The sequence below is a fragment of the Rutidosis leptorrhynchoides genome, chromosome 1, assembly GCF_046630445.1.
Source record: "Rutidosis leptorrhynchoides isolate AG116_Rl617_1_P2 chromosome 1, CSIRO_AGI_Rlap_v1, whole genome shotgun sequence".
Lineage (NCBI taxonomy): Eukaryota > Viridiplantae > Streptophyta > Magnoliopsida > Asterales > Asteraceae > Rutidosis > Rutidosis leptorrhynchoides.
The window spans coordinates 76,572,121-76,860,478 of NC_092333.1; the positions used below are offsets into that span (position 1 = coordinate 76,572,121).

The 288,358-nt window shown below is 32.6% G+C and overlaps 2 protein-coding genes across 2 annotated transcripts; one reads left to right on the forward strand and one right to left on the reverse strand.

Annotated features, from left to right (window-relative positions):
- Window positions 1-92,780: 92,780 nt before the first annotated feature.
- On the forward strand, window positions 92,781-99,853 carry LOC139886468 (heat shock cognate 70 kDa protein-like). The gene is made up of 3 exons (XM_071870297.1): window positions 92,781-93,113; window positions 97,940-99,537; window positions 99,604-99,853. Exons 1-3 carry the CDS (start codon window positions 92,897-92,899, stop codon window positions 99,646-99,648), a joined length of 1,860 nt encoding a protein of 619 aa, XP_071726398.1. The 5' UTR covers window positions 92,781-92,896; the 3' UTR covers window positions 99,649-99,853.
- Window positions 99,854-251,290: 151,437 nt separating this feature from the next.
- LOC139885767 (uncharacterized) lies at window positions 251,291-252,160 on the reverse strand. The gene is made up of 2 exons (XM_071869527.1): window positions 251,942-252,160; window positions 251,291-251,842 (listed from the first exon to the last, which is right to left on the reverse strand). The coding sequence occupies exons 1-2, from the start codon at window positions 252,158-252,160 to the stop codon at window positions 251,291-251,293; spliced, it is 771 nt and encodes a 256-aa protein (XP_071725628.1).
- Between the last annotated feature and the right edge of the window lie 36,198 nt (window positions 252,161-288,358).

A 288,358-nucleotide genomic window follows, 5' to 3' on the forward strand; every position in this document is an offset into this window, starting at 1 on the left:
TAGCTCAATCCGTTTTCCAGTTCCAACTTTTCTGAGCTTTTCTAACTTACTATTCTTTATCATCAAACTTCTGATGATTAAGGTCGTTTACGGTTGTCTACGGTTTCTGCTGCTTCATTCAGCTTTTTCAACATTCAGAGTATTGATTTGCAGACTGGGTGCTTTTCAGAATTTCAGAATGAAAGATCATAATTCTTAAGAGATAAATGTTATACATATAATTGTTGATGTAGATATGCGGTGAGTTTTCAAAGTACTGATTGCTGATTCCTGGTAATTGGTATGTCAGTTCTCGTTACAAGATGCGGATGAGTATATGATAAGATTTCAATGAATAAATATGATGATTTTTCGGGAAGTCAAAATCAATAAAGTTGCTGGTAAGTGTACTGCTAATGTGGTGGAATATAAACGGTTCCCTGATAACGATGACGAAAAGTAAACTTATATATCAAGGTTATAATAAGGCTAATCCGAATGAAAGTCGAAGTTGATTTACTGGAGCTGTGACAAAATTGGCTAATTTGAAAAGGGATTGCAAGTTATTTTCGGTAATAACAATGCTAAAGGAACTAGCACAGATACGTGTTAAACGTTTACTCAGGTTCCGAGTGTTTTCAGGTGCATAACTATATTAATCAATCCTTTCTCCTGTAGATGAAGTGCGGTTGGTTCATCCTCTCGATTGAGGTGTTTTCAAGAATCGTGAAAGGTTTGAACGCAGATTGTAATCGTCAAGATACAAATGAGGTTTAAGATGAAATCTAGTGGCAAACTTGAAGAATTGTTTAGTTTCATATGTTATAATCAATATTTTAATTCATTTTAATTGTCCATTGTTATTAGTCCACAGTCGATAGTCCACAGTTAACAGTCCAATAATTCATATATAGTTTAATATATAATATTCGAATTAATTAATACGTATCGTGACCCGTGTACATGTCTCAGACTCGATCACAACTCAAAGTATATATATTATTATAGAATCAACCTCAACCCTGTATAGCTAACTCCAGCATTACTGCATATAGAGTGTCTATGGTTTTTCCAAATAATATATATATATATATATATATATATATATATATATATATATATATATATATATATATATATATATATATATATATATATATATATGTATGTATGTATGCGTCGATATGATATGTCAAAACCTTGTATACGTGTCCCGATATTTAAAATGCATAAATAACAGTATTTAAATGACGATAAATAAAGTGCGTAAAATAAATAATAGAAATTAAATGACGATAAATAAAATTGCGAGAATATAAATTGCGATAAATAAACTGCGATAAATAAATTCCGATAATTAAATTTCAATAAAATAAAATGTAATACGGAATTAACAGTTAGCTAGGAATAGTTAGCTAGGATCTTGTTAGCGTGGTTTCTTAACAAAATTTCATATTGTAAATTAGTCTGTTTCTAATCAATTTTTATTGTGTCCATTATTTCTTCATTATGCCACTTGTTGGATTCTGATAGATCAAAATCCAAATATGAAATTGAATTTGAATGAAAATAGTTATTCTTTGGTGAACGGATACGTATATCGGTGGTTGTAAATAGGATAGTAAATGATCGTTGAATCAAATTCGAAGAATGTACAGTGTAACTTATTAAAGTGAAATCTAAATATTCCTCAGGTATTACCTACCCGTTAAAATATTTTCACCATTAACAGTTTGTACAAAAGAATTTTTAATTACAATCTTTATGAAAACATATATACATATATATTTTCTTCAGATGTAATTATGAATTTAACGAGTTAATATAACATTAAACTCATTTGCTTTTCGGTTAGAATTAGAGTACATAATCTCTAAAACATTAGAGATTACATAATCATCATGTCGAACGAAGATAAATAATGTAGAATGATACGTAGATTGATGATTATGCTCGAGGTACAGAATGAGATGTTGAGGAATGGATTGTTAATGGTACTGTTGGTGCCGATGATGTTGCTGAAGCTGGTACGTTTTGCACCATATTTTTCAAGGCTACAACTCGGGCGCGTAGTTCGTTGACTTATTACTCCGGGATGATTGTCTGTAAGAACGGGCGAATGAATAAGGTTTTGAATTTTAGATAGAATATAATCGTGGCGAGATACTCTGGAAATGAGTGTGGAAATGGTGTTTCGAATGGGTTCGCCGGTAAATGCTTCAGGTTCTTCGTCAAAACGTGAATTTGTTTGATGGAAAGGATCGCCTTCTTTTCGTCTCCATTGATTAAGTTGACTACGAACCCATCAGATGAATTGGGGATGGTTGATTGGTTGATTCATTCTGGTGACGCTGTCTCCGGAGCTTAGGTGAATATCCATGTCGGAATACCTGTCATAATAACTATCGGAATAGCTATCGGATTCTGAGGGACTCGAACTGGTTGAGGGATTCATCTCGTACGATCAGATGAAGGATTTTCGATAAGAAATAGATTATAGGATGTAGATTAGTACCCTGCAATACATAGTTTACATATGCATATATAATACTAAAATTCCATAAGTTACGGAGGAATCTACAGAAGCTGTCAGGCAAAGGTAACAATAACAGATACGCTAAGATATGAATTTTGTCTATACACTATTCATGCAATCAATGCAGTAAGATGTGTCTAGACTAGGAATGATAAGCAGGTAATTTCCTAAGGATAATAAGTAGATGATTTTCGACACGAATGATAAGCAAAACTTTTGACATGCAGACACGGTCGAAGTCCAGACTCACTAATGCATCTAAACAACTATCAGTTAGACACACTAATGCAAGACCTGGTTCGCTAAGACCACCGCTCTGATACCAACTGTGATGACCCATCCTAATCTATCCGGACGAAGCCCATATCGATTATAAACAATTCATAACAGTTGATTACATCGCGAGGTACTTGACCTCTATATGATACATTTTTACAAACATTGCATTCGTTTTTGAAAAGACAATCTTTCATTACATCGAAAGTTGACGACATGCATACCATCTCATAATATATCCAACTATAATTGACTTAATAATAATCTTGATAGACTCAACGACTCGAATGCAATGTCTTTTGGAAATATGTCATCAATGACTCCAAGTAATATCTCTAAAATAATCAAATGCACAGCGGAAGGTTTCTTTAATACCCGAGAATAAACATGCTTTAAAGTGTCAAACAAAAAGGTTGATAAGTTCATAGGTTTAATTTCTATATAATAATCATAATATTTAATAAGCTACAAGATTTCATTTAATTAAATGCGCAGGATCATTACAACTGCAAAAAAAATCATTCATACGATGAGTAGCCTGGTAACCGACCTTAACATAGAGCGCTTAAGATATCTGGCATCATACATTCCACTATTCAAATGTATGACAAGAACCCTTCGAAGTACTAAAGCATTTCCACTATTCGAAAATGGGGGTGTTTGGTGCCCGTAGATCTACCTTTAGGATTCGCGTCAATTAGTAGATCGGTTTACTAATTCTTAGGTTACCAAGCAAAAAGGGGCATATTCGGCTTCGATCATTCAACCATAGAATGTAGTTTCAATTACTTGTGTCTATTTCGTAAAGCATTTATAAAAACAGCGCATGTATTCTCAGTCCCAAAAATATATATTGCAAAAGCATTTAAAAAGGGAGCAAATGAAAACTCACCATATAGTATTTTATAGTAAAAATACATATGATGACATTGAACAAGTATAGGGTTGGCCTCGGATTCACGAACCTATATCATTTATATATATATTAACACATATAATTGAAATCGAATAAATTTATATATTATTAGTGATTTAATTTTTATTTTAATTATATGTTTCATTAATAACCTAACTAATTACATTTATTCATTTTTATTATAAAAATTTTACTATGGTTATGTTACGTGTAAAAATATGGGTTTATATAATCAATAGTTATTTGATAAAATAATATTGATAATAATAATAATAATAATAAATAAATAAAAAGTTGTTTCATTTTACAATAATAATAGTAATAGTAGTTTTTATGATAATAATAGTGATACTAGTATTAATAATAATAATTTTGATATAAATGAAAATTTTCTAATAATGATAATAATAATAAAGATGATACTTTTAATACAAATGATAGTTTTTAATAAAAATGATACTAATAATAATAATAATAATAATAATGATAATAATAATAATAATAAATAAATAAATAAGTAACTACCTCAAAGAAGTATTTCTTAAAAAAAATGCCCAAGTCCGAGTTTGAACCCGCGACGTCCCGATAACATACCAAACCACTCCTCCAGGTCCTCTTTTCTATTTTACTACCAACTGATATAAATGAAAGCCGTTTGTTCAGTTTGTTATTTCTTTTTCTCTAATCAATTCATCATCATCACTTATCATCATTATGACCTCGTTATCATTATAATAATATCAATATATATATATATATATATATATATATATATATATATATATATATATATATATATATATATATATATATATATATATATATATATATATATATATATATATATATATATATATATATATATATATATATATATATATATATCACACTCCTTATCATCATACGGTTCAACATAAACATTATCACTTTTCATATTTTATCATAATCACGTCATCATCTCGTAAGATCATCATCATGAATCATATTCGGATTCATTTTATTTCCTAATCACCTTCTATTGGGCTAACCTTGAAAGTCCAAATATGGTTATATATCTTTGCAGTCCATTTATAACAAATGAAGCCCAACTATACACAATAATTAGGCCCAACTCGTTACATAAATTAATGGGATCATTTGGAACGGCCTAGTATGATATCCAGATTATTTCGATCACACTTGGACAGAAAAATAGGATGACAAAGTAGCAAGCAGCAGCCTTCGATCTCCTTTCTGCTTCGTTTATAATCACCACAGCCCAAGTAGATAATGGTAGCCCAACATTCAATTTAATAATGCGTTCGATAAAAAAAAAATATCCAACTTGTCTTCTATCGGTTGGAACTCGAAAAGAAAGAAAAGAAAAGTAAACCGTCCCTTTTCTTCCACTCACTAGTCCCACTAGCATTATTGCTGTGGATTTTAAAATGAGAATGATTAAACAAGTAATACTTTCCTCTAGTGATTTTTCTTGTTTACTAAACGTCGGCTAGAAGGAAAACATTTCACGATTTCAGCAGATTCTAATCAAGTATAAGCATTAATACAACAGTAACAGTAAGTTGTTGATGGTGATTTGGTGTTTGTTCATGGAATAGGAAACGAAAGAAAAAAAATGGAAGAAGAAGGAGGTGGTGGATGGTTGTAGTTGATAATGGTGATGTTTGTGGGTTTCTCGAGATGGAACTAAAACAGCAGGATAGCAGTAGCATTTGATCATGGTTGCAGGTAGCAAGGTGGTTTATGTAAAGTGATCGTGCAAGAAGAAAGAAGGAGGAAGAGAGAGATTTGTGAGGGTGGCCGAAGGTGGTAGTGTTGGAGATGGCGGTTTTGGTGTGGTTGTAGAGTGGTGGTGACGGATTAATGTAAACAAAGGTTTGCACGGTGGTGGTGGTGTATGATGACGGTTCACGATAGAAGAGAGTGGCTGTGGTGATGAACGATTGTGATGGTGATAATGGTGTTGATGTTTGTGAATGAGTAAATGGGTAACGAAGGTGATGTTGTTGGTTCATGGTGGACGAAAGTGGTCTTTGAACACAAAATGGTTATGGCTGAGTATTTGATCGAACCAAAAACATGAAGTAATATCATCTAGCAACAAGAATAGGAAGTGGGTTTGTTGAAAGATGCCATGTATGCGTATATAAATATATATATATATATAGAAGTGGGTCTTGGAGATCTTAAATCTCAATCTCTCTGTATATATGTATATTATTAGTAGAATATATATAAACATACTTTATAATAGATAGGAGATAGTTATTGCATAATTATAATATTAATAATTAATAATGATCATAATAATAACATGAAGTGGAATCACAAGTGGTCCACAGTAAAGCAACCGGCTCTTTGGAGTCTTCTTCCACCAACACTAATTCTCGGAATATCATATCGTGTCAATTGCTAAACAGTTAGCGTATAAAAGTGTTCCTAAAAATCACAAATTTTTAGTTTAACTATATTTAATTATTTCACTCATTACCTGTTTGAAATCTGATCAAAAAGGTTCGAAAATTATTTATTTTCTGTTCCGATTTATATGTACGGAGTACCAATATTTAAACTTAAAAAGGTAATAATACTTTTAACAAATCTAAAATCTTCGTAATCGATTTACAGTTCAACTTTTATTTTAATCTTTCATAAACTTATATTAAATCTATATGAACGCTAACGAAATGTCAACCGAGTATTACTGACGTTTACTAATTAAGCTCGAAATCATTTATATTCCCTTTCTATATATAAATAGTTTTAAAATAGCAAATTTAATTACTAAAACAAATATATTATATATTTGTAAACAAATAAATTTAATATAACCTTATATATTTACAAGTAATATTTATATACATATTTATATATATCTATATATTCTCAAATATAGTTTCCAATAATCGTATTTTATTTTATTTATTTTACAATATAAATCCTAATATTCATATTATATAATATTCTAAATTATATTTCAAATTATAAATACCTATTTAAATACATATGTTATCTATTTGCAAATAGTTGTTCGTGAATCGTCGGGAATGGTCAATGGTTAAATGAATGTATGACAATAGTTCCAAATTTTTGAGACTCAACATAACAGACTTTGCTTATCGTGTCGGAAATATATAAAGATTAAGTTTAAATTTGGTCGGAAATTTCTGGGTCGTCACAGTCACGGATCACGAACCTATATCATTTGTATATATATTAACACACGTATTCGTAATCGAATAAATATATATATTATTATTAATGATATAATTTTTATGTTATAAACTTATATATTCTTCATTGTTTCATTAATTATATTCATTTTGCATATAAAAATATTAATATAGTTAAGTTATGTAAGTTAAATATATTTATATATATATCATTTGTTTGTTTAATCTAGTAATTGTAATAATACAAAAATAATATTTGTAACGGTAAAAATGATAATATTTATAATACTTAATAAAATAATATTGTTAATAATCTTAGTGTTAATGGTATAATAATAAAAATAAAAATATTAATCTTTTCTGTTAATGATAGTTTTAATTATAAATCTTATAATAACGATAATTATAGTAGTTTTTAATAAAATGAGAAATTTAGTAATGATGGTAATAATCATTTTTAATAATAATACCTAATACTTAATAATAATAATTTTAACCATTTTATTACTAATACTAATATTAATAATAATAATACTTATGTTTATAATAACAATCCTTATATTTATAAATGATACTAGTATTGATATTAATGAAAATAATAATAAATTTTATTATGTTCCTAATAATAATCGTAATCTTAATAATGATATTAATACTAAGATTATAAAAATAATAATAATAACATTAGTAATTAGTAATACTTATAATAATAATAATAATAATAACTTTATTACTTATACCTATGATAATATTAATAATTAAAACTATACTACTTAAATATATCAATCATAATATTAGCAATACTAATAATAATACACGTAATAATATCAACAACAATAATAATAACAATAATAATAATAATGAAATTAATAATAAAAAGTTTAATAATAAAACTACCTCAAGGAAAAAGGCTTATAACAAAAATAATGCCCCAGCCCGGGCTCGAACTTGAGACCTCTCGCTCATCCACTAACACCCCAAACCACTCATCCATTTCTATCTTGGTGATTTAATATGAAATCCATTGATATTTATACTATGGTTTTCAGCCCAGCATAATAATGAACCTCAGCCCAACAATCAATTAAAGTGTTCGGCCCAATAAACAAATTAGAATTTACGGCCCAACTGTTCTATTGTTAAAAATAAAATGTCGTTGCCTGGTTTCGAATCAAGGACCTCTCGTTTAAAGACTCATAATCTTAACCACTGTACCGTTTAACATTTTCTGTTTTAATACCGAGTTAAAACCATATAACCCGTATATATTTTGCTTTCTTCTTCTTCTTTTTAAAATAATCACTATCGTCAATGTAACATAAAACGGGAGCATGAACAGCAACTGCAGCAAATCTTCATCATCGTTATTTCTTCATCATAATTAAATCATCATTCATCATCAACTCAACAATCGTTTAATTCGCTGTAACAGAAAAGGAAGCACGAACAGCTGCTGTAGCAGCGTACACGAGCAGTAGCAATCTATACAACAATGGTGTTTGGGTCTGTGTTTGAAGTTCAACAAAAAAAAAAGAAACAGACGTGCCAACAGTAGCAACGATACAGTGACAAAACTCAAGAATAAATGAGGGTTTGCTTGTTGGTTTATGGGTTTGTGTTTGTTCGAACAAAATAAAAAAAAATATATAGCAGTAGCGTAGCAACATACTAGTAACTAAAATGAATGAAAATGATGATGTATGGTGTGGGTTTACAACAGAAAACAAAGCAAACAAAACAAAAATGATAACAGTGATGACAATCGGTTGTGGTGGTTCGAACAAAATAGAAAAATAGAAGTGGCTGCAGTGGAGGCGATTTATGGTGGCTTACGTTGGTGAGAGTTGTCGTGGGTCCTGGTGATAAGAGTGGCGATGGATGATAATGTTTTAAATGGGTTTGAAGTGATGATTATTGCAGGTTGGTGATGGCGATGTGATTACACGGATGATGGTGTGGTTTCACTACGAAAGAGTTAACTGGTGATCCAGTGGCGGTCTTAGGTGGTTTGGGAAGGTGGTCGATGGGTGATGGGGTTCAAGGTAGTGAGGAGTAGAGGAAGGTGAAGGTGGATGGCGAATAATGGTGCTCTTGGTGATGTTGCTTGATTGATGAAAACAAGAGACAGAATAATAAAAATGTTTTTAATTTTTGGCATATGTAAGTCATGTAAGTCTTTGTACATGTATATTATATTTATATATATATATATATATAAAAAGGTGATGATTCATTTGAATACAGTAAAGCTTGTTTCATTTATCACGGATGTTAACTAATTATATTGCCGACACTCTTCTCGGATATTATTTCGGGCTCCGTTGATAACTAGTGGCGGATAAAAGTGTTCAGAAAATTCCCATATTTTTAAATTAATTATATTTATTTATTTTTGTCATTATGGTATAAAATTTAATCATTAATTTAATAATTAAAAATTACATCAACTGTCCCTATCAATTCTGGGTAAAATACAAAAAATGCTAAATGTTATAATTCAGTAGGCTTATAACTACCTTTAGTGGCATGGTTCTTGAATGTAGACTACTAATAAGTATATAGAGGGAATATGAGAGAAGTATGTGTTTTTGTATATTCTCAAAGTGTGTACATTGTGAGCTTACATAACACATATATTTATACTAATAAAAAATCTACTATACAATATATATAATAATAATAAAATTACCATCCATAATTGACTTTTATAACACTCCCCCTTGGATGACAATTTTATTAGAGAATAACTAGTACTGCCTCGTTAAAAACCTTGCTAAAGAAAACCCATTGGGATAAAACTTTAGCTAAGGGAAAAAGAGTGCAGTATAGAGTTGACTCCCCCTCAAGTAGGCAACGCCAGAATTGTTACATCTTCTGAACATGCCTCATGCCAATATTATTAACGTGTATTCTGAATATAGCAGTTGGAAGTGCTTTGGTGAAAAGATCAGCAGAGTTTTTGCTGGACTGAACATATTTCATTTCAATCTGGTTATCCTTAATGAGATTTTGAGTGTATGAGAAAAATCTAGGAGGTATGTGTTTTGTTCGGTCACTTTTGATATACCCTTCTTTCATCTGTGCTATGCAAGCTACATTATCTTCATAGATAGTTGTTGGACTTTTATCACGTTCTAGTCCACAAGAATCAGTAATGAGTTATGTCATTGATCTCAACCAAAAACATTCCCGAGTAGCTTCATGTAATGCAATCACTTCGGCATGATTTGATGATGTTGCAACAAGTGTCTGTTTTTGAGAACGCCATGATATTGCGGTACCTCCATTTAAGAAAACATATCCATTTTGAGATTTAGCTTTATGTGGATCAGATAAATAACCTGCATCTGCATAACCAACCAAATCTTGTTTCGATTCGTTAGAATAAAATAATCCTAAATCAGTAGTTCCTCGAAGGTATCGAAATATGTGTTTGATCCCATTCCAGTGTCTTTTGGTAGGAGATGAGCTGAATCTTGCCAACAAATTAACTGCAAAAGAAATGTCAGGTCTTGTACAATTTGTAAGATACATAAGAGCTCCAATTGCACTAAGATATGGTACTTCTGGTCCCAGGATATCTTCATGATCTTCACAGGGACGAAATGGATCAGTGTCAACATTAAGTGATCTAACAACCATAGGAGTACTTAATGGTTTTGCCTTGTCCATATTAAAATGTTTTAAAATCTTTTCAGTATATGTTGTTTGATGTACAAGTAAACCATTAGCCATATGTTCAATTTGTAAACCAAGGCAATACTTGGTTTTTCCGAGATCTTTCATTTCAAATTCTTTCTTTAGAAGTTGAATGGCTTCATGGATCTCTTTATTTGTACCTATGATATTAAGATCATCAACATAAACAGCTATGATCACATATCCAGATGTTGTTTTCTTAATGAAAACACATGGGCAAATAAGATTATTGGTATACCCTTTGCTTATCAAGTAATCACTTAATCGTTTATACCACATGCTACCCGATTGTTTCAACCTATATAAAGACCTTTGTAACTTGATTGAGTACATTTCTTTGGGTTTTGCATTGGTTGCTTCTGATACCTTAAATCCTTCAGGTATCTTCATATATATATCACTATCAAGTGATCCATAAAGATAAGCAGTCACAACATCCATGAGATGCATTTCTAAATTTTTAGAAACTGTCAGGCTGATTAAGTATCTAAAAGTAATTGCATCCATAACAGGAGAATAAGTTTCCTCATAATCAATTCCTGGTCTTTGAGAAAAACCTTGAGCTACAAGTCTAGCTTTATACCTTGTAACTTCATTTTTCTCATTTCTTTTTCGCACAAAAACTCATCTATATCCCACAGGTTTCACATCTTTAGGTGTGAGAATGATAGATCTGAAAAATTTTCTTTTATTGAGCGATTCAAATTCAGCTCATATTGCTCCTTTCCAATGATCTCAATCATGTCTATTTTGACATTCCATGACAGATTTTGGTTCTGGATCATCGTCATCATTCATGATGTCATATGCAACATTATATGAAAATATCTCATCAAGATTTTTCATTTCATTTCGGTTCCATAATATTTTTGAATATGCATAATTGATTGAAAATTCCGTATTGACATCATCAATCTCCTCTGCATAAGGAGTATTGATTTGTAGTTCTTTTTGAACACTTTCTTTTACCTCATTATCAGCTGATTTTCTTTTTCGAGGATTTTTATCTTTGGAACCAATTGGTCTCCCACGTTTCTGGCGTGGTAAAGACTCAAGAATGACATTATTGCCAGTTTTTGGAATTTCAATTCGAGCTGGAGCATTTGCTGCTGGTATATATGATTTAGTCACTCTTTTTGTATCTGTAAATGCATCAGGCAATTTATTCGCAAGTTCTTGCATATGCATTATTTTTTGAACTTCGGTCTCGCATTCTTTTGTGCGAGGATCAAGATACATTAATTGAGGTTCACACCATGAAACATCATTTTCTTTATTTTTTATTTCTCCCCCTAATCTAGGGAATAATGTTTCATTAAAGTGACAATCAGCAAAACGTGCTGTAAAAATATCACCCGTCATGGGTTCAATATATCTTATTATTGAAGATGTTTCATATCCAACATATATTCTCATCCTTCTTTGAGGACCCATTTTAGTGCATTGTAGTGGTGTGATAGGGACATAAACCGCACAACCAAATGTTCTAAGGTGGGAAATATTTGGCTGATGGCCAAAAGCAAGTTGCAAAGGAGAATATATATGACTTGCGCTTGGTCTAATGCGAATCAATGATGCAGCATGCAAAATTGCATGGCCCCATACAGATACTGGGAGTTTTGTTCGCATTATCAATGGTCTAGCTATTAGCTGCAATCGTTTAATTAATGATTCGGCTAAACCATTTTGTGTATGAACATGGGCAATGGGATGTTCAACAATAATCCCAATAGACATGCAAAAGTTATTAAATGATTGAGACGTAAACTCACCGGCATTATCTAGTCTCACTCTTTTAATAGTATAATCAGGGAAATGTGCTCTCAATTTAATAATTTGAGCAAGAAATTTTGCAATGCCATATTTCGACTTGATAATAGACAAACATGAGACCATCTACTAGATGCATCTATTAGAACCATAAAATATCTAAATGGTCCACATGGTGGATGAATTGGTCCACATATATCACCTTGAATTCTTTCAAGAAACATTGGTGATTCTTTTTTAACCTTAAGAGGTGATGGTCTTATTATCAACTTTCCAAGTGAACATGATGTACATGGGATAAGTGCATCATGAGGGATCCTTTGATCCGCCAATGGATGTCCATGTGTATTTTGTATTATTCTTTTCATCATTGTTGATCCTGGGTGGCCTAATCTCTCATGCCACAAACTGATCATTACATGATCACATGATTTTTCTTTAACTACCACATTTACTTCAGGTACATTTATATGTGTATAATGTAAACCAGAATGAAGTCTTGGTAGTTTTTCAATTACACGATTCTTATCAGTGATACTTAAATATTTTTCATTTTCTGTTGTCACTGACTGATAATCATATCCATTTTGGTATATGTCAGAGAAACTTAACAAATTTCTCTTTGACATGGGAGAAAATAAGGCATTATTTATCAGAAAATTCGTACCATTTGGTAACATGAATTTTGCCTTTCCCATTCCTTTTATTAAGTCCACAGGACCTGATATAGTATGTATAGTTCCTTCCATTGCTTTCAAGTCTGTGAAATATTTTTTAGATTTGAGTATGGTGTGAGTGGCACCACTGTCTGCAATACAAATATCTCCACCATTTGACTGCTTTTTCAGTAGTATACATCATGAACTTCAAAAATATAAGAAACAAATAATGAGTATATAATTCATCAATATATTACATTCAAAACATGTTACAAACGATAGCACATAATAAGAAAATATGTAGTAAACTAGATATGGTGTAGATTGAAAATCTACAACCATTTATTTAACGGGAACATATAATAGGATATCTATATATATAGATATTAGAAATTTATTCATTAAAGTAGTCACAAGTTGGCTCAGTGATTTTTGTATCAAGGTCATCCACAAGATTTGCTTCTTTTCGTTTTCCCTTTAGGGATTATTGATACCGATTAACAGAATGCTGATTTGTTAGGCAGTTTTTAGACCAGTGGCCAATTTTACCACATCGGTAACAAGAATCTTCAACATTCTTTGAAGAGCCTTCTTCAACATTGTGATTTGTGGGATTGTATGGTGTTTGGATTTTATAATTTTGTGGATTATTATTTCTTTGTCCACGACCACGACCACCACCACGACCATTACCATAAGGGTGATTTCGAACATAGTTATGATTTTTATTATTGTTATGGTAATTTCCATGATGATGGTTTTGGCCACGACCTTGTCCACGCCCTCGTCCATGTGCATTTCTTCTTTTATTATTATTATTGTTAATAGTATTAGCTTCAGGAAATGCTAGCGCACCGGTAGGACGAGATTCTTGATTTTTCATCAGTAATTCTTTATTAACTTCTGCAACTAAGAGATAAGTTTGAAGTTTGGAAAAAGTTTTATAATTCTGCAATCTTAAATTTTCTTGCACAGTTATGTTTGCAGAATGCATTATGGAGAAAGTTTTCTCCATCATGTCAGCATCACTTATTTCTTGACCACAGAATTGAAGCTTTGAACGGATCTTGAACATGGCCGAGCTGTATTTACTTACCTTTTTGAAATCTTGAAACCTTAGATTTCTCCATTCTTCCCTCGCAGCTGGGAGTAATATTTCCTTTTGATTATTGAATCTACTCTTGATACTTTGCCATAAAACATGTGGATCTTTGATAGTGAGAAACATATGTTTTAAGGTGGTATCAATATATTTGCGAATAAAAGCAATTGATTTTAATTTATCTTGATCGGAACAAGTATTGTTTTCTTTTAAAGTTTCTAGAATACCCAATGATCCAAGATTTATTTCTACGTCCATAACCCATGATGTGTAGTTTGTTCCTGATACGTCTAAGGCATCAAACTCAAGCTTTGATAAGTTTGACATTTTCTATTTTCAGAAAGATGAACAACATAAATCATAATCATAATCATAATCAATTTTTTTTTTTTCATAGACAAATAACAACATGAAATTAGAATTAGTTTAGATTCATAAGTAGCAAACAAAGAAATAATGGTATGATTACAAATAATAAAACCATAAGGGAAGGATAAAATATAGGTTCATCTAGTGGTGTACAAGCAACAAGGATGATAGCTATTATGACCAATACAGTAGGAAAAATCATCCTTGAGTTAATCATCTTTTAATAAAAAAAATTTTGAGAGTAGTAATTTGAGAAAATGAAGATTGATTTGTGAAAATGTGAAAACGGGGATGTTTAATTTATATTTGAAAAATATAGTCGTTGTAACGTCGTCAATCGACGTTAACAACCATTATGTATATATGACCGTTGTAATGTCGTTAATTAATGTTAACCATCGTTATGATGCCGTTGTATTAAAATAATTTTAATAAAAGAATTTTATTAGTATAAATATGATTACTATAAAATACATTTAGTATAAATACATTTAGTATAAATACGAAGATTAAGAGAATAAACATATTATGCATAAATAATAAATTTAAGAATAAATATTAGTATGCATGAAATAAATAATTATTAATTGCATAAGTAATCATAAATGTTATGTAACGACCCGTCAAAATCGCTATTGACGCGGCACGTTAATCATTGATTCCACAGTGAGGTTTTGACCTCTATATGATACGTTTTGATAAAATATTGCATTCATTAAAATAAGTGACTTTCTAAACATAGAAAGTTATAAACATGTGGGCGAGTGCTTAGGTATAAGCAAAATCCCAAAATACATAAGTCTTTAATTTACAGGTTGACATCACAGTCCAATTATTTATTACACAACGCAGTTTTATTTTGAATGCAATAAACTTTGTACAAAGCATGAGAGACTCCATGCAGGCAACAAGCACATCACAGCGGAAGCAGTCTAAGGACCTGAGAATAAAACATGCTAAAAAATCAACACGAATGTTGGTGAGTTATAGGTTTAATTGCTCGAGTCATAAACATATATAAAGATAGACCACAAGATTTCATCAAAAGTTTATCAATAGATTCTACGTAACAGAGCACCCTGGTAACTAAACTTAACGCTATAGTGATAATTACCCCATTCGTTTTAATACACGCAAACCAACGTGTCTTAAACTCAAATAACATACATCCGTTAAAAGGCTAGCGCTCTAGCTCGGACGGGGATGTCAAGCCCTATGGATCCATATACAATTATTCGCGCCCACTAGTCCATATCCTATGTACTGGCAGCTACTAGTTACCAAAGCTAAGGGATTTTCGGTTTAACTCAGTGTAGAATTTAGTATGTACTTGTGTCTTATCGCATTTAAAATAAATTGCATGTATTCTCAGCCCAAAAATATTTAAAATATTTAAAAAGGGAGACTATAACTCACAGTTCAATATTGCGATTCAATATTGTAGGTAAATTGCGTAGACGTAATGATGGTAGACGACTGTATGGTTGGCCTTGGATTCAAGAACAATACCCCGAATAATACCCAATATTTCCTTAGCTTAAAGCGGTTTGAAACCCGAATTAAAAACACCCGCGTATATACCTTATTATTATTAAACTTTAAATTATAAATTATAAATATTATTATGGATTGCAGAAGAAAGAAAGAAAATAAATATGATAAACTCGTCCGAATTCTTGGCTATTTATAGCACTTGGCCAGAATTTTGGGGCCATGCGATCGCATGGCTTTCCAGGCCATTTCCCATGCGATCGCATGGGGTGGTCTACCAGCTCATTTGTGATTTGTTTTCTAGGTCGTCGACATCAAATAGTGTTTTACTGTAGCAAATAGTGTTTACTGTAGCAATAGTGGGTACTGTAGCAAATAGTGTTACTATAGTAAATAGTGTTTACTGTAGCAAATTACTGTAGCAAATTCGTTTTCACTGTAGTACTGTAGAAAAATACGGTTTCAATGTAGCAAATAGTGTTTTACTGTAGCAAAGTAATTTTTACTGTAGCAAATAGGATTTTACTGTAGGAAAGTCGTTTTTACTTGTGTATATATATATATATATATATATATATATACATACATACATACATACATATAATTGTTCATGAATCGTCGAGAGTAATCAAAGGTAATTGTATATATGAAACAGTTCTAAAATTTTGAGACTCAATCTAACAGACTTTGTTTAACGTGTTAAAATAATAAATCGTATAGAGAATTGGTTTAAATAAGTCAAAAAATTTCGGGTCATCACATGTTAGCTAACATAAATATAAATGTTAGTGAAGTTAATAAGAGTTAGATTACAGAAAATATAATTCAGGCGGTATAACCGACCATATATAACTTAAATAACATAAATATAAATGTTAGTGAAGTTAATAAAAGTTAGATTACAGAAATATAATTCAGGCGGTATAACCGACCATATATAACTTAAATAACATAAATATAAATGTTAGTGAAGTTAATAAAAGTTAGATTACAGAAATATAATTCAGGCGGTATAACCGACCATATATAACTTAAATAACATAAATATAAATGTTAGTGAAGTTAATAAAAGTTAGATTACAGAAATATAATTCAGGCGGTATAACCGACCATATATAACTTAAATAACATAAATATAAATGTTAGTGAAGTTAATAAAAGTTAGATAATTTCTTACCTAGATTAGTGACATGTGTTTGCTTAGATAAACCTTGATTATACGGAGCACTTCGTGCTGATAACGTGTTATAATTCAGTAGGCTTATAACTACCTTTAGTGGCCTGGTTCTTGTGACGACCCGGAAATTTCCGACCAAATTTAAACTTTAATCTTTATATTATTCCGACACGATAAGCAAAGTTTGTTAAGTTAAATCTCAAGAATTTTAAACTGTGTTCATACATTCATTATAACCTAGACCAAATTCTGACGATTCACGAACCGTTATATATAAATAGATATGTATATGTATATATATATTATAACTTGAGAATATTAATAAAGTATTAAACGTATAATACCTTACAAGAACGTATTTGTTTCAATATGATTTTCGATGAAATTAAAAAAATATATTAAATGATTGAATTATCAGAAACATTGAATTATGATTACAAGTCTCTGTTGAGAGGTCCACTATGATTTGAGAAAATCTATTCCTCTTAACGATATTCAGAATAATTTGTAAAGCTATTTATAAATAAAAATAAAAAGTGTCATTTACGAAAGTTAGACAAAAGTTAGTGGAGAATTGGTTTCCATAATATTCTATTAATTTAGTTTCAAAAGTAAAAAAACGTTTTCAGTTTAAAAAGAACTTTATTATTAAAACGTATATATCTTTTATAAATATCTAGAACCACTTTTGACAACTCATTACTTAACCAGTATGATAAAGATAACGATATTTATATTTTATTTTATTAAATATATATAACGATTTAAATTAATATTATATATACTTATACGCGTATTATACGTATATAGCTTTATACTTTTACTATACTTTAACTTTACCTTTACTTTACTTTTATTTTACTTTAACTTTAATAATTCATACTTTAATAATTCAATTTAATAATTCATACTTTAATAATTCACTTTAATAATTCATACTTTAATAATTCACTTTAATAATTCATACTTTAATAATTCACTTTAATAATTCACTTTAATAATTCATACTTTAATAATTCACTTTAATAATTTACTTTAATAATTCATACTTTAATAATTCATTTTAATAATTCATACTTTAATAATTCACTTTAATAATTCAAAAATCTGTTATAAATAGAATTCAATAGGTTTCATTATTTCATAGAAACTTGAAAATATATTTCTCTAAACTCTCTCAATCGAATTACATATATATATTTTCTTTGTATTATTTCAAGATATTATTAGTATACATAAAATATTACGACGGAGTGCTGTCCGAGTGATTTCAAAATAGTTTTTTTTTTAATGAGTCGAAGCTAAGAAAATTATGGGTTATAGCTATGGAGGTGATGGGTATGGTTCATGGGTATACTCGTGAGGTCAATCTAGTGTTTATCATCTTCGTTGCATCTACGTACTTTTCTGCAATATTGAATCTCAATATTGATACGTTCGTGAATCCGAGTCCAACCTTGCACTTGTTAAATGACGTTATATGTATTTTTACTACGAAATACAGTATTGTGAGTTTCATTACTTCCTTTTTATATATATTTTTGGGCTGAGAATACATGCGCTGTTTTATAAATGTTTTACGAAATAGGCACAAGTACTAAAACTAATTCTATGTGGGTTTAAACCAGAAATATACCCTTAGCTTGGTAACATTAAACTACTTGTCTATGTATGGTAGGCGCGAATCCTAAAGATAGATCTATTGGGCCTGACAAACCCCATCCTGACTATGGGATGCTTTAGTACTTCGAGGTTATTTTAAAACACACCTGATCTGGTGTACTTCAGAGGGTAAAACATGAACGTTAAGGCTTGTTACCGGGTGCCTACAACTTATAGAATACTTTTATACACTTGTGAGTGTACATATATTTATAAACAGAAATCTTGTGGTCTATTAATATATTGAAATGATTGTTATGATAAACCTATGAACTCACCAACCTTTTGGTTGACACTTTAAAGCATGTTTATTCTCAGGTATTAAAGAAATCTTCCGCTGTGCATTAGCTCATTTTAAGGATATTACTTGGAGTCATTCATGGCATATTTTAAAAGACGTTGCATTCGAGTCATAGAGTTCATCAAGATTATTATTAAGCCAATTATAGTTGGATGTATTATGAAATGGTGTGCATGCCGTCAACTTTCGTTGTAAAGGAAGTTTGTCTTTTAAAAACGAATGCAATGTTTGTAAAATGTATCATATAGAGGTCAAATATCTTGCGATGTAATCAACTATTGTGAATCGTTTATAATGTATATGAACGGGTCCTTTCAGTTAGTATCAGAGCGGTGGTCTTAGCGAACCAGGTCTTGCATTAGTGTGTCTAACTGATAGTTGTTAAGATGCATTAGTGAGTCTGGACTTCGACCGTGTCTGCATGTCAAAAGTTTTGCTTATCATTTTTAGTCGGAAATCATCTACTTACCATCCTTAGGAAATTACCTGCTTATCATTCTTAAGTCTAGACGCGTTTTCCTACATTTATTGCATAATAGTGTATAGACGAATTCTTATCTTAGCATATCTGTTATTGTGAACTTTGACTGACATCTTTCAAAGATTCCTCCGTAATTTATGGGATTTTGGTATTATATATACATATGTAAATTATATATTGAAGAATACCAAATCTAAATTCTACAATCTATTTCATACCAAAAAAATTCTTTCCCTGATCATACAAGATGGATCCCTCTACCAGTTCGAGTTCCTCGAATTCCGACAGCTATGCCGATATGGATTCCCACTCAAGTTCCGAAAGCAGTGTGACCGGAATGGATCAACCAATTAGTCATCATCTATTCTGGATGAATTGGGGATGGGTTCGTAGCCTCCTTAATCATTGGAGACAAGAAGAAGGTGATCCCTTCCATCCACCACATTGCCCTCTTGGCGAAGAACCTGAAGCACTTACCGGCGAACCTATTCGAAACACCATTTTCTCTCTCATTTCTAGAGTATCTCGTCATGATTATATACTACACCAAATTCTAGATCTTATTTATCCGCTCGTCCGAACCGACAATCACCCCGGTGTAATAGAAGAAGTCAACGAGCTTCGCGCTCGGGTAGTGGTTTTGGAGAATATGGTGCAAATGTTACAAACACCAGCAGCAGCACCAACAACATAACCAGTACCACCAGCAACAACATCAACAATACCATTACCACCACCAACAACAACCGCATCGCAAACCTCAACTTCACAATCTGTCCCATGAGCATCGACATCATACGCCCTGTAGATACTAAGGAATACCACAACGATGAAGTATTGATTCATAACTTCATTGGGAAAACATTCTATGACGATTATGTAATTTCTAAAGTTTAGAAATTATCTATCCTAGCCTTAACCATAAATTAAGTGAGTTTAATTTAATATTAACTCATTAAATCAATATTACATCTGAAGAAATATACACATATATTTCCATAAAGACTGTAATAAAATTCTTTTGTACAAAATATTAATTGTGACAAATTTTTTTAATGGGTAGGTAATACCCAAGAGATATATAAATTCACAATTAATATGTTACATTCTTCGAATCTGATTCAGCAAATCATCCATTATACTCCCTACTTTCACAACAATATACATTCTTTTATAGAAATCAAAACAACCATACTCATTCAAAAATCTAATTACATATTCTGATTTTGAAATCGCCGAATTCAATTCAAGTTATAACCGGTATCATCACTCTTAGATTCTTACATCTTTCAAAGCTATACTTTAACTTCAAAACTGTGTTAGAACATCGTATGTATATTAACGATTATAATCTGTGTTCAAGCCCTTCGAAATACCTGAAGATACTTCAAATAATGAACAATCGAGATGACGATCCAACCACATGTTATCCACAGTTACGTACCTGAAAAACTCTTGAAACCAAAGTCATAATTTAACATGTATCCATGTCAGACCTTTTGGCATTTACTAGCTAAAATAACTTTTCAATCCCTTCTAAAAATAGACGGTTTTGTCACAGCTCCAGCAAACCAACTTCAATTGTTCAATCAAATAAGCCTTATTATAATGATTACCTCTTCATCAATATTACCGGGGAACCTTTCATATTTCGCCACATTAGCAGTAAAATTATTAATAACTTCATTGATCTTTGACTTTCCGAAAAATCTTTATATTTATCAAAACCCCATCATTTACTCATCTGCATCTTGTAATGAGAATTGCCATACGAATCATCGGAAATTAGCAATAAGTATTTTGAAATCTCGCAGCATGTCTACGCCAACAATTATATGTGTCTATCTTCTGGACTTATATACTTTGAATGTGAAGTTTCTGAAAAACACCCTAAACTGCGAACTAGTTCTCGAAATACTGATGAAGCAGCAAAAACTATAAACGACCTTAACAGTAAAAAGTTTGATGATAAAGAGTAGTGTGTTGGCAAAGCTCAGAAAAAGAGAATATTTGGTACTGAAAAATACGGATTGAGCAAACCATGAAGAAGGCTGTGGATAAATCACAAGGACGAAATATACCTTCAAAGAATCCAAATGATTCCGTGTCTGCTGAAGTCATTATCGAATACCTTGCTCCGGACCCTAAACCCTTACGGACAATATTCTTCATCATCCTCCGATATTAGAAATTTTAAGATATCATCGTATCTTTCATTATAAATATCCTCCATATTTCTGAAGATATTTCCATAATTATTCTTATCTGGAATCATTTACCTCTTCGTGCTGTCTGTATTACATCATAAAAGAAACTATTTTAGTTTCTAAATTCTGAAACTTTCGAATTTAAAATAGGAATATTTTTGAAGTAGTGTTGTGAACTGAAGCATGAACTAGTATAATATAATGACACTTGATCAACGTGATTATATTACAGTAAGTCATGCTGAGTTTCTAAATGGAACGTGATGATTCACAGATCATAATGTCATCATGTGCTATGTTACACGACTCTTGTATTCTCTTTAACCTCTAAAATATCAAGAAAATATTTCTTGATGATTAGGCCTTTTTCGAGGTATTCTAGTAATTTGACAAGTCAAGATCGTGCCATTACAATTTCCTTCTTAGAACATTAACAATGTTCATTCCGAAATTCATATATGCGAATTCTGGACCATTACAAGCGGTGCTTAATCTCAAGAAGAAGAAACGAAAGGACAAAACTCCGAAATAGAAATTGGGGTATAAATCGCAGCAAATAAAAGAGAGCATTAATTGGGGATGACAATGATTATAGAAGAAGCAAGGACTTTGAAATATAAGGGAAGATATAAAACCCAACAACAACCCAGAAATCACAAACCGTATATATCAATGCATATAGCAATATAAAGACACGGGAGAACTAAAAACACTATAAAACCAAGAGTATAGTAGAAGTAAATAGATTCTTTCGGAGGCAGATGAAAAAGAAGAGCGACAGATATGAAAGTGAGGATTATATCAAGAATCAGCACTGGATGAAGTATATTGATAAATACTTTAAAATATGAGTTGAGAAGCTGTGAATTGTAAGAAAACAAATGAGGTGGATTTATAGTGAAATATCCGACAGAGAAATCAAAATGGATTATCGCATTAATTCGAAGAGGATCATAATTTCCTTAATCGCCGAATAATCAAATCCAATATAGATTACAAAGATTTTCTTTTCGAAGATCAATCGTGATGACGTTAAAAGATACGACGAATCACTATTATCTTATTTCATTCATTTACGATAACTTCACTCACACGTTTCGATTAATCGAATTATTTTATCCATTCTTCTTGAACATGATAAAACTCTATAATCGTTATAATAACATTCTCATTGTTAGTCATGACGACCTCTATCAAATTTCGGGGACGAAATTTCTTTAACGGGTAGGTACTGTGACGACCCAGAAATTTCCGACCAAATTTAAACTTTAATCTTTATATTATTCCGACACGATAAGCAAAGTTTGTTAAGTTAAATCTCAAGAATTTTAAACTGTGTTCATACATTCATTATAACCTCGACCAAATTCCGACGATTCACGAACCGTTATATATAAATAGATATGTATATGTATATATATATTATAACTTGAGAATATTAATAAAGTATTAAACGTATAATACCTTACAAGAACGTATTTGTTTCAATATGATTTTCGATGAAATTTGTAGTGACCCGAACTTTTCCATGTTTATATATATTAATTGAGATTTATGTTTACATGATTAAATGTTTCCAACATGTTAAGCAATCAAACTTGTTAAGACTTGATTAATTGAAATAGGTTTCATATAGACAATTGACCACCCAAGTTGACCGGTGATTCACGAACGTTAAAACTTGTAAAAAAAAACTATATGATGACATATATATGGTTATATATATAGTTAACATGATATTATGATAAGTAAACATATCATTAATTATATTAACAATGAACTACATATGTAAAAACAAGACTACTAACTTAATGATTTTGAAACGAGACATATATGTAACGTTTATCGTTGTAATGACATTTAATGTATATATATCATATTAAGAGATATTCGTACATCATAATATCATGATAATATAATAATTTAAAATCTCTTTTGATATTATAAACATTGGGTTAACAACATTTAACAAGATCGTTAACCTAAAGGTTTCAAAACAACACTTACATGTAACGACTAACGATGACTTAACGACTCAGTTAAAATGTATATACATGTAGTGTTTTAAATATGTATTTATACACTTTTGAAAGACTTCAATACACTTATCAAAATACTTCTACTTAACAAAAATGCTTACAATTACATTCTCGTTCAGTTTCATCAACAATTCTACTCGTATGCACCCGTATTCGTACTCGTACAATACACAGCTTTTAGATGTATGTACTATTGGTATATACACTCCAATGATCAGCTCTTAGCAGCCCATGTGAGTCACCTAACACATGTGGGAACCATCATTTGGCAACTAGCATGAAATATCTCATAAGATTACAAAAATATGAGTAATCATTCATGACTTATTTACATGAAAACAAAATTACATATCCTTTATATCTAATCCATACACCAACGACCAAAAACACCTACAAACACTTTCATTCTTCAATTTTCTTCATCTAATTGAACTCTCTCAAGTTCTATCTTCAAGTTCTAAGTGTTCTTCATAAATTCCAAAAGTTCTAGTTTCAAAAAAATCAAGAATACTTTCAAGTTTGCTAGCTCACTTCCAATCTTGTAAGGTGATCATCCAACCTCAAGAAATCTTTGTTTCTTACAGTAGGTTATCATTCTAATACAAGGTAATAATCATATTCAAACTTTGGTTCAATTTCTATAACTATAACAATCTTATTTCAAGTGATGATCTTACTTGAACTTGTTTTCGTGTCATGATTTTGCTTCAAGAACTTTGAGCCATCCAAGGATCCATTGAAGCTAGATCCATTTTTCTCTTTTCCAGTAGGTTCATCCAAGGAACTTAAGGTAGTAATGATGTTCATAACATCATTCGATTCATACATATAAAGCTATCTTATTCGAAGGTTTAAACTTGTAATCACTAGAACATAGTTTAGTTAATTCTAAACTTGTTCGCAAACAAAAGTTAATCCTTCTAACTTGACTTTTAAAATCAACTAAACACATGTTCTATATCTATATGATATGCTAACTTAATGATTTAAAACCTGGAAACACGAAAAACACCGTAAAACCGGATTTACGCCGTCGTAGTAACACCGCGGGCTGTTTTGGGTTAGTTAATTAAAAACTATGATAAACTTTGATTTAAAAGTTGTTATTCTGAGAAAATGATTTTTATTATGAACATGAAACTATATCCAAAAATTATGGTTAAACTCAAAGTGGAAGTATGTTTTCTAAAATGGTCATCTAGACGTCGTTCTTTCGACTGAAATGACTACCTTTGCAAAAACGACTTGTAACTTATTTTTCCGACTATAAACCTATACTTTTTCTGTTTAGATTCATAAAATAGAGTTCAATATGAAACCATAGCAATTTGATTCACTCAAAACGGATTTAAAATGAAGAAGTTATGGGTAAAACAAGATTGGATAATTTTTCTCATTTTAGCTACGTGAAAATTGGTAACAAATCTATTCCAACCATAACTTAATCAACTTGTATTATATATTATGTAATCTTGAGATACCATAGACACGTATACAATGTTTCGACCTATCATGTCGACACATCTATATATATTTCGGAACAACCATAGACACTCTATATGTGAATGTTGGAGTTAGCTATACAGGGTTGAGGTTGATTCCAAAATATATATAGTTTGAGTTGTGATCAATACTGAGATACGTATACACTGGGTCGTGGATTGATTCAAGATAATATTTATCGATTTATTTCTGTACATCTAACTGTGGACAACTAGTTGTAGGTTACTAACGAGGACAGCTGACTTAATAAACTTAAAACATCAAAATATATTAAAAGTGTTGTAAATATATTTTGAACATACTTTGATATATATGTATATATTGTTATAGGTTCGTGAATCAACCAGTGGCCAAGTCTTACTTCCCGACGAAGTAAAAATCTGTGAATGTGAGTTATAGTCCCACTTTTAAAATCTAATATTTTTGGGATGAGAATACATGCAGGTTTTATAAATGATTTACAAAATAGACACAAGTACGTGAAACTACATTCTATGGTTGAATTATCGAAATCGAATATGCCCCTTTTTATTAAGTCTGGTAATCTAAGAATTAGGGAACAGACACCCTAATTGACGCGAATCCTAAAGATAGATCTATTGGGCCTAACAAACCCCATCCAAAGTACCGGATGCTTTAGTACTTCGAAATTTATATCATATCCGAAGGGTGTCCCGGAATGATGGGGATATTCTTATATATGCATCTTGTTATTGTCGGTTACCAGGTGTTCACCATATGAATGATTTTTATCTCTATGTATGGGATGTGTATTGAAATATGAAATCTTGTGGTCTATTATTACGATTTGATATATATAGGTTAAACCTATAACTCACCAACATTTTTGTTGACGTTTTAAGCATGTTTATTCTCAGGTGATTATTAAGAGCTTCCGCTGTCGCATACTTAAATAAGGACAAGATTTGGAGTCCATGCTTGTATGATATTGTGTAAAAACTGCATTCAAGAAACTTATTTTGTTGTAACATATTTGTGTTGTAAACCATTATGTAATGGTCGTGTGTAAACAGGATATTTTAGATTATCATTATTTGATAATCTACGTAAAGCTTTTTAAACCTTTATTGATGAAATAAAGGTTATGGTTTGTTTAAAAATGAATGCAGTCTTTGAAAAACGTCTCATATAGAGGTCAAAACCTCGCAACGAAATCAATTAATATGGAACGTTTTTAATCAATAAGAACGGGACATTTCAGTTGGTATCCGAGCGTTGCTCTTAGAGAACCAGAAAATTTGCATTAGTGTGTCTTATCGAGTTGTTAGGATGCATTAGTGAGTCTGGACTTCGACCGTGTTTTCTTTAAAAATGATTGCTTAACATTTTTGTTGGAAACTATATATTTTTAACATATGAATATTATGTGATATATTAATCTCTTAACGTGTTTGATATTATGTGATAGATGTCTACCTCTAGAACAAGTCCCATTGACTCACCTAATAATAATGAAGAGTCAAATGTAAATTGGAATGATTTGTGGACTGATTCACAAGTTCCCGAAGAGGAACCGGAAGAAGAGTCGGAACCGGAAGAAGAATCGGAACCGGAAGAAGAATCGGAACCGGATGAAGAAATAGAACCGGTGGGGGAAATAATAAAACGGTTAAGTAAAAGAAAATCCTCAACCAACCGACCAAAGTTAATTATGGTCAATGGTGTTTCCGCCAAGGAAGCAAAATATTGGGAGGATTACCAATTCTCCGATGAATCGGATTCCGACGAGAATTCCGATGATATTATAGAAATTACCCCAACTGAATTTAAAAAGGCAAAAGAAAATAATAAGGGAAAGGGCATAAAAATAGAGAAATCTAATTCCAACCCCGATGAACTTTATATGTATCGTCAACCCCCGAAGTCCTTAAGTTGTAACAATGACCCGGGAACCTCTAAACCACCAGGTTTTTCTAAACCAATGTGGACAACGACGGCTCGTATTAGGGGAACATCATATATCCCTAGAAACTTGGCAAAACGAACCAAAACTGAAGAAGAAGAAACGAGCGAGTCGGAATAAGATAGTTGTATTCGTGTGGTGTAATATATGTAATATAGTGTTCTTATGCTTTATGATATATGTAAAAATTGCTTGTATTAATAAGTATTTTTTTATGAATCTAACTCTTGTCTATTTTACAGTTTAAAAACACAAAATGGATAGACAACCCAATATTTTAAGAGACCTACCCGGAGACATGATTGATGAAATCTTGTCTAGAGTCGGCCAGAATTCTTCGGCACAACTATTTAAGGCGAGATCAGTTTGTAAGACATTCGAAGAACGTTCCAAGAATGTCTTGGTTTATAAGAGACTTTCGTTTGAAAGATGGGGGATATCACATTGGGAAACCCATAAGTTACGATGTGTTTACTTTGACGCATATATTGCGGGGAACCCAAATGCTATTTTACGCAACGGGTTAAGAAATTATTTTGACTCAATATATCCGAATATTGGACTTCGTGATTTAGAAAAAGCGGCTAACATGCAACATAAAGAAGCATGTTATGCTTACGGATTAGTAATGTTCGCTTCTCACCAAAGTGAGAACAAGAACATCGGGCTACAACTATTAAACAAAACGTTTCCACAAGTGACGGAGTCGGTAATTGGGGTAAGAAATGAGGTTTTTAGATTATTACGGGACTGTTGGACATTACGTAACCCTCGTCCCTTTGATGACGTTACAACACACTGTCTTATCAACGGCCATAACGGTTATGTTGCACAAGACCAAGGATGGGAAGTAGTCCTAGTAAAACCAGAATGCATGACTTGTTTCTGGACGTATGAATTACGTGTCTTTATTGCCTTTGCTGAACGACTTGTGTACTAGCTAGAATTGTCTTCACAACTATCTTGTATCAAAGTTATTGTGTGCTATATTTCATGCTTTATGTAAAATAAGCGGTATTGTAAGTTTGTAAAATATTGTATAAAAGTTTGAACGCGAAATAGTATTATAATCAGTTTTTCATATAGAATTGTAGTAGTTGAATTGTATATTAGCTACTAAGTATGAACTTAACGGGTAGGTACTACCCGAATTTAAACTTATAAAACGCTAATATGAAGAAAAAGCTTTTATAAATGAGTTCATATTATGCTACGAAATACTATTAACTACTCTTAATATTCTGTATGATTAACTTGTTCCATTTAACTATTTTGAAGGAAATGGCACCGACTACTCGACACACCGTGAATATGAATGAAGAGGAATTCCGTACTTTTCTAGCTTCAAACATAGCCGCAGTACAGGCTGCGCTACATACCAACAATAACCTTGGATCTAGCAGTACAGGAAATCGTGTAGGATGCACCTACAAAGAATTCACTGCCTGCAAACCTTTGGAATTTGATGGAACCGAAGGACCGATCGGATTGAAACGGTGGACCGAGAAGGTTGAATCGGTGTTTGCCATAAGTAAGTGTACTGAAGAGGACAAAGTGAAGTACGCTACGCATACCTTCACAGGTTCTGCGTTAACATGGTGGAATACCTATCTAGAGCAAGTGGGACAAGATGATGCGTACGCACTACCGTGGTCAGCATTCAAGCACTTGATGAATGAGAAGTACCGTCCCAGAACCGAGGTCAATAAGCTCAAGACAGAACTTAGAGGGTTACGAACCCAAGGATTTGATATTACCACGTACGAAAGACGATTCACAGAATTGTGCCTATTGTGTCCGGGAGCATTCGAAGATGAGGAAGAGAAGATCGACGCGTTTGTGAAAGGATTACCGGAAAGAATCCAAGAAGATATAAGTTCACACGAGCCGCCTCCATACAACAGGCATGTAGAATGGCTCACAAACTAGTGAACCAGATTGAAGAAAGAATTAAAGAACAGACTGCTGAAGAGGCCAATGTGAAGCAAGTCAAAAGAAAGTGGGAGGAAAACGGTGATAAGAATCACCAATACAACAACAACAGCAATTACAACAATAATCGCAACAATTATCCCAACAATCGCAACATCAATCGCAACTACAACAAACGGCCCAACAACAACAACAACAACAACAACAGCAACTACAACAATCATCCCAACAACAATAATAACCGCAACAACAACAACAATCAGAAGCAACTATGCCAAAGGTGTGAAAAGAATCACTCAGGGTTCTGCACCAAATTTTGCAACAAGTGTAAAAGAAATGGTCATAGCGCGGCGAAGTGTGAGGTCTACGGACCAGGGGTTAATAGAACGAAAGGAACAAATGGTGTCGGAACGAGTAATGGCGGAGCAAGTAGTGTCGGAGCAAGTTATGCCAATGTAGTTTGTTATAAATGTGGAAAACCAGGCCACATTATTAGAAATTGCCCGAACCAGGAGAATACGAATGGACAAGGCCGTGGAAGAGTTTTCAATATTAATGCGGTAGAGGCACAGGAAGACCCGGAGCTTGTTACGGGTACGTTTCTTATTGACAATAAATCTGCTTACGTTTTATTTGATTCGGGTGCGGATAGAAGCTATATGAGTAGAGATTTTTGTGCTAAATTAAGTTGTCCATTGACGCCTTTGGATAGTAAATTTTTACTCGAATTAGCAAATGGTAAATTAATTTCAGCAGATAATATATGTCGGAATCGAGAAATTAAACTGGTTAGCGAAACATTTAAGATTGATTTGATACCAGTAGAGTTAGGGAGTTTTGATGTGATAATCGGTATGGACTGGTTGAAAGAAGTGAAAGCGGAGATCGTTTGTTACAAAAATGCAATTCGCATTATACGAGAAAAAGGAAAACCCTTAATGGTGTACGGAGAAAAGGGCAACACGAAGCTACATCTTATTAGTAATTTGAAGGCACAAAAACTAATAAGAAAAGGTTGCTATGCTGTTCTAGCACACGTCGAGAAAGTACAAACTGAAGAAAAGAGCATCAATGATGTTCCCATTGCAAAAGAATTTCCCGATGTATTTCCGAAAGAATTACCGGGATTACCCCCACATCGATCCGTTGAATTTCAAATAGATCTTGTACCAGGAGCTGCACCAATAGCTCGTGCTCCTTACAGACTCGCACCCAGCGAGATGAAAGAACTGCAAAGCCAATTACAAGAACTTTTAGAGCGTGGTTTCATTCGACCAAGCACATCACCGTGGGGAGCTCCTGTTTTGTTTGTCAAGAAGAAAGATGGTACATTCAGGTTGTGTATCGACTACCGAGAGTTGAACAAACTTACCATCAAGAACCGCTACCCACTACCGAGAATCGACGACTTATTTGATCAACTACAAGGCTCGTCTGTTTATTCAAAGATTGACTTACGTTCCGGGTATCATCAAATGCGGGTGAAAGAAGATGATATTCCAAAGACTGCTTTCAGAACACGTTACGGTCATTACGAGTTTATGGTCATGCCGTTTGGTTTAACTAATGCACCAGCTGTGTTCATGGACCTTATGAACCGAGTGTGTGGACCATACCTTGACAAGTTTGTCATTGTTTTCATTGATGACATACTTATTTACTCAAAGAATGACCAAGAACACGGTGAACATTTGAGAAAGGTGTTAGAAGTATTGAGGAAGGAAGAATTGTACGCTAAGTTTTCAAAGTGTGCATTTTGGTTAGAAGAAGTTCAATTCCTCGGTCACATAGTGAACAAAGAAGGTATTAAGGTGGATCCGGCAAAGATAGAAACTGTTGAAAAGTGGGAAACCCCGAAAACTCCGAAACACATACGCCAGTTTTTAGGACTAGCTGGTTACTACAGAAGGTTCATCCAAGACTTTTCCAGAATAGCAAAACCCTTGACTGCATTAACGCATAAAGGGAAGAAATTTGAATGGAATGATGAACAAGAGAAAGCGTTTCAGTTATTGAAGAAAAAGCTAACTACGGCACCTATATTGTCATTGCCTGAAGGGAATGATGATTTTGTGATTTATTGTGACGCATCAAAGCAAGGTCTCGGTTGTGTATTAATGCAACGAACGAAGGTGATTGCTTATGCGTCTAGACAATTGAAGATTCACGAACAAAATTATACGACGCATGATTTGGAATTAGGCGCGGTTGTTTTTGCATTAAAGACTTGGAGGCACTACTTATATGGGGTCAAAAGTATTATATATACCGACCACAAAAGTCTTCAACACATATTTAATCAGAAACAACTGAATATGAGGCAGCGTAGGTGGATTGAATTATTGACTGATTACGATTTTGAGATTCGTTACCACCCGGGGAAGGCAAATGTGGTAGCCGATGCCTTGAGCAGGAAGGATAGAGAACCCATTCGAGTAAAATCTATGAATATAATGATTCATAATAACATTACTACTCAAATAAAGGAGGCGCAACAAGGAGTTTTAAAAGAGGGAAATTTAAAGGATGAAATACCCAAAGGATCGGAGAAGCATCTTAATATTCGGGAAGACGGAACCCGATATAGGGCTGAAAGGATTTGGGTACCAAAATTTGGAGATATGAGAGAAATGGTACTTAGAGAAGCTCATAAAACCAGATACTCAATACATCCTGGAACGGGGAAGATGTACAAGGATCTCAAGAAACATTTTTGGTGGCCGGGTATGAAAGCCGATGTTGCTAAATACGTAGGAGAATGTTTGACGTGTTCTAAGGTCAAAGCTGAGCATCAGAAACCATCAGGTCTACTTCAACAACCCGAAATCCCGAAATGGAAATGGGAAAACATTACCATGGATTTCATCACTAAATTGCCAAGGACTGCAAGTGGTTTTGATACTATTTGGGTAATAGTTGATCGTCTCACCAAATCAGCACACTTCCTACCAATAAGAGAAGATGACAAGATGGAGAAGTTAGCACGACTGTATTTGAAGGAAGTCGTCTCCAGACATGGAATACCAATCTCTATTATCTCTGATAGGGATGGCAGATTTATTTCAAGATTCTGGCAGACATTACAGCAAGCATTAGGAACTCGTCTAGACATGAGTACTGCCTATCATCCACAAACTGATGGGCAGAGCGAAAGGACGATACAAATGCTTGAAGACATGCTACGAGCATGTGTTATTGATTTCGGAAACAGTTGGGATCGACATCTACCGTTAGCAGAATTTTCCTACAACAACAGCTACCATTCAAGCATTGAGATGGCGCCGTTTGAAGCACTTTATGGTAGAAAGTGCAGGTCTCCGATTTGTTGGAGTGAGGTGGGGGATAGACAGATTACGGGTCCGGAGATTATACAAGAAACTACCGAGAAGATCATCCAAATTCAACAACGGTTGAAAACCGCCCAAAGTCGACAAAAGAGCTACGCTGACATTAAAAGAAAAGATATAGAATTTGAAATTGGAGAGATGGTCATGCTTAAAGTTTCACCTTGGAAAGGCGTTGTTCGATTTGGTAAACGAGGGAAATTAAATCCAAGGTATATTGGACCATTCAAGATTATTGATCGTGTCGGACCAGTAGCTTACCGACTTGAGTTACCTCAACAACTCGCGGCTGTACATAACACTTTCCACGTCTCGAATTTGAAGAAATGTTTTGCTAAAGAAGATCTCACTATTCCGTTAGATGAAATCCAAATCAACGAAAAACTCCAATTCATCGAAGAACCCGTCGAAATAATGGATCGTGAGGTTAAAAGACTTAAGCAAAACAAGATACCAATTGTTAAGGTTCGATGGAATGCTCGTAGAGGACCCGAGTTCACCTGGGAGCGTGAAGATCAGATGAAGAAGAAATACCCGCATCTATTTCCAGAAGATTCGTCAACACCTTCAACAGCTTAAAATTTCGGGACGAAATTTATTTAACGGGTAGGTACTGTAGTGACCCGAACTTTTCCATGTTTATATATATTAATTGAGATTTATGTTTACATGATTAAATGTTTCCAACATGTTAAGCAATCAAACTTGTTAAGACTTGATTAATTGAAATAGGTTTCATATAGACAATTGACCACCCAAGTTGACCGGTGATTCACGAACGTTAAAACTTGTAAAAAAAAACTATATGATGACATATATATGGTTATATATATAGTTAACATGATATTATGATAAGTAAACATATCATTAATTATATTAACAATGAACTACATATGTAAAAACAAGACTACTAACTTAATGATTTTGAAACGAGACATATATGTAACGTTTATCGTTGTAATGACATTTAATGTATATATATCATATTAAGAGATATTCGTACATCATAATATCATGATAATATAATAATTTAAAATCTCTTTTGATATTATAAACATTGGGTTAACAACATTTAACAAGATCGTTAACCTAAAGGTTTCAAAACAACACTTACATGTAACGACTAACGATGACTTAACGACTCAGTTAAAATGTATATACATGTAGTGTTTTAAATATGTATTTATACACTTTTGAAAGACTTCAATACACTTATCAAATACTTCTACTTAACAAAAATGCTTACAATTACATTCTCGTTCAGTTTCATCAACAATTCTACTCGTATGCACCCGTATTCGTACTCGTACAATACACAGCTTTTAGATGTATGTACTATTGGTATATACACTCCAATGATCAGCTCTTAGCAGCCCATGTGAGTCACCTAACACATGTGGGAACCATCATTTGGCAACTAGCATGAAATATCTCATAAGATTACAAAAATATGAGTAATCATTCATGACTTATTTACATGAAAACAAAATTACATATCCTTTATATCTAATCCATACACCAACGACCAAAAACACCTACAAACACTTTCATTCTTCAATTTTCTTCATCTAATTGAACTCTCTCAAGTTCTATCTTCAAGTTCTAAGTGTTCTTCATAAATTCCAAAAGTTCTAGTTTCAAAAAAATCAAGAATACTTTCAAGTTTGCTAGCTCACTTCCAATCTTGTAAGGTGATCATCCAACCTCAAGAAATCTTTGTTTCTTACAGTAGGTTATCATTCTAATACAAGGTAATAATCATATTCAAACTTTGGTTCAATTTCTATAACTATAACAATCTTATTTCAAGTGATGATCTTACTTGAACTTGTTTTCGTGTCATGATTTTGCTTCAAGAACTTTGAGCCATCCAAGGATCCATTGAAGCTAGATCCATTTTTCTCTTTTCCAGTAGGTTCATCTAAGGAACTTAAGGTAGTAATGATGTTCATAACATCATTCGATTCATACATATAAAGCTATCTTATTCGAAGGTTTAAACTTGTAATCACTAGAACATAGTTTAGTTAATTCTAAACTTGTTCGCAAACAAAAGTTAATCCTTCTAACTTGACTTTTAAAATCAACTAAACACATGTTCTATATCTATATGATATGCTAACTTAATGATTTAAAACCTGGAAACACGAAAAACACCGTAAAACCGGATTTACGCCGTCGTAGTAACACCGCGGGCTGTTTTGGGTTAGTTAATTAAAAACTATGATAAACTTTGATTTAAAAGTTGTTATTCTGAGAAAATGATTTTTATTATGAACATGAAACTATATCCAAAAATTATGGTTAAACTCAAAGTGGAAGTATGTTTTCTAAAATGGTCATCTAGACGTCGTTCTTTCGACTGAAATGACTACCTTTGCAAAAACGACTTGTAACTTATTTTTCCGACTATAAACCTATACTTTTTCTGTTTAGATTCATAAAATAGAGTTCAATATGAAACCATAGCAATTTGATTCACTCAAAACGGATTTAAAATGAAGAAGTTATGGGTAAAACAAGATTGGATAATTTTTCTCATTTTAGCTACGTGAAAATTGGTAACAAATCTATTCCAACCATAACTTAATCAACTTGTATTATATATTATTTAATCTTGAGATACCATAGACGCGTATACAATGTTTCGACCTATCATGTCGACACATCTATATATATTTCGGAACAACCATAGACACTCTATATGTGAATGTTGGAGTTAGCTATACAGGGTTGAGGTTGATTCCAAAATATATATAGTTTGAGTTGTGATCAATACTGAGATACGTATACACTGGGTCGTGGATTGATTCAAGATAATATTTATCGATTTATTTCTGTACATCTAACTGTGGACAACTAGTTGTAGGTTACTAACGAGGACAGCTGACTTAATAAACTTAAAACATCAAAATATATTAAAAGTGTTGTAAATATATTTTGAACATACTTTGATATATATGTATATATTGTTATAGGTTCGTGAATCAACCAGTGGCCAAGTCTTACTTCCCGACGAAGTAAAAATCTGTGAATGTGAGTTATAGTCCCACTTTTAAAATCTAATATTTTTGGGATGAGAATACATGCAGGTTTTATAAATGATTTACAAAATAGACATAAGTACGTGAAACTACATTCTATGGTTGAATTATCGAAATCGAATATGCCCCTTTTTATTAAGTCTGGTAATCTAAGAATTAGGGAACAGACACCCTAATTGACGCGAATCCTAAAGATAGATCTATTGGGCCTAACAAACCCCATCCAAAGTACCGGATGCTTTAGTACTTTGAAATTTATATCATATCCGAAGGGTGTCCCGGAATGATGGGGATATTCTTATATATGCATCTTGTTATTGTCGGTTACCAGGTGTTCACCATATGAATGATTTTTATCTCTATGTATGGGATGTGTATTGAAATATGAAATCTTGTGGTCTATTATTACGATTTGATATATATAGGTTAAACCTATAACTCACCAACATTTTTGTTGACGTTTTAAGCATGTTTATTCTCAGGTGATTATTAAGAGCTTCCGCTGTCGCATACTTAAATAAGGACAAGATTTGGAGTCCATGCTTGTATGATATTGTGTAAAAACTGCATTCAAGAAACTTATTTTGTTGTAACATATTTGTGTTGTAAACCATTATGTAATGGTCGTGTGTAAACAGGATATTTTAGATTATCATTATTTGATAATCTACGTAAAGCTTTTTAAACCTTTATTGATGAAATAAAGGTTATGGTTTGTTTAAAAATGAATGCAGTCTTTGAAAAACGTCTCATATAGAGGTCAAAACCTCGCAACGAAATCAATTAATATGGAACGTTTTTAATCAATAAGAACGGGACATTTCAAAATTAAAAAAATATATTAAATGATTGAATTATCAGAAACATTGAATTATGATTACAAGTCTCTGTTGAGAGGTCCACTATGATTTGAGAAAATCTATTCCTCTTAACGATATTCAGAATAATTTGTAAAGCTATTTATAAATAAAAACAAAAAGTGTCATTTACGAAAGTTAGACAAAAGTTAGTGGAGAATTGGTTTCCATAATATTCTATTAATTTAGTTTCAAAAGTAAAAAAACGTTTTCAGTTTAAAAAGAACTTTATTATTAAAACGTATATATCTTTTATAAATATCTAGAACCACTTTTGACAACTCATTACTTAACCAGTATGATAAAGATAACGATATTTATATTTTATTTTATTAAATATATATAACAATTTAAATTAATATTATATATACTTATACGCGTATTATACGTATATAGTTTTATACTTTTACTATACTTTAACTTTACCTTTACTTTACTTTTATTTTACTTTAACTTTAATAATTCATACTTTAATAATTCAATTTAATAATTCATACTTTAATAATTCACTTTAATAATTCATACTTTAATAATTCACTTTAATAATTCACTTTAATAATTCACTTTAATAATTCATACTTTAATAATTTACTTTAATAATTTACTTTAATAATTCATACTTTAATAATTCATTTTAATAATTCATACTTTAATAATTCACTTTAATAATTCAAAAATCTGTTATAAATAGAATTCAATAGGTTTCATTATTTCATAGAAACTTGAAAATATATTTCTCTAAACTCACTCAATCGAATTACATATATATATTTTCTTTGTATTATTTCAAGATATTATTAGTATACATAAAATATTACGACGGAGTGTTGTCCGAGTGATTTCAAAATAGTTTTTTTTTAATGAGTCGAAGCTAAGGAAATTATGGGTTATAGCTATGGAGGTGATGGGTATGGTTCATGGGTATGCTCGTGAGGTCAATCTAGTGTTTATCATCTCCGTTGCGTCTACGTACTTTTCTGCAATATTGAATCTCAATATTGATACGTTCGTGAATCCGAGTCCAACCTTGCACTTGTTAAATGACGTTATATGTATTTTTACTACAAAATACAGTATTGTGAGTTTCATTACTCCCTTTTTATATATATTTTTGGGCTGAGAATACATGCGCTGTTTTATAAATGTTTTACGAAATAGGCACAAGTACTAAAACTAATTCTATGTGGGTTTAAACCAGAAATATACCCTTAGCTTGGTAACATTAAACTACTTGTCTATGTACGGTAGGCGCGAATCCTAAAGATAGATCTATTGGGCCTGACAAACCCCATCCTGACTATGGGATGCTTTAGTACTTCGAGATTATTTTAAAACACACCTGATCTGGTGTACTTCAGAGGGTAAAACATGAACGTTAAGGCTTGTTACCGTGTGCCTACAACTTATAGAATACTTTTATACACTTGCGAGTGTACATATATTTATAAACGGAAATCTTGTGGTCTATTAATATATTGAAATGATTGTTATGATAAACCTATGAACTCACCAACCTTTTGGTTGACACTTTAAAGCATGTTAATTCTCAGGTATTAAAGAAATCTTCCGCTGTGCATTAGCTCATTTTAAGGATATTACTTGGAGTCATTAATGGCATATTTTGAAAGACGTTGCATTCGAGTCATAGAGTTCATCAAGATTATTATTAAGCCAATTATAGTTGGATGTATTATGAAATGGTGTGCATGCCGTCAACTTTCGTTGTAAAGGAAGTTTGTCTTTTAAAAACGAATGCAATGTTTGTAAAATGTATCATATAGAGGTCAAATATCTTGCGATGTAATCAACTATTGTAAATCGTTTATAATGTATATGAACGGGTCCTTTCGGTTCTTGACTGTAGACTACTAATAAGTATATAGAGGGAATATGAGAGAAGTATGTGTTTTTGTATATTCTCAAAGTGTGTACATTGTGAGCTTACATAACACATATATTTATACTAATAAAAAATCTACTATACAATATATATAATAATAATAAAATTACCATCCATAATTGACTTTTATAACACTAAAATTTTAATAACTAGATCCTAAATACATTTTAGTAAGCCTAAATTTTATAGAACTCATTTTCGGATCACCGTTTATTTTAAAATCACATAAATTCCTTTTTAACTCGTTTGATATCCATCGAATGACAATTGAGTGTTACTGTCGTTTACTAACTAAATTCGAATTCACAAAAATATATTTTTACTATACCTTATTATATAGATGTGTTTTAAATAATAATAATTATAATATTATATTTTTATTTTACATAATTAATTTTAATAACAGCAACAAATAATATTTCAAGTTATATTATCAATTATTATTTATGTATATATACACATATCTATTTACGATTAATTGTTCGTGAATCGTCAGAACTGGTCGAAGGTCAAATGAATCCATGTAATTTTTACTGTAGCAAATAGTATTTTACTGTAGCAAATAGTGTTTTACTGTAGCAAAGTAATTTTTACTGTAGCAAATAGGGTTTTACTGTAGGAAAGTCATTTTTACTTGTACATATATATATATATATATATATATATATATATATATATATATATATATATATATATACATACATACATATAATTGTTCATGAATCGTCGAGAGTAATCAAAGGTAATTATATATATGAAACAGTTCTAAAATTTTGAGACTCAATCTAACAGACTTTGTTTAACGTGTTAAAATAATAAATCGTATAGAGAATTAGTTTAAATAAGTCAAAAAATTTCGGGTCATCACAGTACCTCCCCGTTAAAGAAAATTTCGTCCCGAAATTTTGAGTAGTACCTGTTTCATGAGCGATATCAGTGAACAAATGTGGATACTTTTGCTTCATTTGATCTTCACGTTCCCAAGTAAACTCGGGTCCTCGTCTTGCGTTCCAACGAACCCTAACTATCGGTATTTTGCTTTGTTTTAATTGTTTGACCTCACGGTCCATGACTTCAACAGGTTCTTCGATAAAATGGAGTTTATCATTGATTCGTATTTCGTCAAGAGGAATTACGACATCCTCTTCAGTTAAACATTTCTTCAAATTTGACACGTGAAATGTGTTGTGAACACTACTAAGTTCTTGCGGTAGCTTTAATCGATAAGCAACTGTTCCAATTCTTTCAGTAATTTCAAGGGGTCCTACGTACCTAGGACTTAACTTTCCTCGTTTACCGAATCGTACAACGCCTTTCCAGGGTGAGACTTTCAACATGACTTTGTCGCCCACTTGAAATTCTGGCGGTTTTCTTCTTACATCAGCATAACTCTTTTGGCGACTCTTGGCCGTTTTCAATCGCTGTTGTATTTGAATGATCTTTTCGGTGGTTTCGTGAATAATTTCTGGTCCAGTAAGTTGTCTTTCTCCTACTTCACTCCAACATATAGGAGATCTGCACTTTCTACCGTAAAGTGCTTCAAATGGCGCTGCGTTGATGCTCGTATGATAGCTGTTATTGTATGAAAATTCTGCCAACGGTAAGTGTCGATCCCAATTGGTTCCAAAGTCAATCACGCATGCCCGTAACATGTCTTCCAATGTTTGTATTGTTCTTTCACTTTGACCATCTGTCTGTGGGTGATAAGCGGTGCTAATATCTAATCGAGTTCCCAATGCTTTTTGTAATGATTGCCAAAAACGTGATGTGAATCGGGTATCGCGATCAGATATGATGGAGATAGGTACACCATGCCTGAAAACTACTTCCTTCAAATATAGGCGTGCTAATTTCTCCATACTGTCTGTCTCCTTTATTGGTAGAAAGTGAGCTGATTTAGTTAGACGATCAACTATCACCCAAATAGTATCATGACTACTTGCAGTCCTTGGCAATTTCGTAATGAAATCCATGGTTATTCTTTCCCATTTCCACTGTGGAATTTCTGGTTGTTGCAGTAATCCTGACGGCTTTTGGTACTCAGCTTTGACCTTTGCACACGTCAAACATTTGCTTACATAAGTAGCAATTTCTGTCTTCATATTAGGCCACCAATAAAACTTCTTGCGATCGTGGTACATTTTCCCGTTTTCTGGGTGAATTGAGGACCTCGTTTTGTGTGCTTCATCCAGTACTAGTTTCCTTAGGTTACCATGTTTTGGTACACATATCCTACCAGCAAAATACAGGGTTCCATCGACTTTTACTTCAAGTTGTTTTTCTAACCCTTTGCTCATTTCACCTTTTTCGTTTTCTTCTTTTAAAGCTTCTAACTGTGCTGCTTGAATTTGCTTTGTGAGATCAGTACGAATTGTAATATTCAAAGCTCGGACCCTAAGAGGTTTTACTCTTTCTTTTTGACTTAGGGCATCAGCTACAACATTAGCCTTTCCGGGGTGGTAACGGATTTCACAATCGTAATCGTTTAACAACTCTACCCAGCGATGCTGCCTCATATTGAGTTGTTTTTGATCAAAAATATGCTGAAGACTCTTATGGTCAGTGTACACTGTACACTTGGTGCCATATAGATAGTGTCTCCATATTTTGAGTGCAAAAACTACTGCTCCAAGTTCTAAATCATGCGTCGTATAGTTCTTTTCAAGAATTTTTAGTTGTCGTGAGGCATATGCGATAACTTTTGTGCGTTGCATTAATACACATCCTAAACCTTGGCGCGAAGCATCACAATAGATCACGAAATCATCATTTTCTTTCGGTAATGACAAAATGGACTGAAATGTCCCGTTCTTATTGGTTAAAAACGTTCCATATTAATTGATTTCGTTGCGAGGTTTTGACCTCTATATGAGACATTTTTCAAAGACTGCATTCATTTTAAAACAAACCATAACCTTTATTTCATCAATAAAGATTTAAAAAGCTTTACGTAGATTATCAAATAATGATAATCTAAAATATCCTGTTTACACACGACCATTACATAATGGTTTACAATACAAATATGTTACAACAAAATAAGTTTCTTGAATGCAGTTTTTACACAATATCATACAAGCATGGACTCCAAATCTCGTCCTTATTTAAGTATGCGACAGCGGAAGCTCTTAATAATCACCTGAGAATAAACATGCTTAAAACGTCAACAAAAATGTTGGTGAGTTATAGGTTTAACCTATATATATCAAATCATAATAATAGACCACAAGATTTTATATTTCAATACACATCCCATACATAGAGATAAAAATCATTCATATGGTGAACACCTGGTAACCAACATTAACAAGATGCATATATAAGAATATCCCCATCATTCCGGGACACCCTTCGGATATGATATAAATTTCGAAGTACTAAAGCATCCGGTACTTTGGATGGGGTTTGTTAGGCCCAATAGATCTATCATTAGGATTCGCGTCAATTAGGGTGTCTGTTCCCTAATTCTTAGATTACCAGACTTAATAAAAAGGGGCATATTCGATTTCGATAATTCAACCATAGAATGTAGTTTCACGTACTTGTGTCTATTTTGTAAATCATTTATAAAACCTGCATGTATTCTCATTCCAAAAATATTAGATTTTAAAAGTGGGACTATAACTCACTTTCACAGATTTTTACTTCGTCGGGAAGTAAGACTTGGCCACTGGTTGATTCACGAACCTATAATAATATATACATATATATCAAAGTATGTTCAAAATATATTTACAACACTTTTAATATATTTTGATGTTTTAAGTTTATTAAGTCAGCTGTCCTCGTTAGTAACCTACAACTAGTTGTCCACAATTAGATGTACAGAAATAAATCGATAAATATTATCTTGAATCAATCCACGACCCAGTGTATACGTATCTCAGTATTGATCACAACTCAAACTATATATATTTTGGAATCAACCTCAACCCTGTATAGCTAACTCCAACATTCACATATAGAGTGTCTATGGTTGTTCCGAAATATATATAGATGTGTCGACATGATAGGTCGAAACATTGTATACGTGTCTATGGTATCTCAAGATTACATAATATACAATACAAGTTGATTAAGTTATGGTTGGAATAGATTTGTTACCAATCTTCACGTAGCTAAAATGAGAAAAATTATCCAATCTTGTTTTACCCATAACTTCTTCATTTTAAATCCGTTTTGAGTGAATCAAATTGCTATGGTTTCATATTGAACTCTATTTTATGAATCTAAACAAAAAAAGTATAGGTTTATAGTCGGAAAAATAAGTTACAAGTCTTTTTTGTAAAGGTAGTCATTTCAGTCGAAAGAACGACGTCTAGATGACCATTTTAGAAAACATACTTCCACTTTGAGTTTAACCATAATTTTTGGATATAGTTTCATGTTCATAATAAAAATCATTTTCTCAGAATAACAACTTTTAAATCAAAGTTTATCATAGTTTTTAATTAACTAACCCAAAACAGCCCGCGGTGTTACTACGACGGCGTAAATCCGGTTTTACGGTGTTTTTCGTGTTTCCAGGTTTTAAATCATTAAGTTAGCATATCATATAGATATAGAACATGTGTTTAGTTGATTTTAAAAGTCAAGTTAGAAGGATTAACTTTTGTTTGCGAACAAGTTTAGAATTAACTAAACTATGTTCTAGTGATTACAAGTTTAAACCTTCGAATAAGATAGCTTTATATGTATGAATCGAATGATGTTATGAACATCATTACTACCTTAAGTTCCTTGGATAAACCTACTGGAAAATAGAAAAATGGATCTAGCTTCAACGGATCCTTGGATGGCTCGAAGTTCTTGAAGCAGAATCATGACACGAAAACAAGTTCAAGTAAGATCATCACTTGAAATAAGATTATTATAGTTATAGAAATTGAACCAAAGTTTGAATATGATTATTACCTTGTATTAGAATGATAACCTACTATAATAAACAAAGATTTATTGAGGTTGGATGATCACCTTACAAGATTGGAAGTGAGCTAGCAAACTTGAAAGTATTCTTGATTTTATGTAACTAGAATTTGTAAAATATATGAAGAACACTTAGAACTTGAAGATAGAACTTGAGAGAGATCAATTAGATGAAGAAAATTGAAGAATGAAAGTGTTTGTAGGTGTTTTTGGTCGTTGGTGTATGGATTAGATATAAAGGATATGTAATTTTGTTTTCATGTAAATAAGTCATGAATGATTACTCATATTTTTGTAATTTTATGAGATATTTCATGCTAGTTGCCAAATGATGGTTCCCAAATGTGTTAGGTGACTCACATGGGCTGCTAAGAGCTGATCATTGGAGTGTATATACCAATAGTACATACATCTAAAAGCTGTGTATTGTACGAGTACGAATACGGGTGCATACGAGTAGAATTGTTGATGAAACTGAACGAGGATGTAATTGTAAGCATTTTTGTTAAGTAGAAGTATTTTGATAAGTGTCTTAAAGTCTTTCAAAAGTGTATGAATACATATTAAAACACTACATGTATATACATTTTAACTGAGTCGTTAAGTCATCGTTAGTCGTTACATGTAAATGTTGTTTTGAAACCTTTAGGTTAACGATCTTGTTGAATGTTGTTAACCCATTGTTTATTATAACAAATGAGATGTTAAATTATTATATTATCATGATATTATGATATATAATATATCTTAGTATGATGTATATACAGTTAAATGTCGTTACAACGATAATCGTTACATATATGTCTCGTTTCGAAATCATTAAGTTAGTAGTCTTATTTTTACATATGTATTTCATTGTTAATACACTTAATAATATATTTACTTATCATTTAACATAACTAACCAAGTGTATCAATATCTTAATATGATTCATATGTACCTAGTAAGACGTTGTTATAACGATAATCGTTATATATATCGTTTTCGAGTTTCTTAAATTAATAGTCTCATTTTTATGTATATAACTCATTGTTAAAATACCTAATGAGATACATACTTATAATAAAAACATGTTAACTATATATATAACCATATATATGTCATCGTATAGTTTTTACAAGTTTTAACGTTCGTGAATCACCGGTCAACTTGGGTGGTCAATTGTCTATATGAAACATATTTCAATTAATCAAGTCTTAACAAGTTTGATTGCTTAACATGTTGGAAATATTTAATCATGTAAATATCAATCTCAATTAATATATATAAACATGGAAAAGTTCGGGTCACTACAGTACCTACCCGTTAAATAAATTTCGTCCCGAAATTTTAAGCTGTTGAAGGTGTTGACGAATCTTCTGGAAATAGATGCGGGTATTTCTTCTTCATCTGATCTTCACGATCCCAGGTGAAATCGGGTCCTCTACGAGCATTCCATCGAACCTTAACAATTGGTATCTTGTTTTGCTTAAGTCTTTTAACTTCACGATCCATTATTTCGACGGGTTCTTCGATGAATTGAAGTTTTTCGTTGATTTGGATTTCATCTAACGGAATAGTGAGATCTTTTTTAGCAAAATATTTCTTCAAATTCGAGACGTGGAAAGTGTTATGTACAGCCGCGAGTTGTTGAGGTAACTCAAGTCGGTAAGCTACTGGTCCGACACGATCAATAATCTTGAATGGTCCAATATACCTTGGATTTAATTTCCCTCGTTTACCAAATCGAACAACGCCTTTCCAAGGTGAAACTTTAAGCATGACCATCTCTCCAATTTCAAATTCTATATCTTTTCTTTTAATGTCAGCGTAGCTCTTTTGTCGACTTTGGGCGGTTTTCAACCGTTGTTGAATTTGGATGATCTTCTCGGTAGTTTCTTGTATAATCTCCGGACCCGTAATCTGTCTATCCCCCACTTCACTCCAACAAATCGGAGACCTGCACTTTCTACCATAAAGTGCTTCAAACGGTGCCATCTCAATGCTTGAATGGTAGCTGTTGTTGTAGGAAAATTCTGCTAACGGTAGATGTCGATCCCAACTGTTTCCGAAATCAATAACACATGCTCGTAGCATGTCTTCAAGCATTTGTATCGTCCTTTCGCTCTGCCCATCAGTTTGTGGATGATAGGCAGTACTCATGTCTAGACGAGTTCCTAATGCTTGCTGTAATGTCTGCCAGAATCTTGAAATAAATCTGCCATCCCTATCAGAGATAATAGAGATTGGTATTCCATGTCTGGAGACGACTTCCTTCAAATACAGTCGTGCTAACTTCTCCATCTTGTCATCTTCTCTTATTGGCAGGAAGTGTGCTGATTTGGTGAGACGATCAACTATTACCCAAATAGTATCAAAACCACTTGCAGTCCTTGGCAATTTAGTGATGAAATCCATGGTAATGTTTTCCCATTTCCATTCCGGGATTTCGGATTGTTGAAGTAGACCTGATGGTTTCTGATGCTCAGCTTTGACCTTATAACACGTCAAACATTCTCCTACGTATTTAGCAACATCGGCTTTCATACCTGGCCACCAAAAATGTTTCTTGAGATCTTTGTACATCTTCCCCGTTCCAGGATGTATTGAGTATCTGGTTTTATGAGCTTCTCTAAGTACCATTTCTCTTATATCTCCAAATTTTGGTACCCAAATCCTTTCAGCCCTATACCGGGTTCCGTCTTCCCGAATATTAAGATGCTTCTCTGATCCTTTGGGTATTTCATCCTTTAAATTTCCCTTTTTTAAAACTCCTTGTTGCGCCTCCTTTATTTGAGTAGTAAGGTTATTATGAATCATTATATTCATAGATTTTACTCGAATGGGTTCTCTGTCCTTCCTGCTCAAGGCATCGGCTACCACATTTGCCTTCCCCGGGTGGTAACGAATCTCAAAGTCGTAATCATTCAATAATTCAATCCACCTACGCTGCCTCATATTCAGTTGTTTCTGATTAAATATGTGTTGAAGACTTTTGTGGTCGGTATATATAATACTTTTGACCCCATATAAGTAGTGCCTCCAAGTCTTTAATGCAAAAACAACCGCGCCTAATTCCAAATCATGCGTCGTATAATTTTGTTCGTGAATCTTCAATTGTCTAGACGCATAAGCAATCACCTTCGTTCGTTGCATTAATACACAACCGAGACCTTGCTTTGATGCGTCACAATAAATCACAAAATCATCATTCCCTTCAGGCAATGACAATATAGGTGCCGTAGTTAGCTTTTTCTTCAATAACTGAAACGCTTTATCTTGTTCATCATTCCATTCAAATTTCTTCCCTTTATGCGTTAATGCAGTCAAGGGTTTTGCTATTCTGGAAAAATCTTGGATGAACCTTCTGTAGTAACCAGCTAGTCCTAAAAACTGGCGTATGTGTTTCGGATTTTTCGGGGTTTCCCACTTTTCAACAGTTTCTATCTTTGCCGGATCCACCTTAATACCTTCTTTGTTCACTATGTGACCGAGGAATTGAACTTCTTCCAACCAAAATGCACACTTTGAAAACTTAGCGTACAATTCTTCCTTCCTCAATACTTCTAACACCTTTCTCAAATGTTCACCGTGTTCATGGTCATTCTTTGAGTAAATAAGTATGTCGTCAATGAAAACAATGACAAACTTGTCAAGGTATGGTCCACACACTCGGTTCATAAGGTCCATGAACACAGCTGGTGCATTAGTTAAACCAAACGGCATGACCATAAACTCGTAATGACCGTAACATGTTCTGAAAGCAGTCTTTGGAATATCATCTTCTTTCACCCGCATTTGATGATACCCGGAACGTAAGTCAATCTTTGAATAAACAGACGAGCCTTGTAGTTGATCAAATAAGTCGTCGATTCTCGGTAGTGGGTAGCGGTTCTTGATGGTAAGTTTGTTCAACTCTCGGTAGTCGATACACAACCTGAATGTACCATCTTTCTTCTTGACAAACAAAACAGGAGCTCCCCACGGTGATGTGCTTGGTCGAATGAAACCACGCTCTAAAAGTTCTTGTAATTGGCTTTGCAGTTCTTTCATCTCGCTGGGTGCGAGTCTGTAAGGAGCACGAGCTATTGGTGCAGCTCCTGAGACAAGATCTATTTGAAATTCAACGGATCGATGTGGGGGTAATCCCGGTAATTCTTTCGGAAATACATCGGGAAATTCTTTTGCAATGGGAACATCATTGATGCTCTTTTCTTCAGTTTGTACTTTCTAGACGTGTGCTAGAACAGTATAGCAACCTTTTCTTATTAGTTTTTGTGCCTTCAAATTACTAATAAGATGTAGCTTCGTGTTGCCCTTTTCTCCGTACACCATTAAGGGTTTTCCTTTTTCTCGTATAATGCGAATTGCATTTTTGTAACAGACGATCTCTGCTTTCACTTCTTTCAACCAGTCCATACTGATTATCACATCAAAACTCCCTAACTCTACTGGTATCAAATCAATCTTAAATGTTTCGCTAACCAGTTTAATTTCTCGATTCCGACATATATTATCTGCTGAAATTAATTTACCATTTGCTAATTCGAGTAAAAATTTACTATCCAAAGGCGTCAATGGACAACTTAATTTAGCACAAAAATCTCTACTCATATAGCTTCTATCCGCACCCGAATCAAATAAAACGTAAGCAGATTTATTGTCAATAAGAAACGTACCCGTAACAAGCTCCGGGTCTTCCTGTGCCTCTGCCGCATTAATATTGAAAACTCTTCCGCGGCCTTGTCCATTCGTGTTCTCCTGGTTCGGGCAATTTCTAATAATGTGGCCCGGTTTTCCACATTTATAACAAAGTACATTGGCATAACTTGCTCCGACACTACTTGCTCCGCCATTACTCGTTCCGACACCATTTGTTCCTTTCGTTCTATTAACCCCTGGTCCGTAGACTTCACACTTCATCGCGCTATGACCATTTCTTTTACACTTGTTGCAAAATTTGGTGCAGAACCCCGAGTGATACTTTTCACACCTTTGGCATAGCTGCTTCTGATTGTTGTTGTTGTTGCGGTTATTATTGTTGTTGGGATGATTGTTGTAGTTGCTGCTGTTGTTGTTGTTGTTGTTGTTGTTGTTGTTGGGCCGTTTGTTGTAGTTGCGATTGATGTTGCGATTGTTGGGATAATTGTTGCGATTATTGTTGTAATTGCTGTTGTTGTTGTATTGGTGATTCTTATCACCGTTTTCCTCCCACTTTCTTTTGACTTGCTTCACATTGGCCTCTTCAGCAGTCTGTTCTTTAATTCTTTCCTCAATCTGGTTCACTAGTTTGTGAGACATTCTACATGCCTGTTGTATGGAGGCAGGCTCGTGTGAACTTATATCTTCTTGGATTCTTTCCGGTAATCCTTTCACAAACGCGTCGATCTTCTCTTCCTCATCTTCGAATGCTCCCGGACACAATAGGCACAATTCCGTGAATCGTCTTTCGTACGTGGTAATATCAAATCCTTGGGTTCGTAACCCTCTAAGTTCTGTCTTGAGCTTATTGACCTCGGTTCTGGGACGGTACTTCTCGTTCATCAAGTGCTTGAATGCTGACCACGGTAGTGCGTACGCATCGTCTTGTCCCACTTGCTCTAGATAGGTATTCCACCATGTTAACGCAGAACCTGTGAAGGTATGCGTAGCGTACTTCACTTTGTCCTCTTCAGTACACTTACTTATGGCAAACACCGATTCGACCTTCTCGGTCCACCATTTCAATCCGATCGGTCCTTCGGTTCCGTCAAATTCCAAAGGTTTGCAGGCAGTGAATTCTTTGTAGGTGCATCCTACACGATTTCCTGTACTGCTAGATCCAAGGTTATTGTTGGTATGTAGCGCAGCCTGTACTGCGGCTATGTTTGAAGCTAGAAAAGTACGGAATTCCTCTTCATTCATATTCACGGTGTGTCGAGTAGTCGGTGCCATTTCCTTCAAAATAGTCAAATGGAACAAGTTAATCATACAGAATATTAAGAGTAGTTAATAGTATTTCGTAGCATAATATGAACTCATTTATAAAAGCTTTTTCTTCATATTAGCATTTTATAAGTTTAAATTCGGGTAGTACCTACCCGTTAAGTTCATACTTAGTAGCTAATATATAATTCAACTACTACAATTCTATATGAAAAACTGATTATAATAATATTTCGCGTTCAAACTTTTATACAATATTTTACAAACTTACAATACCGCTTATTTTACATAAAGCATGAAATATAGCACACAATAACTTTGATACAAGATAGTTGTGAAGATAATTCTAGCTAGTACACAAGTCGTTCAGCAAAGGCAATAAAGACACGTAATTCATACGTCCAGAAACAAGTCATGCATTCTGGTTTTACTAGGATTACTTCCCATCCTTGGTCTTGTGGAACATAACTGTTATGGCCGTTGATAAGACAGCGTGTTGTAACGTCGTCAAAGGGACGAGGGTTACGTAATGTCCAACAGTCCCGTAACAATCTAAAAACCTCATTTCTTACCCCAATTACCGACTCCGTCACTTGTGGAAACGTTTTGTTTAATAGTTGTAGCCCGATGTTCTTGTTCTCACTTTGGTGAGAAGCGAACATTACTAATCCGTAAGCATAACATGCTTCTTTATGTTGCATGTTAGCCGCTTTTTCTAAATCACGAAGTCCAATATTCGGATATATTGAGTCAAAATAATTTCTTAACCCGTTGCGTAAAATAGCATTTGGGTTCCCCGCAATATATGTGTCAAAGTAAACACATCGTAACTTATGGGTTTCCCAATGTGATATCCCCCATCTTTCAAACGAAAGTCTCTTATAAACCAAGACATTCTTGGAACGTTCTTCGAATGTCTTACAAACTGATCTCGCCTTAAATAGTTGTGCCGAAGAATTCTGACCGACTCTAGACAAGATTTCATCAATCATGTCTCCGGGTAGGTCTCTTAAAATATTGGGTTGTCTATCCATTTTGTGTTTTTAAACTGTAAAATAGACAAGAGTTAGATTCATAAAAAAAAATACTTATTAATACAAGCAATTTTTACATATATCATAAAGCATAAGCACACTATATTACATATATTACACCACACGAATACAACTATCTTATTCCGACTCGCTCGTTTCTTCTTCTTCAGTTTTGGTTCGTTTTGCCAAGTTTCTAGGGATATATGATGTTCCCCTAATACGAGCCGTCGTTATCCACATTGGTTTAGAAAAACCTGGTGGTTTAGAGGTTCCCGGGTCATTGTTACAACTTAAGGACTTCGGGGGTTGACGATACATATAAAGTTCATCGGGATTGAAATTAGATTTCTCTATTTTTATGCCCTTTCCCTTATTATTTTCTTTTGCCTTTTTAAATTCAGTTGGGGTAATTTCTATAACATCATCGGAATTCTCGTCGGAAACCGATTCATCGGAGAATTTGTAATCCTCCCAATATTTTGCTTCCTTGGCGGAAACACCATTGACCATAATTAACCTTGGTCGGTTGGTTGAGGATTTTCTTTTACTTAACCATTTTATTATTTCCCCCACCGGTTCTATTTCTTCATCCGGTTCCGATTCTTCTTTCGGTTCCGATTCTTCTTCCGGTTCCGACTCTTCTTCCGGTTCCTCTTCGGGAACTTGTGAATCAGTCCACGAATCATTCCAATTTACATTTGACTCTTCATTATTATTAGGTGAGTCAATGGGACTTGTTCTAGAGGTAGACATCTATCACATAATATCAAACGAGTTAAGAGATTAATATATCACATAATATTCACATGTTAAAAATATATAGTTTCCAACAAAATTTGTTAAGCAATCATTTTTCAAGTAAACACGGTCGAAGTCCAGACTCACTAATGCATCCTAACAAACTCGATAAGACACACTAATGCAAAATTCTGGTTCTCTAAGACCAACGCTCGGATACCAACTGAAATGTCCCGTTCTTATTGATTAAAAACGTTCCATATTAATTGATTTCGTTGCGAGGTTTTGACCTCTATATGAGACATTTTTCAAAGACTGCATTCATTTTAAAACCAACCATAACCTTTATTTCATCAATAAAGGTTTAAAAAGCTTTACGTAGATTATCAAATAATGATAATCTAAAATATCCTGTTTACACACGACCATTACATAATGGTTTACAATACAAATATGTTACAACAAAATAAGTTTCTTGAATGCAGTTTTTACACAATATCATACAAGCATGGACTCCAAATCTCGTCCTTATTTAAGTATGCGACAGCGGAAGCTCTTAATAATCACCTGAGAATAAACATGCTTAAAACGTCAACAAAAATGTTGGTGAGTTATAGGTTTAACCTATATATATCAAATCATAATAATAGACCACAAGATTTTATATTTCAGTACACATCCCATACATAGAGATAAAAATCATTCATATGGTGAACACCTGGTAACCAACATTAACAAGATGCATATATAAGAATATCCCCATCATTCCGGGACACCCTTCGGATATGATATAAATTTCGAAGTACTAAAGTATCCGGTACTTTGGATGGGGTTTGTTAGGCCCAATAGATCTATCTTTAGGATTCGCGTCAATTAGGGTGTCTGTTCCCTAATTCTTAGATTACCAGACTTAATAAAAAGGGGCATATTCGATTTCGATAATTCAACCATAGAATGTAGTTTCACGTACTTGTGTCTATTTTGTAAATCATTTATAAAACCTGCATGTATTCTCATCCCAAAAATATTAGATTTTAAAAGTGGGACTATAACTCACTTTCACAGATTTTTACTTCGTCGGGAAGTAAGACTTGGCCACTGGTTGATTCACGAACCTATAACAATATATACATATATATCAAAGTATGTTCAAAATATATTTACAACACTTTTAATATATTTTGATGTTTTAAGTTTATTAAGTCAGCTGTCCTCGTTAGTAACCTACAACTAGTTGTCCACAATTAGATGTACAGAAATAAATTGATAAATATTATCTTGAATCAATCCACGACCCAGTGTATACATATCTCAGTATTGATCACAACTCAAACTATATATATTTTGGAATCAACCTCAACCCTGTATAGCTAACTCCAACATTCACATATAGAGTGTCTATGGTTGTTCCGAAATATATATAGATGTGTCGACATGATAGGTCGAAACATTGTATACGTGTCTATGGTATCTCAAGATTACATAATATACAATACAAGTTGATTAAGTTATGGTTGGAATAGATTTGTTACCAATTTTCACGTAGCTAAAATGAGAAAAATTATCCAATCTTGTTTTACCCATAACTTCTTCATTTTAAATCCGTTTTGAGTGAATCAAATTGCTATGGTTTAATATTGAACTCTATTTTATGAATCTAAACAAAAAAAGTATAGGTTTATAGTCGGAAAAATAAGTTACAAGTCATTTTTGTAAAGGTAGTCATTTCAGTCGAAAGAACGACGTCTAGATGACCATTTTAGAAAACATACTTCCACTTTGAGTTTAACCATAATTTTTGGATATAGTTTCATGTTCATAATAAAAATCATTTTCTCAGAATAACAACTTTTAAATCAAAGTTTATCATAGTTTTTAATTAACTGACCCAAAACAGCCCGCGGTGTTACTACGACGGCGTAAATCCGGTTTTACGGTGTTTTTCGTGTTTCCAGGTTTTAAATCATTAAGTTAGAATATCATATAGATATAGAACATGTGTTTAGTTGATTTTAAAAGTCAAGTTAGAAGGATTAACTTTTGTTTGCGAACAAGTTTAGAATTAACTAAACTATGTTCTAGTGATTACAAGTTTAAACCTTCGAATAAGATAGCTTTATATGTATGAATCGAATGATGTTATGAACATCATTACTACCTTAAGTTCCTTGGATAAACCAACTAGAAAAGAGAAAAATGGATCTAGCTTCAACGGATCCTTGGATGGCTCGAAGTTCTTGAAGCAGAATCATGACACGAAAACAAGTTCAAGTAAGATCATCACTTGAAATAAGATTATTATAGTTATAGAAATTGAACCAAAGTTTGAATATGATTATTACCTTGTATTAGAATGATAACCTACTGTAAGAAACAAAGATTTCTTGAGGTTGGATGATCACCTTACAAGATTGGAAGTGAGCTAGCAAACTTGAAAGTATTCTTGATTTTATGTAACTAGAATTTGTAAAATATATGAAGAACACTTAGAACTTGAAGATAGAACTTGAGAGAGATCAATTAGATGAAGAAAATTGAAGAATGAAAGTGTTTGTAGGTGTTTTTGGTCGTTGGTGTATGGATTAGATATAAAGGATATGTAATTTTGTTTTCATGTAAATAAGTCATGAATGATTACTCATATTTTTGTAATTTTATGAGATATTTCATGCTAGTTGCCAAATGATGGTTCCCACATGTGTTAGGTGACTCACATGGGCTGCTAAGAGCTGATCATTGGAGTGTATATACCAATAGTACATACATCTAAAAGCTGTGTATTGTACGAGTACGAATACTGGTGCATACGAGTAGAATTGTTGATGAAACTGAACGAGGATGTAATTGTAAGCATTTTTGTTAAGTAGAAGTATTTTGATAAGTGTCTTGAAGTCTTTCAAAAGTGTATGAATACATATTAAAACACTACATGTATATACATTTTAACTGAGTCGTTAAGTCATCGTTAGTCGTTACATGTAAATGTTGTTTTGAAACCTTTAGGTTAACGATCTTGTTGAATGTTGTTAACCCATTGTTTATTATAACAAATGAGATGTTAAATTATTATATTATCATGATATTATGATATATAATATATCTTAGTATGATGTATATACAGTTAAATGTCGTTACAACGATAATCGTTACATATATGTCTCGTTTCGAAATCATTAAGTTAGTAGTCTTATTTTTACATATGTATTTCATTGTTAATACACTTAATAATATATTTACTTATCATTTAACATAATTAACCAAGTGTATCAATATCTTAATATGATTCATATGTACCTAGTAAGACGTTGTTATAACGATAATCGTTATATATATCGTTTTCGAGTTTCTTAAATTAATAGTCTCATTTTTATGTATATAACTCATTGTTAAAATACCTAATGAGATACATACTTATAATAAAAACATGTTAACTATATATATAACCATATATATGTCATCGTATAGTTTTTACAAGTTTTAACGTTCGTGAATCACCGGTCAACTTGGGTGGTCAATTGTCTATATGAAACATATTTCAATTAATCAAGTCTTAACAAGTTTGATTGCTTAACATGTTGGAAACATTTAATCATGTAAATATCAATCTCAATTAATATATATAAACATGGAAAAGTTCGGGTCACTACAGTACAGACGTTAACTTCTCCTTTAATAACTGGAATGAGGATTCCTGTTCCGTGGACCAATCATACTTCTTTCCCTTTTGAGTCAATGCAGTTAAGGGTTTGGCGATTCTAGAGAAATCTTGAATGAATCTTCGGTAGTAACCAGCAAGACCTAAGAATTGGCGGATTTGTGTTGGAGTCTTCGGTGTTTCCCATTTACTAATGGCTTCGATCTTGGCGGGGTCAACTTTAATTCCATGTTTACTGACAACATCGCCCAAAAATTGACCTTCTTGTAACCAGAAATCACACTTCGAAAATTTTGTGTACAATTCTTCTTTCTTGAGTATCTCTAGAACCAGTCTTAAGTGTTGCTCATGTTCTTCCTTGTTCTTCGAGTAAATCAATATGTCATCAATAAAAACAATGACAAATTTGTCTAAATACGGTCTACAGATGCGATTCATTAGATCCATGAATACTGCTGGAGCATTAGTCAATCCAAAAGGCATGACTAAAAATTCATAGTGACCGTAACGGGTTCTGAACGCGGTTTTAGGAACATCTTCTTCCTTCACTCTCAGCTGATGATATCCGGAGCGTAGATCAATCTTGGAATAAACACTTAATCCTTGCAATTGATCAAACAAATCATCAATCCTCGGTAATGGATACCGATTCTTGATCGTTAATTTGTTTAATTCTCGGTAATCTATGCACATTCTCATAGATCCATCCTTCTTCTTGACGAACAGAATAGGAGCACCCCAAGGTGAAAAACTGGGACGAATAAATCCACGGTCCGATAATTCTTGCAACTGGTTTTGTAATTCTTGCATTTCTGTAGGTGCAAGTCTATATGGGGATCGGGCTACAGGTGCGGCTCCTGGTATGAGATCAATCTGGAATTCTACACATCTGTGTGGAGGTAGCCCCGGTAATTCTTCTGGAAATACTCCGGGATATTCTCTTACAATCAGCATGTCATCAATGCTTCTTTCTTCAGTATCGATCTTCTTTACGTGTGCCAGAATAGCATAACAACCTTTTCTTATAAGTTTCTGGGCCTTCATACAGCTGATAAAGTTCAGCTTTGAGTTGTTCTTCTCCCCATAAATCATTAATGACGTTTCATCCTTACGAGGGATGCGGATTGCTTTCTCAGCGCAAACAACTTCCGCTTTTGTTTTGGACATCCAGTCCATGCCAACGATTACATCAAAACTTCCTAATTCTACGGGTATCAAATCAATTTTGAAGGTTTCACCAGCGAGATTTATTTCGCAACCATGGCAAATTTTATCGGCTTTTATCAGTTTACCATTAGCTAATTCAATAGTATATTTATCGTCTAAAGGCAATGATGCACATTTTAGTTTAGAACTATAGTCTTTACACATATAACTTCTATCAGCACCCGTATCAAACATAATAGAAGCTAGTTGATTATTAACGGTAAACGTACCCGTGACAAGATTAGGATCCTCACGTGCTTCACTGGTACTAACAATAAATGCCCTCCCACGTGCGGGTTCTTTGTTCTTCTCCTTATCAGGGCATTGATTTATAAAGTGACCAGACTTCCCACATCCAAAACATTTCTTGACATCGATCGGTTTTGTCTTTACTTCAGAAACGGTGGCATAACAATCTTTCACCACATGTCCTTTCTTGTTGCACTTATCACAGACCACTTGGCAATAACCTGCATGATGTGTGTAACATCTTTTGCAGAACGGATGGGGTCCCTTATAGTTTGGACTTGCAGTTGTCCCATCTTGTTTACCTTTAAAAGTTTCTTGTTTTTTCAGGAGAGTATTTTTGCCCTTATAGTCTTCCCATTTCCTCTTTCCTTCAGTTGTCTTGACTTCGGTAATTGGTGCCTTAATCGAACTCTCTGTGATCTGGTCCATGAGTTGGTGTGCCATTATCATGGCTTCCTGCATCGTATTCGGTTTGGACGATGTAACATTTCCTTTGATATTGATCGATAAACCGTCAATATACATTTCTATCTTTCGTTTCTCGTTTGGCACCAATTCGGGACACAACAAGGCTAGTTCCATGAAACGCTTTTCATAGTTATTGAGATTCGCGCCGATAACCTTCAGATTACGTAACTCAGATTCCATTTTTCTGATCTCGTTTCGAGGACAGTACTCCTCGATTAGTATCTTTTTCAGTTCTTCCCAAGAGATATCATATGCCGTATCTATTCCTTCTACTTTAGCATAATTGTTTCACCAAGTAAGCACACCATCTTGCAACGTGCATGAAGCATACTTTGACTTGTCTCCGTTTGCACAATTACTGATTTTGAAAACGGACTCCATCTTTTCAAACCATCGGGTTAGACCGACTGGTCCCTCGGTTCCACTAAACGTCTGTGGTTTGCATCCTTGAAAAGTTTTGTATGAGTATCCGTTTCGTGAGTTTGTGTTTACGGCTGCTGCTTTGGCTGCTGCTTCGGCTGTTGGTTTTGCTGCCTCGGCTGCAGCAATTCTTTCATTCACACGTTTCTCGACTAGTTGCTCAAACTCAGCATCCGACATTTGAGACATGTTTCTTTAATAAACACAACAGATATAATTTAATCATATAGAATATTATAGGTAAAATGAGTTGTCAATAGTTAATCGTAGCATATTAATAATATGAACCGATTATTATAAAAGCCTTTTCTTCTTATTAGCATTTTATAATTATTTCTAGGGTATTACCTACCCGTTAAGTTCATACATAATAGCTAGTACAAGGAATTTAACTACTAAAATCCTAATAATATTCCACTATGAAAAATTATAGCGAGTTACTACATTATTATGTAATAATAATAATAATAAGAAGTAGTAATAATACAAATAATCATTCCATGCATTTATTATTAATAAACCAAAATAATACAATACCATACAATACTGATATTTTTCATATGCTTATTTTACATAACAAGATAGAGTATCACACATAAGCAATAGAATAGCGCATGGAAGATTTATGGTTGCGAGGTCGTTTATTAAGAACTATCAGAAACTTCTTCCCATTTGGTTCTCTCTGCCAAATGTTTGTGTGCACATGGTCCAACAGACATTCTGGCAGTGTATTTTATTTTTGGTTGGGGTTTTGAGGTACCCGTTGCCTCAGTGGGTTTAATACAATAAGGGTGGTTACGAATCGAATGGTCATGTTCCTTTTTAATAATTAAGGACTTTTTATTATTGTGGTTGTTTTTATTATCTATAGCAAGTTGGAATTTCTCCTTAGTGACCTCTTTTATTTCATTAGCGAAATCCTCCTCCTTACTGATTTCGTCTGATGACGAACTGTCTGATTTATGTGTAGGAGAATATGATGACGAACTGCGAGAATATGTACCGGTGGTCATGAACCGAAATCTGCCAGGCGTAATCGGCACAACCCGCCCGTCGGCGGTATATCTGGACCAATGTCCATATTTGTTTAGAAATGGACGATCCTCGTTTACTCCAGGGATCATGGGTCCATGCCAACGATACTGTGGCTCTGGAAAACTAAAGCTGGGTGGAGCTGGAACCTCCTCTGGGTTTACCGGGAGTTGAGATTCCCCGGCTAACACAATTTCTTCTTTAATAGGTATTGGAACGCCCTTTTCAGTTGTGGATAGAATAGATTCAGTGTCCGATTCTGAGTCGTACAAAATGATAGGATTAGAAGAAGTCATCTATCACATAATTGAAACAACAATTACGTTAGCATATAAATATATCACATATAATGTTTTTGACCAAATGATAAGCAAAAATCAGTAAAAACAGATATGATCATAGTCCAGACTCACTAATGCATCTTAACAATTACCAGTTAAACACACTAATGTAATTTCTGGTTCCCTATGACCTTAAGCTCTGATACCAACTGTAACGACCCGTCAAAATCCCTATTGACGCGGCACGTTAATCATTGATTCCACAGTGAGGTTTTGACCTCTATATGATACGTTTTGATAAAATATTGCATTCATTAAAATAAGTGACTTTCTAAACATAGAAAGTTATAAACATGTGGGCGAGTGCTTAGGTATAAGCAAAACCCCAAAATACATAAGTTTTTAATTTACAGGTTGACATCACAGTCCAATTATTTATTACACAACGCAGTTTTATTTTGAATGCAATAAACTTTGTACAAAGCATGAGAGACTCCATGCAGGCAACAAGCACATCACAGCGGAAGCAGTCTAAGGACCTGAGAATAAAACATGCTAAAAATTCAACACGAATGTTGGTGAGTTATAGGTTTAATTGCTCGAGTCATAAACATATATAAAGATAGACCACAAGATTTCATCAAAAGTTTATCAATAGATTCTACGTAACAGAGCACCCTGGTAACTAAACTTAACGCTATAGTGATAATTACCCCATTCGTTTTAATACACGCAAACCAACGTGTCTTAAAGTCAAATAACATACGTCCATTAAAAGGCTAGCGCTCTAGCTCGGATGGGGATGTCAAGCCCTATGGATCCATATACAATTATTTGCGCCCACTAGTCTATATCCTATGTACTGGCAGCTACTAGTTACCAAAGCTAAGGGATTTTCGGTTTAACTCAGTGTAGAATTTAGTATGTACTTGTGTCTTATCGCGTTTAAAATAAATTGCATGTATTCTCAGCCCAAAAATATTTAAAGTATTTAAAAAGGGAGACTATAACTCACAGTTCAATATTGCGATTCAATATTGTAGGCAAATTGCGTAGATGTAATGATGGTAGACGACTGTATGCTTGGCCTTGGATTCAAGAACAATACCCCGAATAATACCCAATATTTCCTTAGCTTAAAGCGGTTTGAAACCCGAATTAAAAACACCCGCGTATATACATTATTATTATTAAACTTTAAATTATAAATTATAAATATTATTATGGATTGCAGAAGAAAGAAAGAAAATAAATATGATAAACTCGTCCGAATTCTTGGCTATTTATAGCACTTGGCCAGAATTTTGGGGCCATGCGATCGCATGGCTTTCCAGGCCATTTCCCATGCGATCGCATGGGGTGGTCTACCAGCTCATTTGTGATTTGTTTTCTAGTTCGTCGACATCAAATAGTGTTTTACTGTAGCAAATAGTGTTTACTGTAGCAAATAGTGGTACTGTAGCAAATAGTGTTACTGCGGTAAATAGTATTTACTGTAGAAAATTACTGTAGCAAAGTCATTTTCACTGTAGTACTGTAGAAAAATACGGTTTCACTGTAGCAAATAGTGTTTTACTGTAGCAAAGTAATTTTTACTGTAGCAAATAGGATTTTACTGTAGGAAAGTCGTTTTTACTTGTATATATATATATATATATATATACATACATATATATATATATATATATACATACATATAATTGTTCATGAATCGTCGAGAGTAATCAAAGGTAATTGTATATATGAAACAGTTCTAAAATTTTGAGACTCAATCTAACAGACTTTGTTTAACGTGTTAAAATAATAAATCGTATAGAGAATTGGTTTAAATAAGTCAAAAAATTTCGGGTCATCACATGTTAGCTAACATAAATATAAATGTTAGTGAAGTTAATAAGAGTTAGATTACATAAAATATAATTCAGGCGGTATAACCGACCATATATAACTTAAATAACATAAATATAAATGTTAGTGAAGTTAATAAAAGTTAGATTACAGAAATATAATTCAGGTGGTATAACCGACCATATATAACTTAAACAACATAAATATAAATGTTAGTGAAGTTAATAAAAGTTAGATTACAGAAATATAATTCAGGCGGTATAACCGACCATATATAACTTTAATAACATAAATATAAATGTTAGTGAAGTTAATAAAAGTTAGATTACAGAAATATAATTCAGGCGGTATAACCGACTATATATAACTTAAATAACATAAATATAAATGTTAGTGAAGTTAATAAAAGTTAGATAATTTCTTACCTAGATTAGTGACGTGTGTTTGCTTAGATAAACCTTGATTATACGGAGCACTTCGTGTTGATAACGTGTTATAATTCAGTAGGCTTATAACTACCTTTAATGGCCTGGTTCTTGACTGTAGACTACTAATAAGTATATAGAGGGAATATGAGAGAAGTATGTGTTTTTGTATATTCTCAAAGTGTGTACATTGTGAGCTTACATAACACATATATTTATACTAATAAAAAATCTACTATACAATATATATAATAATAATAAAATTACCATCCATAATTGACTTTTATAACACTAAAATTTTAATAACTAGATCCTAAATACATTTTAGTAAGCCTAAATTTTATAGAACTCATTTTTGGATCACCGTTTATTTTAAAATCACATAAATTCCTTTTTAACTCGTTTGATATCCATCGAATGACAATTGAGTGTTACTGTCGTTTACTAACTAAATTCGAATTCACGAAAATATATTTTTACTATACCTTATTATATAGATGTGTTTTAAATAATAATAATTATAATATTATATTTTTATTTTACATAATTAATTTTAATAACAGCAACAAATAATATTTCAAGTTATATTATCAATTATTATTTATGTATATATACACATATCTATTTACGATTAATTGTTCGTGAATCGTCAGAACTGGTCGAAGGTCAAATGAATCCATGTAAACAGTTCAAAACTTTCTGAGGCTCAATAGTACAGCTTTGCTTATCGTGTCGAAATCATATATAGATTAAGTTTAAATTTGGTCAAAAATTCCCGGGTCGTCACAGTACCTACCCGTTAAAGAAATTTCGTCCCAAAATTTGAGTGAGGTGGTCATGGCTAACAATAAAAATATTTTCATGACGAGTATGAGCTGATAAATAGAGTTTTATTACTGTTGAGTAATATGGATAAGATAATTTGACTACTCGAAGAGTACGAGTGAAGCTATCACAAAAGAGTGGAAAGTTTCGTCTTAACCGGTAACGTAGTCACGGTTGATCTCCAGAATTCAAGGGATTTAAAGAAATTCTTCGAAATCTAAAAGATCTGATTCTTCGAGATTTAAGGAAATTAGGATCTCTTTAATTAAATGCGGTCATCTGTCTCGATTGTTACGTCTGATTTTTCCTCTATAAATTAAACTTTAATGTTCCATTATTCTCACCATTCCTATACCTTCTTTCTTAGTTCGTACATCCAAAAGATTGTGAAAATGCTTAATCCAGTTCAAATCCTTAATATCTTCTTGATTATCGTATCAATCACTCTTCTTTTTCAACTACCACCAGAGGAATCTATTCACTTCTACTATTACTTGGGGGTGATACTATTCTTAATTCTACCGTGTCTTTATATTGCTATTCATATTAATATCCACGGTTTGTAATTCCTGTGTTGTTGTTGAGCTTTATATTTTCTCTTATATTTTGGAGCTCTTTGCCTTTTTATTCTCTTCTAGATCTCTAGTAAATCGAGTAACGGTCCAGAATTCGTAAGTATGGAACTTCGAATGAACTTAATGTTCTAAACAATAAAGAATGTAATCGCACGATTTGATTTGTCAAATTACCCGAATTCAAGAGAAATGATGGGATTATCAAGATAATATGTTCTTGATATGTTTATAGATTAGATAGAATGTAAGAGTTGTAGTGACCCGAACTTTTCCATGTTTATATATATATATATATATATATATATATATATATATATATATATTTATATATATATTAAATGAAATTGTTATTTACATGATTAAGTGTTTCCAACATGTTAAGCAATCAAACTTGTTAAGACTTGATTAATTGAAATAGGTTTCATATAGACAATTGAGCACCCAAGTTGACCGGTGATTCACGAACGTTAAAACTTGTAAAAACTATATGATGACATATATATATATATATATATATATATATATATATATATATATATATATATATATATATATATATATATATATATATATATAGTTAACATGATATTATGATAAGTAAACATGATATTATGATAAGTAAACATATCATTAAGTATATTAACAATGAACTACATATGTAAAAACAAGACTACTAACTTAATGATTTTGAAACGAGACATATATGTAACGATTATCGTTGTAACGACATTTAATGTATATATATCATATTAAGAGATATTTATACATCATAATATCATGATAATATAATAATTTAAAATCTCATTTCATATTATAAACATTGGGTTAACAACACTTAACAAGATCGTTAACCTAAAGGTTTCAAAATAACACTTACATGTAACGACTAACGATGACTTAACGACTCAGTTAAAATGTATATACATGTAGTGTTTTAATATGTATTCATACACTTTTGAAAGACTTCAAGACACTTATCAAAATACTTCTACTTAACAAAAATACTTACAATTACATCCTCGTTCAGTTTCATCAACAATTATACTCGTATGCACCCGTATTCGTACTCGTACAATACACAGCTTTTAGATGTATGTACTATTGGTATATACACTCCAATGATCAGCTCTTAGCAGCCCATGTGAGTCACCTAACACATGTGGGAACCATCATTTGGCAACTAGCATGAAATATCTCATAAAATTACAAAAATATGAGTAATCATTCATGGCTTATTTACATGAAAACAAAATTACATATCCTTTATATCTAATCCATACACCAACGACCAAAAACACCTACAAACACTTTCATTCTTCAATTTTCTTCATCTAATTGATCTCTCTCAAGTTCTATCTTCAAGTTCTAAGTGTTCTTCATAAATTCTACAAGTTCTAGTTTCATAAAATCAAGAATACTTCCAAGTTTGCTAGCTTACTTCCAATCTTGTAGAGTGATCATCCAACCTCAAGAAATCTTTCTTATTTACAGTAAGATATCTTTCTAATACAAGGTAATACTCATATTCAAACTTTGATTCAATTTCTATAACTATAACAATCTTATTTCGAGTGGAATTCTTACTTGAACTTGTTTTTGTGTCATGATTCTGCTTCAAGAACTTCGAGCCATCCAAGGATCCGTTGAAGCTAGATCTATTTTTCTCTTTTCCAGTAGGTTTATCCAAGGAACTTAAGGTAGTAATGATGTTCATAACATCATTCGATTCATACATATAAAGCTATCATATTCGAAGTGGTAAACTAGTAATCACTAGAACATAGTTTAGTTAATTCTAAACTTGTTCGCAAATAAAGTTAATCCTTCTAACTACACTTTTAAAATCAACTATACACATGATATATATCTATATGATATGCTAACTTAATGATTTAAAACCCGGAAACACGATAAACACCATAAAACTGGATTTACGCCGTCGTAGTTACAACCGGGGGCTGTTTTGGTTTGGATAATTAAAAACTATGAAAAACTTTGATTTAAAAGCTATACTTCTGGGAAAATGATTTTTCTTATGAACATGAAACCATATCCAAAAATCATGGTTAAACTCAAAGTGAAAGTATGTTTTTCAAAACAGTCATCAAGATGTCGTTCTTTCGACGGAAATGACTACCTCTTTCAAAAACAACTTCTAACTTGTACTTCCAACTATAAACCTATACCTTTTCTGTTTAGTTTCATAAATTCAAGTTCAATATGAAACCGTGGCCGCTTAAATCACTCAAAACGGATTAGAAACGAAGAAATGGCGAGCCAAACAAAATTGGTAAAAACTACTCATTTTAGCTACGTGAAAATTGGTAACAAATCTATTCTAACCATAACTTAATCAACTTGTATTGTATATTATGTAATCTTGAGATACCATAGACACGTATACAATGTTTCGACCTATCATGTCGACACATCTATATATATTTCGGAACAACTATAGACACTCTATATGTGAATGTTGGAGTTAGCTATACAGGGTTGATGTTGATTCCAAAATATATATAGTTTGAGTTGTGATCAATACTGAGATATGTATACACTGGGTCGTGGATTGATTCGAAATAATATATATCGATTTATTTCTGTACATCTAACTGTGGACAACTAGTTGTAGGTTACTAACGAGGACAGCTAACTTAATAAACTTAAAACATCAAAATGTATTAAAAGTGTTGTAAATATATTTTGAACATACTTTGATATATATGTACATATTTGTTATAGGTTCGTGAATCGACCAGTGGCCAAGTCTTACTTCCCGACGAAGTAAAAAATCTGTGAAAGTGAGTTATAGTCCCACTTTTAAAATCTAATATTTTTGGAATGAGAATACATGCAGGTATTATAAATGATTTACAAAATAGACACAAGTACGTGAAACTACATTCTATGGTTGAATTATCAAAATCGAATATGCCCCTTTTTATTAAGTCTGGTAATCTAAGAATTAGGGAACAGACACACTAATTGACGCGAATCCTAAAGATAGATCTATTGGGCCTAACAAACCCCATCCAAAGTACCGGATGCTTTAGTACTTCGAAATTTATATCATATCCGAAGGGTGTCACAGAATGATGGGGATATTCTTAAATATGCATCTTGTTAATGTCGGTTACCAGGTGTTCACCGTATGAATAATTTTTATCTCTATGTATGGGATGTGTATTGAAATATGAAATCTTGTGGTCTATTATTATGATTTGATAATATATAGGTTAAACCTATAACTCACCAACATTTTTGTTGACGTTTTAAGCATATTTATTCTTAGGTGATTATTAAGAGCTTCCGTTATCGCATACTTAAATAAGGACGAGATTTGGAGTCCATGCTTGTATTATATTGTGTAAAAACTGCATTCAAGAAACTTATTTCGTTGTAACATATTTGTATTGTAAACCATTATATAATGGTCGCGTGTAAACAGGATATTTTAGATTATCATTATTTGATAATCTACGTGAAGCTTTTTAAACCTTTATTGATGAAATAAAGGTTATGGTTTGTTTTAAAATGAATGCAGTCTTTGAAAAACGTCTCATATAGAGGTCAAAACCTCGCAACGAAATCAATTAATATGGAACGTTTTTAATCAATAAGAACGGGACATTTCAGTTGGTATCCGAGCGTTGGTCTTAGAGAACCTAGAAAATTTGCATTAGTGTGTCTTATCGAGTTTGTTAGGATGCATTAGTGAGTCTGGACTTCGACCGTGTTTTCTTTAAAAATGATTGCTTAACATTTTTGTTGGAAACTATATATTATTAACATGTATATATTATGTGATATATTAATCTCTTAACATGTTTGATATTGTGTGATAGACGTCTACCTCTAGCATAAATCCCATTGACTCACCTAATAATAACAAAGAGTCGAATATATATTGGACTGATTCACAAGTTCCCGAAGAGGAACCGGAAGAAGAATCAGAACCGGAAGAAGAATCAGAACCGGAAGAGGAGGAACCGGAGGAGGAAATAGAACCGGTGGGGGAAATAAAAAAACGGTTAAGTAAAAGAAAATCCTCAACCAACCGACCAAGGTTAATTAAGGTCAATGGTGTTTCCGCCAAGGAAGCAAAATATTGGGAGGATTACCAATTCTCCGATGAATCGGATTCCGACGAGAATTCCGATGATGTTATAGAAATTACCCCAACTGAATTTAAAAAGGCAAAAGAAAATAATAAGGGAAAGGGCATAAAAATAGAGAAATCTAAATCCAACCCCGATGAACTTTATATGTATCGTCAACCCCCGAAGTCCTTAAGTTGTAACAATGACCCGGGAACCTCTAAACCACCAGGTTTTTCTAAACCGTTGTGGAAAACGACAGCTAGTATTAGGGGAACATCATATATCCCTAGAAACTTGGCAAAACGAACCAAAACCGAAGAAGAAGAAATGAGCGAGTCGGAATAAGATAGTTGTATTCGTGTGGTGTAATATATGTAATATAGTGTGTTTATGCTTTATGATATATGTAAAAATTGCTTGTATTAATAAGTATTTTTTTTTATGAATCTAACTCTTGTCTATTTTACAGTATAAAAACACGAAATGAATAGACAACCCAATATTTTAAGAGACCTACCCGGAGACATGATTGATGAAATCTTGTCTAGAGTCGGTCAGAATTCCTCGGCACAACTATTTAAGGCGAGATCAGTTTGTAAGACATTCGAAGAATGTTTCAAGAATGCTTTGGTTTATAAAAGGCTTTCGTTCGAAAGATGGGGGATATCACATTGGGAAATCCATAAGTTACGATGTGTTTACTTTGACGCATATATTGCGGGGAACCCAAATGCTATTTTACGCAACGGGTTAAGAAATTATTTTGACTCAATATATCCGAATATAGGACTTCGTGATTTAGAAAAAGCGGCTAACATGCAACATAAAGAAGCATGTTATGCTTACGGGTTAGTAATGTTCGCTTCTCACCAAAGTGAGAACAAGAACATCGGGCTACAACTATTAAACAAAACGTTTCCACAAGTGACGGATTCGGTAATTGGGGTAAGAAATGAGGTTTTTAGATTGTTACAGGACTGTTGGACATTACATAACCCTCGTCCCTTTGACGACGTTACAACACGCTGTATTATCAACGGCCATAACGGTTATGTTCCACAAGACCAAGGATGGGAAGTAGTCCTAGTAAAACCAGAATGCATGACTTGTTTCTGGACGTATGAATTACGTATCTTTATTGCCTTTGCTGAACGACTTGTGTACTAGCTAGAATTATCTTCACAACTATCTTGTATCAAAGTTATTATGTGCTATATTTCATGCTTTATGTAAAATAAGCGGTATTGTAAGTTTGTAAAATATTGTATAAAAGTTTGAACGCGAAATATTATTATAATCAGTTTTTCATATAGAATTGTAGTAGTTGAATTGTATATTAGCTACTAAGTATGAACTTAACGGGTAGGTACTACCCGAATTTAAACTTATAAAACGCTAATATGAAGAAAAAGCTTTTATAAATGAGTTCATATTATGCTACGAAATACTATTAACTACTCTTAATATTCTGTATGATTAACTTGTTCCATTTGACTATTTTGAAGGAAATGGCACCGACTACTCGACACACCGTGAATATGAATGAAGAGGAATTCCGTACTTTTCTAGCTTCAAACATAGCCACAGTACAGGCTGCGCTACATACCAACAATAACCTTGGATCTAGCAGTACAGGAAATCGTGTAGGATGCACCTACAAAGAATTCACTGCCTGCAAACCTTTAGAATTTGATGGAACCGAAGGACCGATCGGATTGAAATGGTGGACCGAGAAGGTCGAATCGGTGTTTGCCATAAGTAAGTGTACTGAAGAGGACAAAGTGAAGTACGCTACGCATACCTTCACAGGTTTTGCGTTAACATGGTGGAATACCTATCTAGAGCAAGTGGGACAAGATGATGCTTACGCACTACCGTGGTCAGCATTCAAGCACTTGATGAACGAGAAGTACCGTCCCAGAACCGAGGTCAATAAGCTCAAGACAGAACTTAGAGGGTTACGAACCCAAGGATTTGATATTACCACGTATGAAAGACGATTCACAGAATTGTGCCTATTATGTCCGGAAGCGTTCGAAGATGAGGAAGAGAAGATCGACGCGTTTGTGAAAGTATTACCGGAAAGAATCCAAGAAGATATAAGTTCACACGAGCCCCCTCCATACAACAGGCATGTAGAATGGCTCACAAACTAGTGAACCAGATTGAGGAAAGAATTAAAGAACAGGCGGCTGAAGAGGCCAATGTGAAGCAAGTCAAAAGAAAGTGGGAGGAAAATGGTGATAAGAATCACCAATACAACAACAATAGCAATTACAACAATAATCGCAACAACTATCCCAACAATCGCAACATCAATCGCAACTACAACAAATGGCCCAACAACAACAACAACAACAACAGCAACTACAACAATCATCCCAACAACAATAACAACCGCAACAACAACAATAATCGGAAGCAGCTATGCCAAAAGTGTGAAAAGTATCACCCGGGGTTCTACACCAAATTTTGCAACAAGTGTAAAAGAAATGGTCATAGCACGGCGAAGTGTGAGGTCTACGGACCAGGGGTTAACAGAATGAAAGGAACAAATGGTGTCGGAACGAGTAATGGTGGAGCAAGTAGTGTCAGAGCAAGTTATGCCAATGTAGTTTGTTATAAATGTGGAAAACTGGGCCACATTATTAGAAATTGCCCGAACCAGGAGAACACGAATGGACAAGGCCGCGGAAGAGTTTTCAATATTAATGCGGCAGAGGCACAGGAAGACCCGGAGCTTGTTACGGGTACATTTCTTATTGACAATAAATCTGCTTACGTTTTATTTGATTCGGGTGCGGATAGAAGCTATATGAGTAGAGATTTTTGTGCTAAATTAAGTTGTCCATTGACGCCGTTGGATAGTAAATTTTTACTCGAATTAGCAAACGGTAAATTAATTTCAGCAGATTATATATGCCAGAATCGAGAAATTAAACTGGGTAGCGAAATATTTAAGATTGATTTGATACCAGTAGAGTTAGGGAGTTTTGATGTAATAGTTGGCATGGACTGGCTGAAGAAGGTGAAAGCAGAGATCGTATGTTATAAAAATGCAATTCGCATTGTACGAGAAGAAGGAGAACCCTTAATGGTGTACAGAGAAAAGGGCAACACGAAGCTACATCTTATTAGTAATTTGAAGGCACAAAAACTAATAAGAAAAGGTTGCTATGCTGTTCTAGCACATGTCAAGAAAGTACAAACTGAAAAAAGAGCATCAATGATGTTTTTGTCGTAAAAGAATTTCCCGATGTATTTCCGAAAGAATTACCGGGACTACCTCCACATCTATCTGTTGAATTTCAAATAGATCTTGTACCAGGAGCTGCACCAATAGCTCATGCTCCTTACAGACTAGCACCCAGCGAGATGAAAGAACTGCAAAGCTAACTGCAAGAACTATTAGAACGTGGTTTCATTCGACCAAGCACATCACTATGGGGAGCTCCTGTTTTATTTGTCAAGAAGAAAGATGGTACATTTAGGTTGTGTATTGACTACAGAGAGTTGAACAAACTTACCATCAAAAACCGTTATCCACTGCCGAGAATTGACGACTTATTTGATCATCTACAAGGCTCGTCAGTTTATTCAAAGATCGATTTACGTTCTGGATATCATCAAATGCGAGTAAAGGAGGATGATATTCCAAAAACTACTTTTAGGACGCGTTATGGTCATTACGAGTTTATGGTTATGCCGTTTGGATTGACTAACGCACCAGCTGTGTTCATATACCTTATGAACCGAGTGTGTGGGCCATATCTTGACAAGTTTGTCATTGTTTTCATCGATAACATACTTATTTACTCAAAGAATGATCAAGAGCACGAAGAACATTTGAGAAAAGTGCTAGAAGTATTGAGGAAAGAAAAACTGTACGCTAAGTTTTCAAAGTGTGCATTTTGGTTGGAAGAAGTTCAATTCATCGGTCACATAGTGAACAAAGAATGTATCCAGGTGGACCCGGCAAAGATCGAAACCGTTGAAAAGTGGGAAACCCCAAAAACTCCGAAGCATATACGTCAATTTTTAGGATTGGCTGGTTACTACAAAAGATTCATCCAAGATTTTTTCAAAATAGCAAAACCCTTGACTGCATTAACGCATAAAGGGAAGAAATTTGAATGGAAGGATCAACAAGAGAAGGCGTTTCAGTTATTGAAGAAAAAGCTAACTACGGCACCTATATTGTCATTGCCTGAAGGGAATGATGATTTTGTAATATATTGTGACGCCTCAAAGCAAGGTCTCGGTTGTGTATTAATGCAACGAACGAAGGTAATTGCTTATGCGTCTAGACAATTGAAGATTCACGAGCAAAATTATACGACGCATGATTTGGAATTAGGCGCGGTTGTTTTTGCATTAAAGACTTGGAGGCACTACTTATATGGGGTCAAAAGTATTATATATACCGACCACAAAAGTCTTCAACACATATTTAATCAGAAACAACTGAACATGAGGCAGCGTAGGTGGATTGAATTGTTGAATGATTATGACTTTGAGATTCGTTACCACCCAGGGAAGGCAAATGTGGTAGCCGACGCCTTGAGTAGAAAGGACAGAGAACCCATTCGAGTAAAATCTATGAATATAATGATTCACAATAACCTTACTACTCAAATAAAGGAGGCACAACAAGGAGTTTTAAAAGAGGGAAATTTAAAGAATGAAATACCCAAAAGATCGGAGAAGCATCTTAATATTCGGGAAGATGGAACCCGGTATAGGGCTGAAAGGATTTGGGTACCAAAATTTGGAGATATGAGAGAAATGGTACTTAGAGAAGCTCATAAAACCAGATACTCAATACATCCTGGAATGGGGAAGATGTACAAGGATCTCAAGAAACATTTTTGGTGGCCAGGTATGAAAGCCGATGTTGCTAAATACGAAGGGGAATGTTTGATGTATTCTAAGGTCAAAGCGGAGCATCAGAAACCATCAGGTCTACTTCAACAACCCGAAATCCCGGAATGGAAATGGAAAAACATTACCATGGATTTCATCACTAAATTGCCAAGGACTGCAAGTGGTTTTGATACTATTTGGGTAATAGTTGATCGTCTCACCAAATCAGCACACTTCCTGCCAATAAGAGAAGATGACAAGATGAAGAAGTTAGCACGACTGTATTTGAAGGAAGTCATCTCCAGACATGGAATACCAATCTCTATTATCTCTGATAGGGATGGCAGATTTATTTCAAGATTCTGGCAGATATTACAGCAAGCATTAGGAACTCGTCTAGACATGAGTACTGCCTATCATCCACAAACTGATGGGCAGAGTGAAAGGACGATATAAACGCTTGAAGACATGCTACGAGCATGTGTTATTGATTTCGAAAACAGTTGGGATCGACATCTACCGTTAGCAGAATTTTCCTACAACAATAGCTACCATTCAAGCATTGAGATGGCTCCGTTTGAAGCACTTTATGGTAGAAAGTGCAGGTCTCCGATTTGTTGGAGTGAAGTGGGGGATAGACAGATTACGGGTCCGGAGATAATAAAAGAAACTACTGAGAAGATCATCCAAATTCAACAACGGTTGAAAACCGCCCAAAGTCGACAAAAGAGCTACGCCGACATTAAAAGAAAAGATATAGAATTTGAAATTGGAGAGATGGTCATGCTTAAGGTTGCACCTTGGAAAGGTGTTGTTCGATTTAGTAAACGAGGGAAATTAAATCCAAGGTATATTGGACCATTCAAGATTATTGATCGTGTCGGACCAGTAGCTTACCGACTTGAGTTACCTCAACAACTTGCGGCTGTACATAACACTTTCCACGTCTCGAATTTGAAGAAATGTTTTGCTAAAGAAGATCTCACTATTCCGTTGAACGAAATCCAAATCAATGAAAAACTTCAATTCATTGAAGAACCCGTTGAAATAATGGATCGTGAGGTTAAGAGACTTAAACAAAACAAGATACCGATTGTTAAGGTTCGATGGAATGCTCGTAGAGGACCTGAGTTCACCTGGGAACGAGAAGATCAGATGAAGAAGAAATACCCGCATTTATTTCCCGAAGATACGTCAACACCTCCAACTGCTTAAAATTTCGGGACGAAATTTATTTAACGGGTAGGTACTGTAGTGACCCGAACTTTTCCATGTTTATATATATTAAATGAAATTGTTATTTACATGATTAAGTGTTTCCAACATGTTAAGTAATCAAACTTGTTAAGACTTGATTAATTGAAATAGGTTTCATATAGACAATTGACCACCCAAGTTGACCGGTGATTCACGAACGTTAAAACTTGTAAAAACTATATGATGACATATATATGGATATATATATAGTTAACATGATATTATGATAAGTAAACATATCATTAATTATATTAACAATGAACTACATATGTAAAAACAAGACTACTAACTTAATGATTTTGAAACGAGACATATATGTAACGATTATCGTTGTAACGATATTTAATGTATATATATCATATTAAGAGATATTTATACATCATAATATCATGATAATATAATAATTTAAAATCTCATTTGATATTATAAACATTGGGTTAACAACACTTAACAAGATCGTTAACCTAAAGGTTTCAAAACAACACTTACATGTAACGACTAACGATGACTTAACGACTCAGTTAAAATGTATATACATGTAGTGTTTTAATATGTATTCATACACTTTTGAAAGACTTCAAGACACTTATCAAAATACTTCTACTTAACAAAAATACTTACAATTACATCCTCGTTCAGTTTCATCAACAATTCTACTCGTATGCACCCGTATTCATACTCGTACAATACACAGCTTTTAGATGTATGTACTATTGGTATATACACTCCAATGATCAGCTCTTAGCAGCCCATGTGAGTCACCTAACACATGTGGGAACCATCATTTGGCAACTAGCATGAAATATCTCATAAAATTACAAAAATATGAGTAATCATTCATGACTTATTTACATGAAAACAAAATTACATATCCTTTATATCTAATCCATACACCAACGACCAAAAACACCTACAAAAACTTTCATTCTTCAATTTTCTTCATCTAATTGATCTCTCTCAAGTTCTATCTTCAAGTTCTAAGTGTTCTTTATAAATTCTACAAGTTCTAGTTTCATAAAATCAAGAATACTTCCAAGTTTGCTAGCTTACTTCCAATCTTGTAGAGTGATCATCCAACCTCAAGAAATCTTTCTTATTTACAGTAAGATATCTTTCTAATACAAGGTAATACTCATATTCAAACTTTGATTCAATTTCTATAACTATAACAATCTTATTTCGAGTGGAAATCTTACTTGAACTTGTTTTCGTGTAATGATTCTGCTTCAAGAACTTCGAGCCATCCAAGGATCCGTTGAAGCTAGATCCATTTTTATCTTTTCCAGTAGGTTTATCCAAGGAACTTAAGGTAGTAATGATGTTCATAACATCATTCGATTCATACATATAAAGCTATCATATTCAAAGTGGTAAACTAGTATTCACTAGAACATAGTTTAGTTAATTCTAAACTTGTTCGCAAATAAAGTTAATCCTTCTAACTACACTTTTAAAATCAACTATACACATGATCTATATCTATATGATATGCTAACTTAATGATTTAAAACCCAAAAACATGATAAACACCATAAAACCGGATTTACGCCGTCGTAGTTACAACCGGGGGCTGTTTTGGTTTGGATAATTAAAAACTATGAAAAACTTTGATTTAAAAGCTATACTTCTGGGAAAATGATTTTTCTTATGAACATGAAACCATATCCAAAAATCATGGTTAAACTCAAAGTGAAAGTATGTTTTTCAAAACAGTCATCAAGATGTCGTTCTTTCGACGGAAATGACTACCTCTTTCAAAAACGACTTGTAACTTGTACTTCCAACTATAAACTTATAAGTTTTCTATTTAGTTTCATAAAGTCAAGTTCAATACGAAACCGTGGCCGCTTAAATCACTCAAAACGGATTAGAAACGAAGAAATGGCGAGTAAAACAAAATTGGTAAAAACTACTCATTTTGGCTACGTGAAAATTGGTAACAAATCTATTCTAACCATAACTTAATCAACTTGTATTGTATATTATGTAATCTTGAGATACCATAGACACGTATACAATGTTTCGACCTATCATGTCGACACATCTATATATATTTCGGAACAACTATAGACACTCTATATGTGAATGTTGGAGTTAGCTATACAGGGTTGAGGTTGATTCCAAAATATATATAGTTTGAGTTGTGATCAATACTGAGATATGTATACACTGGGTCGTAGATTGATTCGAGATAATATATATCGATTTATTTCTGTACATCTAACTGTGGACAACTAGTTGTAGGTTACTAACGAGGACAGCTGACTTAATAAACTTAAAACATCAAAATGTATTAAAAGTGTTGTAAATATATTTTGAACATACTTTGATATATATGTACATATTTGTTATAGGTTCGTGAATCGACCAGTGGCCAAGTCTTACTTTCCGATGAAGTAAAAAATCTGTGAAAGTGAGTTATAGTCCCACTTTTAAAATCTAATATTTTTGGGATGAGAATACATGCAGGTTTTATAAAAGATTTACAAAATAGACACAAGTACGTGAAACTACATTCTATGGTTGAATTATCAAAATTGAATATGCCCCTTTTTATTAAGTCTGGTAATCTAAGAATTAGGGAACAGACACCCTAATTGACGCGAATCCTAAAGATAGATCTATTGGGCCTAACAAACCCCATTCAAAGTACCGGATGCTTTAGTACTTCGAAATTTATATCATATCCGAAGGGTGTCCCGGAATGATGGGGATATTCTTAAAAATGCATCTTGTTAATGTCGGTTACTAGGTGTTCACCATATGAATAATTTTTATCTCTATGTATGGGATGTGTATTGAAATATGAAATCTTGTGGTCTATTATTATGATTTGATAATATATAGGTTAAACCTATAACTCACCAACATTTTTGTTGACGTTTTAAGTATGTTTATTCTTAGGTGATTATTAAGAGCTTCCGCTATCGCATACTTAAATAAGGACGAGATTTGGAGTCCATGCTTGTATGATATTGTGTAAAAACTGCATTCAAGAAAGTTATTTCGTTGTAACATATTTGTATTGTAAACCATTATGTAATGGTCGCGTGTAAACAGGATATTTTAGATTATCATTAATTGATAATCTACGTAAAGCTTTTTAAACCTTTATTGATGAAATAAAGGTTATGGTTTGTTTTAAAATGAATGCAGTCTTTGAAAAATGTCTCATATAGAGGTCAAAACCTCGCAACGAAATCAATTAATATGGAACGTTTTTAATCAATAAGAACGGGACATTTCAAGAGTCATGTAACATGGCACATGATGACGGTATGATCTGTGAATCATCACGTTCCATTAGAAACTCAGCATGACTTACTGTAATATAATCACGTTGATCAAGTGTCATTATATTATACTAACTCATGCATCAGTTCCCAACATTACTTCAATAACATTCATATTTTAATGCTCGAAAGTTTACAGAATATAGAAACTAACAGTTTCAATATGATGTAACACTGATAGCACAAAGAGATTAATGATTTCAGATAAGAATAGTTATGAAAATATCTTCAGAAATATGGAAGATATTTATAATGAAAGATACGATGATATCTTGAAATTTCTAATATCGAAGGATGGTGAAGAAAATTTGTCCGCAAGAGTTTGGAGTCAGAAGCAAGGTATTTGCTAAAGATTTCATCAGAAACAGAATCATCAAGATTCTTAATGTACAAGTTTAGTCCTTGTGATTTGTTCAGAGACTCCTTCGTAGTTTGCTCAATCAGTTTTTTTTCAGTTTCAAACTTTTTCTGAGCTTTGTCAACATACAATTCTTTATCATCAACTTTTGGCTGTTGAGGTTATTTACAGTTTTTGTTGCTTCATTCAACTTTTCAAAATTCAGAGCATTAATTCACAGACTGGGTGCTTTTCAGAATTTCAGAATGGAAGATCATAGTTCTAAGAGATAAATGTTATATGGATACATATAACTGTTGATGTGGAAACGTTGCGAGGCTCACAATACAGATTTGTTGATTCCCGGTAATTGGTATGGCAATTCTTGTTACAAGATGCGGATGAGTACATGATGAGACTTCAATAGATAAATATAGTGATTTGTCAGAGGGATTTAAACCAAGGAGCGACGAGGTTGATGGTACATCTGTTGGTAATGTGGTGGAATATAAAAGGTTCCCCGGTAACAATAAAGGAGCACGCATATATATCAAGGTTATAGTAAGGCTAGTCCGACTGAAAAGTGAAAGTTGACTTGCTGGAGCTGTGACAAATTTGGCTAATTTGAAAAGAGTTGCAATGTTATTTTCGGTAATAACAATGCCAAAGGAGCTAGCACAAACACGTGTTAAACGTTTACTCAGGTTCCGAGTGTTTTCAGATGCATAACTATATGCATCAATCTTTTCTTCCGTAGATGAAGTACGGTTGGTTCATCCTCTCGATTGAGGTGTTTTCAAAAATCATAAAAGGTTTGAACGTAGATTGGAATCATCTAGATACAAATGAGGTTTAAGTTGAAATCAAGTGGCAAACTTGAAGAAATATTTAGTTTCATATATTATAATCAATATTTTAATTCATTTTAATTGTCCAATGTTATTAGTCCACAGATAACAGTCCAATAATTCATATATAGTTTAATTTATAATATTCGAATTAATTAATACGTATCGTGACCCGTGTACATGTCTCACAACTCAAAGTATATATATTATTATAGAATCAACCTCAACCCTGTATAGCTATCTCTCGCATTACTGCATATAGAGTGTCTATGGTTATTCCAAATAATATATATAGATGCGTCGATATGATATGTCAAAAACTTGTATACGTGTCTCGATATTTAAAGTGCGTAAAATAAATAACAGAAATTAAATGACGATAAATAAAATTGCGAGAATAAAAATTGCGATAATAAATTGCGATAATTAAATTGTGATAATGTAATAGGGAATTAACAGTTAGCTAGGAACAGTTAGCTAGGATTTTGTTAGCGTGGATTCTTAACACAATTTCTCATAGTTAATTTGTTTGTTTCTAATAAATTTTATTTTGTTCAATGTTTTCTTCATTATGCCACTTGTTGGATTCTGATAGATCAAAATCCAAATATGAAATTGAATGAAAATGGTTATTCTGTGATGAACGGATTCGTACTTCTGTGGTTGTAAGTAGGATAGTAAATGACTATTGAATCAGATTCGAAGAATGTACAGTGTAGCTTATTAATGTGAAATCTAAATATTTCTAGGGTATTACCTACCCATTAAAATATTTTCACCATTAACAGTTTGTACAAAAGAATTTTTAATTACAATCTTTATGAAAATATACTTACATATATATTTTCCTCAGATGTAATCATGGATTTAATGAGTTAATATGATATTAACTCATCTGATTTACCGTTAGAACAAGAATATATAATCTCTAAAACATTAGAGGTTACATAACCATCATGTTGAACGAAGATAAATGATGTAGAACGTCATATAGAACGGTGATTATACTCGAGGTACAGAATGAAATGTTGAGGCATGGATTGTTGATGGTACTGGTGCTGTTATTGATGGTACTGTTGGTGCCGGTGTTGTTGCTGAAGCTGGTAAATTTTGCACCATATTTTTCAAATTGATTACTCGAATGCGAAGTTCGTTGACTTCTTCTATTATTCCGGAATGATTTATCGGTCGGAACAAACGGATGAATAAGGTTTAGAATTGTGGATAGAATATAATCATGTCGAGATACTCTGGAAATGAGGGTGAAAATGGTGTTTCGGATTGATTCACCGGTAAGTGCTTCGGGTTATTCGTCAAGAGGGCAATTTGGTTGGTGAAAGGGATCACATTCTTCTTGTCTTCAATGATTAAGTAGACTATGAACCCAACTCCAATTCATCCAGAATAGATGATGGCTAATTGGTTGATCCATTCCGGTTACACTGCTTTCGGAGCTTGAGTGGGACTCCATGTAGGAATCGGAGGGACTTGAACTGGTTGAGGGATTCATCTCGTACGAGCAGATGAAGGATTTTCGATAAGAAATAGATTATATGATGTAGATTAGTACCCTGCAATACATAATTTACATATGCATGTATAATACTAAAATCCCATAAGTTACGGAGGAATCTACGAAAGCTGTCAGGCAAAGGTAACAATAACAGATACGCTAAGATATGAATTTATCTATACACTGTCTATGCAATAGAGGCAGTAAGATGTGTCTAGACTAAGAGTGATAAGCAAGTGATTCCCTAAGAATGATAAGCAGGTAATTTTTGACACGAAATGATAAGCAAAACTTTTGACATGCAGACACGGTCGAAGTCCAAACCCACTAATGCATCTAAACAACTATCAGTTAGACACACTAATGCAATACCTGGTTAGCTAAGACCACCGCTCTGATATCACATGTCGTGACCCGTCCTAATCCATCTGGACGAATACATTACATTTGGTTACATCGCGAGGTACTTGACCTCTATATGATACATTTTACAAACATTGCATTCGTTTTTAAAAGACAAACTTTCATTTCATCGAATGTTGACGACATGCATACCATTTCATAATATATCCAATTATAATTGACTTAATAATAATCTTGATGAACTCAACGACTCGAATGCAACGTCTTTCGAAATATGTCATGAATGACTCCAAGTATTATCTCTAAAATGAGCAAATGCACAGCGAAAGATTTCTTTCATACCTGAGAATAAACATGCTTTAAAGTATCAACCAAAAGGTTGGTGAGTTCATTAGCTTAACATAAATAATCATTTCCTTCATTTTAATAGACCACAAGATTTTCATTTCTCATAAATATACGTCTCATGCATAGAGACAAAAATAATCATTCATATGGTGAACACCTGATAACCGACATTAATAAGATGCATATAAGAATATCCCCTATCATATCAGGAAATCCTTTGGACATGATAAAAACGAATTCGAAGTACTAAAGCATCCGGTACTTTGGATGGGGTTCGTTAGGCCCAATAGATCTATCTTTAGGATTCGCGTCAATTAGTAGATCGGTTTACTAATTCTTAGGTTACCAAGCAAAAGGGGAATATTCGGCTTCGATCATTCACTCATATAATGTAGTTTCAATTACTTGTGTCTATTTCGTAAAACATTTATAAAAGCAGCGCATGTATTCTCAGTCCCAAAAATATATATTGCAAAAGCATTTAAAAAGGGAGTAATGAAACTCACCATACAATATTTTGTAGTAAAAATATTCATACGACGATACTGAACAATGCAGGGTTGGTCTCGGATTCACGAACCTATATCATTTGTATATATATTAACACACGTATTCGTAATAAAATAAATATATATATTATTATTAATGATATAATTTTTATGTTATAAACTTATATATTCTTCATTGTTTCATTAATTATATTCATTTTGCATATAAAAATATTAATATAGTTAAGTTATGTAAGTTAAATATATTTTTATATATATCATTTGTTTGTTTAATCTAGTAATTGTAATAATACAAAAATAATATTTGTAACGGTAAAAATGATAATATTTATAATACTTAATAAAATAATATTGTTAATAATCCTAGTGTTAATGGTATAAAATAACTATAAAAATATTAATCTTTTCTGTTAATGATAATTTTAATTATAAATCTTATAATAACGGTAATTATAGTAGTTTTAATAAAATAAGAAATTTAGTAATGATGGTAATAATCATTTTTAATAATAATACCTAATACTTAATAATAATAATTTTAACCATTTTATTACTAATACTAATATTAATAATAATACTTATGTTTATAATAATAATCCTAATATTTATAAATGATACTAGTATTGATATTAATGAAAATAATAATAAATTTTATTATGTTCCTAATAATAATCGTAATCTTAATAATGATATTAATACTAAGATTATATAAAAAAAATAACATTAGTAATTAGTAATACTTATAATAATAATAATAATAACTTTAATACTTATACCTATGAAAATATTAATAATTAAAACTATACTACTTAAATATATCAATCATAATATTAACAATACTAATAATAATACACATAATAATAACAACAACAATAATAATAACAATAATAATAATAATGAAATTAATAATAAAAAGTTTAATAATGAAACTACCTCAAGGAAAAAGGCTTATAACAAAAATAATGCCCCAGCCCGGGCTCGAACTTGAGACCTCTCGCTCATCCACTAACACCCCAAACCACTCATCCATTTCTATCTTGGTGATTTAATATGAAACCCATTGATATTTATACTATGGTTTTCGGCCCAGCATAATAATGAACCTCAGCCCAACAATCAATTAAAGTGTTTAGCCCAATAAACAAATTAGAATTTACGGCCCAACTGTTTCTATTGCTAAAAATAAAATGCCGTTGCCTGGTTTCGAATCAAGGACCTCTCGTTTAAAGACTCATAATCTTAACCACTGCACTGTTTAACATTTTCTGTTTTAATACCGAGTTAAAACCATATAACCCGTATATATTTTGCTTTCTTCTTCTTCTTTTTAAAATAATCACTATCGTCAATGTAACATAAAACGGGAGCATGAACAGCAACTGCAGCAAATCTTCATCATCGTTATTTCTTCATCATAATCAAATCATCATTCATCATCAACTCAACAATCATTTAATTCACTGTAACAGGAAAGGAAGCACGAACAGCTGCTGTAGCAGCGTACACGAGCAGTAGCAATCTATACAACAATGGTGTTTGGGTCTGTGTTTGAAGTTCAACAAAAAAAAAGAAAAAAAAGAAACAGACGTGCCAACAATAGCAACGATACAGTGACAAAACTCAAGAATAAATGAGGGTTTGCTTGTTGGTTTATGGGTTTGTGTTTGTTCGAACAAAACAAAAAAAAATATAGCAGTAGCGTAGCAACATACTAGTAACTAAAATGAATGAAAATGGTGATGTATGGTGTGGGTTTACAACAAAAAACAAAGCAAACAAAACAAAAAAGATAACAGTGATGACAATTGGTTGTGGTGGTTCGAACAAAATAGAAAAATAGAAGTGGCTGCAGTGGAGGCGATTTATGGTGGCTTACGTTGGTGAGAGTTGTCGTAGGTCCTGGTGATAAGAGTGGCGATGGATGATAATGTTTTAAATGGGTTTGAAGTGATGATTATTGCAGGTTGGTGATGGCGATGTGATTACACGGATGATGGTGTGGTATCACTACGAAAGAGTTAACTGGTGATCCAGTGGCGGTTTTGGGTGGTTTGGGAAGGTGGTCGATGGGTGATGGGGTTCAAGGTAGTGAGGAGTAGAGGAAGGTGAAGGTGGATGGTGAATAATGGTGCTCTTGGTGATGTTGCTTGATTGATGAAAACAAGAGACATAATAATAAAAATGTTTTTAATTTTTGGCATATGTAAGTCATGTAAGTCTTTGTACATGTATATTATATTTATATATATAAAAAGGTGATGATTCATTTGAATACAGTAAAGCTTGTTTCATTTATCACGGATGTTAACTAATTATATTGCCGACACTCTTCTCGGATATTATTTCGGGCTCCGTTGATAACTAGTGGCGGATAAAAGTGTTCAGAAAAATCACATATTTTTAAATTAACTATATTTATTTATTTTTGTCATTATGGTATAAAATTTTATCATTAATTTAATAATTAAAAATTACATCAACTGTCCCTATCAATTCTGGGTAAAATACAAAAAATGCTAAAATTTTAATAACTAGATCCTAAATACATTTTAATAAGCCTAAATTTTATAGAACTCATTTTCGGATCACCGTTTATTTTAAAATCACATAAATTCCTTTTTAACTCGTTTGATATCCATCGAATGACAATTGAGTGTTACTGTCGTTTACTAACAAAATTCGAATTCACAAAAATATATTTTTACTATACCTTATTATATAGATGTGTTTAAAATAATAATTATTATAATATTATATTTTTATTTTACATAATTAATTTTAATAATAGCAACAAATAATATTTCAAGTTATATTATCAATTATTATTTATGTATATATACACATATCTATTTACGATTAATTGTTCGTGAATCGTCGGAACTGGTCGAAGGTCAAATGAATCCATGTAAACAGTTCAAAACTTTCTGAGGCTCAATAGTACATACTTTGCTTATCGTGTCGAAATCATATATAGATTAAGTTTAAATTTGGTCGGAAATTCCCGGGTCGTCACATCGGGCGATAATCTCCTAATCCCATCGGGTCCACTTTTTTAGGAACTAACGTCACGAATGATGAGTTATAACCCCTAGATATTTCTCCCTTCTCCCAGAACCACTTGATTGCCTCCGTGAGATCTTCTTTAATAACATCCCAGAATTTTTTGAAAAAACGCATATTAAAACCATCGGGCCTAGGCGCTTTTTTACTCCCACAATCATTAATCGCCTCCTGAATTTCGTCCTCTAGAAAAGGTTTTTCTAGTTCTAATGACTCTTCTGTAGAGATAGTGTGATATACAAAATCTTCCATTGTCGGTCTGAGTATGTCGGGCTCCTCGAAGACAAGTTTAAAGTGGTTGTATGCTTCAGACTTGATATCTTGTGGTTTTTCATTCCAAGACCGGTTAATAACAAGGCCACGAATATTACATTTGTTGTATTTATTCTTGATTATCGAATGAAAGAACTTCGTGTTTTCGTCTCCCTCAAGAATCCATCGAGCTCGAGATTTTTGTTTTATCATACTTGCTTTGATTTTTTCTTTTTCTATCCAATCTTTCCTAGCTTATTTCCACTCATCAAGTTCTTTATCGTCCAACCTAACATTTTCTGCTTTGATCTCTAAGGATGACGCCTTCTGCTTTAGAATTTCGATTTCAGTATCAAGCTTGCCAAATCTTTCTTTGCTCCATTCTCTTAGTGCAGCTTTAACGTTTTTTAATTTATACATGAAACAACAATCTTTTCGGCTGATGTTATGAATCGGTTTGCACCATGCTTCCTGAACGAGATTTTCAATTCCATCCTCTTCTAGCCAAATGTCAAAAACTTTGAACGGTTTCGGACCAAAATATTTTTCCTCATCTTTTAACAATATCGGGCAATGATCCGATTTCGTTCTATCGAGTGCAACCGAAGACAAAGTATCCCATAGCATATAAAATTTTTCAGAAACGAGGAATCGATCTAATTTGATAAATTTTACACCATCATCGCTTACTCTCGTATAACTTCGCCCCCCATTGGAATGTCCACTAGGTTGTTGTTAAGAATGAAATTGTTAAAACGTATCGCTCTACTTTCTATGAAATTGCAATTGAATCTCTCCGTTTGATCTCGAACCTCACTAAAATCACCACAAAGAACCCACGCCTCATTATTATCTACTATTAGTTTCTCCAATGATTCCCACAATTTTATTTTCTTTCCATCTTCATGTGGTCCATATATATTTAGGATATTAAAGCTCTTACCATTGTTTTTCCATTTACCCTTTATCCCGATTACACAATCAAGTATAATAACATCAGTGGCCTCAAACACATTCGTATCCTAAATTAAAAGTTGTCCCCTCCTGATTTACCCACCTTTTCTTTTTGTATAAAGTCACACTCTTGTAGCCCCCATAAGGATTGAATCCAGTAACTATTAACTGTTGCTGATTTAGTTTCCTGGATGGCTAAAAATGATGGCCTTTCTTTTGTAATCAATTTTTTCGTTGCACCCAACTTACTCTCTTTCCCGATACCAAAACCCCTAATATTGTAGGATATAATCTTCATGGAAAAGATATATTTCGAAAATAAGTGAGAAAACTTACTGACCAGAAGCTATCATTTTCTTCTTCCACTTCATACCTAACCGGTTCCCATACTCCATCACTTCCACCATATTAACCGAAGTGTGTGAGCATGAACCTCCCTCATTCGCATCATTACTCCTTAGAATGGATGTCGATTTTATGGGTTTCATGGGATTTTTGCCTTTCATCTTTGATTGTTTATTGAGATTTGCACAACTTGTACATTCAGATCGAATTGAAGGGCAATCTGGATTTCTTGTTCTTGCTGTTTTCTTAATCTTTAGCATTCTTGACAACGTTTTCCATCTTTGTAACGATGACCAACAACATTCCTTCTTTTTTTCTTCTGCTTTCTTTGGGCGTTTATCATTAGTCGGTTGAGATTTAGACTTCTGTCCAGGTATTGACTCATGTTTTTTTTTTCTTTGCGTTTTGCTTTTATCATGGTTCTCGTAATCGTTTGGAAGACAACTATTTTTATTTTGAGTTGGCCTGTTAACATTGTCATCATCTAATTGGGCTTGAGAGTTTACTTCCTCTTCTGTAGTTTCATTAACAATTGATGGACTTTTACAGCTATCTACATATTCTGTAATTGGGCTTTTGTTTGAGTGTTGGCCCATCATGTTATTTTTCTTGTGAGATCCATTTGGAATAGACTTGTTGTATTCTTCCGTTTCCACTTTTTTATTTTTCTTCACATTATTATGGTTGTTGGAAACATCATTATTGGTAGTAGGACCACCGCCTGTTCCTTTGCACTCTTTATTGCACGCTTCATCATTGTTCCCAAGTTGACCGTTTCTCAATCCATCACATCCTGATTCTTCATCTTCGACCTCCTTTTCTGGAATATTCCGGTCATCGTTGCCGGAGTGCTGAACTGGAACATTGGCTTGATCATCTATTTTATCCTCATCTTTTAACATATCTTCTTCATGTTCTAGATTAAAAAAATCTTCTTCATCATCTGTAACTTCAAAGGTATCATCTACAAATTCATCATCCGTATTGGAATTGATCAAGTTATTACATTCTTCATTTGTTGAAGGATCAAATTCAAATTGGACAATCCTGGATTTGTTTTCCCAAACATTCACATAGAATAAGTTGTTACCATCTGATACTTGTACCCAACCTTCAATATTTGCGTTGTTGTTTGTCAAATGTACCAAAACGTGTCCAGTATTCAGGTTTTGATTACCTTTAATGATCGAACAGTTCTCCATACTAAGGATCTTTTCCCACCAATCTGCTATCTTTTGGAAGGTACCCTCATTCGAACAATTAACAGGAACACCAGTAATCTCCATCCAAACTAATCGTCCCGATGACCAATATGAATTATCCAAAATACGGCTTCTATTACACCATTTGTGGATTGCATGTCCTTCGTTCATGATTACGTTCTTCACAGATTCATGGGAATCGAGTACTATAAGCACATCCATTCCTCCTAGGTACTTAAGCGAGAAATTACTCATTCCTTCAGCTTTGCATAATTCTTCCAATAGATAGAATAAGTCTAGACACTTCAACTCACATACGATGGATTTACCTCTTAAGCCGCTGTCCTGATCTTTGACATCAGTCACCCTTTCGTCCCTATAATAGAAATCTTCCTTCTTGTTTGGTGCTTGGTCTTCTGCCGTATGATTCTCCTTTCGTATGTTAGTTAATTTCGACCTAAGATCCTCTTCCTTTTTCTTTTTGAGATGCTCTCTCAAATCTTCATCTTTTTTTCTCGTCACTTCACTAAACTTTATGCTGTCTCTAAAAGCATTCCCAACCAGTTGGTGTTGATTGACCTTGTTTCTCCCGTAATCCCTGTCTGGATGTTGTACAGACCTATTGTAAAGACCCTAATCTTACGAATTTCAAAACGTATAAATAAAGGTAACTTAAAAGGTAAATAAGCGTTATTCTTATTCGAATTAAAACCATAATCAAAACACCAAAGTTGACAAACTTATTCAAAGTACTACTAAACCAAAATAAACTACTAAATCTTGATGGAAATCTCTAAGGCAAGGTGCTAAGTTCACTCCACTCTACACTCTTCCCTCGTTCCCAACGCCCCCTTGATTACCTGTCGTATAAGAAGGAAAACAAAGAATACGACTGAGCCAAAGCCCAGTGAACGGATATAACAAAGGACAGAGTACAGTATGACATGCAAAAATTTAATTTCAAAATGAACTTATTTTCAAAATAACTTAGTTTCAAAACAAAGTGCGAATATGTATAGATCCACAATACCATATATCATGATGCAAATTTCATAAAATAATGCATTAAGAGTCACACAAATAGTAACCAAGTATCAAAAAGAAATCATAGGGTAGCAACTCCACTAATCATCCATATCGGTGACGTTTCGTATGACACTACGATGAACGTACACCGTCAAAACAAAATCCTAGGATCGATCCATACGCCTCCTATCACAAATATATAATAACAATGAGCTCGTACCACCACCGGGCAATCAAAAGGAGACGCCGTAGATATAACAAAATACACCGCTACAGTCGATAACGCGCTCATGGGACCTCCATGAATAGGTTACTCTTAGGCACATTTTAAGAAAATGTTTTAACCGATTTATTAATTATAAATTTTCAAATATCCTTTAATGTGATTAATAGACTTTAAAATATATTTAAAAAGAATTAATGAAATGACTTAAATATTTTACGTTTGACCAAATACTTAAAATGTTTAAACGGGACTTAACGGGATATGTAAAGCCACATGGAATGAGGGACACTCGATACGAATCACCGTACCACTCGCCAGACTCACACATGTTCTTTACCGAAATATTTCCGACATTTTTCGGGGCTGTTTCGAGACACGGTTTTCGACACAATTTCCAAAGGCCAAAATATTATAATTTCCTCAATTAACAAACATAATTAGCAACCTCGTTGGTACATCCAAATGAGGAAAACATAACACAATATATAGACTAACAAATATAACGAATTTCCAAATAAGCATGCCATACCAATAATTTTTATATACAATTCGAAACAAAGTTTTGAGAGGAAAGATTTACCGAAGCGATCCTAAAACCACATAGAATATCCGTACCTTATGTTGAATGATGAAATTCCAAGGACAACAAAATACCACCAAAGAAAGCGATCACCGAGGCAAATCTAATGAATACGCACGTATGAGTACAAAACGCATTCAAATAGGGAGTATGTAATATTCATTATTTAATTAGTTTTACCATATGATTCTTATGTGTTTGTTTCTATTTCTTTTCCATATTATCTAAATAATTCCACTTAAGTTCGTATTATCGTTTTATACTTAAATTTGTTTAGTAACCTACATGTTATAAGGATTTAGTGAGTCAATTATAATAGTGGCCACATGCAATTTAATTTAATTGCATCAACTGTTGTCACTTATGTGGCTAGACCTTAATACCCATTTGTCATAATTTTATAAGTATACTCATATTAATATTTACAAGCATTGACAGTAGCATAAAATTTGTATGCTTTAATTTTATCAAGTTATTATTTTATATCATAGTTACATGAAAACTATCATTCATAAAATTTTATGGGGTTATAATTCATGAACTATGTTTATAGACATATAATTAACAACTAAAAAAATTGTGATCGAATAACGCTGAAAGAATCATAGGAATTAAAAACGATATTAATTTAGTTTGAGAACAAGAATCCGTACCTTAAACTATCAAAAGTCTACGTAGTGAAATTCCTTATTTGATAGAGAAGCATAGAACAACTACTTGTATAATGTGAGAGTTATAATATACGGAGTCTATATGTAGATTAAATAAGTTTAGAGTGGTTTGTCATGATTTATGGTCCAGAGAGTATTATTTATATAAGGATAAAGAGTATGTTGAGTATGTATAAGGTCATTAACTTTTTTTACTAATTTAAATGAATTGTGAGCTGTAATGCTCTAGTGCATATCTACAACCTAACCCACTGACTTCTTTTCAAACATCATTACAATATCCTTTTCTCTTTTAATTATTGGTAAAGTAATGTTAATGTATCTTATATACTTATTAAAGAACCAAATGGAATGACACATCTCTCCATTCTTATAGCTATAATATTACGGAGTATACTTTAAGAACATGGCTCTCCATCATTTGTTATCTACAATATTACGGCGTATTTTTATTAAGTGATTATGTAACACCGGACATTTTTTTTTTTTACAAACACAGCGAAAGAATTTATTAACAAATACAATATAAGTCACGTCATTACATTAAACCGTGTAATTACGTTTAAGCATACACAACAGTGTTACGTTATTACAAAACATTATTTAAACAGAAGTCTACATCAGAGTAGGGTTGTCAAACATGTCTTCTGCATCAATACCCATCCCGACTAGCAGTACCTAAACCTGCAAAGGGGGAAACATGTGGGGGATTAGCGCACCGCTAAGTGAATGGAATCTATCTAACAGATATAGCTTAAGCCACATACAAGCTATATACTAACAACAACACTTGCTAACTACCAACTAGCATACATTAAGACAATACGAGGATCGGCGACTTGTACGAGCACACGACTCCCAGCTGATCGGGCCTGAGTCTACCGATAGTCCCTGCTACTCAATTCACAGTATAGTTATCCAGATGCAGGGGATGCATCATTCACACTATACTCCACAATCAGTATCCTATGGACCCAACCTCCCCTAGGCACGGTTGACCTCATACGGACTCTAACCTCTCCTAGGCACGGTCTCGAGTCCCCAGTCTCCCTAGGCCCGACTGGTGCCATTTACACAGTGTACACAAAATTCACATACAACATCAGGCAACGATATTATTATTCTAACATGGCAATTTCTACACTATGCATGGTAAAAGAGTCAACCACAGTAGCATGATATGCTACTTAAACTCTGTCCGTAGATAGACCCACTCACCAATTACCAGCAACTGCTCAGTTATTATTTCTGAGCTTCCTCCTTGTCCTTATCTCCTGAGAATAGCAAAAACCAAGTTAGAATAGTGTTCCCATCAAAATTAGACACACTGACAGCGAATTATAGCAAATTAGTAAAAAAAAAATGCGTCCGCTAATTTACATCCTGAACACCAAAATACAAACGGGCAGCATAACGGCTAGAAAAAGGCACTTTGGTAAAACATTCTGCCCTGGACACACAGTCGGTCGACTGACACTTACAGTCGGTCGATTGTCGACACAATCGGTCGACTGACCTTTCCAGTCGGTCGATTCATTGGGTAATACATCAATCGGCCGAAGGTAAATCTCAGTCGGTCGGTTCACTAAACAGTCGGTCGGTTGAACCCTCAGTCGGTCGACTGTCGACCGACAGTCGGCCGACTGTGTTCATCTTCCTCAGAAACTGAACAAAGGCTACGGACTTCACGATGAAATCCTCAAATCTCGATCTAGAGCTCGTTTTAAACACCAAAATCGACCACAACTTGTTCACTACTTGTTATAGACTCAAAACCCACAACAATTTGACCATAACAATACTTAAATCACTAGTTATGACACAAATTCAAGCTTTTTACAAAACTCACACAAAAGCATGAATTTAACAACGAATTAAACACAAAAACACATGTTACTTACCTTGATAGACTCAGTAAACGATAACAAACACGATTCTAACACCAATTTGAGCTCAAGATCAATGTTTAAGGATTAGGGTTTGAAGAGGTGGAAGTTAGGTACGGGAGTTACAAATGAATTTTCTGAAAACATCACAAAATAAGCAGGTCAAAGCTTATATATTTGTGTTAAACACAATACCCCATCATACACGGGTATTTACCAGTTATCTGATATCTTTCGCACAGGATTAGGTAACCCAAACGAGGTCCAAATAAAATAAACAAACCTGTTCTGGAACCCTTGTCACAAACCGGTCACAACACAATTATAATAAAACACTAATAAAATAAAAGCACTTAAGACTAAGCACAAACTCTAAGGGCAAAAATAGACAACTTACAACTAGCCCGGATTTCAGTCTGTTACAGATTAATTTATTATTTATCATAATCAGTTAACAACATATCAATTAGACTTGTTAGCCGACTACTCATCTTTATCATGAATTAAATTAAATTATTATCTTTAGGTTAACAAAGTAGGCTACGTACTTTATAGGTGCATATGGCCAACGGAGATTGTAATCAAATACAACACGAATTCTACCTCCCATATTTATCGTTAAATAAATATCATATATTTATATAATCAAATTTCTTATTTTAAATTCATTAGTTGGGGTACGTATCTTTTCCAAAAGCTATGTTGCTACTACGGAGTATTATTTTCCCATTAGCAAATTAGATGACTATTTATATTAATGTAAGAAATTTACTTAATATCCTTGTTTAATTGAATATGGCAAAAAAAAAAAAAAAAAAAATACGGATATTACACCTATTATCCTCATCCACTCTTTCAGTTGCTTTGAATATTCTTACTGGAGCCCCATTAAATTTGATTTTTTCTAAGATAGCTAGGAGGTGATCTGCACATCTAACATTTCCGAATCTTACAAACGCAAATCTGCTACCATTCTTCAATCTCCTTCCAACCATATAAACATCTCTTATCTCACCATAGGGTTTGAATGCTTTCCATAGATCTTCAACCCCTCAATTTTTCGGGAAGTTGAAAAACATGAATGATGTCAAATGGATTCCAAATAATCTAATCAATCTATCTTGTAGCCTATCGTTGTATCGGTTTCGTGCCCTAAGTGCTCCGCCGTTATCTGAGAACCTCACCGTGTTCTCTCTCTCTCTCTCTCTCTCTCTCTCTCTCTCTCTCTCTCTCTCTCTCTCCTCATTTCTTCCCTTTTTTCTCTCTGAAAAATTTGTTGACGCTGTGTTTCTTATGCTTTCACAAGCTTGTTGTCTTTTATTATTATTATTATTATTATTATTATTATTATTATTATTATTATTATTATTATTATTATTATTATTATTATAATAAACTTAAAAGTTTTAAAACTTACAAAAAATTAGTGGGAAGCCTAGAGACAATCTGAGCCCCCACACCTCTAGCAATAGCAGAACCTATCCTAGTAAAAATATGAGCAGCAGCACCGGCACCAATATCTTGCGCCATCGAACTCTTCTGCACCCGCTTTAGCAAAGAAACAGCCTCCTTCTCTAATTCCCCAAGGGAAGAAAATGAGAAAGAAATGAAATCATAACCAATCGCCTGACAGCTAGATTCGTACTTGACCCGCTTCCGACGAGCCGCATCAACCACAGCACGTCCAGGGACAAAGTCAGAAAGCCCAGAATGTGTCAAAGGAGAAGACCCTGTCAAGTCAACACAAACATCGCGACCACACTCCCAGGAATAAATTAACACATCTGCAGGTCTGAGGGCCCCGTCGTTCCCTCCAGACAACCCAATGTCAACCTCCTTTCTCGCTGAAATCCCAGATCGATAACAAACACCAACAAGGGAATCCCGAACAACATTATGTCGATGCTTAATACCCACCATACCAGCACAAGACACCGCGTGATCCCCGAAAATATCCCCAGTAAAAACCCTTGAACAGGCTGAGCATGCCGTCGAGATAGAGAACAATGGAACACCCAACTGGTAGCACAACACACATCGGTAAGTCTTTGCGTTCATCGTCTGACCCAACCCCAAAATAGGGACTGCCCTTAGCCAAGCAGAGGTGTCATCACCCTGCTGTGATTTCCATAAGGCCGATTGTCGGGGAGATAACGAAAAACTAGATTCTGCAGAAGCGGTAACCTTTGTGAAATAAACATCTGCCAATTTCTTCATGAGTATTGGGGCAGCGACCTCACTCGGATTACCTAAAATATCAAACCCAACCGTTTTATTAAACAGACCCAATGCATCTTCAAAAGCACGACAAAGACCAACAATACCCGCATGACGTAGGAGCTTGGTCTGCAACCCAGCAGACTGTAATCGAGAAGCCACAAAAGCATAATGACGAACTCTCCCGCAGAATAAACACCAAGCCCTCCAAATGCAAATGGCAAGGTGGCAAGCCGCCACTGCCAATCACCAAACCCAGACCCGGAAGCAGTAACAATACGCTCCAAGGAAGATCGAAGGCCTCCATAGAAAGCGCGTTGAGCCGCCTCAAATATACTAGGAGGACAAGTACGCAAGGTAAAGTAGAGTTTAGAAACTCCCGTTTTATTATTATTATTATTATTATTATTATTATTATTATTATTGTTGTTGTTGTGTAATATTAATATATTTGATGCTTTTTTGTTTTATTGATGGTCGCGTAGATAAGTCTACATCCAATATTTGGACAAAACAACTTATCATCTCATCAACTTTTTGTTTGTTAAAAGATGGTTTGTCCCTCTACTTTTACAAAATGTACTACACGTCCCTGCTATTATAAAAAATATACTCCTACTTTCCATTTGTAATTTAACCATTAACAACTCCATTTCTAACTAATTTTTACGTTCTTTTTTATTTTACACGCATCATAAAGTAAAAATATAGAAGAATTTTATCTTATTATTATAATTATTATTATATTATTTATTTATGTATGTAATACGGAGTAGTTAGACATAACTAATTTAGGTAAACAATATGATCATTTTTTAAACATATAGAAGTTACCAACTAGTTTCATAAAAGTCTTCATTACTTAACAGAAAACAGTACCCTCTAAATGCCAAAGACGGGAAATATGTGGTTGCTAAGAAAGAGTCCGTCCCATCCCAATAAAAGGTACTCCATATCATGACGACTTTTAGGTCGTTGTTTACTTTTTGATTACTTGCGTTTATTTAACCAAGATCCAATATCAAATATCAATATATTCCTCTATCTATTTGAGTATTAAAACTATTGCATTTTCATTTAAAATCAATCTTCATCTACCTATTGGAGTTTTGAAACGTAATGGAGAGACTCAGAGAAGAAGCCCCTGCCATCGGCATCGACCTAGGGACAACATATTCATGTGTTGCTGTTTGGAACCACGATCGAGTCGAAATCATAGCAAATGATCAAGGCAACCGAATCACACCTTCAGCTGTTGCTTTCCGTGATGGAGAGCGGTTCCTCGGCGAAGCTGCAATCAACCAAGTAGCTACAAACCTTGCAAACACCATATTTGGTCAGTCTACTAATTAATATTTCATGCTTTACATTCCCACTATTTTTTTTTGAAGGTAAACTCACACACAACACTATTACAAATTAATCCACAAAATATATACTACAAGTTTTGTTCATATATAGTAGGACTCGAAACTATACACTCATGTACTATATTTTTCAACATATTCATCTATTGCTCTGCTTCTAGTGTCACGGTTTATGATGAAATATGTAAATGAAATATCAACAATAAGAATAAGAATCAGGAACAAATCAGATTACAGGAGTTTTTTGACTAAATAGTACAGTATTAGATTGAAACCATTTTACAAAAAAAAAGTTTTTGCAAAAAAAATAATTATGGAACTGTTATAACCTGTGTTAGGAATGCCATTTTCATCATACCGGTGTTAGAAAGGTTGGTTTGATGATGCGGCCATTAAACTGAGGGGAGTGACACTTATTTTTGTCATATACACAACCAATTATGTCAACCAATTATGTTTTACAGTTTGTACAGTACAACAATGTAAACATGATCGGTTGTGTACATAATAAAAATGGTGTACATATCATCACCCTTATGCCACTCGTATCGGTACGCCATTCCACCCGCCGTTGCCTCCGCCGTTGAAGGGCGCCGGTACTAGCGTACCGCCGTTGGTCCGCCATCCTTCCACCATCCTTCGAATCGTCATTGGATGACAAATTGATTCACGGATATATATCCGTTGGAGCCTCAATTAAACGGTAATAATTATCAAACTCAAAAGAAAGAAATCTCTAAAAATCTCTAAACTTACAAACACATATACATCGTCATCGTCATCATCATCATCTCCGATTCATCTTTGTAACCATCTCCGGTGTTTTGCAACCAGATCTGAACCCCAATCGCCACTATGGGTGTTGCAGAACCACATCCTCCGGAGACCTGCAAATCTGAGGAAGATTCCGGTGAAGTGGTTTGGTGCGTTCGTATTTGATCGAAAATTCAGATCTAGTTTTAATTTTGATATCTTGAACAAAAAATATAAGCTTGTATAATTGTAAGCTTACGTCTATTATTTGTATCTATAGTAAACATATGTTATTAGTTTATTACGTAGTATAATCTTGAACAAATAAGTTTAATATTGGAAGTGATATATATATACGGAGTATAATCTGTTTATATAAAAAATAAGTTTAATATTAAATATTGAAGTTAGATCAAATTGTGTTATGTTATGGTTGTTAGCATTTAGTGGTTGGTTAGTTAGGAAAAAAAATGTTGATGCGGTGCTGATGTGATAGTTAGTGTTAAAATGGTGTTTGGTGTTGGGAAGGCCGGTTTGATGGCTTAGGTGGAATTTTTTTTTTTTTTTTTTTTATTGTCAAAACTCATTTTACTCTAATGGCTTACGTGGGTGCAATGGAATAAATAAAAAATACAAGCTTACGTGGGTAAAATGTACTACGTGTAATTTATATTCCGTATCGAATTCAGCTTTAAAGTTTTCTACTGTAAGACCACTCCCAACGGTACGTACTCAGCCCGCCATCCGGCCATGCCCTCGAGGGCGCCGATGGCATTGTGCCGCCCTGGCCACTTCCTCGATCGCCCTGCAGCTTGTCGCCCTGGAAAATTTCTTCAAAACCACGAGGAGGAGGGCGTAATCGTGGACCTTTTTCAAGTGTATTTGTAATTTTTCAGTGTATTTCCATTTATTTTTTACACTTGCAACCTGCAATTGATTTTTTTTTTAAACAAAAATGGAGGGTTGAAGGAATGGGTTAAAAAGGGGAAGAAGAAGATGAAGTGGGTGGTGTGTTTTTATTTTATTTTATATTTATATTACTTAAATAATTAATATTTATATTTATATAATATATGTGGGACCTCATTATAAAAGGTAGTTGAATATTTCAAGTTTTTATTCCAGATTTTTTTATGTTACTCATTAACATTATTTGATTTATTTATTTTATTTTATTTTTATACTAACGAATTTTAATAAAAAAAAATAATAAAATTTGAGGAAATATGTCATGGTTGGCAATGGTGTGTTATGAGAGTGTTATGGGAGGAAGTGGTGAGAAAGGAGGAGAGAGAAAGCTGATGTGGCGCTGTGGAAGTGCACATGACGGCGTCATGATTGGGAGTGGTCTAATAATACTGTATAAAAGTTGGTTGACAAGACTACACAATGCACCTTTATTGGCTACTTTGCCTTCCGCAGCGAATATACAAGTTTTAATGTATAGTATATATAGGATACAAGTAATATAAATAAAAGATACAAGCTTCGTTGCAAAGTGTACAACTGTTGTATGCTCAATTGCTTCAGTTTGATGCCAAGGGCAAGTAGTCTTCCTCTGTGTCATTTTATTTAATGTGTTATTCTTGTTTTATTTATAAAATTCATAGTTCAAGCATAAGAATTTTATAAAAATTCATGATCTATAATGTTGGAATCTAATACAAACACACCCCTATGTAAAATATAGATATATGCAAACACATTTTCTATTTTAAATACATTTACGACTACACATGTTTTTCTTGAAATCATATAATGAACTAACCATGATATATTAAAATAAAAACGCATATCTATTCAAATAAGCATACAAATTACATATTTTAATTTGTTATAGTCCATGTTCAATAGTAAGTTTAAAAAATTGTGTTATATCTTCGCAAATATTACACGTTCTTATAGATAAATTTTAATCATGCCACATTATATAAGTTTCTATTGTATTACGTGTTTGTTTTAATCACATATTAGGAAATTAGGAAATGTTGTAACATTTTTGAATATTTAATAAATATCCATTAACCCGTTTAACGGTGTCGGTGTCGGTGTCGGTGTCGGTGTCGGTGTGGGTGTGGGTGTGGGTGTGGGTGTGGGTGTGGGTGTGGGTGTGTCACCACCCGATCCATATTTAATCTATTGTCATCCCTTTCTCGAATGAAAAAAAGTCTATTTCCATCACTTCAATCAAGTATATGATTAAATTTAAAATTATTATTTTATTAATTATATTTTCATCGACCAATCACTTTATTCCATACACCACCACTTTATTCCATTGCCATCCCTACCCCTATGAGAAAAAGTCTATTCCCATCACTTCAATCAAGTATATGATTTATTTGAAATTATTATTTTATTAATTATATTTTCATCGACCAATCCACTTTATTCCATACACCCAATTCACTTTATTCATGACAATAACATCACCAACTATTTTTCTTTTATTTCGAAAAACTGAGAGTTTATTCAAAGAAGCACGCATGAAACTCATCTTCCTTTTTCCTTACTAATTTATTTACTGTATTATTTATAAATTAATTTTTTTTTTCTTTTGAAATGCAACAAAGAATAATAAATTAAAATATACCGTATTTAGAAACAGATGGGCCATATTTACAAAGAATAATATATTAAAATATGTATCTTTGTTGATAGGTGTGGACCGAACCCCTTGGATCTACTTGGATCTAATCCATGCTTGATCAGTATATTAAAATTTATATGTTTTTTTATTTATGCTATAAACTCTACAAGGACAAGGACAGTATCCGCTACCTCCAACACATCCATAGTTGAATGCATATAAATATGACGCTGAATGAAAACGGTCGGATAAAAGCTGGTGTTTCTTTTTGTCACGTAAGCCAAGTGTGGCGTTTCTTTGGACGGTTACAAATGGTCTAATGGCTAAGAACAAGACCTAAAAAGGAAATATAAAACCCTTTTACTTTTATGATACTCCGTATGTCATATCAATATATTATTATGGCCCTTCATCTTCATAACTTGACACAATCAGTCCCTCAACTTGCATACTTCAACCTGCTAGGCTGTTATACACAGAATGTTCATCTGTTGAACTTCTACCACCAACTCAGCTACATCATCATTCTGCAAGTCCTTTGATCTACAAAATGATAACAACCAAAGCCCTACACTCAAACAAGTCAAGTTAGAACCAATACATGAAGAATCTAAGATTGAAAACGATACCAATCTTTTTCTCAGTTTATAACCTACTTTGTCGGCCCTCAAGGTTAAGGGTCTGTTCCAGAGTTATTTTATAAAAGAAATAAAATAAAATGAGATGAAGGAGAGTTATTTTATAAAAGAAATAAAATGAGATGAAGGAGAATAAACGGGAATGCTGGGGAGGGAACTTAATTTCTTCCAATTTGGAAGGAAGTGATGAAAAATTATCCATCCACTCTATTCCCTTTCTTTCCCGTTAAAACTAGGGAACACCAATTGTTTTAAATTCATTTTCATTTCCATTCCCTTCTTTCCAAAACAAAATTCTGGAACATTAACTCTACATAAATTATGAAACAAATTAAAAAAAAAAACGTGACTAATAGCTCTTATTATGGAATACCTGAGCCATTCGTCTTGCGGACACATATCAATAACATGTCTGAGGCCACCCAAATATAGTATATTGTCTTTCTGTTGTGCACAAGTATAAAAACATTTTTGTAAGCCATCCAAGTATGGAAAGACCAGCATTTATAGCAACACTTTAATAGTAAACACAAGTCTTTCAGTTTGTATGTACCTGATAACAATAAAAAGAACTCACAAACAGTAGAATTTTGTAAGATGAGGTATTTGGGTGATCTTTTTACACTTTCCTGACCAAACTTTTTGCCTAGATTATATTTATGTATGAACATTTGGGTGACCGTCCGGACATATTATCCCTTATAACAAATTCCATTAGTGTAAATTAATCTAAATCTTGCTAGAACCAACTATACTAATTTAATTTGGGTAACAACTAATTTGATGTGATTGCTAACTCGGGCCTTGATCTCAGATGCTAAGAGATTAATCGGAAGGAAATTTAGTGATCCCAAAGTGCAGGAAGACGTAAAGATATGGCCTTTTAAGGTCATAAACGGGCCTGCGGACACACCCAAGATTGTTGTCAAGTACAATGGTCAAGAAAAAGAATTTTTGGCTGAAGAGATTTCATCAATGATTCTTGGAAAAATGAAAGAAATTGCTGAGACATACCTTCGAAAAGTAGTGAAAAATGCAGTGGTAACAGTCCCGGCTCATTTCAATGATTCACAACGTCAAGCAACGAAGGATGCCGGCACTATTGCTGGGTTAAACATCATCCGCATGATCAACGAGCCTACCGCAGCTGCTATAGCGTACGGACTAGACAATAAGTCTATGATTCACGGTACAATAAATACTCTTATCTTCGATTTGGGCGGGGGTACGTTTGATGTCTCTCTGATGACCATTGAGGAAGGAAAAATATTTGAAGTGATGTCTGTATCGGGTGACACGCATCTCGGAGGTAAAGATTTTGATAACGCCATGGTGGATTATTGTGTTCGAGAGTTTAATAGGAAATACAATAAGGATTTAACGGGGAACCAAAAAGCATTGGGGAGGTTAAGAATTGCTTGTGAGAAAGCAAAAAGAATTCTTTCGTCAAGTACTCTAACGTCAATTGAATTAGATTACTTACACGAGGGAATTGATTTTTCGATGAGATTTACTCGAGCCAAATTTGAAGAGCTGAACATGAGCTTTTTCAATAAGTGCATCAGTATTGTGGAGAAATGTTTAAGTGACGCAAAAATTGAAAAATCTCGGGTAAATGAGATTATTCTTGTTGGTGGTTCGACTAGGATACCTAAGATTCAGCAAATGTTGCGTGAATTTTTCGACTGGAAGGAGCTCTGTCAAAGCATAAACCCTGACGAGGCGGTTGCGTACGGGGCAGGTGTAATGGCTGCAAACTTAAGTGGTGTAAGTGGTAACACTAGTGTTGAAGACGTTTTGCTACTCGATGTCACTCCATTGTCACTTGGTGTAAGCGTAATTGGAGACGTACTTAGTGTCGTGATACCAAGAAACAAAGTAATACCTGTGACAAAAACCAAAAATTATACTACAACTACCGACAATCAAGCTAGTATAGAAGTTTTGGTGTATCAAGGTGAAAGAGCTAGATCCACAGATAACCATTTTTTGGGGAAGCTAACAATTTCAGGAATACCATTAGCTCCAAAAAAAATTCCACAAATTAAAGTAACCTTTGATATAGATGCCGATGGTATCCTAACTGTCACAGCTGAGATACTATCCACGGGTAGTACAAAGCAGCTCACCATTACCAACGAAAATGGAAGATTAAACGCGGAACAAATTGAGAAAATGATAAAAGATGCAGAAAAGTACAAATTGGAGGACCAGAATTTTAAGAAGAAAGCTGATGCATTCAACGCGCTAGAAAATTGCATATGCGACATGAAAAAAAAGATGCAAGAATACTATGCAAATAAGATGATGAGCCCTACTACCTTAAAGAAAATGGAAAATGCTGTTACAGAGACGGGGGAGTGGCTTTCGGACAATCCATCTGCACCTGCTGATGAGCTTCATCGCATGAAGGTAAGTTTCTAAAAATCAATGTTGGTTAACTTTATGATTTTCTAATCCTACATTTGTTGTTGTTAGATGATGTTAAAGAGAAACATGCAGCGATATGAAACAGAAAACTGAAGCAAGACTAATAAAAATGGTTACGATTAAAGCTGGTTTCGATGGTTATTTCGTGTTAAACAGTGTCATTGTTTGACTTTTTTCACACTTGAATATTCTCAATGTATTTCCATAAGTTGTTACAAAACACTCTGTAATGGTAAACGCATGGTAAATGTAGTAGTCTGTTTCCCTTTAGTTAGTTTAACTGATTACTTGTTGGAAACCCACACAATCCATATAAGTCCATGGATAACTAAATGGGTGAAGTCGGGTAGAGAATGAAAACATGTTGTGGTCAATTGGATAACTTATTGGTACCGGTCAAAATTGGTTGGGTCAGGTCGGGTCGGGTTGAAGTTGATCATTTTCAGTTCATAACTTTAATAATCAGTAGTGTGTCAAATATGAGTGAAAACGTAAAAAAGAAAGAAAAAAAAAATCATGCTAACCTTCGGTACACTCTTTTTCAGCAAAGTTTAGGGTCATAATACTGCCACTGCTCCATTTCCTTTTATGCTCTCTCTGCATCATTAAGTTCTTCAATGTATCTGTGCTGTGAGATCTGTAAGAGCTTTTGTAAAGTTACAATTGCAGGTTCGAAGTCTTTTACTGTTTTGGCAAATTCAACCAAAGCAGTTACTTTTCTTGATCATCCAGTAACAACAATAGTCTAATATTTTGCAGATATTTAGTTATAAGTTACAACAATTAATATACTGTCTCCTCAATGCTTCTGAGTTGGTATGCCTGGCAAACGGGTCGGGTTGGGTCAGGTTGGGTCGAGACCCAAATGGGTTTGGGTCGAAACGGGTCAGAATTTAAATGGGTCAAATGGGTTGGGTCGGGACCCGGGTTGGGTCTGAATGGGTCGAGACCCAAACAGGTTGGGTCGGGTCGACCTGTTGGAAAATTACATCATGCAACTAAAATTCAAAATTTTACCCGTTGGAGCATATATACAAGACCCGTTGGACCTTTCTCTATTTGTTGGACTTGGTGGATTTTGAACCTAATCGACCCATTTCTTATTTTTTGTCTAAGACCTAATTGTTATAATTCAGTAGGCTTATAACTACCTTTAGTGGTTTGATTCTTGATGTTATAATTCAGTAGGCTTATAACTACCTTTAGTGATTTGATTCTTGATTAAGAATACTAATAATGAATTGTAAGAATAAAGATGATAATGGAGAGAAAGAAAGAAACACTTTGTAAGTGAGAAAATGGTGCAAGTTTAATGCTTGCATTCATGGCTATTTATAGCAAAAATATCACAAGTTTAGGTAATACAATAATATTACTTTTGTGTATCAATAATTGACTATCCATTTATATATATATATATTTATATATTATAACACTCCCCCTTGGATAGCAATTTTGTTTGTTGAAGATCAACTATAAGTTACTGCCTCGTTAAAAACCTTGCTAAAGAAAACCCAGTGGGAAAAACTTTAGCTAAGGGAAAAAGAGTGCAGCATGGAGTTGACTCCCCCTCAAGTAGACATCGCTTCGGTTGTTACATCTTTTGAACATGTTTCATGCCAATGTTATGAACGTGTGTTCTGAAAATAGCAGTTGGAAGTGCTTTCGTGAAAAGATCAGCAGAGTTTTTGCTGGATTGAACATATCTCATTTCAATCTCGTTGTCCTTAATGAGATTTTGAGTGTATGAGAAGAATCTAGGAGGTATGTGTTTGGTTCGGTCACTTTTGATATACCCTTCTTTCATCTGTGCTATGCAAGCTGCATTATCTTCATAGATAATTGTTGGACTTTTATCGCGTTCTAGTCCACAAGAATCAGTAATGATTTGTGTCATTGATCTCAACCAAAAACATTCCCGAGTAGCTTCATGTAATGCAATCACTTCGGCATGATTTGATGATGTAGCAACAAGTGTTTGTTTTTGAGAACGCCATGATATTGCAGTACCTCCATTTAGGAATACATATCCAGTTTGAGATTTAGCTTTATGTGGATCGGATAAATAACCTGCATCAGCATAACCAACCAAATCTTGTTTTGATTCGTTAGAATAAAATAATCCTAAATCAGTAGTTCCTCGAAGGTATCGAAATATGTGTTTGATCCCATTCCAGTGTCTTTTGGTAGGAGCAGAGCTGAACCTTGCCAACAAATTAACTGCAAAAGAAATGTCAGGTCTTGTACAATTTGTAAGATACATAAGAGTTCCAATTGCACTAAGATATGGTACTTCTGGTCCAAGAATATCTTCATGATCTTCACATGGACGAAATGGATCAGTTTCAACATTGAGTGATCTAACAACCATAGGAGTACTTAATGGTTTTGCCTGGTCCATATTGAAACGTTTCAAAATCTTTTCAGTATATGTTGTTTGATGTACAAGTAAACCATTAGGCATATGCTCAATTTGTAAACCAAGGCAATACTTGGTTTTTCCGAGATCTTTCATTTCAAATTCTTTCTTTAGAAGTTGAATGGCTTCATAGATCTCTTTATTTGTACCTATGATGTTAAGATCATCAACATAAACAGCTATGATCACATATTCGGATGTTGTTTTCTTAATGAAAACACAAGGGCAAGTAAGGTTATTTGTATACCCTTTGCTTATCAAGTAATCACTTAATCGGTTATACCACATACGTCCCGATTGTTTTAACCCATATAAAGATCTTTGTAATTTAATCGAATACATTTCTTTGGGTTTTGCATTTGATGCTTCTGGTACCTTAAATCCTTCAGGTATCTTCATATATATATCACTATCAAGTGATCCATATAGGTAAGCAGTCACAACATCCATGAGATGCATTTCTAAATTTTTAGAAACTGCCAGGCTGATTAAGTACCTAAAAGTAATTGCATCCATAATAGGGGAATACGTTTCTTCATAATCAATTCCCGGTCTTTGAGAAAAACCTTGAGCTACAAGTCTAGCTTTATACCTTGTAACTTCATTTTTCTCATTTCTTTTTCGGACAAAAATCCATCTGTATCCTACAGGTTTCACATCTTTAGGAGTGAGAATGATGGATCCGAAAACTTTTCTTTTATTGAGTGATTCTAATTCAGCTCGTATTGCTTCTTTCCATTGAGCCCAATCATGTCTATTTTGACATTCAACCATAGATGTTGGTTCTGGATCATCATCATTATTCATGATGTCATATGCAACATTAAATGAAAATTTCTCATCAAGATTTTTCATTTCATTTCGGTTTCATAATATTTTTGAATATGCATAATTGATTGCAATTTCTGTATTGACATCATCAATCTCCTCTGCAGTAGGAGTACTGATTTGTGGTTCTTCTTGAACACTTTCTTTTACTTCATTATCAGCTGATTTTCTTTTTCGAGGATTTTTATCCTTTGAACCAATTGGTCTTTCACGTTTCTGACGTGGCAAAGATTCATGAGTGACGTTATTGCCAGCTTTTGGAATTTCAATTCGAGCTGGAGTATTTACTGCTGATATATATGATTTTGTCACCGTTTTTGTATCTGTAAATGCATCAGGCAATTGATTTGCAAGTTCTTGTATATGCATTATCTTTTGAACTTCTGTCTCGCATTCTTTTGTGCGAGGATCAAGATACTTTAATTGAGGTTCACACCATGAAACATCATTTTCTTTATTTTTCATTTCTCCCCCTAATCTAGGGAACAATGTTTCATTAAAATGACAATCAGCAAAACGTGCTGTAAAAACGTCACCTGTCATAGGTTCAATATACCTTAATATTGAAGATGTTTCATATCCAACATATATTCCCAACCTCCTTTGAGGACCCATTTTTGTACGTTGTGGTGTCGCAATTGGAACATACACTGCACAACCAAATGTTCTAAGATGGGAAATATTTGGCTCTTGACCAAAAGCAAGTTGTAGGGGGGAATATTTATGACTTGCACTTGGTCTGATGCGAATCAATGCAGCAGCATGTAAAATTGCATGACCCCATATAGATACAGGGAGTTTTGTTCTCATTATCAATGGTCTAGCAATTAACTGTAAACGTTTAATCAATGACTCGGCTAAACCATTTTGTGTATGCACATGAGCAACAGAATGTTCAACAACAATTCCTATAGACATGCAATAGTCATTAAATGCTTGAGATGTAAATTCACCAGCATTATCAAGTCTCACCCTTTTAATGGTGTAATCAGGAAAATGAGCTCTAAATTTAATAATTTGGGCAAGAAATTTTGCAAATGCCACATTACGGCTTGATAACAGACAAACATGAGACCATCTGCTAGATGCGTCTATTAGAACCATGAAATATCTAAATGGTCCACATGGTGGATGAATTGGTCCACATATATCACCTTGAATTCTTTCAAGAAACATTGGTGATTCTTTCTCAACCTTAAGTGGTGAGGGTCTAGTTATCAATTTTCCAAGAGAGCAAGATGTACATGGAACCATTGTATCATGATGGATTTTTCTATCCTTTAGTGGATGTCCATGAGTACATTCAATAATCCTTTTCATCATTGTTGATCCTGGATGGCCTAATCTGTTATGCCATAAACTGAATACACCAGGATCAATATATTTTTCGTTAACTACCATATGTATTTCTGGTACATTTATATGTGTATAATGTAATCCAGAACTAAGTCTTGGCAGTTTTTCAACCACATGACTCTTGTCAGTGATACTTAAATATTTCTCATTTTTTGTTGTCACTGACTGATAATCATACCCGTTAAGGTATATGTCGGAGAAACTCAATAAATTTCTGCTTGACTTGGGAGAAAATAAGGCATCATTTATTAAAAATTTTGTACCATTTGGTAGTATGAAATTTGCCTTTCCTATCCCTTTTATCAAGTTAGCAGGTCCTGATATTGTATGTATAGTTCCTTCCGTTGGTTTTAGATCAATAAAATATTTCTCGGATTTAAGTATAGTATGTGTAGTTCCACTGTCTGCTATACAGAGATCTCCACCACTTGATTGATGTTGTATTCCAGCAAAATTCATATTGAACTTCATATATAAGAAATAAATAGTGAGTACATTAATATTAATATTACACAATATTTTACATGCAAATAGATAGTACTGAAACATTTAGCAAACATAATGACAAAGACAGACGATATTAAATCGTTTATTTTTCGAAAGACACACAACTTAAACATTCAAGAAATCTTCATATAAATCAGATGGTTTCTCAGTCACTGTTGGATCGACGTTATCCACAAAGTTTACTTCCTTTTCTTTATCTTTCAGCGAATCCTGATACATCTTAACAAGATGTTTAGATGTTCGGCAAGTATTAGCCCAGTGGCCCATTCTACCACATCTGTAGCAAGATTCTTCAGAATTTTTAGAAGAATTTTCTTCAACATCTTGTTTAGTGGGCTTGTTTTGTGGTTGATATTTATATTTTCGTGGATTATTATTTCTTTGACCACCACGGCCACGACCACGACCACGTCCTCGCCCATTACCATTACCATAAGGATGGTTTCTACCATAGTTATGGCTTTTGGCATGATGATGGTGATGGTTATTATAACCACGACCTTGCCCGCGTCCTTGTCCCTGTTTATAATTATTTGCAGTATTTGCTTCAGGGATTGCAAGTGTACCAGTAGGACGGGATTGCTGATTTTTCATTAATAGCTCATCATTTTGCTCTGCAACTAAGAGATATGAATTAAGTTCAGGATATGTTTTGAACTTTAGCATTCTCAAATTTCTTTGCACTGTGATGTTTGCAGCATTCATTGTGGAGAACGTTTTCTCCATCATGTCCGCATCACTTATTTCATGTCCACAGAATTTAAGTTGTGAACATGTATTATACAGAGCTGAGCTATATTCATTTACTTTCTTAAAGTCTTGGAACCTTAATGTTCTCCATTGTTCCATAGCAGCTGGAAGTAAAATTTCTCTTTGATTATTGAATCTGCTTTTGAGACCTTCCCATAAAACATGGGGATCTTCTACAGTCACATAATTATTTTGTAAGCATTCATCAATATGTTGATGAATAAAGCAACATGCCGTTGCTTGTTCTTTTTCAGAACAATTGTTGTTTTCATTTATGGCTTCAAGAATGCCCATTGATTTAAGATGCATTTTTACTTTTATAACCCATGGCATGTAGTTGTTTCCAGTTGATTCTAAAGGAGTAAATTTAAGCTTTTCCAGATTCGACATTTTCTATTAAAACAAACAACATGATAAATTATAGTCACTTTATATTCATAAGTATATAAACATTAAACATAAATTTAATATAACATAAATGATAAGTAGGTGACAGTGTCGACCATATGTAAGTAATCATTAATAAATGTTATATAACATAAATATAAATATTAGTAAACATAAATGATAATTAGGCGACAGTGTCGGCCATATAAATGTTAGATAATAGAAATATAAATGTTAGTAACATAAATGATAATTAGGCGACAGTGTCGGCCATATAAATGTTAGATAATTGAAATATAAATGTTAGTAACATAAATGATAATTAGACGACAGTGTCGATCATATATTATTCAGGTGGTATAACCGACCATATATCATTTAGGTGGCAGAGCCAACCATAATTAGTATTAAGATTATCGTGCTGATAACGTGTTATAATTCAGTAGGCTTATAACTACCTTTAGTGGTTTGATTCTTGATGTTATAATTCAGTAGGCTTATAACTACCTTTAGTGATTTGATTCTTGATTAAGAATACTAATAATGAAGTGTAAGAATAAAGATGATAATGGAGAGAAAGAAAGAAACACTTTGTAAGTGTGAGAAAATGGTGCAAGTTTAATGCTTGCATTCATGGCTATTTATAGCAAAAATATCACAAGTTTAGGTAATACAATAATATTACTTTTGTGTATCAATAATTGACTATCCATTTATATATATATATATATTTATATATTATAACACTAATATGTTTTAAAAAAACTCATTGGACCAATTTTTAGGGATGCGAATCTCAAAAACTGGAAACTTTACAACGCGGCCCGTTTGACCCATATGCAAGACCCATTAGACCCAAATTGAGCACTTTGGGTTTGGTTTGCCAGGTATACTTCTGATGTGTCATGTCTCAGAGATACCATCAAATTGTAAATATAACGAAAATGATGCCAACAATTAGGTTCATGAGTTCCATTGTCAAATTATCAGCATACGAAACATCTATGTGACGCCTCGTACAAAATCAACGTGTACGGATCATCAACAACAGGTCCATTACACGGTATAATACTACATACTGTTTTAAAACAAGTTTTGCATTCATGAAAAGGTAACGTTTTTACCAACGTCAAATGTTTTACAAGGATAACGTACTTCTAAGAATAGAAAGCATTAACATAAGTATGTGACACAAAGATCATTACAAAGCCATTGTTCAAATGTAACATAAGTTGTGAATGCAAAGTAAAAGTTCCATGATTGAGACATCTCTAAACAATGCAGCGGAAGTCTAACACAGTGAGTCTGTAACAGCAAGTCTATAATACCAAGACTATAACAACAAGTCTAACAGTGGAAGCAACAACGTCTAAGTACCTGAGAAATACATGCTTAAAAAGTCAACACGAATGTTGGTGAGTTATAGTTTGTTTGTAATCAGTAATGTAATGTAGACCACGAGATTTCAGTGCTTCAAACCAGCGTTTCAAATCAGTAAATCAAAACAGTATGATAAAGTATATGCTTATCCGTGGGCACCCGGTAACTAACTTAACGTAATAATAATACCCCCTAAAAGTACACTTGGCGAGTGCGTATGTCCTCGAAGTATTAAACTATAACAACCCTCATATTTCCATACCTGAATTGACTAATTTGACTATAGGGTTGTTATTCATACGTAATATATAATTAAATTCGACGTTGATCAAATATTTATTTTTAGTCGACATGTTCTGTTAACTAAAGTTTACACTAATTATATAAAATAACTTTAGTTAATATTAATGCGTATTATATTTAAAACTATATGTAACATAATTATTAATTAAATGATAAGTTATTTTAATCATATATATTTTTAGCTTATAAAAAAATAAAAATAAAAAGAAATAAGATTTTTTTTTTATAAATTAAATAATGAGCCCATGAATTTTGACTAAATATTTTCAAAAACAAAAACTTATTAAAAATATTTTTAACATGTTTTTATTATTTTGTCAAAATTGGCACCTTTATTTTATTATTTTTTTTTTCTTTTCACCAACCATTTTTTACCTATAAATACATGGCTCCTCATTCATTTTTTCTTTCCAAATACAAAAACTTAAGTTATTCTCTCAAAACCTTAAAGAAAATTTGAGGTACTTTCTATTTTTATTAATTTTTTTCAATATTGTCATTTATATTTATATTTATTGTATATTCTTTGTAAAATTCGAAATTAATTATATTTATATGTTATAATTAGTATTATAAGTGTTATGATGCATAAAAATAATTTTGATAATTTATGGAATATTATTTATAATTAAATACGAATTATGTAGTGTTTAAACGTAAAAACAATGTAAAATTCGTAATAAATACTTTTAACCAAAAATAAAATATATATAATTTTTTTCTGAGTTTTTAAAACTTATATAGATCTGAAAAAAATTATAAAAATAATTACTTGGGTCGAATTGGTATTTATTATATAATTAAACTCTATTATTATGTAATTCGAAGGTAAATTAAGAATAAATATAAAATAATAAAAAAATATTTTTTTAAATATTTTTTTACAGGTTATTAGACTGATAGAAACTTATAAAAATTATAAAAATAATTATTTGGGTTTATTTAGTAATTATGTAGAATTAAAATTGTTTTGTGAATACATTAAGGGTAAAAACAAAAATAAATACAAAAATATAATAAAAACGTTTTCTTAAATTTTTTTACTAATCTATATGATTAACTAAGACTATAAAAATTATGTATGTAAATTTTAGATATTTAATTTATTATTTAGATATTTTTGAATAATGTTCGATTAATAAAACACTATTATTTTTGAAGTAATTTAGGTATTTTTTTAAAGGTAATTATATTTAATATATATAAGACATGCTAAGGTATAATAACTAAATATTAAATAAAACTTAGGTTATATTATCACATATATAATTATTAAGTACATTAATAATTCATTGTGTGTATACACCTAAAGTGAAGGTTAATCAAAGATAATGTATAATTCATGTGAACTTCATCGCTACTCACGGTCGTAAGTGAATGATGTCTAGGTCGCCATTTATGGGTAAGCTTGTGGATCTCGAATGCCATGACTTAGATTCTGGTCAAGAATCCTGGGCCCCCGGTTACATCTGGTCATTCCTGACTTATTTGATAGCAACGAAGTTTGAGTAAAGTTATACAACGTCTTGCTAAAGATTAACCCGAACTTTCTAAAATTGGAAAATTACTATAAGTGGAAACTTTCCATAAATAGTAACCTTTCGAAAATGGAAATTCTTTAGTGAACCATTACTATCAATATAGTACTATATACTATTGTCTGTTAGGCAATGTCTGATCATACGTTCTATCTCTAGGTTGAGATCTCGGTCACGTCCTTCCGTTCAATTCTTTCGTGTGCTACTAAGGTGAACTTCATAGCCCCACTTTTTACTGTTTCATAACTTTTGGGGTGAGACACATGCTTGCTTTATAACTGTTTTACGCTTAGACACAAGTACTAAATTGTTAACTATGCTGTCATGCTTTGATTCATGCTAAATCTCTACCGTAATATCGTCAATTGCTACGTTTAAATGCAAACTTAATTATTGTGAGTAGGCCTATTGAGAGTAACGTCTCTAACCATTCGACCGTTGGTCTTTGGTTACATAATAATGATTCCACGACACTGACAGTACAAGGTGTCATAGGGTAAACTTGTTTAGTAGCGATATTACAAAATGCAGCAACACTTTTAGATTGATATTTCTATATCAATCAACTTTAAACTAAATCTTGTGGTCTAAAACTTTGGATATTATTTATAAACCTATGAATTTCACTCAACCTTTTTGGTTGACACTTTAAGCGTGTTTTGTCTCAGGTGATGATTGAGCTAGCTGCTACTTGCTACTAGATGATTGATGTATGCTTTGCTGCTTGCATGGAGTCCATCATTCATATTTATCATTTTGTTTAAGACATTTTCCATTTACTGTACTCTTATGATGTAAAACTTTGAATAATGCTTCCGCTATTTATTTAATAAATAAAACGTCTCATTTAGAGTCGTTCTCGCTTATACAACTGTGTTATGATATGATTGGTCACAATTACCCCTGGTCCATTTTGGGGGTGTGACAGATTGGTATCAGAGCAGGTTGTTGTAGAGAACCAGGATTGCATCTTATGTGTGCCTTATACAATTAGGTACCTTAGCAATGTAGGACTACAACTTCCTTTGACTATAGTGCCTTTAATTGTTGCCTTTAACTGTTAAATGCTACACTATACTTTAGAAACTTTACTTATCTTAGAATGCCGAGCCAATCTAAGAACTCTGCTCATTCTCCTAAGTAGTATTCAATTCCGCCACCACATTTAAATGCGACACCGTTCTCGACATTCCTATGTCATTTATCATGGTTTTGTGTATTACATATGTATTACATGAAATATTATCCATGAATTTTTGAAACTCCTATATTTGTTACTATTCATACTCAAACATATATAACTCCCTGTTATATCACGTACCTATATGTTTTATGCCTTTATGCATCAGTTTGCGAACCGAAAAATGTCATTGAGTTATCGAGAATCTCAAAGACATTATAATGTCATCACTACTCATATTCATTACTTTTATACCTTTTATTTCTCGTTATTGAATTTTCTTGACGGATGGCGTCTACGAAACTCTAGAATGGAAGGGTTTGGATTACCGATTTAATCGAAAGATTATCAGATTACATACTTATCATTTTATGATCTCGACACGTCATACTGCTATTATTGGATTATAGACACATCATATCTTATTATATCTTATCATATATATCTTAATAAACTTTGTCTAACACTTTTTCTAAATTTCCTCCGTAAATTACGGAAATCTTTTTGCTATATATACGTATATCAAAAAGACAAATATATTATTCAATATTCAACACTCATCTCATAACAAAAATCCTTATTCCGATCAGATAATATGAATTTCTCACATGATTCCTCGAACTCCTCGAGCTCCAATGGCAGCGTAACCGGAATGAACCAACCAATTAGTCATCATCTATTTTGAATGAATTGGGGATGGGTTCGTAGTAAACTTAATCAATGGAGACAAGAAGAAGGTGATCCCTTCCACCAACCGAATTCACCTCTTGGTGAAGAACCAGAAGCACTTACCGGCGAACCCGTTCGGAACACTATTTTCACCCTCATTTCCAGGGTATCCAGTCACGAATATATAATATCTAAAATTCTAGATCTTATTCATCCACTTGTCCGAACCGCCAATCACCCCGGAATAATAGAAGAAGTCAATGAGCATCGCGCTCGAGTGGTGGCTCTGGAGAATATGGTGCGAAACCTACGAGCACCAGCAGCAGCACCAGTAGCATAACCAGCATCACCACCAGTACCAACAGCATCACCACCAACAACATCAGCTTCACCAACAACAAACACCATAATCTGTACCTCGGATATCAACATCATACGCCCCATAGATACCAAGGAATATTAGTAATAATGAGTTAAGATGTATTGACTCATTCTTCCTGAAAATTATATATGTATACTTTATATATATATATATATATATATATATATATATATATATATATATATATATATATATATATATATATATATATATATATATATATGGTTTGGAACAATAATAAATCTTTTCGTATTAAGCTATTACGTGTGAATCTTAAATAGTATGTACTACTTGGTTAATTCATATCACTAATATGCTATGATATACATTCTTCGTTAATCACTGCTTCATCACAATAAACTCCATTTCATAATAAACTAAGTGTATTATTCAAATACATGTTTGGTTTTACACTTTCATTTTCGGTGTACTCAAAACTCTTTAGAAAACATCATTCGTGCCTTGTGAATTTCACAAGAATTCCACGAGCATCAACATCATATACCGAGGTATATCAATAACAATGAACGATGGAGTATTGATTCATAACTTCATTAAAGAAAGATTCTGCGATGATTATGTAATCTCTCAAGTTTTGAAGATTATTTATTCTCGCTTCAACCGCAAATCAAATGATTTTAATAGTATATTAACTCATTAAATCTATATTATACGTGAAGAATACATATATGAACGTATATCTTCATAAAGATTGTAATTAAAAATCCTTTTGTACAAACTGTTAATTGTGAAAATATTTTAACGGGTAGGTAAAACCCGAGAAATATTTATATCTCACATCAATATCTTACATTGTACATTCTTCAAATTCTGATTCAATAATTAGTAACTATACTACTTACATCCACATATGTACCCGTTCACTAAAGAACAACCATTTTCATACAAATTTAATTACCTATTCTGATTTGGATATATCGGAATCCAAGTAAAGCTTTAGCAAGTGTAATCTTCCTAAAGATCACTACATTCATGAATTATATTCATTTGTATTCTATGATGAATTATCACATCAAACCACCGAAATTATCGTTCATTACTTTTGAAATCAACAACGCCTATTCATCAACCATTAGATCCGTTGACGATTACAATCAGCGTTTAATCATCTAAAAATGAAATTTCTTGAAATCATCTCGGATTGATAACCGATGAATCAAATATGGCTGCATTAAATGCAGAGGAAACAACAAAATTGTAGATGGTCTCAATGGCCAAAAGTTTGATAATAAAGAATGGTACGTTGGAAAAGCTCAAAAGAAAATTTGGAACTGAAAAACGGATTGAGCTAACCATGGAGGAGACCAAGGACAAATACAAGGACCAAACCCTATATTCAAAGAATCCAAGTAATTCTGGATCCGATGAAATCTTTAGAGAATATCTTGATCCGAAGTTATGTTAAAAGCTTGCGGAAAATTTTTCTTCATCAACCTTCGAACTTAGAAATTCCAAAATGTTGTTATAAATATCCTCTATATTTCTGAAGATATTTTCATAACGATTCTTGTCCACAATTAAGTATCTCTTTGCGATATCTTTATAAAGGAAACTATTTTAGTTTCTATATTCAGTAAAATTCAAGTTTAAATTATAAATGTTTTGAAGAAATGTTGGAAATTGAAGCATGAGTTAGTATAATATAATGACGTCAGGCCAACGTGATTATATTACAGTAAGTCATGCTAAATTTTTAATGGAAGATGATGATTCATAGACTTTATAATCATTATTTGCCATGTTACACGACTCTTACATTCTACTTAATCTCTGAACATATCAAGAACATATATTCTTGATAGTTCTATCCTCAGTAATTCTGGTAATTTACCAAATCAAATCGTGATATTACGCTTAGAACATTAGGTTCATTCGAAACTTCATACCTAAAAATTCTGGACCATTACTCGCTTAACTTAGAGTCGAGAGCAGAATAAAAAGGTAAAGAGCTCCGACATATAAGGGAAAATACAAAGCCCGATAACAACACGGAAATTACAAATCGTGTATATCAATGCGTATAGCAACATAAAGACACGGGAGAATTAAAAACACTATAACCCCAAGAGCATAGTAGAAGTAAACAGATTCCTCTGGTGGTAAAAGAAAAAGAAGCATGACTGCATATATGGTCAATATAATAACAAATATCAATACGGAATTGAGCATATTAACAAATCTTTTGGAAGTATGAATCTAGGAAGAAAGTATAGAAGTGGTGAAGATAATGAAACGGAAGAAGCTAATTTGTAGCAAAATTTCCAAACACAGCAATCGAGGCAATTCACCGCATTTAATCAAAGAAATCCTAAAATTCCGTAAATACCGGATAATCAAATCTTATAGATTATGAATATTTCCTTTAATCCCTTGAATTCCGGAAATCAATCGTGACTACTTCAAAAGTTAAGGCGAACATTTAATTTACTCATTCACTCTTTTACGATAGCTTCGTTTATACTCTTTCTATAATCGAATCGTTCTATCCATATTATTCAATAGTGATAAAACTTTATTCTTCAACTTATATTCATCATTACAATATTCTTGTTGTAAACAATGATGATCTCTATCAAACTTCATGACTATAATTTTCATGAACTACTCTCTGTTTTGTCTACCCTAACATTGTGGCATAAACGCTCAAGGTTTAAATGAGCTCGATATTATTCATAACGCATTTTATATATCCAATTTACTGAAATGACTTGTATAACATCATCATTTTGAATGATCTCCGCATTAATAATAAAATGCACTTCGTAGAAGAACTTGTAGAAATTATGGTATGTATGATTTTAATTCTTGAAATAGAACAATATTCTATCTGTTGGAATTCACGCAAGGCCCCGAGCATACCTGGGAACGTGAAAACCAAATAAAACGTAAATATCCTCGTCTATGTACGAACAACACCGATTAATGGCAACAACTAAATTTCGGGACGAAATTTCTTTTAACGGGTAGGTACTATAACAACCCTCATATTTCCATACCTGAATTGACTAATTTGACTATAGGGTTGTTATCCATACGTAATATATAATTAAATTCGACGTTGATCAAATATTTATTTTTAGTCGACATGTTCTGTTAACTAAAGTTTACACTAATTATATAAAATAACTTTAGTTAATATTAATGCATATTATATTTAAAACTATATGTAACATAATTATTAATTAAATGATAAGTTATTTTAATCATTATACATATTTTTAGCTTATAAAAAAATAAAAAAATAAAAGAAATAAGATTTTTTTTATAAATTAAATAATGAGCCCATGAATTTTGACTAAATATTTTCAAAAACAAAAACTTATTAAAAACATTTTTAACATGTTTTTATTATTTTGTCAAAATTGGCACCTTTATTTTATTATTTTTTTTTTCTTTTCACCAACCATTTTTTACCTATAAATACATGGCTCCTCATTCATTTTTTCTTACCAAATACAAAAACTTAAGTTATTCTCTCAAAACCTTGAAGAAAATTTGAGGTACTTTCTATTTTTATTAATTTTTTTCAATATTGTCATTTATATTTATATTTATTGTATATTCTTGGTAAAATTTAAAATTAATTATATTTATAGGTTATAATTAGTATTATAAGTGTTATGATGCATAAAAATAATTTTGATAATTTATGGAATATTATTTATAATTAAATACGAATTATGTAGTGTTTAAACGTAAAAACAATGTAAAATTCGTAATAAATACTTTTAACCAAAAATAAAATACATATAATTTTTTTCTGAGTTTTTAAAACTTATATAGATCTTAAAAAAATTATAAAAATAATTACGTGGGTCGAATTGGTATTTATTATATAATTAAACTCTATTATTATGTAATTCGAAGGTAAATTAAGAATAAATATAAAATAATAAAAAAATATTTTTTTAAATATTTTTCTACAGGTTATTAGACTGATAGAAACTTATAAAAATTATAAAAATAATTATTTGAGTTTATTTAGTAATTATGTAGAATTAAAATTGTTTTGTGAATACATTAAGGGTAAAAACAAAAATAAATACAAAAATATAATAAAAACATTTTCTTAAATTTTTCTACTAATCTATATGATTAACTAAGACTATAAAAATTATGTATGTAAATTTTAGATATTTAATTTATTATTTAGACATTTTTGAATAATGTTCGATTAATAAAACACTATTATTTTTGAAGTAATTTAGGTATTTATTTAAAGGTAATTATATTTAATATATATAAGACATACTAAGGTATAATAACTAAATATTAAATAAAACTTGGGTTATATTATCACATATATAATTATTAAGTACATTAATAATTCGTTGTGTGTATACACCTAAAGTGAAGGTTAATCAAAGATAATGTATAATTCATGTGAACTTCATCGCTACTCACGGTCGTAAGTGAATGATGTCTTGGTTGCCATTTATGGGTAAGCTTGTGGATCTCGAATGCCATGACTTAGATTCTGGTCAAGAATCCTGGGCCCCCGGTTACATCTGGTCATTCCTGACTTATTTGATAGCAACGAAGTTTGAGTAAAGTTATACAACGTCTTGCTAAAGATTAACCCGAACTTTCTAAAATTAGAAAATTACTATAAGTGGAAACTTTCCATAAATAGTAACCTTTCGAAAATGGAAATTCTTTAGTGAACCATTACTATCAATATAGTACTATATACTATTGTCTGTTAGGCAATGTCTGATCATATGTTCTATCTCTAGGTTGAGATCTCGGTCACGTCCTTCCGTTCAATTCTTTCGTGTGCTACTAAGGTGAACTTCATAGCCCCACTTTTTACTGTTTCATAACTGTTTTATAACTTTTGGGGTGAGACACATGCTTGCTTTATAACTGTTTTACGCTTAGACACAAGTACTAAATTGTTAACTATGCTGTCATGATTTGATTCATGCTAAATCCCTACCGTAATATCGTCAATTGCTACGTTTAAATGCAAACTTAATTATTGTGAGTAGGCCTATTGAGAGTAACGTCTCTAACCATTCGACCGTTGGTCTTTGGTTACATAATAATGATTCCACGACACTGATAGTACAAGGTGTCATAGGGTAAACTTGTTTAGTAGCGATATTACAAAATGCAGCAACACTTTTAGATTGATATTTCTATATCAATCAACTTTAAACTAAATCTTGTGGTCTAAAACTTTGGATATTATTTATAAACCTATGAATTTCACTCAACCTTTTTGGTTGACACTTTAAGCGTGTTTTGTCTCAGGTGATGATTGAGCTAGCTGCTACTTGCTACTAGATGATTGATGCATGCTTTGCTGCTTGCATGGAGTCCATCATTCATATTTATCATTTTGTTTAAGACATTTTCCATTTACTGTACTCTTATGATGTAAAACTTTGAATAATGCTTCCGCTGTTTATTTAATAAATAAAACGTCTCATTTAGAGTCGTTCTCGCTTATACAACTGTGTTATGATATGATTGGTCACAATTACCCCTGGTCCATTTTGGGGGTGTGACATAAACACCCGTTAAATGCTAGCGCAACTAGCCCGAGTGAGGATGTCAAACCCTATAGATCCATATCTAATATTCGCGTTCACCGGTTCAAAAATCAATGATTAAACGTTACCGTGCTAAGGGGAATCTTTGTGCCGTTATATCACCCACACATATATAAAGTTTAAGTACTCGTGTCTAGTATGTAAAACATAAAAAGCGCATGTATTCTCAGTCCCAAAAATAGTTAAAGTAAAAGGGAAGCTATAACTCACAGTGAATGTGCGGTAAAATCGATATTAAAATGTAAGCAAGTAGTAAGTCGGTCCAAACAAGTAAGTTGGTCGATCCAAAAAGGTCCTCAACCTAAGTCAATGGTTACTAAGTCATTAAATTGTTCCAAAAGGTTTTAAAATTAAATAAGTTAAGTCTTAAGTGTCATCATCATCATCATCATACGTAAAAAGTAAAGTAAGTTTTCAACAAGAATAGAGTTCGAAACAAAGGCTGACTTTGGACAGCTGCTACGACCTCTATACAAACTGAAATGATGCGAGGCCAGTGGCCAAGGCTCCGTATATGAGTCCTTTTACCGCTATCCAATTTTCAGATCCTAACTCAATGTCGTTTGACCGTGACGACGGTTCAAGCGCGAATAGGTCAGAATTTTCAGCACGTCGTTACAAAGGTGTAGTGATTTTCGGAAGGCTATAAATCCTACACCGTATATCGGATTTAGGCGAATCTTAAATGAAAAGTCATCTACTCGAACCGAACTATCTGGAAATCAACTTTTCCAGAAGCCCAAGTGTGATGACCGGATTTTTCCGACTACTTGTTTATACTATTTATATGATTTAATAATTTCGACATGATAAGCAATGAATTTTAATAAGTCTTGAACCTCCGGAAAGAATTTTATATAAGCAGTTGACCACCCTTTTATTCCTACGATTCACGAACGTCATAACTTGTATTAATTATATATATGTGTATATATACATATATTTAACTTGAAAATATGATAATTAAATATCTCATTAAGTATATTAACAAAGTATTATATATATATTTTCATACTACTAATTTAAAGAGTTTTTGAACAATATATATGTTACTATTTAAATGACGTAATTAACTTAAATTAAAATGTATGTACATACAATGTATTACGAGTGTAAATATATCCTTACAAGTATTGAATACACTTTATAATATACCAATACATATAAAGGATAGCTATACTAGTATTTCCGTTCAATTTTCTCAAGAATTCTACTCGCATTCATACGGTATTTTTACCCGTATTATACACAGCTTCTAGAAGTATTTACTATTGGTATATACCAATAGAAATCTGCAATTATTTGTGTAATATGTCATCCATAACCTAATAAATTTAATATGTCATCCATGACTTAATACATTTTAACTTATCTTAGATATTTTCACTAAAAACTAAATTTTCAAGCCTATAAATAAGCACCATTTCTAACTCATTTTTACACACACTTTCAAGAACTCTCTCAAGTTTTGTTCTACTACTTATTTCCAGAAAATTTACATTCTAAACTTGAGGTAAAAAACTCTACTTCAACTCTTGTTCAATTCATATGTTTATAGCTATCTATATAAGAGTTTATAAACTAGAACATAGTTTAGTTGATTCTAAACTTGTTTGAAAAACTAATCTAATCTTTCTAACTTAACTCTAATAACACTTATTTATATGTATTATGATGTTATATTAAGTTAATATAAGAACTTATAACTTGTACATATGAATAACACCTTGAAACTTAACATATATCCTTTAATCTCCATTAGGTAAAAAGCGGGCTGTTTTGGGTTGGGAATTAAAAACCTATCTTAGACTTTGAGTTCGAGGCTAAGACTTTGGAAATATGTTAATATATGTAAATAAGACTTCCAGTATTTTTTTTCATGATTTTAGACAAAGTGGAAGTATTTTATCAAAAATCATATATTGGGTGGATGCCGGGATTTTCCCAAATCTGTCCACCGACACAAAAAGAGGGTAAAGCTCTAAAAATTACTACTTAGGCTGATATTTTCGAATTGATTTTGTTAAATTTACTTCTTAAGGAATCCATAGCAATTTGATTCACTTTAAACGAAGTTGTAATGCATATTTGGCGAGTAAAACAAAATCTGCAAAAATTAACGTTGTATGGACGAAATTTATATTATAAAAACTATATTAACCATATTCTTGCTAAATTTTCCTATATCCTATATATATTTGGAAATGTTATCATTAGTATAACAAAATATTATAATCTTGGTTAATTCCGAGATTGTATATATATAATAATCTTGGTACGTTCCATGACAATACGTGCACAATACGTTTTGATAAATCCTAAGACAATACGTACACAATACGTCTTAGTTAATTCTAAGATAATATGTATACAATACGTCTCTGGATTGGTGCAAGACAATACGTACACAATACGCCGTGGGGTAATTCTAAGATTATATATATATATACCGATTAATGGACTTTTCGAACTATTTTGGACTACCAACATAAAGTGTTAAAAATTATTATATAAGTATTCTATGAACTTGCTTTATTTTATACGTCATATTATTATCTGAATCGTTATTATTGTTATAGGTTCGTGAATCCAAGGACGACGATCATATTTTTAATAAGTTGAAAACTTATTATTAATATACTTTTACTACTGTGAGTATATAGTCCCATTTTTAAACTCTAAAATATTTTGGGATGAGAATACATGCATTTTATGTTTTACGCCATGGACACAAGTACTTAAAATATATTCTATGTTGAGTTGTACCACCTTGCATATCTTCCCTAATAGCTTGGTAACTAATATTTACATGTTGTAAGAACATGTAAGCGCGAATCCTATTGATAGATCTATCGGGTTTGACAACCCCAACCGGGCTAGTCGCTCTAGTATCGTAAACGGTTGCATAGTACTTCGTTTTTACTACACTTTGTACAGTGTAGGGAGATTTCATAATAAAGGGAATATGCCACATTAATGGTTAAGTATGGTCACCGAAGCGCTCAACAACTTATAGAATATCTTTATTGAAATGTTTGTAACTATGAAATCTTGTGGTCTATATTTATATCGATGCTAGCTTTAAACCTATATATCTCACCAACCTTTGTGTTGACTGTTTAAGCATGTTTATTCTCAGGTCCTTAAGAAAGTCTTCCGCTGTTGCATTATCTGATCAAGCTTTGCATGGAGTCTCATGCTTTTGTTTAAAAGAGGGTTGCATTCAATAAAACTTTGGTCATGTATTATATTCGACTGTTATGTCACCTTTGTAATATTTGAAAATCGATGTATCATGGGGATTATTTTGTAAATAATCGCCCATATGTTTAAAACTCGTATTATGTATAATAATGGTGTGCTTTTTATGAAACGAATGCAATATTTTCTAAAACGTATCATATAGAGGTCAATTACCTCGCTATAGGATCAATGAATAACGTAATGCGTTTATAGTAATATGGACGGGTCGTTTCAATTGGCATCAGAGCAGAGGTCTTAGCGAACCAGAAATTGCATTAGTGTGTCTGACCGGTATTTGTTAGGATGCATTAGTGAGTCTGGACTTTGACCAAACGTGTTTTTGAAAACCATCGCTTATCATTTTTGGTCGAAAATTGAATATTATAACATATAAATATTATGTGATATATTTCTATTGTGGTAGTTAATGTGTGATAGATGTCTACTTCTAGCACCAACCTCATTATCACATTCAGCGACTCCGAAGAGGAATCTCCATCAAAAGTACCAATCATTGACTTATCTGATAACCACGATGACTCGAAGAAAGATGTATCAATTATCTATATAACTGATGACGATAATGACCTAGAGTGGGATGCATTTTGGGAAGGTTCACAAATTCCAGAAGAACCAGAAGTGAAAGAACCTGAAAATGATCCTGAGGCGGAGGAGGAAGTCAAAGAAATTTCTAAACAAGATTGGAATAATGCAACAAGGGATGTTAAACTTCCTATTGTAGTAGGGCTTGAGAACCGACACCTTTTACCACCAAACCACCCTTACCATATAAATCTCCCTGATAATCCCACCAAGATACCAAGTACCTCCAACCCACGACCAACAACAAAATACACTGTGCGTATATCCCTCATTCCACCTAAACAAATTGATTCACCAACAACTAAAAGGCCCCGTCGTTTTTGAATCACCTCCCTCTATGATAACATTTCACGCCATGTATAATATTATGTAGTGTGCTTTATTTTATCCTACATATGTATTATGTAAAATAAACCTATGTGAAATACTGGTATTGTATTGTTATATCATGAATAAGCGTGAAATGATTATGTGATTTTACTTTAAATTTTTCATAATAGAATATTATCTAGATTGTAGTAGTTAATTTTTGTACTAAGCTATTAAGTATGAACTTTAACGGGTAGGTAATACCCTAGAAATAATTATAAAGTGCTAATAAGAAGAAAATGCTTTTATAATAATTGGTTCATATTATTAATATGCCATGATGTACCATTAATTACTCACTACATCTATAATATTCTATGTGATTAATTATCTTATATGTTTATTGAAGAAATATGGCTCGATTAAACCAAATGACGGAACAAGAAATTGAGGAGCTTATCAACCAACGCGTAAACGATCGTATGCTTTGGGTCGAAGCGGCAAGAGCATCAGCAAATAACACCAACCCTCGTGTTGGATACACATATAAAGCATTTCAAGGTTGTAAACCTTCATCATTCAGCGGAACAGAAGGATCAGTCGGTTTAACTCGATGGTTCAAAATGCTCGAGTCCGTATTTAAAATCAGTGGTTGTGCGGAAGGGGATAGGACAAAGTATGCTTCATGCACATTACAGGATGGTGCACTTACATGGTGGAAAAACTATGTAAAAGCTGTAGGGGGCGATGAAGCATATGATACTCCTTGGGAGGAGTTGAAAAATATGCTAATCAATGAATACTGCCCAAGGAATGAGGTTAGAAAAATGGAAGCCGAGTTACGAAATATGAAAGTTTTAGGAACCGAACTTACCTATTATAACAGGCGATTCATGGAATTAGCCTTGTTATGTCCTGAATTGGTACCAACGGAAGAGCGAAAGATTGAATTGTACAAAGATGGTCTGCCAAAGAACATCAAGGCCAATGTTACAGCATCCAAATCCAAGACAATTCATGAAGCTATAACCATGGCAAACGAGCTAATGGATCAGATCATCCTGGATAACATCAAATACCGATGCCAAGTATCGGATAACAAAAGAAAGTAGGATGGAAACCGTGATCGAGGTCACCAACAACAATCTCTCAAGAAACAGGAAACCACGCAAGGTACGGGTAGTGGTTCAAGTTCAGGTTACAAAGGACGAAATCCCTTATGTAACAGATGCCACAAACATCACACTGGTTTTTGTAATGTGGTGTGCAACAAATGTAATCGAAGGGGTCAACTTGCTGAAGATTGTTGGGTTCCCGTTACAAATACAAATGGCAACAAGACTCCTGCCACCAATGCAAATAGAAATGCCTTGGCTACTGTTACTTGTTACGGGTGTGAGAAACAGGGTCATATTGTCATAACCCGTCCTTAACTGTAAGAACGTGTTAGATAACGTATGATTTCATTGCGAGGTATTGACCTCTATATGCGACATTTTTAAAAGAAAAACTGCATATATTATACATTACAAACCATGGTTCTTATTTTTGATACAAGCTTTGGACGAAATAAAGATGATTATCGTTTAGCGATAATCTTCGACTTACAAACTTTACAAATGATGATAACAACACGATTTCTAGCATATTTTACAACAAAAGTTCTTGGATATGCAGTCTTATTTTTGACACAAATATGCGTACGCAAGATCCTGCTCAAATTCAACATAATGCAGCGGAAGCTTTTAGAAATCACCTGAGAATAGACATGTTTTAAAAGGTCAACATAAAGTTGGTGAGATATAGGTTTAGTGCCGGCAGCAATATATATATAGACCACAAGATTTCGTATATAAACAGTTTAATAAAAATATTCTAAGTGGTTGAGCACTTGGTAACCATACTTAACAATTAATCACGTCGCATATTCCCTTTAATATGAAATCTTACTACACTGTACCAAGTGTAGTCACGAAATGAAGTACTGTGCAACCGTTGAATACTGGTCGTCCAGTCCGGTTGGGGTTGTCAGGCCCGATAGATCTATCAACAGGATTCGCGTTTACAATACCGCTGTAAATATTAGTTACCAAGCTACAGGGAAGTATGCCAGTGGTACAACTCAACGTAGAATATATTTTTCAGTTACTTGTGTCCATATCGTAAAAACATAAAATACATGTATTCTCATCCCGAAATATTTAGAGTTTAAAAGTGGGACTATATACTCACTTTCGTCTTGAAGATATATATAATTTGACTTGGTCTCCGGTTGATATCACGAACCTATCCATATATAATATATCAATACCTTTTCTTTTTAAACAAACGTTTCATATATATACTTGTTATACTTTTAATACTTTTAATAATTCCTTAGTCCGTAGTTAGCAGTTTGATGTTAGTAATTCAATTTTAATGGTTCATATTTAGATGTTTAATAAACCCGCAATGAAATAAATAAAACCCCCAACGAAATAAATAAAACCCCATCGTATATGTATTGGTCGAGATTAATCTTGACCCACGGTACCGGTGTTGTCAAATGACGTGTTGCGTACATAAAGTACCGGTGTTGTCAAATGACGTGTTGCGTACAAACATGAGATCTTATGATTAATCTTCTCGTAATGTTTACGGGTGATCCTGAACCATATAAAATTGAATTATGAGTACATATATATAAATTATCATGTTATCTAAGAAAGATGTGATTTATTTAATTTTTCCCAATTAATCCCGAAGTTAAACTAGTCTTGGATAACCAATTTTGTTTCGGTCATAGTTTCTTCGTTACAACTCCGTTTTCGTTGATTCAACTTGCCATCTCCTTGGATCGAGTTCCTCTTTAAGACTGTGAGCTGTAAATACCTTAGTTTGTATTCAAAATCACACGGCATAGGTGAAACTTTAGTGAAACTTATGAAGTTAAACATTTTCCTTTATGTAAACAACCTTAAATGATTATTTTTCTAAAAATACTTATACTTTGAATTAAATCATGAAATTTTTATGTGTTATCATATTTATAATAAAAATCATTTTTTCAGAAAATAAACCTTCAATTCAAAGTTTAAGATGGTTTTTAATTATCCAACCCAAAACAGTCCCCGGTTACACTCCGACGTCGTAAAAACAGTTTTTAAGGTGTTCTTTGAAAAACCAAGTTATACCTTGTTAAATTAGCATATATTTAAGTTATATTACAGGTCTTGAAGTATTTTAAAAGTTAAGTTAGAAGGATATATTTAGTTTGCAAACAAGTTTGAAAACATTCAAACTATGTTCTTGTTGTTAAACTTTTATACCACAAAATAAGATAGCTATATATATATGAATCGAATAAGGTTATGAACAAAGTTACTACCTCAAGTATGATGAAGAAAGTTACTGAATAAACAAGATATGAACTTGTTCTTGATGAGTTGGAAGATTAAAAAGTGATTCATGAAAAGAAACAAAGGTTGTAAGTAAGTTTATATCTTAATTAACTTACATGAATTGAATCAAAGTTTAAACATAGTTTTACCTTGATTATGGAGCTAGAAACTTATGAAGATCTTAAGGAATACTTGAAGATTGAAGATGAAAGAGTTTAAGAGTTAATCTAGCTTGAAAGAAAGTTGATATGGAAGTATGTGTATGTGTAAAAAAACGTGTGGATATGTATGTATATATAGACTTTTTGTTTTGATTTTTAGCTCATAAGTCTTGATTAATGACAAAGGATTGGCTCCCACAAGTTGCTATCATGTCCCTTAATCATTCATGGCTGATCATTGGTATTTCCTATTGGTATATACCAATAGTAAATACATCTAGAAGGTGGGTATGATACGGGTACATATACCGTAGATATACGTATAGAAATCTTGTGAAAAATGGAATGAGGATTCAAATATAGCTATCTTTTGTGAATACACTTATATGGTTTTATGTATTTAAGTTCTTAAAAGTGATTAAATACATTACTTATACGATATATGTATAAACATTATAGGTTATAAGTATTTAAGTCAAATAACGTTACGTATGGTTATCGTTTTGAAAACTTAAGTTAGTAGTTTCAAAATATACTTATAACTTATTGTTATTAATACAAAATGAGGTATTAAAACATCCTTAAATCATGTTAAACATGTATATATACATATATATATACAAACGTATAATTATCATATATTGTATAGTTCGTGATATCATCGGTCAAACTAGACGGTCAAACGTTGTGTAAATCTCTTTTCGAAAAACATAAGTCTCGACAATTTGGATTGCTTATCATGTTGGTAAGGTTTAATTTATGTAAATATTAATCTTATAAGTATAGAATGATCGAAAAAGTGCGGGTCGTTACATTACCTCCCCGTTAAATAAATTTCGTCCCGAAATTTTAAAATTGTACCTATTTTGCGTCATCGAGAAACAAGTGTGGATACTTTTGTTTCATCTGATCCTCTCGTTCCCAAGTAAACTCGGGACCTCTTCTAGCATTCCAACGAACCTTAACAATCGGTATGTTGCTCTGTTTGAGCTGTTTAACTTCACGGTCCATGATTTCGATTGGTTCTTCGACGAATTGTAGTTTCTCGTCGATATGGATTTCTTCAAGAGGAATAGTGAGGTCTTCCTTTGCAAGACACTTCTTAAGGTTTGAGACGTGAAAGGTATTATGTACCCCGGCGAGTTGTTGCGGTAACTCAAGTCGATAAGCTACCGGTCCAATGCGTTCAATAATCTTGAACGGGCCTACATATCTTGGGTTCAGCTTACCCCTTTTGCCGAAACTTATTACACCTTTCCAAGGTGACACCTTTAACATAACCATGTCCCCGACCTGAAACTCTAATGGTTTCCTTCGGACATCGGCGTAGCTCTTTTGGCGACTACGGGCTGTTTTCAATCTCTCCTTGATTTGTACTATCTTCTCAGTCGTTTCGTGTATGATCTCGGGACCAGTTAATTGTCGATCTCCTACTTCATTCCAACAGATAGGAGATCTACACTTCCTTCCATACAATGCTTCGAATGGCGCAGCTCCAATGCTCGCATGATAACTATTATTATACGAGAATTCTGCTAACGGTAAATACTTATCCCATCCGTTTCCAAAATCGATCACACATGCCCTGAGCATATCTTCAAGAGTCTGAATTGTTCTTTCACTCTGCCCGTCCGTTTGCGGATGATATGCGGTACTCATATCTAAACGAGTTCCTAGTGCCTCCTGTAGTGCTTGCCAGAACTTTGAGGTAAATCTACTATCACGATCAGATATAATGGAAATAGGTATTCCATGCCTTGAAACATCTTCCTTTATATACAATCGTAATAGTTTCTCCATTCTATCCGTTTCCTTTATAGGCAAGAAATGTGCAGACTTGGTGAGACGATCAACAATCACCCAAATGGTGTCGTAACCCCAGGCAGTCTTTGGTAACTTCGTGATGAAATCCATGGTAATACCATCCCATTTCCATTCTGGGATTTCTGGTTGTTGAAGTAACCCTGACGGCTTTTGGTGTTCTGCTTTGACCTTGGAACAAGTTAAACACTCCCCAACATATGTTGCTACGTCTGTCTTTAAATTAGGCCACCAATAACGTGTCTTAAGATCTTGATACATCTTTCCAACTCCAGGATGTATCGAGTATCTTGTCTTATGTGCCTCATTCAATATCAACTTCCTTAATCCACCCAACTTCGGTACCCAAATACGATTTGCAAAATATCGAATTCCGTCTTCCCGTATAACGAGTTACTTCTCATACTTCTTCATTATTTCATTTCTTATGTTTTCTTTATTGAGTGCTTCTTGTTGAACTTCTTTGATTTGTGAGTTGAGATTCATGCGAATTTTTATGTTCATTGCTCGAACTCGGATTAGTTCTCGTTCCTTTCTGCTTAGAGCATCGGCCACTACGTTCGCTTTCCCGGGATGATAACGAATTTCACAATCATAGTCATTTATTAACTCGACCCACCTACGTTGCCTCATGTTCAACTGTTTCTGATCAAAAATATGTTGAAGGCTTTTATGATCAGTAAACATAGTGCATTTAACCCCATACAAGTAGTGTCTCCATATCTTCAATGCAAACACGACTGCTCCCAGTTCTAGATCATGCGTCGTATAATTCCGCTCGTGAATCTTTAATTGTCGGGATGCGTATGCAATAACTTTCTTCCGTTGCATAAGAACGCAACCAAAACCTTGTCGCGATGCGTCACAATATATTTCAAAATCATCGTTCCCTTCTGGTAACGATAAAATAGGCGCCGTAGTTAACTTCTTCTTTAGTAATTGAAATGCACTCTCCTGCTCAGAAGTCCATTCATATTTCTTCCCTTTTTGTGTTAACGCTGTCAACGGCTTAGCTATTCGGGAAAAATCTTGAATAAACCTTCTATAATAACCGGCTAAACCCAAAAATTGGCGTATCTGCATTGCTGTCTTAGGAGTCTCCCATTTTTCAATGGCTTCAATTTTTGCTGGATCAACCTGAATTCCTTTGCTACTAACAACGTGGCCAAGAAATTGCACTTCTTTCAACCAGAAAGCACATTTAGAAAATTTAGCATATAGCTGTTCTTTTCTTAACAACTCTAATATTAAACTTAAATGCTGCTCATGCTCTTGCTCACTCTTGGAATAGATAAGAATGTCATCAATGAAAACAATAACAAACTTATCTAAATATGGACTACAAACTCGATTCATGAGGTCCATGAATACAGCTGGCGCATTCGTCAATCCAAACGGCATGACCAAAAATTCGTAATGACCGTAACGTGTCCGAAAAGCATTTTTCGGTATATCTTCTTCTTTGACACGTAATTGATGATAACCCGATCTTAGGTCGATTTTCGAATAAACACATGATCCTTGGAGTTGATCAAATAAGTCATCAATTCTCGGTAGTGGATACCGATTCTTGATAGTTAACTTATTTAATTCACGATAATCTATACACATTCGGAAAGATCCTTCTTTCTTCTTGACGAATAAAATTGGAGCTCCCCACGGTGAAGTACTTGGTCGTATGAATCCACGATCCAGTAATTCTTTTAACTGACTCTGAAGTTCTTTTAACTCGGACGGTGCAAGTCTATATGGAGCACGGGCAACCGGTGCAGCTCCTGGTACAAGATCTATTTGAAATTCTACAGATCTAAATGGAGGTAATCCCGGCAACTCTTCCGGAAATACTTCAGGAAAATCTCTTGCCACAGGCACGTCATTGATGCACTTCTCTTTTTCTTTCTTTTCGACTTTATTAACATGTGCTAAGATAGCATAGCACCCTTTCTTCAAGTACTTTTGAGCTTTCAAATAACTAATGAGTTTTAGCTTTGAGTTACCCTTCTCTCCATAAATCATTACTGGCATTTTATCCTTACGAGGAATGCGAATTGCCTTCTTGGCGCACACAACTTCAGCTCCTATTTTGGACATCCAGTCCATGCCGATTATTACATCAAAACTTCCTAATTCTACGGGTATCAAATCAATCTTAAATGTTTCTCCGGCTAAATTTATTTTACAATCACGGCAAATTTTATCGGCTTTAATTAGTTTACCATTAGCTAACTCAATCATGTACTTAGCATCTAGAGGTAATGATGAACAATTCAATTTAGCGTGAAAGTCTCTACACACGTAACTTCTATCAGCACCAGTATCAAATATAATAGATGCGGATAAGTTATTAATGGTAAACGTACCCGTAACAAGCTCCGGATCTTCGCGTGCCTCTCTAGCATTAATAATAAATGCTCTCCCACGTGCAGGTCTGACATTCTTCTCTGAATTCGGGCACTGACTCTTATAGTGACCTTGTTTTCCACACCCAAAACAAGTAACGGTAGCCAAAGCAGTTCTATTTGCATTGGTGGCAGGAGTCTTGGTACCATTTGTATTTGTAACGAGAGCCCTACAATCTTCAGCAAGATGACCCTGTCGATTACACTTGGTGCATAACACACTACAGTAACCAAAGTGATGTTTGTGACAACGGTTGCATAAAGGATTTTGTCCTTTGTAACCAAAGCTTGAACCACTACCTGCACCTTGCGTGGTTTCTTGTTTCTTAAAAGATTGTTGTTGGTTACCTCGATCATAATTTCCATTCCACTTTCTTTTGTTACCTGATACCTTCACATCAGTATTGGATGCTTTCTTATCCATGATGACCTGATCCATTAGCTCGTTTGCCATGGTTATAGCTTCATGAATTGTCTTAGGTTTCGATGCTGTAACATTTGCCTTGACCTTTTTGGGCAAACCATCTTTGTACATTTCAATCTTTCGTTCTTCGGTTGGAACCAATTCAGGACATAGCAAAACTAATTCCATGAATCGCTGATTGTAGTTGGTGATTTCAGTACCAACAACCTTCAGGCTTCGTAATTCATCTTCCAACTTTCTAACCTCGTTCCTTGAACAATACTCGTTGATTAACATTATTTTGAATTCTTCCCATGGAGTATCATAAGCTACATCTCCTCCTACAGCCTTCACATAATTTTTCCACCACGTGAGTGCACTATCTTGTAAAGTGCACGATGCATACTTGGTCATGTCCTTTTCAACACAACCACTGATTTTAAACACAGTCTCCATCTTTTCTATCCACCGGGTTAAACCGATCGGTCCTTCTGTTCCACTGAATGATGAGGGCTTGCAAGCTTGAAAAGTTTTGTAAGTGCACCCCACACGAGGATTTGGATTAACTGCAGCACCTCTTGCAGCCTCGACCCATAAAATTCTGTCGTTCACTCGCTGATTGATGAGTTCCTGGATTTCTTGTTCCGTCATTCGGTTCAATCGCGCCATATTCTTCTATAAGAATGAAAAGAAAATAATTATTCACATGGAATATTATAGATGTAGTGTATATTTACAGTACATTATAGCTTATTAATAATATGAACCAGGTATTATTATAAAAGCCTTTTCTTCTTATTAGCGTTTTATAATTATATCTAGGGTAGTACCTACCCGTTAATGTCCATACTTAATAGCTTAGTACAGAATCAATTACTACCATCTAAATAATACTTAACCATGGAAAATTATTGCATTTCACACTTCACTATTTTACATATGCTTATCTTACATCGAACATTAAGCAAACCACACTAATAATGTTATACAAAACATTATATGATCCCATGGTTTAATACGGCAGCGCATCGTTTGGTCTATTTTCTAGGACGTTTAGGTTCAAAGAATCGCTTAACGCTTATCCTGGCTGTCTGCCTATATTTTGGCTGTGGGACTGAAGAACTGGATGCCGGGATAGAACGAATAGGAATAGTGGGAATAGGGGTGGTAGTGTCTAGTGGAGTTGGTGCCACATCATCCTTATTAAACTCAGGATTTGAATTTTCTAATTCATTAGCCTTTCGTTTCTTTCCTAGTTCGAACTCTTCTTTTGTAATTTCCTGTATTTCTTCCTCGGGTTCACTTTCCTCCTCGGGTTCACTTTCCTCCTCGGGTTCACTTTCCTCCTCGGGTTCACTTTTCGGGTTCTCTATAGTCGGTTCATCCGGAATTTGTGAGTCTTCCCCAAAGATATTATTTTCGTCATCGGATAGGTTAATGACTGGAACACCATCTGAAGATTCTGGTTCGGAGTCGCTGAATGTGATAACAAGTTTTGAGCCCGACATCTATCACACAACAACTAACCCATTAGTACTACATAATATTTACATATAAATTTTAACCAACAATGATAAGCAATGGTTTTTAAATCAGACCCGGTCAAAGTCCAGACTTACTAATGTATCCTAACGACTTATCAGTTAGACACACTAATGCAAACCTGGTTCGCTAAGACCACCGCTCTGATACCACATGTCATAACCCGTCCTTAACCGTAAGAACGTGTTAGATAACGTATGATTTCATTGCGAGGTATTGACCTCTATATGCGACATTTTTAAAAGAAAAACTGCATATATTATACATTACAAACCATGGTTCTTATTTTTGATACAAGCTTTGGACGAAATAAAGATGATTATCGTTTAGCGATAATCTTCGACTTACAAACTTTACAAATGATGATAACAACATGATTTCTAGCATATTTTACAACACAAGTTCTTGGATATGCAGTCTTATTTTTGACACAAATATGCGTACGCAAGATCCTGCTCAAATTCAACATAATGCAGCGGAAGCTTTTAGAAATCACCTGAGAATAGACATGTTTTAAAAGGTCAACATAAAGTTGGTGAGATATAGGTTTAGTGCCGGCAGCAATATATATATAGACCACAAGATTTCGTATATAAACAGTTTAATAAAAATATTCTAAGTGGTTGAGCACTTGGTAACCATACTTAACAATTAATCACGTCGCATATTCCCTTTAATATGAAATCTTACTACACTGTACCAAGTGTAGTCACGAAACGAAGTACTGTGCAACCGTTGAATACTGGTCGTCCAGTCCGGTTGGGGTTGTCAGGCCCGATAGATCTATCAACAGGATTCGCGTTTACAATACCGCTGTAAATATTAGTTACCAAGCTACAGGGAAGTATGCCAGTGGTACAACTCAGCGTAGAATATATTTTTCAGTTACTTGTGTCCATATCGTAAAAACATAAAATACATGTATTCTCATCCCGAAATATTTAGAGTTTAAAAGTGGGACTATATACTCACTTTCGTCTTGAAGATATATATAATTTGACTTGGTCTCCGGTTGATATCACGAACCTATCCATATATAATATATCAATACCTTTTCTTTTTAAACAAACGTTTCATATATATACTTGTTATACTTTTAATATTTTTAATAATTCCTTAGTCCGTAGTTAGCAGTTTGATGTTAGTAATTCAATTTTAATGGTTCATATTTAGATGTTTAATAAACCCGCAATGAAATAAATAAAACCCCCAACGAAATAAATAAAACCCCATCGTATATGTATTGGTCGAGATTAATCTTGACCCACGGTACCGGTGTTGTCAAATGACGTGTTGCGTACATAAAGTACCGGTGTTGTCAAATGACGTGTTGCGTACAAACATGGGATCTTATGATTAATCTTCTCGTAATGTTTACGGGTGATCCTGAACCATATAAAATTGAATTATGAGTACATATATATAAATTATCATGTTATCTAAGAAAGATGTGATTTATTTAATTTTTCCCAATTAATCCCGAAGTTAAACTAGTCTTGGATAACCAATTTTGTTTCGGTCATAGTTTCTTCGTTACAACTCCGTTTTCGTTGATTCAACTTGCCATCTCCTTGGATCGAGTTCCTCTTTAAGACTATGAACTGTAAATACCTTAGTTTGTATTCAAAATCACACGGCATAGGTGAAACTTTAGTGAAACTTATGAAGTTAAACATTTTCCTTTATGTAAACAACCTTAAATGATTATTTTTCTAAAAATACTTATACTTTGAATTAAATCATGAAATTTTTATGTGTTATCATATTTATAATAAAAATCATTTTTCCAGAAAATAAACCTTCAATTCAAAGTTTAAGATGGTTTTTAATTATCCAACCCAAAACAGTCCCCGGTTACACTCCGACGTCGTAAAAACAGTTTTTAAGGTGTTCTTTGAAAAACCAAGTTATACCTTGTTAAATTAGCATATATTTAAGTTATATTACAGGTCTTGAAGTATTTTAAAAGTTAAGTTAGAAGGATATATTTAGTTTGCAAACAAGTTTGAAAACATTCAAACTATGTTCTTGTTGTTAAACTTTTATACCACAAAATAAGATAGCTATATATATATGAATCGAATAAGGTTATGAACAAAGTTACTACCTCAAGTATGATGAAGAAAGTTACTGAATAAACAAGATATGAACTTGTTCTTGATGAGTTGGAAGATTAAAAAGTGATTCATGAAAAGAAACAAAGGTTGTAAGTAAGTTTATATCTTAATTAACTTACATGAATTGAATCAAAGTTTAAACATAGTTTTACCTTGATTATGGAGCTAGAAACTTATGAAGATCTTAAGGAATACTTGAAGATTGAAGATGAAAGAGTTTAAGAGTTAATCTAGCTTGAAAGAAAGTTGATATGGAAGTATGTGTATGTGTAAAAAAATGTGTGGATATGTATGTATATATAGAATTTTTGTTTTGATTTTTAGCTCATAAGTCTTGATTAATGACAAAGGATTGGCTCCCACAAGTTGCTATCATGTCCCTTAATCATTCATGGCTGATCATTGGTATTTCCTATTGGTATATACCAATAGTAAATACATCTAGAAGGTGGGTATGATACGGGTACATATACCGTAGATATACGTATAGAAATCTTGTGAAAAATGGAATGAGGATTCAAATATAGCTATCTTTTGTGAATACACTTATATGGTTTTATGTATTTAAGTTCTTAAAAGTGATTAAATACATTACTTATACGATATATGTATAAACATTATAGGTTATAAGTATTTAAGTCAAATAACGTTACGTATGGTTATCGTTTTGAAAACTTAAGTTAGTAGTTTCAAAATATACTTATAAATTATTGTTATTAATACAAAATGAGGTATTAAAACATCCTTAAATCATGTTAAACATGTATATATACATATATATATACAAACGTATAATTATCATATATTGTATAGTTCGTGATATCATCGGTCAAACTACACGGTCAAACGTTGTGTAAATCTCTTTTCGAAAAACATAAGTCTCGACAATTTGGATTGCTTATCATGTTGGTAAGGTTTAATTTATGTAAATATTAATCTTATAAGTATAGAATGATCGAAAAAGTGCGGGTCGTTACACATATTAAGAGCCAGTGCCCGAATCCAGAGAAGAATAATGGACCTGCACGGGGAAGAGCATTTGTTATTAATGCTAGAGAGGCGTGTGAAGACCCGGAGCTTGTTACGGGTACGTTTACCATTAATGACTTATCTGCATCTATTATATTTGATACTGGTGCCGATAGAAGTTACATGTATAGAGACTTTTACGCTAAATTGAATTATTCATCATTACCTCTAGATGCTAAGTACATGATTGAGTTAGCTAAAGGTAAACTAATTAAAGCTGATAAAATTTGCCGTGATTGTAAAATAAATTTAGCCGGAGAAATGTTTAAAATTGATTTGATACCCGTAGATTTAGGAAGTTTTGATGTAATAATCGGCATGGACTGGATGTCCAAAATAGGAGCTGAAGTTGTGTGTGCCAAGAAGGCAATTCGCATTCCCCGTAAGGATAAAACAGAAGTAATGATTTATGGAGAGAAGGGTAACTCAAAGCTAAAACTCATTAGCTGCTTGAAAGTTCAAAAGTGCTTGAAGAAAGGGTGCTATGATATCCTAGCACATGTTAATAAAGTTGAAATGAAAGAAAAAGAGAAGGGCATCAATGACGTGCCTGTGGCAAGTGATTTTCCTGAAGTCTTTTCGGAAGAGTTGCCAGAATTATCTCCATTTAGATCTGTAGAATTTCAAATAGATCTAGCACCAGGAGCTTCACCAGTAGCTCGTGCTCCATACAGACTTGCACCGCCTGAGATGAAAGAGTTACAAAACTAGTTACAAGAATTACTGGACCGTGGATTCATTCGACCGAGCACTTCACCGTGGGGAGCTCCGATTTTATTCATCAAGAAGAAAGATGGATCCTTTCGAATGTGTATAGATTATCGCGAATTAAACAAGTTAACTATCAAGAATCGGTACCCATTACCGAGAATTGATGACTTGTTTGATCAGCTGCAAGGATCACGTGTTTATTCCAAAATTGATCTAAGATCGGGTTATCATCAGTTGCGTGTCAAAGAAGAAGATATTCCAAAAATTGCATTTCGAACACACTACGGTCATTATGAATTTTTAGTCATGCCGTTCGGGCTGACAAATGCACCAGCTGTATTCATGGACCTCATGAATCGGGTATGCAGTCCGTATTTGGATAAGTTTGTTATTGTCTTTATTGATGACATTCTTATTTATTCTAAGAATGAAGCAGAACATGAACAACATTTAAGGTTGGTGCTAGAACTGTTAAAGAAAGAACAGTTATACGCAAAGTTTTCCAAGTGCTCCTTTTGGCTGAAGGAAGTACAGTTCCTTGGTCACATTGTCAGCAGTGAAGGAATTCAGGTTGATCCAGCCAAGATTGAAGCCATTGAAAAGTGGGAGACCCCAAAGACTCCAATGCAAATACGCTAATTTTTGGGTCTTGCTGGCTATTACAGAAGGTTTATTCAAGATTTTTCCCGGATAGCCAAACCATTAACAGCATTAACACACAAAGGGAAGAAGTATGAATGGACTTCTGAGCAGGAAGCCGCATTTCAATTATTAAAGAAGAAGTTGACTACATCTCCTATTCTATCATTACCTGAAGGGAACGATGATTTTGTAATTTATTGTGACGCTTCGCGACAAGGTTTTGGTTGTGTCCTCATGCAACGAAAGAAGGTTATTGCATATGCATACCGACAACTGAAGATTCATAAACAAAATTATACGACTCATGATCTAGAATTGGGAGCAGTGGTGTTTGTATTAAAGATTTGGAGACACTACTTGTACTGGGTTAAATATACTGTGTATACCGATCATAAAAGCCTTCAACATATCTTCAACCAAAAATAACTGAACATGAGGCAACGTAGGTGGGTCGAGCTGATAAACGACTATGATTGTGAAATTCGATATCATCCCGGGAAAGCAAATGTAGTAGCAGATGCTTTAAGCAGGAAGGAAAGAGAGCCGATTCGAGTACGAGCAATGAATATGAAGATTCGTACGAACCTCACTACCCAAATTAAGGAGGCTCAACAAGGAGCTCTTTCTAAAGAAAACTTTGGAAATGAGATGCTTAAAGGGTTAGATAAATAGCTTGTTACACGAGAGGATGGAACCTGATACTTCGCTGGACGCATTTGGGTACCGAAGTTTAAAGGGTTAAGAAAATTGGTTTTGGATGAGGCACATAAGACGAGATACTCGATACATCCCAGAGCTGGAAAGATGTATCAAGAACTTAAAGCACACTTTTGGTGGCCAAATTTGAAAGCTGATATTGCAACGTACATCGGAAAATGTTTGACTTGCTCCAAAGTCAAGGCGGAACATCAGAAACCGTCAGGTCTGCTTCAACAACTAGAAATCCTGGAATGGAAATGGGAATGTATTACTATGGATTTCATCACGAAGCTACCAAAGACTACATGGGGTTACGACACCATTTGGGTAATTGTCGATCGTCTCACCAAATCTGCACATTTCCTACCTATGAAGGAAATGGATAAGATGGAGAAATTGGTACGATTATACATGAAGGAAGTTGTTTCAAGACATGGAGTACCTATCTCCATTATATCCGATCGCAACAGTCGGTTTACGTCAAGGTTTTGGCAATCACTACATGAAGCTCTAGGGACTCGTCTGGATATGAGCACTGCATATCATCCTCAGACCGATGGGCAAAGTGAAAGGACCATTCAGACTCTTGAAGACATGCTTAGAGCATGTGTGATCGATTTCGGAAACGGATGGGATAAATATTTACCATTGGCAGAATTCTCATATAACAACAGTTATCATACGAGTATTAATGCTGCACCATTCAAAGCACTTTATGGAAGAAAGTGTAGATCCCCTATCTGTTGGAACGAAGTAGGTGACAGACAACTGACTGGTCCCGAGATCATGCAGGAGACTACTGATAAGATTGTGCAAATCAAGGAGAGATTGAAGACCGCCCAAAGTCATCAAAAGAGCTACGCTGATGTTCGAAGGAAGCCGTTAGAATTTCAAGTTGATGACATGGTTATGTTAAAGGTGTCACCTTGGAAAGGTGTGATACGCTTTGGTAAGAGGGGTAAATTGAACCCAAGATACGTAGGACCATTCAAGATCATCGAACGTATTGGACCGGTGGCTTATCGACTTAAGCTACTACAACAACTTGCTGGAGTACACAATACCTTTCACGTCTCGAACCTAAGGAAATGCCTTGAAAAATAAGACCTCACTGTTCCTCTTGAAGAAATCCAAATCGACGAGAAACTGCATTTTATAGAAGAGCCTGTCGAAATCATGGACCGTGAAGTCAAACAGCTCAAGCAAATCACCATACCTATAGTTAGGATTCATTGGAATGCTCGAAGAGGTCCCGAGTTCACTTGGGAAAGAGAGGACCAGATGAAACAGAAGTATCCACATCTGTTTACAAACACCGCCCATTAAATAGGTACTACTTCAAATTTCGGGACGAAATTTCTTTAACGGGTAGGTACTGTGATGACCCGAATTTTTCCGACTACTTGGTTATACTATTTATATGATTTAATAATTTCGACATGATAAGCAATGAATTTTAATAAGTCATGAATCTCCGGAAAGAATTTTATATAAGCAGTTGACCACCCTTTTATTCCTACGATTCACGAACGTCATAACTTGTATTAATTATATATATGTGTATATATACATATATTTAACTTGAAAATATGATAATTAAATATCTCATTAAGTATATTAACAAAGTATTATATATATATTTTCATACTACTAATTTAAAGAGTTTTTGAACAATATATATGTTACTATTTAAACGACGTAATTAACTTAAATTAAAATGTATGTACATACAATATATTACGAGTGTAAATATATCCTTACAAGTATTGAATACACTTTATAATATACCAATACATATAAAGGATAGCTATACTCGTATTTCCATTCAATTTCCTCAAGAATTCTACTCGCATTCATACGGTATTTTTTACCGTATTATACACAGCTTCTAGAAGTATTTACTATTGGTATATACCAATAGAAATCTGCAATTATTTATGTAATATGTTATCCATGACCTAATAAATTTAATATGTCATCCATAACTTAATACATTTTAACTTATCTTAGATATTTTCACTAAAAACCAAATTTTCAAGCCTATAAATAAACACCATTTCTAACTCATTTTTACACACACTTGCAAGAACTCTCTCAAGTTTTGTTCTACTACTTCTTTCCAAAAACTTTACATTCTAAACTTGAGGTAAAAACTCTACTTCAACTCTTGTTCAATTCATATGTTTATAGCTATCTATATAAGAGTTTATAAACTAGAACATGGTTTAGTTGATTCTAAACTTGTTTGAAAAACTAATCTAATCTTTCTAACTTAACTCTAATAACACTTATTTATATGTATTATGATGTTATATTAAGTTAATATAAGAACTTATAACTTTTACATATGAAGAACACCTTGAAACTTAACATATATCCTTTAATCTCCATTAGGTAAAAAGCGGGCTGTTTTGGGTTGGGAATTAAAAACCTATCTTAGACTTTGAGTTCGAGGCTAAGACTTTGGAAATATGTTAATATATCTAAATAAGACTTCCAGTATTTTTTTCATGATTTTAGACAAAGTAGAAGTATTTTATCAAAAATCATATATTGGGTGGATGCCGGGATTTTCCCAAATCTGTCCACCGACACAAAAAGAGGGTAAAGCTCTAAAAATTACTACTTAGGCTGATCTTTTCGAATTGGTTTTGTTAAATTTACTTCTTAAGGAATCCATAGCAATTTGATTCACTTTAAACGGAGTTGTAATGCATATTTGGCGAGTAAAACAAAATCTGCAAAAATTAACGTTGTATGGACGAAATTTATATTATAAAAACTATATTAACCATATTCTTGCTAAATTTTCCTATATCCTATATATATTTGGACATGTTATCATTAGTATAACAAAATATTATAATCTTGGTTAATTCCGAGATTGTATATATATAATAATCTTGGTGCGTTCCATGACAATACGTGCACAATACGTTTTGATAAATCCTAAGACAATACGTACACAATACGTCTTAGTTAATTCTAAGATAATATGTATACAATACGTCTCTGGATTGGTGCAAGACAATACGTACACAATACGCCGTGGGGTAATTCTAAGATTATATATATATACCGATTAATGGACTTTTCGAACTATTTTGGACTACCAACATAAAGTGTTAAAAATTATTATATAAGTATTCTATGAACTTGCTTTATTTTATACGTCATATTATTATCTGAATCGTTATTATTGTTATAGGTTCGTGAATCCAAGGACGACGATCATATTTTTAATAAGTTGAAAACTTATTATTAATATACTTTTACTACTGTGAGTATATAGTCCCATTTTTAAACTCTAAAATATTTTGGGATGAGAATACATGCATTTTATGTTTTACGCCATCGACACAAGTACTTAAAATATATTCTACGTTGAGTTGTACCACCTTGCATATCTTCTCTAATAGCTTGGTAACTAATATTTACATGTTGTAAGAACATGTAAGCGCGAATCCTATTGATAGATCTATCGGGTTTGGCAACCTCAACCGGGCTAGTCGCTCTAGTATCTTAAACGGTTGCATAGTACTTCGTTTTTACTACACTTGGTACAGTGTAAGGAGATTTCATAATAAAGGGAATATGCCACATTAATGGTTAAGTATGGTTACCGAAGCGCTCAACAACTTATAGAATATCTTTATTGAAATGTTTGTAACTATGAAATCTTGTGGTGTATATTTATATCGATGCTAGCTTTAAACCTATATATCTCACCAACCTTTGTGTTGACTGTTTAAGCATGTTTATTCTCAGTAAGAAAGTCTTCAGCAGTTGCATTATCTGAGCAAGCTTTGCATGGAGTCTCATGCTTTTGTTTAAAAGAGGGTTGCATTCAATAAAACTTTGGTCATGTATTATATTTGACTGTTATGTCACCTTTGTAATATTTGAAAATCGATGTATCATGGGGATTATTTTGTAAATAATCGCCCATATGTTTAAAACTCGTATTATGTATAATAATGGTGTGCTTTTTATGAAACGAATACAATATTTTCTAAAACGTATCATATAGAGGTCAATTACCTCGCTATGGGATCAATGAATAACGTACTGCATTTATAGTAATATGGATGGGTCGTTTCACTAGGAGTCTGATCAGACCCTGAAAAACAGAAAACAAGTGCTCCAGTGGGTTTCTTGGTGTTTGATGCTCATCACGGTTCTCATCCTTGATGCGTATAAGCCTCAAGTGTACAACTATTGACATTTTAGCATTACTTTAACCAAGATTTAATCATCAACACACAAAGTCAAGACTAAGAAATAAAATACAACTCATCTAAGAGTTTGAGCAAGATGATGAACCAAAGTTACATCAAATTCTTAGTTTGACACAAGTACAAGTTCTATTAAGCTATAAACTTTGAATCAAACTAAATAAGCAAGACCTTAAGTTATAGAACTTAGATCTTAGCTAAATATGAAAGACCTTAGACTAGAAAGTCTAGATCTTATGTTTTTGGTGAAACCCTAAGTTATAGACTTAGACTATCAACTTTTACAACACCATAAGTTATTAAAATTAGATTTTGTAAAGAAAAATGAATGTAAGCTTATGAGCTTTTGTTTAAACAAAGTAGAAGACCATAAGTTACATAACTTAGATCAAACACAATAACAAAACCATAAGCTAAAAGCTTGGATTTCCTTACAACATTTATGAGACTTCAAGCTAGTAAGCTTGTATCTTTATTTAATGAAAACACAAATTACAAACTTAAAGTACAACAAATTAAAGAATATCATAAGTTCATGAACTTGATCTTTCAATCAACTTTTTGTAGAAACCTCAAGCTAGAAAGCTTGGATTTCTTATTTTCTTGAAGATCATTAAAGTAAAGATTTAGATCTACAAGTTACATGAAGATCATAAACATAAGTTTTGATCTTATAACACAATTAAAGAGATCTTAAGTTATAAAACTTAGATCTAACAAGATAATGAAGATTAAAAGCTAAAATGCGTGAATCCTTCATGTTCTTGAAAACTTTTCAAAACAAAGTTTGAATCTTACAAGAGTTATGAAGATTCAAGTTACAAAACTTGAATCTTTAAACAAGAATGATGACGATTTCGTGAATGATGAAGAAAAAGAAGAAGAATAATGTTTAAAACTTACAAGTTCTTCAAGTATTTTAGAGGGAAAACTAGAGAGAGACTTGAGAGAAAATGTGTGTGTGTGTGTGTGTGAATGAAATGAAATGAGAGTTTAAAAAAAATAATGTGGTGGTGATGGGCATGCTTGGCCGTAGGTTTTGGAGCATGGGGGGACCATTTGGCCTTATGTGGTGGTGGCATGGTGTGGTCCATGGTGGTGTGTGACGATCCAGAAATTTCCGATCAAATTTAAACTTAATCTTTATATAATTCCGACACGCTAAGCAAAGTTTGTAATGTTGAGTCTTAAAAATTTTGGAAACTATCTTCATATATTCAAATTACCCTTTGACTATTTCCGACGATTCACGAACAACTATTTGTAAATAGGTATGTATATATTTAAATAAATATATATATGATTGGAAATATACCTTATGATGTAATTGTTAGAAATTAATTATGTAAAAATAATAATTATTATTTAAAACAGATCTATATACAAATAAAGTATATTAAAAATAAATATTAAATAATTGTAATACTCATTGATGTTCCGATTAATATTAAGCAAGATAAAATTCAAACTTATATGGTTTTAAAATAAACGAAAATTTGAAAATGAGTTCTATAAACTTTAGGCTTACTAAAAATGCATTTAGTAACTATTTGTGGAATTTTAAAACTTTTGATATTTTACTTGAGGTTAGGAGTGAACAATTAATGTAATCTTTATTTAATAGTTAATGATCCAATTTTATACCATAATGACTAAAATAAATAAAGATAATTTTTGTAAAAATTTGGGATTTTTCCGAAGACTTTTATCCGCCATCAATTAATAACGGAGTACGTTATAGCAGTCCGCCTAAAGTGTCGGCACATAATTCTAAAATGTTAGCTGCCATCCTATTCCATCTGCACGTTCCTTATTCAACTTTCTTTATGAATATGAAATATAATATATTATAATATTAAATATATTACATGTAACTATCTATATATCTCTCTACATATATATATACAGATAGATAGTTAAGGGTAACAAACTAGCCATCACCCTCATCATTAGCCACCACCTCTGTCGTCGTCACCACTACCATCGAGCCACCACCACTGTAAGATAACCAAACCATCAACCATCACCTTCATCATCTCTTTCTATATATTTTCATGTTTATGGCATCAACGATCACACCCAGGATGCAAATTATGTTTTGTTTCGGTTCAAGAACCAAGTTACCATCATCGCCACTACCAACTACAACTGAGAACCACCACTCCAACAACTGAACATCACACTCACCCTTGAACCACCACCGTGAACTAGTTAATAAACCACTGGCCACCATCACTTCCTCTCTCCTCTCTTTCTCTTCATTGAAACCACTAACCCACTTCTAGTTTTCTATTTTCAAGTCGACATACACAGGGACACTACTACTACTACAGTTTATTTTCTGTTTCTGCTTCGATACAGCCATCTTCCAGTTCCCCTTTGAAACTACCAACACAAACCATCACATGGTTATTCAAACAAATGCTTATGTTCCTGTATTGTATTCGAAATCAAACCCAAAACACCACACAGACTACAACCTGCTGCACCTGCTCCGAAGTTTCTGTTTTGATTGAACGATCACCTCATCATCTTCACCTCTTTTTCTCTCACTTCCATCTCTCTCTTCCTCTATCCCGTTAATTTTCATAATTCTGTCAGACCATTATCACCAACCTCACGATATAACCTGCAACCCTACTATACATCATAACCGTTGCTTGTTTTCTATTTATGTTCGAATAACGATGATGTTGATGATGATCCGTAGATAATGATGATGGGATTTTAAAAAGAATATGCTAGGAGTGGTCACATGGCTGCAACTTGCACCCTTTCTATTTGTTTTTATTTTTATGAATCGAATCCTAGGTCCAAGCATTGGGCCGTTAAATTCTATTATTTACTTGGGCCATTTAAATGAATTTTACCAAATGGGATTGCTGTTGGGCCATGCAATCTTTATTGGGCCACAATTTACAAACCATCGTTGCTACTTTCTGGTTCCTGGACGGTAACACAATCACGAGCATCTTTTATGTTGATGTTTCAATTGGTTAACGTTACAATCGGTGATGATGGTTTCATGATAAATAATGATGCAGAGTGGATGACGCAAAGAAGAAGATGAATAATGTTCATAGATGATGAACATTTGATGATGATTACGTGATGAGAAATTAATAATGATGATGGTTAATGAAAATAATAAGTCGATTAGTTTAAGGATAAAGAAGTCAGCTATTAGAGTTAAATATACATAGTGTACGAATTATTATAGAAAAATAATAAGCAGATCGATGGTTAAGGGAGTTGTGTGTTAGCGAGAGGTTGCGGGTTCGAGCCCGGGCAGTGGCGTTATTTTTTTTAAAGGCCTTTTCTTTTGAGGTAATATTTTCATTATCATTATTATTATTATTATTATTATTATTATTATTATTATTATTATTATTATTATTATTATTATTATTATTATTATTACTAGTATTAATTTTATCATTTTTATTAAGTATCATTATTATTATTATTAATATTATTATTACCAAAACTATTATTATTATTATCATTATCATTATAAATCTAGTCATTTTTCATTATTAAAGATTACTATTATAAATATTAGTAATATAACTAATATTATTATTATTAATATTTTTAAACATTATTATTATTATCATTATTATTAGCATTATTATTATCATTATTATTTTTATTATCATTATTATTATTATTTTTAACATTAATATTATTTTATCAAGTAACTATTAGTTATATAAAACTATACTTAATACATATAATATAACTATATTTTTATTTATTTAAAGTACATAAAATGAATACATTTATGAAACGTACAAATTATTAATGTAAAATGATATCACTAATAAATATATATAAAATTTGGTTGATTACAATTATATGTGTTAATATATATATAAATGATATAGGTTCGTGAATCCGAGGCCAACCCTGCACTTATCTAGTGCTGTCATATGTATTTTTACTACAAAATACAGTATGGTCTGTTTCATTTGCTCCCTTTTTAATTGCTTTTGCAATATATATTTTGGGCTGAGAATACATGCAATATTTTATAAATGCTTTACGAAATAGAGACAAGTGATTAAAAATGATATTCTGCGGATTGATGTGCTAGGTAATTTAGTTATATGTTATAAGAGCATATAAGCGCGAATCCTAAAGATAGATCTATCGGGCTTAACACCCCCATCCTGTAGGCTGCACTAGACATAAGAGCAAGTGAGCGGATGTTTAGTACTTCGAGGATTATTTATACACTTGCGAGTGTACATATCCATCTTTACGAAGATGACTTATTATATTATTGTTAAGGTTGGTTACTGAGGCCTCAACATAAGCAGAACGATTTTATACACTTGCGAGTGTACATATATTTATAAACGGAAATCTTGTGGTCTATTAATATATTGAAATGATTGTTATGATAAACTTATGAACTCACCAACCTTTTGGTTGACACTTGAAAGCATGTTTATTCTCAGGTATGAAAGAAATCTTCAGCTGTGCGTTTGCTCATTTTAGATATATTACTTGGAGTCATTCATGACATATTTCAAAAGATGTTGCATTCGAGTCGTTGAGTTCATCAAGATTCATATTAAGCCATTCATAGTTTGGATATATTATGAAAGGATATGCATACCTGTCAACTTTCGATGTAATGGAAGTTTGTCTTTTAAAAATGAATACAATGTTTGTAAAATGTATCATTTAGAGGTCAAGTACCTCGCGATGTAACCAAATGTAATGTATTCGTCCGGATGGATTAGGACGGGTCATCACAGTTGGTATCAGAGCGGTGGTCTTAGCGAACTAGGTCTTGCATTAGTGTGTCTAACTGATAGTTGTTTAGATGCATTAGTGGGTCTGGACTTCGACCGTGTCTGCATGTCAAAAGTTTTGCTTATCATTTCGTGTCGGAAATTACCTGCTTATCATTCTTAGGGATTCACTTGCTTATCATTCTTAGTCTAGACACATCTTACTGCATTGATTGCATGAATAGTGTATAGACAAATTCATATCTTAGCGTATCTGCTAATCCATATCTTAGAGTATCTGTTACTGTAGACTTTATCTGACACGTCTCCCTAATTCCCTCCGTAAGTTACGGGATTTTATGTACTATGTATATGTATTCTATGTAATTAGAATATCATCCGATATCCGAAAATCATTTCATATCGAAAACCCTTTATCTAACCGTACAAGATGGAACTCGCAGCTAGTTCAAGCTTCCCGGCTTCCGACAGCTATTCCGATATGGATTCTCACTCGAGCTCCGAAAGCAGTGTGACCGGAATGGATCAACCAATTAGCCATCATCTATTCTGGATGAATTGGAGATGGGTTCGTAGTATACTTAGTCATTGGAGACAAGAAGAAGGTGATCCCTTCCATCCACCACATTACCCTCTTGGCGAAGAACCTGAAGCACTTACTGGCGAACCTATCTGAAACACCATTTTCTCTCTCATTTCCAGAGTATCTCGACACGATTATATTCTATCCATAATTCTAAACCTTATTCACCCACTCGTTCCGACCGACAATCATCCCGGAATAATAGAAGAAGTCAACGAGCTTCGCGCTCGAGTAATCAATTTGGAAAACGTGGTGCAAAACCTACCAGCTTCAACAACAGCACCGTCAATACCAGTACCACCAACAACCCAAGTTTCCACATCACACGCCTCAACATCTCATTTTGTACCTCGAGCATAATCATCGTTCTACGAATCGTTCTACATCGTTTATCTTCGTTCTACATGATGATGATATAATTTCTAATATTTTAGAGATTATGTACTCTAGTTGTAACCGTAAATCAAATGAGTTTAATATCATATTAACTCATTAAATCTATGATTACATCTAAAAAAATTATATATGTATATATATTTTCATAAGGATTGTAATTAAAAAAAAAATTCTTTTGTACAAACTGTTAATGGTGAAAATATTTTAACGGGTAGGTAATACCCGAGAAATATTTAGATTTCACATTAATAAGTTACACTGTACATCCTTCGAATCTGATTCAACAATCATTTACTATTCTACCTACATCCACAGATATACGAATTCGTTCATCGCAGAATAACCATTTTCATTCAATTTCATATATTGAATTTTTACCTATCAGAATCCAACAAGTGGCATAATGAAGAAAACATTGGACAAAATAAAATTTGTTAGAAACAAACAAATTAACTATGAGAAAAATTTTGTTAAGAATCCACGCTAACTGTTCCTAGCTAACTGATTACATTTTATTTATCGCAATTTATATTCTCGCAATTTTATTTATCGTCATTTAATTTATGTTATTTAATTTACGTACTTTAAATATCGGGACACGTATACAAGGTTTTGACATATCATATCGACGCATCTATATATATTATTTGGAATAATCATAGACACTCTATATGCAGTAATGATAGAGTTAGCTATACAGGGTTGAGGTTGATTCTTAAATAATATATATACTTTGAGTTGTGATCGAGTCTGAGACATGTACAAGGGTCACGATACGTATTAATTAATTCGAATATTATATATTAAACTATATATGAATTATTGGACTGTTAAATGTGGACTATCGACTGTGGACTAATAACATTGGACAATTAAAATGAATTAAAATATTGATTATAAAATATAAAACTAAACATTTCTTCAAGTTTGCCACTTGATTTCACCTTAAACCTCATTTGTATCTTGACAATTGCAATCTGCGTCCAAACCTTTCCTGATTCTTGAAAACACCTCAATCGAAAGGATGAACCAACCGCACTTCATCTACGGAAGGAAAGATTTATGCACATAGTTATGCACCTGAAAACTCTCGGAAACTGAGCGAACATTTAACACGTAGCAGTGCTAATTCCTTTAGCATTATTATTACCCAAAATAATGGTTAATCCCTTTCAAATTAGCCAATTTTGTCACAGCTCCAGCAAATCAACTTCGACTTTCCTTCGGATTAAGCAAACCAAGAAGGAGGCTATGGATAAATCACAAAGACTAAACCTGCCTTCAAAGAATCCAAATAATTCAGTGTCTGCTAAAGTGATTATCGAATACCTTGTTCCTGACTCTAAACCCTTACGGACAAATCTTCATCATCATCCTTTGAAATTAGAAATTCTAAGATATCAACATATCATTCGTTATAAATATCCTCGATATTTCAGAGGATATTTTCATAACTATTCTTATCTAAAATCAATTATCTTTTCGCAATATCAGTGTTACATCAATAAGGAAACTGTTTTAGTTTCTAAATTCTGAAACCTTCGAGTTTAAAATATGAATGTTTTCGAAGTAGTGTTGGGAGCTGAAGCATGAGTTAGTATAATATAATGACACTTGATCAACGTGATTATATTACAGTAAGTCATGCTGAGTTTCTAATGGAATGTGATGATTCACAGATCATAATATCATCATGTGCCATGTTACACGACTCTTTCATTCTACCTAATCTTTAAGCATACCACAGAAATATTTTCTTTGATATTTCTGTTCTTCAATAATTCCAGCAGTTGCTAATAAATTGTGCGATTACATTTTCTTTCTGATTAGAAGATTTCCTTAAATCTATTAAATTCCAGAAATCAACCTTGACTACGTCAAAAGTCAAGACAAATCTTAATTCCATCATTTCACTATTTTGTGATAACTTCACTCATACGCTTCGAGTAATCGAATTGTCTTGTTCATATTACTCACTGATGATAAAAGTCCAATTTCTAACTCGTATGTGTCATGAGAACATACTTATTGTCAACCATGACCATCTCGATCAAATTTCGGGACGAAATTTTTTTAACGGGTAGGTACTGTGACGACCCAGAAATTTTCGATCAAATTTAAACTTAATCTTTATATAATTCTGACACGATAAGCAAAGTCTGTAATGTTGAGTCTCAAAAATTTTGGAAACTATGTTCATATATTCAAATTACCCTTTGACTATTTCCGACGATTCACGAATAACTATTTGTAAATAGGTATGTATATATTTAAATAAATATATATATGATTGGAAATATACCTTATGATGTAATTGTTAGAAATTAATTATGTAAAAATAATAATTATTATTTAAAACATATCTATATACAAATAAAGTATATTAAAAATAAATATTAAATAATTGTAATACTCATTGATGTCCCGATTAATATTAAGCAAGATAAAATTCAAACTTATATGGTTTTAAAATAAATGGAAATTCGAAAATGAGTTCTATAAACTTTAGGCTTACTAAAAATGCATTTAGTAACTATTTGTTGAATTTTAAAACTTTTGATATTTTACTTGGGGTTAGGAGTGAACAATTAATGTAATCTTTATTTAATAGTTAATGATCCAATTTTATACCATAATGACTAAAATAAATAAAGATAATTTTTGTAAAAATTTGGGATTTTTCCGAAGACTTTTATCCGCCATCAATTAATAACGGAGTACGTTATAGCAGTCCGCCTAAAGTGTCGGCACATAATTCTAAAATGTTAGCTGCCATCCTATTCCATCTGCACGTTCCTTATTCAACTTTCTTTATGAATATGAAATATAATATATTATAATATTAAATATATTACATGTAACTATCTATATATCTCTCTACATATATATACACAGATAGATAGTTAAGGGTAACAAACTAGCCATCACCCTCATCATTAGCCACCACCTCTGTCGCCGTCACCACTACCATCGAGCCACCACCACCACCGTAAGATAACCAAACCGTCAACCATCACCTTCATCATCTCTTTCTATAGATTTTCATGTTTATGGCATCAATCGATCACACCCAGGATGCAAATTATGTTTTGTTTCGATTCAAGAACCAAGTTACCATCATCGCCACTACCAACTACAACCGAGAACCACCACTCCAACAACCGAACATCACACTCACCCTTGAACCACCACCGTGAACTAGTTAATAAACCACCGACCACCATCACTTCCTCTCTCCTCTCTTTCTCTTCATTGAAACCACTAACCCACTTCTAGTTTTCTATTTTCAAGTCGACATACACAGGGACACTACTACTACTACAGTTTATTTTCTGTTTCTGCTTCGATACAGCCATCTTCTAGTTCCCCTTTCAAACTACCAACACAAACCTTCACATGGTTATTCAAATAAATGCTTATGTTCCTGTATTGTATTTGAAATCAAACCCAAAACACCATACAGACCACAACCTACTGCACCTGCTCCGAAGTTTCTGTTTTGATTGAACGATCACCTCATCATCTTCACCTCTTTTTTTCTCTCTTCCATCTCTCTCTTCCTCTATCCCGTTAATTTTCATAATTCTGTCAGACCATTATCACCAACCTCACGATATAACCTGCAACCCTACTATACATCATAACCGTTGCTTGTTTTCTATTTCTGTTCGAATAACGATGATGTTGATGATGATCCGTCGATAATGATGATGGGATTTTAAAAAGAATATGCTAGGAGTGGTCACATGGCTGCAACTTGCACCCTTTTTGTTTGTTTTTATTTTTATGAATCGAATCCAAGGTCCAAGCATTGGGCAGTTAAATTCTATTATTTACTTGGGCCATTTAAAAGAATTCTACCAAATGGGATTACTGTTGGGCCATGTAATCTTTATTGGGCCACGATTTACAAACCATCGTTGCTACTTTCTGGTTCCTGGACGGTAACACAATCACGAGCATCTTTTATGTTGATGTTTCAATTGGTTAACGTTACAATCGGTGATGATGGTTTCATGATAAATAATGATGCAGAGGGGATGACACAAAGAAGAAGATGAATAGTGTTCGTAGATGATGAACATTTGATGATGATTACGTGATGAGAAATTAATAATGATGATGGTTAATGAAAATAATAAGTCGATTAGTTTAAGGATAAAGAAGTCAGTTATTAGAGTTAAATATACATAGTGTACGAATTATTACAGAAAAATAATAAGCAGATCGATGGTTAATGGAGTTGTGTGTTAGCGAGAGGTTGCGGGTTCGAGCCCGGGCAGTGGCGTTATTTTTTTTAAAGGCCATTTCTTTTGAGATAGTATTTTCATTATCATTATTATTATTATTATTACTAGTATTAATTTTAACATTTTTATTAAGTATCATTATTATTATTATTACTATTATTATTACCAAAACTATTATTATTATTATCATTATCATTATTAAATCTAGTCATTTTTCATTATTAAAGATTACTATTATAAATATTATTAATATAACTAATATTATTATTATTAATATTTTTAAACATTATTATTATTATCATTATTATTAGTATTATTATTATCATTATTATTATCATTATTATTATTATTATTATTATTATTATTATTATTATTATTATTATTATTATTATTATTATTATTATTATTATTATTATTATTATTATTACTATTATTATTATTATTATTATTATTATTATTATTTTTAACATTAATATTATTTTATCAAGTAACTATTAGTTATATAAAACTATACTTAATACATATAATATAACTATATTTTTATTTATTTAAAGTACATAAAATGAATACATTTATGAAACGTACAAATTATTAATGTAAAATGATATCACTAATAAATATATATAAAATTTGGTTGATTACAATTATATGTGTTAATATATATATAAATGATATAGGTTCGTGAATCCGAGGCCAACTCTGCACTTATCCAGTGCCGTCATATGTATTTTTACTATAAAATACAGTATGGTGAGTTTCATTTGCTCCCTTTTTAATTGCTTTTGCAATATATATTTTGGGCTGAGAATACATGCAATATTTTATAAATGCTTTACGAAATAGAGACAAGTGATTAAAAATGATATTCTGCGGATTGATGTGCTAGGTAATTTAGTTATATGTTATAAGGGCATATAAGCGCGAATCCTAAAGATAGATCTATTGAGCTTAACACCCCCATCCTGTAGGCTACACTAGACATAAGAGCAAGTGGGCAGATGTTTAGTACTTCGAGGATTATTTATACACTTGCGAGTGTACATATCCATCTTTGTGAAGATGGCTTATTATATTATTGTTAAGGTTGGTTACTGAGGCCTCAAAATAAGCAGAACGGTTTTATACACTTGTGTGTGTACATATATTTATAAACGGAAATCTTGTGGTCTATTAATATACTGAAATGATTGTTATGATAAACTTATGAACTCACCAATCTTTTGGTTGACACTTGAAAGCAAGTTTATTCTCAGGTATGAAAGAAATCTTTCGCTGTACATTTGCTCATTTTAGAGATATTACTTGGAGTCATTCATGACATATTTCAAAAGATGTTGCATTCGAGTCGTTGAGTTCATCAAGATTCATATTAAGCCATTCATAGTTTGGATATATTATGAAAGGATATGGATACCTGTCAACTTTCGATGTAATGGAAGTTTGTCTTTTAAAAATGAATGCAATGTTTGTAAAATGTATCATTTAGAGGTCGAGTACCTCGCGATGTAACCAAATGTAATGTATTTTTCCGGATGGATTAGGATGGGTCATCACATGGTGGTACAAAGTAGTGTTGGTATGTTGGGTGGTTTGAGATATAATGTAAGTGTTAGTACACAATGCATGCTAGTTACTTATCTCATTATTTACATGGGTTAATTATTAAGTAAATGGGCTAATTAGTACACTAATTAATCCACTAAGTTGAGTAGGTTGGGCCATGGAAGTCCATTAAGGTAAAAGTCTATTAAAGTTAACTAGTGAGCATTAATAAACACTAAGCGTAATTAATAAACCATCAGCCAAGTAATTGTCATTAATAAATAACAATTAAGTTTACGTAGTCATAATATTCCAATTATGACAAAAGTTTAACGTGTACCAAGTACGTAGCTCGTTTTAAACAATAAGTGACACCAACGGTCGTAAATGCATTCAAGGATCATGTTAAGTGATTAAGCACTTAATAATGCGTTTTAAAATATTAACGAAGGTAATTAGTATAAGTAATGATCCCAGAAAATAATCTAACTCAGTACGCACAAATACGCAGTTTCGTGAAAGTAATAAATAAAATTAAAAGTCGAAAAGGTCGGGTCGTTACATTACCCACCTGTTAAAGAAAATTTCGTCCCGAAATTTTAAGGAGTGACCAACAACGGTACCGATTTTGCAGAAGAAGAAGCGTATCAAAGTTCTGAGAGACTCGTGGGCTCAGAAGTGAGCGATTTACCTTGAAAGGTACTTGGGCGTATAAAAGTAAGAATAGGTATATGCCATTAATTAAGTCTCTTGACCTTAAGGTCAACAAATTAATTTCGTTCCCTGTTAACATGAATATGTCATCTGAATATATATCCATAAAAGGAAAGATGATGTTCTTATCCTTACAGGCATCTTCAGTAAGCTGGATGCATGAAATGCATCATGAATGTTACCAAACTAATATAAAACATTGAGCGCTCATGTCGCAATACAAAGCTGACAGATAGAATGGAAAACATGGTGATCACAACCATGCGATTTGATGTCTGGATAGTGTTAGCCACGGATTTTATTAACCCCCTTAATTTCGGAAGGAGACCATAGGCATAAAGAACCCGATATTTAAGAAAAGTTTCATTTGAATAAATGAATTGAAATTTTAGCTGAGAGTGACTAATAAGACTTACATGCAATGCAAGCCATAATTATTTATAGTGTCTTCAGGACGGTCTGATCGAACAACGAAAGATATCACCCAGTTTAACATACTGCATGTGAACTTATCCTTGAATGCAACCACATCAGTGTTATAGATGTTTTAAGCAGTCCCTTCCAAGAGGATAACAAGATTCATAGATTTTAAAGTATTTATAGTACATTTCTGAAAGAAAATTGCACGAAAGGTGTGATCTTTGAACGAGAGTGAACTCTTCGAGCGGGTTGTTCTGAATTTTATCCTTATACTTAAGGGGATGCGCGGATGAGAAGATACGTGAACCCTTGGTCATAAAGAATGGTTTACTCCAAGTGAAAATAATCTCAAAAACGATTTCTTGTACCTCAATATACTGATTCATAGAGATGATGTTTACGAGGGTGTTGCGATTAGCCATGAAATATTGAGAGTAGAAACCCACCTAGTGCTTTTCCTACAATGGGGTGACCACTGAGTGTACCTCATAAAACTGATTTATCGGTCCGCACTTTTGCCATGTCTAACTTTAAGAAGAACATTTCATGAGCGCAAAGACTTCCTAACAAATTTTATAAAACTGCCATCCAAAGTGGCTCAAGAGTTTTTAGCAAAGATCTTAATGGTAAGCTTCATCCCTAAACGGAGGACGAGAAGAAGTGTGATCCATACATGGTGTAAACTAATATAAAAACCTTTAATTAAATCATCCAAGGAAGTTTTGAAAAACCTTTAAACGTTTGATGTGACAACATAAATGGAACGAAGTTCTTTGTAAATTTAGAAGTATGTACAACGTGTACCATTTTGCACAAAACTATTTGACTTAAGTTAAACAACTCAATAAAGGAGCGATTTATAAATAGTTTGAAGGTATGACTTAGTATGTACTAACCAAAATAAGTATAAGTAAATTTATTAACTTAATTATATACATACATATATGATTTTATAAATCGCATAAGTGACAGAAAAATTTTATTAATTTCATTTGTCCATAAATCTCGTGAGGACCGCACAAATAAACGTGTAAAAATTTTGATAAACATAGTTTTTCGTATTTCAGAGGTTACGAGTTGAAAAAGATTGAGTGAAAAATGTTTGAATCATCGGGTGACATGTCACTAGGTAATGAAAACTAATGGATTAAATGTAGTTTTGATAATTATCAGGACATAAGTCTTTGGGCCAAAAATATTCACGTGCGAAGCCGTTGCTAAAAAGTGAGGTATGAAGGATAGAGCATGAGGACGAGAAGTTAATCGCTTTTTGACTTTGCAAAATGTCAAACAGGTTATGACTAATATTAAAGTTAGAATACTGATGGTGTTAATATCACTAAATGAGAATCTCTTGGAATAAGTCAGGACTTAGAGTTATGTAAGAAAGAGCATCACTCCAACAGGTGTGGCAAATAAGATCCCTGGGTAACGCAATAATTTTTGAATGGTTTAAGTGTTAGTGGATGCCCAAAGGCTCTGCATGACGTGACAGTAAGTGCCTTCATCACACACACACACACATGAATCTCTCGATTTCGACGGTTGTAAAGTCTTCATGATGACTTGGATACGAATAGCACGAAAAATTTTTATATAATAAGCAACAAAAATTTTATAGAAATTGTTTAAGGTGACAATGTAAGAAAAGAAACGAAGTTCTTAGTAAATATAGACTACTCTAAGTAAAATATCTTTTGATTAAAAAAATTGATTTGTAAAAATGAAAGTAAAATTTTACATGTACTAGTCAAAAATAAGTAATTATTTACTTTATTGTATATAACATATACGGTTTCTAAAATTTATACGAATGGCAATAAAATAAATTCATCTTTATAAAACTTTGAGAGGATCGTACAGTAAAACAATGTGAGCAAAATTTTGGCAAACAAAATTTTCATATTTCGGAGATTACAAGTTGGAAAAAGATTTATGAGGATTGAGTAAAAGATTTTGAAAATTTCGGGTGATATTTGAGGTGATAAAAACTATTGAATTTAAATGTAGTTGACGACTATTAGTAGGGCATAAGTCCTTCGACCAAAAATGCTTAAGTGTGAAATTGTTGCTTATAAGTGAGATACGAATGAGAGAGTATGAGGATGGGAATTAACCACCCATTGATTTTGAAAAATTTCGAACTGGTATGACTAATATCGAAGTAAGAAGGATGATGGTGTGATTATCATCGATTAAGAAATCTCTCGGAATAAGTTAGAATTCAGAGTAGCGTAAGAATGAGTATCAAATAAGATTCTTGGGTAGTCTTTAATATAGAATCTGATTCGCTGAAGTGATGGGATACAATTTTATCGTTGTACAAGTTTGTCCATTGTATCGGTTTCTTTCATGGCTAGAAAGTGAGCAGATTTGGTGAGGCGGTCAACGATAACCCAGATAGTGTCATAACCGCCTACCATTTTTGGTAGCTTCATGAGGAAATCCATTGTTATTCCTTCCCATTTCCATTGTGGGATTTCGGGTTGCTGAAGTAACCCAGATGGCTTTTGGCTCACCATTCTCGCGAGGTATACGAATAATCTTCTCACTATAAATAACTTTCGCTTTCATCCTTGAAAGTTAGTCCGTTCCAACTATTTCAGCAAAGCTTCCTAAGTTGATGAGTATTAGGTAAATCCTAAAGTCCATTCCAACTTTTACATCAAGCTTCCCAAATTGATGGGTGTTAGGTTAATCTTAAGGTTCCTTCCAACCAAATCTTATTATATTACTGTGAAAAATTCTATCAATCGTCTCAGATAACATCTGCTTGTGTGTGTTAACTAATCCCTTCCAACTACCACTTTAAAACTTTCTAGTTTTGTTGACATGAGGTCATCTCCAAATAACCCACCTGTTAATTTTAAGGTACTACCTTAAATTATTCCTCTACTTCAGCCAGCTTACCATTAGCTTGTCCTATAGAATACTTAACTCTTATGGTTGTTAATGTCTTATTAGTCATAACACTAAGGTTCTTAGATATAAGGTCTCTATCGCTCTAGTATTAAAAAATTTTGAGATAATAAAATGTTGTGGCGAAACGTACCTTAACTAAAATCAGGATCCATGCGAGCTTCCATAGCTGAGATAACAATTGCTCTACCGCAAGTAAGTCCAAAGTTTTTCCTATTGAGAACTTTTTCCTTAAGTGTTCAGGGTGTCTATATCTATAATAAATTTTTAGGTTATCAATTCTGCAATCAAGGCCCTTCTTGTACAGTATATGGGCTAAGTGGTTATTCTTTCCCTACCTCTAACAGACCATAATGCGTATACTAAAGTGGTTCCTACCAAAATTTTCTTTGAATCAATTCATATTCATTATATAGTAACATTGGAACTTCTGCATGATTTACTTCAATATAATAACGCTGGCCTGGCATCATTATATTGTACTAAATCGTACGTTCATTCCAATATCACTCCATATGGTCAATGTAACGTGATCACTTCAAGTTCTACTCAATTTCATCTAACGGTGCTTTATCTATGCTATCTCAAAACAAAATCTACATAATTAATCTCATGACTTCACGATGTGGGTTCGTAGGTTCCGTAGGTCATGCATCAATGCCTAAATGTCCCAAAATTTCTTCAGAATGTTCGGATTTAGGTAATGTCGTTAGGTTCCTTTCTAGAAATTCAATATGGGTCTCGCGTCAAATTGTACGTGTAGCAAGTAGTAATACGATATGTCTTAAGGTGACTCCCAAGTCTTTTGGGTATGGATGAGCATCAGTAGAAGACACTATGACCTTGTGAAAGGAGATGCCTTCCCGACTTCTCCAATGCCTAAGAGTGTTAGGGACCTAAGTCCAGAAGTGTCGTTAGATCATCGAGTAGTAGTGAAGGATGAAAGAGATAAGTGACGGTCATGAAGGTGTACGGGATACGGGTCAACTTGCAGAAATTGAACAACCTTCTAATGTTCATACGTTGTATGTGGCTAATTAGGGTGAACTCGGGGGTGGGGCGAGGTGCGGTTACTCCGACAATCCTCACATATCTCCTTCTTCGAGGATCAACTTTAGTGGGCGTGTAATCTGAGGGTTACTCTTCCTGGATTACATGAAGTAATGTTTCGATCTCCGGAACGATGAAACGGTAGTAAAAGGTGGATTACATTACTAGTTCTTAGGGTTAGACGAGTGGGAAAATGGTTCAGGAAAACATCTGAACTAGGAAAGATAAATTCTCCAAGTCGGTACAGCGAATAGCAGACATGTAGCAAGAACGTAATCAGGTATAATAACTACAGCAGCCTAGATCGTCTACAGCAGTACATAGCATGGCAATAATAACAGTATTAAGCAGAAGTAAGATGCAATCAAAAGCAGATAGTAGCATGCAGTAACGAGAATAAGCAATAGCATACAGTAAGTTCACATAGTAGTAAAAGTAAGCAGTAGCATGCAGCAGTTCTTCAGAAACAAGTAAACGAGCAAGTTGTAGATTAGTCCTATTAGCGAATCCTACTCGACTCGGTCAAGACTCACTAATGCAACCTAATTCCCTACAACCAATGCTCTGATACCAAATGTGACACCCCGTACAAAATTAACGTGTACGGATCATCAAAAACAGGTCCATTACACGGTATAATACTACATGTCATTTTAAAACAAGTTTTGTATTCATGAAAAGGTAACGTTTTTACCAACGTCAAATGTTTTACAAGGATAATGTGCTTCTACGAATAGAAAGCATTAACATAAGTACGTGACACAAAGGTCATTACAAAGCCATTGTTCAAATGTAACATAAGTTGTGAATGCAAAGTAAAAGTTCCATGATTGAGACATCTCTAAACAATGCAGCAAAAGTCTAACATAGTGAGTCTGTAACAGCAAGTCTATAACACCAAGACTATAACAACAAGTCTAATAGCAGAAGCAACAATGTCTAAGTACCTGAGAAATACATGCTTAAAAAGTCAACACGAATGTTGGTGATCTTGTAACACCCCGTTTTCCTCGCATATGATATATAGGTGTGTCGCGTATATACGACTAATGTATGAAGAATGCGAGATGTATTCATGTGTTAAAGTTCATGTAAATGAGAAAAGTGATCAGACCAATTTAAAGTTCGCGACGCGGAGGAGACGGTCGCGGCGCGACATTACAAACAAATCAGGATCATGAGGCCTGGTAAGGAAGGCACCAGACCACGCCTTGGGTCGCGGAGCGACAGAAAGGGCCGCGGCGCGGTATTCAGCTGATTTCAATTCCAGGAGGCATGTTAAGGCAACCACCAGAATACGTTATAGGTCGCGGCGCGACGATTAAGGCCGCGGCTCGGCAATTAAGGCCGCGGCGCGGCATTCTGGGTGAGCTGGTACCATTTTTGTTATTTTAAAAGATATTCAAGGGCGTTTTGGTCTTTTTGCGTATGAGGCAGGTTATAGCCTCAAATCTGGTCCATTCATTTCATTTATCTTTTTCTTTTCCATTTTCTCACTTTCCTCTCAAAACTTAAATACTCCAAATCTTTCAAGAGGGATTTTGGAAGGGAAGATTCGGGTTTTGATCGAAGGCGTAAGAGGCAACTTTGTTCTCCTCGTTCTTAGCTACAATTTGATACTAGCGGTAAGCACTAACTCCGAATTTCATTTTCGTGTTAATCATCTAAATTTAGGGCTTTTGATTGTATGTTCATACATGGAACCCCACTAGTTGTTAATGAAAGATAATAACTAGGATTCGGGTTTATTGTTGATGTTGGCGGGTTTTAGGTTTGGTGTGCAAGTTTATGCTTGTAAGACTTTTAAATTGAGTGTAATCACTATGATTAGTGATTATGGAAGTGTTGAAAATCATTTGGGTGTGTTTGGTTGACTAATTTTGAAATGGGTCAAAATTAGGGTTTAGGTGTTAAATTACGCAAGTTTGGAATTTAACACTTGTGATTGGGTTTCATTGGTGCATTAGGACCATTGTCACTAGTGTTAGTGATTATTGGTTAGTTTGGGCGCGTTTTGGACTTGGAAGAGCATTTGGTCGAATTTGCACTAGTTGTCAATTTGGGTTGGTTTGTGCTCCACCCTAATTGTGTTGTTGTACTTGTGATAATGGAATAGGTACAATTCTTCAGCGAGTTGCGGATTATTCGGTGGCATTCATCAAGGCGTCAAGGTGAGTGTTAATATCCTATGTGCATATGTATGTGTCGGATGGGTGCGGGTCGGGTGAAGTGGTTCTCGGTTATAGAGCTCACTTCACATATAGGTGGTTTTGATGGACTTGTGTAATAGGTCCAATTGGCATGGTTGTGCATTTTGGTTGACCACCTTTGGCGAGGTGCACACTTTATGTGTACAATATCACATATGCTTGTGATGTGGATTATACAACCCCAATGGCGAAGGGTTGGTATTGAGTTGTGATTGGATAAGTGGATCACGTGTGGATGCGGATTCACGATAACGCGTGTAGTTTCGGTCATCTTATTGAAAAAGTGAGTCGCGTGTAGTTCGGATTCACGATGACTCGTGTAGTTCGGTCATCTTATTGAGGTAGTGATCTCGTGTGGTTGCGGATTCACTAAGGCTCGTGTAGTTCGGCCAACCTCAATGTTGTTGTGGTATTGAAGATAGTAATCTCGTGTGGATGCGGATTTACTAAGGCTCGTGTAGTTTGGCTAATCTTCATGTTGGTAATTGGTAGTCGGTTCCAGTATTGGGTTAAGGGGTTAACCTTGGACGTTTATATATATATATATATATATATATATATATATATATATATATATATATATATATATATATATATATATATATATATATATATATATATATATATATATATATATATATATATATATATTAATGTAATTGCTGTGATGTAGCTAACCCTCCGGGTGTAGTTTATTGGCGTTGTTCACATCGTTGTTGGTGAACTTACTTTATTGTTGTTAGCTTATTGCTTAGTGATCGTACGGTATGCTTAGATTAGCTTGCCTTATACTTGGATGCTCCGGTATGCGTTATTTGATTATTTGTGTGGCGTGTCCATTTTATACATATATATGTATGTAGTATATTCTCACTCACTAAGCGTTAGCTTACCCTCTCGTTGTTTACATTTTTATAGATTTGCATGGAGGCGGTGGCAGGGTAAGCGTGGGAACTAGTGGACTTGCGTAGGTTGCTTTAGAAGACGTGCTTTTGTATTGATTAGGATTGGGTAGCGTATCCCCAATCACCATGCTCGGTTTTGTTGGAAATTAAAATAGTCGGGTCGTGTTACCCGTTCGGATATTAAACTATGTATTAAATGTTTTAAAAGCTTATTAAACTTCTTATTTGTGTTAAAGATGTTTTCGGAAACATAATTGGGACCTAAATATTAATGTATTAAAGAAAAAATTTTACGGGCCGGTTTAAATACGGGTTGGGTTGTTTCAAGTGGTATCAGAGCATGGTCTAAGGGATGTAAGTTAAACACAATATATCCATCTACTTTGTTATAAGTCTCCTTTAACTCATCCCACACCTCTGATGCTACCTTAGAGAAAATTTGACCAAGATAAAGTTCTTCTGAAATTGAATTTAAAATCCAAGATAGAACAACTGAATTGCATCTATCCCATTGTTTACTTAAAACCTCATCAGCTGTATTTTATTCAACCGTCTTATCAATAAAACCTTTTTTATTTTTTGTTTCAAGAGCTAAAATCATGGCACAAGACCAGACTCTGTAATTTTCAGTTCCAATTAATTTGATATTGATCAGAGGTGTGCTACTAATGTCACTAGGGTGAAGATACAATGGATCAGCAAAATCAAGTTTACTGATCAAGGTTTCTCCACCTTTATCACTCATATTGAACAGAAATAAAGAATAAAAGAGAAGAGTTCAGAGAACTTGATGTAAAAACACACAAGTTAACTCTTCAAACCACAATCTGCATAGATAGCAGATTAGGGAAGAAAAAAAGGTTGCGATCTCACCAGTTACCAATTGGTGAGTAGGAGAAGAGAAACCTTACAGTGATTGCTCTGATAGTGTGACGATCGCTCCAAATCCATATGGACGAATATGTCATTCATCGATTTCATTGCGAGGTATTTGACCTCTATATGATATGTTTTATAAACATTGCATTCTTTTGAAAAAGGTATACCATAAATGAATATTTAAACCCAAGGTTTCCGACATCTGATGATCTCTACATATAGACAATCACCGTAAATAATAGTTACAATAATACTTCCGTTGACAATGTAGTCAAAATAGATACATGATGATGGTTTTGTGAATGCAACGTTTTCTTGAATAAAGCATGTATGACTCCATGCACAAAGCTTGTCTAACATATAAGCAAACATCGGAAGACTTCTAGGAACCTGAGAATAAACATGCTAACAAGTGTCAACACAAAGGTTGGTGAGTTCATAGTTTTAGTTGAAAGAACCCGTCCTAATCCATCCGGACAAAGTCCACATCAATTACAAATGATTCACAATAGTTGGTTACATCGCGAGGTATTTGACCTCTATATGATACATTTTACAAACGTTGCATTCGTTTTGAAAAGACAATCTTTAATTACATCGCAAGTTGACGGCATGCATACCATTTCATAATATATCTATCTATAACTGACTTAATAATAATCTTGATGAACTCAACGACTTGAATGCAACGTCTTTTGAAATATGTCACGGATGACTCCAAGTAATATCTCTAAAAATGAACAAATGCACAGCGGAAGATTTCTTTCGTACCTGAGAATAAACATGCTTTCAAGTGTTAACCAAAAGGTTGGTGAGTTCATTATTTTATCATAAATAATCATTTCATAACTTTTAATAGACCACAAGATTTCATATTTCTATTTCTTGTAAACCTACATCCCATGCATAGAGACAAAAATATCATTCATATGGATTGAACACCTGGTAACCGACATTCACAATATGCATATAAGAATATCCCCATCATTCCGGGATCCTCCTTCGGACATGATATAAATTTCGAAGTACTAAAGCATCTGGTACTTTGGATGGGGCTTGTTGGGCCCGATAGATCTATCTTTAGGATTCACGTCAATTAGGGTGTCTGTTCCCTAATTCTTAGATTACCAGACTTAATAAAAAGGGGCATATTCGATTTCGATAATTCAACCATATAATGTAGTTTTGATTACTTGTGTCTATTTCGTAAAACAGTTATAAAAACAGCGCATGTATTCTCAGTCCCAAAAATATATATTGCAAAAGCATTTAAAAAGGGAATAATGAAACTTACCTAATGTATTTTGTAGTAAAAATACATAGAACGACATTGAACAAGTATAGGGTTAGCCTTGGATTCACGAACCTATATCAGGTATATATATTAATACATATATTCGTAATCAAATAAATTTATATATAATATATCTTAGTTTATATGTTATATGTATTTAATTTGTATATATTTAAAATAGTTAATATTTATGTAGTTTAATATTATATTAAAAATTAATAATTTGTAATATGTAAATATTTATATAAATAATCTTAATATATATAATTATATGTAATATTAGGGTAGTTGTAATAAATATACTCGAAAAATACTTATTTGTTATAATAATATTGTTAATATAAATGTAATAATGTTATTAATAATAATAATAATAATAATAATAATAATAATAATAATAATAATAATAATAACTTTATTACTAATATTTAAGTTCCTACTAAATATAATAATACTCATAATACTTATTATAATAATACTTATTATAATAATGTAAACTAAATTTATAAAGATAATAATAATAATAATAATAATAATAATAATAATAATAATAATAATAACAATAGTAATAATAATAAGTAATTTAAAAATAATAACAACAACAATAATAATAATAATAATAATAGAAGTAAAAATAAGAGTGTATACCTCCTTTAAAGCTTTTTCTAAAAAAAGAATGCCCCAGGCGGGGCTCGAACTCGAGACCTCTAGCTCAGCCGTTCACTTTGTAAACCATTCATCCATTTCTAAATTTCTAATTTATGTTTAGTATTTATTTTATATGACCCGTATTATTTTTAGCCCAACAGCAGATCACCAACGGCCCAACAGCAGATCACAGCCTTGGCCCAATAGAGCATAGTAGCTTTCGGCCCAACAATTACGGCCCAACTGTTAATTGAAGAAAAAGAAAAAAAAATAAACAAACTGCTGCAAGCTAGGATTGAACTCAGGACCACTCGTTAACTCGACAACACTCCAAACCATTTCGATGTAACATGCTTTTCGGTTCTAATATGATTTTTAGTTTTTATCAACTCGTTTTCAGTTTCTCTTCTTCTTCTCCAAACAAACCCAGGACTATTCATCAATATCAAAATCATAATCTTAATTCGTTAAACTACTTCATCATTATTGTTATCATACAACTATATAATTCATGTTATTATCATCCTTTCCATCGATCGTTATTATTATTTTTCGTTTATCCTTAACATCACCATCTTCTAGCATCGCACGATTAATATTCGCTATCCTATGTAACACTTCCTCATCATGACTCATCTCGTCACCGTATCACCTTTATCATCTAGCATCATGAATCATCATCATCGTTATCATCTAATTAACAAAATCATCATTATCACATCGTCCCCTTGACACAGACCCATTATCTCGTATATTCATCTTCTTTATCTTCTTGTTCATTCATCCTCATCATTCTCGAACTTCATGAACATAACCGTAAACATCATCATCTTATTTCTTCATTTTGAACATCATCATCTTGCTACCATCTACAGCGAATCATCATCATTTAATGCTTTCATCATCTACATCGTGCTCGTCTTTCACAGTCCATCTAGAAAATAAATGGGTTTCGGCCCCAATAATATACGACCCAATTTAGTACCCATCAATACTATGGGCCAATAACCAAATGAATCCTCACGGCCCAAGTCACTACATGGTTACACTTAGGATTCGAGTAATAAATAAAGAAAAGGAGGAACCGGTTGTATGTATGAAACAAACAAGTGGTATAATTCCACCAAAACTTGTCGGCTAAAGGAAGTAATAATACACTAGATGATGGAATTAGTGGGGTTTAATTATCAATATAAGTCTTACCTATCCCTAAAAAAGAACGCATGCATCATACTTCCATATTTTTTTTATCGTTTTCATCATCACCGAAGCATCATGTGTGCCTTTCTTGGGTCGGCTCCCCTTCTTCTTTATATGAAAGTGTCGACCTTGTAATATCATCATATCCCACTTGTAACTTGTCACAACACTTTTAGATATAAATATTCATTATGCACTTGACCCATATTAACCTTTAATCCATATTCTTTTCCCTTTTCAAATCGCTAAGATGCTCAACACAGAAAATCTTTGATTCGTTATTTCGTAATCGGAGCAACAATATAACAAGATGGTTTTGATAGGTGGCTCTCGGCTTTGGTGTCACAGTGGTGAATATGGTTGTTAGAAAACGGAAACAGAAGAAATTTTATGAGATGGTGATGACTCGATTGCATAAACAAAATGAGGCGGTTTTGGTGATAGGGTTATGGGGTCGTGTAAGGTGATGGTGATTTGTGGTTTGTAGGGAAGAAAGAGAGATATTAGAAGTGGTGTTTGGTTGGTTGTCGATCAAGAGTCACCAAGGTGGTGATGGGTTTTCAATGAAACAAGAAGGGATGAGAAGTAGAGAAAGAGAGCAAGATGGATTAGTTGAAATATGAAGATGACAGAGGTTTCAAGCTGTATATTTACACTTTTCTGTTTTTATCTCACAATTGTAATACAGAATCATATCATATCTAAAAAGTAATCAAATAGTTGAAGTTAGTAAAGGTGATTAGAATGGTTTGTTTGTATTGAGAATTTTTGGTTCGTCTGGTCCAAATTGGGTGGGCAGAAGGACGGATAAAATATTGCAGATGTTGATGTCAACAGATTATATGCAAAAACCATTTTTATATAAATCTGATTATATATATTACATTTAATGTTAATAATAAATATATTTTATAAATGATAATTCTGTTAATTTTTATATTTATAATACTAATAAAGATAATAATAATGAGTTATGTCTTAAAACAATATTCATATTCATATTCATTTTTCATATATATGCATATATATTTTATATTATTACAAATATTAATATTAATATTAATATTATATTAATAATATTAATAGAAGTAATGATAATATCAATATAATTTATTAAATTCAAACTTGTAATTAAATTTAATATCTTACTATTTATTAGTTATCTCATCTTTACTAATTATATAATATATTAAGTATTTACTATTTAATATATTACAATATATAACATTACTTTTGTGTAGAATTTTTATAAATATATATATATATATATATATATATATATATATATATATATATATATATATATATATATATATATATATATATATATATATATATATATATATATATATATATATATATATATATATATATATATATATATATATATATATATATATATATACACATGCATATTATTTACAACAATTGTTCGTGAATCGTCGGGAACAGTCAAAGGTCAATTAAATATATGAAACAGTTCAAAAATTTTGAGACTCAACATTACAGATTTTTGCTTATCGTGTCGGAATCATGTAAGATTAAGTTTGAATTTAGTCAGAAATTCCCGGGTCATCACAGTACCTACCCGTTAAAGAAATTTCGTCCCGAAATTTGAGTGAGGTGGTCATGGCTAATAATAAAAATGTTTTCATAACGCATATGAGTTGATAAATAGAGTTTTATCATTATTGAGTAATATGGATAAACAGTTCGATTATTCGAAGCGTACGAATGAAGTTATCACAAAAGAGTGAAATGAGTAAATATAAATTCGTCTTAACCGGTGACATAGTCATGGTTGAATTTCAGAATTCAAGGGATTTAAAAGAAAATCTTGGAAATCTATAAGATCTGATTCTTCGAGATTTAAGGAAATTAGGATCTCTTTAATTTAATGCGATGATCTGTCCAGATTACTACGTCTGATATTTCCATTATAAATTTACCTTTTCCGTTCCATTAGTTTTCACCACTTCTATACTCAATTTCCAAATTCAAAGATTTTGAAAATGCTTAATCCAGTTCTAATTCTTGTCCTTATCCTTACTATTGCAACAATCATTCTCCTTTTTCTACTACCGCCGGAGGAATCTGTTTTCTTCTACTTCGCCCTTGGGGTTATAGTATTTTTAATTCTTCCGTGTCTTTATGTTGCGATAAATATTGACATACACGGTTTGTAATTTAGGTGTTGTTATCGGGCTTTATATCTTTCCTTATATTTCAATGTCCCTATATCTGTTTTCTATAATCATTGTCATCCACAGTTAATACTCCTTCCTCTTTGCTGCGACTTATACTCCAATTTCTATTTCTTTTGGAGCTTTGTCCCTTCGTTTCTTCTTTTTACGATTGGACACCTCTTGTAATGGTCCATAATTCGTAAGTATAGAGTTTCAAATGAATATAATGTTCTAAACAAGAAAGAACGTAATAACACGATTTGATTTATCAAATTACCAGAGTCAATGAGGATAGAACTATCAAGAATATATTTTCTTGATATGTTCAGAAGTTAATCAGGATGAAAGAGTTATGTAACATGTCACATGATGACGTTATAATCTGGGAATCATCATGTTCCATTTAGAAACTCAGCATGACTTACTGTAATATAATCACGTTGATCAAGTGTCATTATATTATACTAACTCATGCATCAGTTCCCAACATTACTTCAATAACATTCATATTTTTAAGCTCGAAAGTTTACAGAATATAGAAAGTAACAGTTTCTATATGATGTAACACTGATATCATGATGAGATTGATGATTTCAGATAAGAATAGTTATGAAAATATCTTCAGAAATATGGAGGATATTTATAACGAAAGATACGATGATATCTTGGAATTTCTAATATCGAAGGATGATGAAGAAAATCTGTCCGCAAGAGTTTGAAGTCAGAAGCAAGATATTCGCTAAAGATTTCAGTAGACATTGAATCATTTAGATTCTTTGAAGTCAAACTTATTCTTTGTGATTTGTCCACGGCTTCTTTCATAGTTTCGCATAATCCGCTTTTCGGTACTAAATTTTCTCTTGAATGTTTCCAATATAATGATACACAGAAAGCACGAAGAGGTATATAATTTCGGACGAGAATATTTATGAAAATATCCTCAGAAATATCGAAGATATTGATGATGATATTTTGGAATTTCTAATTTCGATAGTTGATGAAGAAATATTTTCCACAAGATTTTAACATGACTTCGGAGCAAGATATTCTCTAAAGATTTCAACGGATCTAGAATTACCTGAATCCTTTGAATATAGAGTTTGGTCCTTGTATTTGTTCTTGGTCTCCTTCATGGGTAGCTCAATCTGTTTTTCAATACCCAATTTTCTATCGAGCGTTCCTAACACTCCTTTCTTTATCATCAAACTTTTGGTCGTTTAGACCATCTACCATTTTTCTGTTTCCTCTGCATTTAATGCTATGATATCTGAATCATCGGTTATTAATCCGAGGTGGTTTCCGAAAAATTGTGTTTTTAGATGATTAAACGCTGATGGTAATATGGTGGAATATGATAGGTTCCATGGTAACAATAAAAGAGCACGCGTATATATCAACGTTATAATAAGGTTGTTTCGTACGAAAAGTCAAAGTTGTCTTGTTGGAGCTGTGACAAAACTGGCTATCTCGAACAGCAGATGTAGAGTTATTTTAGGTAATAATAACGTTAAAGGAATTAGCACAGCTACGTGTTAAACGTTTACTCAGTTTCCGAGAGTTTTTCAGATGCATAACTAAATGCATAAATCTTTCCTTTCGTAGATGAAGTGCGGTTGATTCATCCTATCGATTGAGGTGTTTTCATGATTCATGAAAGGTTTGAACGCAGATTGTAATCATCAAGATACAAATGAGGTTTAAGATGAAATCAAGTGGCAAACTTGAGGAAATATTTAACTGTAGAAGATGTAATTTATTTACAATCTTTTAAGTCGAAATGTGTTGTAATTAATATTTCCTACTCTTTTAATATTTTTTAATTGTCCATAATAGTAGTCCAATAGTTCAATAGTTCCACCAAAACTAGTATATTTTAAGGAAATAGTCATATAGGAACAGTTAGCTAGGATTTGATTAATATAGTTTTAAAGTTTTTATGTAGTTAATTAATTGGTTACTAATCAATTTTATTTTGTTCATTATTTTCTTCATTATGCCACTTGTCAAATCTTGACTTGGATTCTGATCGGTCAAAATCCGAATATGAAATTGAACTTGGATGAAAATAGTTGTTATTTGGTGAACAGATACGTATATGTGTGAATTTGAACAGTGTTGTTAATGACTGCTGAATCTGAATTGAAGAATGTACAGTGTAACTTATTAATGTGAAATCTTAAATATTCCTCGGGTATTACCTACCCGTTAAAATATTTTCATCATTAACAGTTTGTATGAAAGAATTTTTTTTTTTAATCACAATCTTTATGAAAATATATATACATATGTATTTTCTTCAGATGTAATTATGGATTTAATGAGTCAATATAATATTAGACTTATTTTGATTTTCGATTTGAGCTAGAATAAGTAACCTCTAAAACTATTAGGATCCACATATTCTTCGCAGAATATTGATGAAGTTATGGATCAATACTTCATCGTTAATTATTAGGATCCACATATTCTTCGCAGAATATTAATGAAGTTATGGATCAATACTTCATTGTTAATTGCTGTTGGTACTCCTTGGTATCCATGGTGCATATGATGTTGATGTTCGTGGAACAGATTGTGAAATTGAGGCTTGGGATGCGGATGTTGTTGTTGGTGGTACCGTTGATGTTGATGATGTTGCTGAAGCTGGTACATTTTGCACCATATTTTTCAAGGCTATAACTCAGGCGCGAAGCTCGTTGACTTCTTTGATTACTCCGAGATGATTGGCGGTTGGAATAAGCGAATGAATAAAGTTTAGAATATGAGATATGATATGTTCGTGGCGAGATATTCGATAAATGAGAGTGAAAATGGTGTTTCGAATTGGTTCGCCGATAGGTGCTTCAGGTTCTTCGTCAAGAGGTAAATTTGGTTGGTGAAAAAGATCGCCTTCTTCTCATCTCCATTGATTGAGTAGACTACGAACTCACTAGATGAATTGGGGATGGTTGATTGATTGATTGATTCATTCTGGTGACACTGCTTTCGGAGCTGGAGTGGGACTCCATATCGGAATAGTTGTCGAAATAACTATCGGAATAGTTATCGGAATCTAAGGGACTAGAACTGGTTGAGGGACTCATCTCGTACGATCAGATAAAGGATTTTTGATAAGGAATAGAATAGGATGTAGATTTGTACCCTGCAATACATAATTTACATATGCATATATAATACTAAAATCCCATAAGTTACGGAGGAATTTACGGAAGCTGTCAGGCAAAGGTAACAATAACAGATACGCTAAGATATGAATTTATCTATACACTGTCTAGGCAATAGCGGCAGTAAGACGTGTCTAGACTTTAAGGATGATAAACAAGTAATTTTCGACACGAAATGATAAGCAAAACTTTTGACATGCAGACACGGTCGAAGTCCAGACTCACTAATGCATCCTAACGACTATCAGTTAGACACACTAATGCAAGACCCGGTTCGCTAAGACCACCGCTCTGATACCAACTGAAAGAGCCCATCCTAATCTATCCGGACAAAGTCCACATCGATTACAAACGATTCACAATAGTTGGTTACATCGCGAGGTATTTGACCTCTATATGATACATTTTACAAACGTTGCATTCGTTTTGAAAAGACATTTTTTCATTACATCGCAAGTTGACGGCATGCATACCATTTCATAATATATCTATCTATAACTGACTTAATAATAATCTTGATGAACTCAATGACTTGAATGCAACGTCTTTTGAAATATGTCACGGATGACTCCAAGTAATATCTCTAAAAATGAACAAATGCACAGCGGAAGATTTCTTTTGTACCTGAGAATAAACATGCTTTCAAGTGTCAACCAAAAGGTTGGCGAGTTCATTAGTTTATCATAAATAATCATTTCATAACTTTTAATTGACCACAAGATTTCATATTTCTATTTCTCGTAAACCTACGTCCCATGCATAGAGACAAAAATATCATTCATATGGATTGAACACCTGGTAACCGACATTCACAATATGCATATAAGAATATCCCCATCATTTCGGGATCCTCCTTCGGACATGATATAAATTTCGAAGTACTAAAGCATCCGGTACTTTGGATGGGGCTTGTTGGGCCCGATAGATCTATCTTTAGGATTCGCGTCAATTAGGGTGTCTGTTCCCTAATTCTTAGATTACCAGACTTAATAAAAAGGGGCATATTCGATTTCGATAATTCAACCATATAATGTAGTTTTGATTACTTGTGTCTATTTCGTAAAACAGTTATAAAAACAGCGCATGTATTCTCAGTCCCAAAAATATATATTGCAAAAGCATTTAAAAAGGGAATAATGAAACTCACCTAATGTATTTTGTAGTAAAAATACATAGAACGACATTAAACAAGTATAGGGTTGACCTTGGATTCACGAACCTATATCAGGTATATATATTAATACATATATTCGTAATCAAATAAATTTATATATAATATATCTTAGTTTATATGTTATATGTATTTAATTTGTATATATTTAAAATAGTTAATATTTATGAAGTTTAATATTATATTAAAAATCAATAATTTGTAATATGTAAATATTTATATAAATAATCTTAATATATATAATTATATGTAATATTAGGGTAGTTGTAATAAATATACTCGAAAAATACTTATTTGTTATAATAATATTGTTAATATAAATGTAATAATGTTATTAATAATAATAATAATAATAATAATAATAATAATAACTTTATTACTAATATTTAAGTTCCTACTAAATATAATAATACTCATAATACTTATTATAATAATACTTATTATAATAATGTAAACTAAATTTATAAAGATAATAATAATAATAATAATAATAATAATAATAATAATAATAATAATAATAATAATAATAATAATAATAATAATAACAATAGTAATAATAATAAGTAATTTAAAAATAATAACAACAATAACAATAATAATAATAATAATAATAATAATAATAATAATAATAATAGAAGTAAAAATAAGAGTGTATACCTCCTTTAAAGCTTTTTCTAAAAAAAGAATGCCCCAGGCGGGGCTCGAACTCGAGACCTCTAGCTCAGCCGTTCACTTTGTAAACCATTCATCCATTTCTAAATTTCTAATTTATGTTTAGTATTTATTTTATATGACCCGTATTATTTTTAGCCCAACAGCAGATCACTAACGGCCCAACAGCAGATCACAGCCTTGGCCCAATAGAGCATAGTAGCTTTCGGCCCAACAATTACGGCCCAACTGTTAATTGAAGAAAAAGAAAAAAAAATAAACAAACTGCTGCAAGCTAGGATTGAACTCAGGACCACTCGTTAACTCGACAACACTCCAAACCATTCCGCTGTAACATGCTTTTCGGTTCTAATACGATTTTTAGTTTTTATCAACTCGTTTTCAGTTTCTCTTCTTCTTCTCCAAACAAACCCAGGACTATTCATCAATATCAAAATCATAATCTTAATTCGTTAAACTACTTCATCATTATTGTTATCATACAACTATATAATTCATGTTATTATCATCCTTTCCATCGATCGTTATTATTATTTTTCGTTTATCCTTAACATCACCATCTTCTAGCATCGCACGATTAATATTCGCTATCCTATGTAACACTTCCTCATCATAACTCATCTCATCACCGTATCACCTTTATCATCTAGCATCATGAATCATCATCATCGTTATCATCTAATTAACAAAATCATCATTATCACATCGTCCCCTTGACACAGACCCATTATCTCGTATATTCATCTTCTTTATCTTCTTGTTCATTCATCCTCATCATTCTCGAACTTCATGAACATAACCGTAAACATCATCGTCTTATTTCTTCATTTTGAACGTCATCATCTTGCTACCATCTACAGCGAATCATCATCATTTAATGCTTTCATCATCTACATCGTGCTCGTCTTTCACAGTCCATCTAGAAAATAAATGGGTTTCGGCCCCAATAATATACGACCCAATTTAGTACCCATCAATACTACGGGCCAATAACCAAATGAATCCTCACGGCCCAAGTCACTACATGGTTACACTTAGGATTCGAGTAATAAATAAAGAAAAGGAGGAACCGGTTGTATGTATGAAACAAACAAGTGGTATAATTCCACCAAAACTTGTCGGCTAAAGGAAGTAATAATACACTAGATGATGGAATTAGTGGGGTTTAATTATCAATATAAGTCTTACCTAATCCCTAAAAAAGAACGCATGCATCATACTTCCATATTTTTTTTATCGTTTTCATCATCACCGAAGCATCATGTGTGCCTTTCTTGGGTCGGCTCATCTTCTTCTTTATATGAAAGTGTCGACCTTGTAATATCATCATATCCCACTTGTAACTTGTCACAACACTTTTAGATATAAATATTCATTATGCACTTGACCCATATTAACCTTTAATCCATATTCTTTTCCCTTTTCAAATCGCTAAGATGCTCAACACAGAAAATCTTTGATTCGTTATTTCGTAATCGGAGCAACAATATAACAAGATGGTTTTGATAGGTGGCTCTCGGCTTTGGTGTCACGGTGGTGAATATGGTTGTTAGTAAACGAAAACATAAGAAATATTATGAGATGGTGATGACTCGATTGCATAAACAAAATGAGGCGGTTTTGGTGATAGGGTTATTGGGTCGTGTAAGGTGATGGTGATTTGTGGTTTGTAGGGAAGAAAGAGAGATATTAGAAGTGGTGTTTGGTTGGTTGTCGATCAAGAGTCACCAAGGTGGTGATGGGTTTTCAATGAAACAAGAAGGGATGAGAAGTAGAGAAAGAGAGCAAGATGGATTAGTTGAAATATGAAGATGACAGAGGTTTCAAGCTGTATATTTACACTTTTCTGTTTTTATCTCACAATTGTAATACAGAATCATATCATATCTAAAAAGTAATCAAATAGTTGAAGTTAGTAAAGGTGATTAGAATGGTTTGTTTGTATTGAGAATTTTTGGTTCGTCTGGTCCAAATTGGGTGGGCAGAAGGACGGATAAAATATTGCAGATGTTGATGTCAACAGATTATATGCAAAAACCATTTTTATATAAATCTGATTATATATATTACATTTAATGTTAATAATAAATATATTTTATAAATGATAATTCTGTTAATTTTTATATTTATAATACTAATAAAGATAATAATAATGAGTTATGTCTTAAAACAATATTCATATTCATTTTTCATATATATGCATATATATTTTATATTATTACAAATATTAATATTAATATTATATTAATAATATTAATAGAAGTAATGATAATATCAATATAATTTATTAAATTCAAACTTGTAATTAAATTTAATATCTTACTATTTATTAGTTATCTCATCTTTACTAATTATATAATATATTAAGTATTTACTATTTAATATATTACAATATATAACATTACTTTTGTGTAGAATTTATATATATATATATATATATATATATATATATATATATATATATATATATATATATATATACACACATGCATATTATTTACAACAATTGTTCGTGAATCGTCGGGAACAGTCAAAGGTCAATTAAATATATGAAATAGTTCAAAAATTTTGAGACTCAACATTACAGATTTTTGCTTATCGTGTCGGAATCATGTAAGATTAAGTTTGAATTTAGTCAGAAATTCCCGGGTCATCACGTTAGTGTTTCGCATAATCTGTATATAAAGGCGGATCACAAGATTTCAGTTGTTTTATCCAGATACGTTTATCAAAATATTCTACAAGATTGAGCACCCTGGTAACTAAACTTTAACGTTATAATAAGTACCCCTGTTTTAACATACATGCAACCAACATGTACAATACACGAAATCCAACGTGTACTAAACTCAAATAGTATACGTCTATTTTATAGTTCAGGCTAGGGTTTCTATACCTGGAACAGACAGGGATGTCAAGCCCTATGGATCCATATATAACTACTCGCGCCCACCAGTTTTTATAACCGGCAGTTACTAGTTACCAAAGCTAAGGGATTTTCGGTTCAAACTCAGTGTAGAATTTATTATGTACTTGTATCCATTGCGTTTAAAATAAAGTGCATGTATTCTCAGCCCAAAAATATAGATTGCAAAAGCAATTAAAAAGGGAGCATATGAAACTCACCTTAGCAGCATATAATGTCGTTCACCAAAATGTGACTGAAACTCGGATTACTAAATAACCGTAGATCTCAACCTAGAGAACATATGTTGGTCAATAAATGTCTATCAAGCTAGGTCAGGTCATAATGTATCATAATCCTAATGCTCCAGATTGACATACAAAAGTTATCAAAAGTCATTTCAAAAAGTCAATCTGATTCAATACTATAATTGAATGATTATGATAATCGAAACATTTTAACATTTCACATAGTTTCCCAATTCTTGTAAAATTAGACTATATTTTTATAAGACTTTAAAATATGATAAAATAATCAATTTTGACAATTGTTCAACAAAAAAAGACGTGCCTTATATAAGGATTCATTTACTCAGCTGGTAATATTCAAAAATCCAATTTATCAATCTTACATACAAGTTGTTTAAATATCAATTGCAGATTCAAAAGCAATTTTAATTAATGTCAATCATAATTCAGTTGATCATATCTTTTAATTCGTTCACCGAAATTACGCGATTTCTAAATGAAAAGTTATTGATTTTTCGTCAGCTTTCCAAAAACATGCATATCATATACCTTTTATCAGTAATATATGTATTTAATTTGTGATTAATCATAAACTATTTAACGATGAATTTAGCATACAAGCATGCATAAATATATATACTCGAGCACTAGACATGGATACACAATTAATATATAAAAGATAAGATATGAATGCTCACGTATCAATATTGTGATTCAATATTGCAGGAAAGTACGTAGACGCAACAGAGATGATAAACACTAGGTTTGACCTTTGACTCATGGTCATAACCCCCAAGCAATACCCATAACCTTCATAGCTATAACCCATAGTTTCCTTAGCTCTATCCCGTTCGAAAACTCATTTCAAAAGTGACCCGCTCATGGCCTCGTCGTAGTATTTTATGTACTAATACTACTAATAATAATAGGATTAATAATAATATTAATCTTAATAATAATAATAATAATAATAATAATAATAATAATAATAATAATATAAATGATTTAAATGATACGTAGTAAAATGAATGGGGAAAGAAACTGGAACCAGATCGAGCTTTTATAGATGTCCTGAAATCCCCTGCCATGCGATCGCATGGCTAATGTGAGGGGATTCCATGCAATCGCATGGATCCCTTTTCCAGCTCACACACGTATTTTAACTCTTCCTCGTCGACATATTTATTTATTAATATATAATATATATAATTTATATTAATAAATTATATATTATATTATATTCTCGTGCCTAGTTAACTTGTAATTTTTGTTCCGATAAGTCGTACATCGTCACTCGACTTATGTCCCCGTTCCGGTTTTTCGAACGTCCTTTCGTACACTGAGAAAACTTTTACTTTACGTTTCGTGAGTCGTACCTTTATCAAAAATTAAACTTAATCATTGATAAATTATGTCACTCGAAGTGTAGCTTTAATCAATTAAGTGTTTTGGTTATTTGCTTCTATAAAGCATCATCTCGTAGTATATATATATATATATATATATATACATACATACATTTTTATTTTAAAATAGTGATCGTCTCGTAGATGATAAACAATTATGATATTGAGTTTGAGTTTTAACATTGAAAGCAGATGAAGTCTGAATTTTGTTAGCAGTAAAACTAGAGGAAGATCTATGAGATTCTTCCCTTGAAATAACAGCAAAAGCAGACTTAACTGAAGGTAGAGGATCCTGTGTTAAAAGATTTGTTCTAACAGGTTGATATGAATCATCTAATCCCATTAATAATTGCATCAGTTTTATTAAATCAGAATGTTTTTGAAAATCTTTATTTGCATCACAAGAACAATTTGGTAATCTAACCATTGCATCATATTGTTTCCACAAAGAGTTTAATTTATGATAGTATTCTGAAACAGAACCACCACTTTGTGTTAAAGAATTTATTTTATGATGTAAGTTAAACACAATAGATCCATCTACTTTGTTATAAATCTCCTTTAACTCATCCCACACCTCTGATGCTACCTTAGAGAAAATTTGACCAAGATAAAGTTCTTCTGAAATTGAATTTAAAATCCAAGATAGAACAACTGAATTGCATCTATCCCATTGTGTAGTGACCCGAACTTTTCCATGTTTATATATATTAATTGAGATTGATATTTACATGATTAAATGTTTCCAACATATTAAGCAATCAAACTTGTTAAGACTTGATTAATTGAAATAGGTTTCATATAGACAATTGACTACCCAAGTTGACCGGTGATTCACGAACGTTAAAACTTGTAAAAACTATATGATGACATATATATGGTTATATATATAGTTAACATGATATTATGATAAGTAAACATATCATTAAGTGTATTAACAATGAACTACATATGTAAAAACAAGACTACTAACTTAATGATTTTGAAACGAGACATATATGTAACGATTATCGTTGTAACGACATTTAATGTATATATATCATATTAAGAGATATTCGTACATCATAATATCATGATAATATAATAATTTAAAATCTTTTTTGATATTATAAACATTGGGTTAACAACATTTAACAAGATCGTTAACCTAAAGGTTTCAAAACAACATTTACATGTAACGACTAACGATGACTTAACGACTCAGTTAAAATGTATATACATGTAGTGTTTTAATATGTATTCTTACACTTTTGAAAGACTTCAAGACACTTATCAAAATACTTCTACTTAACAAAAATGCTTACAATTACATCCTCGTTCAGTTTCATCAACAATTCTACTCGTATGCACCCGTATTCGTACTCGTACAATACACAGCTTTTAGATGTATGTACTATTGATATATACACTCCAATGATCAGCTCTTAGCAGCCCATGTGAGTCACCTAACACATGTGGGAACCATCATTTGGCAACTAGCATGAAATATCTCATAAAATTACAAAAATATGAGTAATCATTCATGACTTATTTACATGAAAACAAAATTACATATCCTTTATATCTAATCCATACACCAACGACCAAAAACACCTACAAACACTTTCATTCTTCAATTTTCTTCATCTAATTGATCTCTCTCAAGTTCTATCTTCAAGTTCTAAGTGTTCTTCATAAATTCCAAAAGTTCTAGTTTCATAAAATCAAGAATACTTTCAAGTTTGCTAGCTCACTTCCAATCTTGTAAGGTGATCATCCAACCTCAAGAAATCTTTGTTTCTTACAGTAGGTTATCATTCTAATACAAGGTAATAATCATATTCAAACTTTGGTTCAATTTCTATAACTATAACAATCTTATTTCAAGTGATGATCTTACTTGAACTTGTTTTCGTGTCATGATTCTGCTTCAAGAACTTCGAGCCATCCAAGGATCCATTGAAGCTAGATCCATTTTTCTCTTTTCCAGTAGGTTTATCCAAGGAAATTAAGGTAGTAATGATGTTCATAACATCATTCGATTCATACATATAAAGCTATCTTATTCGAAGGTTTAAACTTGTAATCACTAGAACATAGTTTAGTTAATTCTAAACTTGTTCGCAAACAAAAGTTAATCCTTCTAACTTGACTTTTAAAATCAACTAAACACATGTTCTATATCTATATGATATGCTAACTTAATGATTTAAAACCTGGAAACACGAAAAACACCGTAAAACCGGATTTACGCCGTCGTAGTAACACCGCGGGCTGTTTTGGGTTAGTTAATTAAAAACTATGATAAACTTTGATTTAAAAGTTGTTATTCTGAGAAAATTATTTTTATTATGAACATGAAACTATATCCAAAAATTATGGTTAAACTCAAAGTGAAAGTATGTTTTCTAAAATGGTCATCTAGACGACGTTCTTTCGACTGAAATGACTACCTTTACAAAAACGACTTGTAACTTATTTTTCCGACTATAAACCTATACTTTTTCTGTTTAGATTCATAAAATAGAGTTCAATATGAAACCATAGCAATTTGATTCACTCAAAACGGATTTAAAATGAAGAAGTTATGGGTAAAACAAGATTGGATAATTTTTCTTATTTTAGCTACGTGAAAATTGGTAACAAATCTATTCCAACCATAACTTAATCAACTTGTATTGTATATTATGTAATCTTGAGATACCATAGACACGTATACAATGTTTCGACCTATCATGTCGACACATCTATATATATTTCGGAACAACCATAGACACTCTATATGTGAATGTTGGAGTTAGCTATACAGGGTTGAGGTTGATTCCAAAATATATATAGTTTGAGTTGTGATCAATACTGAGATACGTATACACTGGGTCGTGGATTGATTCAAGATAATATTTATCGATTTATTTCTGTACATCTAACTGTGGACAACTAGTTGTAGGTTACTAACGAGGACAGCTGACTTAATAAACTTAAAACATCAAAATATATTAAAAGTGTTGTAAATATATTTTGAACATACTTTGATATATATGTATATATTGTTATAGGTTCGTGAATCAACCAGTGGCCAAGTCTTACTTCCCGACGAAGTAAAAATCTGTGAAAGTGAGTTATAGTCCCACTTTTAAAATCTAATACTTTTGGGATGAGAATACATGCAGGTTTTATAAATGATTTACAAAATAGACACAAGTACGTGAAACTACATTCTATGGTTGAATTATCGAAATCGAATATGCCCCTATATAGTCTGGTAATCTAAGAATTAGGGAACAGAAACCCTAGTTGACGCGAATCCTAAAGATAGATCTATTGGGCCTAACAAACCCCATCCAAAGTACCGGATGCTTTAGTACTTCGAAATTTATATCATATCCGAAGGGTGTCCCGGAATGATGGGGATATTCTTATATATGCATCTTGTTAATGTCGGTTACCAAGTGTTCACCATATGAATGATTTTTATCTCTATGTATGGGATGTGTATTGAAATATGAAATCTTGTGGTCTATTATTATGATTTGATATATATAGGTTAAACCTATAACTCACCAACATTTTTGTTGACGTTTTAAGCATGTTTATTCTCAGGTGATTATTAAGAGCTTCCGCTGTCGCATACTTAAATAAGGACGAGATTTGGAGTCCATGCTTGTATGATATTGTGTAAAAACTGCATTCAAGAAATTTATTTTGTTGTAACATATTTGTATTGTAAACCATTATGTAATGGTCGTGTGTAAACATGATATTTTAGATTATCATTATTTGATAATCTACGTAAAGCTTTTTAAACCTTTATTGATGAAATAAAGGTTATGGTTTGTTTTAAAATGAATGCAGTCTTTGAAAAACGTCTCATATAGAGGTCAAAACCTCGCAACGAAATCAATTAATATGGAACGTTTTTAATCAATAAGAACGGGACATTTCAGTTGGTATCCGAGCGTTGGTCTTAGAGAACCAGAAAATTTGCATTAGTGTGTCTTATCGAGTTTGTTAGGATGCATTAGTGAGTCTGGACTTCGACCGTGTTTTCTTTAAAAATGATTGCTTAACATTTTTGTTGGAAACTATATATTTTTAACATATGAATATTATGTGATATATTAATCTCTTAACGTGTTTGATATTATGTGATAGATGTCTACCTCTAGAACAAGTCCCATTGACTCACCTAATAATAATGAAGAGTCAAATGTAAATTGGAATGATTTGTAGACTGATTCACAAGTTCCCGAAGAGGAACCGGAAGAAGAGTCGGAACCGGAAGAAGAATCGGAACCGGAAGAAGAATCGGAACCGGATGAAGAAATAGAAACGGTGGGGGAAATAATAAAACGGTTAAGTAAAAGAAAATCCTCAACCAACCGACCAAAGTTAATTATGGTCAATGGTGTTTCCGCCAAGGAAGCAAAATATTGGGAGGATTACCAATTCTCCGATGAATCGGATTCCGACGAGAATTCCGATGATGTTATAGAAATTACCCCAACTGAATTTAAAAAGGCAAAAGAAAATAATAAGGGAAAGGGCATAAAAATAGAGAAATCTAATTCCAACCCCGATGAACTTTATATGTATCGTCAACCCCCGAAGTCCTTAAGTTGTAACAATGACCCGGGAACCTCTAAACCACCAGGTTTTTCTAAACCAATGTGGACAACGACGGCTCGTATTAGGGGAACATCATATATCCCTAGAAACTTGGCAAAACGAACCAAAACCGAAGAAGAAGAAACGAGCGAGTCGGAATAAGATAGTTGTATTCGTGTGGTGTAATATATGTAATATAGTGTTCTTATGCTTTATGATATATGTAAAAATTGCTTGTATTAATAAGTATTTTTTTATGAAACTAACTCTTGTCTATTTTACAGTTTAAAAACACAAAATGGATAGACAACCCAATATTTTAAGAGACCTACCCGGAGACATGATTGATGAAATCTTGTCTAGAGTCGGCCAGAATTCTTCGGCACAACTATTTAAGGCGAGATCAGTTTGTAAGACATTCGAAGAACGTTCCAAGAATGTCTTGGTTTATAAGAGACTTTCGTTTGAAAGATGGGGGATATCACATTGGGAAACCCATAAGTTACGATGTGTTTACTTTGACGCATATATTGCGGGGAACCCAAATGCTATTTTACGCAACGGGTTAAGAAATTATTTTGACTCAATATATCCGAATATTGGACTTCGTGATTTAGAAAAAGCGGCTAACATGCAACATAAAGAAGCATGTTATGCTTACGGATTAGTAATGTTCGCTTCTCACCAAAGTGAGAACAAGAACATCGGGCTACAACTATTAAACAAAACGTTTCCACAAGTGACGGAGTCGGTAATTGGGGTAAGAAATGAGGTTTTTAGATTATTACGGGACTGTTGGACATTACGTAACCCTCATCCCTTTGATGACGTTACAACACGCTGTCTTATCAACGGCCATAACGGTTATGTTACACAAGACCAAGGATGGGAAGTAGTCCTAGTAAAACCAGAATGCATGACTTGTTTCTGGACGTATGAATTACGTGTCTTTATTGCCTTTGCTGAACGACTTGTGTACTAGCTAGAATTGTCTTCACAACTATCTTGTATCAAAGTTATTGTGTGCTATATTTCATGCTTTATGTAAAATAAGCGGTATTGTAAGTTTGTAAAATATTGTATAAAAGTTTGAACGCGAAATATTATTACAATCAGTTTTTCATATAGAATTGTAGTAGTTGAATTGTATATTAGCTACTAAGTATGAACTTAACGGGTAGGTACTACCCGAATTTAAACTTATAAAACGCTAATATGAAGAAAAAGCTTTTATAAATGAGTTCATATTATGCTACGAAATACTATTAACTACTCTTAATATTCTGTATGATTAACTTGTTCCATTTAACTATTTTGAAGGAAATGGCACCGACTACTCGACACACCGTGAATATGAATGAAGAGGAATTCCGTACTTTTCTAGCTTCAAACATAGCCGCAGTACAGGCTGCGCTACATACCAACAATAACCTTGGATCTAGCAGTACAGGAAATCGTGTAGGATGCACCTACAAAGAATTCACTGCCTGCAAACCTTTGGAATTTGATGGAACCGAAGGACCGATCGGATTGAAACGGTGGACCGAGAAGGTTGAATCGGTGTTTGCCATAAGTAAGTGTACTGAAGAGGACAAAGTGAAATACGCTACGCATACCTTCACAGGTTCTGCGTTAACATGGTGGAATACCTATCTAGAGCAAGTGGGACAAGATGATGCGTACGCACTACCGTGGTCAGCATTCAAGCACTTGATGAACGAGAAGTACCGTCCCAGAACCGAGGTCAATAAGCTCAAGACAGAACTTAGAGGGTTACAAACCCAAGGATTTGATATTACCACGTACGAAAGACGATTCACAGAATTGTGCCTATTGTGTCCGGGAGCATTCGAAGATGAGGAAGAGAAGATCGACGCGTTTGTGAAAGGATTACCGGAAAGAATCCAAGAAGATATAAGTTCACACGAGCCCGCCTCCATACAACAGGCATGTAGAATGGCTCACAAACTAGTGAACCAGATTGAAGAAAGAATTAAAGAACAGACTGCTGAAGAGGCCAATGTGAAGCAAGTCAAAAAGAAAGTGGGAGGAAAACGGTGATAAGAATCACCAATACAACAACAACAGCAATTACAACAATAATCGCAACAATTATCCCAACAATCGCAACATCAATCACAACTACAACAAACGGCCCAACAACAACAACAACAACAACAACAGCAACTACAACAATCATCCCAACAACAATAATAACCGCAACAACAACAACAATCAGAAGCAACTATGCCAAAGGTGTGAAAAGAATCACTCGGGGTTCTGCACCAAATTTTGCAACAAGTGTAAAAGAAATGGTCATAGCGCGGCGAAGTGTGAGGTCTACGGACCAGGGGTTAATAGAACGAAAGGAACAAATGGTGTCGGAACGAGTAATGGCGGAGCAAGTAGTGTCGGAGCAAGTTATGCCAATGTAGTTTGTTATAAATGTGGAAAACCAGGCCACATTATTAGAAATTGCCCGAACCAGGAGAACACGAATGGACAAGGCCGTGGAAGAGTTTTCAATATTAATGCGGTAGAGGCACAGGACGACCCGGAGCTTGTTACGGGTACGTTTCTTATTGACAATAAATCTGCTTACGTTTTATTTGATTCGGGTGCGGATAGAAGCTATATGAGTAGAGATTTTTGTGCTAAATTAAGTTGTCCATTGACGCCTTTGGATAGTAAATTTTTACTCGAATTAGCAAATGGTAAATTAATTTCAGCAGATAATATATGTCGGAATCGAGAAATTAAACTGGTTAGCGAAACATTTAAGATTGATTTGATACCAGTAGAGTTAGGGAGTTTTGATGTGATAATCGGTATGGACTGGTTGAAAGAAGTGAAAGCGGAGATCGTTTGTTACAAAAATGCAATTCGCATTATACGAGAAAAAGGAAAACCCTTAATGGTGTACGGAGAAAAGGGCAACACGAATCTACATCTTATTAGTAATTTGAAGGCACAAAAACTAATAAGAAAAGGTTGCTATGCTGTTCTAGCACACGTCGAGAAAGTACAAACTGAAGAAAAGAGCATCAATGATGTTCCCATTGCAAAAGAATTTCTCGATGTATTTCCGAAAGAATTACCGGGATTACCCCCACATCGATCCGTTGAATTTCAAATAGATCTTGTACCAGGAGCTGCACCAATAGCTCGTGCTCCTTACAGACTCGCACCCAGCGAGATGAAAGAACTGCAAAGCCAATTACAAGAACTTTTAGAGCGTGGTTTCATTCGACCAAGCACATCACCGTGGGGAGCTCCTGTTTTGTTTGTCAAGAAGAAAGATGGTACATTCAGGTTGTGTATCGACTACCGAGAGTTGAACAAACTTACCATCAAGAACCGCTACCCACTACCGAGAATCGACGACTTATTTGATCAACTACAAGGCTCGTCTGTTTATTCAAAGATTGACTTACGTTCCGGGTATCATCAAATGCGGGTGAAAGAAGATGATATTCCAAAGACTGCTTTCAGAACACGTTACGGTCATTACGAGTTTATGGTCATGCCGTTTGGTTTAACTAATGCACCAGCTGTGTTCATGGATCTTATGAACCGAGTGTGTGGACCATACCTTGACAAGTTTGTCATTGTTTTCATTGATGACATACTTATTTACTCAAAGAATGACCAAGAACACGGTGAACATTTGAGAAAGGTGTTAGAAGTATTGAGGAAGGAAGAATTGTACGCTAAGTTTTCAAAGTGTGCATTTTGGTTGGAAGAAGTTCAATTCCTCGGTCACATAGTGAACAAAGAAGGTATTAAGGTGGATCCGGCAAAGATAGAAACTGTTGAAAAGTGGGAAACCCCGAAAACTCCGAAACACATACGCCAGTTTTTAGGACTAGCTGGTTACTACAGAAGGTTCATTCAAGACTTTTCCAGAATAGCAAAACCCTTGACTGCATTAACGCATAAAGGGAAGAAATTTGAATGGAATGATGAACAAGAGAAAGCGTTTCAGTTATTGAAGAAAAAGCTAACTACGGCACCTATATTGTCATTGCCTGAAGGGAATGATGATTTTGTGATTTATTGTGATGCATCAAAGCAAGGTCTCGGTTGTGTATTAATGCAACGAACGAAGGTGATTGCTTATGCGTCTAGACAATTGAAGATTCACGAACAAAATTATACGACACATGATTTGGAATTAGGCGCGGTTGTTTTTGCATTAAAGACTTGGAGGCACTACTTATATGGGGTCAAAAGTATTATATATACCGACCACAAAAGTCTTCAACACATATTTAATCAGAAACAACTGAATATGAGGCAGCGTAGGTGGATTGAATTATTGAATGATTACGACTTTGAGATTCGTTACCACCCGGGGAAGGCAAATGTGGTAGCCGATGCCTTGAGCAGGAAGGACAGAGAACCCATTCGAGTAAAATCTATGAATATAATGATTCATAATAACATTACTACTCAAATAAAGGAGGCGCAACAAGGAGTTTTAAAAGAGGGAAATTTAAAGGATGAAATACCCAAAGGATCGGAGAAGCATCTTAATATTCGGGAAGACGGAACCCGGTATAGGGCTGAAAGGATTTGGGTACCAAAATTTGGAGATATGAGAGAAATGGTACTTAGAGAAGCTCATAAAACCAGATACTCAATACATCCTGGAACGGGGAAGATGTACAAGGATCTCAAGAAACATTTTTGGTGGCCGGGTATGAAAGCCGATGTTGCTAAATACGTAGGAGAATGTTTGACGTGTTCTAAGGTCAAAGCTGAGCATCAAAAACCATCAGGTCTACTTCAACAACCCGAAATCCCGGAATGGAAATGGGAAAACATTACCATGGATTTCATCACTAAATTGCCAAGGACTGCAAGTGGTTTTGATACTATTTGGGTAATAGTTGATCGTCTCACCAAATCAGCACACTTCCTACCAATAAGAGAAGATGACAAGATGGAGAAGTTAGCACGACTGTATTTGAAGGAAGTCGTCTCCAGACATGGAATACCAATCTCTATTATCTCTGATAGGGATGGCAGATTTATTTCAAGATTCTGGCAGACATTACAGCAAGCATTAGGAACTCGTCTAGACATGAGTACTGCCTATCATCCACAAACTGATGGGCAGAGCGAAAGGACGATACAAACGCTTGAAGACATGCTACGAGCATGTGTTATTGATTTCGGAAACAGTTGGGATCGACATCTACCGTTAGCAGAATTTTCCTACAACAACAGCTACCATTCAAGCATTGAGATGGCGCCGTTTGAAGCACTTTATGGTAGAAAGTGCAGGTCTCCGATTTGTTGGAGTGAAGTGGGGGATAGACAGATTACGGGTCCGGAGATTATACAAGAAACTACCGAGAAGATCATCCAAATTCAACAACGGTTGAAAACCGCCCAAAGTCGACAAAAGAGCTACGCTGACATTAAAAGAAAAGATATAGAATTTGAAATTGGAGAGATGGTCATGCTTAAAGTTGCACCTTGGAAAGGCGTTGTTCGATTTGGTAAACGAGGGAAATTAAATCCAAGGTATATTGGACCATTCAAGATTATTGATCGTGTCGGACCAGTAGCTTACCGACTTGAGTTACCTCAACAACTCGCGGCTGTACATAACACTTTCCACGTCTCGAATTTGAAGAAATGTTTTGCTAAAGAAGATCTCACTATTCCGTTAGATGAAATCCAAATCAACGAAAAACTTCAATTCATCGAAGAACCCGTCGAAATAATGGATCGTGAGGTTAAAAGACTTAAGCAAAACAAGATACCAATTGTTAAGGTTCGATGGAATGCTCGTAGAGGACCCGAGTTCACCTGGGAGCGTGAAGATCAGATGAAGAAGAAATACCCGCATCTCTTTCCAGAAGATTCGTCAACACCTTCAACAGCTTAAAATTTCGGGACGAAATTTATTTAACGGGTAGGTACTGTAGTGACCCGAACTTTTCCATGTTTATATATATTAATTGAGATTGATATTTACATGATTAAATGTTTCCAACATATTAAGCAATCAAACTTGTTAAGACTTGATTAATTGAAATAGGTTTCATATAGACAATTGACTACCCAAGTTGACCGGTGATTCACGAACGTTAAAACTTGTAAAAACTATATGATGACATATATATGGTTATATATATAGTTAACATGATATTATGATAAGTAAACATATCATTAAGTGTATTAACAATGAACTACATATGTAAAAACAAGACTACTAACTTAATGATTTTGAAACGAGACATATATGTAACGATTATCGTTGTAACGACATTTAATGTATATATATCATATTAAGAGATATTCGTACATCATAATATCATGATAATATAATAATTTAAAATCTTTTTTGATATTATAAACATTGGGTTAACAACATTTAACAAGATCGTTAACCTAAAGGTTTCAAAACAACATTTACATGTAACGACTAACGATGACTTAACGACTCAGTTAAAATGTATATACATGTAGTGTTTTAATATGTATTCTTACACTTTTGAAAGACTTCAAGACACTTATCAAAATACTTCTACTTAACAAAAATGCTTACAATTACATCCTCGTTCAGTTTCATCAACAATTCTACTCGTATGCACCCGTATTCGTACTCGTACAATACACAACTTTTAGATGTATGTACTATTGATATATACACTCCAATGATCAGCTCTTAGCAGCCCATGTGAGTCACCTAACACATGTGGGAACCATCATTTGGCAACTAGCATGAAATATCTCATAAAATTACAAAAATATGAGTAATCATTCATGACTTATTTACATGAAAACAAAATTACATATCCTTTATATCTAATCCATACACCAACGACCAAAAACACCTACAAACACTTTCATTCTTCAATTTTCTTCATCTAATTGATCTCTCTCAAGTTCTATCTTCAAGTTCTAAGTGTTCTTCATAAATTCCAAAAGTTCTAGTTTCATAAAATCAAGAATACTTTCAAGTTTGCTAGCTCACTTCCAATCTTGTAAGGTGATCATCCAACCTCAAGAAATCTTTGTTTCTTACAGTAGGTTATCATTCTAATACAAGGTAATAATCATATTCAAACTTTGGTTCAATTTCTATAACTATAACAATCTTATTTCAAGTGATGATCTTACTTGAACTTGTTTTCGTGTCATGATTCTGCTTCAAGAACTTCGAGCCATCCAAGGATCCATTGAAGCTAGATCCATTTTTCTCTTTTCCAGTAGGTTTATCCAAGGAAATTAAGGTAGTAATGATGTTCATAACATCATTCGATTCATACATATAAAGCTATCTTATTCGAAGGTTTAAACTTGTAATCACTAGAACATAGTTTAGTTAATTCTAAACTTGTTCGCAAACAAAAGTTAATCCTTCTAACTTGACTTTTAAAATCAACTAAACACATGTTCTATATCTATATGATATGCCAACTTAATGATTTAAAACCTGGAAACACGAAAAACACCGTAAAACCGGATTTACGCCGTCGTAGTAACACCGCGGGCTGTTTTGGGTTAGTTAATTAAAAACTATGATAAACTTTGATTTAAAAGTTGTTATTCTGAGAAAATTATTTTTATTATGAACATGAAACTATATCCAAAAATTATGGTTAAACTCAAAGTGAAAGTATGTTTTCTAAAATGGTCATCTAGACGACGTTCTTTCGACTGAAATGACTACCTTTACAAAAATGACTTGTAACTTATTTTTCCGACTATAAACCTATACTTTTTCTGTTTAGATTCATAAAATAGAGTTCAATATGAAACCATAGCAATTTGATTCACTCAAAACGGATTTAAAATGAAGAAGTTATGGGTAAAACAAGATTGGATAATTTTTCTTATTTTAGCTACGTGAAAATTGGTAACAAATCTATTCCAACCATAACTTAATCAACTTGTATTGTATATTATGTAATCTTGAGATACCATAGACACGTATACAATGTTTCGACCTATCATGTCGACACATCTATATATATTTCGGAACAACCATAGACACTCTATATGTGAATGTTGGAGTTAGCTATACAGGGTTGAGGTTGATTCCAAAATATATATAGTTTGAGTTGTGATCAATACTGAGATACGTATACACTGGGTCGTGGATTGATTCAAGATAATATTTATCGATTTATTTCTGTACATCTAACTGTGGACAACTAGTTGTAGGTTACTAACGAGGACAGCTGACTTAATAAACTTAAAACATCAAAATATATTAAAAGTGTTGTAAATATATTTTGAACATACTTTGATATATATGTATATATTGTTATAGGTTCGTGAATCAACCAGTGGCCAAGTCTTACTTCCCGACGAAGTAAAAATCTGTGAAAGTGAGTTATAGTCCCACTTTTAAAATCTAATACTTTTGGGATGAGAATACATGCAGGTTTTATAAATGATTTACAAAATAGACACAAGTACGTGAAACTACATTCTATGGTTGAATTATCGAAATCGAATATGCCCCTATATAGTCTGGTAATCTAAGAATTAGGGAACAGAAACCCTAGTTGACGCGAATCCTAAAGATAGATCTATTGGGCCTAACAAACCCCATCCAAAGTACCGGATGCTTTAGTACTTCGAAATTTATATCATATCCGAAGGGTGTCCCGGAATGATGGGGATATTCTTATATATGCATCTTGTTAATCTCGGTTACCAAGTGTTCACCATATGAATGATTTTTATCTCTATGTATGGGATGTGTATTGAAATATGAAATCTTGTGGTCTATTATTATGATTTGATATATATAGGTTAAACCTATAACTCACCAACATTTTTGTTGACGTTTTAAGCATGTTTATTCTCAGGTGATTATTAAGAGCTTCCGCTGTCGCATACTTAAATAAGGACGAGATTTGGAGTCCATGCTTGTATGATATTGTGTAAAAACTGCATTCAAGAAATTTATTTTGTTGTAACATATTTGTATTGTAAACCATTATGTAATGGTCGTGTGTAAACATGATATTTTAGATTATCATTATTTGATAATCTACGTAAAGCTTTTTAAACCTTTATTGATGAAATAAAGGTTATGGTTTGTTTTAAAATGAATGCAGTCTTTGAAAAACGTCTCATATAGAGGTCAAAACCTCGCAACGAAATCAATTAATATGGAACGTTTTTAATCAATAAGAACGGGACATTTCACATTGTTTACTTAAAACCTCATCAGCTGTATTTTTTTCAACCGTATTATCAATAAAACCTTTTTTATTTTTTGTTTCAAGAGCTAAAATCATGGCACAAGACCAGAATCTGTAATTTTCAGTTCCAATTAATTTGATATTGATCAGAGGTGTGCTACTAATGTCACTAGGGTGAAGATACAATGGATCAGCAAAATCAAGTTTGCTGATCAAGGTTTCTCCACCTTCATCACTCATATTGAACAGAAATAAAGAATAAAAGAGAAGAGTTCAGAGAACTTGATGTAAAAACACGCAAGTTAACTCTTCAAACCACAATCTGCACAGATAGCAGATTAGGGAAGAAAAAAAGGTTGCGATCTCACCAGTTTCCAATTGGTGAGTAGGAGAAGAGAAACCTTACAGTGATTGCTCTGATAGTGTAAAGCAGCGGAAGAAAAAGAAGAAACAATCACCAGGAAACCCTAATTTTACGAATTAGGGTTTGTAAGAATCAACAACTCCAAAATAGAAACAATCGACCCTATGTTCTTCCTCAAGACTCAATCGCGATCAAAAGAAACCAGATCTATTAGATCTAAAAGTAGATCTGACAAATCAAACACGATGAACAGAAAACCATAACTTCGATCTTCGAAACAAAACACGACCAGAAATCACCAAACGATCAAGCAATCGATCGCTCTGATACCATGAACAAATTTAAACAATGAAATAAATCTTATTAATCAATGAATCCACAAAACTTCAATTGTACCAGATCACAGTTACAATCTCTAACACGATGAGATTGTTCAATAGAAGAAACAATTACAAAAACAAAGAATCAAATCAGAAACTATCAACCAAGATTCAAGAGAATTGATCTTGGGTAAATACAGCCAAACCCTAATTGATGATTAAATGAGAGAGAGAATACAAAATAATGGAAAAATATGTGGAATGATCTGGAAACCCTTCGAGAGATGGACATATGCTGTTGTATCTGGATCACTTGACACTTGGGCTATAATACAAGCCCAATATTCACTAATAAGCCCAATGTATAAATTAGCAATAATTTATCTCTTCAGCCCAGTTATTAGCTTCTAGTCTTGAACACCTTTAATCCTCACAAGCTTATAACAACTGCACAGCTGAGCTGATCCTTCCAGAAAATGTAAATCATCAAAACATCTACAAGTAAACATTTCAAGTAAGAATGAGAAACAACAAATATAAAACTAAGATTGAATAATCTAAATATACTTAGATTATTTAATACTCCCCCACAATCTTAGTTATCAAAAACATCAAACATGGTTAACTTTTGACAAAGATAATCATGTTGATAACTGTTAAATCCTTTAGTGAACAAATCTGCTATATTTTCATTAGAATCAATTTTAACCACATTCAAAAAACCACTTTCATTCTTGTCTCTAACAATGTGCCAGTCTATATCCAAATGTTTACTTTTTTCATGATGAACTGGATTTTTAGCAATTTGAATTGCTGGTTTGTTATCACAGTATAGATTAATAGGAAGAAGATTTTCAACTTTTAATTTTTTAAGCAGATTGATCAACCAAACTGAAATGTCCCGTTCTTATTGATTAAAAACGTTCCATATTAATTGATTTCGTTGCGAGGTTTTGACCTCTATATGAGACGTTTTTCAAAGACTGCATTCATTTTTAAAACAAACCATAACCTTTATTTCATAAATAAAGGTTTAAAAAGCTTTACGTAGATTATCAAATAATGATAATCTAAAATATCCTGTTTACACACGACCATTACATAATGGTTTACAATACAAATACGTTACATTGAAATCAGTTTCTTGAATGCAGTTTTTACACAATATCATACAAACATGGACTCCAAATCTTGTCCTCGTTTTAGTATGCAACAGCGGAAGCTCTTAGTATTCACCGGAGAATAAACATGCTTTAAACGTCAACAAAAATGTTGGTGAGTTATAGGTTTAACCTATATGTATCAAATCATAATAATAGACCACAAGATTTCATATTTCAATACACATCCCATACATAGAGATAAAAATCATTCATATGGTGAACACCTGGTAACCGACATTAACAAGATGCATATATAAGAATATCCCCATTATTCCGGGACACCCTTCGGATATGATATAAATTTCGAAGTACTAAAGCATCCGGTACTTTGGATGTGGTTTGTTAGACCCAATAGATCTATCTTTAGGATTCGCGTCAATTAAGGTGTCTGTTCCCTAATTCTTAGATTACCAGACTTAATAAAAAGGGGCATATTCGATTTCGATAATTCAACCATAGAATGTAGTTTCACGTAATTGTGTCTATTTTGTAAATCATTTATAAAACCTGCATGTATTCTCATCCCAAAAATATTAGATTTTAAAAGTGGGACTATAACTCACTTTCACAGATTTTTACTTCGTCGGGAAGTAAGACTTGGCCACTGGTTGATTCACGAACCTATAACAATATATACATATATATCAAAGTATGTTCAAAATATATTTACAACACTTTTAATATATTTTGATGTTTTAAGTTTATTAAGTCAGCTGTCCTCGTTAGTAACCTACAACTAGTTGTCCACAGTTAGATGTACAGAAATAAATCGATAAATATTATCTTGAATCAATCCACGACCCAGTGTATACGTATCTCAGTATTGATCACAACTCAAACTATATATATTTTGGAATCAACCTCAACCCTGTATAGCTAACTCCAACATTCACATATAGAGTGTCTATGGTTGTTCAAAAATATATATAGATGTGTCGACATGATAGGTCGAAACATTGTATACGTGTCTATGGTATCTCAAGATTACATAATATACAATACAAGTTGATTAAGTTATGGTTGGAATAGATTTGTTACCAATTTTCACGTAGCTAAAATGAGAAAAATTATCCAATCTTGTTTTACCCATAACTTCTTCATTTTAAATCCGTTTTGAGTGAATCAAATTGCTATGGTTTCATATTGAACTATATTTTATGAATCTAAACAGAAAAAGTATAGGTTTATAGTCGGAAAAATAAGTTACAAGTTGTTTTTGTAAAGGTAGTCATTTCAGTCGAAAGAACGACGTCTAGATGACCATTTTAGAAAACATACTTCCACTTTGAGTTTAACCATAATTTTTGGATATAGTTTCATGTTCATAATAAAAATCATTTTCTCAGAATAACAAATTTTAAATCAAAGTTTATCATAGTTTTTAATTAACTAACCCAAAACAGCCCGCGGTGTTACTACGACGGCGTAAATCCGGTTTTACGGTGTTTTTCGTGTTTCCAGGTTTTAAATCATTAAGTTAGCATATCATATAGATATAGAACATGTGTGTAGTTAATTTTAAAAGTCAAGTTAGAAGGATTAACTTTTGTTTGCGAACAAGTTTAGAATTAACTAAACTATGTTCTAGTGATTACAAGTTTAAACCTTCGAATAAGATAGCTTTATATGTATGAATCGAATGATGTTATGAACATAATTACTACCTTAAGTTCCTTGGATAAACCTACTGGAAAAGAGAAAAATGGATCTAGCTTCAACGGATCCTTGGATGGCTCGAAGTTCTTGAAGCAGAATCATGACACGAAAACAAGTTCAAGTAAGATCATCACTTGAAATAAGATTGTTATAGTTATAGAAATTGAACCAAAGTTTGAATATGATTATTACCTTGTATTAGAATGATAACCTACTATAAGAAACAAAGATTTCTTGAGGTTGGATGATCACCTTACAAGATTGGAAGTGTGCTAGCAAACTTGAAAGTATTCTTGATTTTATGTAACTAGAACTTGTAGAATATATGAAGAACACTTAGAACTTGAAGATAGAACTTGAGAGAGATCAATTAGATGAAGAAAATTGAAGAATTAAAGTGTTTGTAGGTGTTTTTGGTCGTTGGTGTATGGATTAGATATAAAGGATATGTAATTTTGTTTTCATGTAAATAAGTCATGAATGATTACTCATATTTTTGTAATTTTATGAGATATTTCATGCTAGTTGCCAAATGATGGTTCCCACATGTGTTAGGTGACTCACATGGGCTGCTAAGAGCTAATAATTGGAGTGTATATACCAATAGTACATACATCTAAAAGCTGTGTATTGTACCAGTACGAATACGGGTGCATACGAGTAGAATTGTTGATGAAACTAAACGAGGATGTAATTGTAAGCATTTTTGTTAAGTAGAAGTATTTTGATAAGTGTATTGAAGTCTTTCAAAAGTATATAAATACATATTAAAACACTACATGTATATACATTTTAACTGAGTCGTTAAGTCATCGTTAGTCGTTACATGTAAGAGTTGTTTTGAAACCTTTAGGTTAACGATCTTCTTAAATGTTGTTAACCCAATGTTTATAATATCAAATGAGATTTTAAATTATTATATTATCATGATATTATCATGTATGAATATCTCTTAATATGATATATATACATTAAATGTCTTTACAACGATAATCGTTACATATATGTCTCGTTTAAAAATCATTAAGTTAGTAGTCTTGTTTTTACATATGTAGTTCATTGTTAATATACTTAATGATATGTTTAATTATCATAGTATCATGTTAACTATATATATATCTATATATATGTCATCATATAGTTTTTACAAGTTTTAACGTTCGTGAATCACCGGTCAACTTGGGTGGTCAATTGTCTATATGAAACATATTTCAATTAATCAAGTCTTAACAAGTTTGATTGCTTAACATGTTGGAAACATTTAATCATGTAAATATCAATCTCAATTAATATATATAAACATGGAAAAGTTCGGGTCACTACACAAACCAATTCACAAGTTACAGCAGCCATTGCTCTGTATTCAGCCTCAGTAGAGGACTTGGATACTGTAGCTTTCTTTTTGCTTTTCCAGTTAACCAAAAAAGGTCCCATGAAAATACAAAACCCTATTATAGACTTCCTGGACAAAAGATTTTTACTCCAATCAGAGTCTGAAAAAGCATTAAGTTCAAGATTCATACCTTTAGTGTGTGACGACCCGGAAATTTTCGATCAAATTTAAACTTGATCTTTATATGATTTTGACACGATAAGCAAAGTCTATGATGTTGAGTATAAAAATATTTGAAACTTTTTACATGAATGCAATTAACCATTGACCATTCCCGACGATTCACGAACGATAGTATGTAAATAAATATGTATGTACATATATATAAATGTACATATAATACAAAATAATTAAACTGTTATTAAAATGAATCTATGTAAACACATATATATATGATGTTATAAAATATAATTATATAATATATGAATATTAACTACTCAGTAAAAGTCATCACATAATATAATAATACATAAATAATAAATGATATTGTATTAAATTACAAGTTTGAATAATATTTGTTATATTATCATTATTAATTGTGTTATTAATATTAATATTTTTATGTAAAATATATATATATATATATATATATATATATATATATATATATATATATATATATATATATATATATATATATATATATATATATATATATATATATATATATATATATATATATATATAACTTGATATACATAAGTTAGTATATTATTGTTATTATTATTATTATTATTAATATTATTATCATTAATAATAGTAATATCATTATAACTAATAAGACTATTATTGTCATTTTTCTGGTAAGTATTAATATTAGTATCTATTATTATTAGTCTCTGTATAAGATTATTATTAGTAGTATTAATAATATTATTATTATCATTTTATAGTTACTCTTATGATTATTATTATTATTGTTAGTAATAGATAATAAAAAATATGGTTCGATAAATATATACATACAAATACAAAAATATGTTTATATAAATATATAAATACGATTAAATACATGTTTATATATAGGGTTATGTATTCTGTTTATGATCATTGTCCAACAGTATCATGATTTGTTTGTGTTACCAAAATGATTCCTAATGCTTCTATAGCAAACAAAATCAGGTTTGAATTTAAACTATCTGTTTTAATTTTTTTATTTAACTGATATATAATACTCGTACCTTCTGTCGACTTTTGGTTACACGTCCACTTCAGGAATCTAACTAAATCAATTACAGATATCTATCAAGGAGTAAACACTTTATCTGATGGGCTACTGCAATTTAAACTGTGAGAAACAGATTTTTTTTAAAAAAAAAAAAAACCGTGGGTTTACTTTGTAATTGTTCATCTTTTGAAAAGCAAATTTCGAAAATTTATTACAAAAACTAAAAATGCCAAAGTGTTAGGAATCCTTTATCTAATCTTTCTTCAAAATCTTGTCTTTCAATTTCCAGTATTCAAATCGAATTTCGAAGTCAAATATTTGGGTTTTAAAAGTCAACTAATGTTCTTCAATCAAATTCGTATTATTTGTTACGATTCAAGCTAAATTGATGGTTTGTATCATTTTCATGAATGTTTTCTAATCTATTTTGTGTTATAACATTTATCTTTAACGCTACCTTTTGGAAAATCAAAATTATAAAAAAAAAATGTAACAGTGACGAGCAGTCTGTCTGTTCTTTTTATTATTTTTCTTTGTTTTGTTAATCAAAATAATTAATATTAAGTGTTCTGTGGTTGATATGAAGTTACAAAGCAAACTGGTATAGTGTCGATTTGATTTAGATAGACTTAGGCATGGTGAAGAAGATGAAGTGGGGAGAACAGATAGGGAGGGGTTAAATAAATAAATGGGTTGTATAAAATCAGAAAAACAGAACAGACTAGATGGTTGAGTGTCGTGTTTGTAAGCGGGAGGTTCAGGGTTCGAGTCCTGTCCTAGGCAGTTTATCTCTTTTTAATGTTCCTAAGGTATAATTTGATAATTATTATTATTATTAATTTTATTATTATTATAATTATTATGATTATGATTATTATTATTATTATTATTATTATTATTATTATTATTATTATTATTATTATTATTATTATTATTATTATTATTATTATTATTATTATTATTATTATTAAAAGTAGGACTTGTATTAAAAATATCATTTTGAGTACTATTAGGATTACTATTATTATTATTATTATTAACAATTGTATTATTTTTAGAGATATTATTATTATCACTATTATTATTATTATTATTATTATTATTATTATTATTATTATTATTATTATTATTACTATAAAAATTATTATTATCAATATCAATATTAGTATTATCATCATTATTTTAGTATTATCATAATTATTATATTAACAAATAAAAGATATTTATATAAGAAAATATAGTTATTACATATATCATAAGTATATCTAATTTACTATTTTAATACAAAAACAACATATATATATATATATATATATATATATATATATATATATATATATATATATATATATATATATATATATATATATATATATATATATATATATATATATATATATATATATATATATATATATAGTTATATGTAGCAATTGAAATAGCAAATATATGACTACTTTAAATAAGTAATATATTATATGATTAATAAATATAAACCGAGTTGAATACCATTATATGTTCATTATACGTGTTAATATATATACTTGATATAGGTTCGTGAATCCGAGGCCAACCCTACACTTGTTCAATATTGTCATATGTATTTTTACTACAAAATACAGTATGGTGAGTTTCATTACTCCCTTTTTATATATATTTTTGGGCTGAGAATACATGCGCTATTTTATAAATGTTTTACGAAATAGGCACAAGTACTAAAACTAATTCTATGTGGGTTTAAACCAGAAATATACCCTTAGCTTGGTAACATTAAACTACCTGTCTATGTACGGTAGGCGCGAATCCTAAAGATATATCTATTGGGCCTGACAAACCCTATCCTGACTATGGGATGCTTTAGTACTTCGAGGTTATTTTAAACACACCTGATCTGGTGTACTTCAGAGGGTAAACATGAACATTAAGGCTTGTTACCGGGTGCCTACAACTTATAGAATACTTTTATGCACTTGCGAGTGTACATATATTTATAAACGGAAATCTTGTGGTCTATTAATATATTAAATGATTGTTGTGATAAACCTATGAACTCACTAACCTTTTGGTTGACACTTTTAAGCATGTTTATTCTCAGGTATGAAAGAAATCTTCCGCTGTGCATTTGCTCATTTTAAAGATACTACATGGAGTCGTACATGGCATATCTAGGTCAATAGCTCACAATGGGACCATATGTTGAAAACTTTGTCCATGTGGATTAGGACGGGTCTTTACAGGTGGTATCAGAGCGGTGGTCTTAGCGAACCAGGTCTTGCATTAGTGTGTCTAACTGATAGTCATTAGGATGCATTAGTGAGTCTGGACTTCGACTGTGTCTGCATGTCAAAAGTTTTGCTTATCATTTTTGTCAGAAATCATCTGCTTATCATCCTTAGGAAATTACCTACTCATTATTCTTAATCTAGACACGTTTTACTACATTGATTGCATGAGTAGTGTATAGATAAAAATTCATATCTTAGCGTATCTGCTACTATAGACTTTGCCTGACAGCTTCCGTAGATTCTTCCGTAACTTACGGGATTTTAGTATTATATATGCACATGTAAATTACGTATTGCAGGATACTAATCTACATCCTATAATCTAATTCATATCGAAAATCCTCCATCTGATTGTATGAGATGGATCTCTCAACCAGTTCGAATTCCTCGAATTCCGACAGCTATTCCGACATGGATTTTCACTCTAGCTCCGAAAGCAGTGTAACCGGAATGGATCAACCGATTAGCCATCATCTATTCTGGATGAATTGGGGCTGGGTTCGTAGCCTCCTCAATCATTGGAGACAAGAAGAAGGTGATCCTTTTCATCCACCACATTGCCCCCTTGGCGAAGAACCTGAAGCACTTACCGGCGAACCTGTCCGAAACACCATTGTTTCTCTCATTTCCAGAATATCTCGTCACGATTATATACTATACCAAATTTTAGATCATATTTATCCGCTCGTCCGAACCGACAATCACCCCGGTGTAATAGAAGAAGTCAACGAGCTTCGTGCTCGGGTAGTGGCTTTAGAGAATATGGTGCAAAGATTACAAGCACCAGCAGCAGCACCAGCAGCATAACCAGTACCACCATAATCAATGCCAACAATACCATTACCACCACCAACAACAACAGCATCGCAAATCTCAACTTCACAATCTGTCACACGAACATCAACGTCATACGCACCATAGATACCAAGGAGTACCAACAACAATGAACGATGAAGTATTAATTCATAACTTCATTGAAGAAATATTCTGCGAAGAATATGTGGTTTCTAAAAGTTTTAGAGATTATTTATTCTAGCTCAAACCGAAAATCAAATGAGTTTAATATCATATTAACTCATTAAATCCATGATTACATCTGAAGAAAATATATATGTATATATGTTTTCATAAAAATTGTAACTAAAATTTCTTTTGTACAAACTGTTAATGGTAAAAATATTTTAACGGGTAGGTAATACCTGAGGAATATTTAAGATTTCACATTAATAAGTTACACTGTACATTCTTCAAATCTGATTCAACAGTCGTTTACTATCCTATTTACATTCACAGATATACGTATCCGTTCACCGCAGAATAACCATTTTCATTCAATTTCATATTTGGATTTTGACCTATCAGAATCCAACAAGTGGCATAATGAAGAAAACATTTGACAAAATAAAATTTGTTAGAAACAAACAAATTAACTATGAGGAATTTTGTTAAGAATCCACGCTAACTGTTCCTAGCTAACTGTTCCTAGCTAAATGATTACATTTTATTTATCGCAGCTTATTTATCGCAATTTAATTATCGCAATTTAATTTATCGTCATTTAATTTATATTATTTACTTTACGCATTTAACTTATCGTCATTTAATTTCTGTTATTTATTTTACGCACTTTAAATATCGGGACACGTATACAAGGTTTTGACATATCATATCGACGCATCTATATATATTATTTGGAATCACCATAGACACTCTATATGCAGTAATGATCGAGTTCTCTATACAGGGTTGAGGTTGATTCTCAAATAATATATATACTTTGAGTTGTGATCGAGTCTGAGACATGTACACGGGTCACGATATTTATTAATTAATTCGAATATTATATATTAAGCTATATATGAATTATTGGACTGTTAATTGTGGACTATCAACCGTGGACTGCCGACATTGGACAATTAAAATGAATTAAAATATTGATTATAACATATGAAACTAAGCAATTCTTCAAGTTTGCCACTTGATTTTGTAGTGACCCGAACTTTTCCATGTTTATATATATATTAAATAAAATTGTTATTTACATGATTAAGTGTTTTCAACATATTAAGAAATCAAACTTGTTAAGACTTGATTAATTGAAATAGGTTTCATATAGACAATTGACCACCCAAGTTGACCGGTGATTCACGAACGTTAAAACTTGTAAAAACTATATGATGACATATATATGGTTATATATATAGTTAACATGATATTATGATAAGTAAACATATCATTAAGTATATTAATAATGAACTACATATGTAAAAACAAGACTACTAACTTAATGATTTTGAAACGAGACATATATGTAACGATTATCGTTGTAACGACATTTAATGTATATATATCATATTAAGAGATATTCGTACATCATAATATCATGATAATATAATAATTTAAAATCTCATTTGATATTATAAACATTGGGTTAACAACATTTAACAAGATCGTTAACCTAAAGGTTTCAAAACAACACTTACATGTAACGACTAACGATGACTTAACGACTCAGTTAAAATGTATATACATGTAGTGTTTTAATATGTATTCATACACTTTTGAAAGACTTCAAGAAACTTATCAAAATACTTCTACTTAACAAAAATGCTTACAATTACATCCTCGTTCAGTTTCATCAACAATTCTACTCGTATGCACCCGTATTCGTACTCGTACAATACACAGCTTTTAGATGTATGTACTATTGGTATATACACTCCAATGATCAGCTCTTAGCAGCCCATGTGAGTCACCTAACATATGTGGGAACCATCATTTGGCAACTAGCATGAAATATCTCATAAAATTACAAAAATATGAGTAATCATTCATGACTTATTTACATGAAAACAAAATTACATATCCTTTATATCTAATCCATACACCAACGACGAAAAACACCTACAAACACTTTCATTCTTCAATTTTCTTCATCTAATTGATCTCTCTCAAGTTCTATCTTCAAGTTCTAAGTGTTCTTCATAAATTCTACAAGTTCTAGTTTCATAAAATCAAGAATACTTCCAAGTTTGCTAGCTTACTTCCAATCTTGTAGAGTGATCATCCAACCTCAAGAAATCTTTCTTATTTACAGTAAGATATCTTTCTAATACAAGGTAATACTCATATTCAAACTTTGATTCAATTTCTATAACTATAACAATCTTATTTCGAGTGAAAATCTTACTTGAACTATTTTCGTGTCATGATTCTGCTTCAAGAACTTTCAAGCCATCCAAGGATCCTTTGAAGCTAGATCCATTTTTCTCATTTCTAGTAGCTTTATCCATAAAACTTGAGGTAGTAATGATGTTCATAACATCATTCGATTCATACATATAAAGCTATCTTATTCGAAGGTTTAAACTTGTAATCACTAGAACATAGTTTAGTTAATTCTAAACTTGTTCACAAACAAAAGTTAATCCTTCTAACTTGACTTTTAAAATCAACTAAACACATGTTCTATATCTATATGATATGCTAACTTAATGATTTAAAACCTGGAAACACGAAAAACACCGTAAAACCGGATTTACGCCGTCGTAGTAACACCGCGGGCTGTTTTGGGTTAGTTAATTAAAAACTATGATAAACTTTGATTTAAAAGTTGTTCATCTGGGAAAATGATTTTTCTTATGAACATGAAACTATATCCAAAAATCATGGTTAAACTCAAAGTAGAAGTATGTTTTCTAAAATGGTCATCTAGACGTCGTTCTTTCGACTGAAATGACTACCTTTACAAAAACGACTTGTAACTTATATTTCCGACTATAAACCTATACTTTTTCTGTTTAAATTCATAAAATAGAGTTCAATATGAAACCATAGCAATTTGATTCACTCAAAACGGATTTAAAATGAAGAAGTTATGGGTAAAACAAGATTGAATAATTTTTCTTGTTGTAGCAACGTGAAAATTGGTAACAAATCTATATTAATCATATCCTAGCTAACTTATATTGTATTATACATATATTCTAATATATTATGTAATCTTGGGATACCATAGACACGTATGCAAATGTTTTGACATATCATATCGACCCATGCGTATATATTATTTTGAACAACCATAGACACTCTATATGCAGTAATGTGGGGGTTAGCTATACAGGGTTGAGGTTGATTCCAAAAATATATATACTTTGAGTTGTGATCTAGCCTGAGATGTGTATACACTGGGTCGTGGATTGATTCAAGATAATATATATCAACTTTTTTCTGTACATCTAACGTTGGACAACTAGTTGTAGGTTACTAACGAGGACAGTTGACTTAATAAACTTAAAACATCAAAATGTATTAAAAGAATTGTAAATATATTTTGAATATACTTTGATATATATGTACATATTTGTTATAGGTTCGTGAATCGACCAGTGGCCAAGTCTTACTTCCCGACGAAGTAAAAATCTGTGAAAGTGAGTTATAGTCCCACTTTTAAAATCTAATATTTTTTGGATGAGAATACATGCAGGTTTTATAAATGATTTACAAAATAGACACAAGTACGTGAAACTACATTCTATGGTTGAATTATCGAAATCGAATATGCCCCTTTTTATTAAGTCTGGTAATCTAAGAATTAGGGAACAGGCACCCTAATTGACGCGAATCTTAAAGATAGATCTATTGGGCCTAACAAACCGCATCCAAAGTACCGGATGCTTTAGTACTTCGAAATTTATATCATATCCGAAGGGTGTCCCGGAATGATGGGGATATTCTTATATATGCATCTTGTTAATGTCGGTTACCAGGTGTTCACCATATGAATGATTTTTATCTCTATGTATGGGATGTATATTGAAATATGAAATCTTGTGGTCTATTGTTACGATTTGATATATATAGGTTAAACCTATAACTCACCAACATTTTTGTTGACGTTTAAAGCATGTTTATTCTCAGGTGAATATTAAGAGCTTCCGCTGTTGCATACTAAAATAAGGACAAGATTTGGAGTCCATGTTTGTATGATATTATGTAAAAACTGCATTCAAGAAACATATGTCGATGTAATATATTTCTATTGTAAACCTTTATGTAATGGTCGTGTGTAAACAATATATTTTAGAGTATCATTATTTGATAATCTACGTAATGCTTTTGAAACCTTTATTGATAAAATAAAGGTTATGGTTGTTTTAAAAATGAATGCAGTCTTTGAAAAACGTCTCATATAGAGGTCAAAACCTCGCAACGAAATCAATTAATATGGAACGTTTATAATCAATATGAACGGGACATTTCAGTTGGTATCCGAGCGTTGGTCTTAGAGAACCAAAATTTTGCATTAGTGTGTCTTATCGAGTTTGTTAGGATGCATTAGTGAGTCTGGACTTCGACCGTGTTTACTTAAAAAATGATTGCTTAACAAATTTTGTTGGAAACTATATATTTTTAACATGTGAATATTATGTGATATATTAATCTCTTAACGCGTTTGATATTATGTGATAGATGTCTACCTCTAGAACAAGTCCCATTGACTCACCTAATAATAATGAAGAGTCAAATGTAAATTGGAATGATTCGTGGACTGATTCACAAGTTCCCGAAGAGGAACCGGAAGAAGAGTCGGAACCGGAAGAAGAATCGGAACTGGAAGAAGAATCAGAACCGGAAGAAGAAATAGAACCAGTGGGGGAAATAATAAAACAGTTAAGTAGAAGAAAATCCTCAACCAACCGACCAAAGTTAATTATGGTCAATGGTGTTTCCGCCAAGGAAGCAAAGTATTGGGAGGATTACCAATTCTCCGATGAATCGGATCCCGACAAGGATTCCGATGATGTTATAGAAATTACCCCAACACAATTTAATAAGGCAAAAGAGAACAATAAGGGAAAGGGCATAAAAATAGAGAAATTTGATTCCAAACCCGATGAACTTTATATGTATCGTCAACACCTATATTTCTTAAGTTGTGACAATAACCCGGGAACCTCTAAACCACCAGGTTTTTCTAAACCAATGTGGAAAACGACGGCTCGTATTAGGGGAACATCATATATCCCTAGAAACTTGGCAAAACGAACCAAAACCGAAGAAGAAGAAACGAGCGAGTCGGAATAAGATAGTTGTATTCGTGTGGTGTAATATATGTAATATAGTGTGCTTATGCTTTATGATATATGTAAAAATTGCTTGTATTAATAAGTATTTTTTTTTTATGAATCTAACTCTTGTCTATTTTACAGTATAAAAACACAAAATGGATAGACAACCCAATATTTTAAGAGACCTACTGAAAGGATCCGAAACTAATCATCCGGACATCGTCCATATAGATTAAAAACGAATTACAATAGTTGATAACATCGCGAGGTACTTGACCTCTATATGATACATTTTACAAACGTTGCATTTATTTCTTAAAGGCAATCTATTATTACATCGAGAGTTGACATATTAGCCTAACATTTTATAACAACCAAATGATCTAATCTGCCATTTTCATAACAATAGTCTTTAATGAACTTCAATGACTCGAATGCAACGTCCTTGTATCATAGCTTAAATGGTCCCAAGTAGTATCCTTAACATGAGCTAATGCACAGCGGAAGACTTAATTCGTACCTGAGAATAACATGCTTTAAAACGTCAACATAAAGTTGGTGAGATATATAGGTTTGATGCTAGCAGCGTTATAACAATGGACCACAAGATTTCGTATATAATCATTTCAATAAAAATATTCTAAGTGGTTGAGCACTTGGTAACCATACTTAACATTTTCACGTCGCATATTCCCTTTAATATGAAATCTTACTACACCGTACCAAGTGTAGTCACAAAACGAAGTACTGTGCAACCGTTGAATACTGGTCGTCCAGTCCGGTTGGGGTTGTCAGGCCCGATAGATCTATCAACAGGATTCGCGTTTACAATACCGCTGTAAATATTAGTTACCAAGCTACAGGGAAGTATGCCAGTGGTACAACTCAACGTAGAATATATTTTTCAGTTACTTGTGTCCATAACGTAAAACATAAAATACATGTATTCTCATCCCGAAATATTTAGAGTTTAAAAGTGGGACTATATACTCACTGTTGTCTCGAAGATATATATATTTTTGACTTGGTCTTCCGGTTGATATCACGAACCTATCCATATATAATATATCAATATATTTTCATTTTAAACAAACGTCTCGTATATATATATTTATAATACTTTTAATACTTTGAATAATTCCTTAGTCCGTAGTTAGCGTTTCGATGTTAGTAATTCAATTTTAATGGTTCATTTTTAGATGTTTAATATACCCGCAATAAATAAACCCCCAACGAAATAAATAAAACTCCCATAAAACCCCATCGTATATGTGTTGGTCGAGATTAATCTTGACCCATGGTACCGGTGTTGTCAAATGACGTGTTGCGTACATAAAGTACCGGTGTTGTCAAATGACGTGTTGCGTACAATCATGGGATCTTATGATTAATCTTCTCGTGTTGTTTACGGGTAATCCTGAACCATATAAAATTGAATTATAAGTACATATATATAAAATATCATGTTATCTTAGAAATATGTGATTTATATCATTTTTTTCCAATTGATCCCGTAGTTGAAATGATCTAGGATAACCAATTTTGTTTCGGTCATAGTTTCTTCGTTACAAATCCGTTTTCGTTGATTCAAATTGCCATCTTCTTGGATCGAGTTCTTCTTTAAGACTATGAACTGTAAATACCTTAGTTTGTATTCAAAATCATACGGCATAAGTGAAACATTAGTGAAACATATGAAGTTAAACATTTTTGTTACAACAAAATCATTAAATGACCATTTTTCTAAAAATACTTATACTTTGAAAAACCAAGTTTTACCTTGTTAAATTAGCATATACATAAGTTATATTACAGGTCTTGAAGTATTTTAAAAGTTAAGTTAGAAGGATCTATTTAGTTTGCAAACAAGTTTGAAAACATTCAAACTATGTTCTTGTTGTTAAACTTTTGTACCACAAAATATGATAGCTATATATATATGAATCGAATAAGGTTATGAACATAGATTCTACCTCAAGTTCCTTGGATGAAGTTGCTGTAAGAGAGAAGTAAGAAGCTAGAATCAAAAGGGTGATAGAAGTGGATGAAAGATTGGAAGTAAGTTGGTGTTCTTGGAGGGTTTTCTTGAAATGTTTTTGTATGGTTTTCTTATGGTGTTTTAGTATGGTTTTTGAAGCTAGATCTTCTTGGTAAGTTGCTGAAGTGTTATGGAGTTTAGAGAGTAAGAAAGAGTGTGTGTTTTTAGTTAAGAGATTGAAGTAAAAATGAATCAAAAATGATGATACATATATACTCCTAAAAATGTGATCTTTAAGGATAACATGACAAAATTCTAGTTTGTATTTTTGTAATTAGTCTTGCAATGATTCAAAAGTAATTACCTAGCTCTAAGGGCATGTACAATGGCTGTTTAGGTAGTGATTTGACATGTATTTACTATTAGTAAATACGTATAGAAGCTAGGTATGATACGAGTACAAATACTCTAAATATACGTATAGAAATTTTGTGAAAAAATGGAATGAGGATTCAAATATAGCTATCTTTTGTGAATACACTTATATGGTTTTATGTATTTAAGTTCTTAAAAGTGATTAAATACATTACTTATACGATATATGTATACATATTATAAGTCTTAAGTATTTATGTCAAATAACGTTACGTATTGTTATCATTTTGAAAACTTAAGTTAGTAGTTTCAAAATATACTCATAACTTATTGTTATTAATACAAAATGAGATATTAAAACATTCATTAATCATGTTAAATATGTATATATACATATATATACGCAAACGTATAATTATCATATATTGTATAGTTCGTGATATCGTCGGTCAAACTAGACGGTCAAACGTTGTGTAAAACTCTTTTCGGAAATATAAATCTCGACAATTTGGATTACTTATCATGTTGGTAAGTTTTAATTTATGTAAATATTAATCTTATAAGTATAGAACGATCGAAAAAAAATGCGGGTCAACTTTAGGGTTTTTGCTTATCGTGTCGGAACCATATAGAGATTAGAGTTTAAATTTGGTCGGAAATTTCCGGGTCGTTACAGTACCCATCCGTTAAAGAAATTTCGTCCTCGAAATTTGGTAGAGGTTGTCATAAATAACCATAGGAATGTTTTCATGACGAATATGAGGTAATAATGAAATTTTATCATTATTGAAAGATTTAGATAAAACGATTTGGTTATGTGAGACGCACGAGCGAAGCTATCACAAAAAAAAAAAAATGAAATGAGTAAATATGGAATCGTTTTTAATCGATGACGTGGTTTAGAATTGATTTCCGGGATTTAAGGGATTTAGGAAAAATCTTACGTAATAAGATTTGGTTATTCGGCGATCAGAATCTTCTTTGATTTAATGCGGTAATCTGTTTCGATTTCTCTGTCGGATATTTCACTATAAATCCACCCCTTCGTTTCCTTATTTTTCACAACTCGCATCTTCTACTCTTTCTCCTTAATTCCTACTTTAAGGTATCCTTTGAAATGCTTCATCCCGTTCTGATTTTTGTTATACTTCTAACTTTTATATCTTTCATTCTTCTCTTCCATCTACCGCCAGAAGAATCTATTCACTTTTATGATTTTCTTGGAATTATAATGTTTCTAATTCTCCCGTGTCTTTACGTCGCCATACGTATTGATATACACGGTTTGTAGTTTCTGGGTGGTTGTTGGGTTTGATATCTTTCCTTATACTTCGATGCTCCTGCTTCTGTTTTCCATAATCATTGTCATCCATAGTTAATATTCTCTCCTATTTGCTGTGATCTATACCCCAATTTCTATTTTGGGACTTTGTCCCTTCGTTTCTTCTTCCCGTCCTTGAGTCCAGCGATCAATAGTTCGGAATTCGTAGGTATAAAATTTGGAATGAACCTAGCTATTGGTTTTAGAATAAAATTGTAATGGCACGATCTTGATTCGTTAAATTACTCGAATATTCCGGAAAAATAGAACTATCAAGGTGATACGTTCTAATATGTTTGGAGACTTGATAGAATGTAAGAGCCGTGTAACATGGCACATGATGACGGTACTGTGAATCATCACATTCCATTAGAAACTTAACATGACTTACTGTAATATAATGAAGTTGATCAAGTTTCATTATATTATACTAATTCATGTATCAGTTCCCAACACTACTTCAAAACATTCCTATTTTAAACTTGAAGGTTTTAGAACTTAGAAACTAACACAGTTTCTTTTATATTGTAACGCAGATATTACGGAGAAATACATGATTTTGGATAAGAACAGTTGTGAGAATATCTCCAGAAATATGGAGGATATGTATAACGAAAGATATGAAGATATCTTATAATATCTAAGATAAGATGATGATGAAGAATATCATCGGGAAAGGTTTAGGATAAGGGGTAGGTTTTTTTTTTACTAATGGTTTCAGCAAGCACTGAATCGTTTGAATCCTTTGAAAGCAGATTCAGTTCTTGTGATTTATCTACATCCTCCTTCATACTTTGCTCAATCCGTTTTCCAGTTCCAACTCTCCTCTTTTTCTAAGCTTTACCAATACAATGTACTTCATCATTAAACTTTTGACTGTTAAAGTCGTTTACAGTTTTTTTTTTTCTGCTTCTTCAGCATTTCAAGAACTACTTCATAGTCCAGGATGTTTTTCAGAACTTCACATTCGAAAAATGTAATTCTTAGGGATAGTCGTTCTCGGTATAACTGGGAGAATTTCTACGAGATTTTCAAAATACTGATTGCGGGTTTCGCCAAAGAGATAACGAGTTGCTGGTACGTCTGCTGATGATGTTGTGAAAAAAGGTTCTCCGGTAACAACGTCGAAAGGACAAAGTATAAATATCGAGATTATAATAGGAGTAGTCTCACTGAGAAGTCGAAGTGGAGCTGTGACAAAATTAGCTTCTTGAAAAGGAATCGTATGATTGTTTTTGATAATGATAAGGAATTCGACGCGGATACGTTTTAACTATAACTTCGGTTTCGAAAATTTTTCAGGTGCATCACTGTATGCATAAATCTTTCTTCCGTAAACGAGGTGTGGCTGGTTCAACTTCTCGATCGAGGTGTTTTCAAGAATCATGAAAAGATTTGAATGAGGATTATAATTGTCGAAGTACAAATGAGGTTTAGGATGAAATCAAGTGGCAAAATTGAAGAATTGTTTAGTTTCATATGTTATAATCAACATTTTATTTCATTTTAATTGTCCAATGTTTCTTCTTTATGCCACTTGTTGGATTTGGATAGGTAAAAAAAATTCAAATATGAAATTTAAATGGAAATGGTTATTCTGGGGTGAACGGATACGTATATCGATGGTTGTAAGTAAAATAACAAATGATCGTTGAATCAGATTCAAGAATGTACAATATAACTTATTAATGTGAATTCTAAATATTCCTCGGGTACTACCCACCCGTTAAAATATTTTCATCATTATTAGTTTGTACGAAGGAATTTTTAATTACTATCTTTATGAAAATATACTTGCATATATATTTTCTTCAGAGATAATCATAGATTTAATGAGTCAATAAGATAATAAACTCATTTGATTTATCGTTAATTCTAGATTACATAATCTCTAAGACTTTAGAAATTACATAATCGTCATACGATACGTAAAGCGAAGATAATCGATGTAGAACGATATATAGAACGAAGATCATACTCGAAGTACAGATATTGAGTCGTGTGATGTTGATATTCGAGATACAGATTGTGATGTTGAGATTTTGGGGGTGACAAGAGTACTGTCGGCGTTGATGATGGTGGTATAGATTATGCTGCTGGTGCTGCTGCTGGTGTTTGTAACCTTCGCACCGTATTTTCTAAAGCCACTACCCGAGCGCGAAGCTCGTTGACTTCTTCTATTATACCGGGATGATTGACGGTTGGAACGAGCGAATGAACAAGATTCGAAATATGGGATAGTATGTAATCATGACGAGATACTCTAGAAATGAGCGAGAAAATGGTGTTTCGAATAGGTTCGCCGGTAAGTGCTTCAGGTTCATCGTTAAGAGGACAATTTGGTGGATGGAATGGATCACCTTCTTCTTGCCTCCAGAGATTTAGTATATTACGAACCCATCCCCAATTCATCCAAAATAGATGATGGGAAATCGGTTGATCCATTCCGGTAACGCTGTTCTCGGAGCTCGAATGGAAATCCATATCGGCGAAGCTATCGAAGTCGGAGGAATTTGAGCTGGATGAAGAATCCATCTTGTATGGTCGGAGAAATGAATTTTTGGTTTGGAATAGATTATAGGAGTTGGGTTTGGTACTCTTCAATACATAATTTACATATGTATATATATAATATCAAAATCCCATGAATTACGGAGAATCTTTGAAATACGTCAGGCAATGTCTAGAGTAACAGATACGCTAGGATATGAATTTTTGTCTATACACTATCGATGCACTTAAATGCAATAAGACGTGTCTAGACTTAAGAATGATAAGCAGACAGTTCTCTAAGAATGATAAGCAGATGATTTCCGACTAGGATTGATAAGCAAAACTTTTGACAGGCAGACACGGTCAAAGTCCAGACTTACTTAATGTATCCTAACAACTACTAGTTAGACACACTAATGCAAGGCCTGGTTCGCTAAGACCAACGCTCTGATACCAACTGAAAGGATCCGAAACTAATCATCCGGACATCGTCCATATAGATTAAAAACGAATTACAATAGTTGATAACATCGCGAGGTACTTGACCTCTATATGATACATTTTACAAACGTTGCATTTATTTCTTAAAGGCAATCTATTATTACATCGAGAGTTGACATATTAGCCTAACATTTTATAACAACCAAATGATCTAATCTGCCATTTTCATAACAATAGTCTTTAATGAACTTCAATGACTCGAATGCAACGTCCTTGTATCATAGCTTAAATGGTCCCAAGTAGTATCCTTAACATGAGCTAATGCACAGCGGAAGACTTAATTCGTACCTGAGAATAACATGCTTTAAAACGTCAACATAAAGTTGGTGAGATATATAGGTTTGATGCTAGCAGCGTTATAACAATGGACCACAAGATTTCGTATATAATCATTTCAATAAAAATATTCTAAGTGGTTGAGCACTTGGTAACCATACTTAACATTTTCACGTCGCATATTCCCTTTAATATGAAATCTTACTACACCGTACCAAGTGTAGTCACAAAACGAAGTACTGTGCAACCGTTGAATACTGGTCGTCCAGTCCGGTTGGGGTTGTCAGGCCCGATAGATCTATCAACAGGATTCGCGTTTACAATACCGCTGTAAATATTAGTTACCAAGCTACAGGGAAGTATGCCAGTGGTACAACTCAACGTAGAATATATTTTTCAGTTACTTGTGTCCATAACGTAAAACATAAAATACATGTATTCTCATCCCGAAATATTTAGAGTTTAAAAGTGGGACTATATACTCACTGTTGTCTCGAAGATATATATATTTTTGACTTGGTCTTCCGGTTGATATCACGAACCTATCCATATATAATATATCAATATATTTTCATTTTAAACAAACGTCTCGTATATATATTTATAATACTTTTAATACTTTGAATAATTCCTTAGTCCGTAGTTAGCGTTTCGATGTTAGTAATTCAATTTTAATGGTTCATTTTTAGATGTTTAATATACCCGCAATAAATAAACCCCCAACGAAATAAATAAAACTCCCATAAAACCCCATCGTATATGTGTTGGTCGAGATTAATCTTGACCCATGGTACCGGTGTTGTCAAATGACGTGTTGCGTACATAAAGTACCGGTGTTGTCAAATGACGTGTTGCGTACAATCATGGGATCTTATGATTAATCTTCTCGTGTTGTTTACGGGTAATCCTGAACCATATAAAATTGAATTATAAGTACATATATATAAAATATCATGTTATCTTAGAAATATGTGATTTATATCATTTTTTTCCAATTGATCCCGTAGTTGAAATGATCTAGGATAACCAATTTTGTTTCGGTCATAGTTTCTTCGTTACAAATCCGTTTTCGTTGATTCAAATTGCCATCTTCTTGGATCGAGTTCTTCTTTAAGACTATGAACTGTAAATACCTTAGTTTGTATTCAAAATCATACGGCATAAGTGAAACATTAGTGAAACATATGAAGTTAAACATTTTTGTTACAACAAAATCATTAAATGACCATTTTTCTAAAAATACTTATACTTTGAAAAACCAAGTTTTACCTTGTTAAATTAGCATATACATAAGTTATATTACAGGTCTTGAAGTATTTTAAAAGTTAAGTTAGAAGGATCTATTTAGTTTGCAAACAAGTTTGAAAACATTCAAACTATGTTCTTGTTGTTAAACTTTTGTACCACAAAATATGATAGCTATATATATATGAATCGAATAAGGTTATGAACATAGATTCTACCTCAAGTTCCTTGGATGAAGTTGCTGTAAGAGAGAAGTAAGAAGCTAGAATCAAAAGGGTGATAGAAGTGGATGAAAGATTGGAAGTAAGTTGGTGTTCTTGGAGGGTTTTCTTGAAATGTTTTTGTATGGTTTTCTTATGGTGTTTTAGTATGGTTTTTGAAGCTAGATCTTCTTGGTAAGTTGCTGAAGTGTTATGGAGTTTAGAGAGTAAGAAAGAGTGTGTGTTTTTAGTTAAGAGATTGAAGTAAAAATGAATCAAAAATGATGATACATATATACTCCTAAAAATGTGATCTTTAAGGATAACATGACAAAATTCTAGTTTGTATTTTTGTAATTAGTCTTGCAATGATTCAAAAGTAATTACCTAGCTCTAAGGGCATGTACAATGGCTGTTTAGGTAGTGATTTGACATGTATTTACTATTAGTAAATACGTATAGAAGCTAGGTATGATACGAGTACAAATACTCTAAATATACGTATAGAAATTTTGTGAAAAAATGGAATGAGGATTCAAATATAGCTATCTTTTGTGAATACACTTATATGGTTTTATGTATTTAAGTTCTTAAAAGTGATTAAATACATTACTTATACGATATATGTATACATATTATAAGTCTTAAGTATTTATGTCAAATAACGTTACGTATTGTTATCATTTTGAAAACTTAAGTTAGTAGTTTCAAAATATACTCATAACTTATTGTTATTAATACAAAATGAGATATTAAAACATTCATTAATCATGTTAAATATGTATATATACATATATATACGCAAACGTATAATTATCATATATTGTATAGTTCGTGATATCGTCGGTCAAACTAGACGGTCAAACGTTGTGTAAAACTCTTTTCGGAAATATAAATCTCGACAATTTGGATTACTTATCATGTTGGTAAGTTTTAATTTATGTAAATATTAATCTTATAAGTATAGAACGATCGAAAAAAAATGCGGGTCAACTTTAGGGTTTTTGCTTATCGTGTCGGAACCATATAGAGATTAGAGTTTAAATTTGGTCGGAAATTTCCGGGTCGTTACACCTACCCGGAGACATGATTGATGAAATCTTGTCTAGAGTCGGTCAGAATTCCTCGGCATAACTATTTAAGGCGAGATCAGTTTGTAAGACATTCGAAGAACGTTCCAAGAATGCCTTGATTTATAAAAGGCTTTCATTCGAAAGATGGGGGATATCACATTGGGAAATCCATAAGTTACGATGTGTTTACTTTGACGCATATATTGCGGGGAACCCAAATGCTATTTTACGCAACGGGTTAAGAAATTATTTTGACTCAATATATCCGAATATAGGACTTTGTGATTTAGAAAAAGAGACTAACATGCAACATAAAGAAGCATGTTATGCTTACGGGTTAGTAATGTTCGCTTCTCACCAAAGTGAGAACAAAAACATCGGGCTACAACTATTAAACAAAACGTTTCCACAAGTGACGGAGTCGGTAATTGGGGTAAGAAATGAGGTTTTTAGGTTATTACGAAACTGTTGGTCATTACGTAACCTTCATCCTTTTGACAACATTACAACACATTGTCTTACTATCGGTCACAATGGTTATGTTCCACAAAACTAAGGATGGGAAGTGGTATTAGTAAAACCAGAATGCATGACTTGTTTCTGGACGTATGAATTACGTGTCTTTATTGCCTTTGCTGAACGCCTTATTTAATAACTAGAATTATCTTCACAACTACTTTGTATCAAAGTTTTATGTGCTATATTTCATGCTATATGTAAAAAAAAGCGGTATTGTAAGTTTGCAAGTTATTGTATAAAGGTTTGAATATGATATTTTTTTTTTTTGTGATTAGTTTTTCATATAGAATTGTAGTAGTTGAAATGGTATGTTAGCTACTAAGTATGAACTTAACGGGTAGGTACTACACGAATTAAAGAGTATAAAATGCTAATATGAAGAAAGAGCTTTTATAAATAAGTTCATATTACGCTACGAAATACTATTGACTACTCTTGATATTCTATATGATTAACTCGTTTCATTTGACTATTTTGAAGGAAATGGCACCGACTACTCGACACACCTTGAATATGAGCGAAGAGGAATTTCGTGCCTTTCTTGCTTCAAACATAGCCGCAGTACAGGCTGCGCTACATACCAATAATAACCTTGGATCTAGCAGTACAGGAAATCGTGTAGGATGCACCTACAAAGAATTTACTGCCTGCAAACCTTTGGAATTTGATGGAACCGAAGGACCGATCGGATTGAAACGGTGGACCGAGAAGGTCGAATCGGTGTTTGCCATAAGTAAGTGTACTGAAGAGGACAAAGTGAAGTACGCTACGCATACCTTCACAGGTTCTGCGTTAACATGGTGGAATACCTATCTAGAGCAAGTGGGACAAGATGATGCTTACGCACTACCGTGGTCAGCATTCAAGCACTTGATGAACGAGAAGTACCGTCCTAGAACCGAGGTCAATAAGCTCAAGACAGAACTTAGAGGATTACGAACCTAAGGATTTGATATTACCACGTATGAAAGACGATTCACAGAATTACGTCTATTGTGTCCGGGAGCGTTCGAAGATGAGGAAGAGAAGATCGACGCGTTTGTGAAAGGATTACCGAAAAGAATCCAAGAAGATATAAGTTCACACGAGCCCGCCTCCATACAACAGGCATGTAGAATGGCTCACAAACTATTGAACCAGATTGAAGAAAGAATTAAAGAACAGACTGCTGAAGAGGCCAATGTGAAGCAAGTCAAAAGAAAGTGGGAGGAAAACGGTGATAAGAATCACCAATACAACAATAACAGCAATTACAACAATAATCGCAACAACTATCCCAACAATCGCAACATCAATCGCAACTACAACAAATGGCCGAACAACAACAACAACAACAACAACAACAACAACAGCAACTACAACAATCATCCCAACAACAATAATAACCACAACAACAACAACAATCAGAAGCAGCTATGCCAAAGGTGTGAAAAGTATCACTCGGGGTTCTGCACCAAATTTTGCAACAAGTGTAAAAGAAATGGTCATAGCGCGGTGAAGTGTGAGGTCTACGGACCAGGGGTTAACAGAACGAAAGGAACACATGGTGTCGGAACGAGTAATGGCGGAGCAAGTAGTGTCGGAGCAAGTTATGCCAATGTAGTTTGTTATAAATGTGGAAAACCAGGCCACATTATTAGAAATTGCCCGAACCAGGAGAACACGAATGGACAAGGCCGCGGAAGAGTTTTCAATATTAATGCGGCAGAGGCACAGGAAGACCCGGAGCTTGTTACGGGTACGTTTCTTATTGAAAATAAATCTGCTTACGTTTTATTTGATTCGGGTGCGGATAGAAGCTATATGAGTAGAGATTTTTGTGCTAAATTAAGTTGTCCATTGACGCCTTTGGATAGTAAATTTTTACTCGAATTAGCAAATGGTAAATTAATTTCAGCAGATAATATATGTCAGAATCGAGAAATTAAATTGGTTTGCGAAATATTTAAGATTCACTTGACACCAGTAGAGTTAGGGAGTTTTGATGTGATAATCGGTATGGACTGGTTGAAAGAAGTGAAAGCAGAGATCGTTTGTTACAAAAATGAAATTTGCATTATACGAGAAAAAGGAAAACCCTTAATGGTGTACGGAGAAAAGGGCAACACGAAGCTACATCTTATTAGTAATTTGAAGGCACAAAAACTAACAAGAAAAGGTTGCTATGCTGTTCTAGCACACATCGAGAAAGTACAAACTGAAGAAAAGAGCATCAATGATGTTCCCGTCGCAAAAGAATTTCCCGATGTATTTCTGAAAGAATTACCTGGATTACCCGCACATCGATCCGTTGAATTTCAAATAGATCTTGTACCAGGAGCTGCACCAATAGCTCGTTCTCCTTACAGACTCGCACCCAGCGAGATGAAAGAACTGCAAAGCCAATTACAAGAACTTTTAGAGCGTGGTTTCATTCGACCAAGCACATCACTGTGGGGAGCTCCTGTTTTGTTTGTCAAGAAGAAAGATGGTACATTCAGGTTGTGTATCGACTACCGAGAGTTGAACAAACTTACCATCAAGAACCGCTACCCACTATCGAGAATCGACGACTTATTTGATCAACTACAAGGCTTGTCTGTTTATTCAAAGATTGACTTACGTTCCGGGTATCATCAAATGCGGGTGAAAGAAGATGATATTCCAAAGACTGCTTTCAGAACACGTTACGGTCATTACGAGTTTATGGTCATGCCGTTTGGTTTAACTAATGCACCAGCTGTGTTCATGGACCTTATGAACCGAGTGTGTGGACCATACCTTGACAAGTTTGTCATTGTTTTCATTGATGACATACTTATTTACTCAAAGAATGACCAAGAACACGGTGAACATTTGAGAAAGGTGTTAGAAGTATTGAGGAAGGAAGAATTATACGCTAAGTTTTCAAAGTGTGCATTTTGGTTGGAATAAGTTCAATTCCTCGGTCACATAGTGAACAAAGAAGGTATTAAGGTGGATCCGGCAAAGATAGAAACTGTTGAAAAATGGGAAACCCCGAAAACTCCGAAACACATACGCCAGTTTTTAGGACTAGCTGGTTACTATAGAAGGTTCATCTAAGACTTTTCCAGAATAGCAAAACCCTTGACTGCATTAACGCATAAAGGGAAGAAATTTGAATGGAAGGATGAACAAGAGAAAGCGTTTCAATTATTGAAGAAAAAGCTAACTACGGCACCTATATTGTCATTGCCTGAAGGGAATGATGATTTTGTGATTTATTCGCATCAAAGCAAGGTCTCGGTTATGTATTAATGCAAAGAACGAAGGTGATTGCTTATGCGTCTAGACAATTGAAGATTCACGAACAAAATTATACGACGCATGATTTGGAATTAGGCGCGGTTGTTTTTGCATTAAAGACTTGGAGGCACTACTTATATGGGGTCAAAAGTATTATATATACCGACCACAAAAGTCTTCAACACATATTTAATCAGAAACAACTGAATATGAGGCAGCGTAGGTGGAATGAATTGTTGAATGATTACGACTTTGAGATTCGTTACCACCCGGGGAAGGAAAATGTGGTAGCCGACGCCTTGAGCAGGAAGGACAGAGAACCCATGCGAGTAAAATCTATGAATATAATGATTCACAATAACCTTACTACTCAAATAAAGGAGGCGCAACAAGGAGTTTTAAAAGAGGGAAATTTAAAGGATGAAATACCCAAAGGATCGGAGAAGCATCTTAATATTCGGGAAGACGGAACCCGGTATAGGGCTGAAAGGATTTGGGTACCAAAATTTGGAGATATGAGAGAAATGGTACTTAGAGAAGCTCATAAAACCAGATACTCAATACATCCTGAAACGGGGAAGATGTACAAGGATCTCAAGAAACATTTTTGGTGGCCGGGTATGAAAGCCGATGTTGCTAAATACGTAGGAGAATGTTTGACGTGTTCTAAGGTCAAAGCTGAGCATCAGAAACCATCAGGTCTACTTCAACAACCTGAAATCCCGGAATGGAAATGGGAAAACATTACCATGGATTTCATCACTAAATTGCCAAGGACTGCAAGTGGTTTTGATACTATTTGGGTAATAGTTGATCGTCTCACCAAATCAGCACACTTCCTGCCAATAAGAGAAGATGACAAGATGGAGAAGTTAGCACGACTGTATTTGAAGGAAGTCGTCTCCAGACATGGAATACCAATCTCTATTATCTCTGATAGGGATGGCAGATTTATTTCAAGATTCTGGCAGACATTACAACAAGCATTAGGAACTCGTCTAGATATGAGTACTGCCTATCATCCACAAACTGATGGGCAGAGCGAAAGGATGATACAAATGCTTGAAGACATGCTACGAGCATGTGTTATTGATTTCGAAAATAGTTGGGATCGACATCTACCGTTAGCAGAATTTTCCTACAACAACAGCTACCATTCAAGCATTGAGATGGCGCCGTTTGAAGCACTTTATGGTAGAAAGTGTAGGTATCCTACTTGTTGGAGTGAAGTGGGGGATAGACAGATTACGGGTCCGGAGATAATACAAGAAACTACCGAGAAGATCATCCAAATTCAACAACGGTTGAAAACCGCCCAAAGTCGACAAAAGAGCTACGCTGACATTAAAAGAAAAGATATAGAATTTGAAATTGGAGAGATGGTCATGCTTAAAGTTGCACCTTGGAAAGGTGTTGTTCGATTTGGTAAACGAAGGAAATTAAATCCAAGGTATATCGGACCATTCAAGATTATTGATCGTTTTCGGACCAGTAGCTTATCGACTTGAGTTACCTCAACAACTCGCGGCTGTACATAACACTTTCCACGTCTCGAATTTGAAGAAATGTTTTGGTAAAGAAGATCTCACTATTCTGTTAGATGAAATCCAAATTAACGAAAAACTTCAATTCATCGAAGAACCCGTCGAAATAATGGATTGTGAGGTTAAAAGACTTAAGCAAAACAAGATACCAATTATTAAGGTTCGATGGAATGCTCGTAGAGGACCCGAGTTCACCTGGGAACGAGAAGACCAGATGAAGAAGAAATACCCGCATTTATTTCCAGAAGATACGTCAACACCTCCAACTGTTTAAAATTTCGGGACGAAATTTATTTAACTGGTAGGTACTGTAGTGACCCGAACTTTTCCATGTTTATATATATATATATATTAAATGAAATTGTTATTTACATGATTAAGTGTTTCCAACATATTAAGCAATCAAACTTGTTAAGACTTGATTAATTGAAATAGGTTTCATATAGACAATTGACCACCCAAGTTGACCGGTGATTCACGAACGTTAAAACTTGTAAAAACTATATGATGACATATATATGGTTATATATATAGTTAACATGATATTATGATAAGTAAACATATCATTAAGTATATTAATAATGAACTACATATGTAAAAACAAGACTACTAACTTAATGATTTTGAAACGAGACATATATGTAACGATTATCGTTGTAACGACATTTAATGTATATATATATCATATTAAGAGATATTCGTACATCATAATATCATGATAATATAATAATTTAAAATCTCATTTGATATTATAAACATTGGGTTAACAACATTTAACAAGATCGTTAACCTAAAGGTTTCAAAACAACAATTACATGTAACGACTAACGATGACTTAACGACTCAGTTAAAATGTATATACATGTAGTGTTTTAATATGTATTCATACACTTTTGAAATACTTCAAGAAACTTATCAAAATACTTCTACTTAACAAAAATTCTTACAATTACATCCTCGTTCAGTTTCATCAACAATTCTACTCGTATGCACCTGTATTCGTACTCGTACAATACACAGCTTTTAGATGTATGTACTATTGGTATATACACTCCAATGATTAGCTCTTAGCAGCCCATGTGAGTCACCTAACACATGTGGGAACCATCATTTGGCAACTAGCATGAAATATCTCATAAAATTACAAAAATATGAGTAATCATTCATGACGTATTTACATGAAAACAAAATTACTAATCCTTTATATCTAATCCATACAACAACGACGAAAAACACCTACAAACACTTTCATTCTTCAATTTTATTCATCTAATTGATCTCTCTCAAGTTCTATCTTCAAGTTATAAGTGTTCTTCATAAATTCTACAAGTTCTAGTTTCATAAAATCAAGAATACTTCCAAGTTTGCTAGCTTACTTCCAATCTTGTAGAGTGATCATCCAATCTCAAGAAATCTTTCTTATTTACAGTAAGATATCTTTCTAATACAAGGTAATACTCATATTCAAACTTTGATTCAATTTCTATAACTATAACAATCTTATTTCGAGTGAAAATCTTACTTGAACTGTTTTCATGTCATGATTCTGCTTCAAGAACTTTCTAGCCATCCAAGGATCCTTTGAAGCTAGATCCATTTTTCTCATTTCCAGTAGCTTTATTCATAAAACTTGAGTTAGTAATGATGTTCATAACATCATTCGATTCATACATATAAAGCTATCTTATTCGAAGGTTTAAACTTGTAATCACTAGAACATAGTTTAGTTAATTCTAAACTTGTTCGCAAACAAAAGTTAATCCTTCTAACTTGACTTTTAAAATTAACTAAACACATGTTCTATATCTATATGATATGCTAACTTAATGATTTAAAAGCTGAAAACACGAAAAACACCGTAAAATCGGATTTACGCCGTCGTAGTAACACCGCGGGCTGTTTTGGGTTAGTTAATTAAAAACTATGATAAACTTTGATTTAAAAGTTGTTCATCTGGGAAAATGATTTTTCTTATGAACATGAAACTATATCCAAAAATCATGGTTAAACTCAAAGTGGAAGTATGTTTTCTAAAATGGTCATCTAGACGACGTTCTTTCGACTGAAATGACTACCTTTACAAAAACGACTTGTAAATTATATTTCTGACTATAAACCTATACTTTTTCTATTTAGATTCATGAAATAGATTTCAATATGAAACCATAGCAATTTGATTCACTCAAAACGGATTTAAAATGAAGAAGTTATGGGTAAAACAAGATTGGATAATTTTTCTTGTTGTAGCAACGTGAAAATTGGTAACAAATCTATATTAATCATATCCTAGCTAACTTATATTGTATTATATATGTATTCTAATATATTATGTAATCTTGGGATACCATAGACACGTATGCAAATGTTTTGACATATCATATCGACCCATGTGTATATATTATTTTGAACAACCATAGACACTCTATATGCAGTAATGTGGGAGTTAGCTATACAGGGTTGAGGTTGATTCCAAAACTATATATACTTTGAGTTGTGATCTAGCCTGAGACATGTATACACTGGGTCGTAGATTGATTCAAGATAATATATATCAATTTTTTTTCTGTACATCTAACGTTGGACAACTAGTTGTAGGTTACTAACGAGGACAGCTGACTTAATAAACTTAAAACATCAAAATGTATTAAAAGTGTTGTAAATATATTTTGAATATACTTTGATATATATGTACATATTTGTTATAGGTTCATGAATCGACCAGTGGCCAAGTCTTACTTCCCGACGAAGTAAAATCTGTGAAAGTGAGTTATAGTCCCACTTTTAAAATCTAATATTTTTGGGATGAGAATACATGCAGGTTTTATAAATGATTTACAAAATAGACACAAGTACATGAAACTACATTCTATGATTGAATTATCGAAATCAAATATGCCCCTTTTTATTAAGTCTGGTAATCTAAGAATTAGGGAACAGACACCCTAATTGACGCGAATCCTAAAGATAGATCTATTGGGCCTAACAAACCCCATCCAAAGTGCCGGATGCTTTAGTACTTCGAAATTTATATCATATCCGAAGGGTGTCCCGGAATGATGGGGATATTCTTACATATGCATCTTGTTAATGTCGGTTACCAGGTGTTCACCATATGAATGATTTTTATCTCTATGTATGGGATGCATATTGAAATATGAAATCTTGTGGTCTATTGTTACGGTTTGATATATATAGGTTAAACCTATAACTCACCAACATTTTTGTTGACGTTTAAAGCATGTTTATTCTCAGGTGAATATTAAGAGTTTCCGCTGTTGCATACTAAAATAAGGACAAGATTTGGAGTCCATGTTTGTATGATATTATGTAAAAACTGCATTCAAGAAACATATGTCGATGTAATATATTTCTATTGTAAACCATTATGTAATGGTCGTGTGTAAACAGTATATTTTAGATTATCATTATTTGATAATCTACGTAATGCTTTTGAAACCTTTATTGATAAAATAAAGGTTATGGTTATTTTAAAAGTGAATGCAGTCTTTGAAAAACGTCTCATATAGAGGTCAAAACCTCGCAACGAAATCAATTAATATGGAACGTTTATAATCAATATGAACGGGACATTTCAGATTTCATCTTAAACCTCATTTGTATCTTGACGATTACAATCTGCGTTCAAACCTTTCATGATTCTTGAAAACACCTCAATCGAGAGGACGAACCAACCGCACTCCATCTATGGAAGAACAGAATGATGAATATAGTTATGCATTTGAAAACACTTAGAACCTGAGTAAAACGTTTAAACCGTATCTGTGTTAACTCCTTTAGCATTATTATTACCCAAAACAACTTTACAATTCCTTTACAAGGTAGCAAATTTTGTCACAGCTCCATCAAGCCAATTTCGACTTTTCGTTCGAAACAACTTTATTATAATCTTGATATATATGCGTACTCTTTTATTGTTACCGGGGAACCTTTTATATTTCATCTTATTACCAGCATACGTACCAGCAACCTCGTTGCTCTTTGGGCTTAAATCCCTCCGACAAATCACTACATTTATCTATTGAATTCTCATAATATTCTCATCCGCATCTGGTAACGAGAATTGCCATACTAATTACCGGGAATCAGCAAATTTGTATTGTGAGCCTCGCAACGTTTCCACATCAACAGTTATATGTAAACATATAACATTTATCTCTTAGAATTATGATCTTTCATCTAAAATCCTGAAAAGCACTCAGTTTACAAATCAAATACTCTGAATGTTGAAAAAGCTGAATGAAGCAGCAGAAACCGTAGACAACCGTAAACGACCTTAATCGTCGGAAGTTGATGATAAAGAATTGTAGGATGGCAATGCTCAGAAAAAGTTTGAAACTGAAAAGCGGGTTATGCAAAACTATGAAAGAAGCCGTGGACAAATCACAAAGAATAAGTTTGACTTCAAAGAATCCAAATGATTCAGTGCCTGCTGAAGTCTTTAGCGAATATCTTGCTCCTTACTCTAAACCCTTGCGTACAATAGTTTCCATCATCCTCTGATCTTAGATATTCAAATATATTATCGTATATTTCATAAAAAATATTCTCCATATTTCTGAAGATATTTTCATAACTATTCTTATCTGAAATCAAAAAATCTCTTCGTGCTATCAGTGTTACATCATATAGAAACTGTTAATTTCAATATTCTATAAACTTTCGAGCTTAAAATATGAATGTTTTTGAAGTAGTGTTGGAAACTGATGCATGAGTTAGTATAATATAATGACACTTGATCAACGTGATTATATTATAGTAAGTCATGCTGAGTTTCTAATGAAACGTGATGACTCACAGATCATAACGTCATCATGTGCCATGTTACATAACTCTATCATTATATTTAACCTCCGAACGTATCAAGAAAATATATTCTTGATAGTTCTATCCTCTGTGATTCTGGTAAGTTACCAAATCAAATTGTGCTGTTACGTTTCTTCCTGCTTAGAACATTATGATCATTCGAAACTCTATATCTATGAATTCTGAACTATTATTCGCTTGATTTAGAATTGGGAAGAGAAAACAAAAGCATGAAGCTTCAAACGATAAGGGAGAATATAAGCACGACAATAACACAGAATTACAAACCGTGTATATCAATGCGTATAACCATATAAAGACACGGGAAAACTAGAAATACTATAACCCCAAGGTAATAATAGAAGTGAATAGATTCCTCTAGTGGTAAATGAAAGAGAAGAATGACAGATGCGATAGATAGGAAAATATATCCAGAATTAAAGCTGGATGAAGCATATTGAATGATGATTTGAAAGTATGAATTAAAATATAGTATAGGAGTAGTGAGAATAATGGAATGGAAGAGGTTCAATTATAATCGGATTGTCAGGCATAGAAATCGAGACGGATTACAGCATTTAATTAAAGAGGATCCTAAATTCCTTAATTTCTAAAGAATCAAATCTTATAAAAGATTTCGAAGATTTTCTTCAAATCCCTTGAACTTCAGAAATCAACCATGACTACGTCACCGGTTAAGTCAAATCTGCATTTATTCATTTCAATCTTCTGTGATAGCTTTACTCATACGCTTCGAATAATCAAATTGTTTTATCTGTATTACTCAATAATGATAAAACTCCATTTATCAGCTCATATTCGTCAGGAAAACATTCTTATTGTTAGCCATGACAACCACACTCAAATTTCGGGACAAAATTTCTTTAACGGGTAGGTACTGTGACGACCTGAAAATTTTCGACCAAATTTAAACTTGATCGTTATATGATTTCGACACGATAAGCAAAGTCTATGATGTTGAGTCTAAAAATATTTGAAACTGTTTACATGAATGCAATTAACCATTGACCATTCCCGACGATTCACGAACGATAGTATGTAAATAAATATGTATGTACATATATATAAATGTACATATAATACAAAATAATTAAACTGTTATTAAAATGAATCTATGTAAACACACACACACACACACACACATATATATATATATATATATATATATATATATATATATATATATATATATATATATATATATATATATATATATATATATATATATATATATATATATATATATATATATATATATATATATATATATATATGATGTTATAAAATATAATTATATAATATATGAATATTAACTACTCAGTAAAAGTCATCACATAATATAATAATACATAAATAACAAATGATATTGTATTAAATTACAAGTTTGAATAATATTTGTTATATTATCATTATTAATTGTGTTATTAATATTAATATTTTTATGTAAAATATATATATATATATATATATATATATATATATATATATATATATATATATATATATATATATATATATATAACTTGATATACATAAGTTAGTATATTATTGTTATTATTATTATTATTATTAATATTATTATCATTAATAATAGTAATATCATTATAACTAATAAGACTATTATTGTCATTTTTCTGGTAAGTATTAATATTAGTATCTATTATTATTAGTCTCTGTATAAGATTATTATTAGTAGTATTAATAATATTATTATTATCATTTTATAGTTACGCTTATGATTATTATTATTATTGTTAGTAATAGATAATACAAAAATATGGTTAGATAAATATATACATACAAATACAAAAATATGTTTATATAAATATATAAATACGATTAAATACATGTTTATATATAGGGTTATGTATTCTGTTTATGATCATTGTCCAACAGTATCATGATTTGTTTGTGTTACCAAAACGATTCCTAATGCTTCTATAGCAAACAAAATCAGGTTTGAATTTAAACTATCTGTTTTAATTTTTTTTATTTAACTGATATATAATACTCGTACCTTCTGTCGACTTTTGGTTACACGTCCACTTCAGGAATCCAACTAAATCAATTACAGATATCTATCAAGGAGTAAACACTTTATCTGATGGGCTACTGCAATTTAAACTGTGAGAAATAGAAATTTTTTTTAAAAAAAAACCCCGTCGGTTTACTCTGTAATTGTTCATCTTTTGAAAAGCAAATTTCAAAAATTTATTACAAAAACTAAAAATGCCAAAGTGTTAGGAATCCTTTATCTAATCTTTCTTCAAAATCTTGTCTTTCAATTTCCAGTATTCAAATCGAATTTCGAAGTCAAATATTTGGGTTTTAAAAGTCAACTAATGTTCTTCAATCAAATTCGTATTATTTGTTACGATTCAAGCTAAATTGATGGTTTGTATCATTTCCATGAATGTTTTCTAATCTATTTTGTGTTATAACATTTATCTATAACGCTACCTTTTGGAAAATTGAATTTTATAAAAAAAAATGTAACAGTGACGAGCAGTCTGTCTGTTCTTTTTATTATTTTTCTTTGTTTTGTTAATCAAAATAATTAATATTAAGCGTTCTGTGGTTGATATGAAGTTACAAAGCAAACTGGTATAGTGTCGATTTGATTTGGATAGACTTAGGCATGGTGAAGAAGATGAAGTGGGGAGAACAGATAGGGAGGGGTTAAATAAATAAATGGGTTGTATAAAATCAGAAAAACAGAACAGACTGAATGGTTGAGTTTCGTGTTTGTAAGTGGGAGGTCGCGGGTTCGAGTCCCGTCCCAGGCAGTTTATCTCTTTTTAATGTTCCTAAGGTATAATTTGATAATTATTATTATTATTAATTTTATTATTATTATAATTATTATGATTATGATTATGATGATTATTATTATTATTATTATTATTATTATTATTATTATTATTATTATTAAAAGTAGCACTTGTATTAAAATTATCATTTTGAGTACTATTAGGATTACTATTATTATTATTATTATTATTAACAATTGTATTATTTTTAGAGATATTATTATTATCACTATTATTATTATTATTATTATTATTATTATTATTATTATTATTATTACTATAAAAATTATTATTATCAATATCAATATTAGTATTATCATCATTATTTTAGTATTATCATAATTATTATATTAACAAATAAAAGATATTTATATAAGAAAATATAGTTATTACATATATCATAAGTATATCTAATTTACTATTTTAATACAAAAACAACATATATATATATATATATATATATATATATATATATATATATATATATATATATATATATATATATATATATATATATATATATATATATATATATATATATATATATATATATATATATATATATATATATATATATATATATATATATATATATAGTTATATATATATATAGTTATATGTAGCAATTGAAAGAGCAAATATATGACTATTTTAAATAAGTAATATATTATATGATTAATAAATATAAACCGAGTTGAATACCATTATATGTTCATTATACGTGTTAATATATATACTTGATATAGGTTCGTGAATCCGAGGCCAACCCTACACTTGTTCAATATTGTCATATGTATTTTTACTACAAAATACAGTATGGTGAGTTTCATTACTCCCTTTTTATATATATTTTTGGGCTGAGAATACATGCGCTGTTTTATAAATGTTTTACGAAACAGGCACAAGTACTAAAACTAATTCTATGTGGGTTTAAACCAGAAATATACCCTTAGCTTGGTAACATTAAACTACCTGTCTATGTACGGTAGGCACGAATCCTAAAGATAGATCTATTGGGCCTGACAAACCCCATCCTGACTATGGGATGCTTTAGTACTTCGAGGTTATTTTAAACACACCTGATCTGGTGTACTTCAGAGGGTAAACATGAACGTTAAGGCTTGTTACCGGGTGCCTACAACTTATAGAATACTTTTATACACTTGCGAGTGTACATTTATTTATAAACGGAAATCTTGTGGTTTATTAATATATTAAATGATTGTTGTGATAAACCTATGAACTCACCAACCTTTTGGTTGACACTTTTAAGCATGTTTATTCTCAGGTATGAAAGAAATCTTCCGCTGTGCATTTGCTCATTTTAAAGATACTACATGGAGTCGTACATGGCATATCTAGGTCAATACCTCACAATGGGACCATATGTTGAAAACTTCGTCCAGGTGGATTAGGACGGGTCTTTACATAGTGAAACATATACCTTTACCTGGGCACTTTTTCAAATATTTCAGAACTCTAAAAGCAAGCTTTAAATGAGCAGCAGTAGGTGAATGCATAAATTGACTTAAAACATGAACAGCAAAACTAATATCTGGTCTTGTTACAGTTATGTAAATCAACTTTCCAACAAGTTTTTGAAAAACACTTATATCTTTTATTGTAGAACTATTATCATCAAGTTTATAGTCAGAAACATTAACTTCAATAGGTGTATTCATAGGTTTAGCAGCCAACAATCCAAATTCATTCAATAATTCCAAACAATACTTTCTTTGTGAAAGACACACACCTTTAGCAACTTCAATAACCTCAATACCTAGAAAATATTTTAATTTTCCTAAATCTTTAATAAGAAAGTTTTTACTTAAACATTTTTTCACATTATTAATCCAATCAACTGAGTTACCAGTTAAGACAATATCATCAACATACACTAATAATATCAAGAACACATCATCAATACTTAGTGTATACAGAGAATAATCACACTTGGACTGCACAAAACCAATACCAATTAGACAATCAGAAAGTTTTCCATTCCATTTCCTTGGTGCCTGTTTTAAACCATATAAAGACTTCTTTAATTTGCACACTTTAGTTTCATTTTTGTCAAAAAAACCTAAAGGAGGTGTAATATAAACATCTTCATCTAAATCACCATATAAAAAAGCATTGTTAATATCTAATTGCCACAAGGTCCAGTTATTATGAACATCAATAGAAATAACAGATCTAACAGTCATGATGTTATGCGAGGTGTATATAAAATAGCTTAAATTTTACTAGGAAATACTATTAAATACGATACAATTTTACACAAGATATTTATTTATTTATTGAATGGATATACTTAAACCTTGCTACAACACTTATAGGCAGTGTACCTAATCGTACAGTAGTGTAGTTTTTAGTAAGTCCGGTTCATTCCACAGGGAAAAAAATCTTTAAACATAGCTTAACGCTATATTAGTTTTATTTTATAAAAATACAAATATATATATAAGTAATATTATTATTATAAAGGGGGGGTTTTACCATTTAATGACCGGTTTGTCGATTTTAAAAACTTTAGTCGCAGTTAAAACCTGATGTAAAATAATAAAAATAAATATAACTTAATTTAAAGCGTAAAGTAAATAACAATAATGAAATTGCGATAAAATAAAATTGCGATAATTAAAAAGTACGATAATTAAAAGTGCAATTAAATACAATAACAATAAATAAAAGTGCGATAATTAGAAGTGCAATTAAATATAAAATAAAGGAAATTAAATATGAAATAAAATAATTATGCTTATTTAAACTTCCGTAATCCTGATGTTTGACGTGTTGATTTTAGTTTTATGCCCATGGGTTAATTGTCCTTTGTCCTGGATTATTTAATATGTCCGTCTGGTTTTTGTCCATAACAGTCCATCAGTCATAAATATAAAGTGCGAGTATCCTCGTCAAATTATCCTTATACCCGAAGTTAAATATTCCAACTAATTGGGGACTTAAACTGTAACAAGATTTTAATACTTTGTTTAATAATTACACCAGGTTATCGGCTGCGTGTAACCCAAGGTTTTAATACTTTGTTAACAATTATGCCAAGTGTCCTTGTACATAATTTCACCCCTGTTTTAATAATTCTAGTGGCTATTAATCCATTACCGTGTCCGGTTAAATGAACGATTATTCGTACATATAAATATCCCGCACATCGTGTCCGATTGAGTGTATATGGTTATTTATAGGGACACCCAATTGTAAATCTTTATATTAAAATCAACAAACTATCATTTAGTTAAACAAATATAAAGCCCATTAATAGCCCATAGTCTAATTTCCACAAGTGTCATTCTTTTGTCCAAACCCCAATTATGGTACAAAGCCCAATTACCCAATTTTAGTAATTAGCCCAACATCATGATTACTTCGTTTTAAATAAGCATAATAATAACTTAGCTATGAGACATTAAATTAAAAAGGTTGAACATAACTTACAATGATTAAAAATAGCGTAGCGTTACACGGACAGAATTTCGACTTACACCCTTACAACATTCGCTAACATACCCTTATTATTAGGATTAAAATTAAAATTAAAATATAAATATAAATATTTACGTATAGATATAGAGAGGATGGATATATGATATTTTTTTACGTCGAAATGCGCTGGCTTTTATAGGAATTTTCGTCCAGGGGAGCTCCGCGACTCGCGGCATTTTTTGCCTTCAAACTCCGCGAGTCGCGGAGTTTGTTTTTACAGCTCACCCAGCTTTGGCTCTTTGTTTGCCGACGATTTTTAAATATATTATAATATATATATATTAATTTTAAGAATTAATTATATATTATATTATATTCATGTGCATAGTTGACTTATAATTTTTAGTCCGTTGCGTCGAGCGTTGAGAGTTGACTCTGGTCCCGGTCCCGAATTTTCGAACGTCCTTGCGTACAATTTAATATCTTGTACTTTGCATTTTGAATCTTGTACTCTTGTAATTTCGAGACGTTTCTTATTAATAATTGGAACCTCTTTGATTGTCTTTTGTAATTTTGAGCTTTTTGGTCGTTTGCGTCTTCAATTCGTCGAATCTGCCTTTTGTCTTCACCTTTTATTATTTAAACGAATATCACTTGTAAATAGGACAATTGCAACTAAAATCTTGTCTTTCTTGAGGAATAATGCTATGAAATATATGTTCGTTTTTAGCATTATCAAATATTCCCACACTTGAGCGTTGCTTGTCCTCAAGCAATATAGTCTTGAAATACTAGAATCACTTCTTTATTCTTCACACTTTGTACATCAGTGATTTCTTTACGGCGGTATAAACAATGGTAGTAACGATATGGTTTACAGTCCCACATGACTATAAAAATTTAGATCCTTTAAGGAAATTGGATCTTTATGAAAACATTTGATCTTTTGAAAATTTTAATCTAGCTTTTACCCTAGATAAGTTTTCCGGAATAACCCTTCACCGGTGTTTGCAAATTGTTTTTGTGGGTTTGGTGGGTTTCAGATTTGAAAATTTTAGCTCAAAACTTGCGGTTTTGTGTCACCCACTTGCTAACCTTGTATTAGGAAAGCAACACGTCCAGTATACTTGCTCCGAATATTACCTTTCGATAAACTACCGTCCGGTTGTAAAGGAAAGCGTTGAACAAGCAACTGTTAAGGCAATGTCCCCTGACATGCTTTTAATTATGGTATATAACGTGTCAGACGCAATTACTATCCTTTGTAGGAGCAATAGTAAAGCTCACCCTTATAATTTTTTCGGTCTGGCACAAGGTCCTGTCTTTGACCATGCTATGCAACCACCGTTCTTACGGTTGACACCCGATTTGGTTCAGATGACCTAATGAATTCCAGATGAATTCCTAGGATTTTACGTTCAATGGTAATGAACGCATTGAAAATGGGTTTTCAGAAAACAAATCGGTTTATAATTTGATCAAAATATTTTCTCGTTCAAGCTCGAGTTTAGATATCATTGAATTCCATGAGTTTGTAATTCTCAATCTTTAAGGTCAATCTCTAGGATTGAGTAATATCAGTCTTAAAAGCTGATTTTTGATCTTTAAAGGAGATTATCCTTTCTGGGGATCTGATTTATTAGTCTTATCAAGCTAATTTGCACGGTGCCCCTCCATTTTACGAGACAGATCCTCTCATGGTTAGGATCAGTCTGACCACATGGCAACCCTGTTTTATGCTGAGGTCCGTGGATTTCCTGCTGATTTTAGAGATGACTTTTCTAGATTTTTCATCAACCTACAGCTGGTCTGGACGACAACTTCATGACCTAAATCAAGAAGCGCGTTTCTTTTTTGGAAGACTTTACTTCCTTTTAACGATGGAATTGATTCATCGTGTAGATCCATCTCTTCTTTTCTTTCATCGGGTAAAACAGTTTAGTTTAGTCCAAAGCAAAAGTATCTTCAATTATTTGTTACAGAAATATGTGACATATGTTTAAGATAACTTGGTAATTTTTTCCACACTTGGCTTTTATTTTCCTTTTTATTGTCCTCTATTCCATTTTAAATGAATTTTAACATTTTGGTTTGTTTCTCAATTTATGTCCTTTCCGAGGTAACAATAATTTCGGTGTTAACACCTAGTTTTATCGTTCATAAATATGTATAAACATGATTTTGAGTTCATTTAATTGAAAATTTTAAAAAATTTTACTAGAATTGGGTAGTCAGTATATAAGACTTGGGTTGTTCTTTATTATCAGAGAGCACTACATTCTAATACAACTACTACGTTACTAGTATTTTTAATGGTAACCAAGTGTTTAAGATAAAAATTGTAAAAATCCGAAAGAATTTAACCCCTTCCCACACTTAAGATCTTGCAATGCCCTCATTTGCAAGAAATCAGTAACAATTTAAATTATTGAGGGTGATTAGCGTAGAAATGATTAAATTTTACCAAAGTTTCCAAACATATTGTTGTTTGTGTTGAATGATAAATGGTGCACACCATTTGTTCATTCCGTCTTGTTGTTATTTCACATATATTTTGCATCTTGTCGTCAAAATTAGTTGCTTTTGCTGAACTTAATGCCAGTCTTTCAAAATGCGTTGTTTTACCCTGTTGTGTACATAAGATAAACTGCAAACATATATACATATTTTTGAAGTTTGGTATATTACCCCACATTCAAAAATTATTAAAATCTAATAATAAAAGTTAGAAAATTATAAAAACTATTACAATATTAACATAAGTATTAAATGTATCAACATTACAAATTATAAAATAAATAAAACTAAGTAGACTAGGGATGATACTGATACCAGTAGGGGTTCCATGCATAACCGTATGTGTTATAGAATGCTTCGGCTGGGTTATACGTAGGATACGGTGGTTGCATCTCTATAGACCAGGGTGGAAATACGGGCGATGGAGTAGGAATATAGTTTCTACCTACATGTTGGCAATGAGCTATGATTTGGTTTTGATGAACTTGCCAATCTTCAAATGCTCTATGTCTAGCATTTTCATACTCTTGTGAAGCTATAAACCTTTGCATTTCTGTCATTTCATTTCCCCCTCCCAGATTACCTGGCTGTTGGTTTCTCTCAACATGTAGATGTCTACCATTATATCGTACTGCGGCGTTATTTCGCCTCTTCAAAACCTTCGCACCATGGTATACATTTAAACCTATTGTATCGCGGGGTTCTGGTTCTTCGACTAATAATCCCCCCCCGACTTATATCCACATTGAGATACTCAGCAATTAATGTAATAAATATACCACCTCCTATTATGCTATGCGGTCTCATCCCCCTAACCATAGCTGATAAATAATAACCCACACAATAAGGTATACTTACAGCGCTTTATGGGTCTCGAATACACATGTGGTAAAACAAATCCTGTTCATTTACCTTTTCCTTATTCTTACCTCGTTGTGTAATCGAATTGGCTAAAAACCTATGAATTACTCTTAACTCTGCTCTATCTATATCCAAATAAGAGTAATTTCCCCCTTTAAATCGGTGATGGCTAGTCATTTGACTCCATACACCATGCGTATCAAAATTTTCATCAATTTTCCTACCGTTCAATATCAACCCTCTACAATCGGCAGATGCTAACTCCTCAGGCGTATATATACGTAAGGCCTGAGCCATGTCTAGTAGAGACATGTGGCGCATCGAACCTCCTAACAAAAATCTAATAAAAGATCGATCGGTTAAACTAGCTACCCGATCATTTATTTCTATACTACACAATAATTCTTCACACCATACTTTATATACAGGTCTATGCATGTTGAATAAACGTACCCAATCGTTAAAAGTAGAATTACCATACCTCTGTGTAAGTAATTCTCTAATTGGCCCGGCTAATTCTACAGCTTCTAACAGTGCCCATTCTATTACCCTAGGTACTTCAACAGCTTTAGAATGAAGAGTATGCAAGCCCCTTTGGAATTTTGGATAATCTATCCAACGTCTGTCAAATCTCAAGTTCGGGTGCAAATCTTCCAAGTGCATATCTGAAAATGTCATAACTGGATGAGGTATATCTTGTTTATAATAGCTATCAACATCCTGTTGTTCCGCATTCTCAGGAGGAGCATTGCGAGCTTGGGATGAAGATTCACCCCTTTCAGTCTGCAAAACACATCAAACACAATTTTTGTGCATCCAAATATGCATTAGTGTCAGCAAAATCATCAATCAAAATAATTACAATGACATGTCCAATTTATATCAAACTTATGCTCATTTTCATATTTTTATCAATTCTACACTTTTTCAAATAAGCATATACGAAAATGTTCGCCAAGTTCATAAGCATTCAACTCAAATAATATGTCAAAATAATCATTACTAGCAATTAAACAACTTTCAAATGACATTATCTCTCAAAAATCAAATTCATGAATTTTAGACTTGAAAAAGTCCACTTTAATTCTCAAAAACAATGTTTAGGCTCAAAGTTTGGATCATTTAACTACCTAAACATGTTACACTACTTAATTTAGCAATAATTCATGATAAAAATCGGCCATAACCTGTTTATATCAAAAAGCCCCAAATTTGCTCAAGAACACAAACCCTAGATTACTCAAAATTTGAAGTTTAAGGCTTCTAATCATGTTAAATAGCATCAATCTAGGTTATACAAGCATAATACATAAACAATTTAAGCCTAATTACACTAAAAAGCATCAAAATCGAATTGGGTATAAAATTGCTCAAGAACACTAATTTTCGGATTAAATGGTGTTTAGGTGTAGAAATTTACCATTTTTCTTGAGTAATTCCTTGATAGCATCCTTCTCAACATGATTTTAGTAAAAGATTTGATGAAAAACGGCTAAAAATTACGAAATTGGGAGTGTTTTTTCGTTTGTTTTCGCAGTAAAATGAGTTGTGGGTGTGTGCAACTGAGCTGTTCGGCCCTTTTTATTTTTTTCTGTAATTTCGGTCCTCTGCGACTTGCGGTGTTTGACCCTTACAAACTCCGCGAGTCGCGGTGTTTATTTTTTTTTATTTTTTATTTATTTATTTATTTTTTGTAAAAACCTTATCTTATAAAACAATTAATTAATTAATTTTAAAATTTTGTTTCCCTTGTTATTTAGGACGAGGTCATTTCGGAACGATGTCCTAGTCCGTCCTTCGACAAAATTTTAAAATTTGTCTTTTTGTAGCGATTGTTTTAAAAGCTAAGATTTTTGGGTTTTTTAATGTTTTTGGCATACTTTAATTCAATAAGATTAAAAATAATGATAATAAAAGTTCTCGTCCCTCCCTCGGGTAAAGCAATTTCGGTTCAAAGACCTAGTCTTCAACTTACGACGAATTTTAAAAATCATATTTTTAACTTAGCAAAATAAAGTAAATTTTTGTTTTTAAATTCACACCAAACTTAAATTTAAAATGCATAAAATTAAAAATTCACACCAAACTTAATTAAAAATTCATATTATAAATTCACACCAAACTTATATTATATTTTTATTTTTATACATACAAACTTATATTAAAAAGATTAAATTTTCAAATATTTACAATTTTAAATATATTGATTTAAAAAGTTTACAATAATTTTTTTTTAATACTAATTTATTAATTTTAAAAACATGGTAAAAATAAAATTAAAAATCTTTTTAGTCTTTTATCCCACTTTAATCAATCAAATATTATCAAAAATATGCGCCACACTTTTCGGTAAAGTAATTTCGGTTCCATGACCTAATTTAACTCATGGCGAATTTTTGAAATATTTTGGGTTGATTGATTAAAGATATTTATACCTTAAGAATAAACGTTAAATTTCGCAGTGATGTAATAAATTTTTGTATGATATCAATAATTTCGGTCGCCAAACCTAATTTTATTCAATACCAATTTAATACTTTATAGCGAACAAATTAGCGTTTATTATCAAAAGGTTAAAAATAAAAATAAAAATAAAAACTGTACAGACTTACCTGTGAGATAGTATTCTTAGTGATATGATCTATCCCATTCATAAAATAGTCGGCTTAATTGATTTTCCATGGCTACATAGGCGTAACCTCGAGCATTCAGTGTTTTTTATTCTAAACATATGAACGGTCCGTCTCTGCATAAAGTAACAAATTCGGTGTTTGAATAGGTTTGATTATTTGAACATTTACCTCCATGTGACCATTTTCCGCATTTGTGACATCTTTCTAGGTGTCGTGCTCTTCTTTTCGCTGCGGATTTTGATTTTCCTTTACCAAATTGTAACTTATTATCTTCGCATCTGGATTCTTTTCTTACTCCGTCCAATCTTTCTCTGATTACTGATACTATTTCACTCGGAAGTGTGTCATTATTACGTTTAGTGATCAAAGCGTGTAGCATTAGACCATGGTTTAGTTCACAGGAAGTCTTCATTTCGTAAAAACCTAAAAAAATAAAAATTCAGAATGGGGGGAGAAGACTAGTTCTTTAGGGTCTACTAGGGAAAGACCATTTGGGTTTCATTTTCGAGAACTACACGAAAACAGAAAATCTAACTCTAACAGAAATACATAAAATCCTTAAAAGACTTGATTCTCCCCACACTTAGTTAGCTGTGGTATCGAAATTGTGATTAACTTCGTTGTCGACTTCCATCGGACTATCTATGTAATGTTTAACTCTGTGACCATTAACTTTAAATTCAATTCCATTTGAATTTATTAATTCTATCGTTCCGTATGGGAAAACTCTTTTGACTATGAATGGTCCAGACCATCTTGATTTCAATTTTCCAGGAAATAGCTTGAGTCGTGAATTGAAAAGAAGAACTCTGTCTCCTTCTTTAAATTCTTTTAAACTTCTGATTCTTTTATCATGCCATTTCTTCGTTCTTTCTTTATAGATTAACGAATTTTCGTATGCTTCATGTCTTAATTCTTCTAATTCGTTTAGTTGACTTAACCGTAGACGTCCAGCTTCATGTAAATCAAGATTACATGTCTTCAAAGCCCAAAATGCTTTGTGTTCTATTTCTACTGGAAGATGACATGCTTTTCCATAAACGAGTCTAAAAGGTGTGGTACCAATTGGAGTTTTGTAGGCTGTTCTAAAAGCCCAGAGTGCATCCTCCAATTTAATGGACCATTCCTTCGGATTTGATCCTACGGTTTTTTCTAGAATACGTTTTAAAGCTCGGTTGGTATTTTCAACTTGTCCACTTGTTTGTGGATGATATGCAGTGGAGATTTTATGAGTTACTCCATATCTTTTAAGAACTTTCTCAAGTTGATTATTACAAAAATGAGTTCCCCGATCACTTATTAAAGCTTTCGGTGTTCCAAACCTGGCAAAAAGACGTTTTAAAAAGTTGACTACAACTCATGCATCGTTAGTTGGGAGAGCTTGTGATTCCGCCCATTTAGATACATAATTAATGGCTACGAGAATATAGAGATTATTATGAGATTTTGGAAATGGACCCATAAAGTCAATACCCCAAATGTCAAATACTTCACATACTTAAATGACATTTTGTGGCATTTCATCACGTTGACTTATTTTTCCGGCCCTTTGACAAGCATCACAGGATTTGCAAAGAAGGTGTGCGTCTTTGTAAATTGTAGGCCAATAGAATCCAGCATCATAAATGAAATGTCCCGTTCTTATTGATTAAAAACGTTCCATATTAATTGATTTCGTTGCGAGGTTTTGACCTCTATATGAGACGTTTTTCAAAGACTGCATTCATTTTTAAAACAAACCATAACCTTTATTTCATAAATAAAGGTTTAAAAAGCTTTACGTAGATTATCAAATAATGATAATCTAAAATATCCTGTTTACACACGACCATTACATAATGGTTTACAATACAAATATGTTACATCGAAATCAGTTTCTTGAATGCAGTTTTTACACCATATCATACAAACATGGACTCCAAATCTTGTCCTTATTTTAGTATGCAACAGCGGAAGCTCTTAGTATTCACCTGAGAATAAACATGCTTTAAACGTCAACAAAAATGTTGGTGAGTTATAGGTTTAACCTATATATATCAAATCGTAACAATAGACCACAAGATTTCATATTTCAATACACATCCCATACATAGAGATAAAAATCATTCATATGGTGAACACCTGGTAACCGACATTAACAAGATGCATATATAAGAATATCCCCATCATTCCGGGACACCCTTCGGATATGATATAAATTTCGAAGTACTAAAGCATCCGGTACTTTGGATGGGGCTTGTTGGGCCCGATAGATCTATCTTTAGGATTCGCGTCAATTAGGGTGTCTGTTCCCTAATTCTTAGATTACCAGACTTAATAAAAAGGGGCATATTCGATTTCGATAATTCAACCATAGAATGTAGTTTCACGTACTTGTGTCTATTTTGTAAATCATTTATAAAACCTGCATGTATTCTCATCCCAAAAATATTAGATTTTAAAAGTGGGACTATAACTCACTTTCACAGATTTTTACTTCGTCGGGAAGTAAGACTTGGCCACTGGTTGATTCACGAACCTATAACAATATATACATATATATCAAAGTATGTTCAAAATATATTTACAACACTTTTAATATATTTTGATGTTTTAAGTTTATTAAGTCAGATGTCCTCGTTAGTAACCTACAACTAGTTGTCCACAATTAGATGTACAGAAATAAATCGATAAATATTATCTTGAATCAATTCACGACCCAGTGTATACGTATCTCAGTATTGATCACAACTCAAACTATATATATTTTGGAATCAACCTCAACCCTGTATAGCTAACTCCAACATTCACATATAGAGTGTCTATGGTTGTTCCGAAATATATATAGATGTGTCGACATGATAGGTCGAAACATTGTATACGTGTCTATGGTATCTCAAGATTACATAATATACAATACAAGTTGATTAAGTTATTGTTGGAATAGATTTGTTACCAATTTTCACGTAGCTAAAATGAGAAAAATTATCCAATCTTGTTTTACCCATAACTTCTTCATTTTAAATCCGTTTTGAGTGAATCAAATTGCTATGGTTTCATATTGAACTCTATTTTATGAATCTAAATAGAAAAAGTATAGGTTTATTGTCGGAAAAATAAGTTACAAGTCGTTTTTGTAAAGGTAGTCATTTCAGTCGAAAGAACGACGTCTAGATGACCATTTTAGAAAACATATTTCCACTTTGAGTTTAACCATAATTTTTGGATATAGTTTCATGTTCATAATAAAAATCATTTTCTCAGAATAACAACTTTTAAATCAAAGTTTATCATAGTTTTTAATTAACTAACCCAAAACAGCCCGCGGTGTTACTACGACGGCGTAAATCCGGTTTTACGGTGTTTTTCGTGTTTCCAGGTTTTAAATCATTAAGTTAGCATATCATATAGATATAGAACATGTGTTTAGTTGATTTTAAAAGTCAAGTTAGAAGGATTAACTTTTGTTTGCGAACAAGTTTAGAATTAACTAAACTATGTTCTAGTGATTACAAGTTTAAACCTTCGAATAAGATAGCTTTATATGTATGAATCGAATGATGTTATGAACATCATTACTACCTTAAGTTCCTTAGATAAACCTACTGGAAAAGAGAAAAATGGATCTGGCTTCAACGGATCCTTGGATGGCTCGAAGTTCTTGAAGCAGAATCATGACACGAAAACAAGTTCAAGTAAGATCATCACTTGAAATAAGATTGTTATAGTTATAGAAATTGAACCAAAGTTTGAATATGATTATTACCTTGTATTAGAGTGATAACCTACTGTAAGAAACAAAGATTTTTTGAGGTTGGATGATCACCTTACAAGATTGGAAGTGAGCTAGCAAACTTGAAAGTATTCTTGATTTTATGTAACTAGAACTTGTAAAATATATGAAGAACACTTAGAACTTGAAGATAGAACTTGAGAGAGATCAATTAGATGAAGAAAATTGAAGAATGAAAGTGTTTGTAGGTGTTTTTGGTCGTTGGTGTATGGATTAGATATAAAGGATATGTAATTTTGTTTTCATGTAAATAAGTCATGAATGATTACTCATATTTTTGTAATTTTATGAGATATTTCATGCTAGTTGCCAAATGATGGTTCCCACATGTGTTAGGTGACTCACATGGGCTGCTAAGAGCTGATCATTGGAGTGTATATACCAATAGTACATACATCTAAAAGCTGTGTATTGTACGAGTACGAATACGGGTGCATACGAGTAGAATTGTTGATGAAACCGAACGAGGATGTAATTGTAAGCATTTTTGTTAAGTAGAAGTATTTTGATAAGTGTCTTGAAGTCTTTCAAAAGTGTATGAATACATATTAAAACACTACATGTATATACATTTTAACTGAGTCGTTAAGTCATCGTTAGTCGTTACATGTAAATGTTGTTTTGAAACCTTTAGGTTAACGATCTTGTTGAATGTTGTTAACCCATTGTTTATTATAACAAATGAGATGTTAAATTATTATATTATCATGATATTATGATATATAATATATCTTAGTATGATGTATATACAGTTAAATGTCGTTACAACGATAATCGTTACATATATGTCTCGTTTCGAAATCATTAAGTTAGTAGTCTTATTTTTACATATGTATTTCATTGTTAATACACTTAATAATATATTTACTTATCATTTAACATAATTAACCAAGTGTATCAATATCTTAATATGATTCATATGTACCTAGTAAGACGTTGTTATAACGATAATCGTTATATATATCGTTTTCGAGTTTCTTAAATTAATAGTCTCATTTTTATGTATATAACTCATTGTTAAAATACCTAATGAGATACATACTTATAATAAAAACATGTTACCTATATATATAACCATATATATGTCATCGTATAGTTTTTACAAGTTTTAACGTTCGTGAATCACCGGTCAACTTGGGTGGTCAATTGTCTATATGAAACATATTTCAATTAATCAAGTCTTAACAAGTTTGATTGCTTAACGTGTTGGAAACATTTAATCATGTAAATATCAATCTCAATTAATATATATAAACCTGGAAAAGTTCGGGTCACTACAATAAACTTTTCTTGCTGTTAGTTGCGGCCCATAGTGCCCTCCTGTTGGTCCTGTGTGACAATGGTTTAAAATTTTACTAGCTTCATCTCCGAATACACATCGGCGTATTATTCCATCTGGACAACTTTTAAACAGATGTGGATCTTCCCAGAAATAGTGTTTTATATCACTGAAGAATTTCTTTCGTTTTTGGTACGATAATCCTTTTTCAAGGAATCCACATACTAAGTAGTTTGCATAGTCTGCAAACCATGGAATTTCATTATAATCTATCTTCAATAGATATTCATCAGGAAAGTTGTCTTGTATGGCCGATTCATTTAGAACTTCTAATTCAGGATTTTCAAGACGAGAAAGATGATCAGCGGCGAGATTTTCTGCTCCTCTTTTATCTCGGATTTCAATATCGAACTCTTGTAAGAGTAAGATCCAACGTATTAATCTTGGTTTGGCATCTTGTTTTGAAAATAGGTATCTAAGAGTATAATGGTCGGTATAGACCACCATTTTTGCTAGAACGAGATATGAACGAAATTTGTCAAAAATAAAGACAATAGCAAGGAGTTCTTTTTCAGTAGTTGTGTAATTCGTTTGTGCTCCTTGTAACGTCTTACTAGCATAATATATAGGTTAAAATCGTTTTTCAATCCTTTGTCCTAAAATGGCTCCCATTGCAAAATCACTTGCATCGCACATAAGTTCAAACGGTAGATTCCAATTTGGTGTTATCATGATCGGCGCATTAGTGAGTTTCTCTTTAAGAATATTAAAAGATTTGATGCATTCATCTGAAAAGATGAATGGAGCATCTTTTTCTAGGAGTTTATTCATAGGAGTGGCAATTTTAGAAAAATCTTTTATGAAACGTCGGTAAAAACCGGCATGCCCTAGAAAACTCCTAACTCCTCTAACATTGGTGGGATGTGGAAGTTTAGCAATTACATCTACTTTAGCTCTATCCACTTCAATTCCTTCCTTTGAAATTTTATGACCAAGAACGATGTCTTCTTTAAACATGAAATGGCATTTCTCCCAATTAAGTACTAGATTTGATTGTTCGCATCTAATAAGCATTCGTTCCAGATTAACTAGACATGATTCAAAAGTATCACCGAAGACTGAAAAGTCATCCATGAAAACTTTCATGCATTCTTCTATCATGTCGTGAAAAATTGCCATCATGCACCTTTGAAAGGTTGCAGGGGCGTTGCAAAGTCCAAATGGCATGCGTTTGTAAGCAAAAGTACCATAAGGGCACGTGAATGTGGTTTTCTCTTGATGTTCGGGTGCTATTGGAATTTGAAAATATCCGCAAAAACCATCAAGAAAACAATAGTAACTATTTCCGGCTAATCTTTTCAACATTTGATCAATAAAAGGTAAGGGAAAGTGATCTTTTCTGGTGGCGTCATTTAATTTTCTATAATCAATACATACACGCCATCCTGTTACAGTCCTAGTAGGAATAAGCTCATTTTTCTCATTTGTAATGACAGTTATGCCACCCTTCTTAGGCACGCATTGAACTGGGCTTACCCATGGACTATCAGAAATTGGATAAATTAAACCTGCATCTAGCAGTTTAATTATTTCTTTTTTAACAACATCTTGCATATTAGGATTTAGTCTTCGTTGGTGTTGCACATACGTTTTATGACCTTCTTCCATAAGGATTTTATGTGTGCAATACGAAAGACTTATTCCTTTAATATCATGAATCTTCCATGCAATAGCTGGTTTATGAGCTTTCAACACAGAAATGAGTTGTGATTTTTCATTTTCAGTAAGAGAAGATGATATTATTACAAGTAATTCAGATTCACCATGTAAATAAGCGTATTCCAAATGGTTTGGAAGTGGCTTTAACTCTAATGTCGGTGGTTCTTCTATCGATGATTTATATCGATATCTGTCTTCTTCTTTTAGCATTTAAATTTCTTCTGTTGTTGGTTCATATCCATTAGCTATTAGTGTAGCTAACATTTTAGCTTCATCAATTGGTTCAGTTCCTTCTCCTAAAGAACATTCTCCTGTTCCTTGTAATTCTGGAAATTCTTCTAACAATTCTGCATGTGAATCTATAGTTTGAATATAATAACATGTATCATCTGCAGATTGCGGTTGTTGCATTGCTCTATCAACTGAAAAGGTAACACTCTCGTCCTCTATACTTAGGGTCAGTTTCTTACCAAACACGTCTATCATTGCTTTAGCCGTGTTTAAGAATGGTTTTCCTAATATGAGAGGAACTTGAGAATCTTCTTCCATGTCCAGAACAACAAAATCTACTGGAAATACTAAAGTACCAACTTTAACTAGTATGTTCTCCATTATCCCTCTAGGATATTTTATTGATCGATCGGCTAGTTGTATACTTATTCTTGTTGGTTTCAATTCTCCAAGGTCTAGTTTAGTGTATAGTGAATACGGCATTAAATTTATACTAGCACCTAAGTCTGCTAATGCTTCTATTGAACTAAGACTACCCAGAAAACATGAAATTGTGAAACTTCCTGGATCAGATAATTTTTCTGGTATCTTATTCAACAGTACTGCAGAACAATTAGCATTCATAGTAACAGCCGAGAGTTCTTCCATTTTCTTTCTATTCGTGATTAGATCTTTCAAGAATTTAGCATATCTAGGTATTCCTGAAATCACATCAATGAAAGGAAGATTTACATTTATCTGTTTAAACATATCCAAGAATTTGGATTGCTCGGCTTCAAGTTTTTCTTTTTTCATTTTACTTGGGTAAGGAAGTGGTGGTTGGTATGGTTTAACATAAGGTTTAGCCTTAACTATGCTATCTTCATTAACCTTTTCAACTACCGGTTCTTTTTCCTTATCTTGATCAGGTTGTGGTTCTTGTAGAGTAGGAATAGCTTCATCAGAAGTTACAGGTATTTTAGGTGGTTTAAGTGTTGTACCACTTCTTGTGGTAATGGCTTTAGCTGTTTCATTCCGGGGGTTAGCATTTGTATCACTAGGTAAACTTCCCGGTTTTCTTTCACCTATTAACCTTGCTAGGTTACTTACTTCTTGTTCCAAATTTTGAATAGAAGCTTGTTGATTTCTAAATGCTTGAGCATTTTGTTCATTAGTTTGTTTCTGAGATGTGAAAAACTGCGTTTGAGTTTCAACTAGCTTTGTCATCATATCTTCTAAATTCGGCTTTTTATCATCGGTTTGTGGTGGTTTGTTTTGAAAATTAGGTCTTTGCTGGTTGTAAGTATTATTGGATACTTGTTGATTGCTAGGACCTTGTTGGTTGTTGTATGGAATATTTCGATTATAATTCTGGTTTTGATTGTAGATCGGTCTTGGCGGTTGATAATTATTCTGATAATTATTTCCAAGCCTTTGGTTTAGATATGAAACATTCTCTCTTTGTTCCATTGTTAGTTCAATACTGAGACAATCTTTTGTCAAATGTGGTTCTCCACACTATTCACAACTAATTCGTATTGAGTGGATATCTTTAGTCATCTTTTCCATTCGTCTCTCGACAGCATCTATCTTTGCAGAAATGGAATCTAAGTCATGGCTAGAATCGGCTCTAGCTGCTTTAGATGATCTAACGATATCTTTTTCTTGGTGCCACTCATGTGAGTGGGAAGCAGTGTTATCAATAATTTTGTAAGCATCAGTTTCGGTTTTCTTCATAATAGAACCACCAGCTGCTATATCGATGTCTTTCCTTATAGTGATGTCGCATCCTTGGTAGAATATTTGTACTATTTGACAGGTGTCTAAACCATGTTGCGGACATCCTCTTAATAACTTTCCAAATCTTGTCCATGCCTCATATAGAGTTTCATTTGGTTTCTGTGTGAACGTAACAATTTCTCCTTGAAGTCTTACGGCTTTAGATGCCGGAAAGAATTGTTTAAGAAAATTTTCAACTAAAACGTCCCATGTATCAATCGCCCCTTCAGGTAACGATTCCAACCAATCTTTGGCTTCTCCCTTTAAAGTCTAGGGAAATAACATGAGATATATCTGTTCATCCTCAACTTCTCTTATTTTAAATAGTGTGCAGATCCTATTAAAGGTACGAAGATGTTCGTTTGGATCTTCCTTCGGCGAACCACTAAATTGGCATTGATTAGTCACCATATGTAGAATTTGTCCTTTGATTTCATAATCTGGTGCATTAATGTCTGGATGAGTAATTGCGTGACTTTGGCCAGTGCGTTTAGCTCTCATTCGGTCTTCCATACTTAAAGGTTCCAGATTCTCCATAATTGAATTTGTTGAATCAGAATCACTAGAGGATTCTGATTTAATGGTTCTTTCCTCAACAATCTCTGTTTGAATGATTGGTGGTTCCGGAGGAAAAATTAATGGTTCAGGATCTATGAATTGTCCCTGAATATTCTCCGGATTCTCAATTGTGAGGTCGGGTTCAAAAAATGGATTATCGGAAATTTGAACTGGAGTACTTGGTCGACTGGATGACGATTCTAAAGAAAAATCAACGGCGGTAATATTTGCTAGATGTCTTGATCTAGTTACAGGTGGTGAACGTACAAAAGGTGGTGAACGTCTTGCTCGGTGCATTCACTGAATATCCTATTAGTTTTTAAAAAGGAAAGAAAAATTATATAAGTTATCCAATTAATAGACTTTTCTGATTTTGCCCACGTTTCGAATAGCCAAAAGATGCAGCAGAGGGGCAGGATTCGTTTGGTCTCAATATAATTGAGTACTGTTTGGCTCCAATAATCCGGTCCACGTACAAATCCAACTATTACTACGAACCAGAAAATTTTGATGTCTATCAATTTAACCACTTAAAATAAATTTTCGTAATTTTAAGAAATTTAGATAAGAAGTAGAGAAAATTCTAAGTCCTAAAAACTAGAATAGCGAGAAATAAGAAAGAAAAGAGCGCGTCGAAAAAGAAAAGGGTTGAAAAATAAAAGGCGTCGAAAAATAAGAAATAATAAAAAAATGACTTATAGAACTTAAAAACACTCGACTAACCCAACCTTATTACTATCACTAACTTAAAATTATAATCGCAAATTGAGATTACTAATTGGAGTGATAATTGATACATAGGTAAAAGGCGTCGAAAAATAAAAATAAGAAAGTAGCGCGTTGAAACTTAAAAAGGCACTAAAAACTAAAAATTAAAAGTTGCTTATAAAAATATTAAAGCTTACAAGTAAAACTATATCCCAAATGGCAATATCTTAAAAAGGAACTAAAACTTAAAAAGGCGTCGCAAAATTCTAAAGCACCTAAATCTTAGTCTAAAGAAAAAGCACTTAAGGGGTTTTACGGTAAAGCCTAAAAATCTAGAAATAAAAATAACTATGGCAAAAACTATGTTTTAAAACTAAAAATGAGCGACAAATACAAATATTATGCTAAAACAAATAAAAAGGGACAAAATATAAAAATATACTAAAAGTTGTAAAAAGTAAAATTTTTATAAAAATATTATTTTTATATTATTTATTTTATAAAACTATTAATTTTATAAACTAATTACACTAATTTAACTAAAAATACAAAATAAAAATAAAAACTAAATTATATAATAAAAATACCCTAATTAGGGTTTAATTTAAATAATAAAAATAAAAACTCGTAATAAATGCAGGATTAGGGTTCTGTGTAACCCGTGTCAGACGGCTCCGCGAGTCGCGGTGTTTCCAGTTAAAAACCCCCGCAAGTCGCGAGGTTTGTATTTTCAAACGTGTACCAGGCTAAAATCGTTCGGTTTCTGTTTTTTATTTATATTTTTATATATATATTTTTTTTTCTATTTTTAATTTAATTAAAATATTTATATAATTTAAATAAAACTTATCTTTAAAAACTAAGATAGAAATAAAATACTTTATAACAATCTAAAAAAAAATAGATTTATATATATTTATATTTTTTTTTTTTGGTTTTTTAAAATTTTTTTATATTTTAAATAAACACAAAATATTTAAATAAAACTTATATTTTTTATAAAATAAAAATAAAGAAACTTTATAAAACTTAAATATTTAACAAACTCTTAAAAATATTTATATTTTTGTTTTTCTTTTTATATTTTTGAATATTTAAAACGTATTTTTACAAAAGCGTATTTTTTTATATTAGTAAACTAAAAATAAATTTTTTTTTTATATTAGCGTTGCGCTTCCGGCTTTTAAGCTTGATGTTCCCCGACAGCGGCGCCCCAAAAATACTTGATGTTATGCGAGGTGTATATAAAATAGCTTAAATTTTACTAGGAAATACTATTAAATACGATACAATTTTACACAAGATATTTATTTATTTATTGAATGGATATACTTAAACCTTGCTACAACACTTATAGGCAGTGTACCTAATCGTACAGTAGTGTAGTTTTTAGTAAGTCCGGTTCGTTCCACAGGGGAAAAAAATCTTTAAACAAAGCTTAACGCTATATTAGTTTTATTTTATAAAAATACAAATATATATATATAAGTAATATTATTATTATAAAGGGGGGTTTTTACCGTTTAATGACCGGTTTATCGATTTTAAAAACTTTAGTCGCAGTTAAAACCTGATGTAAAATAATAAAAATAAATATAACTTAATTTAAAGCATAAAGTAAATAACAATAATGAAATTGCGATAAATAAAAGTGCGATAAAATAAAATTGCGATAATTAAAAAGTACGATAATTAAAAGTGCAATTAAATACAATAACAATAAATAAAAGTGCGATAATTAGAAATGCAATTAAATATAAAATAAAGGAAATAAAATATGAAATAAAATAATTATGCTTATTTAAACTTCCGTAATCATGATTTTTGACGTGTTGATTTTAGTTTTATGCCCATGGGTTAATTGTCCTTTGTCCTGGATTATTTAATATGTCCGTCTGGTTTTTGTCCATAACAGTCCATCAGTCATAAATATAAAGTGCGAGTATCCTAGTCAAATTATCCTTATACCCGAAGTTAAATATTCCAACTAATTGGGGACTTAAACTGTAACAAGATTTTAATACTTTGTTTAATAATTACACCAGGTTATCGACTGCGTGTAACCGAAGGTTTTAATACTTTGTTAACAATTATGCCAAGTGTCCTTGTACATAATTTCACCCCTGTTTTAATAATTCTAGTGGCTATTAATCCATTCCCGTGTCCGGTTAAATGAATGATTATTCGTACATATAAATATCCCGCCCATCGTGTCCGATTGAGTGTATATGGTTATTTATAGGGACGTCCAATTGTAAATCTTTATATTAAAATTAACAAACTATCATTTAGTTAAACAAATATAAAGCCCATTAATAGCCCATAGTCTAATTTCCACAAGTGTCGTTCTTTTGTCCAAACCCCAATTATGGTACAAAGCCCAATTACCCAATTTTAGTAATTAGCCCAACATCATGATTACTTCGTTTTAAATAAGCATAATAATAACTTAGCTACGAGACATTAAATTAAAAAGGTTGAACATAACTTACAATGATTAAAAATAGCGTAGCGTTACACGGACAGAATTTCGACTTACACCCTTACAACATTCGCTAACATACCCTTATTATTAGGATTAAAATTAAAATTAAAATTAAAATATAAATATTTACGTATAGATATAGAGAGGGTGGATATATGATATTTTTTTACGTCGAACTGCGCTGGCTTTTATAGGAATTTTCGTCCAGGGGAGCTCTGCGACTCGCGACATTTTTTGCCTTCAAACTCCGCGAGTCGCGGAGTTTGTTTTTACAGCTCACCCAGCTTTAGCTCTTTGTTTGCCAACGATTTTTAAATATATTATAATATATATATTAATTTTTAGAATTAATTATATATTATATTATATTCATGTGCATAGTTGACTTGTAATTTTTAGTCCGTTACGTCGAGCGTTGAGAGTTGACTCTGGTCCCGGTCCCGGATTTTCAAACGTCCTTGCGTACAATTTAATATCTTGTACTTTGCGTTTTGAATCTTGTACTCTTGTAATTTCGAGATGTTTCTTATCAATAATTGGAACCTCTTTGATTGTCTTTTGTACTTTTGAGCTTTTTGGTCGTTTGCGTCTTCAATTCGTCGAATCTGCCTTTTGTCTTCACCTTTTATTATTTAAACGAATATCACTTGTAAATAGGACAATTGCAACTAAAAGCTTGTCTTTCTTGAGGAATAATGCTATGAAATATATGTTCGTTTTTAGCATTATCAAGTCACCATTTTCACAACAGGTGAAAAAGTTTCATCATAATCAACACCTTCAGTTTGACTATAGCCTTTTGCAACTAACCTAGCTTTATATCTTTCAATTTCTTCAGTTGACTTATATTTAATTTTATAAACCCATTTGTTGCCAATTGGTTTTCTGTCACTAGGAAGATCAGTTAAAACCCAAGTTTGATTTCTATTAAGAGCTTCCATTTCAGTGTTCATTGCATCTACCCACTTTGGATCTAAAGATGCTTCATAATATGTTGTTGGTTCATGACTTTTGTTTAAAGTGGAAATAAAGTTGAAGTTTTTTACATCAAGTTTAGAATAATTAACATATCTGTTTATACCATATTTAACTTTTCCATTTAAAACATAATCATTTAAACTCTGTGGTAAAACAAAATGTCTAGAAGACCTCCTCAAATTTGATTCAGGAGTAGCAATATTTCCCTCAGTATTTATAGATTCATCAATAGCAGTGCCATGAATTTGGGGCCCCACTAGTGTTGCTCTGGAGCCACCTACAACATCAATAACAGTTTCAGTTATTGACTTGTCACCTAAATTAGTGTTTATTACACTTGTGACCTTATTCCTATCAGAACTTCTATTGCTATTTGGTGTTGAAGGGGTTCCTGTGCCTTCAATAGACTCATTAATATCATCATTGGGAGAATTTGAGGATGAGTCAGTAAAATCATAATCATCAAAAAAATTTAAATGAAAATTTTCAGATAAAACAGAACCAGTTTCAGTACTATTATCTGCCCCCATTTTAAATGGAAAAATTTGTTCATAAAACTTCACATCTATAGAAAAGAAAACCATTTTTGAATCAAGACTGTAAAGTTTATATGCTTTTTGAGAACTTGAGTAGCCAATGAACACATACTTATCAGCTCTTGTACCAAACTTATCATGAAGATTAAGTTTGGTAGCAAAACCTAGACAACCAAACACTCTTAAATGATTAAGTGAGGGACACCTACCATAAACCATCTCATAAGGAGATTTACCATTTAAAACAGATGAAGGAGTCCTGTTAATCAAGTATGCAGCAGTTAACACACAATCAGTCCACATATACAAAGGAACACCACTTTGAAATAATAGAGATCTAGCCACATTTAACATATGCCTATGCTTTCTCTCCACAACACCATTCTGTTGTGGAGTATATGCACAGGAAGTTTGGTGATGTATGCCTTCAGATTTAAAGAAAGTACTTAAGTTATTATTAACAAATTCTGTTCCATTGTCTGACCTGACCACTTTTATAGATTTATTAAACTGATTTTTAAACATTTTAACAAAATCAATAAGAATTTGAGAAACATCACTTTTAAACTTTAAAAGGTATAACCAGACAGACCTGGAATAATCATCAACAATAGTGAGAAACATCCTAAAACCATCTTTTGAAACAACTTTATAAGGACCCCACAAATCTAAGTGAATCAATTCACTTATACTTGAGGTTTTATGTGTGCTTAATGGAAAAGGTTCCCTGATTTATTTAGCCTTATGGTAAATATCACAAGGTGATAAGACATCATTACCAAACTTCAATTGTCCTTGCAGAACTTGCATAGCAGGCTCTGCAGGATGACCCATTCTGTTATGCCAAGTAAATTTTGATAAATAACAAGTAACAGAACAATTATTAACAGCATAATTACCACAAACATCATCAAGAACATACAACCCATCCTGAACTCTACCAATCCCCAAGGTCCTTCCCATTATCCCATTCTTTGGTAAATCCTGAATATAGCAATTATTTTCATCAAATCCTATGAACTTGTTACTATCTCTAGCAACTTTGTAAACAGACAAAAGATTAATAGCATAACCAGGTACAATCAACACATCAAAAAGTGTTATATGTTTACTTAAAATAAAATCTCCTATCTTAGAAATTTTTGCACAGGTACCATTTGGATGATCCACTTTTAAATTTAGGTTTGAAATGTCAACCACATTTTTTAGATTTTGTTCAGTAGTAATATAATGTTGGTTGGCACCAGAATCAATAATCCAATTTGGATTAGGTTTAATGAACTGAACATTAGTACCTGACATATTAGACTTAAAATCATTGTTGCCTTTGCTATTAATCATTGACAAGATTTTAGTTACTTGCTCTTCAGTGAATGGAAATGTGGATGAGGTAGTGATAGCTGCATCAGAAGCAGCATTATTATTTGTGAATGGTTTGTTATTGTAATTATTTGACCATGATGAGTTTGTGTTATTATTGTTATCAGAATTATTATTACTGTTACTGTTGTTATTCTTAGAAACTCTTCTGTTAAAACTGGGAGGATACCCAATTATCTCAAAACATCTATCAATTGTGTGTCCAAGTTTATTACATTTTGTGCACTTAAGATTAGGATTTGGACCCTATTATTGTTAAACTTTGACACATTATTACTGATAATACCAAGATTATGAGATTGAGTTTGAGTTTTAACATTGAAAGCAGATGAAGTCTGAATTTTGTTAGCAGTAAAACTAGGGGAAGATCTATGAGATTCTTCCCTTGAAATAACAGCAAAAGCAGACTTAACTGAAGGTAGAGGATCCTGTGTTAAAAGATTTGTTCTAACAAGTTGATATGAATCATCTAATCCTAATAAAAATTGCATCAGTTTTATTAAATCAGAATGTTTTTGAAAATCTTTATTTGCATCACAAGAACAATTTGGTAATTCAACCATTGCATCATATTGTTTCCACAAAGAGTTTAATTTGTGATAGTATTCTGAAACAGAACCACCACTTTGTGTTAAAGAATTTATTTTATGATGTAAGTTAAACACAATAAATCCATCTACTTTGTTATAAGTCTCCTTTAACTCATCCCACACCTCTGATGCTACCTTAGAGAAAATTTGACCAAGATAAAGTTCTTCTGAAATTTAATTTAAAATCCAAGATAGAACAACTGAATTGCATCTATCCCATTGTTTACTTAAAACCTCACCAGCTGTATTTTTTTCAACCGTATTATCAATAAAACCTTTTTTATTTTTTGTTTCAAGAGCTAAAATCATGGCACAAGACCAGACTCTGTAATTTTCAGTTCTAATTAATTTGATATTGATCAGAGGTGTGCTACTAATGTCACTAGGGTGAAGATACAATGGATCAGCAAAATCAAGTTTGCTGATCAAGGTTTCTCCACCTTCATCACTCATATTGAACAGAAATAAAGAATAAAAGAGAAGAGTTCAGAGAACTTGATGTAAAAACACGCAAGTTAACTCTTCAAACCACAATCTACACAGATAGCAGATTAGGGAAGAAAAAAAGGTTGCGATCTCACCAGTTACCAATTAGTGAGTAGGAGAAGAGAAACCTTACAGTGATTGCTCTGATAGTGTAAAGCAGCAGAAGAAAAAGAAGAAACAATCACCAGGAAACCCTAATTTTACGAATTAGGATTTGTAAGAATCAACAACTCCAAAATAGAAACAATCGACCCTGTGTTCTTCCCCAAGACTCAATCGCGATCAAAAGAAACCAGATCTATCAGATCTAAAAGTAGATCTGACAAATCAAACACGATGAACAGAAAACCCTAACTTCGATCTTCGAAACAAAACACAACCAGAAATCACCAAACGATCAAGCAATCGATCGCTCTGATACCATGAACAAATTTAAACAATGAAATAAATCTTATTAATCAATGAATCCACAAAACTTCAATTGTACCAGATCACAGTTACAATCTCTAACACGATGAGATTGTTCAATAGAAGAAACAATTACAGAAACAAAGAATCAAATCAGAAACTATCAACCAAGATTCAAGAGAATTGATCTTGGGTAAATACAGCCAAACCCTAATTGATGATTGAACGAGAGAGAGAATACAGAATAATGGAAAAATATGTGGAATGATCTGGAAACCCTTCGAGAGATGGATATATGTTGTTGTATCTGGATCACTTGACACTTGGGCTATAATACAAGCCCAATATTCACTAATAAGCCCAATGTATAAATTAGCAATAATTTATCTCTTCAGCCCAGTTATTAGCTTCTAGTCTTGAACACCTTTAATCCTCACAAGCTTATAACAACTGCACAGCTGAGCTGATCCTTACAGAAAATGTAAATCATCAAAACATCTACAAGTAAACATTTCAAGTTAGAATGAGAAACAACAAATATAAAACTAAGATTGAATAATCTAAATATACTTAGATTATTTAATACTCCCCCACAATCTTAGTTACCAAAAACATCAAACATGGTTAACTTTTGACAAAGATAATCATGTTGATAACTGTTGAATCCTTTAGTGAACAAATCTGCTATATTTTCATTAGAATCAATTTTAACCACATTCAAAAAACCACTTTCATTCTTGTCTCTAACAATGTGCCAGTCTATATCAAAATGTATACATTTTTCATGATGAACTGGGTTTTTAGCAATTTGAATTGCTGGTTTGTTATCACAGTATAGATTAATAGGAAGAAGATTTTCAACTTTTAATTCTTTAAGCAGATTGATCAATCAAACCAATTCACAAGTTACAGCAGCCATTGATCTGTATTCAGCCTCAGTAGAGGACTTGGATACTGTAGCTTGCTTTTTGCTTTTCCAGTTAACCAAATAAGGTCCCAAGAAAATACAGAACCCTGTTATAGACTTCCTGGACAAAAGATTTTTACCCCAATCAGAGTCTGAAAAAGCATTAAGTTCAAGATTCACACCTTTAGTGAAACATATACCTTTACCTGGGCACTTTTTCAAATATTTCAGAACTCCAAAAGCAAGCTTTAAATGAGCAGCAGTAGGTGAATGAATAAATTGACTTAAAACATGAACATCAAAACTAATATATGGTCTTGTTACAGTTATGTAAATCAACTTTCCAACAAGTTTTTGAAAAACACTTATATCTTTTATTGTAGAACTATTATCATCAAGTTTATAGTCAGAAACATTAACTTCAATAGGTGTATTCATAGGTTTAGCAGCCAACAATCCAAATTCATTCAATAATTCCAAGCAATACTTTTTTTGTGAAAGACACAGACCTTTAGCAACTTCAATAACCTCAATACCTAGAAAATATTTTAATTTTCCTAAATCTTTAATAAGAAAGTTTTTACTTAAACATTTTTTCACATTATTAATCCAATCAACTGAGTTACCAGTTAAGACAATATCATCAGTATACACTAATAATATCAAGAACACATCATCAATACTTAGTGTATACAGAGAATAATCACACTTGGACTGCACAAAACCAATACCAATTAGACAATCAGAAAGTTTCTCATTCCATTTCCTTGGTGCCTGTTTTAAACCATATAAAGAATTCTTTAATTTGCACACTTTAGTTTCATTTTTGTTAAAAAAAACCTAAAGGATGTGTCATATAAACATCTTCATCTAAATCACTATCACACCCCCAGTTAGGGCCTGGGCGAAATGTGACTTAATATCAAATAAACCAACATATTATAATATACGAGAACAATACTAAATGATAAAATAAACTTTATTGAGTACGCAGCGGAATAAATGAAATGTCGTTACAATGACGGAAATAGCAACATAGTAAATGTTCAAATGCAATAGTAATAAATGCGATTGATCCTATGTCCAAATAGCATCACATAAGTAGTAAGTAAGAAAGCTTGAATCAATCAGCACCTGAGACAAAACATGCTAAAGTGTCAACCAAAAAGGTTGAGTAAAATCATAGGTTTAACAAATAAGTTTGACCGTTGTTTTAGACCACAAGATTTAGTTTGTAAAGTTGACCTCGCAGGATCAAAAAGTTATGCCAGTGCGTGATATTTAGACTAACCTTTCAAGTTTGCCTCAAAGACAAGTTGTAGTTTATACTTGTCAGTTTAATTTCATTATTAAGTAATACAATGACTTAGTCAAATGTATCGGGGACGTTACTCCCGATAGGCCTACCCCCAATAATTAAGCATGCATTACGAGCAATTAAAAATATCACTGTAGGGACTTAGTCGGACATAGCCGGGTATAGCATAGTTTTAACAGTTGGTACTTGTGTCTAAATTGTAAAATGTAAAATAACAGCATGTGTCTCACCCCAATAAAAGTAAGTAAGTTTGCTAGCAATAAAGAGTGGGGCTATGAATTCACCTTAGTAAGTAGAGAGATGAGCTAGTTATTCCTCGGAATAGAAAGTTAGATGAGTGAGTAGAAAAGTCAACCTATTGACATTTAAGAGTTGTAAGTGTTTTTCCCCAAGTTTAATTAGATGTTTAAGTATGATAGTGTTGTAAGTATAGTTCGTTTTACTAAGTTTCTTTTCCTAGTAAGTTTCTATTTTTAGAAAGTTTCCACTTTTAGTAGGTTCCTTATTTTAGTAAGTTTCTATAAGTAGAAAGTTTCTACTTTTAAGAGTGTTTTCCATTTTAGGATACTTGCCATATTAGATAAGCTTCCAATCACCCTTTTCCCTTCGAATGGCCATTTCAGGTCTAGGGGCTTGAGCTATAGGGTCCTTTAAATCGAAAAATCCAAACCCTTCCGCCTAGAGTTTCGTAGAAATCATTCGTCAAGAAAGTTCGAAGATCTATACATCTCTAATACATATCCCAAAATATTTTTATGTGTTACAATATAAGTAGTAGGTTATAGGTGCTAGTAATAATAATAGTGTATACATGTTAATTAATAGTATAAGTAGTATTAGGGTTTCATTAATTAGGGTTAGTTAATTAAAGTAATAAATAATAACTAGGGTTTAGTAATTAATGTCCTAGGGTTGCATAAATGTTTAGAGTTTAATTAATTAGGGTTTAAGAATTATAGTTTAGGTGTAATTAGGGTTTAAGGTTTTAATATGTATATGTATGTATAATTTCGTATATATATATAAAAATATATTTTTTTACATGTATATATGTATATGTGTCGATATATATATATATATATATATATATATATATATATATATATATATATATATATATATATATATATATATATATATATATATATAGAGGGGCAGGATCAATGGGGAAGTAACCAATCGGGGGGAAGCGGGGGGAAGCAAAAAAAAATTCATTTTTTTTGAAACTTTTTTTTCCGGCATCAAGATCACACGAAAATATGAACATTTAGAAGAGACACTTCGTGATGAATGTTATTATTTAGGCGCGAAAACGATCGACAAAAATAACATTCAAGATAATATTGTTCGTGAAGAATATGAACATTTTTTTTCATGTTTTGTGAAGTAAAATTTAGCCCGAAACACCAAACCCTAAACTCTAAACCGTTCGTGTTAAAAACTCAATCTAAATCCTAAATCTAAACCCTAAATCTAAACTCTAAACCCTAAATTTCTAAACCCTAATATCTAAACCCTATAAACCCTAATATCTAAACCCCAATAGCTAAAACCTCAAAATACGCTCGAAAAACACGATAATTGTTATATATTACTTCTTCGAGCGTTTTCCCGCCAAAATAAAAACATTAATCACAAAGTGTCTCTACTAAATGTTCATATTTTCATCTCATCTATAATGTTCGTGAACAAAGTTTTTTCAAAAAATGAAAAAAAAAAGTTTTTACTTCCCTCCGCTTCACCCCGAATGGTTACTTCCCTCTGGATCTTACCAATATATATATATATATATATATATATATATATATATATGTAGGTTTATTTTATTTCCTTGATTAACCATAAACAAATCTTTCAGGTAATAACCTAGGGTTTAAAGATCAAAGTTTCCTTTCCCCCTTTTTTTTCTAGTCGACATACATACATACATATTTATATATATATATATATATATATATATATATATATATATATATATATATATATATATATATATATTCATGTATATATAGATCTAGGTGTGTTTATGTATATATTTATGAATGAACAAGTTTATAACATGAATTAAAGATCAAAGATTATGTAAACAAGTTAGGGTTTATGTTATACCTTTGAAGATTCAAGATGATTAACAAAGAAGTGATGAACACGATGAAGATTTAAGATCAAAGCCTTGAAAAACTTGAAGAACTCCTTGAAGATTCTTGAAGAACGCGAAGAACACTTGAAGATCACCTTGAAGATCACCTTGAAGATTGATGATGATTTCGATGGGTGGTGGTGGTGTTTCGATTTTGGGAGCTGAAAATGGGAGAGAGGGAGAGAGATTTGGGAGAGAAAATTGTTGTTGTGATTTGGTACAAGAATTAGGTTTAGGTTAGGTCTCTATTTATAGGAGTGTTAGGATTATTCTAGAATTACAGTTTGATTAGGGATTACTTAGGGAACAAGTTGGCTTGAAAAAGGGGTAAAGAGGGGATGCTTGGGCCGAAATTAGGAAGGGTATTTTAGGTAATTCATATATATATATATATATATTTTAATTTCTGGCTAGGGCTTTTTAGGGTTAGGGTTTGGGATTTTTCACTTTAGTCCTTGTACTTTATTTTAGCCTAAATAATTCCTTAATTTCCCAAGTTCAATTATTTTAGATACACAAGTTTTATAGTTATTTATTTGTTCACAAAAGTAATAACTTATTATTTTTATTAACTTGTCGATTAATGTACAATTTAATTAGTATATTTTATAATTATTAACGCTTAACAATTATCGATTAAAGTTGAATTATTAAGCTTAAGTATATTGTTGGGCATTTAATAAGGAAAACACATAGAATGGAAAAATGAGGGTCGTTATAGTACCTCCCCGTTATTGAAAACTTCGTCCCGAAGTTTTTAGGTAGATTCTTCGTTTGCATCAGCAGTTGAGAAGAGATGGGCATATTTTCGTATCATATGGTCTTTGCGTTCCCAGGTATATTCGGGGCCTCTACGCGAATTCCAACGGACTTTAACGATAGGTATATTGCTTTTACGCGTTTGTTTGACCTCTCCTTCCATAATTTCTATAGGTTCTTCAATGAAGTGCATTTGCTCATCAATGCGGACATCATCCAAAGGAATAACGAGTGTGCCGTCAGCAAGACACCGTTTAAGATTTGAGACATGAAACACATCATGTACTTGACTGAGTTCGGTTGGTAGTTCTAATCGATACACCACGGGACTGACTCTTTCAGTGATTGTGAATGGTCCAACATATCGTGGACTGAGTTTACTTCTTTTACCGAAACGGACAACACCTTTCCAAGGGGATACTTTCAACATGACCTTATTTCCAACTTGGTATTCGATGTCTTTTCGTTTCTTATCGGTATAGCTTTTCTGTCAGCTACGGGCAGTTTCTAAACGTTGCTTAATCTGAACGATCTTTTCGGTAGTTTCATGAATGATTTCAGGACCAGTTAAATGTATGTCCTCAAGTTCATCCCAACACAGAGGTGATCTACACTTCCGTCCATATAAAGCTTTAAAAGGTGCAGCTTTAATGCTGGAGTGATAACTGTTATTGTAAGAAAATTCAACCAAAGGTAGATGTTTATCTCATCCTTTGCCGAAATCGATTGTACAAGCACGTAGCATATCTTCCATGGTTTGAATAGTTCATTCACTTTGACCATCAGTTTGCGGATGATAGGCTGTACTCATGTCGAGTTGAGTTCCAAGAGCAGATTGTAAAGTTTTCCAGAATCTAGAAACGAATCGACTGTCGCGATCAGAAATAATCAAGATAGGAACACCATGACGTGAGACGATTTCTTAATATAAAGCTGTGATAATCTCTCCATCTTGTCAGTTTCCTTAATCGGTATGAAATGCGCAGATTTAGTAAGACGATCAACTACGACCCAAATAGTATCATTACCATTCGAAGTCTTAGGTAACTTAGTAACGAAGTCCATAGTGATGCACTCCCACTTCCACTGCAGAATATCGGGTTGAGTCAACAGACCAGAAGGCTTTTGATGTTCGGCCTTGACTTTCAGATAAGTGAGACACTTACTAACATAAGTAGCAATGTTGGCTTTCATGTTAGGCCACCAGTAGAATTCTTTCACATTGTGATACATCTTACTGGAACTGGGATGAATAGAGTATCTAGTCTTATGTGCTTTATCTAAAACTAGTTTACGGAGATTACCGAAGCGAGGAACCCAAATTCTGTTACCAAAGTATCGTGTACCATTAGCTTTCACTTGAAGTTGGTTCTCAAAACCTATAGGTCCTTCACCTTCGATAAGTGTTAGTTTAATAGCTTCCAATTGAGCTTAACAGATTCGTGATATAAGATTCGATTTGATTTTTAAATTTAAAGCATGAACACATTTAATATCGTCTTTTCGACTAAGGGCATCGGCAACTACATTCGCCTTGCCATGATGATATTTTAGCTCACAGTGATAATCGTTCAATAACTCGAGCCATTGGCTTTGCCTCATGTTCAGCTGTTTTTGATCAAAGATGTGTCGCAGACTTTTATGATCAGTGTACACCGTAAAATGGGTACCATACAAATAATGTCTCCATATCTTTAATGCAAATACCACGGCACCTAACTCAAGGTCATGTGTGGTATAGTTCTCCTCGTGTTTCTTCAACTTCCTAGATGCGTAGGCAATAACCTTTTCTCGTTGCATTAAAACACAACCAAAGCCTTGCTTCGAAGCATCGCAGTAAACAACAATGTCGTCAGTACCTACAGGTAAAGATAGAATCGGGGCTGTGGTCAATTTCTCCTTCAGAATCTTGAAAGCAGATTCCTGTTCTTCGGACCACTCAAACTTCTTTCCTTTTTGAGTTAGCTTCGTAAGAGGTTTAGCAAGGAGGGAAAAATCTTTTATAAACCTCCGATAGTAACTGGCAAGTCCCAAAAATTGGCGAATATGCTTCGCAGTCTTTGGTATCTCCCAGTTCTGAATAGCAGTAATTTTGGCTGGATCGGCATGTATCCCGTCTTTATCAACAACATGTCCAAGAAATTGTACGGTTTTGAGCCAAAACTCGCACTTAGAAAATTTAGCATAAAGTTGTTCCTTTTGTAAAAGTTCAAGAATCATGCGCAAATGTTGCTCATGTTCTTCCTTATTCTTTGAATAGATCAAGATATCATCAATGAAAACAATGACGAATTTATCGAGATAGGGTTTGCAAACACGGTTCATAAGATCCATGAATACTACAGAGGCATTGGTTAAACCAAAACGCATAACACAAAATTCATAGTGTCCATAACGAGTGCAAAAAGCAGTCTTAGGAATATCGAATTCCTTGACTCTGAGTTGGTGATAACCGGATCTCAAATCAATCTTTGAATATATGCTTGACCCTTGGAGTTGGTCGAATAGATCATCAATACGTGGCAACGGATAACGGTTCTTGATAGTAAGCTTGTTAAGTTCGCGATAATCAATGCACATCCTTAACGTACCATCTTTCTTCTTAACAAACAGAATAGGAGCTCCCCATGGGGACGAGCTTGGATGAATGAAACCTTTATCCAATAGTTCTTGGAGTTGGTTGGATAATTCCTTCATCTCGGAGGGTGCTAAACGATACAGAGCTTTAGCAATAGGAGCAGCATCGGGAGTTAAATCAATTTGAAATTCAACTTGTCGGGGAGGTGGAAGACCAGAAAGATCTTCGGGAAACACATCGGGATAGTCTTTGACTACTGGTACATCTTCAATACGCTTTTCTTTCGATTCAATCAGCTTAACGTGGGCTAGAATAGCTGGATAACCTTTCATAAGGTACTTGCGAGTTTTAATACAGGAGATAATGTTGAGATTGGAACCACTCTTTTCACCTTGGATGATGAGAGTCTCTCCATTTCTCAATGGAATTTGAACAGTTTTATCGTAACACATGATGGCAGCATGTAATGGACGTAACCAATCCATTCCAACTACGACGTCAAAACTTTCGAGCTCGACCGGCAAAAGGTCTATCTTAAATTCTTTATTGGCTAAGATTAAGTTGCAGTTTCTATAGATTTTATCGACTTGCATGATCTTTCCATTAGCTACTTCTACTAATCGTTTAGTTTCTAAGGGTTGAGGCTTTTCAGTAAATAGGGTGCAAAAATCACTAGACACGTAACTTCTGTCGGAACCAGTTGAAAGGACCCGTCCTAATCCATCCGGACGAATACATTACATTTGGTTACATCGCGAGGTACTTGACCTCTATATGATACATTTTACAAACATTGCATTCATTTTTAAAAGACAAACTTTCATTACATCAAAAGTTGACGGTATGCATACCATTTCCTAATATATCCAACTATAAATGACTTAATAATAATCTTGATGAACTCAATGACTCGAATGCAACGTCTTTTGAAATATGTCATGAATGACTCCATGTAATGTCTCTAAAATGAGCAAATACATAGCGGAAGATTTCTTTCATACCTGAGAATAAACATGCTTTCAAGTGTCAACCAAAAGGTTGGTGAATTCATAGGTTTATCATAAAACAATAAAATTCATCATTTTGATAGACCACAAGATTTAAATCCTGCATGGTACAAATGGGCCCGAATCCTATACCCACCTGTAATGTACATGCGATATCTTTTAAATACAGTACACCTTTCTCGTGTACGCAACCATTTTTCATAAATCATAGTAACCGTACACATATTTCGTGCACAAAAACTAATACACATAACCTGTGTATAAAAATCATTCTCTCGATACATAACCTTCATATCAATTGGTGGCAATTATCATGTCCACATAATTCAATGGTGGCAATTATCATGTCCACATAATTCAACGGTGGCAATTATCATGTCCACATAATTCAATGGTGGCAATTATCATGTCCACATAATTCAATAATAATCCGCAGAACTTCTGTCTGCATAATAATTCATTCGAGGAATGTTTTGCTTGTGTCTATCTTGTCAAACATTTATAAAAGCATTTCATGTATTCGCAGTTCAAAATATATTTCAAAAGCATTTAATAAAGCAGTTGTAAAAACAGCGCATGTATTCTCAGTCCCAAAAATGTAAAGACTAAAAGGGAGCAAATGAACTCACCTAGTGTATTTTGTAGTAAAAATACATATGACTATATTGAACAATGCAGGGTTGGCCTCGGATTCACGAACCTATATCATTTTGTATATATTAAAACATATAATGGAAACAACATAATTTTATTTATTAATATATATATATATATATATATATATATATATATATATATATATATATATATATATATATATATATATATATATATATATTTGTAGTTATATATGGTTTATATTAAATTCCATTTAAAAACATATATTTATATTATATCTCAAATTATATGTTATATATATTTATTCTGTATATACATTTTAAAATGATTAATATCTATTCATTTAGTTATATTAATATGTATATCCATGTATATATATGCATGTATGTATACGTATTTATTATTATGTTTGAAAATCAATAGTTTGTTATTTGTAAATATTTATCTAGATAATGTTAATATACAGTTATATGAAACCTTAATATAATTATTGTATATGTAATAAGTATATTTATTTATTTGCTATCATGATACTCATAATACAATATTAATCATAATATTAGTAATAATGCTAATAATTATAATACTTTGTTTAAAAAAATTCATAACCATACTTATCTTTCTATCATACCATATTCATGTTCAAGTTCAGATTATAACCTATGATTTTATTGATCATCTTTTTATAAAAAGAATCTTCGCAATAATAATAATAATAATAATAATAATAATAATAATAATAATAATAATAATAATAATAATAATAATAATAATAATAAAAATAATAATAATAATAATAATAATAATAATAATAATAATAATAATAATAATAATAATAAAAATAATAAAAAGGCTACTTTAATGTAATAGACCTTTAAGATAAATAAACACCCCTGACCGAGCTCGAACCCAAGACATCTCGGTTAAACTGAACACCCCTCACCACTACACTGCTTATGCTTTTCTGTTTTTATTCGTATTTCAAATATTTTTAACCCGTATTTCCTGTTTTCACTTTCTTCCATAAATCACTCATCTTCCATTCTCATCTTCATCATCATCAATATATTATCTCATAATCATCATATCAACGAATCATCATGATAACCATTTTATAAATCATCATCATCATCATCATCATCATATCAACAATCGTATAAACATCATCATTAAAATAAAATCAAATTGAACTTATATCATCAATCAATATCATCATCATTTTATGCATCATTATCATCATAATCCTAATCAAATTCATACGCATTATTTATCAACCGTTATTTTATGTATCATCATACACATTTTCTTCTTATTTTTCCTTGCTCTCATTTCATTCAGCCCAACAGACTATAGAAACACGGCTCACAATAGCTTGGATCTCGGCCCAGAGTCATATGATGGCTCAAACTTTGTTTCAATTTAAACCGAATAAGGGTATTGGGAGGTGGGATTCGGTAATTAAAAAAAATGTAGCAGAGGCAAGTTGCATTAGAAAATGAAATACATTTAGTAATAACTAGTTGGCCACTTGACCCTACTTGAATCGTTCCACAACCGAAAGAGAATAAGATATAGAATTCGAGTAGACAGCAGTGGTAATATGTCATCATTTAGTCACTTTCCATTATCCTCAATCATAATAGCTTAAATATCGGCAATTAGTGGGTAGAACTTTGTATCAATATCAAATAGTTAAATATGATTATATGTACCATCTTTAACACTATAATCTCTTCATTATTCATTCATATCTTCACAACGTTACCAACAAAATTATTATCATCTTTGTTGTTACAGCAAAAGTGAGCATGGCAGCAGGAGATAAAGGTGTTATGGTTTGTTGAATTGTTTTATTGGTGTTTTGCTGAGCTGCAGTGGGTTTATGATGATGGTTATTCGATATTGAAACAGAAAACATAAAGAATGTTGCAGCGGTTTAAAACATAAAGTAGGGGAGAGAGAGAGAGAGAAAAATGGATAGAGAGAGAGAGAGAAGTTTACCACGGTATTGGGTGATGAGTTTTAAGGTGATGGTTGAGTTCGAATCAAGAAACAGAAAAACGTAGCAGTGGTTTACAATCGTGAAAGGTGGCTGTGGTTGCAGCTAAAACGAGTCCTTGGTGGTGATGGTTTTGGTTTACAGAAATATAAACAAACGCAGTAATGATGGTGGTTGTTCATGGTGAGTTGTGTGGTGACAGGCGGTAGTTCATAAAAGTGATGGGTTTCCCTTTAACAAAACAGAAATAAGATGAGAAATATGGAAATCGTTGGTTATCCTTGTGATAGTGAAGGTTGTTGGTGATTACACGAATTTGAAGTGGGAAGGGTGGTAACCGATGAACTGGTGGTTCAAGGTGGAGTGGTAAGTATATTGGGTTGGTTCCATGTTTGTCACAGCTCAATAGAAAAGATGTGGGTTCGATGGGGATGGTGGTTCTTGGGTTGTCAATGAAACGGAAAAGAAAACAAATGGTTTTTGATAGTAAGGATGGGCTGTGGATCATGGGTTTGTGATCGCTTTCTTAATCTTGGTTCAAACCGTAACATTGAAATAGGAACGAAGGGAAGTAGTATTAGCTTACGACAGTGGGGTGATCTAGAATAGGTGTCGATCATAAGGGCAACAAACCAAATGTACTTGGTGTTTTTGCGTGAGTTTGTTGATGGTGATCAACAAGAATGATGAAGGTTTTGAATTGGTGGTCGATGGTTGTTCGTGGGTGTTCCGGTGATTGCCGATCAAAAGAAGAGATGAAGAAAGGAAGAAGAACAAGATAAGTGGTGAATTATTGTATAGTTGTTCTTGTGATTTGATCGGTTATGAACTAGAAACAATAATTAAAATTTGGTGTGTTAGTGTATCCCTATTACATTACATTACATATATATATTATATGCAGTTTGCATATATGCCCATGTTAATATGTAAGTCAAATTAAAAACAGTATCCTATATTATATAATTATCATCTATTGTTGTATGTGATTAACAACCGAACAAAGAAAGAGATCTCCAAATCTCACTTTTCTTTTTCTTTTTTTAAAAAGACAGCAAATTGACGAGAGGAAAAGAAGATACAGATATGGATATTCAAAAGATTATGTAACTTATCTGTTTTTATCTGTACATTATATATTAATATTAATAATTAATAAGTATATAATAATGATAATAAATTTATATAACAAGTTAATTTTAATACATAACTATTTACATCAAATGAAATATTATACACTCTACACATATTAATTATAAATTATTCATACTAATTGTAAATGTTCTTTCGTGAGTCGTCGAAAGCGGTCGAAGGTCACATGAATATATGAACATCGTTTCAAAATTTTCTAGACTCAACATTACATACTTTGCTTATCGTATCGAAATCATATAAAAATTAAGTTTAAATTTAGTCGGAAATTCGCGGGTCGTCAAAGTACCTACCCGTTAAAGAAATTTCGTCCCGAAATTTGAGTGGGATCATCATGGCTGACAATAAGTATGTTTTCATGACGCATACGAGTTGAAAATAGAGTTTTATCATCATTGAGTAATATGGATAAAACAATTCGATTATTCGAAGAGTACAAATGAAGCTATCACGAAATAGTGCAATGAGAAAGACAAATTTCAATCATAACTTTTGACTAGTCATGGTTGAATTTCGGAATTCAAGGGATTTAAAGAAAATCTTGGAAATCTATAAGATCTGATTCTTCGGAATTTATGGAAATTAAGATCTCTTTTAATTAAATGCGATCATCTGTCTCGATTGCTTTGTCTGATATTTTACTATAAATTCATCTCTTCCGCTCCATTATTTCCACCATTCCTATACTTCTTTCCTTATTTGCTACTTCCAAAAGATTGTGGAAATGCTTAATCTAGTTCTGGTCCTTGACTTTATTCTGACTATCGCAACAATCATTCTTCTATTCCAACTCCCACTGGAACAATCTGATTACTCCTACTATCACCTTGGGGTGATACTATTCTTAATTATACCATGTCTTTATGTTGCTATTCGTATTAATATCCACGATTTGTGACTTTCATGTTGTTATTGGGCTTTATATTTTCTCTTATATTTTGGAGTTCTTTGCCTTTTTATTATCCTCCCGACCTCTAGTAAAGCGAGTAATGGTCCAGAATTCGTAAGTATGGAATTTCGGATAAACATCATGTTCTAAATAATAAAGAATGTATTAGCACGATTTGATTTGTCAAATTACCAGAATCACGGAGAATAGAACTATCAAGAATATACTTTATTAATAGGTTCAGAAATTAAGCAGAATGAAAGAGTTAGGTAACATGGCATATGATGACGTTATAATCTGTGAATCATCACGTTCCATTAGAAACTCAGCATGACTTACTGTAATATAATCACGTTGATCAAGTGTCATTATATTATACTAGCCCATGCATCAGTTCCCAACAATACTTCAATAACATTCATATTTTAAGCTCGAAAGTTTACAGAATATAGAAACTAACAGTTTCTATATGATGTAACACTGATAGCACGAAGAGATTATTGATTTCATATAAGAATAGTTATGAAAATATCTTCAGAAATATGGAGGATATTTGTAATGAAAGATACGATAATATCTTTGAATATCTAAGATCAGAGGATGATGGAAACTATTGTCCGCAAGGGTTTAGAGTAAGGAGCAAGATATTCGCTAAAGACTTCAGCAGGCATTGAATCATTTGGATTCTTTGAATTCAAACTTATTCTTTGTGATTTGTCCACGGCTTCCTTCATAGTTTCGCATAATCCGCTTTTCGGTACTAAATTTTCTATTGAGTGTTTCCAATACTCCATTCTTTATCATCAAACTTTCGACGGTTAAGGTCATTTACGGTTGTCTACGGTTTCTGCTGCTTCATTCAGCTTCCTCAAAATTTGGAGTATTGATTCGTAGACTGGTGCTTTTCAGAATTTCAGATTAAAAGATCATAATTCTAAGATATAAATGTTATATGTATACATATATCTATTAATGTAGACATGCTGCGAGATTTCAAAATACTGATTGCAAATTCTCGGTAATTAGAATAGCAATTCTCGTTATAAGATGTGAAGGAGTATATAATAGAGTTTCAATGAGTATAAAGATTTTTCGGAAAGTCAAAGATCAATGGAGTTGCTGGCAAGTTTACTTCTAATGTGGTGGAATATAAACAGTTCCCCGGTAACGATGACGAAAGGTAAACTTATATATCAAAGTTATAATAAGGTTTATTCAAATGAAAAGTTGAAATTGATTTGCTGAAGCTGTGACGTAATTGGCTACTTTGAAAAGGAATTGCATGGTTATTTTCGGTAATAGCAATGCCAAAGGAGCTAACACAGATGCGTGTTAAACGTTTACTCAGGTTCCGAGTATTTTTCAGGTGCATAACTATATGCATAAATCTTTTCTTCCGTGGATGAAGTGCAGTTGGCTCATCCTTTCGATTGAGGTGTTTTCAAGAATCATGAAAGATTTTGAACGCAGATTGTAATCGTTAAGATACAAATGAAGTTTAAATGAAATCAAGTGGCAAACTTGAAGAATTGTTTAGTTTCATATGTTATAGTCAATATTTTAATTCATTTTAATTGTCCAATGTTGGTAGTCCACAGTTGACAGTCCAATAATTCATATATAATTTAATATATAATATTCGAATTAATTAATACGTATCGTGACCCGTGTACATGTCTCAGACTCGATCACAACTCAAACTATATATATTATTGTAGAATCAACCTCAACCCTGTATAGCTAACTCCCGCATTACTGCATATAGAGTGTCTATGGTTATTCCAAATAATATATATGGATGCGTCGATATGATATGTCAAAACCTTGTAGACGTGTCCCGATATTTAAAGTGCGTAAAATAAATAACTGAAATTAAATGACGATAAATAAAATTGTGAGAATATAAATTGCGATAAATAAACTGCGGTAAATAAATTGCGATAATTAAATTGCGATAAATAAATTGCGATAAAATAAAATGTAATACAGAATTAACAGTTAGCTAGGAACAGTTTGCTAGGATCTTGTTAGCGTGGTTTCTTAACAAAATTTCATATTGTTAATTAGTCTGTTTCTAATCAATTTTTATTGTGTCTATTATTTCTTCATTATGCCACTTCTTGGATTCTGATAGGTCAAAATCCTAATATGAAATTGAATTTGAATGAAAATAGTTATTCTTTGGTGAACGGATACGTATATCGGTGGTTGTAAATAGGATAGTAAACGATTGTTGAATCAAATTCGAAGAATGTACAGTGTAACTTATTAATGCGAAATTCAAATATTTCTAGGGTATTACCTACCCGTTAAAATATTTTCACCATTAACAGTTTGTACAAATGATGTTTTAATTACAAACTTTATGAAAACATATATACATATGTATATTTTCTTCAGATGTAATCATGGATTTAATGAGTCAATATGATATTTAACTCATTTGATTTACCGTTAGAACAAGAATATATAATCTCTAAAACATTAGAGATTACATAATCTCTATGTCGAACGAAGATAAAATAGATAGAACGATACGTAGTACGATGATTATATTCGAGGTACAGAATGAGATATTGGGACAAGTGATGTTGAAATTTGGGTTGTTAGTAGTACTGTTGGTGCCGGTGATTTGGATGAAGCTGGTACGTTTTGCACCATATTTTCCAAGACTACAACTCGTGCGCAAAGTTCGTTAACTTCTTCTATTACACCGGGATGATTGTCGGTTCGGACGAGCGGATGAATGAGGTTTAGAATCTGAGATAGTATATGATCGTGATGAGATACTTTAGAAATGAGAGAGAAAATGGTGTCTCGAACAAGTTCGCCGGTAAACGTTTCAGGTTCATTGTCAAGAGGTGAATTCGGTTGGTGGAAGGGATCGCCTTCTTCACATCTCCATTGATTAAGTCAACTACGAACCCATCAGATTAATTGGGGATGGATGATTGGTTGATTCATTCTGGTGACACTGCTTTCGGAGTTTATGTGAAACTCCATATCAGAATAGCTGTCGGAATCCGAGAAATTCGAACAGGTTGAGGGATTCATCTCGTACGATCAGATGAAGAACTTTTCGATAAGAAATAGATTATTGGATGTAGATTAGTACCCTGCAACACATAATTTACATATGTATATATAATATTAAAATCCCATAAGTTACGAAGAAATCTACGGAATCTGTCAGGCAAAGTCTACAGTAACAGATGTGCTAAGATATGAATTAGCAGATACGCTAAGATATGAATCTTGTCTATACACTATTCATGCAATCATTGTAGTAAGATGTGTCTAGACTAAGAATGATAAGTAGGTAATTTCCTAAGGATGATAAGCAGATGATTTCCGACACAAAATGATAAGCAAAACTTTTGACATGCAGACACGGTCGAAGTCCAGACTCAATAATGCATCCTAACAACTATCAGTTAGACATACTAATGCAAGACCTGGTTCGCTAAGACCACCGCTCTGATACCAACTGAAAGGACCCGTCCTAATCCATCCGGACGAATACATTACATTTGGTTACATCGCGAGGTACTTGACCTCTATATGATACATTTTACAAACATTGCATTCGTTTTTAAAAGACAAACTTTCATTACATCAAAAGTTGACGGTATGCATACCATTTCCTAATATATCCAACTATAAATGACTTGATAATAATCTTGATGAACTCAATGACTCGAATGCAACGTCTTTTGAAATATGTCATGAATGACTCCATGTAATGTCTCTAAAATGAGCAAATGCATAGCGAAAGATTTCTTTCATGCCTGAGAATAAACATGCTTTCAAGTGTCAACCAAAAGGTTGGTAAATTCATAGGTTTATCATAAAACAATAAAATTCATCATTTTGATAGACCACAAGATTTAAATCCTGCATGGTACAAATGGGCCCGAATCCTATATCCACCTGTAATGTACATGCGATATCTTTTAAATACAGTACACCTTTCTTGTGTACGCAACCATTTTTCATAAATCATAGTAACCGTACACATATTTCGTGCACAAAAACTAATACACATAACCTGTGTATAAAAATCATTCTCTCGATACATAACCTTCATATCAATTGGTGGCAATTATCATGTCCACATAATTCAATGGTGGCAATTATCATGTCCACATAATTCAACGGTGGCAATTATCATGTCCACATAATTCAATGGTGGCAATTATCATGTCCACATAATTCAATAATAATCCGCAGAACTTCTGTCTGCATAATAATTCATTCGAGGAATGTTTTGCTTGTGTCTATCTTGTCAAACATTTATAAAAGCATTTCATGTATTCGCAGTTCAAAATATATTTCAAAAGCATTTAATAAAGCAGTTGTAAAAACAGCGCATGTATTCTCAGTCCCAAAAATGTAAAGACTAAAAGGGAGCAAATGAACTCACCTAGTGTACTTTGTAGTAAAAATACATATGACTATATTGAACAATGCAGGGTTGGCCTCGGATTCACGAACCTATATCATTTTGTATATATTAAAACATATAATGGAAACCACATAATTTTATTTATTAATATATATATATATATATATATATATATATATATATATATATATATATATATATATATATATATATTTGTAGTTATATATGGTTTATATTAAATTCCATTTAAAAACATATATTTATATTATATCTCAAATTATATGTTATATATATTTATTTTGTATATACATTTTAAAATGATTAATATCTATTCATTTAGTTATATTAATATGTATATCCATGTATATATATGCATGTATGTATACGTATTTATTATTATGTTTGAAAATCAATAGTTTGTTATTTGTAAATATTTATCTAGATAATGTTAATATATAGTTATATGAAACCTTAATATAATTATTGTATATGTAATAAGTATATTTATTTATTTGCTATCATGATACTCATAATACAATATTAATCATAATATTAGTAATAATGCTAATAATTATAATACTTTGTTTAAAAAAATTCATAACCATACTTATCTTTCTATCATACCATATTCATGTTCAAGTTCAGATTATAACCTATGATTTTATTGATCATCTTTTTATAAAAAGAATCTTCGCAATAATAATAATAATAATAATAATAATAATAATAATAATAATAATAATAATAATAATAATAATAATAATAATAAAAATAATAATAATAATAATAATAATAATAATAATAATAATAAAAATAATAAAAAGGCTACTTTAATGTAATAGACCTTTAAGATAAATAAACACCCCTGACCGAGCTCAAACCCAAGACATCTCGGTTAAACTGAACACCCCTCACCACTACACTGCTTATGCTTTTCTGTTTTTATTCGTATTTCAAATATTTTTAACCCGTATTTCCTGTTTTCACTTTCTTCCATAAATCACTCATCTTCCATTCTCATCTTCATCATCATCAATATATTATCTCATAATCATCATATCAACGAATCATCATGATAACCATTTTATAAATCATCATCATCATCATCATCATCATCATATCAACAATCGTATAAACATCATCATCAAAATAAAATCAATGATAATGCTAAAAACGAACATATATTTCATAGCATTATTCCTCAAGAAAGACAAGCTTTTAGTTGCAATTGTTCTATTTACAAGTGATATTCGTTTAAATAATAAAAGGTGAAGACAAAAGACAGATTCGACGAATTGAAGACGCAAACGACCAAAAAGCTCAAAAGAACAAAAGATAATCAAAAAGGTTCCAATTATTGATAAGAAACGTCTCGAAATTACAAGAGTACAAGATTCAAAACGCAAAGTACAAAATATAAAATTGTACGCGAGGACGTTCGAAAATCCGGAACCGGGACCAGAGTCAACTCTTAACGCTCGACGCAACGGACTAAAAATTACAAGTTAACTATGTATATAAATATAATATAATATATAATTAATTATATTAATTATATATATATTATATTAATATATTAAAAACCGTCGGCAGAGAAAACTCCAAGGACTGAGCTGTAATTTCTATCTCCGCGACTCGCGGAGTTTGGAGAGGCTTTTGCCGCGAGTCGCGGAGCCCCAAAATTCGACTCTGGCTATAAAGCAACCCGAATTCTGATCAAAATAGATCATCTTTTTCTTCCTCTTCATACGTAAAACTTATATATATATATATATAATTTATATTTTAATTTTAATTTTAATTCTAATAATAAGGGTATGTTAGCGAATGTTGTAAGGGTGTAAGTCGAAATTCTGTCCGTGTAACGCTACGCTATTTTTAATCATTGTAAGTTATGTTCAACCTTTTTATATTAATGTCTCGTAGCTAAGTTATTATTATGCTTATTTAAAACAAAGTAATCATGATGTTGGGCTAATTACTAAAATTGGGTAATTGGGCTTTGTACCATAATTGGGGTTTGGACAAAAGAACGACACTTGTGGAAATTAGACTATGGGCTATTAATGGGCTTTATATTTGTTTAACTAAATGAAAGTTTGTTAATGTTAATGTAAAGATTTACAATTGGGCGTCCCTATAAATTACCATATACACTCAATCGGACACGATGGGCGGGGTATTTATATGTATGAATAATCGTTCATTTAACCGGACACGGGAATGAATTAATAGCCACTAGAATAATTAAAACAGGGGTGAAATTACATTCAAGGGTAATTGGTGTAATTGTTAACAAAGTAGTAAAACCTTGGTTTACACGCAGTCGATAACCTGGTGTATTCATTAAACAAAGTATTAAAACCTTGTTACAATTCGAATCCCCAATTAGTTGGAATATTTATCTTCGGGTATAATAATAATTTGACAAGGACACTTGCAATTTATATTTATGACTGATGGACTGTTATGGACAAAAACCAGACGGACATATTAAATAATCCAGGACAAAGGACAATTAACCCATGGGCATAAAACTAAAATCAACACGTCAAACATCATGATTACGGAAGTTTAAATAAGCATAATTCTTTTATTTCATATTTAATTTCCTTTATTTTATATTTAATTGCACTTCTAATTATCGCACTTTTATTTATTGTTATTTAATCGCACTTTTAATTATCGTACTTTTTAATTATCGCAATTTTATTTTATCGCATTTTTATTATTCGCAATTTCATTATCGTTATTTACTTTACGCTTTAATTTAAGTCTTGTATTTATTTAATATTTTACATTAGGTTTTAACTGCGACTAAAGTTTTAAAATCGACAAACCGGTCATTAAACGGTAAAAACCCCCCTTTATAATAATAATATTACTTATATATATATTTGTATTTTTATAAAAGTAAACTAATATAGCGTTGAGCTTTGTTTAAAGATTTCCCTGTGGAACGAACCGGACTTACTAAAAACTACACTACTGTACGATTAGGTACACTGCCTATAAGTGTTGTAGCAAGGTTTAAGTATATCCATTCTATAAATAAATAAATATCTTGTGTAAAATTGTATCGTATTTAATAGTATTTTCTGCTAAAATTTAATAACTATTTTATATACACCTCGCTTAACATCAAGTATTTTTAGCGAGGTGTATATAAAATAGTTATTAAATTTTAGCAGAAAATACTATTAAATACGATACAATTTTACACAAGATATTTATTTATTTATAGAATGGATATACTTAAACCTTGCTACAACACTTATAGGCAGTGTACCTAATCGTACAGTAGTGTAGTTTTTAGTAAGTCCGGTTCGTTCCACAGGGAAATCTTTAAACAAAGCTCAACGCTATATTAGTTTACTTTTATAAAAATACAAATATATATAAGTAATATTATTATTATAAAGGGGGGTTTTTACCGTTTAATGACCGGTTTGTCGATTTTAAAACTTTAGTCGCAGTTAAAACCTAATGTAAAATATAAAATAAATACAAGACTTAAATTAAAGTGTAAAGTAAATAATGATAATGAAATTGCGAATAATAAAAGTGCGATAAAATAAACTTGCGATAATTAAAAAGTACGATAATTAAAAGTGCGATTAAATAACAATAAATAAAAGTGCGATAATTAGAAGTGCAATTAAATATAAAATAAAGGAAATTAAATATGAAATAAAAGAATTATGCTTATTTAAACTTCCATAATCATGATGTTTGACGTGTTGATTTTAGTTTTATGCCCATGGGTTAATTGTCCTTTGTCCTGGATTATTTAATATGTCCGTCTGGTTTTTATCCATAACAGTCCATCAGTCATAAATATAAATTGCAAGTGTCCTTGTCAAATTATTATTATACCCGAAGATAAATATTCCAACTAATTGGGGATTCGAATTGTAACAAGGTTTTAATACTTTGTTTAATGAATACACCAGGTTATCGACTGCGTGTAAACCAAGGTTTTACTACTTTGTTAACAATTACACCAATTACCCTTGAATGTAATTTCACCCCTGTTTTAATTATTCTAGTGGCTATTAATTCATTCCCGTGTCCGGTTAAATGAACGATTATTCATACATATAAATACCCCGCCCATCGTGTCCGATTGAGTGTATATGGTAATTTATAGGGACGCCCAATTGTAAATCTTTACATTAACATTAACAAACTTTCATTTAGTTAAACAAATATAAAGCCCATTAATAGCCCATAGTCTAATTTCCACAAGTGTCGTTCTTTTGTCCAAACCCCAATTATGGTACAAAGCCCAATTACCCAATTTTAGTAATTAGCCTAACATCATGATTACTTTGTTTTAAATAAGCATAATAATAACTTAGCTACGAGACATTAATATAAAAAGGTTGAACATAACTTACAATGATTAAAAATAGCGTAGCGTTACACGGACAGAATTTCGACTTACACCCTTACAACATTCGCTAACATACCCTTATTATTAGAATTAAAATTAAAATTAAAATATAAATTATATATATATATATAAGTTTTACGTATGAAGAGGAAGAAAAAGATGATCCATTTTGATCAGAATTCGGGTTGCTTTATAGCCAGAGTCGAATTTTGGGGCTCCGCGACTCGCGGCAAAAGCCTCTCCAAACTCCGCGAGTCGCGGAGATAGAAATTACAGCTCAGTCCTTGGAGTTTTCTCTGCCGACGGTTTTTAATATATTAATATAATATATATATAATTAATATAATTAATTATATATTATATTAATATATTAAAAACCGTCGGCAGAGAAAACTCCAAGGACTGAGCTGTAATTATTTAAGTAAAGATACTTAAAATTAAATCAAGATGAAAAATACTAAAATACTTGAAAATTTTCGGGTTGCTACTAAAATTGTACAGAGCGCATCGAACCGCCTAAAGCGTAATGTAAAGATTTGTCTTCACCTTTTGATGTTCCCCGGCAGCGGCGCCAAAAATACTTGATGTTAAGCGAGGTGTATATAAAATAGTTATTAAATTTTAGCAGAAAATACTATTAAATACGATACAATTTTACACAAGATATTTATTTATTTATAGAATGGATATACTTAAACCTTGCTACAACACTTATAGGCAGTGTACCTAATCGTACAGTAGTGTAGTTTTTAGTAAGTCCGGTTCGTTCCACAGGGAAATCTTTAAACAAAGCTCAACGCTATATTAGTTTACTTTTATAAAAATACAAATATATATAAGTAATATTATTATTATAAAGGGGGGTTTTTACCGTTTAATGACCGGTTTGTCAATTTTAAAACTTTAGTCGCAGTTAAAACCTAATGTAAAATATAAAATAAATACAAGACTTAAATTAAAGTGTAAAGTAAATAATGATAATGAAATTGCGAATAATAAAAGTGCGATAAAATAAACTTGCGATAATTAAAAAGTACGATAATTAAAAGTGCGATTAAATAACAATAAATAAAAGTGCGATAATTAGAAGTGCAATTAAATATAAAATAAAGGAAATTAAATATGAAATAAAAGAATTATGCTTATTTAAACTTCCGTAATCATGATGTTTGACGTGTTGATTTTAGTTTTATGCCCATGGGTTAATTGTCCTTTGTCCTGGATTATTTAATATGTCCGTCTGGTTTTTATCCATAACAGTCCATCAGTCATAAATATAAATTGCAAGTGTCCTTGTCAAATTATTATTATACCCGAAGATAAATATTCCAACTAATTGGGGATTCGAATTGTAACAAGGTTTTAATACTTTGTTTAATGAATACACCAGGTTATCGACTGCGTGTAAACCAAGGTTTTACTACTTTGTTAACAATTACACCAATTACCCTTGAATGTAATTTCACCCCTGTTTTAATTATTCTAGTGGCTATTAATTCATTCCCGTGTCCGGTTAAATGAACGATTATTCATACATATAAATACCCCGCCCATCGTGTCCGATTGAGTGTATATGGTAATTTATAGGGACGCCCAATTGTAAATCTTTACATTAACATTAACAAACTTTCATTTAGTTAAATAAATATAAAGCCCATTAATAGCCCATAGTCTAATTTCCACAAGTGTCGTTCTTTTGTCCAAACCCCAATTATGGTACAAAGCCCAATTACCCAATTTTAGTAATTAGCCCAACATCATGATTACTTTGTTTTAAATAAGCATAATAATAACTTAGCTACGAGACATTAATATAAAAAGATTGAACATAACTTACAATGATTAAAAATAGCGTACCGTTACACGGACAGAATTTCGACTTACACCCTTACAACATTCGCTAACATACCCTTATTATTAGAATTAAAATTAAAATTAAAATATAAATTATATATATATATATAAGTTTTACGTATGAAGAGGAAGAAAAAGATGATGTTAAGCGAGGTGTATATAAAATAGTTATTAAATTTATATATCCAGTCAAATACTATTAAATTTATATGGTAATTTATAGGGACGCCCAATTGTAAATCTTTACATTAACATTAACAAACTTTCATTTAGTTAAACAAATATAAAGCCCATTAATAGCCCATAGTCTAATTTCCACAAGTGTCGTTCTTTTGTCCAAACCCCAATTATGGTACAAAGCCCAATTACCCAATTTTAGTAATTAGCCCAACATCATGATTACTTTGTTTTAAATAAGCATAATAATAACTTAGCTACGAGACATTAATATAAAAAGGTTGAACATAACTTACAATGATTAAAAATAGCGTAGCGTTACACGGACAGAATTTCGACTTACACCCTTACAACATTCGCTAACATACCCTTATTATTAGAATTAAAATTAAAATTAAAATATAAATTATATATATATATAAGTTTTACGTATGAAGAGGAAGAAAAAGATGATCCATTTTGATCAGAATTCGGGTTGCTTTATAGCCAGAGTCGAATTTTGGGGCTCCGCGACTCGCGGCAAAAGCCTCTCTAAACTCCGCGAGTCGCGGAGATAGAAATTACAGCTCAGTCCTTGGAGTTTTCACTGCCGACGGTTTTTAATATATTAATATAATATATATATAATTAATATAATTAATTATATATTATATTATGTTTATATACATAGTTAACTTGTAATTTTTAGTCCGTTGCGTCGAGCGTTAAGAGTTGACTCTGGTCCCGGTTCCGGATTTTCGAACGTCCTCGCGTACAATTTTATATTTTGTACTTTGCGTTTTGAATCTTGTACTCTTGTAATTTCGAGACGTTTCTTATCAATAATTGGAACCTTTTTTATTGTCTTTTGTTCTTTTGAGCTTTTTGGTCGTTTGCGTCTTCAATTCGTCGAATCTGTCTTTTGTCTTCACCTTTTATTATTTAAACGAATATCACTTGTAAATAGAACAATTGCAACTAAAAGCTTGTCTTTCTTGAGGAATAATGCTATGAAATATATGTTCGTTTTTAGCATTATCAAATATTTCCACACTTGAGCGTTGCTTGTCCTCAAGCAATATTGTCTTGAAATACTAGAATCACTTCTTTATTCTTCACACTTTGTACATCAGTGATTTCTATACGGCGGTATAAACAATGGTAGTAACGATATGGTTTACAGTCCCACATGACTATAAAAATTTAGATCCATTAAGGAAATTGGATCTTTATGAAAACATTTGATCTTTTGAAATCTAGTTTTTACCCTAGATAAGTTTTCCGGAATAACCCTTTACCGGTGTTTGCAAAATATTTTTGTGGGTTTGGTGGGTTTCAGATTTGAAAATTTTAGCTCAAAACTTGCGGTTTTGTGTCACCCACTTGCTAACCTTGTATTTGGAAAGCAACACGTCCAGTTTACTTGTCCCGTATATTACCTTTCGGTAAACTACCGTCCGGTTGTAAAGGAAAGCGTTGAACAAGCAACTGTTTAAGGCAATGTCCCGTGACATGCTTTTGATTACGGTCTATAACGTGTCGGACGCAATTACTATCCTTGGTAGGAGCAATAGTAAAGCTCACCCTTATAATTTTTCGGTCTGGCACAAGGTCCTGTCTTCGACCATGCTATGCAACCACCGTTCTTACGGTTGACACCCGATTTAGTTCAGGTGACCTAATGAATTCTAGGTGAATTCCTAGGATTTTACGTTCAATGGTAATGAACGCATTGAAAATAGGGTTTTCAGAAAACAAATCGGTTTGTAATTTTTGATCAAAATATTTTCTCGTTCAAGCTCGAGTTTAGATATCATTGAATTCCATGAGTTTGAATTCTCAATCTTTAAGGTCAATCTCTAGGATTGAGTAATATCAGTCTTAAAAGCTGATTTTTAATCTTTAAGGAGATTATCCTTTCTGGGGATCTGATTCATTAGTCTTATCCAGCTAATTTGCATGGTGCCCCCCATTGTACGAGATAAATCCTTCTCATGGTTAGGATAAATCTGACCACTTGGCGACCCTGTTTAATGCTGAGGTCCGTGGATTTCCTGCTGATTTTAGTGATGACTTTTCTAGATTTTTCGTCAACCTACAGCTGGTCTGGACGACAACTTCATGACCTAAATCAAGAAGCGCGTGTCTTTTTCGGAAGACTTTACTTTCTTTTAATGACTGGATATGTTTATTCACCATACGCAGACCTGTATATAAAGTATGGTGTGAAGAGTTGTTATGTAGTATAGAGTTGAATGATCGGGTAGCTAGTTTAACCGATCGTTCTTTTATTAGATTTTTGTTAGGCGGTTCGATGCGCCACATGTCTTTACTGGACATGGCTCAGGCTTTACGTATATATACGCCTTAGGAGTTCGCGTCTGCCGATTGTAGAGGATTGATACTAAACGGTAGAATGATAGATGAGAATTTTGATACACACGGTGTGTGGAGTCAAATGACAAGCCATCACCGTTTCAAAGGGGGAAACTACTCTTATTTGGATATAGATAGAGCCGAATTAAGAGTAATACATAGGTTTTTAGCTAATTCGATTACACAAAGGGGTAAGAACAAAGAAAAAGTAAATGAACAAGATTTGTTTTACCATATGTGTATTCGAGACCCACAGAGCGCTGTAAGTATACCATATTGTGTGGGTTATTATTTATCAGCTATGGTTCGGGGGATGCGTCCACATAGCATAATAGGAGGTGGTATTTTTATTACTTTGATTGGTGAATATCTCGGTGTGGATATAAGTCAGGGGGGATTATTAGTAGAAGAACCAGAACCCCGCGACACTATAGGTTTAAATGTATACCATGGTGCGAAAGTTTTGAAGCGGCGAAATAACGCCGCAGTACGATACCATGGTAGACATCCACAGGTGGAGAGAAACCAGGAACAAGGTAATGTAGGAGGGGGGAATGAGATGCAAGAAATGCATAGGTTTATAGCTTCTCAGGAATACGAAAATGCTAGACAGAGAGCATTTGGAGATTGGCAAGTTCATCAGAACCAGATCATAGCGCATTGCCAACATATAGGTAGAAACTATATTCCTACACCGAAACCCGTCTTCCCTCCTTGGTCGATAGAGATGCAGCCACCATATCCTACGTATGACCCTGCCGAAGCATTCTATAGCACTTATGGTTATGCCTGGAACCCCTATTGGTACCAATATCATCCTTAGTTTACTTATTATTTTTTTTATTTTGTAATTTGTAATTATTGATACATTTAATATTTTTGTTAATATTGTAATCATTTATATAATTATCTAACTTTTATTCTTAGATTTTAATAATTTTTGAATGTGGGGTAATATACCAAACTTCAAAAATATGTATATATGTTTGCAGTTTATCTTATGTACACCACAGGGTAAAACAACGCATTTTCAAAGACTGGCATTAAGTTCAGCAAAAGCAACTAATTTTGACGACAAGATGCAAAATATATGTGAAATAACAACAAGACGGAATGAACAAATGATGTGCACCATTTATCATTCAGCAAACAAACGCCAATATATTTGGAAACTTTGGTAAAAATTTAATCATTTTCACACAAATCACCCTCAATAATTTAAATTGTTACTGATTTCTTGCAAATGAGGGCATTGCAAGATCTTAAGTGTGGGAAGGGGTTAAATTCTTTCGGATTTTAAAATTTTTATATTAAACACTTGGTTACCATTAAAAATACTAGTAAAGCAGTAGTTGTATTAGAATCTAGTGCTCTCTGATAAAAAAGAACAGCCCTAGTCTTATATACTGACTACCCAATTCTAGTAAAAATTTTCAAAATTTTCAATTAAATGAATTCAAAATCATGTTTATACATATTTATGAACGATAAAACTAGGTTTTAACACCGAAATTATTGTTACCTCGAAAAGGACATAAATTGAGAAACAAACTAAAATGTTAAAATTCATTTAAAATGGAATAGAGGACGATAAAAAGGAAAATAAAAGCCAAGTGTGGGAAAATTTACCAAGTTATTTTAAACATATGTCACATATATCTGTAACAAATAACTGAAAATACTTTTGCTTTGGACTAAACTAAACTGTTTTACCCGATGAAAGAAAAGAAAAGATGGATCTACATGATGAATCAATTCCATCATTAAAAGGAAGTAAAGTCTTCCGAAAAAGACACGCGCTTCTTGATTTTTCGTCAACCTACAGCTGGTCTGGACGACAACTTCATGACTGGATATATAAAATAACTATTAACAATACTTAAATTGATGTCTTCACCTTTTGATGCGCCAACCTTATTTGTCTTCACCTACAGCGCTCTGTAATCATCAAGATGAACTAAATCGGGTGTCAACCGTAAGAACGGTGGTTGCATAGCATGGTCGAAGACAGGACCTTGTGCCAGACCGAAAAATTATAAGGGTGAGCTTTACTATTGCTCCTACCAAGGATAGTAATTGCGTCCGACACGTTATAGACCGTAATCAAAAGCATGTCACGGGACATTGCCTTAAACAGTTGCTTGTTCAACGCTTTCCTTTACAACCGGACGGTAGTTTACCGAAAGGTAATATACGGGACAAGTAAACTGGACGTGTTGCTTTCCAAATACAAGGTTAGCAAGTGGGTGACACAAAACCGCAAGTTTTGAGCTAAAATTTTCAAATCTGAAACCCACCAAACCCACAAAAATATTTTGCAAACACCGGTAAAGGGTTATTCCGGAAAACTTATCTAGGGTAAAAACTAGATTTCAAAAGATCAAATGTTTTCATAAAGATCCAATTTCCTTAATGGATCTAAATTTTTATAGTCATGTGGGACTGTAAACCATATCGTTACTACCATTGTTTATACCGCCGTATAGAAATCACTGATGTACAAAGTGTGAAGAATAAAGAAGTGATTCTAGTATTTCAAGACAATATTGCTTGAGGACAAGCAACGCTCAAGTGTGGGAATATTTGATAATGCTAAAAACGAACATATATTTCATAGCATTATTCCTCAAGAAAGACAAGCTTTTAGTTGCAATTGTTCTATTTACAAGTGATATTCGTTTAAATAATAAAAGGTGAAGACAAAAGACAGATTCGACGAATTGAAGACGCAAACGACCAAAAAGCTCAAAAGAACAAAAGACAATCAAAAAGGTTCCAATTATTGATAAGAAACGTCTCGAAATTACAAGAGTACAAGATTCAAAACGCAAAGTACAAAATATAAAATTGTACGCGAGGACGTTCGAAAATCCGGAACCGGGACCAGAGTCAACTCTTAACGCTCGACGCAACGGACTAAAAATTACAAGTTAACTATGTATATAAATATAATATAATATATAATTAATTATATTAATTATATATATATTATATTAATATATTAAAAACCGTCGGCAGAGAAAACTCCAAGGACTGAGCTGTAATTTCTATCTCCGCGACTCGCGGAGTTTGGAGAGGCTTTTGCCGCGAGTCGCGGAGCCCCAAAATTCGACTCTGGCTATAAAGCAACCCGAATTCTGATCAAAATTGATCATCTTTTTCTTCCTCTTCATACGTAAAACTTATATATATATATATAATTTATATTTTAATTTTAATTTTAATTCTAATAATAAGGGTATGTTAGCGAATGTTGTAAGGGTGTAAGTCGAAATTCTGTCCGTGTAACGCTACGCTATTTTTAATCATTGTAAGTTATGTTCAACCTTTTTATATTAATGTCTCGTAGCTAAGTTATTATTATGCTTATTTAAAACAAAGTAATCATGATGTTGGGCTAATTACTAAAATTGGGTAATTGGGCTTTGTACCATAATTGGGGTTTGGACAAAAGAACGACACTTGTGGAAATTAGACTATGGGCTATTAATGGGCTTTATATTTGTTTAACTAAATGAAAGTTTGTTAATGTTAATGTAAAGATTTACAATTGGGCGTCCCTATAAATTACCATATACACTCAATCGGACACGATGGGCGGGGTATTTATATGTATGAATAATCGTTCATTTAACCGGACACGGGAATGAATTAATAGCCACTAGAATAATTAAAACAGGGGTGAAATTACATTCAAGGGTAATTGGTGTAATTGTTAACAAAGTAGTAAAACCTTGGTTTACACGCAGTCGATAACCTGGTGTATTCATTAAACAAAGTATTAAAACCTTGTTACAATTCGAATCCCCAATTAGTTGGAATATTTATCTTCGGGTATAATAATAATTTGACAAGGACACTTGCAATTTATATTTATGACTGATGGACTGTTATGGACAAAAACCAGACGGACATATTAAATAATCCAGGACAAAGGACAATTAACCCATGGGCATAAAACTAAAATCAACACGTCAAACATCATGATTACGGAAGTTTAAATAAGCATAATTCTTTTATTTCATATTTAATTTCCTTTATTTTATATTTAATTGCACTTCTAATTATCGCACTTTTATTTATTGTTATTTAATCGCACTTTTAATTATCGTACTTTTTAATTATCGCAATTTTATTTTATCGCATTTTTATTATTCGCAATTTCATTATCGTTATTTACTTTACGCTTTAATTTAAGTCTTGTATTTATTTAATATTTTACATTAGGTTTTAACTGCGACTAAAGTTTTAAAATCGACAAACCGGTCATTAAACGGTAAAAACCCCCCTTTATAATAATAATATTACTTATATATATATTTGTATTTTTATAAAAGTAAACTAATATAGCGTTGAGCTTTGTTTAAAGATTTCCCTGTGGAACGAACCGGACTTACTAAAAACTACACTACTGTACGATTAGGTACACTGCCTATAAGTGTTGTAGCAAGGTTTAAGTATATCCATTCTATAAATAAATAAATATCTTGTGTAAAATTGTATCGTATTTAATAGTATTTTCTGCTAAAATTTAATAACTATTTTATATACACCTCGCTTAACATCATGTATTTTTAGCGAGGTGTATATAAAATAGTTATTAAATTTTAGCAGAAAATACTATTAAATACGATACAATTTTACACAAGATATTTATTTATTTATAGAATGGATATACTTAAACCTTGCTACAACACTTATAGGCAGTGTACCTAATCGTACAGTAGTGTAGTTTTTAGTAAGTCCGGTTCGTTCCACAGGGAAATCTTTAAACAAAGCTCAACGCTATATTAGTTTACTTTTATAAAAATACAAATATATATAAGTAATATTATTATTATAAAGGGGGGTTTTTACCGTTTAATGACCGGTTTGTCGATTTTAAAACTTTAGTCGCAGTTAAAACCTAATGTAAAATATAAAATAAATACAAGACTTAAATTAAAGTGTAAAGTAAATAATGATAATGAAATTGCGAATAATAAAAGTGCGATAAAATAAACTTGCGATAATTAAAAAGTACGATAATTAAAAGTGCGATTAAATAACAATAAATAAAAGTGCGATAATTAGAAGTGCAATTAAATATAAAATAAAGGAAATTAAATATGAAATAAAAGAATTATGCTTATTTAAACTTCCGTAATCATGATGTTTGACGTGTTGATTTTAGTTTTATGCCCATGGGTTAATTGTCCTTTGTCCTGGATTATTTAATATGTCCGTCTGGTTTTTGTCCATAACAGTCCATCAGTCATAAATATAAATTGCAAGTGTCCTTGTCAAATTATTATTATACCCGAAGATAAATATTCCAACTAATTGGGGATTCGAATTGTAACAAGGTTTTAATACTTTGTTTAATGAATACACCAGGTTATCGACTGCGTGTAAACCAAGGTTTTACTACTTTGTTAACAATTACACCAATTACCCTTGAATGTAATTTCACCCCTGTTTTAATTATTCTAGTGGCTATTAATTCATTCCCGTGTCCGGTTAAATGAACGATTATTCATACATATAAATACCCCGCCCATCGTGTCCGATTGAGTGTATATGGTAATTTATAGGGACGCCCAATTGTAAATCTTTACATTAACATTAACAAACTTTCATTTAGTTAAACAAATATAAAGCCCATTAATAGCCCATAGTCTAATTTCCACAAGTGTCGTTCTTTTGTCCAAACCCCAATTATGGTACAAAGCCCAATTACCCAATTTTAGTAATTAGCCCAACATCATGATTACTTTGTTTTAAATAAGCATAATAATAACTTAGCTACGAGACATTAATATAAAAAGGTTGAACATAACTTACAATGATTAAAAATAGCGTAGCGTTACACGGACAGAATTTCGACTTACACCCTTACAACATTCGCTAACATAACCTTATTATTAGGATTTAAAATTAAAATTAAAATTAAAATATAAATATAAATATAAATTTTACGTATGAAGAGGAAGAAAAAGATGATCCATTTTGATCAGAATTCGGGTTGCTTTATAGCCAGAGTCGAATTTTGGGGCTCCGCGACTCGCGGCAAAAGCCTCTCCAAACTCCGCGAGTCGCGGAGATAGAAATTACAGCTCAGTCCTTGGAGTTTTCTCTGCCGACGGTTTTTAATATATTAATATAATATATATATAATTAATATAATTAATTATATATTATATTATATTTATATACATAGTTAACTTGTAATTTTTAGTCCGTTGCGTCGAGCGTTAAGAGTTGACTCTGGTCCCGGTTCCGGATTTTCGAACGTCCTCGCGTACAATTTTATATTTTGTACTTTGCGTTTTGAATCTTGTACTCTTGTAATTTCGAGACGTTTCTTATCAATAATTGGAACCTTTTTGATTGTCTTTTGTTCTTTTGAGCTTTTTGGTCGTTTGCGTCTTCAATTCGTCGAATCTGTCTTTTGTCTTCACCTTTTATTATTTAAACGAATATCACTTGTAAATAGAACAATTGCAACTAAAAATACTTGATGTTAAGCGAGGTGTAATTGTTTAATAAGAAACTTATAAAACTTAAATATTTAACAAAATCTTAAAAATGCTTATATTTTTGTTTTTTTCTTTTTTATATTTTTGAATAATTAAAACGTATTTTTACAAAAGCGAATTTTAATAAAAGTAAACTAAAAAATCTTTTTTTTTTTTTTATTATTAGCGTTGCGCTTCCGGTTTTTAAGATAGTTCCCCGGCAGCGGCGCCAAAAATACTTGATGTTAAGCGAGGTGTATATAAAATAGTTATTAAATTTTAGCAGAAAATACTATTAAATACGATACAATTTTACACAAGATATTTATTTATTTATAGAATGGATATACTTAAACCTTGCTACAACACTTATAGGCAGTGTACCTAATCGTACAGTAGTGTAGTTTTTAGTAAGTCCGGTTCGTTCCACAGAGAAATCTTTAAACAAAGCTCAACGCTATATTAGTTTACTTTTATAAAAATACAAATATATATATAAGTAATATTATTATTATAAAGGGGGGTTTTTACCGTTTAATGACCGGTTTGTCGATTTTAAAACTTTAGTCGCAGTTAAAACCTAATGTAAAATATTAAATAAATACAAGACTTAAATTAAAGCGTTAAGTAAATAACGATAATGAAATTGCGAATAATAAAAATGCGATAAAATAAAATTGCGATAATTAAAAAGTACGATAATTAAAAGTGCGATTAAATAACAATAAATAAAAGTGCGATAATTAGAAGTGCAATTAAATATAAAATAAAGGAAATTAAATATGAAATAAAAGAATTATGCTTATTTAAACTTCCGTAATCATGATGTTTGACGTGTTGATTTTAGTTTTATGCCCATGGGTTAATTGTCCTTTGTCCTGGATTATTTAATATGTCCGTCTGGTTTTTGTCCATAACAGTCCATCAGTCATAAATATAAATTGCAAGTGTCCTTGTCAAATTATTATTATACCCGAAGATAAATATTCCAACTAATTGGGGATTCGAATTGTAACAAGGTTTTAATACTTTGTTTAATGAATACACCAGGTTATCGACTGCGTGTAAACCAAGGTTTTACTACTTTGTTAACAATTACACCAATTACCCTTGAATGTAATTTCACCCCTGTTTTAATTATTCTAGTGGCTATTAATTCATTCCCGTGTCCGGTTAAATGAACGATTATTCATACATATAAATACCCCGCCCATCGTGTCCGATTGAGTGTATATGGTAATTTATAGGGACGCCCAATTGTAAATCTTTACATTAACATTAACAAACTTTCATTTAGTTAAACAAATATAAAGCCCATTAATAGCCCATAGTCTAATTTCCACAAGTGTCGTTCTTTTGTCCAAACCCCAATTATGGTACAAAGCCCAATTACCCAATTTTAGTAATTAGCCCAACATCATGATTACTTTGTTTTAAATAAGCATAATAATAACTTAGCTACGAGACATTAATATAAAAAGGTTGAACATAACTTACAATGATTAAAAATAGCGTAGCGTTACACGGACAGAATTTCGACTTACACCCTTACAACATTCGCTAACATACCCTTATTATTAGAATTAAAATTAAAATTAAAATATAAATTATATATATATATATAAGTTTTACGTATGAAGAGGAAGAAAAAGATGATCAATTTTGATCAGAATTCGGGTTGCTTTATAGCCAGAGTCGAATTTTGGGGCTCCGCGACTCGCGGCAAAAGCCTCTCCAAACTCCGCGAGTCGCGGAGATAGAAATTACAGCTCAGTCCTTGGAGTTTTCTCTGCCGACGGTTTTTAATATATTAATATAATATATATATAATTAATATAATTAATTATATATTATATTATATTTATATACATAGTTAACTTGTAATTTTTAGTCCGTTGCGTCGAGCGTTAAGAGTTGACTCTGGTCCCGGTTCCGGATTTTCGAACGTCCTCGCGTACAATTTTATATTTTGTACTTTGCGTTTTGAATCTTGTACTCTTGTAATTTCGAGACGTTTCTTATCAATAATTGGAACCTTTTTGATTGTCTTTTGTTCTTTTGAGCTTTTTGGTCGTTTGCGTCTTCAATTCGTCGAATCTGTCTTTTGTCTTCACCTTTTATTATTTAAACGAATATCACTTGTAAATAGAACAATTGCAACTAAAAGCTTGTCTTTCTTGAGGAATAATGCTATGAAATATATGTTCGTTTTTAGCATTATCAAATATTCCCACACTTGAGCGTTGCTTGTCCTCAAGCAATATTGTCTTGAAATACTAGAATCACTTCTTTATTCTTCACACTTTGTATATCAGTGATTTCTATACGGCGGTATAAACAATGGTAGTAACGATATGGTTTACAGTCCCACATGACTATAAAAATTTAGATCCATTAAGGAAATTGGATCTTTATGAAAACATTTGATCTTTTGAAATCTAGTTTTTACCCTAGATAAGTTTTCCGGAATAACCCTTTACCGGTGTTTGCAAAATATTTTTGTGGGTTTGGTGGGTTTCAGATTTGAAAATTTTAGCTCAAAACTTGCGGTTTTGTGTCACCCACTTGCTAACCTTGTATTTGGAAAGCAACACGTCCAGTTTACTTGTCCCGTATATTACCTTTCGGTAAACTACCGTCCGGTTGTAAAGGAAAGCGTTGAACAAGCAACTGTTTAAGGCAATGTCCCGTGACATGCTTTTGATT

Bases quoted from the DNA above. Each gene is read 5' to 3' on its own strand.
- LOC139886468 (XM_071870297.1), top strand. From the start codon at position 92,897: ATGGAGAGACTCAGAGAAGAAGCCCCTGCCATCGGCATCGACCTAGGG. The intron at 93,114-97,939 runs GTCAGTCTACTA...CCTTGATCTCAG, and splicing joins CCTTGCAAACACCATATTTG to ATGCTAAGAGATTAATCGGA. The intron at 99,538-99,603 runs GTAAGTTTCTAA...TGTTGTTGTTAG, and splicing joins ATGAGCTTCATCGCATGAAG to ATGATGTTAAAGAGAAACAT.
- LOC139885767 (XM_071869527.1), bottom strand. From the start codon at position 252,160: ATGAGTGATGAAGGTGGAGAAACCTTGATCAGCAAACTTGATTTTGCT. The intron at 251,843-251,941 runs GTTTTAAGTAAA...ATTTTCTCTAAG, and splicing joins AAAAAAATACAGCTGGTGAG to GTAGCATCAGAGGTGTGGGA.